Genomic DNA, 260379 nt, shown 5'->3' on the forward strand with positions numbered 1-260379 from the left:
GGTAAAGTTAGTGGTTTTCCTTTTAGTAAGGTTGGAAAGATGCAATTTCTCACTCAAAAATTTTAAAAATTAAATAATTCAATTGGAAGTTCATTCTTTCTTGGCAGATATCTAGTATGATTTCCACTCTCCTCTTTTTTTTATATCATTTGTGCTAAGTTACCCAGAGGGTCCCAAGAAAAAGATTAGAACATACTATGTTTTGCCTGTTTCAGTGCCTTCAGCTCTGATTGTGTCCAGCTTGACTTTTGTTTGTTTTGTTTATTTGTTTCTCTAGCATTTTTTCTTTTTTGAGTTCTGGCATTCACAGCTATAAGTGTTAAGACTGCAACACGCCAGCTTCAGTGCAATTCCCACAGCCATATTGTTAGGGTTGCAGAGTTCCAACAGTATACAGCTACAGACTGCTGAATTTGTGAACGTGAATGAAAATCCAAATACAAGAGAGGTGAGGAATACCAAAAGTTTTACTTATATGTTAAAAAGAAATGGAAGCAAGCAAAGTCAAAAAACCTCTAGAATGAAACTGCAATGGCACTTTCCTTTTTTGTGTCTTTCTCCTATTCTTAAATTTGGCATAATGTTTTCTTCTGATTCATGCTGTGAAACATTTAAATGTTGGAGACCTTCTGTGCAATAGGGATCACTGAGTATGCTGCAGACATACCCAAAAAAAGGAACCATTTGGATCATGTTAACCCCATGAATCTTTTTCATTGCCTCAAGAAGAGGGGAAAATACATGGATGACAGCTGCAGTGAGAGCAATCAGTGGCCAGACCCAGGGGCTGGGTGACACTGCGTCTGAGATATTCTAGGTCTTAAACAAAGTCCTGGGGTACTTGGTCTGAAGTCAGCATTGACATTGCTTTGAGTAGGTGACTGGACCAGAGACCTTATCCATCCTGAATGAGACTATGATTTAAGACATCCAATTCTATAAAGCATCATCATAATTAACCAATAGTTTTGTTTTATTCAAAAGTGGATGCAAATACATATTCACAAAGAAAAGTTCACAGGCATTTTCCTGATTTTGTGGGAGCCCTCGCTAAAACCCATATTAACAATCTGATTGTTAATTTCTCATGGGTATCTGCCTGACAAAAACAAAACAAAAACAACCAAACAGAAAAATAATAATAAAAAAAAAAACAACAACAAAAAAAAACCAAAGCAGGGCTTGCAAAGCTGGGTACAGAGGAAAGAGTAACAGAAATAAACCATGTAACTTCTGAGGACCACGGCAGTGTTTTGAAAGATGTAAGGACGGAATGCAAATGTAGTAGGGAAGTATTACAGCATCATAAAGCAAACTTCAGATGCCAACAAATGGGGAACACGAATTATGCACTTATATTAAGACCCTAAATGCATGAGAGTCAATTTATCAGTTTCACTATGGAGAACTTCGGAAAAACCTTAGTACCCCGTAACAGGTGAAGCAGAGAAAATCTGAACTTGTGATAAAACTTATGAAAGGTAAGATAATAGCAATAAACAAAGCCTGTGAGCAAGAGGGTGCTGTCAGTTCCTCAAGAGAATAAATAGGCTTCCAAGATTTGGGAAGATGGCAACCCCAAACAGGAAACATAGAGCATCAAAAGAGGGATCGTCGTGGAAGGGGAAAAAAAAAAATCTTTTCACTATTTTCCCACTATAATTATGATCAGGTAACATTATGCATAAAATGTAAAGTTATCAATATTTTTCATCATACAGAACGTTTACTGGAACAGCAACCTTACCGGACCCACAAAAAAAACACATAGCAAGGGATAATCAGCCGGGAACTTTGGTTTAAAACATAACAGTAACAACTGCGCAGGAGAAGGGATGTGAAAACTGCCACGACTTCGTGAGGTTTTAACAAGGTGAAACAGAGAGAAATTACACGGGGCGGGAAAACATTTCTCCCGGGGAAACGTATCCCTTGAGCCCGCCGTGGGGAGGCGGGGGTCCCACCGCTCTGGCTCAGCGGCCGGGGGGGGCAGAGGCAGCTCTCTCTGCCTGCGGAGCCGAGGAAGCGAAACTTCTGCCGGACCGATTACGCAGCAAAAAAATAAATCAGCACGGACCCCTCCCCGGAACCGCTCCGAGCCCGCTGGGAACATCGCGCCCGCGAAAACACCCGGAGTGACCACTTTTATCCATCACACCCGACTCCCACTTTCCCATGTTTCCTAGCTGTTTCTCCGTCTCGCGGTCCACCGCCCCGCAGGCGGGCGCCGCTGCCCGGGCCCCAGTGCGCGGGGCGCGGCGCGGGGAGGGCGCGGCGGCCGCGCCGCCCGGGCGGTGCCTGGCCCGCTCCGCCTCCCCGCGCCGCGGCAGGAAGCCGGAAGCGGCCGGGGCGCTGGGCAGGCCGGCGGGCGGCGGCTGGTGCGTGGGGCTGCCGGGCAGGGCGGGCTCGGGGTGGCCGCGGAGGGCCGAGCCGGGGTGGGCTGTGCCGGCCGCGTGTCCTCGCCGCCGCCGCGCCGGTGCCGAGGGGAGGCGGCTGCGGCCGGGCGCGATGGTTTCAGTTTCCCCGGGCGGCGGCGGGGCCTTGCCCGGGAGCTGTCGGGTCGGGGGCGGCGGCGGCGCGCCCCGAGGCAGCGGCGGGCCCGGCCGTGCGGTCTGGGACGGACGAGGCGCGGCCGGCCCGTGGCCTCTGCGGCGTGCCCGGGGCCCGGCCCTTGCCCCGGTCTCGTTGACTTCTGTCCCCGTGAATGTGCCTCAGGAAGCGGCGTCGCCTTCGTGGCTGTAGGAGTTGTTAAAGTTTTACTTCGGGAATCACGTCCTGCGGTGGGGATGAGCCCCGGTGCTGTGCCGTCCCCCCCCCGAGAGAGGGACGTGGACTCCGTTAGTTTCCGGGTGCTGCTGTCCCAGACAGGCCGAGTCCTCTAGCTGCATTACCGACTGCATGTGCCATTTGTTTTGTGTGCCTTTGGAAGGACCTTAGGGTTCAAGCAGCACCTTGTGCGGCCAAGGGCAGGGTATTTCTATGGTTCGGGTGCCAGGTGTTGGACTGGACACTCCCGTAAGGAGGTTATAGCTGAAAAAAGCAAGGGTAGCAAGCAGGAACTTTAGGGGGAGAAGCTTATTTTCTAAACCTTGAGAGAGGGTATACAGAGAAGTATAAAACGTTATTAGTTACCAGACTGTAAATAAGATTTATTTGGAAGCTCAGCACCTTGCCTGCTGGCTTTGGTAGTGTATAGGATCTTGTCTGTAAACAGAAAGAGCCATCACTTTAACTTCATCATCTGACCATGCTTGCCTGGTGAAGTTGTGTATTGCAGCTGTCAACAGGGGAGCCATACCTGCTTTGTGTGCTTATCCCGTGTGCCTGAGGTAGCAGAAAATTCCTTTCTATTAAATAGAAGCAGTCAGTACTCCTGCTTCAAAGCATTGGGAGTTTAAAAAAACTTGCATTAGCAATGCAGTCTTTTTTAATTACAATTCCCTCTGGTTAAATTAAAAGAGTAGTAGCATGACCAGAAGCAGAAAAATCTTCAATAAAAAACACCTAAAAAGCAGCCCCCAAGCGCCTGAAATGCTAATGAGTCATGGGGGCCAGTAAATCAAACTGCTAGCTGGAGAGATTTCTTTAGATGTATGTGAGAAGCTTTTGACTCATCTTATACCAGACTTAATGACCGTAAGTGAGCTGTGAAGAAATACAAAGTTCAGCATAAAGTCTAGTGACAGGATCAATCATACAGTTAGGGGGTTTTGTTTTATTTTTTTTTAATTTTTATTTTAATAGGAAACCCTTAGTAACTTGATTGAGGAATGTAGTGGAAGAAATGAAAAGAAAACTTGAGATCCTGAAAGCAAAGATCAGTTATGACTTTGTTAGAGAATGCAAAGTATTGAAGGAGGCCTAACATTATTTGATCGAATTATAATTTGAAGGTTAAAGCTGAATGAGACTTTATACCTGGAAAGTGAAGACTGCCAAAAAGATTGTACTCTTTTAACAAAAAAAGGGTAATAGTGCAATACTGACTTTGTTTTGCCACTTTATATGTACCCTGGGATTAATATTGTTATATTTTTATCTATATTTAGTTTTAAGATTGAAAAAAGACCCCAGACCTTGAGAATCCATTAAATGATTTTCTGGTCTGGGGTTTTTCTTAATATCCACTGAATGATACTGAGGATCATTTGTTGCAGTCATGTCCTTTTGTTTTTTCATCCATTGACTTTTGTGCATATTTAATTATAAAGTAAGAAGGTAAAGAAAAAGAGCTGATCTTGTTCATAAGCTACCTCATCTTTATTATTTTGGGAAATGTCATAATTCAGTCTCTTAATGGGCTGCTGATTTTTGTTTTTATTTGAATAGACTTCGATAAAGAATTTCTGTGCACTTTCTGTCTGATTAGAAAGGATTCGTTGTGTTTCTGTGTCTTGCTGTGAGTCCAATGAATATTGTTTTGAAGTCAATCACTAAATACATGCTTACTGGTAATGTGCCAACTGGCCTGTTGCAAGCAGGGGTTTAATTATGAGAGGAATGTTTTAACTTGAGGATTGTACAGATGGTTTACAAAGCAGGCTGTGCATTATTTCTTTGCATCCTCTCTTCCATACCTTCTGTGTCTCCATCATAGACAGCTCGTTGGCATCTACAGTAATTGCCCTATGGGAGAAGTCATCTTATTCTAGTATTGCAAATTGTCTTGTCAGAGTTAACCAAGAATTTTAGGGTTGGGGATGTGGTGTTAGGGGTTTTTTTGTTGTCTAGATTTGACATAAAATCTTTTGTCCCTTCCAGAGGCATTAAGAACTTTATCTAGATTTTGCAAATGGCATTGCTGCATTACTCTCAAGTAACTGTAGACTAATGTCAGGTCTTTGCATTGTGTCTTTGCATTCTGTACGCTTCGTGTCATTGCTTGGATGCTTTGGGACAGCTTGGCAAGAAGCTTCACATCTCTCATGAGCGAACAGCTAAAGGAAAGTGCAGTCTGCAGTCACTGTAGATAGAGAAGTGTGCTCAGAGTGGTGAGAATGTGTGTGTCTGTGTGTGTGTGTGCAGCAGAGCACGGTAGGATCAGGAGCAGTACCTGGCCGTGTGCTCCAGCTGCCTGCCGGGCCAGGGTGGAGACTCTGCCCTGCGGCTTTCTCCGCTCTCCTGCCGTGCACACTGTGAGCCTCCTGTGTCGCCTGTGCACCAGGGAGCTCTCACAAAGTGCCAGCCACCTTCTGGTAACAGATGCAGGAAATTCTGTCACGCCTCTTCTTCAAGAGTTACAGGAAAGGCTTCTTTCTCTATGTATCAGTCAGCAGTTTCCTGTCAAGTATCACGTGCAAGTAACATGCAGTGTTTCCTGCCAAGCTGAGCAAAGACCTTTGCTGTAGGAGTTTCCCTGGTCCAGCTGCCATTTTGCTCTTGAGATTCTTTAGGTTTGGGAAGCTCCATCTTTGATTTTAGAGCCTTTTGCTAGGTTTATATGGCAAAATCAGTGTGCTAATTCAACCAAAAAGTTAAGGGTATTCACTTGCAGCTCCTGCTGTTTTGGCAGTCAGGAAAATCTGGCAGTTCTAATGTCTTGTTTTATGTTAATAATTTTAATTTAATCAAACTTTTTCCCTCTTTCTTTCAAAACTGAAGACGTGGGTGTTTGACAGTTCATATTTCAGGAAGGGTGGGGAAGCCAGGCTGTCTCTGTAGATGTGACATACCCAGTAAAAGTGATGTAAAATACCTATCTCCCATCATCTCTTATGTTTCTTCTTTGGCATATGTACAGAATAATGGAATTCAGTTATAGGTCTTGCTTACCTTTAGAAGACCTTGTGCATGTGTTTTTGACTCTTTTATATATATTTTGTTACTTGATCATTTCAACACCATGTACAACATTAAAGAGAGTATAAGATTTTCTCCTTTCTAGTTGATTTTTCAAACAAAGTTCGGGGAATACAGGCCTTACATGCAGAGAGGTGGTGTGTCAATGGCATTAGTTTTGATTGTTTGGCTTATTTTTTTTCCATGTTTCACATCTTATTTCTCTGCCTGGTTGTTCTTAATTCTCCATGTCTTTGGAGTTACAGTTGGGGTTTGGACATTTATATTTCCTTCTAATTCAAATAAGTCCTTTTCATATATATTAATAAATTATAATTCAGTGTATTGAACCTTCTGTTTTTAAGGTGAAAAAGAAAACTGTCTGATCAAAGAGCAAAGATGCAGAGCACTTCAAATTACCTCTGGCTGTTGTCTGACATTCTTGGACAGGGAGCAACTGCAAATGTTTTCCGGGGGCGACAGAAGGTTTGTGAGGAATTTTTGTATGCAAATAGCTTCATGAAATCAACAAAAGAAGTTCAAGATTTAGGCCTAAAGCAAATGTGTCTGTGTAATTATTCATGCTTAGTTTTTAATTTTTAGTATTTGTCCATTGAGTTAGAGTTCTGTTGTAAGATTTCTAAGAATTTGTTCTTAATGTTGTATTATTTTTTCCTTGTAAAATTATTAACTGTTAGTAATTCATTCCTTTTTCTTCAGTTTTATGGAAAAAAAAATAAACCTTATTCAAGAATTTGAAGAGAAACAAATGACTTACAAGTTTTTATTACATGATCCTATTGTTTATATCTTTGTTAAACTGTCTTTTCATTGTTTTTTGTCTGTTCTTTTAAAACCTGTTTTGGTGATTTTTATGATTTTTGTGCGAAAATATTCCTATTGTAGTGGATGAAGCTGTTGTTAGTTGTTGTCTGTAAGATAATGCTTTTTAAATGTCTTATTGGTGGCATGCTTTTGAGTAATCAGTGCAAAATAGTGATTTTTTTTTTTGCCATGTAAATGATAGACTGATGTGTATATTGAAATCTGAGTGAGGGGCTAAGATGATCTTACTTGTGTAGGTCATTCTATTTCTGTGAATTTCACAGTGTGTCTCACAAATTGAAGATGAGTGTAGTTGTGAAAGTTCCCTTACAGTAATGATAGTCTGTGTGAAGTCAGTACCAAGTGATTTATAAGATACACTGTTTCTGTGTTCCACATCTAAATGTGAAACAGCATTAAGCAATAATTGAGCAGTTAATATGCTTTTCTGGGTAAGTGAATTTCAACACAGAATGATTCTCCTGTAAACCATGATGGCACCTGTCATCACCCTCACTAGTCTGAGCCTGTGACCTGCAGCTCATTGTCCACGGGAGAAAGCTTTTACCTGGGCACCAGTAGTTCACGTGCGTGTGCTGCAAAGCACACCTTGGCTAAGCACAGGAAGCCTCTGTCCTTAGAAATAATCTGTTGCACAAACTGCTAGTGCAAGCTTATTCCTAGAGTGGGCACAGGAAGATGCTCTGCCTTGAGAGGGACTGGAGTTGCACTTCCAGCTGGTGCTGTTGTTGCCTGAGCATGTTGGGGCTTACTCCCACTGGAGAACTTAAGTCTGATTGAGCTCCTGATTGTGCTCCTGACACTTATTATGTGGGTTTAACTGCTTCAGAATTTTACATGAACAGCATGTAGTGCTCGAAACTGCCTTTGAAAAAACAAAATACTGGTTTATCAGTATAAACAGAACAGCAAAGAAAGAGAGAGCGACATTCAGCTATTGGAAATTGTCTTTTAACTTAAGCAAGCCAAGTATGTGCAAGTCTCTCATTGATTAGTGCAAGTAACTCTTGCTGAAAAAATATTTTTCAGCTAAGTTTATGAGTCATTCTTAAATCTGTAGCATTTCTGATACTAACCGCTCTTGTTTTTTTAAACACTTGGGTTTTGTGACCTAATGAGTTTCCATTCTGTTAGTCTGTTTGCTTCTATATTAAACTAACGCAATTTAATTTTTTTTAGCAGAATCTTTATTTCCACCTTAGCACAAAGTAGTATTTTGAAATATTTCTAGTCTGGTTATACTCACATGTACAGTAGAAAATCTCAAAATGCTTGGATGATGTCTGTGTGTACATTTACAATCTTTTGTTTCTGCTTGATGAGTAGTTTGTTTGTTTTCAACAGAAAACTGGGGATTTATACGCTGTCAAAGTGTTTAACAGTATAAGTTTCCTTCGTCCTGTGGATGTTCAGATGCGAGAGTTTGAAGTATTGAAGAAACTAAATCATAAGAACATTGTCAAATTGTTTGCCATTGAGGAAGAGGTAATGAGTTGTTGTTGTTGTTGTGATCTGAGATGCATGAAAGTAACTGCAGTAACTGTTTTTTTGTTTTGTCCATAACTGTAGTGTATGGTTACATTTTTAAAGAATGGTAACATATATGATGATACAAATACTCCCACCCAACCACCGCTATATTTTTGTTTTCTTTGTTTCTTGTTGTTGTTTTTGTTGCTGTTGAAAGAGTATACTTGCTGTCAGAAGGTGAAACCTTCAGTATGTAGGCTCAGGTTATGATTCTTCATCTCAAGAAGCCACTGTCCTAAGTTTTATCTTGAATTAGGATTTTTAAGGTATCTACATGTATTAATATTTAATAGTTGAATAATGGAACTGTTTATAGTTGAAGATGTTTCAGTAATCCTGACAATTTTATGTTTTTCCTTTCTACCAACTAAAATGAGACTTAGGATACTATTATTCAGTAGTATAATAGTATAAATTGGAGCAGCTGAACTGAAACTGAGACTGATCAGTTGAAATGACTCAGATGATGAAATGAGTAAAGAGTAAAGGAGAACAGTTGGTATTCTTGGCCTTTACGGTGTGTAGTTTCTCACTTGTCCACTGTCAATACTGCTGTCAACCTGCTAGTGCCTAGAACTTGTGGCTTTATTAGTGATTTTCCCCTCTCCAAGCTGGAATACACGAAACAATCACCTGCACTTCTTTTGAAGATCACCAGAATGGAATTTATGATATAGCTATAGATTTTAATTTTCTTTTCTTTTTTGAAAGTAAGATCTTGTGGTTATAGGTAATTTCTGACAGTGGTGTCACAATAGTCAGATTCTTAATCTCTTTTTGATTTTTTTTCAGACAACTACTAGACACAAAGTACTAGTTATGGAATTTTGTCCATGTGGGAGTTTGTACACAGTTCTAGAGGAGCCGTCTAATGCCTTTGGTTTGCCAGAGTCTGAGTTCTTAATTGTTTTGAGAGATGTGGGTATGTAGACTTTGCTCTTTGGTCTAATTTGTTGACCGAAACAAACTCATACTTGTTTTGCTTATCTTGAAACAGCAACAGACAAATTTAAATGACTGTCAACTAATTGAATAAATAATTATCGTCATATGGAATCACATATTTATGTCTATATTGGCATAGGTAGCTGCATTAAGAAGCCATTCTGTGTAAAGTATTGATGTAATTTTTTTTCTTTATTTCAAGATGATTTTTCACATATTGAACAGACTGCCAGTGATTAATTTCAGAGGAGTTAATTAGAAAAATAATATGGTTTACCTGTGTTTACCTGCTACAAAATTTTCCTCCCAATTTACCTGCTATAAAAATTACTTTATGGGAAAAATGTCACTGAGAACAAGAAGTGCTGTAATTCAGCTATTTGGAAAGGAAAAAAAAAAAAAAATCTGTGATCATGTCTTTCTGTTAATTGCGTGTCCCTTCTCATTCCCATTTCCCAATGAGAACGTAAGCATGTCTTCCTGGCATCAGTTACAAATCATTGTTTGCACAGTCTGTGTCACAGTGTGTCCATGAACTCTGTATTTATTTTTTCAATTGAAGTGGCTGGAATGAATCATCTCCGTGAGAATGGGATAGTGCACCGTGACATCAAGCCAGGCAATATAATGCGTGTTATTGGGGAAGATGGGCAGTCTGTTTACAAACTTACAGATTTTGGTGCAGCAAGAGAACTTGAAGATGATGAACAATTTGTTTCTCTCTATGGCACAGAAGAATATTTAGTAAGCTCATATGATTTTATTTTCAGTTGGAGAAATGTTTGAAGCCTGAGGCCCTTCATGATTATAGTTGAATAGGTGAAGGTCGGGTTGTTGGGAATTAGTATTTAAACCTTTGTATTACAGTTGTTTCTATAACTTTCTACTGGACTTTTTCACCTTGAGTTGTGCCATCTTCTGCTGACGTAAATACGTCAGCCTGGAAGTAATTTCCAGGTCCAGCTTCACCTGTTGCCTTGTGTGAAAGGAGGAACGATAGTTATGAATATATTTGCCTTTATTTCTGTAGATGTGTTTTTAGTTTGTGTTTGAGCGACTTAGATGATATTTGATATAGTTAAGATTCACGTGAAACCTTTGCTAACCAAAGAGAGGCAGGTAGAGAAGTATCAAGACAAGCACCTTAGCATGATTTTCTTCCTGCCATGTTTTCCTACATGTGCGTCATAACTGACACTCTCCTCTGCTATGGATGTTTTTTCTCTTTGATTTCTGTTGTTTCAAAATCATCTGGAGGAATACTGAATTTCTTCTCTTTTTTAGTGGTCTTTTATACTAGTAGTCACTCTTCACCTGAATTTTAAAATATTTTTTGCAAACTTTTTAATAAAAGCAACAGTCATACCTAGGAATATAGTGATGCTTTTCAGAATAGCGTAAGCAACTTCTATGATACAAGCAAGGTTTTCTTTTTTAAAGAGCTGAAAGTTTAGACTGCCAGATTACCCTACTATGAAAATATGGATTGGGTTTTTTTCTTCATAAGGCTTCATAAAGCAATTCTAACTATTTTTTTTTTCTCTTTAGCATCCTGATATGTATGAGCGAGCAGTTTTGAGAAAAGAGCATCAGAAAAAGTATGGCGCAACAGTTGATCTTTGGAGCATAGGTGTCACCTTTTACCATGCTGCAACAGGGAGTTTGCCTTTCCGACCTTTTGAAGGACCTCGTAGAAACAAGGAAGTGATGTAGGTAATTTAGAAGGAAAATTTTATCTGTTGGTAAATTAAATCAGCCTTTGAAATGCTTTTTTACCAAAGAATCCTACACAGTAGGATTCTACACACAGACTATCTACATATAGTAGACTTTAAAACAGTGAAAATATTTAAGGAAAAATACTCTTTTGTTGTGGTATAGCCTTAGTAGGCAGCTGAACATCATACAGCTCTTCACTCATTCCTCTGTGGTAGGATGGGGAAGGGACTTGTAAGGGTGAAAGTGAAAAAACTGATAGGTTGAGTTAAAGACAGTTTAATAAGAAAAAAAAAACAAAACAAAAAACCCACAACAAACAGCAGCCCTTGCCTCTTAAGCCCAAAGGGAAACAAAAACAAGTAATGCAGAAAAATCCCCAGTTGCTCATGAGCAGCCAACTGATGTGCAGTCAGTCCCTGACCAAATGCCACTCTGGCAAATTCTTCCCCACCTCCTCCTTAGCTTCTGTTGCTGAGCAATATGGTATGGCATGGAATATCCCTTGGGTCAGCTGTCCTCTTCTGTCCTCTTCTGTCCCCTTCCAGCTTCTTGCCTGCCCCCAGCCTACTGGCTGGTGGGGCAGTAGAAAAGTGGAAGAGGCCATGATGCTGTGTAAGCGCTGCTCAGCAGTGGCTAAACATGGCTGTGTTATTAACACCGTTTTGGTCACAAATCCAAAATATGGTACCATACACTACTATGAAGGAACTTAACTCTATCCCAGCCAAAATCAGTAGAAACATTCTCCTTCAACAAGGAATTTACTGTGTGGCACCTTAGGATCTGAATTAAGCATTTAAACTGAGAAAGACCTGAATTGAGCTCCCCCAAAATACTGATGTTTTTCCACACATCTTTATTTCAGCATGGCAGTAGGCTGATCTGCTGCAGTGCCATTTCTATAACTTGGATACTCAGGCAAAAATATGGTATTCTGAATTAGGGTTTCAGTGCTGCAAATTTTTGTTATCCTTTAAATGATGGTCTTACCCAGCAGTCTTGAAATGGGTGCACTACCAATGAGACTGACATTTGAGTAGTACAGTTGTGGACTGCAGCTGAAGATAACGGGTGGCTCCCAAATGGAAAACAGAAGATATGTTTATGATGTAATGATTGTATTTGATTCCTGTTTCATCCCAGTCTGGTTCTATTTTGTTTTTCTGTGTGTTGCCTTATAAGAATAAAGCAAGGTGGTACTTGGGACCTCTAACACATCAACAACATCTCTGGTACTCGGTGTAGAGCTGACTCCAGTTTTCTTAGATGAAGAAATTGTCCATCTTGTGATTTTTTCCCCATAAGAATTCTCGTTGTAGCTGCTTGAGAGATGTTTTGTATGCATCTTGTCCTCCAGAAAGAAAAAGCATTACTGAAATATTCTGTTGCAAAAAGTCTGTTGATCCTCATTTGTGTCTTGAAAAATTTGAGAAATACTTGCCTGTGCAGTACAAAGTTAAACAATGCCAAATTGTGTCCAGATTTCTGGACGTTCCTTCTCTATGCCCAAGCCACTTTGTGGTGGCTAAATGTCTGTTGCTGTGGAACATGCTTGAAGTTAGCATATTAATGTCTATATTGAACTAAATTGACTTTGATTGATTAACTCTTGTGAAAACCTTTGGTTTCCTTCTGTATGCTGGAAATATCTCTTGAACTTTTCCCCAAGGCTGAGGTAGACAGAGTTTCTTCTCCAGCATTGCTTTTTGTTCTTTACTCTTTCAGTTAGCACTGCTCTGTCATCTCGTAAGTGAAGCTTCCTAATTATTGCATTATCTACAAGTTTAGACCAACCTGTCATTTAAATCTGCATTTTGGCTGCCCCTTTGAGGTTTAGTTACTAGACCTATGTATGTATGAGGAAGTAGTTGAAGTTTCCATTATTTTGTAATGTATTGCAGGTATAAAATAATCACAGGAAAGCCTTCTGGTGCCATTTCTGGAATACAGAAAGCGGAAAATGGACCTATTGAGTGGAGCTGGGAGATGCCTATTTCTTGTAGCCTTTCGAAGTAAGTTTGAACTTCCAAATGTTCACAAAATGTTTCAGTTCCACTTGATTGGGCTTTTCCAGTTATTTTCTGGGATTGTGTCTTTGGAGCAGAGATCTGACACTTGTTTTTTTCTTTAACTCTTCTCAGTCTGATACTTGGTTATCAAGTGTTTTTTTCTTCCCATCTATCCAAATAGTTCTATGATTACTAGTTTACAAATGAGCATATCTGATGTGGTTTGAGAAGAAATACTGTTACTGCATTTTTTCCACCCTCAGGAATGAAGAATCAATAGCTTTGATGGCCCTCATTTCTTGCAAGAACGTGACTTCAGATGTGACAAAGATTAGCAGTAGGAAGGAAATGATAAGCAAAGAGAATTCAGAGGCTTACTTTTTGCTAGGAAAAAGGTCACATCACATTTTAACATACTCATATAATTTCAATTTTATCATCGTATTTTTGCTTCATATGTCCATAATACTCAGTAGGAAGAGCCATGGAGGATCTAATTTTGGTATGACTTTGAAAACACCTCCCATAACCCATTTACCCATTTTTCTTCCTGAGACTCGTTCCATACTTTAAAGTTACTAATCTTTCATGGTAAAGGAGGAAATGAATTATTCCATGAAAAGACTGTAGAAGCAAACTTTCTGAAAGCCAAATATGTACATCCTTAAGGGATGTAGAGTCAAAGTCTGGTTTATATGAATTCATTAGTTTAGAATGTGCAGAACTTGAAATTTGTATGTGTTTTTCATGATACTGTTCATTTGTTCCTCTACTTATTCTGTACAATTGACTGTTTAAAATGATAAAGGATGTAGATTTTTTCTCATGAAGCATCTGTACACAGTAATACTTTTAAGTAGCATTTAAACAGTATTTAGTGTTACAAAGTTTAGTACTACAGTGAGTTTGAGCACAAACTGGTCCACCACTGACCTCTAATGGGATCAGCAGTGTGCTTGCAAGCCACTGCAGCTTGCTTCAGAATGTTACCAGTTCTGCTGCTGGATTCAGGCTTGATGTGTACATAATGTTAAAATTTTGGAGAAGTTGTTCATGGTAATGCACTAGTGGGATCCATAGAGTCCTTATCATTCAGATGCTCAAGGTAGAAATGCAAGAAATTTAAGCTGACCGTTATCCTAGAATAGTAACAACTGTAAGATAATGGGTAGCACAGGTTTTTTTGCAGCATTCAAGCTGCCTGTGCAGAGTACTTATTTAGCCCCATCTCAATCAGGATGAATTCTTAGTGTTGACAGTTTAAATAATGAGTCTTTGCTAACCCAGCTGCTTTTGATTGAAAGCAGCATAGTGTGCTCACACAAGCATCACCGCCAGCAAATCCTAAATAGCAGTAGCTTCCTTCAAAGTGATACATTGTGGTGTGTGGGGTGAACTGGGTAAAATGCTACTAGGGTGGTAGAAAGTGGCCTCAGCTCTTGGTAAATTTTATGTAATTTTTGCAGAGTGAGTGAAATTTCTCAAATACCAAAAAAAATCCTTGATAGTTAAGCCTAAAAATGAAAGATTTAAAGTACATGTATTAATGCAAAAATAATGGACATTGCCATTGAACATTTTGTTGCTCAGTGTTGGAAAAAAGGCACTGACATACTCTTTAAGGGATAATAGGTGTGTATATGCAAGACAAGTCAAATGAATTACTGCAATTGGTTGCAAGGTAAAACATTCCAAGTAGAACCAAGTTGTCTCATCTCTTCCTGGTGTCCTCTAGGGGTCTGCAAGTACTGCTCACACCTGTCCTTGCGAATATTCTTGAAGCAGACCAAGAAAAATGCTGGGGATTTGACCAGTTTTTTGCAGAGACGAGTGACATACTGCACCGAATAATAATCCACATCTTTTCATTACAGCAGATGACCTTGCACAAAGTTTATATTCACAACTGTAATACGTAAGTGTTCTCTCTCTCTATTTTCATTACTTTGCCCTTGTTCAGGCTAACAGCACTGTGACCTCAGGTCACGAGCGTTACAAATTCAGCAACTTTTTCTCGGCAGTTTATCTGAGGAAGTGAAAGGGCACAATTCTCCTACATAGTCATAGTGCATATAGAAACATGTTGACCAAAAATAAAAAAAAGTCATTGAAGGTCAAATCAAATGATCTTAAACTTAGTCTTTTTTAGTGACAGAACACTGACTTAATCCTTGATATGTTAAGGACATGTCTGTTTTCACAGCAGAGGCCAACTCATTGCACATTTGTAAACATTCCTTATTTACAAAGTAGTTCTCTAGAGACTGTACTCATCTCTTGCTCATCTTGTCCTCAAGCATACAAAGTGCACACATTGTCTCTGATGTAAAACTCTCACTGGGGTTCTGAAGTGGCAATTGCTACAGTTTAGGATCCTGATTTATATGGTGTTCACTTTATGACTATGAAGTGCTGGTGTTAAAAGCTGTAAGATGTACAAACATAAATGTGTTTTCTCTGCTGTATTACAGAAAATACAGAGCATGTGTTAATTTCTAATACACAGATACATACTGTTATTTCATCAAATGTGTAAATACAGTTCTGTCCACTTCAATTTTTCTTTTCTACTTCATCACTTCCATTTTGAGAGAGCCCAAATACTGTTTTTGAGGAGAAATCTTGCTAGTATTTTTTATTATTATTGACATGTATGATTATTTATAAACTAGCTGTAGTATTAAGGAGCAATAGTGCACTAGTGCCACACAGGAGGCAAACTGGTCCTTCCTGTTAGTGTACTGAAGGTTTTTCTTCTTTGTGGGAGGTTTTGCTGGTTTGGTTTGGGGTTTTGGTTGCTGTTGTGGTAGTAGGTTTTTGTGATGGGATTTTCTTTGAGGGAGAGGTATGGTGGTATTACAAGTTCTTATCCTTGTATCTGTTGATTACCATAAAGAAAATTCCAAACTGTCTTTGCTCTTCCTTATCACTGCTGTTTTAGGAAATAATCTGGCTATCTGTTAGCTTACAGGCTGAATTTAATTTTTTGACATGTAAAACACCAGACTTTTCTTTTGGAGAGACCATCCATCTCCTTTGAAGAAAAGGGTATGCCTTAGAAAACTTAAGTAAGCTTCCTTCCTCTCATCTGGTGTTGCCTGTTTTCAGACCAGAGCAATTTTATTTAGACAGACGTGCTTTGGCAGATAATCAGAGGTGGAAAGGAAGTTTGATATTTTACAGGAAATAGCATTTATTTTTGTAACACAGCAACGTTGAGTCTTAGGCAGCATGCTGCTTCTTTTTTGCTTAAAAGTCAAGTGCTTTATGTGTAAACCCAGTTCTTAATGAATCAGAAATAAAAGCAATTTTTATTTAGATAATACAAAACCTGAATTCTCAAATGATTGTAGTAAGTCTAACTGCTACTGAGTACACTGTTTGTATTATAGAGCTGCTATATTTCATGAATTGGTCTACAAACAGACAAAAATACCATCTCAGAATCAAGAACTGATATATGAAGGTCGGCGCTTAATACTAGAGCCTGGCAGATTGGCACAGCACTTCCCCAGAACAACTGAGGAGAATCCAATCTTTGTAGTAAGCAGGGAGGCTCTGAACATTGTTGGATTAATCTATGAAGAAGGTATACGAAAGTAATTTCCCTTTTTTCACAGCTATCATTTGTAAATATTTTGGGTTACTTAATGTAATTGTTTTGTGTCTGTTATGTCTTTAAAATAGTGTTGGAAATTTTCTTTTGGTGATATCTGAAGTTTTAAGTATGCAGTCCAATGTTTTTCAAAACTGCTGAGTATCTGGAGCATTTTTACAGAAACAGTAGGTGCTTGTAATGTTCCAGGTCCCTTGAACCTGAACATCTGTGTGCTTAGGGAGTGACGAAAACTTTTAAACAAGTTTTACTTTAAACAAGTAGAAAGAAACATGATAGAAAGTATCTCAAAGAAAAAATCGTTCTTTTGTTCCATTATTCACTAAGTGGAAAGTCAAGTTTTACTTATTTTTTTAATTTGTTGTGAGTGTGGTTAGACTTTCAGTTAACAGAGGAGGTCTTTACAATGTACATTTGCTCAGAAGATAAGGTAATACCATAACAGGGGAAAAGGAAAAAGAAATTAGGGTTTTGAATTTCCATTTATCATTGAGAGGCTTTTAGAGGGGCCTGTGCCAGAGCCCTTTCTTTATAAATGATGAGCTGGAGGACATGGCTGCAGTTGAGAGGTCAGTGTTGCTTTTGTCAGTGTGTTCTTAATACTGACTGCTCTGGCCTGCTGGCAGTCACACGGAGGTGCTGAAGAGTGTGGGTAGGTGATCTGTTTGTGGAAGGATCAGCAGGGCCTTTATATTGTGTCACAGAGCTTTCTGAAGGAGCCAGTGAGCATGAGAACAAAGGGGATTCAGGTGATAGGGGCTACCTGAGGTTTAGAAAATCTCTTTGGTGAAGTGCTACCTTTAAGAGCTTCAATGAAAATAAGCAGCCATGTGATAAAAAGGGAGTGGTCTCCTGTGCGGCCAAACATGGGGCTGAAGAACAGAGAGAAGCAGTTGGCTCTTTCAATGGAGAGAGATTGCAAGTGGAGACCTGCATGAATTCTGTGCTGTGCAGCATGTTCAGAAGTGAGTCTGGAAAAGAAAGGACAGTTTACTGAAGATACCAAGTTATTTAAAACAATTAAGACAAAGGCTGGTTTTAAAAGTGTGCATGAGAACCACATGATATTAAAAGGCATAAAAGCAGTGTACAGGGTGGGGAGGGAAAAGGGTCTGAAGTTTTCAAGTCTTTTCGAAAATAATAAAATACAGATACTTGTTTTACGTTTCAGTTTTACTTCCTAAAGTCCATCAACGTTACGATTTGGATGGGGATGCCAGTATGGCTAAAGTGAGTAATTACCATTTTAGTTTATATACCTGTCTTGGATAATGACACTGAAATGAAAGCTACTTAATTTTCAAATTAATAATGGTAATATAACTATTTTAATATGTTAATGAGGATTCTGATAGAAATATGTTTTTTAACAAAGGATCTAAAAGTATATTAAAGCCTACTATGTCTACAAAATATGTTTTTTTGGTTTTGTTTTTTTAAACCAAACCCGAAGTCCAGTCTTCTAAATTCAAAGGGCTCTGTTACTGTATAATTCAGTGCTGGGGGGGAAAGGACCCTGACACTGTGTAGTCCTGAAGTTAGTTAGAAGCTTCATAACTTCTAATGGTGCAAAATTTAACATTAGAAAAACAACTCTTGCTCAATAGAGAGGAGTCTCTAGGACTCTGCAGAAGGGTGGAATTTCTGTTGCCTCTTAAAAACTTTCAGAATCTGTGGGACACAAGTAAAGGATTCTTTTGGTTGTTTTTTTAAAATCCTGAATGTACACGTAGCCATGCTTGACATTGTGACAACCACTTATACATGTGAAACACTGACTACTGAGGAGCCTTTCATTCAGACACGGTAGTCCTGAAAACGTATGCCCCTTCAAATACCAATAATCTTGAAAAATAATAAACAGGAAAGCATCAGTTGAACTAATTATTTAAAGTATTGTAAATTATAATATCTGTAACTTTGTTCTCAATTCTAAATAATACAGCCATCTTGTAAGTGGAATTGGGTAAATGAAGAGAGTCTCTAGCCTTAAAATTAAAAAAAGGGTCGGTTTTCACAAGTTCCTTTTTAATGTATGTGCTTGATTCCTAAAATATTGAAGAAATGTACTTGTGGCTTTGACAGAAATAGTGAGTTGTGACTTTTTTGTTTGTGAGATTTGTTTCCATCCCTGACAGGTGCTTCAGCATAACTGGAAAACCCATGTTTAGCCCTGTCTTCATAATGGGTGTTTGGTTGTTGCCTGACAAAAGCTTAGGCCAAGTTACGCATTTTAAACAACTATCCTCATGCTGCTTTCTTTTATTAATCTGTGTTGCTTTGTTGTCATGTATTGTCTTGAAGCAATTTTTAAGAGAATGCCAGATCAGTACTTATGCTGGGTTTTTTTCCTTCAGGCAGTGACAGGAATTGTATGTTATGCCTGTAGAGTTGCCAGTTCTTTGCTACTTTACCAGGAGCTGATGCGAAAAGGAATTCGATGGCTAATGTAAGCAACTGATTGCATTTTATTATGTTTTTTTTTTTAATTGAGATATGCCTTGATTATCAATAAATAGTTCTGTAATCTCTTGATATCTTGGGAGGTTTTGTTTATCATTGAGTAAGGATAGGCTGAATTTCTTCCTTTTTCCTGTCATTAAGTAAACCATTTTTAAAAAAAAGTAATGAAAGTTAAAGTGTTTCCAAATTTACTTTCTTCTGTGTATAATTTAAGTCTAACCTCTGGTAACATGCAGATGCAATTGAACAGCTTGCACAATATATTTTTATATGAGGATTTTGTTAATGGATCTCTAACTGAAAACAATTCCTCCTGGCAATTATTGCTGCAGGTATATTACTGTATTACTGATTGCTGGTATGGTGGCAGTTGAATACTTTTGTTATAGACTAATGCTTCACTTTTTTAGTGAAATAATCAAGGATGATTACAATGAAATGGTTCATAAAAAGGCAGAGATTGTCATCAGGCTGGATTTCTGCAGCAGAAACATTGAGAAAGCTGAGAAAATGTGAGTAGAAGCACTACACCATACACATTGATTCTTCATTATCATTTTTAGTGACAACAGTATTTTAAGTTATGATTATTTGCAGCGTTTTTGCATATAAAAATTGAATTTGGGTCAGCATGGATTTTCTGATGGCAGTGACTTAAGCTGATTTAGTCATATATGTCAAGCAGCTCACTTGCTCTTGCAGACTCTAGAAGCTATAGTAAAGCTTGGACAAAGAATCAAGTAGCTTTGCTTTCATTAGTGCTTTTGCCACTGTGTTTGGTTGCATATGACTTGAAATACTGCCCCTTACACAGTTTTATAACTGTAGCATTTTCTGTGTGGAAGGAATTATAATGTTGAAATATAACATAGAGCAGCTGCAAAAAAAAAAAACCAAACCCAAACAACCAAGCCCAGCCTCCCTTGCTCCCTTACAAGAAAGGTGTTATTCTAATGCAGTGTGATGGGAGCCTTAAATAGCACCTCTTCTTGACATTCTCCTGTGGGTGGTAGTTTTCCTGTTCAACTACTGGGAGTCTTCCCCAAATTCTGTCTTAGTCATGGGATTCTCTTTAACTTCTCACCAAGCTGCTCTAAAAATGCAGATACCCACAAGATGATTAACACACACATGTAGAACCACTGGGTTTGCAGAGTAGGCTTAAGAATTAGACTTAAACCTGTTGGAGGTGCTATGCTTCTGCAAATGGAACAGCTTGTATGCAGTAAATGTGGATACCCAAGAGTTTGATAGATTTGCTATGTGTGTGCCAGACCTACCTTAAAACTCAGGTGTGTCTGTTTGTATTGGCTTCAAAAACACCACAAAACCACAACAGTGAAATAGTGAAGTTGGTAACTTGCAAGATAACACTGTACCTCTGCAGCCTAGATACAAATCATCAGGGCAGGAACCCAAACTCCTCTTCAAGCACATTCGCACTGGTTGGCAGGACTAGATCTTGTTTGGTCTGTGTTAGGTTCAGATAGTTTCTTCCTGCATTCTGCCAGAAGAAAGCCACTCAGGAGAAACCACTGTCAGTTCTGGTTTGTGACTCTGGTGTGTGCAAGAGTATCTCAGCCCCAGTTTGAAAAAAAATTGCATTCATTTGCTAACTGGAGTAGTTCTCGTGCAAACGGAAGTTTTCTGTGTGTTTGCACATGATCATTTGGCCTCTTATAAAGAGGCAGGATTTTCAGTTTGTTTGACTTTGTTAACTCCATAAAAGTCTTCAGAAGGACATGTCCTCTTGTTTATTCTTCCTTTTCAAGGCTGTGCTTCAAAGCATGACAATGCAGAGTCTTTATTTGAAAAGGTAGATAAAGCATTGAACTTGAGTGAAGCAAGGAGTTTTTTTTAAAGCAGTTGAGCTGTTTGTGATGGTCTTTTTAAAACTAAAATGTATATGAGACTCAACAGGAAAAATACTGTCCTGAATAATTTATTTGGCACTTGAGCTATGATCATATGGAAAGTATCAGTATGAACAGATGGTCCTACTGTCCCAGCCTTTAAACATTTAATCCAAAAAGCTTTTTCAGAAAAGCTCTTTGGTGCACTGAAGTACTAGTTTGTTAATGACTACTTTAAGTACCTTTAGTTAGATAAGATTTTAAAAAATACTTGATGAAAGGAAATAGTCTTCCACTGCCTGTCAAGTACAAGTAATAAGACTAGAATAGAGAATTCAGGAATGGAAGTTTCAAACTTTATTTTAACAGTTCCAAGGTAGGAAAAAATCAAGGAATGTTTTTTAAAATCTAAAATGTTTCCATGGTTAATGGCCACTTAAATTTGTCAGTTTCATGGTTGTTGCTTTATAGAGACTGTATTTCATATACAAGAAGTGGCAGTTACTGCTATGATCTGGTTTCAAGAAATAATTTGAGTGCAATCACTGCATGTTTATTTTTTTAACTGCTTTTTTTTTTTTTGCTGGTCAGATATGAGAATTTGATGCAGATCAACTTGGAAGCATCAGAAGTGGATGAAATTTCAGAGATACATACAAAACTCTTGCGTGTAAGTGCCTGGCAAAGTTACCCTGTCATTCTGAAAATGGTGTTTCTACAGAAAAAGCCAAATGCATGATAACACAGGCTTCTGTGAATAACAGCTCTGAATTTTCAATGTAGTTTCTAGATTGCCAGTTGTTAAAATGTCCATATTAATGTGAATATCTTTCTGGAAACAGAGCAGATCTTTTTATATTGGCTCAGTGCAGTGAAAATAAGTTCCTGAAAATACATTCCTATTCTATAAAATATCCAAGAATTATAACCTTGAAATACATTTTGCTTTGTTATTTTTTCTTTTCGATTTTTTCCTTTCCTTAAGGAGTTGTTGACTACCTTGTTGGCTTTCTAAAATGTTACATTTGCAAATACACTTCAGAGTGATCTGCTTTGAAATGTGCATCATGTTTCCAGGCATTTAAGGAAAATTTGAAAATAATTTAATACACCAGGAGCAGATATAAAGTTCTCCATTCTAAAAGCAAAAGATGACTAGTGCATTTTTATTTTGAAGGTTGTATGAACTATAGAGAAAGGAAGGTATGAATTATGGGGATAGTTATTATATGAATTCTTAATAAACCAAAAGAATAAGGGTAGAAGTAAATAAGGGATTTATGAAGGGTTGAAGGTTATTCTTGAAAGAAAATAAATTTTAACTAACAGAAATGCCAGTGTCAAATATGATTCTTTCTTTAATAATACCTGCTTTATCTGCTTCTAGCAAAGCCTAGGCAGATAATTGGACATATTTCTTTAATGGAGATCAGAGAAACAAATGGGTTTGTAGTATTAACGTGCTCAAGTAATAATCAAGCAATTTTTCACTTTACCTAGTGATAAGATTGTACCTTCTTGCTCTTACGTAGCTCTCCAGCTCTCAGGGCACCATAGAAACTAGTCTTCAAGATATCAAAACCAAACTTTCTCCTGGTGGTTTACTGGCTGACACCTGGGCAAATCAGGAAGGCATGCATCCAAAAGACAGAAAGTGAGTAACTGTACTTAATGTTCTAATATGTATTGAATTCTGCATTGAGTTGTAGTTCATAAAGCTCATTAATAGGTACTTGAGTTTATGTATAAAACATCTCATTTTCTTCCTTTTGTCACTCTAGTCCAGAAAGGCTGCAGGCACTGCTGTCTTCTATCACAGACATCTACTATCAGTTCAAAAAAGACAAAGCAGAACGAAGTAAGTAATTTATTTGATTCACTTTTAACATAAAATGTAATGCAAAGGACCGGTCAGTCTTAGTTTGACTAAGGTGTTAGTGGTAGGTATGGAGAGTTAGCCACAGTGCATATATCTGTAGGTCCTTAGTGTGATACCATGCTAAAGCCCATATGACTGAAACACCATTGTTAATAGCATGAATTTGAATGGCAAGACTGGAGAGAAGGAAAAAAGTATATAACCACTCTAACCTGTAAAAAGAAGGAAACTGTGTAGGAAATGGGTAAACTTAGTAGAGTTTTGCATGAATACAGCTAACAGAGTTAGATTGTTAATGTTTGTTATCTGCTCTGATCCTAGGGCTTCCTTATAATGAAGAGCAAATACACAAGTTTGACAAGTAAGTTTTGAAGTTACCTTTGAGAATTACCATGATTACTTTTGCCAATAACCCATTCTGTTAATTTTATTGTAAATTGTAACCTCTTTAGGATTTCTTTTTAAAACTTTCTTCTAAATATCTTAAATAACTAGGGGTACTAGTGTATGATAATGAGGTGCTTTCTGGCTGTAGAGTTTTTCACTGATAAGCCTTCTAAATGCAAAATACCTGTTTGTTATCTGGACATAACTGTTTTATAGGAAGTTCAGTTCTACCCTGGTTTTTTTTCAGGGAGGAAAAACCCCTGAGTAAGATCGAAATGAGTTTGTAGCTAAGGTGGAGATAATTTTTTACAGATGAGTAAAATATGGACTAGCTGAATGAAATTCTAGACTGATTTAATCTTACAGGAAATATAGCACACAAAATTAATTTTAATGCCATTCTCCATGCTTGTTTAAAATTGTCCTTGCAAGGTGTCCACATTAAGCATCTGTGTGTTACTTGGATCTCCAAATTCCCATAGTCTCCACTGATTCTATACTGCTATACTTGTCTCAGGATTCATTCAATTCCTCATATGCAGATGGCTAATGCCATTTAATTTGCCTTGAAGTATCTGAGATGTGCTCTGAGATTGGGAGGTAGGACACAAGTCAGATGGGAAACCTACACCTTTCTGGACAGGTGGTCAGAAGCAGGGCAGGATATCTTTGCTGGAGGAGAGAAGGTTGCATGGAGTCCTCCTAGCAGCCATCCAGTAGCTGAATGAGGGGCCTACAAGGAAGCCAGAGAGTGACTCTTCATCAGGAGCTGCAGTAATAGGACAAGGAGTAGTGGCTTCAAACTGAAAGAGGGGAAATTTAGGTTGGATGTGTTGAAGTTCTTCTATGTGAAGATGATGAGACACTGAAACAGGCTGCCCAGAGAAATTGCAGCGGCCCCATCCCTGGCAGTTGTCTACAACAAGGTGGTTGAAACTAGATGATTTTTATGGTGCCTTCCAACCCAAACCATTATAAGATTCTATCTCAAATGATCCTATATGCTTATGTTTAAGTTAATAAATTATTCTCCTAGTGGCTGCTCAGTTGCATGTTCCCTAGACCTTGCTAAATGCTGCATGAATTTAGGCACCATTACCATAAGTGTGGCTTCACTGACAATTACAGATAGAAAGCTGTCATGCAGAGGGCACAACCTTGCCACTTGATTTTCCTGTAGTGAAAGCTAAACTGGATAACTGCCAAGAAGAGGGAGAGGATTTTCTACTACTAAAACCATGTCCTTGCATTCGTATATGATAAACTTCAAATAAGTATGCTTCATTTTCATGGTTTGAATACTAGTATATTTTCTACCACAAATATCTCCCTGGGACTGTACAGGTTTGAGATCCTAAGTCCATCTTTTTTATGCTTAATTCACCCCACAGGGAAATGGCAGTGGCTTTTGTTAAGGACTGTGTGCTATTATCAGCAGAGGCTGGCCTTTGTAATATTTACCTCTAGGCAGATAAAGGAGCAGCACTCAATTTGAATTTTATTTTTCTGGTTGAATGATAGGTATGCATTCCTGATGACAGTCCAGCTACAGTTTAGCTACAATTTAATTAATCAATATGTATTATGCAAGACTTAATGAAATACCAGAAGTAGGTCTTGGTCTGTAGTGTTCCAGTATCCCTTACACTTACTGGTGCATGATGAGGCAATTACACTGGAACTACTGTCTGCCACACTAACAAGAATTGGGGTTTGTTTTCCTTTCTTTTCCTTTTCTGCTTGTTTCTTTTTCCTCTTGTCATAAAGGTAGGCGGACAGAAGACTCCTTTTTCTTGCATGTATGTTACTCAGTGCAAAGGATTATTCATCTATGCTGGAAGTTCCAAGTATCTGCAATAGGCAAATATGAAATAGTTATGACTTTTGTCCTATCCATTTAGAATCCTTAAGTATACTAGCTGACTCAAAGAAGACATTTGACCATTTATTCATATATAAATATGAATAATACAAATACAAACTAAGTGCTTCAAATTTTTTTCCTCCCTGCTAGGGAATATTTTTGAGACATAAATGTGTCTGTACAGATTTTAAGTGTACAAGCCTTTCTCCAAATTTCAGAAAGGTAGAGGAATGGAGTTTTGAAAGCAGTGTGACACTGTTCTGGTTGTTTCTGTGTTGCAGGCAGAAGCTGTATTTGCATGCTACAAAAGCCATAGCTCTTTTCAAAGATGAATGTGTCAGCAAGTATGATACGTTTTTGGACAAAGCTGAAGACTGGACAAGGCAAGCTATTGATTTCTTTAATATGTGGTAATGTTCATTGCACCACTTATATAAAAGTGGCTATTAAAAGAAAATTCTTTTTCTTTTAGGAAAATGCTTCACACAAGGAAGCAATTACTGGCTCTCACCAACCAGTGTTTTGATATTGAAGAAGAGGTGTCCAAATACCAGGATTATATAAATGAGGTAGAATGCTTCAAAATGATGTGAAGCATTTGCACAGTTAAAAGACTTCGGCATATTTTCATGTTAATAGTGTTGTTTGTAGTGAGTCTTACATTAATGACATTGTATTAAAATACAGGCCTTTGTGGGTGCAGTGTGTGGTCTACAGCAGTTTCATTGCTGTGTCAGTGTGGACTACAGAATGGTGTTATTTCTTGAATAATTGATTAATGTGATTTTGTGAACTGTGACGATTTTGGAATTTGGTGGGGTTCATTTGATTTGGGGTGGGTTTTTTTTTTTTATTTGGGTGGGATTTTCTGGCAGGGTTTGTGGGTTTGAATGTTTTGGGGGTTGTGGATTTGGGGATTTTGGTAATGTTAGCATTGCCCCCTCAAAAAAAAATCAGTTCAAATGGATGTGGGTTAATTGAGAAATATTCTATGCAACTGTTACCATAATATTTTCAGAGGACCTAGAGGATTATCCTAATTCTCTTATGAAGTATAAAAATGCTACTTCCATAGTCAAGATTATGGAATACATACTTCAGGATGTTAAACTAATGGTTTGGATGGTGACCCTGCAGGGTGTAAACTTATTAGAGTTACCTCAAGATTGAGAGAATAAGAGCATTTCCATGTAGTATTTTTTTAGAAAGGAAAGATAAATGAACAAAAAGCCCTTGCTAATTGTAAAATCAGTTTAGGAATGGTGGACAGCAGTATTTGACTTGTTATTTGTATTTTAGTAGCACCACCAATCCATTGATTAGGCTCCTGTTGCCCTAGGATATCTACAGACATAATAAATAGATAATTCTTCCTTTCCAGAGTTTATTATGAAAGTATTAGATAAGAAGATGGACCAACCAGGGAATTATAGGTCAATGTAATGAATTTATGAGGTGTCACAGCAATGGAGAATTTATAAAAGGATTTTAAGGTGGGCATCAAGATGTACATGACGATTTCTATTGTAACTTAAATTTCCTTTTTATCTGTTACAGTTACAAGATGCCCTGCCACAGAAAATGTTTGCAGCTTCCAGTGGGATGAAACATACAATGAATACAGTCTATCCAAGCTCAAACACATTAGTGGAAATGACTCTTGGGTGAGAATTTTGTAATGGGATTGATGTAATATTGTCTGCTTGCTCTGTACAGGGAAATTGAAAAAAAAAATTTGACTTAGTGATTGCTGTATTAAGGTGAGGAATTTTACATTGCTATAGTGGTGGCACAGATTTGGAAGTGAGTGGGGGACAGCACTAATGTATCATCTGTTTCTTTGTAAATAAACAACTTACCTGTCCCTTATTTTGTATGTAATGGCAAGTTGCTGAAAACTGTGGTGGTGAGTGACCAGAGCAGGTAACTATCCCAGTAAAAACCCTAATCTTTCTTTTCCTTTTGGTTACTACAGAATGAAGAAACTAAAGGAGGAAATGGAAGGTGTTGTTAAAGAGCTGGCTGAAAACAATCACATTTTGGAAAGGCAAGCATTTGTTTTCCCTTTTGCGGCTGAAACTAGGCGCAGGCTTAATTTGGTACATTTTATAGATCCAGAATTTAAACTCAGGGAGCAATTCTATAATCTCTTTAACTGTAAATATATTTTTAGCTGTTCAAATGAGGTATAACAAAAAAATAATTATTCAAAACCTTGGAACATTACTGTAAAGTCATTCTGACAAAACCATTTTTGGGGCATTTTTGTTTCATGTTACTTTGGTTTAGCTAAAAAAAATTCCAGTTGTACAGACAGATCAATTCTGAATTTAAACGCAGTACTGTTGCAGCAGTGCAGCGGTGACTTTTAATCCCTCCCTTTCAGATGTTATTTTTGACAACTGTGGAATTACACCAATCTGAATTAATGATTTTGCAGTTTTCAGATTGCTTAAATAAAGTGAAGAGGCAAACATGTTCCTTACAACCCTGAGAGGGTATTGTCATTATCACATACAGACTGATTTTGATTTTTTTTCCTATGAAGATGAGAAAATATATAAAAATAAATATCTCCTGAAAGTTCCAGAGTAAATTGCTGGTAGAGTGGAGTTTAGCTTCAAGCTGAATTACTTTTGTTTTGTTCCCCACTCCCAGTCCCATACTTGCAGCAAAGTTTCCACTCTTCCATCTTCTTTGCAGATACAAAAGTTAGGTATAAATGCCTCTGTTGGCATGTGACAAGGGAAAGGAAAGCCCCATAAATAAATTAAAGATTGATTCTATTATGTAGTTAACCACCTAAAAATATACTCCTTTTTTTGGTTTAGATTTGGTGCTTTGACTATGGATGGTGGCCTGCGGAACGTGGACTGTATCTAGCTTCCAAAGAACCTGAAGAGGACTTGTAAATTTTTTCAAAGGGAAAAAAATACTGTTGGGACAGTTAAAAGCAGGATTTTTTTTTTCCTTCAACAACTGTAATATTAAAGAAAATGTAAATATGTATAATATGTAAATACAAAAGAAATATATATCTTTTCTTGGTCACTTTTAGGATAGAATAACTTCTGGCAGGGAATTGAGCCCCTTGGAGGATCTCTGAGGAGTCCTAAAGGGAAAAGTATTGTTGATGAAATTGACATTTGTCTACTTTGAATATTGCCCTTTTTTTTCAGAATGCAATCAAGTCTTCATTGCAAGAGGACTTGCAGTACTCCAAAACATCCTTGTATAAAGGGTATTTTGGATTTCCTTCAACAACCACTATTGTGTAGGAGTCCAGCTGAATGACTTTGATCATCACGGAATGATGAATGTTTTAAAAGAGATGTTTTTAAATGAGTGAGAATAGGGACTAAGAGTGCAGATAGGACTGAACAGAAATGCATTTCTCTTTCCTTCACATCCAAACTGTTAGTTCACTTCTACTTGAGAAAGCAAATTCACAGTATTTTTTTAAGTTCTCTAAGTATTTGGTGCCATGTTGTCTGTAATCGTTTGACTGCTTAGTATATGGAAGTTTTGCACTCCAGCTTGTCAGAATGAATGTAAGAATTCATTTCTTGGAGTACAGCATTTTCAGACTTTCCCTGAAATATTGTTGCTCACCACAACAGTGGCTACTTAAACCAGCTTCTTCTTAATTGTATTTGCAGGTATAGTTTTTTTAAAAGACTAAAAATCTGGTGTGAGAAGAATTTGTGGGCAGTCAGTAGACTGGATAGTATCATGCCTCAGTAGTAACTGAATAGTGGAAAATAAAGTACCAGTCTAGATCTTGGAAAGGGACCACTCCCACTGCTGCCTTACAACTGAGGTACCAAACTTTGATGGAAAATTTAATATGACTGTATATTTATTTTCCAGCATCAATAGTTCCTACTTTCAGTACTGCATGATTGAGATGCAGAGTGAAACATTCTGCTCCAAAATACATAGGAGAAAGAGAAGAGGAAAACAAAAATTCTAGAAACATGCCTTTGTTTGGATACTACAGATGTACATACTTGTTTCAGAGCATGCAAATATTACAGAACTTGTTCCTTCCTTGTGGAAACCTGGCCATGGATGTTTAGTGGTGTCCAATAGCACTTCTCATTGCTGCATTGCACCTGTAAGAGCTGGACCAATTATATTTGGAATTTTCCATAATTGCTGGTGGAACATTTAGGTGTAAACAAAACAACATCGACCAGTGATAGCATCTGGTAGTTTTGTGATGCTTATTCCCTGCTTATCTGTCCAGGTCAGAACACAAGGCATTTTCATTTCTTTTTTAGAAAATACTTGGAGAGAAACTTAAGAAATTTATAAATGAGTGCTTCATTTTAAAAGGAAAGGAAATTCGCTTGCCTTGATGCCCAAGACCTGCATTCCAGTGTTCTTGGTGAGAATCAAAAAAGGGAATTCAAACATTTTTACACTCATGTGAGCAGCTTCTGTCTTTGTCACCCAAAAAATCTAGCTATGCAAAAGGAGTGCAATAGTTTGTCACACGTCTTTCCTTGGCATTCTTAAACAGTTTTAAAATACTGGAATTATGTCGAACTGGAATGTTTTAATGCCTGCTTGTACATTTGTTCATTCACATCCACAGTCTGAGTATCAGTAAAACACATGAATAAATGTTAAAAGAATTGGGCGCTCTAGCTCTGCATATATTGTATTTTGTTTCCAACATTATAACACTTCATTGTTTCAAATTCTTAATATTGAAAGAAATCAATGCTAGGTGGAATATATAATTTTCAACTTCCTTATACTGAAGCAGTCTGAAAAAGAAAGTTAACTGTAGTAAAAGTGTAGTCTGTATGTTGAAAAATGTGCAGCATTCTTTTACATGTTTGAAATTTTTTGTTAAATTTTATGTTCATTTTAAACATTGCTGACTTTAGTCTTGCTGAGTACATCAGTAATCTTATTCATGTTAAAATTTCTTTTTCTAAAGCAATTTTAACAAAGCAGTAGCTAAGGGACTTGAAGTAATCAGTTCATAATCTTCTGATTACATTATTACGAAGCAAATAATTTTTCAAGTCAAAGCGTAGTGTATGGTACCATCAACTTTTTGCTCAAACTAAGTGTCCTGATGCTATGAATCTTGCTATTGATTTGCCAAAATAAGTAATAGAAAGTAATATATGGTTCTTCTTCCTGAAGCTGGTTTACTGGTTTGAGGGGTTTAGCTGAATATATTAATTATCTGTTACTTAAACAAACCTGTCTTCATATGAATTGTGAAAATGCATGAGTGAACAGCTTAATGGCATAAATACATCATCAACCACTTATTGTACAGTGTGTACTTCTGCCTTTTCATAATTTAATTTTCTCTTAATTTCAGGATTTCCTTACGAGGTTTATTTCCTTGTAAGCACAATAGAGAGCCTGAAACATGAAGTTGCAAATTGCAGCTCAGTTTGCATTATCCAGCTGTTCAGAAAATGTACCCTGCACAACCGAATCACTAGCGTAGGCAATATGGTAGAGCCACTAATTCTCCTAATTTTTTTAAACTATTTGTTTGACATGGTTGACATTTGACATTTGTTTGACATTTAACTGAATTATGTTAATTACTTAATTCTTTTAAGGGTGGTAAGATTCCTAGTCTCTGCTCAGTATGAAATTGTCCACTGGTAGAACTCAATCAGTTCTAATGTAGTCACTGTAGAAGTGGTGATTGTAGAACAGTTCTGGATGGTCCCGAGCAGAACTGGGGAAAAAAGGGGAGTTGTTGGCTGGAAGAAGGGGGAAGTAAAAGTCCGTGGTAATCTCCAGTCTCTTCCAGAAGATCAGCATTCACTGTGTCTGTAGTTGAAAGGGTTATAGATTATTATTACAAACTGTAGTTGAAACAAACGCAGCCTACAAATTTGGAGAAACCTTTCTAATGGTAAAGAGAGGCAAATGCCAGAACCGATTGTCCTGGGAACAGCAATACTTGGAAGTGGGTTTATAGGAATAGGTTAACTGGTAGGAGCTCTTGTGACTGATTCTGCATTGGCAGGGCTTCACGACCTTCTATTTTTCTGTGCCCTGAACAGCTTTACTTTTTCATCTGTCACCAAAAAAATGTGGTAGGGTAGCATTCCTCAGTGGAATTTGCTGTTTTGTCACTGGTCAGGCACCAGTAGTTGTAGTGCACATCTTTTGGAGAACTTTGCTGCCTGTGAGCAAGTAAGGCCGGCAGCGGCAGGTTGAGCTGCTGGCGTGCTGCAAACAGGGGCACGGCGCAGTTCTTTAAAGTTCAGTCTTTAAAGTGCTCCTGGACACTCACACAAGTGTTGAATGAACGCTCTGACTACTCCGGCCGCCACAGCCTCCCCATCCAGGTGTGGGGTACGGCAGCTCTACCCAACCCTGGGAACTATTTCCCCCAGTAGCCGCTTTAAGGAACAGAGGCAGATCCTTTTAATGGGAGCCTACTGAAGCGCATCACCAGCTCTGGTCAGCTGCCCCTGTGCCAGGGGCTGCTGCAGCATCCCGGAGTACGTTTATGCCGAATGCTGCAGAGTTTGTGCCCGCCGGGCGCGGGGCCGGCAGGGCTCGGGAGGTCGTGGGGAGGACGCGGCCGCGGTGCGGCGCCTCCTTCGCCCCCGCCGCCTCCGCGCTCCCCTGGCCCGCGGTGCCGCGTGCGTGAGGCGGGCGGAGGCGGCCGGCGCGTCCCGCTCCGCATGGCGGCGGCCGCGCGGGACCGGCGGGAGAAGCCTCGGCGGGGCCGGGCGGGGCCCGGGCGCTCACCGCCGCTCCCGCGGCCGGACGCGCCCGCCGCCGTCCCGGGCCCCGCGCTCTGCGGCCGCCGCCGCCCGGCGCCGCCGCGGCCCCGCCACGTCCGCACCGTCTTCGAGGCGCCGCCGCCGGAGCCCCCGCACCGCTTCGGGCCGGCGGCGGCGGGAGCGTGGTGCGACCTGTGCTGCCGCTTCGTCCTCTCGCAGGGCCTGCGCTGCGCGGGTGAGCGGCTCCGGCGGGGAGCGCGGCCGGGAGCGGCGGGGCCGGGGGGACGGGACACCCTCACCAAACCGAGGGGCGCGGGGCAAGGTCAGGCGTCTCCCGATCCGCGCCAGGAAACGAAAGGCGCTCCTCGCCCCAGCCCCGGCGGGAGCAAGGGTTTCGCCATGTGGAGCGCTGGAGCACGAAGGCTGCGGAGCGGGAGCTGAATTGCCGGGACGGCGGCCTGGCATGGGGGTGGATGCGGTGTGATCCAGGGAAAAGTGCTCCGTCCCCACCCGACGGGAAGGTAACACGTGTCACAGGGTGTGGGGAGTGCAGCCCTGAGGGGTTCGTGTGTGCTCCCAGCCCCGCCGAAAGCCACGCGCTCCGCCCAAGCCAGGCTGTGTTAGTGTGTCGCATGTCCCGTGGTCACCGCATGTACAAACATGTCCTTTTGGTCTCTGGGCTCTGGTTCTTAGTACGCAAAGGTGTGTTTTCCTTTTCCTGCATAGAAAGCAACTTTCCTCCTTTGCACCCCTTTTGTTACCACTGCCACACTCTAAAATAGAGTGATTTCATTCACCTTCTCACTCCTGTCCTTTACAGCAGGACAACATACATAATCTAGTGCCGGTCTAGAGTCCTCTTTTGCCATCCCTTGATTGATTGAAAAGGCTTTGGCCACGTTGTTGAGCTTCATGGTAACTTCGAGGGTGATTTCAGCATAGACCTCCATGGGCATGCTCACTTGGCTGGCTGCTCCTCACCCACAGCTGCAGTGCTGCTGCACTTTGTAGGACAATCTAGTGCTATCCCTAGTGGTGTGACATGTTCAGGTGTGTGGTTTGCTTTTGATTTACATCACTGAGCCTTTGTTTAACAACTGATATTTGAAACACAAGGTGGGAAAGACAGGTCAATCTTTTCCTTCTCTTTTTTTTTCTGTCTTAAGGAGATGTGGTAACCTCGTACTGTCCTCTGCTGATAAATGTAATTTATGTTATGACACACTGTTCTCACAGTTACACTCACTTCCAGTAGCTCTATTTTTACAGTTATTCTTGGAATGGAAATACTTTGGCTGTGAAAATAAAATACTTTTTATTTATCATTTGCATTAGTGCACTGTCTGTTCTGACAGGATGTGTAGTGCACTGATGTGAAAATAGACCTTAGAAATAATATTTTTTTTTTATGATCAAATGCTCCATGACAAGAACTTCAAATGTCACATTGGATTATGTATCTTCCAGCAACATTTTCTCAGAACAATTACAGCTTACAATGTTTTTCCTTCTCCTCCATGACAAGCTCCATTTTTATGACGCATAGTACTTCAAGCTGCTCTCTTAAATTGCTGTTTAAGTAGCAGAGGAAACATTCAACTTTTATGATCTAGCACGAATATAATATTTAGAAGCTGTAAAGTGCTATGGAGATGAAAGCAAACCCTGGCTGAGGGGCACAAGGGTTGCTGTGGGAACCTCTGTTCTTGCCCATTTGGCAGGCACAACCGTGAGCCAGGCTGGTGAGCAGATCTGGCTGATAAAGTGGCTGAGGCAACAAAAGTAGGGACTGGGTCAGGACAGCTCAGAGACCTGAAGGAATGAGTGACCAGCTGCCCTACTGGCTCGGAGTCACTAAATCTGCTCTGGCCAGATGTCAGTCTACACCCAGAGTCACAGGCTCTTCTGTGAGCAAGTGGATAGAGGAGAGAAAAACGTCCCCTGCTTTGGGAAGGCAGCAGACACGGCTGTGCTCAACAGCTGAAGTGTGTCTAGAAAGCTGAATTGGATGCATCCAAGACTACAGCCAAATTTCTGGCCTCGGTGGTGGTCTTTGTGCCATGGTCTCCTTTGGGTATCCCTTGCAAAGCAGTGGTTACAACAGAAGTTAGAAGTACCTTTCAAAGATTTTAATCTACCTGGCAAGGTGTGACAGTGCTGAAAGTTTCCCAAATAAACCTATGTTTTCCAGAAGCCACTTAATGTCATCTGAAAAGCCAAATAAAACAGCACCTTCCAGATGGGCCTCTGCTAATAAAGAGGGATCTATGTACTATATTCTCATGATTCTGAGTCACAAAGACATAAATACTATTTTTATTTAAATTACCCTCTCTCAGTATTGGTTGAAGTCAGTTCTCACCAAGTCATTGCCATTAGATATGATCAAAGTCAGATGTGTTAAATGTAGTGACAAGGATAAAAAGGCATGAGAAATTTCTTCTGGGATAGGGAAGCAGTCAAAGGGCACATCAAAGGAATAATTTTCAAGTATTCAGATACAGACTTTTTTCTGAAAGAAAAGTCTTTGACCTCTCTATGGGAGTGGGGATTTCTTTGAGTATCTCTGTCCTGCCTTCCCCACAGTGTAAATGAAAAATTCCCCAGCTGAGCTTCAGTAGAGGTTAGGCTTTACTCTTACCATTTTTCAGTGGGTCTGTGGTTGTCGTAGGGTTTTTGTACACTCCTTGGTGTACCTCATAAAGTGAGGTGGAATCCCTGAACTACCAAGAAAAGGTCTTCCTGCCTTTCGTGAGATTTTTGTTTGGAATTCACAAGCTTTCACGCTTCTGATAAAAATTTTAAAAATACTTTCATTTTATTCAGGGAAGAGAGATCAGAACAGAAGAAAAAAGTCAAGATTAATGATTGTGTATTTCAATGCAGTGCACAAGGTGCACAATATTCAAGCAACTTATTTTTTGAAAAGAAGTAAGGCAGTGCTGATACTCCTGGACCCCAGCCCAGGAAGAAAGCCAGGTGTGATGAAATACCTCTGAAAAGGATACTTTGTAGTATCCGACTTCTTGCTGTTGTTTTGGATTTCTTTTCAAGAGAGGCTTAATTGGTTAAGCAGTCCAGGTTTGCTCTGCTATTCACCTTTTCACCTCTATTATTTGGGGTAAAAACCCGGTGCAGATGCGGAATTCCATTGCCTGGCCTGACTTCTCTGCGCGAAGTTGTTTGAAACAGAAGCAGTTGAGATTATTCCAGTTTATATAATGGAATGGTGTACAGTAAAGAGTGGGTTTTGTTTTCTAGCATTCGTTTTTTCTCTCAATCTGAAGGTAGTCTGGAGTGAAAATTCTTAGTTTCTTATATCTTATTGATAGTGTGAAGCATTATGAAGCGTAAGAGGTTATTGCATTTTATCAACGTGTCATTTGGCATTTGAAAAATGAAGCATTTATCATGGTTTTGGATGAAATAACCTGTATTTCTGCCAGGCTATGAAATACAATTTCTGAGCAGTTTTGCTTTCCTCACAGTCCGGAGAACAGACTGGGTGTACACTGGTGGTGGGAGTGCAAAAGGAATTACTTTGTGGACCACTTGCTCTGGACTTTGTAGTTAATTTCTGTAACTTTTCTTTTTCCTTGCATTTTACAATTTTCCATTGAACCAGATGAAACCAAATGAAACCTTTTCATAACTTTTATTCTTCACTTAAGAGAATATAGAGAAATTACAGGTCCTACATGACTTTCACTTCAAACTTGCAAAAGATATGTAAGCAGATGCTTTTGAGGTACCATGAAAACTAGATGGCTCCTTTCCTGGATTTAGTGATGGGACACGATCTCTTCTCTACATCTTTTTTTTACCAACTTTTTTCTCTACATCTTTTTTTTTTTTTTTTTTTTTTTTTTTACCAATTTGTTTTTTGAGCACGCATTCTCCGTGAAGTGTACACCACAGTGTTCTGTCAGGGCCTTCTCTTTGTTTTTTGCTGAAATGGGTATTTTGGTGGGAGCCTTGTTCAATTTCTAACATGTTTTTATATTGGCTCTGAATATTCAGTAGCTGACTCCTGCTTTAGTGCAGTTGAAGATCTGAGGTGTTATGTTTTAATATGTAGTGTAGCTCTTCTACTAAGAGAATTTTTAAATATCCATAAAAACAAACAACAAAACAAAAACTTTAGGAAAAAAATTAGGATATATTATCTAAATGCCTACTAATTGTCAGGAGTAGCAAAGAAATTAGATTCCTCTGTAGAGAGTGTAATATGGAGGAAAGGAGCAAACACAGAAATTAGTGTTTTTTTCCTTCAGAAAGATAGTTTTTTGACCACCAAATTTGTGTAATGTTTTATTGTTTTTAAGTGAGAGAATAGACATTGTCCATTATCTCTTCAGTAGGACCACATTCATATTTAATTGCATGTAATGAGGGGGTTAAGTTGCTGAAACTACAAGAGTTACTACTTGAATTACCAAAGCTGTTCAGAGTTGAAGGAGTCTCGGAAAGCTTCATCTACAGAGTGAGCACTGGACATCAGATTAGAAATAATGGTGGTGGGAGTCTGCTTCCCTTTCCCATTCTTTCTGGAAATGAGTTGCTTAATGATGAACAGTTCTCCCAGTGCTTTATATTTTCTTTTAAATCCAAAATTGCCACATTTTCTCAGAATCCTTAGAGGCTGGAGTAGGAGGAGGTGACAGGGTTTGGGCTTGCTGGTGGAGCTCAGCTCAGAGAGAGCCCTGTTTTCCTCCTTGTTGAATTTGAAGCAGTGTGGGTGCTTTGCTGCTGCCCCCAGTGGGGTGTTTGCTGGAGCTTGCAGGGCTGGTAGAGCTGGAGAAAAGATGAGTCCCTTGCAGTGCAGTAGAAACTGTGTCCTGCACTGCACCTGGTGCTGGGTGAAAGGCAGAGGAGTGGGGATGGAAAGAGGAAGCAGCTTTGGTAGAGCTTGCTCTTCAAGAGTAATGCTTGCTTGTCTACCCCAGTGCCTCTCTGCCTCCTGGGGCATTTCTGTGGTCTCTGTAGCCACAAGGTTCTCACTGCTCAAAGCTGAGTTCTTTCCTCTGCTGTTTGCAGAGAATGGGAACTCATCACTGAGTTCCTTGTTTATGGTGGATCTTGACATTTCTTTTCCTCTGTGAGTCCCATCTTCCACTCCTGAGCCATACACTGTCCCATGAAGAAACTTTCACCTGTTTCTGAACACCTTTCTTTGTTCTTGTTTTCACCATCTCATGAATAAATGGTTAATTATTAATTATGGTATTCTTCAGAGTCTGAGTGTCTTAGATGCAGACCTAAGAGACCACAGAGAATACAAGAAGTTGTTCTGAGGCTGCATAGCAGCGAAGAGAAAAAATTTCAAAATCACCCTGTTACATTCATATGCCATCACTGAAATGAAAAGCTCTGAAAATGCTTTGTGGTTTTCCCACTTGTCTTCCTCACACACTTTGGAGCTGCTCTGGAAGCTCCTGCAGAGGATGTTTTCAGGCCAGGGCATCTTGACATGAGATATCTTGTGTTCCGTTTCACATACAGGGGAAAGGAGCCCAGATGCCATAAGGCTTGGTTTCAAACACAGCAGTGTTTGAGAGATGATACCAGAGTAGAAAGGGGTCTGCTAATAAAAAACGTGATAAAACAGGTGTTTCTTTAGGCAGTGTTCCTAACCTTGGATGTATTCAAGATGTGTAATAAAACATCAAAACAATTATGCATTCAGAAAAGCAAAGATCTTTGTAGTAAAAATATTGGCATTTCTTGCCAGTGTCATAACTTCTGATTGTCTGCTTGGAGAAAGTCTGGGGGAACCAAGGAGAAACTTGGTTTTGTCATGGGAAAGCTTTGAAGAACGTCCTGTGACTTGATGCCAGTTTTATACATTTATACCATTCTCAAACTTCAGCAGATTAGCACTGCTTGGACAGGAGTTTGGGTCATTGTGGGATGTAATGATGCAGGTGCCTTTTAAATTATGTTGTGCCTGCATGCTGTATACATATAGCTAGCATCTGTGATTTTAACATGCTGGAGAGAAAGGTAAAACTGAAGGTTTTACTGGATAATATGTGGTTTTGTTAAATGACTAATAAAAAGCCATATTATGGTTTGGGGTTTTTTTGTATTTAGGGCTAGCAGTAGGAGCTCTTGGCCACTGTGAGTCCTTAATAGAGAGTACGCTTGGACAGGAAGAAGCAGTCCCCTCTTTGAATTGCTGTTAGCCAAGCAGACAGAGATGGAAGCACTGATACATTAAGTAACATTTTCAAGGTTACCTGTGAGGTCACTGGTTAAGCCAATGTTTAGAGCTCAGCTCTTGTCCAGGGGCTGTGGTCATCTCTTCCTTCTGTTGTTTAGTGGTGTTGACCAGAATTCTCCAGCCTTCTAGGAAGGATCTCTTTATCCAGACAGTGAAATGCAGGTCAGCCGTGTGCTGGCGGGGTGGCTTTAGGAGCTGCTAGATGTGCCTGTTTTCTCCACACTGTACTGAGTACTGAGGAATGCCTTTTTTATTTTGCTCACTAATGGAAGGGTGCATTGTGTGCAGAAGCTTTGGTGCCATAGCCTGACAGTGAGTGTAGGAGCTTGGAAGAAAGTGTGAAGAGCTACAGTGAAAGTTCTCTTGTATTGTATTTTTCTCTTATACTCCTGTCCTAAATATTTGCTTATTATCTAGTAGCTGCCAGGGCTAAAGTAAGAAACATTCTGCTCTTCTAAGAGAGGAGAAATGTACAAGGTGCACCCTTGTTAATCTCAAGTGCAAACAGCATGTAATCACTCCTACTGCAATGCAGATATCTAAAGAAGGGTGGTCACAGCTTGCTTGCACCCTTAAAAATGATCAGGTTTTAAGCAGATTAGGCTGAACAAACTTATTGTTTTAGCAAAGTTTAACACGTTTCTGTTTTTCTGCTTCGACCCGTTTTCTCTTAATGATAACTCCCTGCAAGCTCGCGCTGAGAAGTCTACTAATTTTGGCACAAAGTCACCCGAAGCCCGCAGGCAAGTTGGTCTGTCATGCACTGAGTCAAATCCTATGTGTCAAACTATGTTACAAGGCAACTCAGTATCTTCTCTCCAGTTTTAGCCTTGAGTTTTATTTTTCCTCTATTATACAATGTAGCTGTTTACATACAAAAGTGGTTTTCCTAAAGACTGTTCAATAATTTCCCTGAATTTGCTGCTACTAATATAATACCTACTGCAAAGTTAAAATTAACATGAATCTGTTATTTTCACACTACACTACTATTCTCTTCATCTGGCTTTTTCATCTTATATTCAGCTTTAGTTTTGAAGCGCAAGCCTACAGACATACAGTAAACCTGTAACCAAACCACATTAAAAGGGAGCATGTGCAGCACATTGTACCAGCAGCAGTCTCCAGGAAATAGTGTATTACTTTCCTCATGCTCAGCTGCACCAGTGCAGCAACTCCCTCCCTCACACGCTTCCATCACAGTGCTGTGCTGGTCCTGCCTGCCTCTGCACATTACCAGCATCTGCAAAAGAACATAAAGAGAATTACAACAAATTTCACTGATTGAAGTATTTGAAATAAATCAGGGAATGACTGTACAGTACAATGGATGATAGTGAAAAGAATCAAGAAGAAATATTGCTGAAATACACAGAGATTCTTTTCCGTTTAACAATGCAGGAAGACATTTGTTTACTGTGTAATATGTTGTAGAGTTAAATAAGAACTAACCAGATATGAACAAACATGCTTTGGAACAGTGATTTTCCTTCTCAAAATCCAGGATATGTTTCATTGGCGCCATTGCTAAGAAGAAACTTCCTATTTCTTTCATCTTAAGGGGAGAAATCAAATTATTCTCCAAAAAATGTCATGAATAGATCATTAAATCTTATAACAGATGTATTTCACATCAGTTTGAATACTGCAGTTCTTCAATTACTACCTTTCAAAAGGAGGCAAGGTTTTGGAAGCTGCAGATTGCCAATCACTGTTTAATTTTTAGTTCTTTCTTTTTGTGTACGTGCAGCTGCTGAGAATCAAAAGTTTTTTTAGAAAGCTCACAAATATAGCCACTTATTTGGATTAGGGAGGGATGAACAGCTGAGCTGGAAATTGGAAGTATTGTGCTAGTTGTGCTGATTTAAAGTCAAATACAGCAGGGGTTTTTTTCTTTTATTTCAGTAGTTGTGTTCTTTATAAACTTCCTAGCAACTGCATAGCCTTGTCACACATCATGATGTAATAGATTAGGTTTTGATATGAAATCAGTGATGCTGTGTCTTGACAGTGTCATGGTAATGCAGTAGTGCTGAAGCCCAGGGACTAGTTAGGCAGGGCCCTTTTTTTGATAGTTGGATAAAATTTACTCTAGCATACAGCTGAACAGAATTTAAGGAAGGTTGCAGCTTTTGTTTATAATTTCTAGGTAAGTATGTTTCACACATTCCATTGTTTCAGTGCATGGGTACAGTGTTTCTCTGCATAACCCAGTTCTGGACTGCAAAAATCTTGTAATCTGTTTCATATCTCTGTCAAGAAAAAAAAAGGGGGGGGGGTGGAAAGTGAAGGAAAACAGTTTATGGAGCGCCAAATGTCTCTTCCTTCTTCTCTGGAAATGCAAGGTCCATCAATATGGAAAATATCCTTGTGAAGGCTGGCTTTTGAATACTTCTCCATACTGAACCATGCCTGCGTGTGGCATATAGCATAGTGACATACATTCACAATGGGAGAGGTTAGAAAGACACCACCTTGTTTTACAAATATATTATTGCCTGCAAAGAAAGCAATACCTCATTTTGAGCTTAGTTAATAGGGACATTTGCCAATGCAGACAGGCAGATATTCCTTTATAGACTCAGCTTTTCCTACACACAGTTCTTACTGTGATCAGGTAGGTGGGGATCTTTGTTCCTGAAACCAGACTAAATGGAGAAGTTCCAGTTGAAGTGAAAGCGAATGAAATCCTTTCCTCATCCCAGCCATTTGCTACCTGAGAGCTGGGGGTAATGGAAATGGCAGTAAGTCCTCACTGAGGAAGAATGCTCTTCTGCTCCAGAGCAGAGAGTTCTGCATCTGCCCCACATCTGGCACCACTGTGTGTGCTCCTCCTGATTATTAGATTTCATTTTTATGGCATCTCAGCACTGCTGCATTTATCTAAAAAATGCTTGATAGCAAAGAATTTGCTTTTGAAATATATAAACTCAGCACACCCCAAGAGAGCATTTCCAGTCAAGCACTGCTGGTTGTTTACAGTTCATTTAAGGGCATTTTATTGTAGCAATGAAGACTTGTTTGGGGTATTTTAGTTCTTTCAGCTCTGTCAGTGGGCTGGGAGGGCTGCAGTAAGGCTGCCACCGGGTCACTGTGTATCTCCCTCTGTTCAGAGCTGGTCTGTTGGGCTCTGAAGGTCAGGGTAGACAGGGACGTGTCTAAACTGCTGGATGTTTCATGAGCACCCCTTTGCTTTCCAACTGGTTGCTATGCAGAAAGTGGGTTGGGAGGCAGATGTAGAGAGCAGCGTGGTGGACCCAGCTCTCCTGCCAAGGTGGTGACTTGCCATGCATCTCAGGCGCCACACACATGGAGGATCTGTGGGCATTTCTGCCCTGCTCAGGGGCCTGCTGAGCTCTGACCTCTGCATGTTGTGGGGAGGTAGGAGGTCAGAGGCTGCCTGCATAGCAGAGGGGACAGCTGCTCACCTCCCTTCCCAGGCAGGTGGGACAGCAGTGAAGGCAGCAGTCATTCCCTCCCCTCCGTCAGACACTGCTTAGATGGGCAGAGTATGACCTGGGGGTTGAAGTCTGTTGCAGGAAAAAGCCTTACATGGCTTTTTTCCCTAAAGGGAGGCAGGGATCAAGAGTCTGAGTCTGCTCACATTTCAGGTCCTTTTGTCCTCCTTGGAAAGTATCTCTGTGCAGTCTCTCTGTCAGAGTAGATTGAAAGGTACATATGTAGCCCTGTGTAGTACCTTTCCAGTACAGTGAATTCTTAACTTTAGTAATGCATCATTGTAATTAGAGGAATCAAGAGTTGTCTTAAGGGGAGCTCGGTGGACTTTCCCAAGTCCAGCTGAGAGCAGTGCATTCCTGTGCAGAGCACAGTGGCTCATATTTTAAAGCTAGCAGTTCAGGTTGGAAGTAACACCTATCATCATGACACCCCATGATCCCTAGGCTGTGGGAGACAGGCTGTTGTTCTTTGGCTTTATATTTTGGCCTAACTAAGGCCTAAAAATGTAAAGTAATGGAGAAATTGTGAAATTACTGGATTCTAACTAGCACTGCTATTCAGTTTAGGTTGAATTCAGATCTGTGTTCTCATCTGTATTACCTGGTTTGTTGTTTAGTATAACTGTCAGATTCATCCCAATGACTTTTTTGTATAGAGTAAGTTTTGTTTGCTTTAGAATAATACACTGTGTTTTATGCTCTTGCCTATTTATGTTTTGCTAAACATTGTAAGGTATAAACCTCTACAGGTTTGTTTTTCTCATTAGCAAAGTCAGTTTATTCCCTTATATTGTTCCAACTGGATATGTTTTACTGAGTATTTTTTAAGCCTCATAAAATACCAGTATTAAGATATTGTAATAGCATTTTCTGTAAAGCAAAAAAAAAAAAAAGAATCCTGTGCCCTTCATATCCTGCTAAAGGACATATATATCTATATGGATTTTTCGACAATTTGCAAAACTATTCAGTTTATCACATACTTAGGGTGTGAAATATTCCAGGGTTTTTTATGCCACTTTGATTTTCATTAAAATTTACATACATAAATTTCAGAAAAAAAGAAGTAATTGTTTGATCTTGTATTTGGCAGATGCCAATGCACATTTAGACCCCTGCTATTTCCTGAGGAAAGCAAGTTGTCTGTTGGGTCTTTAACTCTGCTCCTTGCCTGTTCTGAATTGGGTGACAGACCTCCCACTCGTGCTAAAACCGTCACTTTGCTACTAAATTCCTTCTGGTATGACAGGGTGGAGTCAAACGAGACAAAATCCAGTGGTCTGTGTCCTGCCTTCTGCTCTTTTCATTGTCACTGGCTAAAGAATTGTGAGAGATACAGCATAAATGGAAATGTTTATTTGTTTTTAGAGACATCCTGACAAACAGGAGATGCAATCAGAAACCAGTAGCTCAGTCCTGAGAAGCAGCAGTATGTTTAAAAAGTCAGATGTGTAAAATGGGGTTAAATACTTCACATATTTTTGTGTAGAAAAATACATTGTGAATTCTAGAAGATTTATTAACTGTATGCTGTGAACATAGCTGGTGCAACAAAACCCTTACTTTCTGTAGTTTAAAGGTTGATACAAAAGGACCTAGTTTTGTAATGACATTAGTCTTGATTTTCCAGGGATTTCTGCCATTCAGATCTAACAGAAGGAAAAAAAAATTCAAATCAAATGTGAGAAGCTGGACACGTAGCCAAGGAAATCATACCATCCTTGGGAAATTGTTACGCAGTCTTGCTGTTTAAAAGTGTATACTAGAAGTCGTGATAATTGTTGCAGGGGCATTAGTAAATAGCATCTCTGGATTTACAATGTAATATGTACCATCATTGGAGCATGTGTAGGCTTTGTACTGAGATGCTGTTAATTTCTTTGGATCATGATATGTTGATAGATGTTCAATTCTTAAGTAAATTGTGGCAGTGAATGATTTGACTCTTACGTTTGCCTTAAAATCCATTAAGAGAAAAGTCGCATTTTGAGCAATGTGTGTATCCACAGAAATCTCTGTTAAATTTGCTGCTCAGGACTTTCAGAAGAAAGTCTTTGAGAGACACTCTGTAGAGAAAATTCTGTTGATTTACATTAAGGGATTTTGAAAGAGGACTCGTCACTATCAGTTTTGATGTTTATTTGTTTTCAGCCTGGAAAAGGTAGCTAGAGATGAACAAAGGAGCCCTTCAAAGCCTTTCTACAAAAAAACATGTCTTAACATCATTGGAAACACAGTAACAGGTTAAGACTCCTAAGCATTGGTCTTTCTTTAGCTGAAGCATCTATTAATATAGCTGCTTCTTGTAATAAAGAGGGAGGTCTGGAGGGCTCTGAGTGGAGCGGCGGAGAGGGAGGGGATTTAGGACTAACAGGTGGTCCTGAGACGTGCTGGCTGACGCTGAGCTCAGAGCAAGCGCACTCGCTGTGGGTGTTCGTGGGCTCTCCTCTCTCCTCTGGGTACATGTGCCTCTTGTTCCTGGTGAAGCTGTGCAGCCCTTTCAGCCATGGCAGTGAGAAATGATCTGAGCAAAACCATCAGGAGGATAGCACGCTTTTTTTACTGGTTTCCTAAATCATTGAGCAGTTCGAGGAGAAGGACGGTAAAGCTTCTCTGGAAATCTGGTAAGTGTGCTGCTATGTTTGCCCAGGCTTTTTTTCCTGCTAAATAAATAAATTTTAAAAAGCTGTTTCCATTGAACTGGTTAACTTTTCCAGGCCAGGATTGTTCACATTTTTTCATTCTTGGAGGCTCATTAGGCAAAACTGTAAAAATATTCTGGAAATGCAATAGAAGGTTCCTCAGGCTTGTTCAGACAAAGAGTTCCCTTGCAGCTGCATAATTTATTCATGTCGCTGATGTTTGGGATCTTGGTTTTGCCATGTTTTTTCTCCCTTGGGTATGTATATAGGAGCTCTAATATGACTCAAATAATTGCCTGAAAATTATTTGGAATTGCCTTGAGCTGTTAATTGATCTAGAAGGCTGTACAAAGACTGAACTGACTAAACACTTTAACTCATTGTACCAGTGTTCACAAGAAGTGATGGGCAGCTTAGAGAGGCTTGTGTTCAGCAGTGATGCATTTGCCTTCTCTTCCATTTTATCAGCTCACCAGTTAGTAACAGGCCTTGCTTCTCACAACAACTCAGTGCTCTGATTCTTGTCCAGGCCTGGCAGAAAACTCTTTGCATCTCTCACATTAACATTCTCATGAACACTCTTAAAGCCCTAATATGGTTTTGTCCCTTTTGCATGGTCTTTGAAGACTGGGGCTGCGGTGTGTTCTCAGGGGTTTGGAAGGACGTGTACTGCCATAGCGTGGGAAGCCAAGTTCTTCCTGTTCTTCCTAAGGGACTAATGGTACGAGGTCTTTAAAGTTTTCTTTAGATTGGGACTCTTTGGAACAGAATGGTGAACTTGTCAATTCTGCAACATTAATAGCAAGTTTGTATTTGCATGGGGTAGAATTTGGGTCAGTTCCACAGCTGAGCAGTTTAGTGTTGAACTTCAGATAACAGGTCTGTGCCTCTTGAAAGGGGATGTGCCATCCTTAATCTGTCACAGAAACATTGTTAGGTCCCATGTCTAAATGACATATGACTTCTTCCTGAGGGAGTCCACAGATTTCAAATATTCAGAAGAAAATCCCAGCACAATGAAGTCTGTATGAAACTTATCCTTGATGAACCTAGAGTTTTGATTAACCTCTCTTTGAATAAGGGTAATCTCAAGTCCTCCAAATACATCAAATCATCCTGAGTCCTCATAATACATCAGCTCATTCCTGCATCTCTTTTATTACTGTAAAAACTATCAATACATGTCATTGAGAGCTTTAATTGCTGAGTTACACACATGTGAAAATGTTTGCATGCCAGTTATCTTTTTCCCCAGTATTGCAAAAAACTAATTGCATCTATGATTTGTAACAAGAAATGAGGTGAGCTCTGAGTGCTTTATAAAGAATGCTTTTGTGGGTTGCCTTCCTTTGCCCTCTACATCTAGTGGTTTGAATAAAATTTGCCTTTTTACTATCATTTTAGTGTATGTTGTAGCATCTCTTTTGGACTGAATTTGTAAATGGTGTCTGAAGTGCCCTGTAAGTCCTTTGCTACATGTGCAATGAGATATTAGTCACAAAATTGTGAGTCTGATGGAAATGTGTCATTTCAGTAGAAGGTTGAGTCCAAGCAGAAAAAAAATCTCAGTGTGGCAATTCAACTCATATTTCTTGTAGGTTTACAGAAGCCAATCTCAGAAACTGGATGCTGAAGTCCTGATGCTCCTCTCTCAGGGGAGGAGACACAGCTCCTGATTGCTCTTTAGTGTGTACAAAGACAGCAAGTTACGTGAAACCTTAGCTACCCTGAAGTCCACAAACATTTCTGCCTTCTTCTTCAGTGTCCAGAATTTCCCTTTAGTTTTTGATGGATTACAAAATTACCCACTTCCTCAACTTTCTAGGCTCTGAAACACCATGTTTTGGTAATTCTTTACCAAGATGCCCTCCTGTCCTTCTGAGAGAGTTGTTCAACACCAAAGCCTACCCTGAGCAGTATTGGCCATCTACCCTGAGAAATATTTACTACCATCCCTTGGTACATGGAGATTTACCATTGCTTCAAGCACACTAGAATCCAACTTTTTGCTGTCTTTCTGACGGGTTTTACTCTAGGACTGGAACTAACAGAATTTTTTATTCAGGATGAGCTAGGACCCAGGATGACCCAGCAGAACAATTCTGTGTTGTTTGGTTTGTTCCACAGATGAATAACCCAGCTGTCAATTAAAACTTTCAGTAATACTTACTGATGGTTTTTAGCCGCTCATGCTTTAATAGATAAATTAGCATTTTACCAACAGAAGAAAAAATTTCATGATTTGGACATATTAGGAAGATCAGAGATTATGTTCTCTATTATGCTTTGTCATAGATTTTGTGTGGTATCATTCGTTATGTGAACCATGAGATGGGCACTGTGCCTCTGCATAGTATCCCCAGACTTGTTGCTTTTGTTCTGTTTCTATCACTCTGTGTCTCAGGATGCCTCGTCCTCTCTGCTTGACCGAGACACAACTCTGCCAAAGCACAAAATTAGTTTTTAAGTATAACAATGAATTCTGTACCGTTGTAGGTCACTGTGTTCAGAAAGGTGCATTTCACTCAATTTTAGAAAGAGCTGTCAAAGCATAATTAGGTTGCTGTTCCTAAAAATTCTTAGCTTTTCAGTCTGTCCTTGGATGGATACTTTGGGATTGTTGACCTCAGACTTTTGCCTACAGCTAATGTGCTCCTTGCAAAGCTCTAAAAGAAGGAAGAAAATTTGCAGGTACTCTTCAGTAGCTGATTTTGATTAAATTACTTACTGAAGGATTAAAAAAAAATATCTCAGACATGGTTCTGAATATACTAAATCTAGCTAATAATCATTTAACTGCATTTAGTTTAATCAAGTGTACATAACATTTTATGAGAGTCTTAAACTGAGGCATATAGTGTTTAGGGTTCTGGAGCCTTCATTTCTTTGAAACTTGTTTGAATTTTTTCCCTACAACATCTTAAGAGAATTTATGTTGGCACATCATGTGACTAGAAGTTTTATCATGATAAAATACATATGTACAGGGAGAGATATTGAAAGACAAAGGAATTAGAAAAAAATTCATAGAGGGCCACGATGAGACTATAGAATGATGCAAAAATTCAAAATAGAGAAGTAACTCCTGTTTTCTCTGTCTCATAGCAGAGGAATAAGGTGAGGGGTGACAAATATAGAGCAGATAAAAGGATTTTTCAAAATTATTTTTAATTCAGCATGTAATTAAATTGTAGAACTCATTACCAGAGGATGCTGCTGAGGTCAGGAATGTAACAAGATTTAAAGAGGGTCTGGAAAAATAAGAATATTCAATATCATGATAATTGAAGCTACAATAGAAGCTTTGAAATACACATAAATCTTCTTGCTCCAGGGTTTAAGATAATTTAAGTATTAGTCTGAGATAATTTTGTGGCTCAGATCTCACAACTGTTACTGTTTCATGCAATTTCTCCGTAAGCAACTAATGCACCCCCCCGGAAGAGATAATTTTATGTTCTGCGTTGATTTAAGCCTTTTTGATATTTTTCAAGCTTATATAGAAAAAGCAGATTTTAGACCTGCTTGGAAAAGAATCCCATAACATCCTGTGGAAAACATAAAAAGCACAATGCCTGCTGAATTTTTAATTATTATTTCATTATTAATTTATTTTATTTTACTTTGCAAAATTGTCCCAGTGGCAAACTCTGTTTTTTTCTGCAGCCATTATAATACATAAATAGCTACAGAAATCAAGTTTGTCTGAGGTGAGTGATTTTGTGTCATGTTTCTTGCTTAGCTGAAGAAGTTCACCTGGTTATCCCCACAGTTCACTGAAGCCCTTGCAGTGTCTGGGTTCAGTGCAGCCCTTGCAGGCCAAGCATGCAGAGCTTGCAGAGGAGTGCTCAGAAGGAGAGTGGCCATCTCTGGGAATGATGGGGAGAGTTTTGTCCTAACACGGATGATAAATAGAGTGCAGAGACATTTGGGAACTGTAGCTCTGAAGCATTCAAGCTCAGATGTGCAGACAAGATGGTTGCCCCCAAGGGAATATAATTTGAATTAGCTGTGTTTGGGAGAGGGAGCAGAAGGACACTCAGTGGAAGCCAGCTTGAATATAAATCAGTTATATTTAAACTTAATGCAGTAGCAGGCAAAGTGAGCTTATGACTGGAGGTGGCTGTTCTGGAGCATGGATCCAGCAATGAAAAGTCTCATCTTGCTGAGACCTTCTGGGGTGGGTAACCAGGACTTCAGATCTAACTTCTTCAGACTGCTGTAGCTGTTTGTTCCCTGAACACCTAGTTCATGATTTACATAGTGCTGGAGATGGGTGGGATACTGCAGAAGGCTGGAAGCAGATAGGAGATGATGGCATTTTATCATCACACCATCAGGGCGCAGACCTTTCAATTCATGTTTGTTCATCTACTTCAGACATTTCTGCCCATTTAATTTCAGTGTTCTTAATCATCATTTAAGAACCTATGCCCAATGTTCATTTAAGAATATGTAGATTATTGATGAAAGTATGCCATATAAAGATCCTGTGTTGTGAGAGTATGATTTTAGTTTCTAGTCTCCTTTTCAAGAGCATCTCACATACATCTATGTGCTTTTCCTCTCTCTTTTCATTTTAATTACATATATATGTAATTTTCCTTGTATGATTTGCTTAAAAGACCACTTACATAGTTAGAAAATAAGCTGTGCTGGCATCGGTAATATAAAAACATCTTTTAACAAAATGAAAAAAATGCGTGTGGCATGTCAGTGTTGCCAGGCCATCAGGATCACTGAAAGTTAATTGTAAAATGCAGTAGAAGAAATCATACTGAGTGACTGGGCAGTAAAACATAGCATCAGTGTGGATGAATATGAACCAAACCATTTGGGGAAAATGCTTACTGCAGATGTGGAGCAGTGGCTTCTAGTTTAGTTCTTATCACACAGAAAACAGAGTTAATCAAGTGGACAGTTCTCAGAAGAGACTCATCTCATTGTTCAAAAACTAAAGTAAAACCCCAAAAAACTCTGCTGTTCTTTTACATCAAATGAAGCAGTTTGGTCATCCTGCCTTCTTAAAATGGGTATATTAGTATTTAAAAATAAAAGCAAGCATTTTGAATTATCAAAGAGGCTAGTAACCTCTTACAGGTCTTCTTCTCTTGGTAAGAGGCAGCTTTAATAGAATATGTTTTTGTACTAATAAAAGCAGTGTGGAGAATTGCAAACAGAAGAGTTATTTACCATTTCTCACAGTGTAAAAGTCAAGGCCACATCCTGAAATGGCCAAACGAGTGACTCTTTCATGTACACATGCAAGTACATAACCCAGTAGTGAAACTGACTGGCACAGGATGTTAAGGAAACAAGAATACTTATATTTGTTCAAGAGGGGATTAGTTAAATTCATGGAGGAAAGAGCCATCAAGAGGTATTAAATAAAAAGGTGCAAAACAGACCCTGGTTTATTTGTTTTAAATTGCAGATTGCCAGGGAATAGAAAGGGTTTAAGGGGGAAATATCACTCTTAAGTCACCCCTTTTTGCCTACCTGTTCTCTAATCATCTTCTGACAGGCTCTTCCCAAGACAGGCTACTGGCCTAACTCAGTCCATTTGTTCTTGTGTTCTTCAAGTGCAATACTGTTGAAACCTAGGGAATATGGATGCCTCTCTTGCTATTGTTAATTTCTGAGTAATTTTCCACCCATTAAATAACTGTTTAGTTTTTCTATTATTTGTGAGTCTGAATTTTTCCAGGGCAGGTGCATTCTGTTTGTGTCCAATAGTCCACAGTGTGTTTTTCTTTATAGTGGTTTTCATTCATAGCCACTCATGTGGCTTTTGCAAATTGCATCATGTGTTGTTTTATTCTATTTCTCAGATAATTAGATGAGATGAATATCACATCATCCCAGTAAATTTCATTTTTCTTGACTTTACCAGTTTTAAATTAGACAAGACAAATCTCTTTGTCTAATCTGCCTTCCATCCAAAGGACAATCCTGATTTGTACCTATAAAGTTTTTAAGAATTTTCACAAGTCTTTGATAAATATAAGAAAAAAAGTCTGTTCAGAGAGTGAATTGCACCTCATGGACTCAATTGATGCGTGGATGAAGATTACCAAAATAAACATAACACATGCAGAGTGTCAGTATCACCAGGAGTTGGTTGCTAGTACCCTCTATGTCTGTTGCAGGCGTCTTTTTCTGAAGTATTTCAGAAGATTTCATTTTACTTCTGCTACATTTCTTGTTTCTTTTGCTAATGTCAAGCAAAAGCAGTGTGAAGATGCTGTTTCTCTCCACTGCACCTCTTTGCTGCCCTCAGTGCTAGTAGGAAGATGAGCAGAAGAAAAGACAAAGACCAACTTTTGTGCATTAAACTAAGCACCTCTCCAGTACAGCTGCTTCAAGATTCACTATCAGGGCTGGCATGATGACCCATAACATCTGAAGTAAAAGCTGTGAATTGGTCATTTATGAAGAGTAACATTAATAAATTAGTAGTGTGGAATTACCTGTTTTAAAGAGATAATGTAACATTAGAGTGGGATATGTAAACATAGACCAAGCTTGGATGCAGCAAGCAAAAGCAGGTTTAGAACTGAGCTGTATCCAGTGTGAGAGGTGATCTGCACAAGTGCAACTATTTTTGTATTAAACTTCATTTAATTTGATGGATTGATGTCAACTTTTTTCCCATCTCGCATTTAGACAGAAGAGACTGCAGGTTTTGTTTGGCAGAAAGTCCAAGCTCTTAAATTTCATGTGATCTGTCAGTTAAAGGTCTGGCTTCTGTCCTGCTGGGATATAACTGCTGTTTAACTCCTCTAATGGAGTGATCATTGATCCCTCAGTAGCTATTCAGAATTAACTCCCACTTCCGGTGTTGTGGCCAGGTAAAGCAGGGAGCTCTCTCGGGACTGTTTTTCTATGATCCATCTCCTCTGTGAACATGGAACTCTTGTTTGTAACTAATTCTAGCAAGAAGAGGGAGTTTGTTAACTCAGGTCTGGTCGGGAACTCACAGTTCTGGGAGTGTACAGATAGAGAGACCTAAACTATACTTTTCTTTCCTGTTGTGTTTTCACTGTGTTTCTCCTAAAGGGCAAACAAAATGAAGTGCTGCTTTGTGAGTATCCGTAATGCTGGGTATTTTGGGGATTCAGCAATAGAGGGCACTAGAGTAAATGCTTTCAAAAAGCAGTATTTTTATTGGATTTGCATACAAAAGTGAAAGCTCACTTTTGGTTTTTTTTTATGTGGAAGGGATATTCTACCCATTTGTTTAGGTTTTTAATGTTGGAAAGAGGATAACAGTCAAAGCAAGTGGAAGTCCCCAGATACCAGCATGACACGTGGTGGAACTTCATAAATACTTTGGACCGATTTTTGACTTTTTAAACAGAAACTCTGCTATTTCTTTCCATCACGTTTGCAGTGCAGAAGTGTATGCAGCCATGTGTTCCTAAGCCAGGTGTTTATTGAATGTAATATCAGAAGCTTTGATTCTGTCAAAGATGAATTTCAAATGCATTTTACAAAGCCACCACGAAAAGAAAATCAGGTGTGAGAATGTGTTAGACCCATATCTCCGTTCTTGTTCAGGCTCTGTTCCCTCCTAAGTTAGGAGTTCAGTGTGTGTGCTGTGGGCTGCTGCATTTTCTGGTTTCCATATGAAAGCTTAATTTAATTTAAAGACAACCTGAGCTGCTTTTAGACTATTGGTAGAAGTTACTGAGTCTGGTGGAGTAGCTGGGATTCAGATGCCTGTGGACAGGTTTGTCAGAGGAAAGAGGCTGTAGCTGCCATTTTACCATTCTAGCCCCTGCTGCAAGTGTAGCTTAGTGCAATGCCAAGACACTCCTCTGGCTGCTTGGCCTTGTGGAGCAGGTGGGAAAAGGTGGAGTGGCCAGAACTCGTTGGGCTGCTGGTGTCGGTCCCTCCAGCCTGACTCTGGGGGCTACACAGCACAAGGCACAGTGTAGCACAGCACAAGGCTGCGAGCTGGATGCTGGCCAGAGGCTCAGCCCTCTGCTTCTCCCCCGTGCTGCTTAATAATGTGTAGACATACCTAACACCTACTGCAGTCTTGCACAAGTAAGCTTAAAATCAATAGTTCTGTAGGAAATCAAATGTAAATGAATTGTTGTAAGCTGATTTCTAGGACAGGTCAAATCTAGGATTTTACCTACAGGGCACTTTTTTGTGTGCGTGGCATAACTTCGTTGGAGTTCAGAAATGAAGAATAAGATTTGTTTTCTGTTCCAGAAGTGCAATCTCTTTGTTGTTGAGCTGAAGAAGAAATACAGTTCAAATGTGGTACCCTGGTTTTGTCACTGGTACATGTGGTCAGTAAAGCCTGACACTACCCAGGTCTGTCAGATTTTCTGGAGCCTATGAGCCTATGTGGGAGGGATGTGTGGTTCACTGGTTCAGGTGTTCAAAAAGCACTCTCTGAAGTTTGTCATGAAAGGGTAGACATGGTGATATGTCAAGGTATCTGCCAAGTTTCATCTCTAATTCATTGTTTGGAGTTACTGCACAGAGGAACTTGGCCTCCCCACCCCTATCTGGCATGGCAAAGTAGAAGTCTCAAAGCTCAGGGCAAAAGCAATGTAATCATCCCCAGGAAGTTGTTTCTTAGACTGCAGCCTGGAAGTTAAAAAAAAACTAAGGAATGCCATAGATGTGTGTATATGAAAAGGACTAAAGGAGAAACGAGGCCTCTCCTTTCCTTTACACTCTGGCATTATTGCATGGTGTTCCTGTGCCCAGATACCTCCAGGGGAGCCCTTACAGGGAAGAGGTATTTCAGGCTTCCTGGGGAGGGAGAGCTCAGCTGTGTACCTCTCAGTCTGCCTCCCAGAAACTGGCATACTAAGAGCTCCCAAAATCATGATAGCTATGGTACAGCCTGAAGGCGGGGATGTGGTCCAGCTCTCCAGCTAGGTGTGATGCTGAAACAGATAAAGAAGATTGTGAGAAGTAAACATAACCTAAACTTGATTTTTCTTGTCTTGGGCTTTTGCTTTTAAAGTATTTCCTCTATTGCCAATTTATGTTTTAACTCATACCTCGACTGAATTGAATATTTTCAGCCTTGTTTGCAAACAGATTTTATGATTATTTTAGGGTGGTCTGGCAAACACTGGGTGTTCTGTTTCTGTGGGAGTGGTGACTAAACAGGACTGTATGCAGAGCAGTATCTGGCCAAAAGAAGTGTAATAGTTTTCAGGAGCAGAAGCCTGTTTATAGGCTGGTTATGTAGGATCCCACGTTTGTGCAAGAGTCTCCTGTGACAAGTCTTCACTGGATCCTGTTGGCAAGTGCTGGAAGAAGGGAGAAGACTTGATTGTTGTCACATTGATAAAAATACAAACAAGCTTTGTCAGGCAATTATATTGATTTTAATTCTTTATTACTCTAGAGTAGTAGGATTTATGCTCCTATGTCACTTAGGGCCAAGTGCTCAAAGACATCTAATCTGAGAACCAGTGTAGATTTCAGTAGCTGGATCGTTGACCCTTCTCGTGGTTTTTACAGTCACTGGCTCCAAGAGTGGAGAATCCTCCCTCAGGCAGGGACCTTCTCTGTGGAAACTGCCAGCAACCTTACCTGGCTAACAGTGGTCTCAGAGATGCTGAATCCATGCTAACACCTACATCCCAATTTTCCAACGTGCAGCTAGATGGCAATGTCACCTTCCACTTCTTGGAAAGGCTGGTGAGCTGCCCTGGCCAGTCCTGCCTCATCACCTCCCCCCGGCCAAGGATGACCACGACAGAGAACACGTGTCCTGATGTTTACCGGTTATCTAACAAACCATCTGGCACAAACCAGGTTAACACTAGATCATACCAAAAAAAACCCAAAAAACCAAACAGGTTTATAGAGGTACCAGCAGCAGAAACTGGGAAAAAAAAATCCAGTTTAGGCTGTTTACTCTAAAATACCTGTCATTCTTTCCTGTTTTGCAGTTGGGAAGCTGAATGTATTGACCAATTCATGCTATCTGGCGCACAAAATCAGAAATATGGTCTCTGAGTTCCCAGGCAGCGAGGACATTAAAGTCCCAGGTTCATGCAGGCTGCTGATTTTTATACCTCCTTTTTTCCTTTGGGCCTCCCTTGGAGTTCTCACTTAGTGATTCACTGAGGGAAGTGTTTTTTCTTCTTAGTGAAAGGCTGATCAGTCCCTCTTGTTTTACAGATGTAATGTCCTTTGCATGTGGCAGAGTCAGGTTGTTGCCTGCCTAGATGATAGATAAACTGTTATCTAAAAACTCTGAATCTGGTGAGTAATATGGCATTTTTTTTTGCACAGTACCCAAACTCCAGCTCCATAAGACACTTGGCAAACAAAAACACCACAAGCATTTGTGTTGGAACCTGGACTGTTTGATTAAAGCGCTTGTCTTCTTCTGAGGTCCAAATATATGCAACTCATGATTTTGCAGGTCTGTGCCATAGGCACTCTGGTTAATTTTATTTCAATCACTATGAGTAGTTCTTAATAGAGACTGTTGCAGGAGCTTATCCTGTTTCCAGGGCAGGGTTCCTGACCCTGAATGGAGCTGTGGCACTTACAGATAGGGCTGCAGTTCAAGTGCTTCATGGAGAATTTCCCTAGACAGCAAGTTAAGCCAGTTCTATGGTCTTTCTGTTCTTGGGAAGATGACAGAGGATCCTCTCTGTGGGAAGTGTGTATCCCAAAAAGGGCCTCAGGACCTGTGGCTGTGAATGGCCATTGTACCTATTGAGAGCAGAGTCTACAGAGACACAGCAGAAGACCTGAAGTGGTACTTGTGGATAGCTTTACAGGAGTTTGGAAGATGTGGGCTTTGCTGGACTTCAATCTGATCTAAGCCTTGTGTAGCTCCACAATGGGGAAGGAGCACAAAAATACACACAAAGAGCCTCGGGAAAAAGGATGGCCATAAGGACCTACCTCAGAAATATTGTCTTACCTGTAATAATAGTGATCCCTTAAAAATCACTAATTGGAAAATATGGTTAGAACTTTTTTTTGGTGTGACTGACAGATAAACTAGCAGAAATAAAGAGCATTTCATAGAGATAAAACTGATGTTACAGCAGATCTCTACCTCCTAGTAGCTGTGCTTAGAGATTTCTGAAGGCTGTTTATTGCCAATATGTTTCTCATTCCATTACAGATTTGAATGAAACTGTTAAAAAAGATCTTTGTAGCGACTTTAGCATCAAAATAGAATGTATTCATTTGAGTATCAGCAAAAAAGAGACCAACACAACATATATTAAGCATAAACTGAAATGTGACATACTCATACGAATGTATTGTAGAAATAACACAATTCAATTCTGTCTTGCAGGAAAAATATAGCTGAACTTCATTCTCCTTCCTTTTGTTACCTGCTGCCTGAAAATGGATTAAAAATTAAAGCACTAAGCACTCACATAGTTTGAATAATTTTTCCAAGAAGCTTTAGAGGCAAATTTTCCATAGAGCAAGCACAGCAGTAAAACTCTCTTCTGGTTGCTGGGAACCAAGCCACAGGTTCTCACGTAAAGATGATTTTACTTGCTAACTTCCAAACAGTACCAGGACCAAATTGTACTCACACTTTCTAATAAAGGTGTTTTTCTGTGCTTGATAAATAATGCAAAGGTAATACAAATTTGACTCTGAACATTCCATGTGCTTCAGTTGTTTAGGGACAACATACATTTTGCATATCCATTTGGAAGTTAAATTTGTCTGGGCCATCACAGAAATGAAATCACACATTTCCTAGGCAGGGGAAACCAGAGCAGGATAGAGAGACTTTGCTATTGAGCCTCTGCCTACCTCTGCCTGATTTACTAATGCTTAGTTACTAGGGTCTGATGCTGGAGCCTCTGTTGGGTTCCTGCCTGTTCCTTTGCTTGCTTTCTGCTGCACTACCCTGGAGCAAGTTGGTTATGGGAACAGCTATTTACAAGCTATCAAGCAAAATCAAGTTTTGGGTGAAGAAAACCTGAACATCAGGTAGGGTCCATTCATGTAAAATGAACATGTTGAAGCCTTACCGTTCACCCCTACTAGGGCAGGATAGGAGTGGTGTTGATTTCTAGCAATAATATAAGTTATTTTTTTCTCTTACTCTAGTCAAGCCATCGTTGCAATAGAATAATAAATCACAAGGTGCTTCATTATTTCTCAGTAGTTGACAATGAAACTTCTAAAGCATAATACTTAAATGTTTAATAAATTGATACTTACTTTGTATTTCCTAATAATTCAGGACAATTTTCATAATTAATATGCATTGATGCATCATTTTCATATGTAAATTCGGTGTACATGACAGTCTGAGCATCAGTAAAATAAAACTATTAGCTTTTCTAGTTGTCAGTGAATGCTTTTGTCAAATGTGCTAAGTTAAGGTCCCCAGAGCTCTGATTTCAAAGAACAGGATTCATTTCAGACCGCATCAGGAAGGAGCACCTGATTCTGATTTCTTTCCAAGCAGAAATGATATGGCAATCCATGATCTGATGACCAAAACAGTCTTTCCAGAATTATAGCTACTTTTGAACTCATGGAAATTTTGGGAGTGCTCCTGTAATGGTTTACCAGAAAAAGGTATTTTTTAAATTTGATGCTGTCTGAACCTTTGTGGAACATTGTATGCTACAACTGGAATGAAATCATATATATTTGAAGCTGAAACACATATGAAAAAAAGATCATACATAGATCCACTGTTTTAGGAAAAAAAAACCCATCCTTTTTCTAATCTTGCTTATTAAATTTAAAAACAGTATGTTAAAATCTAGCTTAAGATTGAAACAATTCTAGAGATGAAGCTTTTTTAGAGATGAAGCTTTCACATTTTTTGTAATTATGCCTCTAGTATCCAGATGGAAATTATGAGCTTGTCTTGCAAATGACATTATGGACTCACAAATTAAAATGAATATAAATGACAAACAAAATAGCATTGAGAGTTAATGTTTCCTAGCTGAATAAGTAATCCTGTTTCAGAACACTGTTTAGTGAACAGATTTTTTCCTAATATTTCTGAATTGGTGCATGCTCAGTACATGCATTTGCTCAGCCATAGGAAGTTGGGGAATTAGTGAACCCTGGCGTCCTACAGATTTGTAGGTCATTCCCCATAACCTCCTCACCATGCAAGTGATGTGCACTAGACATTATCAGACAATGGTGTAATCCCTGAATTTTTCCAGCTTTGCCCTGAGTATGAGTGTTAGTTTGGGTCTCCCTCCTTTAGCCTTTAGGAGATAATTTTCATAAAACTTAATTAGCTTTTAGACCATTTGTAGTTGAAATAGTCAGCTCTGTCAGAACTACAGGGGGAGAATTGAAAGGTGGGCATACAGTGCAATCTCATAAGCATTTTTTCTAAAGAAGGTAACTGAGCTTGCAAAGTAAAAAACAGAAATTAAGGAAAAAAGGAGAAATTCAAATACTGATTTCATTTGATCTTCTTTTGCTTATGCTGTGTAATGTAATGTTTACTTAAGTGCTCCCATCCTGGTTTTCTCGTGGAGATGCCCCGTTCCCTTACCTGATGAACAATTGCTCCAAATTTTATTTATTCCTGTTGACTTTTCCACTGTGTCTTACAGGGTCCCTTCCCAAAGACAAAATCCTTCTCAAGGCATCCATGAAAATGAGTGTTCTGTCTCCTCCAGAATTTTATGAGGTGCATGAGTCATCAAAAATAATCCCAGCTCCATTAGCATAAAATAGAGCCCTGGGAAAACCTCATTTGGGTCAAAAGCACAGTTCTCTCTGTCTTCAGCTAAAGTTGGGAATACTCCATGTTTACTAAAATTTGGATAAAGGAACTCAAATGCAGAACTCAGGAGAAATAAGGCGGCAACTGGAGTAAGCCTGACATGGCTTGCCAGCATCACACAAGGATGTAGGGACAGCTGTCATTTCTCCTGAGCACCCTACAGCTGTTTTATGGTTCTTTTTTTTTTTGTTTGTTTTGTTTTTGTTTTGTTTTTTTTGTTGTTGTTGTTGTCTCCATAGTCTTCTGCCTGTTTTGCTTCACCTTTTTCAAATTCTGTTTTAAATACAGTGACTGTTTTAGAGAGTTTCAGTGCTTTGATTTATACTGCAACAGGGCCCTTTGTAACCCATAATTAGCTGGAAGCTGTTTGCTGATGTCTGAAGAGAAGTGTGACTTGAGATACAGTGATATTATTGTGATGCAGTTGTTGTGATGTAGTCAGTCTGTTTCATGATCAGAAACATCCCAGTTATCTGCCTTGGAATGCTGATCCAGGATGGACTCACTATGCTGGGTTGCTGGTGTTGAAAAAGTTTTGACAGGCTGACTTTGTGCCAAATAAATATAATTAATCTTGCCTTAATGCAAGTGTAACATGAATTCTGTATCGGGCACAGGAATGTGATTGCAGGTTTACACTTTATCCACACTGTAATTTTTACTTTTGAATGGTCTGATGGTACAGGAATCTTACATTAAAGATCCAGTCCCTAGCCAAGAGGAACATCGTTTCAGGGAAGGAACACTGCTGTCTTGCCCCGTAACACCATGATGAGTATGGATCAGAAATGGGAAGGTTCAAGAACTTATTTTTTGCAATGGGAATCTAATTAAACATAAGGGAAACTGAAAATTTTGAGAGGCTGATAAAGGAACAAAAGAGCCCATCCAGAATTCATCTTTTGCTATAAATCTTGAAAGTGTAAAACTTTTTAACAACAATGAAAAAAAAAAAATGAGTGCGGTTTAGTTGGAGAAAATGAAAGCTTTTCCTCCAAAAGTCAGTCTTGGGAATGGCTGAATTGTTTTAGCCAAAATGTTCTAAAACAAACAGCATGATGTTCCCCAGCATGGAAACTTGAAGTACAAGTGGTTGCTCTTTGGCAAAATTATAAGGAATTTAAAAACTAAAAATAGAAAGTGACATTCAGTACTAGACAAAGATGGCATCGTGAACTCTGCCCAGCTTACAGAGAAAACCAGCAAACACAACAGGGCTCCAAAGCAAATACTCTTAAAGTGGTTCTTCCTTTGAGATTAGAGGGAGTATGAATCATCTCTTTCTTACTAGAGATAGGGCCATCTGCCTGTTATAATGAATTTACATTCCTAATAGCCATCTTAGTTGACTTTGATAGCCAGCAATGGAAATTTCTGATTTGTTACTGAAGGCAACTATGTGATTTATCAGCATAATTAAGCTTCAGATAAGCCACTTATTCTGCTTTCAATATTCATGTGCATATTCTTATGAGAACCTAGAGCTTAAAACATGAAAAACCATGTAGCAGTAATTCCATGTGGGTAGAATTTTTTGTCTGTAAGCAAAAATGTTGTGTCTTTTCTGAGAACTGCCCCTTTCATGCTTACATTGCAACAGCTAATACCTCGTTTGTGGCACGGACCTTTTGCAAGACCATGTCACTGAGGCAGCCCTGATCTAAGTGAAGACCTGCTCGAGTGCAGGCCTGTCAGTGTGGCACTGGGAGGTGTGCTGCACTGTCACCTTCACTCCGGTGAATTTACATCTCCAGCACTGTGTAGCTATTATTATCTTTGATACGGGTGAGGAAATTCACTTGAGAGGTGGTTATTCCTCTGAGGTCATGTAGCAAATGAGGATGTGTCTCACTCCTATGTTCTGCCTGCAGAAACCTAATTTCTAAATGCCATTTTAATTTCTCTCTCTTTCTCTCTCTTTCTTTTCTTTTCTTTTCTTTTCTTTTCTTTTCTTTTCTTTTCTTTTCTTTTCTTTTCTTTTCTTTTCTTTTCTTTTCTTTTCTTCTTTTCTTTCCCCTTTTCTTTCCCCTTTTCTTTCCCCTTTTCTTTCCCCTTTTCTTTCCCTGGTGTCTGTGTGTGGGTTTTTAAGATTGCAGGTACACCTGCCATGCTCACTGCCGAGACCTGGTGCACCTGGGCTGCCGGCGGAATGGAAAATTAATGGACTGCCTCGCTCCGCATGACACCTTAGATTCACCTTACAACGCTGGCCAGGTAAGAGACCTCGTGCTCAGGTAATTAGTGCTTTCTCTTGTCAGCTCTGTCATGAAGTGTGGTTTGTCTGCCTCATCTGGCTGCTCGGGAAAGAATGTCTCACTCGGGTTATGGCCAGCAAAGCTGGATTTCCCACCCAGTGCTGTGATTTTATGGCACAGCCTGGTCGAGGTGCAACTGGCTGCTGCCAGCTGGGTCACTCCTGCCCCAGTTAGTTTTCAGCTACACTGACTGAAAAGTAATCCCACAAAACAGTGTTTTTCCTGTTGGTTTTGGCCACTGTGGGGTGGTCATTTACACGTAATCAGTAGAAACCTTTGAGATGTCAGCTGTGATAACATACAGACACTCTCCTGGTTTTATTTTTATGGGAGAGGGAGGATAAAGAATTGTGGCAAGTTGCTTGTGTGTAAGTTGCTTTTTTTCAAGCTTTTTATTTAAGCACCAGAAAACCCCTTCATTAATGCAGGTCTGGTCTAAACTTGGAGTGTTACTTGTTTAACTGAAAAGTGTTATTCAAAACATAATTAGTGAAAACAAAATGGTATATGCATATCCATGGTGGTCAGTTTAACCCTTTTACTATCTTTAGAAGTCACACTGAAGAAATGCCCTTATTGGGGGAGGGGGATAAAACCCCAAAATCCCAGACCCAGCTATCATTGGTCATGCTCATTTTATTCACTGTAAGAATTTATGTTGTTCTCTGTAAGAATCACAAGAGATTCACAGAACAGTCAGACCCACCCTGGCTTTCATTATCCACAGAACTGCCAAGCACAGGCTGTGCCATGCCACAAGCTACCAGCTGTAAAATTTGTGCCCACCCGAAATACTTCTGTCTCCAGGAAGTCTCCTCTTCCCTTCCTTCTGCCCCACCATAAGATGCATAAATGTATAAAACTAATGTTCAGACACACACCAGTTGTACACCCTGTGTTGCTTTTCCTACGCAAGGGATATCATGTTAGCAGATTTATAGGGCGGGTTGTTTGGGTCTGGCTTGGGGTTTTTTTTCAATAATGTTGTGCAGAATAAACATTTTTAATTGAAGTTGAGCATATTTTGGTATCTTACAAATAGTTTTGCTAAGGTCTTAAAAGACTATTTTATATGGCAAGAAACTAGAATTCTTGGGTATTTTTTCTTGCGGTATTGTCCATTATATGTAATGGAGGCTCTATAACTCAATAGCTGCCCAATTATGTACATGAAAAATTGCTCCACAAATATATTAACACACTACAGCAGATACCCCTTTTAGACAGCAACTACTGCTTTAAATTTTTCTTTCCTGAAATCGGACTGATCTAAGGAATCAAACAGATACCACTTGTCTTCAAAGTCATTACTATCTTACTACTTCAATTTACCAATAGTGGGATATGCAGTCACCGGTGATTGTAGCCATAGCCCTATTTAAAGGCAGATGCTAAACAATACTAAAGAGGGCAAGGGACTCCTCCTTAAGGATTGCAAAAATTTATTCTGAGTCAGCTCTGAAGTCCAGCAACACAATCATTAACTAAAGATGATGCACTGCCATTTCAGTGAAATAGCCTGAGGACACACAAAGCAAAGCAGGTTTAACTTGGTAGAAAAAGCAGCAAGAAATATTAATGTATAGTTGAGATAAAACCCAATGCTTACAATCCTCTGTGATCATCCCTTGCTCAACCAAAAGAAGTATTTTCTCAGAGGATTCCAAATTAGAAAATAGTGCATCACTTTTCCTTTCCAGACTCCTGTTAAGCGAAATTATTACAGAATATACAGGAAGCCTAAAATCTAGCTGGAAAACATTTGTGATGGACAAAGTTAGATTTTATCATCAGCCCTTGCCATAGACATGTCAGACAGATTCCAGGGAGCATTTTTATAGTTTTATTTTTTTAACAGGAAGAAAAATGAAACTTGCTACAGACTTATGTCAAAACCAATTTTTGTGAAATAATAATTCTACTCAAAAGAAAAACAATCCAGATAAGTAAAACCGATATTTGGTCACACAAAGATGTACAATGACTTCTAGTGACTAGAGTGATTTTTTTGCATAGTCCTGGAACAGGCTGCCCAGGGAAGGGGTGAAGTCACCATGCATGGAAGTGTTCAAAAAATAAGTAGATGTGACTCTTCACAATATGGTTTTGTGGCTTTAGTTGTATTTGGTTGAAGGTTGGACTTGATGATCTTGGAGGACTTTTCCAACCTTAATGATTCTATGATTCTAAAATTTCTCAGCATCCTTGCTGAGCTTGCTTTGTGTCCTCCAGGTCACCACTGAATTTTCTCTGCAAGCACAACATTTTATTTTGTAGAAGAGATGCTGCTCCAGCCACCCAAACTGTGACTGAGGACATGGTGTCTCTTGTGAGCTCTGTGTGTCTCACTTGGGAAGAGTGGAAGGGAATAACTCCGATGCTGAAAGGCAGAGTAGCAGGGCTGGAGGGAAGGAAGTGCATGGCAACACAGGTTTTGGAAGTGTGGGTGACTGTCAGCAAGAAAATATGATGGGAGCAGAGAGAGAAGGGCATTAAACATAATTTTTACTCAAAAAGACATGTAGAGTTTGCCTGCAAGAGATCTAAAAAAGAGCTAGTGCTGTCCTGGGTATGAATACTGAGCAAGGAAGCTGTTTCTTTCTCTTTGAGCCTTGCAGTATTTAGGGGAGCCAAATTTCATGCGCATTTGTTTGTGTGCAACAAGATCACATCAAAGAAGTACTGTTTTTTCCTACTGATTTCCTTCCTTTTGGAAGAAGTCACACTTTGGCTGCTTGCAGTGGGTGACAGTTGTTACTAATCACTTTCCTCACTGGCTCTTTGGGTCGGTGTGTGCCTGACAACTGATACACGAAAGATGAGGATTCAAATGCTATTTTCAGCATCCATCATCCACTGGTTTTGAGGCAGGAATCATTTACATGCAGAAAACCTGGAATGTTTCCTGTTGGGTCATTTTCTTTACGCACAGCTGTCCTGCATGCACAGTGCAGACGGAGCCACCACAGGAATCTGCAAGGTTTGAAATCACTCCTTCCTCTGCAACTGACCTGCTCAGACCACTTTGTCTTTCTAAGACTTGTCTATTTCTCTTGTAGATACAAAGGGAACTGGAATTTAAAAAGGTAATTTTAGTATCTCTGAATGGGTACATTGCTGCAAAAGCTGGCATTAGCTTACTATTTGATTAAACACAACTCTCAGCTCAGCTGCCTTCTCAAAATTACTATTTCCTTTCAAGCTAAAATTTTCTGTACTTTATCAGCCTTAAGGTGATTTTTAACTTTCTGTTTAAAGTTTGAACCTGCATCTCATGTATAAAACTAAACAGATGTTTAGTATCAGATCGTGAAGGAGTCAGAGGATGGGAAAAAGACTGGACCTATCTTTACAAAATTATTCTCGCATTCATATTCTGTGGATGGTGTCTAGTCTGCAGGGTTTTATTTAAATGTGAGACTGTGCTTTTGAAGCAAATCTTCCAATTGTCTTCACTTCCCTTGTTTTAGTTGATATCAGGGAGTAGTCATAGGACACATAAAATCAATTCCACTTCAGGTGAAAACTAAGCTGCTTCCTGAAGCCTGTGAGAAGAGGCACTCCAAGAGCCAACCAAACACACTCAGTCCAGGAGATCAAAGCAGAGATTTTCTTAAGTAGACATTATGAAGTGTTTATATTGAGGACTTTGGATTCTCAGAACCACTTTCTATCCTTTACAGAGCTTTGTGTTCCACTACATTATTTGCTAAAATAGGCATTAGATTCTTGGCGCAGAACTTTCCCCAGTGGTGCCTGCTATTGCTTTATCTCTATCATGGCTTTGAAAATCACATGGCATGCAAAACCAGTTAATTTTGCATGAGCTATGATAGTCAAATGCAGAGTTGCAAAGATCACGCATGTGTTTGGGAATGTCTCACCCATACAGTGAACATCAATTTAAATTGTGAAGGGATTTTTCAGGAATGCTCAAACTTTTTGGTATTTATGGAGAGGGATGACTTAGTAACAGACAGTAGTCCTGGGCTTTGTGACTTTTCTTCCTCCTGAGATAACTGGTTTTTTTTTTTTTATTTTTTGAAGTGCATTTTTTTTTAAACACTAAAGCACTAGTTTGAAGTCATTATATTGGCACTCTTGTGCTGGTACAGGTTAGATCTTTTCTTGTAAAGAGTCATGGCACCTCTGTATTTGCATAAGTTCCTTCACACAGGGAGATTATTACTTTGTGATGATGGTAGACAATGCTTTGAACTCTTAACTCTCTATGACCTAACACCATTTCAGATTGGTCAGGCAATGTGGATGTATCTCCTGCTCGATACAGGCGATACAAACTGCACTTCATTCTGCTGCAGTGACCTGGTGGTGCCCTGAGTGCAGCAGAGCTTGGTGCCCAGCTGCCGTTCCTGGTCCTGAATGCGTGTTCATGCCCACTTTTCCATGTTCCCCTTGCTCTTCCACTCCCAGTGGCACCAGTACTGCTGGTTTTGGACAATGCTCTTTTACAGTGGGTCAGGAAAATGTTGTGACTTCTAATGTTTGTCCTTGCAAAGCCCAATCAGCTCTTCAGTTCTCAATGCAGCTTGTGAACAGTGCTGTCAGTACCAGAGGGGCTGGGTGTTTTGATGTGGCTGGAACACCTTAAACTCCAAGTAACCCTGAACAAATATCTTGTTGAGCCACAGTTTGAGAATCTAGGCTTAAGATTTCCCTTATGGGAAAGAGAAATTCCTTACAAGCTCTTAACTGCTGATTTTGCAAAGAGAGTGAACAGATTTCCAGTGGATCTTGCTCCTGTGCAATTCTACCAGCAACTGGAGCACTTGGGTGCACATTTGAGTGGTCAAACAAGCTCAGACTCTGGAAGAATATGGTCACACAGCTTGACTTGGTTAACAAGTCATTGGAGCTCACAAGGCCTAATTTTTGAGCTTCTTTCTCTGAGTGTGTATAAATACACACATAAATATTTCATTATAGAAAGGTCTACGAAATTCCATGATGAAGCTGTTCTTACAGATCACTAAGGCTGCGGGGTTAAATACTTGAAAACAAAACTCATGATGTCAAACATACAGCAAGTACCCAATGGCAGAAATTTATGGCTCAGGTGAAAATTGTGTGGCCCTAGATGTTTCCCTCCTGAACAGACTTCCTACAGAGATTAAAGAGGAAATGATGTATATAGGTTCTCTGTGGTGTTGTATAACAGAGCACTCAGAAAAAGCTGGGGAAAGAGTTGCCAATTTCTTCCACAAACAAGCAGAATGGGACGAATAAAGCTCCTTTCCAGGAATCCTCTCCTGTGCTACCACATTGCCAATTAGCTGGCACAACACTCTGACTGACATGCCAAGGCCTTCTCAAAAGTCTAAGAAGTATCAAAGCCATTATGTGGATTTTAATATTTTCCTGTTTTTCTATCATCCTAGATGAATCAAAAATTTACAATTTTTAGTCACAGACAGGATTTCTTTTCATCTTCAAGTTGATAAGCCTTCCCAAAGAGGTCTCATTACACTCAACTTTTCTCAAAGACAGAGGGCACTCAGAGTTGAAGTTTGTACAAGACCTGAGGCACTTGGTAAAGTATAGGAAGAGATATAGGATGTTGCAAATGACATGGATAACAACACCTCCCAGATTGCTTTAAATTGCATGAAGGGAGAAGAATAAGAGGATCTCACAGTGCTAATACAGAAACTTCTGGACATGGAAGGGCACTGAGGTTGTCACCTAAATGTACCTGAAACTGAAAGTGATTTCAGTTCCTTCCCTTAAAAATATGGTAGTTGAACATTTCTTCAAAAATAACCCATGGAGAAAAAACTGACAACACAGAGCAGAATATCATAATCTAGGTGCGTGCAGTTCTTGATTAATAATGAAAGCTACCTTTGAGCTGTTGATTGCTTTCCGCTACTAACTCTTGGTAATGGTGTATACTGTGTACAATGGGCATGGGGTTTATGGCTCACATATTGCAAATCTATGTTAAACCTGGTTATGCTTGGTTGTAGTTGAAAGGAAAAGAGGAAAACTGAATTGGTTTTTTTTGGCAGACAAAGTGAGATTTAAATTTTGACAGCAACTGCAAAAACTTTTAAACCCAAACTGAAGCTGATTTCAGTTCTAATTGTGTATATTGCTTGAGTTACTGTTAGGGAAATATATTTGGCAAAAAAAAAAAAAAAAGGCTTGATCAATTATATAAACTAGAAATTAGTTCCAAGCTTTCAAAAATAATTTGAGAGTATCCGCAACAGTTCCTGGGGCACTACCCTTTGCAACCCTCCCCCACAAGAGTATTATTGAAACGGGCTTTGCACATACTGACTCAAGGTCTTTAAATCATAAATTAATTGTAACATTTTATAAAGTTGAATTTACTCTATCAGAAATTTAGACTTTTCAGTATTCTCTGGCACAGGCATCATGGAATAGTCCAGTGGATTTTCTTGAGCACACTGAACAAATGCTCAGGTTGATGGTGGCTGAGGCAGTAGTTGAATATTGCAAGTAGGATAAATCCAAAGGACACATTTAAACAGAGAGAGGGTTTTAGAACAGACCTCAGAGCAGACCTCAAAGCCCAGTAAATAGAGACTGGATGAGGCATGTAGTGGGGGAACTTGTAACCTCATACCACGAAATAGAGTTAATACTAGAATTGAGATTTTTAACAGAATGAACTTCAGCTTCCTGGTGGAAATTTTCAGCCCACAGAAGCAATCTGAATTGTGTTTGTATGCCATTATGTTTTTTAAACTTTTTTTTTTTTTAAAAAAAACACACATTTTGATCAGTAAATCTTTCTTTAAAATTTTTTTCTTAAGTTGGGCTTGTTTTTTTTTTTAATTTTAAGTACTTGGTTAATAGTCAGGCCTGACCTTTCAAACAGAAAGGTAACAAGCTCATTGCTTAAAGCACACATTACTGAAACCTAGAGAAGCTCAATTATCAGTTGTGTAACAACCAGATCAATATAGTCAAACAGCTCTGATTTTCTAGTTCCGTTGAAGAAGCAGACAAGGTTTCAAATTACAGGAAAGTTCTCCTATTAGTCAAGGGGAACATTTAAAATGCACTTTTGATTTTTTGCACAGTTAGGTGTTTTCATATTCAAGAGGTTTGTATTGTCTTCCTAGAAAATGTTTCCTTAAAAATGTAGCCAGCCTCAACCTACCGTTTTTGTCAGCTGCCATTGTAAGATCAGTGTTCTTTTTCCACTATTTATTTCTAATACACACATTTTTTCACAATCCTTTCCACTGTTGTTGGTGTTTTGCCAGGTGTAGGATTTAAAATGTGTACTGTATTCTTTTACTGGGCCAGTTTTCTTCCTAATTCAAAGTTATTAATATCTTCCCAGTATCTCAGCAGGCTCAGCAGAGCACAGATGATCACATTGCTAATTTAATAGAGGTAATAAGTGCTTGCAGGTCCTGTATGTTCCAGGTGGTTCTCCAGTATTCAAATAGCATTGTTTAATCATGTTGGAGAAGAAGTTCAAGGAGAACTGATCCTCTAAAACATTAAGTTCTGTCTGGAGCCCTAGGGTTGGTCTTGTGACAGTTAACAGCAGAGGGATCAGAGAACATTTCTGTCTTATGTTCAGAGCAGATTTTTCAACATATGCAGGTCAGGACAGCAACCACTAGGACAGTTGGTTTTGATGTGGCATGTGAAGGCAAATGGATGTTGCATCAAAAGTTGTGTGCTTGAAGATGTGTATTTTGCTGTTTTATGTTGTAGATTAGACTGTACATGGAAGCTGCATGGTTACTGGGTGATAGATCAGTGACCACAATAGTGTCATGAGTGCCTTACTGAGTGCTCAAAACAGGCAAAGAAAATGAGCACTGGTAGGGAAATTGTTAAATGGGGTGTAAATGCTGGGCCCTGCAAATCTCTGTCTCAGTGAAGTCCTAACACTGATTGTTCTCAAAAATCCATATGCTGTAGATGACAGATGGAGTACTGGACTTTGCCTTTCAATTAGAGACAGTCTGGCAAACAGAGTCACTGTGGCTTTCATTCTACCCTTCATGGCCTGATTGTATTTTTCATATCCATTATACACCTCAGTCTAAATAGAACTACCAGCAGCCATGTCAGGTTTGTCCTAATCTATTAATCCACAGGAGTAATGAGGTGACTTGTTTTCAAGTATAACAAGGGTCTGAAGAGATATTTAATATCAGACACTTTCTAGTGCACTTACTAAAGAGGCTGATGTTATTTTGCATTTAAATATTCAGGAAGGTAGCTGGGCTTGTGATATGATGCAGACTATATAATTCATCCCACATAGACCTGCCCTGAGCAAATAATGAGATGGCAGTGAGAACTGATTAGAAAAGAAAGTCAGAATTGTTGGGAAACTCACATTCCATGTTCTCAAATACTCCTCCAGCTTCACATTATCTGTTGGTGGTTTTTGGGGGGCCTTTTTTTTTTTTTTTTTTCTTTTAAATAGAGTTTCAGCCTTTTTGTTTGACTTATGGCATTAGCAGCTGTTGGAAATATACGCAGAAGAGATTGCTGCTGCCTTTTGACTCAGTGCAGGAAGGGCATGATGCAAAACCTTCCCTGGTGGGGAAGGAAGGTGGGGAGTGGTTTTTGATTATTTTTAATGATAACATTGCTGGGTGAAGATAGGAAAATATTTGTTCCCAGTCTTTGATCCAAGTAGCATGCCAACCAGCAGTAACAAAGACAGCTGTTAGGAAAACAGGTAGACAACAGAGCCCTATGTTGTTCTGTTTGTTTTTCTTACAGAAATGAAGTCTTGTTTCCCAGAAAGCAGGAATCGAATGACAGCAGGTAGCATTTTTTCATACTGATTCATGGCTTCCTCTAACTGGTGACACTGCCTAAAAGCTGCTCTCCAGACTCTTCCTCAGTGCAGAAGAGCCTGCTTGTTCACAGGAGCTCAGTTTCTCCCCAGCTATGTGCATGTGCTGCATTCTGTGTTCCTCTTCTCCAAGGGATCTCATTCTACAGTGAAGCTCCATTCTTGTGTGTGTTGTCTCATATCAGTATGCTCCACAAGAATTGGGGATAAGAACTTAAACCTTCCCTATTTGCTCTGCAAATAGTTTGTGTAAGTGGTGTAGTGTTAATGTTTAATTCAGTGGTGTAGTGTTAATGCTTCAATATCCTCACTGGGAAAGGGGAAACTGTCACGAGTTACATGCCATTTAAATGCAACAACAATGAAGTCCTACCAGTTAACCTTTTGGGGAGTAGTCTTGTTCCTACCCAAAGCATGAAGCAGTAGCTGGCTTCCCCAGGTCAAAACATGCTGGGTTCTCTTAGCACTTGCAGGAGATCTCAAGCAGTAGCCAGTTTTTCATGTTCCCTCCTCCCTTTTTATTTCAGCTATGCTAAGCCTCTTACCATTCTTGCAGCATAGATCCACTGGGGATTCAGCACCTCTGCTTCCCGAGACCTTATGATACTTTACTGCCAAGTGAAAAAAGCTGCCTGGATACCAAAGGCTGTTGTATAGTTTCTTGGGAACACAAAGGCACAGACACAAAATGTACACTCCTACAAACTATTCAGATCTGGTTTATTCTACAAATAATATGCTGATGATCAGTTGTCATTGGCTTTTTGTTGGGTTGGTTTGTTGGTTTGTTTTTTGTTGGTTTTTGGTTTGGTTTTTTTTTTTTCTGAATGCTTATTTCACAAATTAAGTAACAAAACTTTAAAAATTTTAGATAAAATCCTTTTATCACTTCTTTCAAGATACACACCTTACATTATGGTTGTGATGTCCCAATTGGGATTTTTGATACAACAGTAGTTTTGCATCTTGATTACCTTTCATCTGTGACCTTCATATTGCTTATGACTTGTGCCTTGGTTCTTAATCAAGAAGCCCCTCCTGTGTATGAGTTTTGGATCAGCTCCTGGCCCAGGTGATGCTGGAGACATGATGCATGGACACTGGACAGTTTTATGGGCAGATAAACCTGGCTGGTCACTGCATGCCTGCCCTATTTGGATAACCCCAGAGAAAAATGGAAAAATTACCTCCCTTCTATATTTGAGAAGAAAACTTTCATTATGAGATCCCAAGAGATCTTCAGACACATATATTACAATTAGTCTTGTGAACCTGTGGAAAGCTGCACATGCCTGTTTCAGGTATTTTGCCTGCTGATGTGTTACAGTAAGATGGATAACTGGATACGATGACTTGATTTGCCCAAATCATACCCCATACTTCTCCATCTCTTTTTCTGCTGATGCTTGCAAGTGTGTATTGTAGCCATGGTAAATCCCCTTTTAAGGCTTTGTCTTTTCTGACTGGGTGTTTGTTTACAGGAAGATAAATACCATCATTGATTATTTTGCTTTACAGTCCTAGGTGAGAACAAAGCAGTGATGATGGTTACCATGGGGCAGCAGGATGAGGTCAGTATCATGCATCCTTCCTGGGGCTGACCTCACTTAGTTGATTTCAGGATAAAAATTACGTTGTCTTAATTTCACTAGGCTTTTCTATCAAAATTTCTTACCAGAAAATTCTGCAACACTATTCTCTGGAGAAGGAAGACCAGTGTATCACAAGGCTGAACGCTACTATTATATTTCCCAGTGCTCCTGAACTTTGGTTTAGAGGAACACTGCTTGGTAGACCTCCACTCTATTTTCCATTTGCATTGTTCTCTTCCCTTGACCTTCCTTTTGCCATCCTGAGTAATATTTTCCTTTACAGTAACCTTGAAGAGAGATTTCCTTATCTGTATATATGACTAATCAGTAAGGTCTTATGATTATTGTAAAGCAGTTTGTTGGAGGTTGGGAATTAGAGCATGAAACGGACCGAGGAAGCCAGATATGCAGTCCTTGCTCTACTAATGACTGATTAGGTATGGCCTTCAGCAAGTCAATTTGGCCTCAGTTTTCAGATGTATTGATTTAATTCTTAGTCTTTCGCCTCCAGATTTCTTTTCTTCATTGTTTTGTGGGGAGGGAGTTGCCCATGACGTGCAAACCTGCTATTTTGTTTTATGTCAAAATATGTCTCAGTCTGGGCAGTCAGAAGTAGAACTTGGTTTTAGAAATGGCTGTGAATACTGTTCCTTACCTATCACCACAACGAGGATGAACTCTTTCTTGCAAAATATTATGAGGGAATGAATGCACTAGGTGGCACAGAGTTATGAGTTCCAAGAATTTGATTGTTTCTTCTTTATCCTTTACCTGTAACTTCTATGAATATTCCTGAATTTGTTAAAGAATCCATTATTTGGGGAATGGAAAGCAAAGTTGATTTCTTAAAGCTGAGGATTACAGATGAAGGTAAATTCAGAGTTAACTCAGTATGAGGGAGTGGAAGAAATAAAATCTCTGGTACTTGCATTTGTGAACTATGATTTACTGAGTTTATTATATTATTTTCCCCACAATCAGCAGATACAACTAAAGACAGGAACAATATATTGGAGTGAATGAATACAAGAAAAAAGTGTTTTGAAAATACCTAGGATCCCTATTTTCAGTTGTCATTTGTCAGCTGCTGTCTGTCTGAGAAATGTCCTTAACACTGTGCTTTGTGGATAGATCAGGAATCCTCTCCTTTGGCTGAACCATCTTTCTGAGATCCCATGCTCCATCTCCCCGCAGGAACCTTCCAAGGTGTGCAGCACAGCTCTCACAACTTCCCCTGCCTCAACCAGCACCCCAGGCTCCTGGGCTTCACGTCTATGCTGCCAGGTCCTTCCACGCAGTGCAGGAGCAGCCTGTCAGATGTGTACATTCCCAATGAGGAGCCAGAGAGAGGACCCACTGCCAGGGAGAGACAGAAAAGAGACAAGAGGGGCTGACATGAGCCAGCTGGATTTTTCATTCTTGATTCCCTCTGTGTCCCATCAAGCTGTCTGGACCTCCCAGAGCAGCCCCCTTCTTGGGGATTCTTGAGAATCATGGCATTAGGTTAGACAGTGAAAAAGGAGATGTAGGGTCTAGCAGAGTCAGTAAAAGCAGAGTTTTGCTGCAACAGATCCAGTTTCACTAACAGTTTGTAAACATCCATTTTCTTTTTTCCTTTAAAGTATCCCCAGCTTGCAGTTCTGAGCCTTCTTTGGGCTGAGATTGCCTGATGGGGAGTCATTACATGTCCCTGAGCCATGGGGCCTCTGATGTGAGCGAAGTATGTGTGCCTCCATCCCACCCACCCTCAAGCTATCTGAATTTTAAGATAAGTTGGCCATGGTCCAACAGCTGGCAGCATTTCATAGACAAGTCCTCTAGACTGTGCTAAAGCACTGTGCATAAGAGCACTCTTATTTTACACTCTTCTCCACACTTTCGTTTCTTATAGGTCACCTGTGTGTTTTGGCTGCAGTTAAGAAGGAAAAAAAATCTGGCAGTTCTGCTGTAGTCAGATTTGGCAGTCTCAGTGGTTACTTCCAGTAATTATCTCCATGTCACAGATATGCTCTTGGTGCCAGTTTTAGGAAAACCTTCCACCTTTTTCATGTCTGGTTAAGGAAATGGATTCTTTAGGAAATTGTTTTTGTCTGAGAACAACCCCTTCTTTACAAATGCTCTCACTGTGATCTTTCACAAAAGGCCGCATTCAAAATTTGAAATATGCTGATGTGCAAATAATTTCAATAGCTGACCTGCAGAATTCTGTTGGCAGGACTGCTGGAGACAGTTTGCTCTGATTCCAGCTGCCTGCTTAATTTTGGCAGCTGCATGCTTTCTGGTCCAGATGCCTGCAGTCTCTTGTCCAAGTTAGGAGCTAGACAGGCTCTATTCACTGTCCTTTAAGTGCACCTCAGCTTATCATCTACATGAAGGATTAGACCTGAAGCTTGGGCTGCCTTTTGCCTCCCAAAGTTATTTTAAATGGACCCAGTAAAGCTGGATCAAGGATGTACAGTGATGGATGTGGCTGCCGGAGCCTCGCCGAGGAGGGGGCCATTGTCCCCTTGTCTTGTAAGGGTTTCTGTGTGGCTGCAGAGCGGTGGAGAGCGCTGCCAGCCATCCTGAGCGATCGCAGGAGGAGCACACAGAGGCAGATCCTCTGAAAGACCAGATGCTCAAGCAGATGTTAAGGCCACACCAAGGACCACTGAGTGCAGTGTGGGTTGTGGCAGGAGATTGCTTCCAGGACAAAGATGTGAAATTCTTAGGTTACAGTGTTGGCTTACAGTGTTGGTGTGTGTCTCTGTTTGAAATCCCCACACCTCTGCCACAAAAATATTTTTTAAAGTTTTGTAGACTTTTTGTAAGTTAATTTAAAAGCAGGTCTTTGAAACAAAGACTTTTAAGAAAAACTTTCAGATCCAAAGAAAATGAAAGCAGATAACCCTAGTGCATACAGCAAAGAGCATGGGCTTTTTAGCATTGTTCTGCTGCTATCATAAGGGATGTTTCTGGCATGTTTTTAGATCTGCATGTGAGACTGCAAGTTCACTTACCACTTACTGACTTTGAAGTACAACCCATCTTTCAATTATCTGGCTACTCTGCTAATGTGGTCACATGTCAGAGGAGGGGAGGGGCACCCACAGTGTTAAGTTACCTGCACATATGGACATACATCTGTACATCTGTTGAGCCACAGGAATATAACCTCCCTTTGGCAATGCGTTGCTGCGGTTTGCTCTCCAGGTCTGGCACTCCAGACAATGCGTGCAGGCACGAAGATGTGGTGCTGCCCCGTGATTATGTGGGGGTCTGGCACTGCTCCTGTGGGACAAGAGGTAGAGGGTGAATAATGGAAACAGCCTATGGCTGGTGAGAATAAGCACTGACCAGCAGAAGTCAAGGTGTGTGGAACAAAGACTATCCTTTTGAAAAACAAAAGTCATGCACTGTTCATGCTAGATACAGTCTTTTCACAGTTGGCGTTGGTGGCATTGCTTTTGTAATGGCAGCTACCCAGACAGATCTGGGATCCAGTTGGTAAATGGCATAAAAGGAAGTGCTTGTTGACATCTTACCTTGGTATTGCTGTGGTACTCCCCCCCAGTACCCAGCTTGTTTTACTCTTGGAAAGCTCTGTTTTGCCTGGAGGGATGGCTCAGCTGATGAGGCAGCTGTTCTGCTGTGGCAGATTTCAGCCTGGTGCTATTAAGGAAAAAAAATAAAAATTGTTTCCAGTTTATCCTAACCATCTAAGCCCTAAATTGAGGTGGTTCAGCAGCTGCCTCAGGAACAGCTGAGCTGCCTGTGCAGAAGGAACAGAAACTTCTCAGAGAGAGGCAGCTCAGATTGATAGTTAAGGGCAGGAGCAACTACTTGTGTCATACTTGTGTCGTACTTCTGTCTCTAGGTGAACAGGTTGCATGGCACATCTCAATATAGCAAAGGAAGTAGGAGTTGTGGGAGATGTCTTTGTGAGCCTGTAACAGAGCATTTCGATGTCAGTGACAGTAAAGAGAACATGATGAAACATGTTGTTCAAATGTTGTAGGAAAAAAGCTATATTTAGCTGCTCTAAAAATTGCTAAGCATCAGACATGAGAGAAATGGCTGTGGCAACCTATGTTCCTCCAGTTTCACCTGTTGCAGTGTTTCCTAGATAGAAATATCTATAAAATAAGTAACGTAGCAGTTAAAGCTTTCCCAGAAGAGGCGTAAACAAACTGAACTCACTTGCCGAAACAGCTATTGCTGAACCATGAATTGACCTTGAGCAGTGTCGATTCACTGTAATGCAAACCATCTGCATGCTGAAACAATTAAAGCCTTCACATCTCCTAGGAGTTTCCTTCCTCCGATTATAACTTTTGTGCTGTGGTAGAAGCACAGAGGTAAACAGCTAGTTAGAGTGGCCCTCTGTGTCTGTGTAATTTTATGGTGCAGCACATACAAAACCATTTTCATTTGAAGTGCCAGCCAGCTTTCAAGTAGAAAATATAGCATATGCTTGGTACCAAATGCTGAAGTCATAGCTTGTAAGACAGCCTGAGTTAGACACATCAGCTTTGCTCCTCTGCCTCCCTTCCCCCAGTTTCTTCTTCAGATGTACCAAGTTTTCATGAAGCGCAGGTCATGATGGAGAGGCAGCGCTTAAATACAGACTGCTCCTGTATAAAGCCCCTCTGCAAATGCTCAACTGAAACCTCTGCCTTCTGTAAGAGCAGTACCTAAGTGCGCTGAGTCTGGGCTGTGGCTGAAGAGAAAGACTTGGATAACAATTACACATGATTTAATTAAAAAATTATTCATTTTACAACTACTTTAGTTTCCAGAAGTTCCGAGTTTACACTCTTTAAAGCCATGAAAAATCAATCTACCGCCATGGCATCAGAGTTTGGATGTTACTGTGGTGGGAAAATACCAGAGATGTTGCTTCTGTAGGATTGCTGTACAATTTGTTGTGTCCCACGACCGATAAAGTTTCATATTCAAATCTCTGCACTATAAAACCTTTTTTTAACACATTCTTTCACCATTTATGTCCATCCAGATGACAACAGCACTAAAACCTCAGATAGATTCTCCCTCTTCAGATGACAGGAAAGACTAACCATGCAAGCTCAGTAAAATAAGAAAATAAATTTATTTTGTAGGAATAGTTTGTGGTTTTTTTCCTGGAAAAAAGTTTTAGACATTCGTTTTTAGAAAATATTCATTTAGATTAACATTCTAGACAATGTAAACATAAGCCATTAAACATAAGTCTGTAAAATTAAAGTAATTAAATATTTTGCTTTTGAATTTAAGTCTGAAAAATAATGAGTAGATGCAGTATGGTTTCTGAGCCAGCCATGACTATTTGTCTCTGTGGCCAAAGGCTTCCATCCTAGGGAGTGACCTCTGGCATCTGGCCAGGTCCCATAAAGTACCTCAGCTCCACATTTCTCAGAGCAGGCTGTGTCCTCCACGCCTGTATGTGTGGACTCCGGATATGGCATGCATGTTTTATCAGTTCAAAGTGCCTGGAAAACGTGAAGGGGGGGCTGAGTGGGTGGCACTAGCTGGGAAAGTGCAAGAGGATGGTGAAAGGTAGAAAAAGACTGGGGAGCTCCACACTGCCATGATGATGTGATTTCTGGTGCTGACTACCCTTGAAAGAACCTTCGGGGTTTATTTTGAAGGGAATATATTGATTTGTTATAAAAGAGGGCCCACAAATGAACTAACATATGAAATAAGATTTTCAGAACACCAGTCCCTGGGGCTGAGCTGGGAAGGGGAATTATTTGGCAGTGTTGGTTCAAGTCCTCTGAATTCTAGGTCATGTACATGTTATGTATAAAAGCCTACCTCTAACAAATAGACAAAAATATATCAATTGCTAGATTTATAGTTTCCTTTGTGACCTGAGTGCTGACCCATGTCCGACCTCTGCTGCAGGCCAGAGAAGTAATGAGGGTCTTGGTCATGCCCTGCATGAAGGGTTTGCAGGAATATGTTAAGCTTGAGGCAGTCAGTCATGAAAGAGGCATTTTCCACCTTACAAGTACATGCCTTTGAGACCCAAATATATCTTTTGTGTTTATTTTTTATAATGTCATGGCGGTTTTTTTAATGAAACAGACGAAAATACGTAATGTCACCTTCCCTGCATCAGCCCAGGGCTCAGGCTCTGACCTTCTCATCTACTGCAGGACCAGATGTGGCAGCCTGTGGAGGCATAAATGGCTTCTTTCCCTCAGGGTGAGAATGGTAGTCCTGCATTTAAGTGCATATGTTGGGTTTTTTTCCCTCTGGTCACCTCTTTTTTTCCCCCAAAGTTCTGTCTGATTGATAAAATGTAGGCAGAGGAGAGCAAGAGCTGTACTGAGCTAGGACGCCTCTGGCAAGGCTACAGCCCTGTGTGATCTGCAGCTCTGCTGGACTTCTCATTGATGTAAAGCGTCCACTCCCTCCCTTTCTTTTCCCTCCATATGTTAAATCTCCTAAACTGAGGATTTGCAATGCTGTGTGCACATCATTCCATAATTTTGAAAGAAAAATAGAAGCACCATATTTTCCTTTTTCTGTTTTCTCTTTTCTTGTTCTCTAGTATCTTCTCAGCCTTGATACACATGCTTTCCTTAGCTGCCTTTTCACATAGATTACTTTTTTCATTATTTTCATTTCTAATTTTTCAGTATGTTTTTTGTCTAAATCTTCTTTCAAAATTAGAAGCGTACATCTCAGCTTTCCCGAACATGTGGGTTTTTTCCACCCAGAAATCTTTGTGGACATTTGGTTTGAAATTTTATGGAATTCTGGTGAGGAAAACTTATTCCTATTCTAAAATATTACCTTTTAAATTTGGGGTTTACTTTGCTGACTTGCCTATGTCTCACTTCCAGCTTTTTCCACTTCCTGCTCTCCTGTCTCTTCTTCAAACTGTCTTACCTTTTTCTCCCCCTGCAGCAGTGCTCTCTCAATGAGGGAGGAAGAGCATGATAGCAAAGATAGGAATCAGAAAAGTCTTGGGCCAGTAAACGGAACACAGACCAAATATGAAAGGAGTTAGTGAGATTTAGCTAAGAGAAAGCTTGATTCAGGGCAGAATTTTTAAAGGTGGTCGCATCCTGCTGAAAATGTGAAAAATGTTGATCTTGCGCAGCGCTGCGGAAGTAGAGAGACCAAAACCCGATTACCTCGCATTAGCAGCTGGCAGCTCCTCCCATTGCCCGCTGGGCTTTCGAGCTGGGGAGGGAGCGGGCAGGCAGAGCAGGCGAGCGGGGCTGCCCTGTGCAGCTCCCAGCATTTCAGAGGACTGGGCTGGCTCCACAAGGCACACATTGCACTTCAAGGCGATTTTTTTCAGATTTTTCCAGCTAAGGGTGGACTGGATGGATTAGGCAGGCATTTCAGCAAACAGGTTGCCAGATCTGTTGTCCTGTCAACAGCACTGTTTATCTGGGATGGTTGTCTTCACAGACTGCCGTTGAGATGATTTACTAGAAAGTCCTAAACTTATGTGGGTAGTTTTCTAGGGAGTTTCCATGATCTACTGCAGTCAGACTTATTAAATAGAGCTAAATGTCATCTCATACACAGTATGACAAGACAATTTCAAGTTCTTTTTCTAGGAAATGACAATTGAGATGTGATTCCCAGACCAGAAGGCCCCTTCCCCCACCAATCCACCAGTTTGAGGACAGATGCTGGGAATCAGATTGCAGCTACAGCGCATTAGGGCTCACATTTTCGTGGTATCCACAAAGCATGCTGAGCTTCCACAGTTGTGGTTTCTATACTTAAAACAGAAGGTCCTAGTTAATTTTACTGCCCCGAGTATTTTTATACACTGTTAGCAATTAGGAACTGAATTAAAAGTAGGAGAATGTCTGGTTTTTGTACACTTTGTTATAGAATATTTCCTTAAGATTATATTCTCTTGTGTAGTAGTTCTACTGCTTACCCTGGCAAGGTGTGGGTGCTTGCAGAGAATTGGATGACTGCACTCCCAGGCCTCTGAGCTTCCCTTATGCCAACCTTTGCTTATACTTATGTCTGACTATTCACATCAATGGGACAGTGTGAGTAAGGATGTTTATTTACCTGTTTATTGAGTTGGAGTTTCTGGGCCACATCTGGGTCCTGACAGACTTTATATGACATTGTTGGGGCTGGCTACAGCATAAGCTAAGAAGGCTATTGCTGCAGGGAATGGATTGCCAGATGGAACATGGCTCTCATCTTTGAATTCTTACTAGTACTGACATATTCCTGATCCAACCTTGGAAATGAGAGTGAAGGGCAGGGAAATTCTCACTTCAGTACATTTGCACAGCTCTCTGAAGCCCTCTGATTAAACATATGTCAGACATATGAAATATTTTTTCATTATTTGTATTATAAAATCTACCTTTTTGGATCTTTGACAAGAAAGTACCTGTTTAATAATGCAGTCTATTACCAACAGGAGAGGAAAAAAGGAAAATTGCTAACAAACCTGTCTGTTTTGGAGAGCACTTCTGCCTAACTGGGATGCAAAAAAAAATGGTAGGAAAATGCACACCAGTACAGTAAAGGACTGCTTTATCAGCTTTATCAAGATCCTTTCAAAGGCAATGGGAGTCTTTCAGTTGGTCCCAGCGGGTTTTTGGGCAGGGCCAGGACGTGGGAAGGTGAGTGCTGATGCCACATGATGAGGCCAGGCTCCATGTCAGTGTCTTTGAACTGCAGAAATACTCCCTTGGAGAAGGCTGTACTTGTAGTCTTATCCTGGCCAACCTTGAGTCATCTTGCTAAGCGGAACTGATGACATTATCTGTTTGAGATAGAAGAGGACAGAATATTCTGGAAAGCTGTCAGACTCTAACACAAGGATGTTGGTAATTCCAAAACTGTCAGAAAGGTACAATTTTATCTTTTTAGCTTTAGGTAGCAACAGGATAAAGAATCTTCGAAACAATGTGCTATTTGAAATTATGAGTAGCTGTATTGACTTCAGTCAAACTGTGCATTTAGGTGGGTGGCCACATGTTTGCAGCATCACAGGAAAGGAGACAAGCAGAATCTTCTTGTTCCATCCACTTTCTCTCTCCCTTCAAAATAATATAGGTCTGACTGCTCTGAGCACAACCCTTGGGAAGGGAAAGGTGAACTTACTCTGATTTCTGTTATCTTCTGACCAGTCCAAATATGGTAGATGAAGAACAGAGATCTGATGAGCAACAATGTGCAAATATGTAAGAAAGTGATCACACGGGTTATTTTTAATTTCCAGTTACCTTTTCTTCTTGAGGATTTTGGAAGAAAAGTTGCATCAAAGGGGCTTAAGGTTTGGGCAAAATCAAGAATTTTAAGAGCCAGAAAAGGATTCCTGATAATGCTGTCTAAGGTTGTGACTGCCATAACAAATACCTGTCCCCATAGCATTTCTTTGCCAGGAGATTGGGAGAGGCTGTTTACCTGGCTCCTGTTTGTTTTCAGTCTGCACTTATATGCCTGTGTGGCTGGAATGACCTTGTTTGAATTAACAAGTTGCCGGGGTATGAATCAAAGGATAATTGTCACTGCTGCCAGTGGTACTAAACAGACCTGAGCTATTAATTCAAGACAAATGGGAGAAATGAGTAAACAGAAAGTTTACTGGTATAATGAAACTACAGGCCTGAGTGGATGTTCTATGTTGGTTGTACTTCAACTTTATTGCTTTCCTTTGATCATTTGAAATTACTACTGTTTTCAGCTGGAATGTAGAAAAAACTAAGCCCACACAATTAATTATTTATTCAGATTTTAAAGGGACAGTCTTACAAACTTTCTTCCTCTGCAACTTGTTTTTAGGACATGTTTTTGTTATATGGGCATAATTTAAATAACTAGCACAACGGAATAATCATATTTCCCAGTTAAATGTCTTTTACAAAGAAGTCAAATCCAGTGTGCTATTTGGTAGGAACCCCTTTAGATTTCAATCCTAAGCATATCTTAAGATTTAATATGTCCCATAGGGACTAATCATCAATAAACTATTGGGGTTGGGAACAGGGTTTGCAAAGACATATGAAGGCAGAAAATGAGAAGGGGGGGAGAGAGAGAGACTCACAGCACTCCAGAAATGACCAAAAGGGTTCCTGAAACAGCCAGGGGCTAGGGACATCTGGCAAATTCATAGCAGCTAGAATGAAATACTGCTAGGGTCATTAATGAGACTCTTCCTGCAAAGCACTGGTGAAACTGGAAGGATACTAAAGCAGATTTAGAGGGCGTAAGAAAGTTTAACCCCTGTGATGATGTTCCTTCCCACAGCCCGTGTCCTGCTTCCCTTCACTGGTCCCACCCCACGGGAGGCTGCTGTAGGGCCACCACAGGTCCTGCTTGCCAGAGCATGCAAGCACCCTCGCAGGATGTCATCCAGGGGAGACTGAAAAGGGGAAGTAGAAAAGGAGGAATTCTTCTCTCCACATTACTTTTTAAATTATAATAGAAAAATGTAATCTTAAATGCTACAGGACCCTGCCCATGCCCTAGCTTGCTTTTTTTCCTCCTGCTCCTTTGACCCAATGCCTTTTGATGTAGTCTGGCAAAAGCCTGGAGAGAAGACCAAGGCTTGTGTGCTAAAGTGAGTGTCTCAGTCTGAGCCTCAAAGCAGAATTACTGGCCAAGTGAACGTTTTGAGGCTTTCCTATTTCAATGAGTCCTCCCAGTTTCTCCATCAGAGGGCTGAGGGGATGTTTTAGAAACATGTAAACATCATGCAGTTGGTAATGGAGTTAATGTAAACTCTATAGGATGTTTTATCAGTTGTCCCTTTGTTTAGTCTGGGAAGCAGAAGAATGGGAAGAACAAAAAAAGTCCTCAAATATCCAAGAAGTTTCTCTAAAAAAACAGTGATGAACTGTTCTACCTCTGTTTCTTCTGTTCAGAAATAAATGGGCAAGGTTAAGGATTCAAAATGAGATGTTAATAAAAACTTTCTAACTCAGTAAAAAACACTGGAAGGGATGGCCTACAGTGGAGATGCTACAGCATCATACTGCGTTTTAAGAATGGTTTAGCTACAGGACTTTTAGGGATGGGGTAAAGTACTTGGTTCTTCTTCACAGCAGGAGATGAATTGACTGAACTAACAATCTGTGTAATCCTGTTCAACCATACTTTCCTGTGGTATTGTGATCACTTCAATAAAGTGATATTTTGATGCAAATAAAGCAATGAAGCTGCAGGACCTTGTAAAGCAATCCACCTCTATGCAATTTGATGTCTGATTCTAAGGGTTATTTCAGTTATGCTAGTTCAAAGCCCTAATTCTTGCCTGATTCGTAAAACTATTCACACCTGTTTTGCCATTTAGGAAGTCAGCTTTCACTTCTCTGGAAGCTGTGCTTGATATTTCATTTCTCTCAGCTGACTCTCCAAAAGCACAAAGTGACTTAAAACTGATTTTTTTTTCCTAGAAAGGAGCAGTGATTTAAATTAATATTTTCCCCCTACACAACAAATTATTGTATGTCACACAGCTTATCTTTGTCTGTGATTGCTTTATATTCATATTTTATTAATGAGATTCTTGCTTTGAAATAGAGTACCTATTACCATTTTAGGTAGTGTTACTTGAGTCACCACTTTTAACTGGCTACAGTTTAAAAATGCTGTGAAATTCTATCTATGTCATCAAGCTTTAATATAAAAAAAAGTTCATTCTCCTTTCCTTCACAGGTGCATTTGTAGCACTACTTGCTACTTGAACTTAATGACTCATCTAAAAAAAAAATCTCCCTCTTCTCTTCTTGCTAACTGCCTGTGTGATCCTATGATAACTGATTGACAGCTTAATTTCTAACGGGATTGAATTATTTCTCAGAAGGACTGATTGAGAGCCTTGTAATGCTCTGTGCTTCAGATCTCACTCCTGTGCCATATCCCTTGGCTTTTCTTTTTTTTTTTTTAACCTAATCATTCTTCCATATTTCTCCTTAAGAACAAGAATGCTTTCAGAAAGCTTATTACTACTTTTATCTTGAGATGTGGCTATTTTTGTTTTCGCTATGAAGTGCTGTTTGGGTTTTCTTTGTTGACTATTTAAGAGGCCTGTCAGAATAAACCAAAAGTACTGCAAGTGTTGTAGTGTAGAGGTTTCAGTGCAGCACCCAACTAGAGCCTTGGATGAATCTTCCCTAAGGTGAGATTAAAAAGTTAATTTGAGAACGTGGAAGAGTACTTGGAAGGGGATAGGGACCTTAAAAATATGGGTAGGGAGTACCCAGGGAACAGTGAAATCCACAGAGGTACCAATTAATCTTTAAGTATCAGCCTTGAAAAACGGTTTTGGGTATGTTATTTGCAAGCACCAAACAAACCAACACTGAAAGGCATCACATCTGTTTGTACCTTTATGTGAATTGTTTGGTTCAGTGCAACGCCTGAAAAAAATTAAAGTGAAAAATCTCTGGTCAAAATTAGTAGGCTTAAAAACTGAGCTATAGTGGAGGAGTGAACTCATATTGGGAGATATATCACAGGAAACTTAGACATGTTTTCTTCATCATTCGTTGTTGCAGGAAGAGAAAATGATACTGGGAATCAGGTGTTATCAGTATAAATGATGCTTTGCAGATGAGGTGAATGCCATGCCTTGCTGCCAGGGAATATACAAACTTGAGCATGGGACTTGCAACCGATCTTGCGCTGATGAATTTGAGCTCTGTTGCAGTACCTTATTGTCTGGATGATCCTCTTTGCCAGCTTAATGTTCCACCCACACTCTATCAGGTTTGAGACTGCAGCCAAGCAAACAAGCTATACACAGTGCCTCTTGTTGCTGGGGAGTCCATCAAGTGTGCCAGCAGATGATATATAAAAATACCTTTGTAGTTTGAAAACATAAATGCCATTTTTAATGACACCTGAGCCACTTAAAATCCTTCACCTTAACTGAAATCATGGACAGGGCTGTTTTTTCCAAAAAAATTTGTAAACTGGAGTTTCTGGGTCTTGGACAGGTTCAGAGGCATGCACAGCAGATCTCTGGTGTGACTTCCTTTTGGCATGGGGCTGGGCTCAGCAAGCCAGGTAACACAAAGCTTGTTTGTCTACAGCAAGCATTTTAATACATTTTAGTCGCATTCAAGTAACCTGGCATTCAACTTAAAGTTATCTGGCATACCATAGGCTTTACAGAGCCAACAAGTAGACTCAAGAGCTGACACATCTGCATCTACGCTGTTAGACTCAATTATTTGTTTTTAAAAGCTATGCAACCTTCTAATCTGCCAGATGCCAAACTCCATACGAAAATCTGGAAGAATCAGAGCTGATGGGAAAGTAAGGATTTAACACTTCCCAAGCTGACTGACCGGTTTTAGTTTTCAGTGTGAGTTGTTTGGCCAGTTTTGAGGTGACTTTATCAATATGTAAGGCATACCCAGTCCAGGAAGAGCACCTACTGACAGAAACAGACCCAGTCGCTGCTTGGGATAGGAACAGCCACACACAGCAGATGAGGAGCGGGTGAGGGACCAGCGAAATGGGGATCAGGAAGAGGGAAAGGAGATGTTAGTTAATGGTGTGTGTTAGTTAATGGTGTCCCAGTTACATCTGTATCTGAGTACTGAGACCACGGGAACTGATGTGTAAACGTGTAACTTCATATATGTTTAATCTGAGGCTGTGCTGTTGCTGAAAGGTATCGCCTTTCTGATCCCCATGTCTCGGGGGTTTGCTCCAGCAGCAAGTGACTGATGTGACTCACTTCCCCCCATGGGACCGCCGCTGTGGCACAGGGGACAGCAGGAACACCGGGCTAAGGGCGTGCAGGAAAGGCAAATCTCCTGTTACGGGCAGCTGCACCGCTTTAGGAAGCCGTACCTTAAACCCAGTATCCTGTCGGTGACAGTGACCAGCCTTAGATAAATCAAGGGAAGACATGAGGCTCTGAGGCAGGTAATTACGGAGCGATCTGGCCTTCAGGCATTGCCCGTCATTTCCCCCAGCAGTGATGAGTCTGTTTCCCGTGTGTCTTATCAGAATTTTTGTGCTTTAAATATATTTTCCAGTTGCAGATCTGGATATTCTTGCTATCTGCACACATATCTAATCCCTGGTGAGTCTTCGCAAGCCTCCCTCCGCGCTACGTCCTGGGGCGATGGATTCCATTGACTTAATGGTCCGTGTGCTGGCGATGGTGCGCGGGGCGGCCCCGGCCGGGCACCGCCGCGGTTGCGGAACTGGAGGCTGTGACCGCTCAGCGCGGTTGCGAAGCCGGAATCCATGGATGGCTGGAAGAACTGTTAGGGAAAAGCCCTCCCCATTATTTTGCCGTCGGTCATTCTTTTTAATGACTGTTCTTACAGTGCACAGAAGAGTTGAAATTGGGCAATTATTAGGGAAAAGTTTGGGAACTACTTACTTCAGCGAGGCCTCCCTCAGCTGCCTCGTTGCTGGCAATGAGCATGGAGGTGCGGAGGTACCGGCAGAGACTGGCAGGAGCTAGGACGCGGCCGGGCCGGGCCGGGCGCGCGTTCGGGGCAAGGGGCCGGGAAGGAGCCGCCCCCAGCCCTCACCTGCTGCCCGGGCGGGCGGGGGCGGCGCTGCCCGGGAACTCGCGCGGCAGGAAGGGAGCGGAGCGAGGGCGGGAGCACGGCCGCCAGAGCCGCGGCTCCTCCTCCTCCTCCTGCGCCCCGGACCCCGCGGGCTGGGCGAGGAGCGGCAGCGGCGGGGCTCCATGCGGCGGCCGGGACGGTGCTCTCCGCCGCCCGGCCCCAGCACCACCAGCAGCCCCCGCCGCCGCCGATGACCTGGACCAGCAGCATGAGCAGCGGGTACAGCAGCCTGGAGGAGGAAGAGTCCGAGGAGTTCTTCTTCACCGCGCGTACCTCCTTCTTCAGGAGGCCGCCGGGCAAGAGCCGCGCCGCCCTACAAGTAAGTGCCGGGCCCGGGCAAGAGGGGCGGCTGCCGCCGGGTCGGGCCGGTTCCCTCCGGCTTGGCCTCCACGTGTCCGCCGCCCCCTCCCCCACGGGGAAGGACCCGCGGAGCCGCCCGGGCGCCGGGACGGAGCAGCGAGGAGGCGGCCCGGGAAGGGCTTCCCTCGGCTGGCTTCCAGCGGGGCTCCCGTGCGGCCGGGGGTGACTGCAGGGCTCCCGCCGGCGTGCCCCTCTCGGCAGCCGGGCCGAGGGACCCTCCGTGCCCGGCGGGCAGGGATGTGACCTGAAGTCGCTTGTTTGTGCGGTGAGCGACCGCGCTGTCGGCCCCGCTGCCGCCTCTACGGGGGACGGCGGGGTCTGTCTCCTCGCTCTTTCGGAGCTCATTCCGAGGTGAATGACAGCCTCTTCAGCTGGTTTGTTGGCAGGGAAAGGCCCTCTGAAGTGCTTAAGTGGCGTGGTTTAAGCATTCAGGCTCAGGCAAGTGGGGCTTTGAGGTGAAGAACTGATTAAATACAGAGCAAAAACTCCGAACCAACCCCTTGTGCGGGCAGCGTTGAAATTCAGTGGAGGACCTGTCCGACCCAGAGCAGTCATTAAACCATACAGGGTAAACGTCGCACTTTTTTAGCTAAGCAGTCTATCCCCCGCATTTCTCTCTCACCAAAGCACAGGATGTCATTGTAGAGATGGCTGGTGTCTTTGGAAACTATAAGCTAGCGAGCCTGTTTTGTTTATGCTACTTCATCTGCTCCCACCAGCATCGGTGCCTTGTTTCTGTTCAGTGCCTGTTTCTTTCTACACACTCTTCGTAGTTTTCCCCACTGGATTTCAGTGCTAGTATTACTGTTGCTGTGGGGGCCTGGTTATAAACTTGCTTTTGAAAGCCTGGATATGTCAGCTGACCTCTGGTCCACCTGTGGCAGTAGTCAAAAAACATAATTTGTTGCCCATAGCCTTTCCTGTAGGCTTTGTTGTGCTGCAGAAAGCCAATCTTAGTTTCTGTTTCTCTGAGGTTATGTTCCATTTGTGATTTGTTTAAAACTGAAACCCTCTAGCTGCCCCTCAGGAAACTCCTGCTCTCCTTTGAGGAAGTGCAAGAGCTCTCTTGAGCTTTAATTTCCTTTGCAAAGTCTGGCACGGAGCCTGGGCACACCTTTTTCCTACACCTGAGCTCGGGCCACTTGGAGCAAATAGGTTGGGACCGGCTGTGTACCAGGTTATGGCTGCTTCTCCAGGGTCCTCCTCTTGACACCTCTTCGCAGCGTTTGTTTTTGTCTCATCCGTTGTAAGTTTCAGCCTCTCACTAACCTCAGGTGTTCTGGAAGCTGCTGAGTGCTGTGGAGTGTCCTTGAACTTCATCTGGTAACCAATTTGGCCAGCACTGGCTGCCACCTGGGCCTTAGAGAGGAGCATCCTGGTGTGACAGTATTCTGTGAATAGATACCTAACTGTTGTCTGCCTCTGTGTAGCTACTGTATCATGACATGTCAGAGGGCTCGTGTCTTAGTTCAGATCCTCAAAACATACACATCTTTCTAATGCTGTTGTATGAGTTGTGTTGCTAAATATTAGCTGTGTAAGTAGTAAATCGTGCAGATGTGTAAATTGTTATGTGGGGTGTTAACATTTCCAAGCAAGAAGGACTGGGAAAAAAAAACACCAAACAACCCCAATGACTAAAATTTTATATTCTACTCTAGTAATGCTTCCCAAAAGAATACTGCAGTGAGGTGTTGCAGGGTATATATTTAAGTGTGAATTTACTTGGCTGGAACAGATTCATCTGTGTTGCTGACTCTGCAGCATCTGAAATAGTCAGCTAGTATTTCTACTCAGAAAGTTACTACCAGTTGCTCTCAATTGATGATTTACAGAGAAAAGAAAAAAAAAACCTTCAAACAATGCTGAATGTAGATTTCAACAGTCATGTGGCCAGTAAGAGTGAGTTTCCCCTTCCAGCAATAACAGTCATAATAAGCCTCTTTGTAGGGATGAGGATGTTACTTTTGGTTTGTATTTGAGGTTTAGTTAAAAATGCATACTATGTCCCCTTGAGCAAAGAGAAAAGAGGGGAGCTGATAGTTATTGTTTCTATGTCTTTCTCAACTACACAAATACAAAGTTTTGCAGTGTGGGTTTCTCTTGCAGAAGACTTTAGGTGCTGGCAGTTAACATTTCTCTTTCTTAGCTCCCTCTGCCCCCTTTCTTGCAGGAAAGAAATGGTTTAGAGCATTTGGTTTGCAGCTGTGCCTGCAGAAAAACGCAGTACTGGTGTTTAGCCTTGTTTTGTATAGATTTCCAAAGAAAAGAAAAAGAAAATTTGCTACCTTAAGTAGTGAATTTTTGTCTTCATTTAATTGGGCAAGGATGAGCTTAAATACATCACATTCTGCAACTGAGACAGGATTAATGAATTGACTGCAGTTCTGATGGAAAATTTTGTGATAGTAGCTTTGGTCTTTGCTTAGGATGCCTAATCTCTAGAGTAGTTGAAGATTTAAACAACTCTTCCTCTCTCTATACCACTTCTAAAAGAAAATTGTAGCATAAAGCCATAGCAGCATATAATAGGCCATATAGTGTTTTAGGGTTCAGTAGTTGCCCCAAAGTTATTTCTTAAGCAAGAAATACTTCAGTCTGAGGGCAGTGTGAATAAAAATACAGGTTGCTTTTTGCCGTCTTATTGCTCCTGAAAGTTTAGCTTTATTTAAGGATTTTTAACACCTGTGTCTCTTGTAAAATTTGAGTGTCAGAGACTAGATGCAGCTCAGTGTGGCCCTGTTTCATGTTTGCAATGAGTCATTTAATAAATAAAAAAAGCAGAACTGTAAATATTTTTGTCCTGCCAGTCTGACTACTCATGTGAGGTAAAGTTATCCATGTGCATAGGCATGTGCAAGATCAGACTGGGGCTTCTGTATGATCAAGCCTTTGGAAATTGTCCATTCCCTGTAGAGAAAATACCTAAATAAGATGTTTGGCAAACTTTTCAAAACTGACCCCTTTCGCTCCCTATTTCCTCCCACCCACCCCCATCCTTCAGGAAAATTGAAAACAGTCATGCCTGCTGCTGCAAGCCCCACCATATGCTGGAGGGATGAGCATCTTCCTGTGTATGTTTTCTGCACTTTCCTTCCACATGCCAGTTCCCTGAATTATCCCATTCTGAGCAGGGTCAGTGTAAATCCTTGCAATGCTTTTCCTTTCTCAGGGGTCTCAATGGACACTGGCCTTTCAAGCGTCGTAGGTGGTTAGTTCCAAGCCATGCTCAGCTCATGTGGTCTGTCAGGATGGCTGCAAAAGCCTGAGGACATGCCTGTACTTGGTTCTGCCTGCTCTGTGTTTGAGGGCCCCTTCCCCTGTAACTGTAAAGGTTTGAGACATGAGAAGAGGCTGTAGTCAAGCTTTCTCTCTGCCCTTATGTGTGAGGAATCTGTGAGACAGGACATCACTGTGCTTTGGGAAGCCTTGCTTTGGAAGCTGGCAGTGCCATGAAGCTCATGGATCCCAGCTAGAAGAGGGCCAGTCCTTCAGCTTCTGTTCAGCATCAGAAATGTGAATAGTTTGCACACAGGATGTGAGAGAATTCTGGTTGATGTCTCATTCAACATGGCTTGGATGTAGGAAGTTTGACACTCAGGAGCTGCTCTGTTCTTTGGGGAAAAAAAAGAAAACCAACCCCAAATGCTGCTGTGTGCTCTGTTTTTCTACGATTTCATACAGGGCTCTGTAAAAGTATTTGCAAGAAAAATGCAGTCTCTTCTGTTGGCAGTTTGCAAAAATGCACGTGTTCCTTCTGCACCCAAGTGTCCTCATTGCCTCACTGTCAACACTGGTCCTTCCCTGTCTGAGGTCTGCTTTCTCCCTCTCTCTTCCCCTTACTGGTCTTGGTCTTCATGACTTCCAGGCCTGCTAGGTTCCTTCCCCTGCACCCTCACCCAGTCCCCCTGCCATGACATTGGCTTTGTGTCTGTCTTTTCTGCGTGTCACTGGGATTTGCAGCTGTGGTAATGGTGATGGGAAAGGAAATTAATAAAAAAGCTGGAAATGGAAAGCAGATAGATAAGAGCAGAGGGGGTGTAAACGGGAAAGGCAAAAGGCAGAGGGTGACAGTTTCATCCCTAGCTAGTCCTGGCGAGGTAATCAGCAATCTCTCATTCACTGTTGGAGAAGGAGCTTTGAAGGGAAATGTATAGCAGTTTTTATGAGTGAGCTGATGAAAATAGGAAGAAGTAGGACAAACTTCTGGGTGCAGACATCTTTTTTTAGGTTTCTTCCACATGAATTTGCACAGTAGGTTGAGGCACGTAATTGAGAGGAAGAGAGACTATAAAAAAAGGCATTTGATTTGGGAAGAAAACAGTTTCTTGTAGTTAAATGCAATTTGTAGCTGCTCAAGCCTAGTTAGGACCTCTTTGTGTTACCAGTGTCCGTTATTAATGTTTCACGTTGTTTGGCCATTACGACTCTTCCTGGGTTTCCTTTTAGTAGCATTCCCTAGGGAAAATGGCTCTCCTGACTACCAGAAAAAATGAGGTTTCTAATTATAGGCTTGCTTTGGAGCCAAAAACTTTAGGTTTGTGTTTGACATGTAGTCGTGAAACTTTTTTTAAAAAAGGCAACTAAAAATATCCAGTAATGTTTTGTTCTTTTTTTTTTTAATCCATTTGGCAGTCAGTGAATATTATGGGATAAACATTGTCGCAACTGAAATACTTGAAAGTTAAGAGCTGAAGGAGTGAGTAGGGTAGAGATGGTGTCTATTTTAAGCCCACATCACTGTGACAGTAAACTCGTAGTCCTTATTTTGTGTTTTTGCCTCACTCTTCTCTTGGACCACTTGATGTGGCATGTGTGCATCACTAACTTGGAGGGACCATTTTGTGGTGAACTCTAAGTTCCCTGCTGGTGTCTGACAGCTTCTGGAGGTGAGATGAGATTTATGCTCTGTGCAGAGGATGCTGCTTGCCCTACGCTGGTTTATTGTCACAATTAGTTTAAATTTTGAGGACCTGACTATATAAAATGGTAACTACTAGTGCACACAAAAATTTACGAAGCAGGTTTGGGAGATATGGATTAACATACTGTCCTACTCAGAGTTCAAGTCACTAAAATATGTGAGGAGTGCTGTTAGATTCAGCAATTTAAATGTCACGAGTGCAGCACCAGGGGCAGGTAATATTGAGACTAGTTGAGTAACTCTTAACCTTTCCACTGTTTACTTTAGTCTATTGTATTAATACTGCATCTCAGGCAGTTACTTCCCTACAAACTTTGGGAGCACAAACAATGTGTTATTACCTTTGTTACTGACATTTATTTAAATATCACTAGAGAAACACTGATTATTTATTTTCCTTTTGTTGGAGGAAAAAAAGGCTTTGATTCACTTATCAGAGTCTTGGGGTACAGTAACTAGGCTCCACAGTTAGATCAGGAGCACTTAGTAAGTGTGGGTATTTTGTGAATTAAGTGATGTAGTTGAGTTGGGATAATTGTGAAGGTTTAAGTGCAAAGCAGAAGGGCAGTGCTGTGGTAGAGCTTTTGCTGAAGTCAGAAAGTATTGGGCACCTATAGCTTTATGGTCCAAAATGTTTAGATTTAGGCTTCATTAGACACACATGAATAGACATGCAGACACAAGAAGTTTTCTTTTAACTGAAGAGTCTGGTGAATCCAGGAAAGTGCTCTACAGAGCAACCGAGCTCAAGGTCGTCTGAATACACTAAAGAGATTAAAATAACCCAAAACAATAAAAAGTTACTTAATGAGAAAATTTGATACCTCCTTTTCATGATCTGTTATTTCAGCTGTATATCAGTGTGTAAGAATAATACCAGAATGACCATTTTGGAAGAGGATCTTGCTGATTAACATTTAGCTACTGCAAGAGCAAAATTATGAAGAACTAAAGTAGAAACTGATGCTACAGTTTGTCTCTTCTGTAAAAAGTCAGTGGCACCAGTGCTGAATTAACAGTTGCAAACACTGCTGGCTGATGGGTTGGGCAAAAAGGGTCAGAGTGAATGGGGTGACATCACAGGCTGGCAGCCGGTCTCATGGAGTTCTGCAGGGCTCCATCCTCAGCCCAGAGCTTGTCCACATCTTCATTATTGACTTGGACGCAGGACTGGAAGGAATATGAAATAAATTTGCTGATGACACACTGAATTGAAAGGAGCTGTTGAGTCCCTCAAAGGCAGACAAACACTGTTAAATTAGAGAGATGGGCAATCACCAACTGTATGAAGTTTAACAAGGGCAAGTGACAGATTTTGCATCTGGGATGAGGAAACCCTGGATGAGATGCTGGAGAGCAGCACTGCAGAAAGGGACCTGGGAGTCCTGCTCAAGGGAGAGTTGGACATGAGTCAGCAGTGCCCTGGCAGCCAGGAGGGCCGACCTTCTCCTGGGGTGCATCGGGCACAGCATTGCCAGCCGGGCAAGGGAGGGGATTGTCCCACTGTGCTCTGCTCTGCACTGGGACAGCCTCACTTCAACTGCTGGGGGCAGTTTTGGGCAGCGTAAGGAAGATATTGCCCGAAACTGTAAGGAATAGGCACAGTGTAGGAAGATGTTAAGCTACTGGAGAGTGTCCAAAGGCGGGCAATAAAGGTGTTGAAGGATCTTGAGGGGAAGCTGTATGAGGAGTGCCTGAGGTCATTTGGTCTGTTCAGCCTGGAGAACAGGAGACTGAGGGGAGACCTCATTGCAGTCTGCAACTTCCTTTTGAGGGGAAATGGAGGGCCAGGTACTGATCACTCCTGTAACCATGACAGAACTCAAGGGTATGGTCTAAAAGTGTGTCAGGGAAGACTCAGACTACATATCAGTAAAAAGTTTTTCACCCAGAGGGTGGTCAGGCCCAGGAACAGGCTCCCCAGGGAAGTGGTCACAGCACCAGCTTGACAGAGTTCAAGAAACATTTGGACAATGCTCTCGGTCACATGGTGATTCTTGGTGTGTCTTATGTAGGGTCAAGAGGTGGACTTCAGTGATCCTTGTGGGTCCCTTCCAGCTCAGGATATTCTGTGATTCTAAATAAACTGATTAACAGACAATTTTGGATTAAGTGCTCGGTATGTCATGCCGCATTTTCCTGTGGCACTATACTAGTGAGTCAAGACAAGCAATGTAAGCTTTGTGAAGAGAGACATGAGAATGTCAGGTCTCTTGTTCGGCTCTCCTCGTGGATAGGCAGATAAGGCCAACGTGCAGGCAGCACGTTGGGCTGGGCTATTCAGTATATCCGGCACATCGTTCTTAGGCAGAAATAGCAGGGCTGTTATAGATGTATGCTCACATTTTAAAAAATAATTGTGTTAGCTATATATATACACAATATATTTAGATTTATATCTATAAATATGACATGCACACATGTGGATCTGTGCCTTTTGACACCAACATTCAGGAAAGATCTTAAAACCAGCAGACCCACAGATGTTAGAGGTGTGCCCTGATGGACTGAAGCTAGCCCAGCATGCTGTCATCCCTGCAGTTTCAGTGCAGCTCTTACCTGGCTGCTGCATTGTCAGGTTTTTGTATGGGTTCAGGTGCCTGTGTCAAAGCCCATGTGTTTCTGTAGACAGGTATGAATTGACTTAGGGTGAGTAATTGCTGCTTTCCTTTTGGCATGCTTGCTGTTCTGTGAGGTTGATGAAAAACTGCAGACAGTTTTGAGGAGAGCGCTTCCTATACAGACATGTATTTGGCTATGCTAAGTAGCCACGCGTGATTTATGTAGCAATTAAGAATGCTTTCTAGTTACTCATCTGTGTATGTGTGTGCTAGAGAGGAATTTGTGTTCCTGTATGCAGAGGAATCTATGCTGTGCTGAAAATAATAGTAAAAGCAGCAGTGGTTCATTTGCCTCTGAGGATGCATCAAATGTTGATGCTGGGTATATAGGAGTACTTGGTGTACCAGTTGTCAGCTTCTCTGTCTCACTCTTTACCCACTAGGTAATTGTGGAAAATGCTGTTTGCACGTGTGTTTCTTTTATAAATTATATAAAATAATATACTGGAGGCAAATTACAAAGGCAGTTGTCTCTAATCTTTCATAGATATCCCTGTTGTCCATAATTAGGACTGCTCATATTGTGATCTGTCTCATCACTGATCCAAGGTGTGGTCAAGTGCATGGATGCACAGTCTAACCATGCTGTACTCTTCCTCATTGTGCACAGTCCTTGTATCTTGTGTTTGCAATACACAGTCAATACAGTCTCTCTAAAGCCTGGTTGGTAATAATAAAAACTGACTATCAAGTTCTTCTCTGACTGAACATGATAGTTTGCCAAATATTTAAGTGCTTAATTTTATTTCTGCTGAAGCAGGAGTCTCATGATTTGACCTTTCCCCTTTGAAGTAAAGTTTGTAATAGAACAAATTTGTTAATACTTTACAAGTAGCCTAACACCTTTATTGATGGTTAATAACCTCTGTTGTAGAGGACTTCCTCTCAGTGACTTCTTATGTACAGTTGTGCCTAGGTCACACTAGCCTGTAAAGTTGAAAGAGTTTAGTTCAGATGTTTAATTTAGAGCATTATTTTTCTCTTAGTGGGCTCCTCTCTTCTGAAGAATTGGGCTTCTCAAGATCAAAGTCTGCTCATCTTGCTGTTCAGTCCACCAGCAATTTGATTTAATGTGTTCCTTTAGATACATAAGCTGAGATTGTGGAAGTCCTTTTGTTCAGAGCTGCTCATTTAATTGTAAAATATTCTCATAGTTCACAGGAGAAGCATCTGGTAAAGCCATATAAACTCCAGCAACTGCACTAGGGATTTCAGCATGACCCATTGAGATTGTGTGTACAGAAACTGGCATATTCTTTGGCACTGCCTGAAAGATTAAGAATTTGGAGGTTGTATATTGCATAATGGGAGAATTGGTCTGCAGTGTTTCTCCTCATTCATGTTTTAAATGAGTAAGTTTAGGGGGGTAAAGGGTCAGTATTATTCAGATTAGCATAAGAGTCAGTGCAAATTTTCAAAACAGATGGAATTTGAGCTACTGTATTACAATTTTTTATATATTATCAATGTGTGGAAAAATTATGTAGTATAGGCATAGACAGGTGTCTTATGTTACCCTTTATGATAAAACATGTAAACAAAACCCCAGCCCCATTTTTTTTCTTTTGCATCTTCGATTATCTTGCAAGTAGTAGAAGAGTTGATGTGTGACAAGTGACCTAGGCTGTGCCTAAAGTGCACAGCAGGTAGGTGCTGTAGCCAGCTGCAGGAACTGATTCCCCAGCTTCCCAGACTGGTGACTTAAAGAATGGTCAGCCCCTTTTTTGTTACCATGTGTGTGTGTTTAACTTCGAAAAGCAGTGAAGAGAGAGGGCTTCTTAAGAGGCATTTCTGGATGTCAGGTTAGACTGTTGAACTAAAGTGTTGAAGACCAAGGAACAGAAATATGAGCAGGAGGAAAGTTCTTTTTAATCCTGTCACACATACAGGCTCCCCATTTCCATCACCAGGAGTACTTAGATCCAAAAATTAGACCCATGTGATGGCTGTGATATTTAGCCAGGGGTAAATGCTGCAATAAGGGGGTGCTCCTGAAAACTGCTAAAATAAATCCCTAACTCTCCATGTGGCATGGACTGGGCAGCTGAAAGCTAGAAATAGATGTAACTTTTATATTTGATAGTGAAGGAGGAGGAGGAGAAGGAAGGAATCTTTGTGTACAAGATTTGCTCCATCTCTTGAAGGATAATATAAGCACTTATCAACTGCTGAGAGCAAACTGAAGTAATTATCCTTCATATATGTGAGGCATGGTAAAAGTCATTTGAGATGGGGAGTTGATTTGTGACTCTCTTGTCTTTTAGGAGCTTTGATGGAAAGAAGGAAGAGAAAGTATTCTAGCTGTCCTGCTGTAAGTGCAGGCTGAAAATTTGCCTGTTCCTATTTCTGCACATAGGATTGATGTCTTATGTCCAGTGGAAAACTACACAGCTTAACCAAAAGTTCATGCTTGAGGTAGTTGCTCCATTTGGTACCCACATACAAGTGCTGGCAGTGTAAGAACAGCAAAGTCAGGGGAACATCAGTTGTGCAGGCAACGTGATGCAGGCAGTAACCAGACTCCCATGTAATCTGTGCAAGAGAAATCTGCTTTATTAAGGGGAACTTGATCTTTAATGCAAGAACTCTTCTGGTCATGATACTCACAGCTTTCATGGAGCCTAACTTAGCACAGTGTTACTTGTCTACTGCACTGTCTATGTAAATTTGTAACTCTAAAGTCTGATTTCTGTGTTTAGACGTTTATCCAGGTCTTTGGGTTAATTTTGATGTAAAATTATTATTAGGAATAGTTTGCAGTTTTTACATGAGTTAGCAGGTCAGCTTAAGATGGACTGGGAGTATTTAACTTGATGCTCAGGGGCACTTTATTTGTTGAATTAAGGGAATGCCTTTTCCCCCTTCCAGGAATATGGGATCGGGGGTAATTACTAATGTCAGGAGTCTTAATCAATTCTTTCTGTAATTAAAATAATTTAGCTGTTTTTAGACAGCCCAGTAAGTGGATCTCAGGATCTAAGTAAATGGATTCACAGTAGCTAGTTAAGATAGTCTTATGGAGTGGGGCTATTGTAGAGTTCAAAGACTGGAATATCTTTTGTTGTATTTGGTAATACAATTTAGTTATTTCCCTGGAGGAGTGACTCTTGAAATACTGAATTACGTTAGTTACCTCTTAATTCACTCTAGTGGTAAGAGACTGCTGCATATGCATTTCAGTGTCAGAGGAGACAGCAAAGCTTCTGGATGTCAGATGAACCTCTGAATCAGATAATCACATTATCTTAAATTTCATTTTTCTATTCTCATTGAATATAAAGTTGAATTAAGTTATGTGATTAGTTGCTGTTCTTAAGTTTTTTCTTTGGGCTCTATGACTATGTCAAAAATTGTTCCTAAACCTTTACCACCCCCCCCCCCCCCCTCATTTTTTTTTCTCAAGGTCCTAGCCAAGCAAGAGCCTGCTTTATTCTTTGGGTGCTAATTACTTTCCTTTCTTCTTTAAGTCTGAGACTGACTCACACTGCTGTTGCTTATAACAATTCTAACAAGAATTGCTGATAAATCTAAATACATTCTCTATGTCAACTGCACAGTATTGCTTTGGGGTCTGATTTGGGCTTCATGGGAACAAGTTTGTTTTCATAGAAGTTGAAAAATGGTATTAGTGTGCAGCTGACCATGTGATCTACTACTCTGAACTTTTGTTGGTCCCTTGCTTGCCTAGGAGATATTTTTACTGCTTAAAAATAGTATAATATTAGCAAAATAAAGTTCAGCTTAACTATACCACCCTATTTTAATTAAAGTATGTTAAAGAAAATGTCTTCTTTTAATTCTGTGCTGTAAATTGCAACTTTTTTCTTGAGTGAATATTCAGTAGATTGTGTTGTCAAAGAGTATAATCATTGGGAGAATGTTCTATTGCTAACTCAAACCTGTGAGCAGCAGGACTTCATGAAGTAGATTTAACTGTGGGTTTCTGGCTTTTTGTTGCTCTGGTCAGAATTTTTGTTCTGTAAAATGAAGCAGACAGTTCCTGTGCTTAGTATGGTGAGATTTTTCATATTCTGGATTAGGCTGGGTGCCAATTAGCCAGCCACTGTCAACCGTTCACAGTGTAGACTGTTCCTGCATCTTGGACCTGATCACAGCCTATATAAGATTATCCCAAATAAATGCCAAGTATTTAGGCAAAGTGGAGAACCAGTGATGCTTTGTAAATCAAAGCAGCTCTGTTGCTAACAGGGCATATTCCACCAGGGTTTCCCTTTTGGCTTGTTAAACCATAGGGCACTTGTGATTGCCTTGATACTGTGATAAAAGGTTAATATTATAAAGGTTGTTATAAAATACAGAAGTAATTCCTGTTATATATGTTTCTCAAGTTCTGAATAAGAATGGAACTGTCTGTAAAACAGTAACCCTAAAGAAGTGTCCAGCTATCAGAAGATTAAGTAAGTTGGTTTGAAACATGGCAGGCTGTGTAATGCAAATTTGTTTGACTTCTTTATGATCACCAAATCATAGTGAGGTTCCTGGGAGTTTAATTCTGTGTTTTGTCACCAAAAAAGCCACTTTGTGCTCACCTGTGCCTGACATCAGCTTGGGAAATGTGTTTTCAGGTGGTAAAGTTATATATTACAAACCAAGCACCTCCTTGGTTTGGCTCACTCCTGTTGGGTGGCCTTGGTTTTCCAGTTGCTGTTATGCTGTCTCCCACAAGCAGCAGTGGGCATGGGAGAAGTCTTACACCTGTTGAGCTGAAACCTATGGAAGAATGAATTTTCTTGTCTTACTGTGCTCCCTTGAAAGGGGTTGTCCCGCTTGCAAGGAGAGCTTCAGGTACTCTTACAGTGGAAATCTCTGCTTTGATGGCAGCAGCTGGCAATTCAAATATCCAAACTGTTGTTCTGTTGTTCTACATGTTCCTGTGACTGAGGGGTGATGTGTCTTAATAGAAATCTTGGAGGATTTAAAAAACTTCCAGAATTATTCCAATAGAACAGAAGTTACATATTTAGAAATATCTTTCTAAAGATCTTCTGTGTTTGCCCAGTCATGGGCAAGAGTGATTAACGGAGTTGTATCACAGGTTTTGTTTTATGGCTAGAGTTTCTCAGTTTGTCTGCACTGACAGCTGCTTTTGAATTCATGTGAATGTGTTCACATGGTGGGAAGCTTATCTCAGGATGGGGGAACATGACTGTTTATATTGTACTAAAAGGTTAATACGTGAAGTGAAACATCAAAGCAGTTTCTAATGTCTGAGCTTTAAAACTCACAGTTAATTTAATTAAAAAATAATTAAAGGCACATCTTTCCCCACTCCTGAATGCAGACCCCAAGTATTCTTCAAAGCATATTTGATTTTAATGATTTGGTGATTTCCTCCCTGAGGCTTTTTTTAACTTGCCACTGGCATGTAAAGATGAAGCTTTGAATTGCAATGATAATAGACTACTAGTGCAGTAGGTATTTGCCTCCTAAGACAGTAAAATGACATGTACTGTGGAAATAGCCTTGTATTAAAAAACATAAATTCATAAACCCAGTGGTTTTTCCTCCAGCAGTCTTAAGTTCGTGACACACTTCTTTTTTAGTGATTTATAGCTTAAACTAGCTTCTGAAGCGGCTTGGTGAAGTGCATGGTATGGAATGCTAGCATGCCACCCTTGTTTTTTCACTTTTTTTCTTCTTTTGTCTCCTCTCCCATGAATTCTAATGGAGGGTCCTGTTTTAAAATGAGTTTGATTTTAAATGAGCCTTTATGGCCAGTGTTGGAAAAAATAATTTATTATGTAATACAGATTTACTGCACTAAGTAGTTGTGAAGATGTTGTGTGGAGGATATAGGATGGGAGCTCCATGCTACTTGTCTGGATTTCACAAGTAGTAACATAGATTTTCATCTCCAGAGGTCTATCTGGAAGATAGAGAGGAAAAAAAAAGAACCTTTCAGAAGGCATTTCACATTTGGTAGTAATTGTGTCAAAACCAAAAGGCAGCAGAGAGGAGTATTTTTTATTTTAAGGATTATTAAAACTAGCATTGCTAATTCTGTATGTTGTAGGTATGGGCATTATGGTGCGCAGAGGGCAGTGCCTCGGTCTTGTCACCCCAAGACAGGCAGTCATTAGAAATGTGGTGCCATTCCCTGGTTATGGGAAGGAACTGTGTTTTTTAGGTACTTGCAGAGATCCATTCTCATTCCGGACACACTCCTGAGTAATGTGCTCTGGGAGACCCTGCTTGAATGGAGAGGTTGGACTAGATAATCTCCAGTGGTCCCTTCCAAGGTTGCCCATTTTGTGATTCTTCCCTGTCTCCTTGCTGAGTGCTTCCAAATGAACCTCAGTACTGCCCTTCTAGAGAAACCCAAACTTTATTCTGACTTTTCCCAACAGATAAGTGAAAAAGTCTGAAATATGGTGGGGATGCCGTTCTGAAACTGAGCTGGAATTGGATCCCATTCTTTGAGATGTGTAACACCGGAACATAACTTTCCTGGTCAACGCTTGCTCTGTTCCCTCCTTGTTGTTCTCATGGTTTCAGTGCAAGTGCACTGCATGCTCCCAAGGAGATGATCTAACCTGCAATAGTAATTGGATTGCTAATTTGTACAGGTTGTCTGTAAGTAGGTAGTGGGTTTTTTTGGGTTCATAACTTCACCATACTTTACTTTTGGAGAAACAGTACATCTTGGTGAGAACATGATAAACTAAATGTTAAAGGTAAGTTGTTTTAAGATGTAAACAGTCAAAACACAGGTCTGGTGAAACTCTCAGTGCTCAGGTTTTTTGGGTGCTTTGTAGAAGGGGGGTGCCAGGTACTGCCAGGTTTCCAGACTCCCTGATTTATCCTGTGAACCATGGGGAACAAGTGATGTCTCACAAGGCAGAACACAAAGGGATCTTCAGTGAGCAGTTAATCCCACCTCTGTTGTTCCCGTCCTGTCCTATCTCAGCCACACGCCTACAAGGTGGATGCTGCAAGTTGAAGGCTGTTTGTGTGGCTGCCACTGCTTGAGCAGAGGGTGTGGCTCCACTGAAGCTTTAGTTTAATTAAGGTAGGTTTTTGTTCAGATGCCTTCCTTGAATCAGATCTCTGTGGTTGCAAGAGGAGCAGCTCTGGTGCTAGAGCACATGGAGGAATGTGCAGCTGAGGAAATTTACTGAGAGGGTGGTACCACAAGAGGCTGGGCTTAGCTGGTGGAGTTGTACTTTGGGAAGGAAGGCCCCAGCTGATGGTCCAGTGAAGATGTGCTGTAGAGTGGACAGATTTCTTAATTGGATAGACATGAGACAGGTAGGCAGAAGGTGGAGAAGTCTGGGCGTTTTGGTTTTGTGTGGTTTTGATTTGGCTTTTTTTGGTGTTTGTTTTTGTTCTTTTAATGAATAATGGTTCTGAAAGAAAGAAAACAGTAGAACTTCTTGAATGGAAAATGCGGTTTATGCTTTGGTACCTGATGGAAAGGAGTGCAGCAAATAGGATTGCAATGTAAACCTTGGATTTACTTGCAGGTTCATGATTTTCAAAATACATGCGTTTGTGTTCTTCTAGCTCTTTGTCTTTTCTGTGGCTTTACAATCCTCCCTTAACTGTTCCCTGTAACAGGTTTAACAGGCCAGCTCATCCATTTAGAGAATAAAGTTAAGGGTACTGTTTTAAACACATAGAAATGTATTTTAAATGTTATGCCATACCAAAAGGTAACTACACTCTTTCCTGTGCCTTGACCAACCTCAGTCTCCAGCTGTTACAAGATTTTTTCACTGCAAGTGTGAGGCTGTTGATGGAAATCAGGTGTTAGTCTTTTGCTTGTTACCTTGCTTGCCAGTTTTGAGGGAATGTTGGAAGGGGTTTATTAGTGTTTCACAAACGTGTCGTCAGTATCTAGTTTCATGCCACTCCATAGAAAGTTTCACAGCTGAAACTGTCTGCCTGTGGTAATGATTGCTGTAATCAACCTTTTGCCATGATTTTGTTTTGTGTACACTGCTGTTTTCACAAGTGTAAATATGGGCAGCTTTTTGGATGTAACTGCTTGAGAGGAAGAAAGTTTCTTTTGCTGGATGGGAGACAGAAAAATGTAGGTGAAGAAGCTACAGCAAGGGAGGAGGCAGCTGCTCTTGGCAGGAGATCTTGCTCTGCTGGTGGACCCCTGGAAGAAGAGAAGGCAGGCCTGTGCCCTCCTGCCTTTCTTTAATCACAGAATGGGGGCATTTGAGCATCTTGACTTTTGACTGTTCAATAATTTAATTTGCTTGTTTTCAGAAGGGAGAACATTACCTGATTAGCTTCTGGACAAACTAGAAGGCCACATCATGGGGTTTTTTCTCTTTTTTTTTCTTCTTTTTTTCTTATCCCCCACAAGACTGATGATAACAAATAGGACAGATGAGTAAGGCTCTAGTGTTGTCAGGATTGTGGTAAATAGCAGAGCTGTGTATGCTATTAATGTAAGAAGTATATGAAGTTTAAAAAAATACATAAAATGATAACTCATTACGTGGCAGATCTGGTTTTTTTTACCTTTGTTGTTTTTATTGTATGACACACAAGATGTTCCCTCCCTTCCTTGTTCTCTTAGATCTTTCTCTCACAAATATGTGAATCTGCTTCAGGTACTTTATTAAACAAGGAACAAGTATGGATAACTACCAGCAGACTGGGGAGCACCAGAAGGGGCAGAAGGACCAAAACCTGACTGACATTGCCAAGGACCTGGAAGCATTTGATGGTTTTTTGGAGCCAATCTCATTTCGTAATAGTCTCTGAACTTGACCCTTAGATGAGTACCGTGCACTGGGACACTGAGAAATCTGTGTAAATACTTAGATTTGTGCATGATCATTTTTGGTTCTACCAGTTAAAATTTTTTTAGGAAGTAATTGCAAAGTGTGTTTTATTTTATTGGGAGCTGAAAAAGGGAGCCATTGGACTCAAAGAGCATGTGTGTTTAGCCCTCAGGAGAAATGGAGTGTCCTAGTCAGGGTGAGGAGACAAGGTGACAGTGCATGGCCTCTGTCTCTTCCTTCTTCCCTGGCTCAAAGGTTCTCTGTGTGTAGCACCTATGTGAAGAATTAGATCTCCTCTGGGCAAAGGGCAGGTGATAGGAGCAGGTGTAAGAATCCCTGTGGGTGCCCCAGCTCACTGGTGTGGCTGTGGCTGAGTCCCACTCCCAGCAGGCACTTTGCTCATGTCAGTGCAGTGTGCTGGCTTTGACAGGGGCTCCTGCTGTGGCCTTGGAGGAGAGGCTCTTCTGCTGTCCAGAGAGCTCTGCCATGACCTGGGTACAGGATAAGGCATCTGGGTGACCAAGCTGCCTGGAAGAAAAGGGAGAGCTCTGGGTTAGCTTTTGTGCCGTGAGGGATGCTGGAGTTGGGAGGGGACTGTTGAGCCCTGTAGTTTGGGTGTTCAGTTCATTCCAGTTAGCAGTGCAGGAGGCTGGAGAAGCCAGCATGCTGAGCCCCTTATCCCAGGAGAGAGGAGTCCAGAGATCTGAACAGCAAGGAGGATGTCTCAGGGAGCACCTGCTGGCAACTGAAGCAGAGGTTTTCACACTTGCTGAATGCTCTGGGTGACCTCAGCAGGACTGGTGGCCAGGTGGACGTGGTGGTCTTTGCAGCAGTAGTGCAGGTGTCGCCGGTAGGGACATGAAAGAATGAGGCAGGCAGCAAGAAGGTCAGCAGGAAAGTTCTGTATTTAATTTTCTGACTCCATCTTATATACAATTCTTTCAGAAGGCACAAGATTGGCTACGTAGGTTGCCTCCTCTTTGACCTCGTTGGTGAAGACCACCATCAGTCACTTTTCTCCTCCCAGAGGAGAAATATGTAAACAAAAAGATAATTCTAAAAATATACATTGTTTTCTTGAAGCTGCGTGAGAACAAAATGCAAACTCTGAAAAGCAGGCGAAGTTGGGGCAACAGTGCAGGTATTGGGTTGGTGGGAGCTCTGAAGATGCTGACCTGATCTGAAAGGAATGATGAGTCTAGTCTGTGCTATACAAACAGTGATGTTTATGAGAGCAGCTTATGTGTGAAGAAAGGTGTGCAGGGTGTTACTGTCGTCTTTTCTTCCAGCGACTGTTTTGTTGTGTGTCAGAACTGGCTGGACTAGCTTTATGCTGATACCATCAACTTAACTTTTGTGTGTTCTTTTAAACCTCTTCCTTGGTGGCTGTGATGCCTGAAGAGGTCATAAAACAATACCTGGCTGGATGCAAATGCTTTTCATATGATATTTATCACTACCACTTACCATACATCTCTTAAGCAAGCCTATTTATAAGCATGGGTATGTTGGGTAATTATTACCTGTAAATTCGTCCTGTTTGCTGCTTGGAGGCCTGAGGATATTTGCTGATGGTATGCAGGTGGTTAAATGTCCATGCAGAAGTCCAGAAACCACAGCCTAATATTAGTCCATTGAATTGTTTTGCAGTATTAGCTGGATATCCTTAAGGGTTTAGATGTAGTTTAAAAGTGAATGTCCTTTTTGTCAGAGTGTGACTGTGCTGGAAATCAAAGTGACTTTCTCCAACAGCCTTCAGGATGCTTTGGCTGTTCTTCAGAGAACTTGTTTGGAAGTAAATGTAGAGAGTATAATTTTTTTTCTGCTGAATTAACACAACGGATAAACGAAGTATATAGTAAGTGTAACAGTATTTAAAGTTTGGGTGTTGACAGATGGTGCAAGTGGGTGAGAGACTGAAATTAGTAAAGCTGCTGTCCAATAACTGCAGTTTTGTATCGCATGTTTGCCAGTAAAAAGAAAAAAACTGCATCATTTAATTTTTGGCCAGACAGGCAAATGCAGACCAGTTGCGTGGAAGTGTTTGCTCTGGCACCCTTCTTTGCTTATGAGAGTCTTTGCTTATGACCTGAATTCTGGGAAGGTATCCAAGCCCTATGCTGGCTGAAGTGCTTATCTCTTGAGCGTTTTCTTTTCTTTTGCACAACAGAATACAAAGACCTCCTTAGCAAATGCAGACCTACTTAGCAAATGCCCATGCAATTATAGCTCCATGTCCCATTTCAAATTCTCCTTCTGCCCTGCCAAGGCTCTGCTTTTAAAGGTCTCTTCAGTTCCACTTTGTTCTTTTCCCTTGAACCTTGATGATGTCTCTTTTATTCTCTTATTTTGAAAATGTTCTTAGTTAATCTTAGGGCTTATTTTCAAGGTGACCTGTCATCTTACATTCATCTCTGGAGGAAAAATTAATTTTCTGAGCAAAACTAGTTGTCTTCTGTTTTTATTTGAATAGTTGCACAATTAACGTAAGTGCATGAAGAATTTTTGCTTTTGCATCCGTGTTACTGATATAACAGTAGCCTCTTGCAAGAAGCTGCCATGAGAGTGGTGTTTCTGAAACCCTTGAACTCCCTTTTCATTGCAGTAAGAGTCATGTTGGCATAAAAGATGTGTGGTGTTCATGCAGAGCCCCTGTCTGGTGCCTGGTGAAGCTGGAAGCTCTTTGTGCATGGCCCAAGGAGAAACACAAGTGGCAGAAATATGAGTGGGTTTGTGCTGTCTCTTAACATAGTGTGTAGCTGTTTCAAAATCAGTTGTTGCTGTGGCGGAGGTATAGCTTAGCACAAAACTTTTCCTGACTTGCTGCTTGTGGTAGGATCTCAAAACTGTCCCGGCTGTCTATTTTTAGCACCATTTCCTGCAGGAGCGGCACTTCCATTCCCTCTCCTGGGCTTAGATGATGTGTTGACTAGAACTCACAAAGGTCTGGAAACACTCAGGTATTGAAGGTTCTACAGATCTTTAGCTAACCTGTAAGAAGGATTTGCAGAGGAACAAACCCTGCTGGTGCTCCAGCCAGAAGGTCAGCAAATGCCATTTGAGGCATCAGGGCAACAGCTCAAAAGACAAGCTGTACAATCCGTACAAGGGAGAATAACTTGAATCACAACTTGCCTCTTTGGAGACATCCATATGGAAGTGTCGTGTAGTTTGGTTCACAAGTAAGTTGTATGCAAGATCAAGGCAAGTGGGGCTTTATTTAGTTCCTTTCCATTCAAATCACTCGGGGGTTTCTTGTTGCCTTTTCAGAGGCTACTGGAAGAATTTTCAGTATTGAGTGGAGCTGATGCTGTCCCTGACCTTGGGTCATTTGAATTAGAAAATGTTTTTAGAACAGCCTTGCTTTTTCAGAACAAAGGAGGGACTAGGAAGTTTTGAAAAGTTGGATAAATAACAATGTGTTTGTATGGCCTGTAGCAGCCTGTACTCTTTATGTCAGGGAGTATAGCAGGAGCTTTGTTCCACGTTTCTGTCCTGGCTCTCCCTCTGGTGTTGGTGGCACTCTGTGAGTGCTCAGTGTAGGGAGGGGAAATGGGTTGTGTCCACTGCTGCTGACTGTGACTGTGTTGTCAGTTCTATGTGTTTACCTAGAGAAGAGTCAGCATCTCAGGTGTGTTTATTCTCTTACACGGTGTTTGGCATAGTTCAGTTCGTGCTCTAGACAGTCCAGGGGCTGCCTGGTTAGAGAAGGCAGTCTGCTTTGGTCTCAAAACAGTGGAGTGCTGTGAATGCTCCCAGTGAAGGAGGCTTGGTATTACCTTTTCCCTGGACTTTTGTGTATTTGTTGCAGTACAGATGTTACCCCATTATCCCCTTTCCCTTTGGAGCTGCGGATACTCGAGGATCCTTCCCATCCCCCAGTTCTGCCTCAATGTTTCCTCTTCTGGAATGAAGTGCTGCAAGGCTTCCTTCAAAGGCCTTTGTTAGCTGGGAAGCTCCTGAGGTAGCCGTGCTCAGCAGCAGGCCTGTTCTGGATTCTGGCAGGATTATGAATGCATGCTTTCCCCTAACCATTCTTATCACAAGACACAGATGAAAATGGGCAGATACATCTTTAATGTATTTAAAAATCTCAAAGGATTTGGCTTTCTTTTAAAGCAGGCATCTGGCTTTGCATTTCATACTTTGTTTTCCCTTGGTTAATTGAAAATCCCCTTGTGGTCCATCCCGACACTCACCTTTTGCAGATATTTATTGGAGATGATTTCTGATGATGAGTGGGATTTAGGAATGATTTTTAGAAGTGATGTGTCTTATTTCTGCAGAACTAATTTTCTCCAGCAGCTTAAATCTGTCTTTGGTAATCTGAACAACCCAAGATACCTTGTGTGAAAAACTTGCTTCTAGATCCATTCTGTGTTGTATCGCAGAGACTGAAGGGCTGTTCAGCAGTCTAGTTCCCTCCAGATGAGGTAAACACTGGAAAATCTTTTATTAGGAAAAACAGATCAAATATGTCTTCATACTAATCACATCTGTGGTTTTTAGAATTGAGCAAAGGGAACAGCATGTTTTTGTCTTTGCTATTCTCTGACCTGAATAAGTTTGTTTGTGGTGTTTTTGGTTTTGCTTTTTTTCCTTAACCAACAGTTGATAGAAGAGGGACAGACTTGAGAACTTCCTGGTTTCTAAATAAAATATCCTTCCATTGGATACGATCTTTTGTATTTTGACAGGGGAAAAAAATGTTTTCATTTTGCAGTTCATGGACAGGACATAGGATCTAGTCATATATGATAGGCACTATATGTCAGAAGAGAAGATGCTGTTCTCTTAATGTCTTTGCTGCTTTTACCACTTCCATCTTTGGAAAATGGGATTCCTTTGGAGTTCTTTGTTATTATAAGCAGCTGATTACATATATTAGCTGGAACACGCAAATGACTCTTTCCCTAGCAGCGAATTGTTTGGAAGCATGTTAAATTCTTACCTTACTCTTAATTGTACTCTGGGATGTCAGTAAACTGATAGGCTGTTGAGGAAAGCTGGAGTATTTGTAATGTCAGTAAAAATACCTTAAATCAGGAAAATAGTTTTGAATAAAATAACAGAATATTCACGTTTGTAATTGTGCTAAATTTCAGTATCTTTTGCATCTCTGCCTTTTATAGAGATGCTTCCTTTCTGGCTGAGGATATCTTGCTTCCTTGCCCCATCTCAGTAACTGCATAACATGACTTTGATGCTGTGAAGAAGACTGGTTCATTCTCCAGGGGTGGGTTATAAGCAAGTGATTTATAAGGAAATCATGAAGCACAGTAGGAAACTTTTTAAACATTAGGTCTGATTAGAACTATATTAATAAAGGAAACACTTCTTTTGAATGCGGAAGTGATGCCTAGAGCAGGACAGTGTGACATTTGCAGTTCTGTAATTTTAAAATAGTTTCTGGATAAACTTTTCCCAGTATTTGTTTCCAGTAGCTGTTGTTTTTATTGTTAATACTCAACTAAGAGATAAGAGATTCACATTTAAGTTAATTAAATGTATAGCCTTCTAAATGAGTGTGAAAATTTTGGCATGCATGAAACTTAATGACTCTGTAGTATCATAAAGGGCACATGGTGATTTGCGTCATTTCAAGTAGCATTTTCCCATACTAATTCTCTTCACTGCAGGCCCTAAGTCAAAATTTGAATGGTGCTTTATCTAATAAACCTCACAGCTGTCCTTTGCTTTAGAGCAAAGGACAGTTCATTCAGGGTGCAGAGGAAATGCATCATCTGACTGAAGCAGTATTACAGTCTAGAGTGGGCAAACCCGCACAGGCTTGACTCTGCTCTGGCACAGAGGTAACTTGTGAGGTTGTTCATTAGCTCCCAGTGAAAAAATTCAGCTGGGCGTGGGGGGCTTGCCAAGTTTAAAGGCACATGGTGAATTTCTAAGGCTGACAGTAAGTTATCTGCTTAGGTGTGCCTGATGGTTCTGGTATCAATATTACAAGTTTTTCTGCAGTTTTGCACTTACAATTCTGGATTGTCCGTGCACAGGGACTGTTGCAGTCGATGTACTCTTCCATTATTATTTGGACTGTTGGGCTGTTTCCCTGAGGCAAGCATCTGCAGTCTTGCAGACTGCAGATCATACTAGATCTGCTCTTAAAGGCCTTCAATCTCTCCAAAATGAAGAATACAATAAAAATAGGAAGGAAAAAAATTTGCGTGTGTAGTTATTTTGATGCACTTTTTCAGAAAGCTTCACTGGTGGTGAAAAAATCTTCTTTCAAAACCATGTTAATACTCCTGAAGTCTGGATATCTTCTAGATCTGGTGGGGCCAGAGCCTTAGATTTGAACTTGTACATATTGAGTTTTTGCTTGTACTGTTTACTCAGGGAGTGTTTTGAACACTTCTCCAGTGTGGGAGGGAAGTCATTTAAGGGTAAAGCAATGTAAAGGAATTCAGCAAAGACTGAATTTTTATGTTATGTTATCTGCAGATTTGCATAGAAATGCCTTTAATGTCTTGCATTTAAGAAGCAACCAACCCAAACCTTAGAAAACTTGTGAATGGAACATTTGGCATGCATGGTGTGAGTGGGTCAGGAATTTGTTGACTGAAGCGGCGTGAAGCTGCTGGAGAAGAACCTTAAGGTCCTCTGTGTATTGCCTCCTGTACTGTGTGCACCTTGTTTTGTTAGCTTAGTTTTTCTTGTATAGTTAGTTTCCCAACACATTAGTGAGCTGACTTTCACTCACCAAGGGTCTGATGAAATGCTGAGAGCCAGGGAAGGAGGTGAGACCCCACAGATGCAGGGAAGTGAAATACTCCATTTGTCCTTGAGAGCAAGCAGCAAGTTGCTGGGTTGGATCACATCTAGGAAAACCTAACTGTCATGTTTGACCAAGTCTGAGTGATAATGGTGTGGTGTTTGCTCCCTAGAGCAAATGAAAGCTATTAGGACTCTTGTGTGACGTGAATGGATGGCTGTGTTGCCCAGTGTAACATTGGTTCCATCTATCCCTTGCTTAAGCTGATAAAGCCTTTGGTGGGGCTGTAGTGTGTGAGATCAGGGAACTCCAGTACCATGACTCACCTGGGGAAGAAAGAGGGAGTGGGGCTGTTTGAGTACTCGTGCTAGCCGGAAAGAATCCATCTCTGTTTGGAGCTTTAACCTTGCCAGTCAAGATGCCTGGGATGTGAAGAGGCTCATTGAGGTGTGGGGAGTTTTGCAATGCGTGGACTGGGTCCTGCGCTGTAGCTCGTGGCAGTGACGTGCTGCAGGAGTGACTTGGTGTTTGAGGAGGAGCTGCTTGAGGTTCAGCAGAGTTTATGGGCAGTAGCTTGGCCCTAGCCATGACAGAACACAGAGCTTGTAGGGGGGTTTTCTGCATTGTACCGTTCACTGCTTGTGCTTGCCTCTCTTCTCATTGTTTTCCCAGCTCCCCGCAGTAGATGATTGACTGGACAATGTTGGGGTTTTTTTAAATAAATGCCTTTCTTTAATGGTGATTTAAAGTGTCACACAACACCATGCAATGCCACCTACTCATAAGTCTTGAGCATTAGGAAAACACGTGGTAGCTACAATTCTAAATTACTTGCTATTGGGAAAACTAAAATTGGATGCACAGGCTTCAAGTCTGAAGATGTTATCTGTCTTTTGGAGATATCTAATAAAGAGTGTCTTTTTTCCAGAAGTATCTTTCATTGTTAGTCTGAATCGATGTTATAGTGCATAATAGGTTCTTTGAAGTATTTTGTCATCTCATAAACAACTCTTGTAAGTGCTCTCCATCTTTCTCTTTGTTAGAGGACTCTTCCTTCAGCTTTGTTAAATTGGCAATAGATGACATGTCAAAAATGGCAGAAAAATTTATTGTAAAGGAAGAAAATTTGAGGTGAAACTACTGTGTAATCTTTTTCCATATATTCATATCTCACTTTCATTACTGCAAATGGAAGCTGATTTTTGTTGAAGTCTAACCATTTATTGCTTAGTACTTAGAACCTTAGGCAGGTAATCTGCTCTATTCAGAAGTAATTTGTAAACATACTGAATCTGTCTGCCAAAGTTAGCTTAAATGCCTTTTGAAAAAGACCAAATATGCAGTGATATCAAGCTTGCAGCAAGTGTTGAGGGATGTTTTGTTTTCTGTGTTATTGCAGGCATACCATGGTATTAAATGTAAAGGGAAGACTGAGCATTAGGTTTTAAATTCATAGTTTTTTTTGGACTTTACTGTACAAATAACTTTTGTTGCTACAAGTTTGATATGGAAAGAATTAAAGTATTTTTTTCTTTAATGCAGCTGACAGCTCTTTATCCTACACCTTCAGAATAGTTCATGACAACTACAAGCACTTGACACCTATGAAAATCAGACTTCAAACTCTTGAAGTTTGGAAAAGCCTTTCAATCTCCTGACCTGTTAAATGTGATATTGAATTGAAAGGTAATTTGGAAAAAGACTTGGGCTCTGTAAGCCTCAAATTTAACACTACATTTAGCTTACTCTTTTATAAACACTTCCTAAAATGGCTTAGCTCTTGTGACAGGTACTTTTACAGAAAAAAAAACCCCCAGGACTTGACAGCAGTGCTTTCTCAGAAGGTTGCTTTACATGTAGCAATAGCAGCAACCTTGCCTTTTGCTTAAGCTTTAATTTGAAGTTAGTCAGTGGCACCCAGCAGCTTCCTCTGAGACATGAAGTGGGTGCAGCGGTGGCTGCCCCCAGATACATGAGGACATTTGGTGAATTAAAGTACACCTCTGCAGGAAAAGAGGTGCATTTTAATGCATTGACATGCATTTTAAATCCCTTTAGCTTTTTTAACTGTTGAAAACTGAAGTGCTGCTTCCATTTTCCTTGGCTTTCACAGTGAGTAGAGACAGGCTGATCTCGGTTATTAGTTAGCAGCAACCAACACAGCTCCTCTTTTTGGTACCTCTAGATCACCAAACTGTACTGCCTCCATTGCCTTTTCTTATTTACTCTATTGTATGACAAGGAAGCTGTATTACTTAACTCACAAATCTGCTGACTAGTTGCAGTTGGCTCTTTATCTTCATTTCCTTTTTTTGCTTGCTACATAGTGCAAATAGGGAATCTTTAGGGAAAGAAGGAAATTGATGTTTGTGCAGGCCAGAGTGCTATAGCTTACCTTTGTCTGTGCCCTGTGAGAGTGGCCCAGGAAAGGCAGGAAGACAGCACCTGCTGCAGGGAGATCAAATCACATTTGTTGTACTAAACCAGATGCAGGGTAAACTGTAAACTAAGGCTGAGCCTTTGTGAGCATCCTGTTGACTTCTGGACAGCTGGAAGTCAGAAGTGTAGCAGTCTGTTTCCTGGCCTTCTAAAGCAAATCCTCAACCAGAACTGACAAGTATCTGTATGTCCTGGACCAACGAACATTCATACTGGAATACAATATAAATGGCTTCCCGACTCTTCTCCCAGGTTTTTTCTCCCTGGGCATGGAGGCTGTGGTGGTGTGACTTTACCAGAAGACAGTTTTGTTTGTCGTGGTGAACCATTGCCATGTCCAAAGAGCACCCTGGTTCCGAGACATGTGCTGTGCAGGGAAGTGCTCATGATGTGTCTGTGACTGTGTTTGCCTTCCACTAGTTTGCCTGCATCTATTTTTGATTCTTCTTCCCAACTCTACCTTAGCTGGTTTTTTTTGCTCCCTTAGATGACTTCTGTTTGCACATGTCCTGGGTGCAGCAGGATTCCCTTTTCCACCATGGTTTGAGTCCTCACTCCCATGTCTTTTCCAAGGTGTTACACTGACTCAGCCTGGGTTGGGTTGGGTGTCTGCAGCTCGAGCCTTTAATCTCCTCCCTGCTCTACTGCTTACTTTTCTTTGATCTCTGGTACCTGCTAGAGCCAGTTCTTTTCTTTGTCAGATACCACAGTTACTAACCTGCTCTCCATGAAGGTACTAGCAGCCCTCAATATTTACTCTCTGCAGCTGTTTCCTTCCCCAAATGCCAGTGTTTGTTTTAAACCCTGTGGGATAGGTTAGATGAGCATCTGCACTTTCTTCCTGACCCACTGTGGTTTGGTACAACTAACTAATTTACATCCACCAAGTCTGTGCCTTTCAGAAGCTCTGTGTAGGAGGCTGGTGTGTTTTTTCAAGCAGATGAATTTGCAGGAGCCTGCACCCCCTGTGTCAGTGCAGCCACATCACAGGTTGACACCCCCGCACTTGGGCTTCCCCAGGTGCGCTCAGAGCAGGTGGGCACTGAGCCAGTTGCTCTCTGGGTGGCTGTGAGCTGTCCTTCAGAGGTCTGCTGGTAAAAACAAGACAGGGCATGAGACGTCTTTCATGCAGGGAGGCTGTCAAAGAGACTTCCACTCCCATCCTGCCCTGGGAGTGGATGGGTGTTTGGAATTTCCTCATCCTTTTCTTTCTGTAGCTGCCCTCACTGGGGTGGTTTCTCAGTTTACCCTGACCCTAGGTAGTATATATTTCCCTTCTGATCTGCTGGCAGCTGCTTGCAGCAGCCCTGTCCTGATGCATAGCCTGGTTTTTACTTCACAAAAAGTTAATGTTCCATTATGTCTCCATGCATGCTTCAGCCCAAGGGAAAGTTGTAACATCAGGGCAGTAGCAGAATTTACAAAGTGTTAAGAGAAACTTCATTGATAAAATAGGTACTTTAGATAAAACAGAAGATACTTGTCTTTATCTTCTAGTTGTCCAGGCTGTAGCTGTGTGTTGGTGCTCCTCAGCACAGAATTCTCTGAATTGTGCAAGAGAAGCCAGTGTAAGGAGCAGCATTGCATCAGGGGATTGTATGGTTTAAAATACACCCCTGCTATCAATGGCAACAGATGGGATTCTTTGAGGTGGACTTCTAGTCAAACATGACTTTCAAATGCCTATCCCACCCCCCTCCCATACCTTATCAGTGTAAGTTTTTGGAAATGGTGTGAAAATGAGCAAATGAAGGTTGACTTTGGTTTTTGTTTTGCGGCTGCAAGGGAAACACTGTAGGACCTTTAGTTTCCTTTTTCTGTGGTGCCAGACATAGCTCTGTGGCCTCTATCGGTGCCACTCTGCCTATTACTCAGGTTAGGGAAACGTAAATAAGTGTGCAAGTGGGGTTTTACAGTGTCTCTGTATTTTTTAATGTATACCATATTTGTTAAAGGGTTGCCTGACACACTGGGTTCGGTCCCCCCAGTAGCCAGGAACACAGAAGCTGTTCTATTTGTTTCCAGCCGATAATTTTTCATTGGCTCAGGGAGGGCATCCTGTTACATTGGCTTCCACACTGTATCTGATTACCCCATGAAACGTGATGTGGTCTTGAACTCTTGACCAGATACACTATCTGCTCAAACTTTTCTTTATTATCCTTTTAAGTGGTGGTGGTGGTGTTCAAGGTTGTTTTTAAATTTTCGTTCCATTTAATATCCTTTGCAGCAGGATGGATGGTAGTTCAACTGATTTTTCTTTTAGTTACTCTATACTTGGTATTCCTACTTAGATTAGTCCATATGTATTATGGGGTTTACTTCCCATTTCTCCTTATTACTTTGTCTACTTATATTCAGGCAAAAATGGTGACTTCTTTTTAGGTGTGGTGGTTTGTGGGGGTTTTTTTTATTTTTTTTTTCCTTTATAGTAGGCTATTAATGCTTGCTGCAATTGAAAGGCAGATAGTACAAAATATGAGTGTCTGTCCTTAAAGGTTGGGAACAGAGGGGGCGAGTCTTGCTTTTTGTTTTGCCCTAGCCAGATAGACTTAAGTTGTCCTGTGCCTTAAGTGTGTAGGATTTGCAGGTCACTCTTAACCTGTCAAAATGAAAGCCATCTGTAACAATTTGATACCTGTCTTGTGAGTTGAAACAAGAGCTGTATTTCTAAAGCATGGCCTGCTGTTTGGAATGCCAGGCTTTCTTTGAGAGAGTGGAAGCTTCTTTAGCAGTTTGTTGGGTTTTTTTTCCCCCCTCAGTAGAGACCCTGGAACAGCTACTCTATGCAGTGTGTTCTGTATGTGTGGTGGGCTGACCATACTTTCTCCACGGTAGCAGAAAACTTGTACTACTGCTTTTTCTGTGGGCTTCAAATGGAGCTCTGAAATAAGCTGAGGATGTTTTTAATATTAAAACACCAACTTCAGATTCAAGACTTGTGCTTGAAAGCTGTGACTTGAGCAATTGAGAGAAGAGTGCTATGGTCTTGCTAAACTTGAGGTAGCTCTCATTGTCAGGTGGGTGGACAATGCACTAACATGGTTCTGAGGTAGAGCAGAGGAGAGCATTAGTAATGAGGAGGAAGCAATTACTGTGTTTCAATCAGAAGCAGCAATGTAAGTGATAAGTAAAACATCTAAAGCAAGAAAATGTTGCAAAGACAATTTGTACAAAAAGCTGAATAAATTCTTCCCCCAAGAGAGGAGCTCTTGGAAAGAATCTTTTTAAGAGTCACCTGTGCTGCCATCTATTTTAATAAGAAAGTAACCAAGAAAACATGATTCCTTTTTGCAATATTTCAGATGTTCATGAGCTTATTTTTCCATTCAGGTTCAACTTCCACATCTTTGAGTTTATCATAAGTCTTAAAAAAAGAAATAGTTGTTTAGCAGAATTCTTGTTGAGGTATGAGTGTGTGTGTGTATGTGTATATCTGTATGTGCATATATATATATATATATATATGTATGTATGTATATATGCATGCCAAGGCTTAATATTGTAAAGTTAAGTGTAACTGTTTCATCTGAAGACATGTCACTGTCCTTAAGTGTAAAGTCTTGTCACAGTCTTCATAGATACCTAATGAATCCTAGCTCTGTGGTACTCCAGTTCTGTACTGTGCTTTCTAGGTAGTAAAATAATTATGTTATAAATTACCACATTAAAGTGTTTTTGTGTTTATTTTTAAAAATACTTGATAGCTAAGTTTGGAAAAGCCAGTGTTATTATTCCCCCTTGTCTTTCTGGGTTAAGCTACAACTTTGAATTACATTGTCACTTGCCAGCATTCCTCCCACAAACTCTTTGCCTCATCCAGCACACAGAATATATGCTGCTAATCTTGATGAGTCTTTCCCCCTCCTTATTGTAGAGTGTGGCATAAGGCCATAAATTCCCTGCATGGTACTCAAAGCTTGCTTTAAAAGAGGAATTAATAATTCCAACAGGGATTTTTTTTTTTCTTATGATGTTTCACAAATGTTTGTGAAAATGCCTTCCAATAATAACATATTAACAGCTTCTTCCCTTCTGCAAGTACAGCACTGCTCATGTTTCTGGCTTTCAGTCAAAGTGTGTTTTGTGTTGTGGTTGAATTGGGTGATCCCTAGCTGCTTCACCTCCGGCTCTGTGCATGCCTCATCTGACTGTCATCTTGGCTGGCCCGCCTCACTTTGGGACCTGCTGTTTTTCTCTTGTGCATTGCTGATGATACTCCCATTTCATATGGAAGCTGAAACTTAAGAAACCTGTGGATATCCATATGAAGTCAAAAGCAAGATCTGTCTTAGAGCAGTGCCTGGCAATAACTAATGGTTCGTGCTGGGGAAGAGTAAGAGAAACGGGGCAATTGCACAGTAATGGCCTGACAGAGCACTCTTCTGGCTCTTCCATTTGCAGGCTGGGTTGCTTTTTCCTGGGAGTTATCTGGTTGCTTTTGCACCCACATAAACTTGTAGCATCCCCAGAGTGCTGTGACATGGAATTTCACAGATCCACTTGCAAAAATCACTCTGTCTTTCTATGTTTTTGAAGTCTGCCTCTTGTGATGTCACTGGAGTAGGATTCAGCTCTGGACTGAATGCCTGTATGCAGGTGTGTGAGTACAGATGTCTCACTGACTATGCTGGCAGCACAGCTGAGAGCCATTCAGCTTACCACCAAGTCAGCCTGTGGGTTGGGGCTCGGGACTGCTTAAACCAGAGGTATCTTATGTTGTCTTGGGTACTGCTGGTTGTGTATCCTGCCCAATCTTCTGTTGCTACTTGGTAGGTTGCAGGCGTCCAGCTAAACCTCTTGACCTATCTGCCAGCCCTGTGCAGGCATCTGGGATGTGTGAGGATTTCTCATATGGCACTTGTGTTTACCTGGTGGAATTGGCTCCTCTGTCTTACTGCATCACCTGGCATGGGAATTAAACTGTTCAGCAGTTTTGATCAGATCAGTGTCTTGTGTCCTGTCCTGTTCCCCACTTTGCTTCCTCCTCTGTGTAGTAAGAATTGTCCTCTGCTTCTGATCAGGTTAGATCTACAGCTGTGACTAAACTTCTGCATGTATCTCACATTGCAGAGAGCTTGTCCAGCTTGTGCTTGCTTTGCTTGCAGATGTGAATGTTCATGACTCAGCAAATCCTAGTAACTATCAGGTCTCAAGTCAGCTCCCCTAAAAGGAGAGAACCTGCCATTAGCGATCATCTGTGGATATTTTTGTACTTTAAACTCCTTTTCAGGGCAGGGATAGAACCTGTTCCTGCCAAGCCAAATTCACTTGAGAGGTTCCTCCCGTTGTTCCTTCCTTATTTGCTGGGCTCCTTCCAGTTTCTGCTGCAAGAGATCTTACAGACTCAGCCTCACAGTTACAGTTGCTTGATGAAAATATTGCCACAGAACACCTAAAAAAGGCTTGTGTTTGCAGGTGTATGAGGAAAATAGTGCTGTGTGTAGTGTGGAGAATAATATACTAATCCATAAATGAATTAGTTTGTTCTGTAGTTCTCTTGAGTTGTTGATGAGAACAAGTCTAACAATGCTGCTCAAAAAGATGGCTGCATTTATTTAAACAGTAGGTGGACCTTTGAATTGAGCAACAGTTCTGAAACAGTGCTAATTATATCTCTTTCAGCACATGGTCCTGACCTACTGTTTTCCCCACTGGTTCCCTGTCATCCTTGTGGACTCCACTGCTTTCCCTTTGCAGTTGCAGCTGCTCCAGGGACACTCGGAGGAATTTCTGTCATGGACAAACCCACAGTTTCCCTGCAAGTTCTCCCTCTGCTGCAATGGAGCTGTTTGGCTGGAGTTTTGAGGGGGGGGTAATGCCTTCTTGATACGTAATGTTGTGAACCTTGGCTCGACCTTTTTAACATTAGTTGCAGTTGTGATCAACTAAAATATGGCTGCTGCCACCTGTGCGATTTCAGTCAATACATGCTTGTGTGTCACAGAGGTAGTGGTTTATATTCTTTTAAAAGAATCTGTTTGCAAATTACTGTTGCAAATTTGACACTTGGATGTTTGCTGTATTTATCTTCTGAAAGCATTTTTAATACCTTTCCCTAGCTTTATTTTCAGTGTAATATACTTACACCCATTACTTAGTGGTTGTGTTCAAGTTCATAGTAAAGTTTATAGTGTACACTTGCTCAGTGCTTCACTTTCAAAGGTTACCCAATTAAAAACTCACAGATTAAACCTCATCTTAAAACTACATGTGTATTCAGGACAAAATCTGAACTGGCTCTTCGTTCCTGGTTTGAGTGCTGGAGTGAAAAATACGGACTTTCCCCATTACCCAGCTGCAGAGACAGTAAATTATAGGCCTCTTAAAGGGGCCAGGTGTCCCTTGGCAGCATTTTGAAATCTCTGGTTTCTAATAAGCAAGCTGGATACTGGGAGTTTCTAAGTCGGGCTGGGTATGGGGAGAGTTGCATACTGTTATTTATAAATCTAAATAAGCATTGCTGTACTCCTTTGGCTGCTCTTTCTTATGTTAATGCTCAGTTTTTAATCTTGTTCAGCTGCATTTGTTCAGTGCCTTTTTACCTCTAAACTATGCAGTCACTTAAACAGCTTGAGTCAAGACAGCAAACATCAGTGAGGGTTTGGACAGAAACTAAGATCATGTTCTGCAAACAGCTGTTGCGGAGAGTGGCGGTAGCCCTTTCTGTGGGAGTGCTCTGTGAGCTGGAGCAGTCAGATCCGGAAGATCTTGTAATGTTTGAAAAATTAATGTGAGAATCAGTATTCTAGTGCCAGCATTCCTGACAACTTTGTATTTCAAAACATCCCGTTAAATAGATGTATGGGACTCAGGGTAAACTGAAACACAAGAGTGCTGAGGTTGTGGGTGCAGGGATAATGTTTGCTTGCTCTGTGTAATGTTTAGAAAAGATTTGCTAAGCCTACTGTTTACAGCTGATTTGCAAAATATTCCCAGGAACGTACAGTTGTGCTGGCAAATTATTCTCTTAACCAGTAGTAGTTTGCAAAGAGATCCCAGAGGGAGTAGGAGTGTGGTTATGACCAGTCCTAGTACACAGGAGCAGGTCTGATGCTCCCAGTTAATGGGCAAGTCACTGCAAAGGGCTGGCATTCCTGTGCCTACCAGCAGGGAGCCTCTCTCCGCTCACCAGCTATAGCAGTCACTTGGTCCTCTACCTATTATCTATTATTAAATTATAAAAGAATCTGCTTCTCCAGTGAAACGTATTCTGTTACATCTTTCATTGACAACTCCTGAACTAGCTAAAACATGAGCGTGACCCCTGGTGATACTACGTCTGCCAGTTTACATGCACATAAATTCTCTTCAAAGCATTTTGAAATCAGGCTGGGCACAGGTGTTCTGGTAGGCAGGAAAAACAGATAGTGGTGCCTGGTGGTCTCCCGAGGTGTGCCAAGGAGGAGAGGAGGGACACTGGGGTTAGTTCTGTTGGAAGAAGTAGATTATTTCCTGCCTAGCTTCATCCTTTATGTCTTGGAGCATGAAGTTGGGACTCTGGTGGCAGGAGGAGAACACAGTACAGAGTCTGTCAGATGCAGAGGGTGCTTTGGAAAGCACCCAGAGCAGGCTTTTTGGCCATCCTGTGCATGGGCTGTGTTACTGCCGTATATCCGTGTGGGAGGGTGTCTGGAAGCAGGTGTGCTTAATTTCTAATATAATTATGTGGCCACGTAAAACTGCTTAGGAGTACAAAAGGGGGAGAACATTCTCTCTGTGTTACCAGTAACATCAAGATGTTGCTGGTTTTGATCATTCTTTCCTCAGGATACAACTAGACGACTTCTGACTCACTAGAAATGTGGTATTTCCTAGTCTGGTTAAGCCTATAAGATGTTTGAGAGTCTTGTTAATTTTTCCATGATGTAAATGACTTAGATACACGAGATTGAGAAATTGCAAACAAAATGCAGCTTTACTGAAGCAAAACTGGAAGGTGTGGTTGCACCTCAAGTTGTACACCCCACTGCTTTATCTTTTCTTAGGGTCACGTACCTCCTTTGTAGTTTGCTTGTTCCGATGGCCTGTGCGGTTTTTCTGAAATGCTGAAAAGCTGTAGCTGGCTTCTTCCCGCTTTGCATCATAAAAACTATTTGGTTAAAAGCACGTAGTAAGCTTCCTTTGTTCCCTGTTCTTCCTGTTTCTACACTTCAATGATGCCATGCCATTTTTTCTGAAAAGCTGTCATTCCTGCATGTGTGCATACGTTGGCATCAGTGGGTGTCACCTTAGTCAGCCTATGTAAGCAACTATTTTGATTTTTGTTAATTTTTACTAATGAATAAATGAAGAATCCTGCTGATTTCATTAGGATTTCTGGATGAATGGTCCTGATAATCAAGGACTCTTGATTATGCTCTGCCATTTTGAGAGAACTTTTTTATACCCGGGGTGCCCTGTAGTTCTTGTATAAAAGTGACAGTTATTACTATGCTAGTGTAACTTTCAACATTCATAATGTGGGACAGAAGTGATTGGATGCTAAATTAATGCCTCTTAAAAACCCTCTGCTTCGTTCTGTTGTCTGTAGTTCCCAGTTCTGCTATTTGTGTTACAATATGGTAGTGCTTGTAGGGTGCTGCCTAGGGGGAACATCCATGTGCTCCTCTCCCCATTCCCTACCCCTTGCAACCAGGCATTATAGAATAACTCATGTGAACCCACAGTGTTTGTGGATTTGAAAAGTTTTTGCCATCACATCATGCAAAGGACATAATGGTAGAAATTTGGCTGAATTTCAGTGTTCTGGCAAAATTGCCCGTACTACAGGTTTGGAACAGAAGAAATACCAATACTTGAATTAATTACGTGTTTTGATTGAGGTGTGAAAGCTGAGGCCCTTCACATGTGGCAGTTAGGGAGGTCTTGTTAGTGGACCTGTATTATGTATGCTCAGTGGAAGAGTGGATCTGAACTGACTGGTCTGATTACAGGCTAAAGCTTTTGTCTGTGTCAGAGTTCCAGATATATTTTTAATTTTCCCAGCTCTCAAAAAGACTCCCCTTTACTGTACAGTTTTAAGTGTGCATGTGTATATTTCTAAGCTAAGAATGGCTCCTGTGATCTATGAACTTCTGATAATGGTGTAACTTAACAACTGTAAGTTTAAAGACAAAGGCAAATACTGTGTTTCCTTTGGGTGATTTTTTAAAAAAGCTTTTATTTTGACCTTCTTTTAAAATGGTGTTAATATCTGGTTGCATGCTTCATTTTATTGGCTAAACCCATGAGTTCTTAGTATTTTCTGTTAAAGTACAGGAAATGTTAACAAAATATCTCAGATACTTTTTTTTAATTAAAAGGCAGTTGTGATTTGGCTTTGCAGAATTTATTGTTTATTTGAGGAAATTTTGATTGTCCTGGTTTCAGCCTATGTGATGCTTGCCCATAAGGTGACCTATCCTCAAATGTGTTGTCTTCTGAGTGTTTTCTCTGAGGGTGTGGTGGTACTGATTTATCCTTATTACCTCTAACAAGGATTTTCTTTTAATGAAAAGTTCTGCTAGACTCTTTTGCTTCCACCTGAAATGCCTATCAGCTCTAGCAGATCTCATACCTTCATAAGCTTCATAATTACATTTCCTGAAGGAGAAGTCAGGCTTAAGGAAAGGTGGAGTAGCAACAGCGCTTCCTTGTGCCTGTAACATCCTGCCCATAAAAGCGGGGAAATAGCTGTTTGGAATGGAAAAAAGAACAACTTTTTGAACTTTCTGTTGTAAAATCAACACATTCCCGCATTTGCTGTTTAAGAACAAAGCATGTAATCATTTTCCCCCTTCTCTGGTTTCCTGGTGGCCATTCTCCAGCATGGCAAAATAACTTGTGTTTGGAGTCGGGCCATAGCATCAGGTTGTAAGCAAGCAAGCCCTGTTCTCCAGTGCAGCCTAATTGCTGTTCTCCTGACCTTTTCTCAGATGGAGAGTTTGTTTATCCAGCTTTTCCTCTGGGATATTCATTAACCATGTTCTGAAGTCTTCTGTTCACACCTCCCTTGAACACCTACTGGTTGTGGCCTCCTACTCTGTTCCCTCTCCACCGTGTCTTGCCAGTATCGATCTAAATAGCTCTGGTATCACCCTACTTTTTTGTTGATGTTATTAAAAAAAGAAATGTCTGAGTGTCACAACTGTCCTGTAATTCTGAAGTGATTCACTGCTACAGAATGGTCTGCCCAGATACAGAAATTGTGAGTTGGTGAGAAGGGAGCAGCATGCTCACATAAGCTCTGGAGATGTTAGTGGTGTAAACTGTCTACTGATACATGGCACCAGGCTAGCACAGTGTTTGGGTAAGTTGGGACTTGTGCCATGAGGTGTTTATTGCACTGTAGTTCTCTCATGCCACAGACTTGGTTAATGTTTGTTTATATTATCTGTGGTCTTTTTTTTTAACCACAGAAATAAAACCGTGGCTTTCCTTTCCTAGTTCTTCCTTTTCAGCTTGTTTATTCTGTTCTTTTTCACCTGTAAAAATGAAAAAAACCACTTATTCATACTATTTAAGAAAGGAACCTCCTGGACTTGTGCAAGTCATCTGGAGTCTGGTAGTGATTCTGTTACTGGATGAGGACTGTGACAGCTGACACTGGTTTCTCAGACAGTGGTAGCATCTAGCAGAGAAGGAGGCATATGGATAAAAGCAGCCATCTTTTAAATTGTATCAGCATTGGAGGCACCTGAATTCATTTGTAAGAAATTAATGTGGTGTGTGTGTATTCTGGAAAACAAATTCATTCTGCAACTAGGCAACCAGTGTATTTTTGCAAAAAGGATTGAAACTCAAGTTGGTGGCAGTTTTCAGTTTTTGTAATGGTAATAGTATGTTTTGTCTTTCCTTTTAGAGAATGTAGGAGTTTTGAAGAAACTTGTCCTTTTGTCACTCTGCTTGCAACTGAATCCTTGGTAGCCTTTAAATATGTGTGTGAAAGATAAAATCCAGGTGGTAGAAAAACAAAAGCTTGAAACCCTTCAGAAGCAGGTTATCATTACTGTGCTGATGGGTTTATTCAAGGCATAATCTTGCTGGCCCAATTGGTTGGTGTCCTCACAGTGTCGTCTGAGGATTGAGTACCATCTTACCAGTGTGATCTTGAGGTCACTAGGTCATGGGCTTTAGTGGTGGTGGGGTGGGGCTGGATGGCTGAGGTCCAGCAGCCAGCTGCCTTTACCAGTTTGTTCTCAGCTAGGCCATGAATGCTCTGCTGCATCCGTCATCCATCTCACAGGATGAGAAGAATAGCTTACACTGAGGAGTTGCAGCGAAGAGTCCAAGGGTGGTTCAAGCCTTTTACTTTCCATCCTACTGGAACAGCAATCAAATCTGAGCTCTGAAATCTTGCTAAGTTTGAACTGGAATGCCAGTCAAATTGAATGAGGATGGAGAAAGAACTGAAAAGTTCCTGTTTGCTTCAGCCTAGAGATAATTGCCTAAGGGGTTCTGGTTTTTATTTTCCAACATTTGACCTCTTAGGGCTGGGGATACAAAATAGAGGTAAAATCCTATCATTAAGGTCAATGTAAATTTACTCTACAGTAGTATGTGGTTGCCTAGTTTGCCCCCATCCATTTTTCTTTCTTGAATTTTTGCCAGACCAGTTCAGGCAGTAGTAGGTAAAGCTGATGATTATAGTATGCTGCTTTAGAAATGTCTTTTGGATACTATCTGATTTTTAATAAAATGTGGTAATATAAGGGCTGTACAGAAGGCTACAGTCATTCAAGTTTTAATTGTTAATGAAATGTGCCAGGTGATGGAAATTTTCTGTAGTGTGAAAGAAGGAGGAAGTTTTTCGTGCAGGCCAGGCTGCAGGGCTGCATCCTTTTGTCTGCTCTGTGAAGTATCTAATTTCGACGTCTCTTTGAAGAGACTGGTTTTTAATGTTTCCGTGGAAGCTGTTTAGAGACTTAATTGCACAAATTGCAGTGACAGAGGTAGTGTTGGTGTAAAAATATTTCCTATGGACTTATTTAATGAAAACCTAACTTGTTTGAAGTAGAGCTACAGTCAGTGTAGACTTTATTAGATTTTGGATGGAGTTGGTTTTTAGCTCTGTTTGTTTTGTATGTGAAGCAGCAGTTATAGAAGTTGGCTGTAAATGCATGTGATGGTTTTATTGCGATCGTATTTAACATCATAAGAAGATACATCTGTTACTTTGGCTTAGAGGTTGTGTATACCACTGAAGATACCAGTGATTGCTCAAACTTGTAAGCATTCTCCCAGCCCACCAAGGTTATTGTTATGAGCTTTTGAGGCCTTGAAAAAGTAGACTTCGTTTGAAAAATAGATAGTTGTACTTCCTTAATTCTTGGGGGGGGTTGAGATGCATGTGTGGTAAAGGAGGGCATTTTCCCTTCAGAAAAGTTTCAAATGTAAGATTAGCGCCAATTAGTAACAGTAACTTTTTGAATTTTTGAGGAACTATATGTTCTTCAAAGTACTACATCCTCCCCATGACCCTGGCATTTCTTTAAGAAGACCTTTCATCTTTCTGAACATTCTTCACGGTACCATTTGTGATAACAGAAAACTGTCAGGGTTGCTCTATATCCAAAGAGCCAATGTGTGATGTTTCCTAGATGAGAATTGCTAGTGTGCATTTTTGAGGTTTGTGTTTTTTTCTTTTAAGTGGAACAAATCCAAACAAAAATTACTTGGTTGGTGGGGGTGTTGTGATCATGTGCAGGCTCACCATTTCTGTCTATCACCAGCCCTAAGCCTTGGCCTAGTTATGAAGTTGTTTTCTTTTCTCAGTGCAGGCAGGTTTTGTCAGAAGGTGTTAAAAGTAATTTGGTGACACAATCTTAGAACTACCCAACCAAACCCAGGAAGGGAATGTTGCTCTAAAGATAAAATGGTGTTTGACACACTTTGCAGAAGCTGGCACATTACCCAGCTTGTGCTGAGACATGGCTCACAACTGAGCTTGCTTCAGTTTGGAAAGTGCTGGCAGTAAGGACAGGGAGAGAAGACTGTGCCTTGGCCTGGCATGGGGCTCACTCGCCCAGGAATGGCTGCTTGGTTTCCAATGTCAGTTTTAAAGTAAAATGTAGATAGTTGCGTTTGAAGTCCTGGGAGGTTGTCGTTGTGACAACCTCTTCCTACCTTCTGTTGGATGGAACATGTTGGCTTCTTGCATTGTAGGGTTGCATGCAAATACTGTGGTATAATAACCCAGAGCCCTAATGTTACTTAGTTGTTTGATCTCTGCTTGTATTAGTACCCTGAACTTCAGACCATACTTAACCTTCAAGATACACTAAGTAGTTTTCAATACAATATCCTCTATAAGCTTGTTTCCTAATGGTCTTTTAAAAGCTTGATTTTGTTGTACAGGTCACAGAGGCTGGTAATCCATTTTAGTTCATTAAACACCTTATGTGCTTAAACAGCCAGCAGTTAAAACTCATACTTTCTGAGGAGGAGACTTGAAGGAAATTATTTGCTGTCTGTGGTATTTCTTACATCTAGTTTTACTGAGATTTGTAAAACTGAAACAGCTGTTAAATGTTATTTAAATCATGTAATATATTTCTTTAAAAATATGTCATAGTATGGAGAGGGAAAAATGTACAAATCTGTGTAAAATCTGTTGTGTCTTCAGGGACAAAATCTAATGCTAAGCCTGAGTTGCTATTATTTGTACAGTTGGTTTCCACTTTAAACAGATGACTGCTTTTTAGAAACTGGGTTGCATGCCAGTAGTTAAAGTACAACCATGTAGGGTACGACAGGGTTTGTAACTAGGGGTTTTCAGAGGTGAGGTCATGATGAACTTAAATGAAACTTAAGCAGCAGTGTTGTTGTCACCAACAAATATATTCAGTTTTCTAGCCTTCCTTTCACAATGCCTGAATATGAACTGTGTTTACATTGCCTCTGTTGGAAGGAAAATAATTTGTTAAAAGGAATAAAGGGAAGTTACTTTTGTTTTGTTTCTCTGGTTCTAAAAAATAAATATTCACCATATAAACATTTGAGTGTTTACATCAGAGGGGACAGACGGAGCCCTAATGTTTTACTTTGTCATTCGTTGCTTTCATTAACATGCCAAACCACATGGTGATACTTGGTAAAAACTGAAACTAGTGAGAAAGTAAGAAGTATTTATTAACTGTAATGCCTGTATCTTGTAAAATTATGATAAAATTATAAACAGTGGTGTTGCGTGGGGATTTCTTTAATCACAGTGGAAGGGAGACTACATTGCATTATGGATAAAAGTAAAGATTTTTCATAGACCTGTAGCATACAGATTTATAAACAAAGAGCATCTAAGCTTTGGTGCACTTATGTCATGAGTTCTGATGCAGGTCTGGTCCCCACATCCCATTTCTGTGGTTAGTAGTCCTGCTGTAAAATGATTGAGAGGATGGAGCAACTACCTTAGGAAGGACTAAGGAGTTCAAGGCTCCTCACTTTGGAGAAGAAAAAAAAAAAAAAGGTATGTGTGATTGTGGTTTACAAATCCCAAAGGTGATAAGCTGAACGTGAAACTTGGGTTTACCAGGTCCTGCCATATTAGGATTAAAGGGCAGTAAGTGTTTTTAACAGAAGTGATCTTCTGTCTTAATAGAAGATCAGCTTAAAGCAGATGGCAGTCCCCCTTCACACTGCAGTCATGAATTTGTGGAACTTGCTGCCACAGGAGGTGTAGAGACAGGCAGTGTTGGCAGGTTGAGAAAGGGTTTGTGTGCATGCATAGGCACCAGGCCCATAAATGGACACTGAACAGACTCGGAAGGGAGGTGCCCTCTGAATTCCTGCTTCCACACTTGTGGATGCCAGCAGAGAGGCTGCAGAAAAGGCTCACATGCTTGCTCAAAATAGCCTTTGTTTTTGCTGCTGTGGAAGGCAGAATATCAGGCTGCATGCCCTGTACACCTGACCTGGGAGGGTGCTACTTCTCCTGCTCTGTCAGGAGGACATGTTGTGGGCTGTTCTTGAACTCTGACTGTCAGGATAATTGTTCAAGACTCAGGTCAGCCAAACCTGCTTAGAAAAACAAAATCTTCCCCTAAAAATGAGACTGTTTCCTTGCCCTCTGTGCCACTGTGAGAATTGGATCTCCCTGACTGCAGGAAGCAAAAGGTGTTACAGGAAGATACAGAGATTATTCTGCCTACATCCATCCTGTCAGAAAAATTCCTCTTTCCCTGACAAGGTGAACAACCTCACCTTGTTCAGGAGGATGCAAACATTTGAAAATTCAGCTATGTGGTAAGGTCAATGCTTGGAGATACTTGGATGTTAATGTTTCTTTTTGGCCACCCTGCCCACAGCTGGTCTTCTTCATGCCTTTTTGGCTACTGGTGTCTCTGACAGGCTTTGACCAGTGTCTCTGCTTGGTGGGTATCTGGGTTTCAGATGAAGGAGGAGCATATATCTGGAATTCAGGCTTGCCCCAGGATAGATGGAGGAATTGCTGTCACTGGGAAAACTGCTCTGCTCACAGGGTAGTTAGGATGAGGGAGAAGTAAGATGCTTATTCCAAAATAGTTTAATTGCAAGGTTTCCGTTTCTTTCTTCCCTGTAGGAGTGCTGGCAGGCTGTAGGAAAGAGTGTTCTTGCTTGTAGAAGGAGTAACAACTGAGATTACAATTCCCTTTATTTTGTTTCCTGTATGCTCTGTTGGGCTTTTTGGGTTGTATGATAGCACTGTTAGTTAAATCCTTTCTTTAATGCAAATGTGATGTAAGTAGGATGCACTAGCTGTAATTTTTATGACTAAACAAGACTTACTTTTTTTTTTTTAATATAGATTAGGCTGGATTTCTCACTTTCAAACTTTCAGTGTTTTATTTCAAAAATTATTTCTGGCCACAATATACAGCAAGATCATGACATCTTCATCTGACTGAATCATGGTCACTGTATGTATGGGATAATGTGAAACATGAGAGCTGAGATAGGGACTGATGTGTCTTAGAAGATTGCTTGAGTTCCCACAGGTCTCGTTTTCATTTCTCATAAAAATGCTTTACATATGTTCCTGGCATAAGTTTAACCTTTTGTCCATTATATTTTCCTCTATCTTTCAAGCTGAAATATTAAGAGGAGCTTGGTTCCTCATTCCTCAAGAGATGCCAATTTCTTGAAATTTTGTGAAAATAGTAGATTGGATGGAAGAGAGACACCTTCTTGTATCTCTCCATGTAGAAGGCTGCAGTAGCAGTTTGGGTAAGCTAGGCATTTGACTCAAGGCAGGGATCCTGAGGATGCAGGCTTCATGGCTTTGGAGTTTTCTTTGTGAAACTTTTTCTCAGCCTCATCCCATAGCAGCCTGTAGCTGTTGAGTTTATTAGGGCTTTCTTACTGCATGCAGGACTAGGGTTTGGCAGCAACTGTGAGACTTAGACTTCCATAAAGCCCCTGATGTGATGTGATTCTTCTTTTTCGGGACCACAACTTGATTTGCAGTTCACTTTAATTGTAATTTGTGCAGTTTTAGTTGTGTTTCTTGAGGATTCATGCTGAGCTAGTCTCAGCCAGGGCTTTGCACTCAGCATAAATGTTACAAAGAGAGTGCTGCTTCTCTAAACATCTGTGCTGCAATGAATGAAATGAGCACGGTGGGAGGGGGATGCAGGCGATAAAGAAAAAATATTTTCTGCTCTTTTTCTTGTGAGGAAGCTCAACTGTGAAGAGGCATTGCATCATGAGCTCTAATGAAAGACCAGCTATTCCCCTTGGGAAAACGAAAGCATTTGCATCATTTCCCTCTTGCTGGCAGCTGTTGCTTAGGAATTTTGTTTGAGAATGAAATGCTGATTTGGTTGACCTGAGAAATGGCTTTAATACAAATGGCTGCCAGTGGTGTGCACTGTAAGTGTTCTGAAGGACAGAATGATTGTCTTAAAAATTAATAGTTCAGACTAGAAAATTAGTGGTTTACACCCAAATATATCATCTGCATGAGTTCTGATGTATTCAACTGTCTCCTTGAGATTAGTTTTTGTTTTTCCCTTCTGTGCTGGTCTGAGGAAGTAGCAGATCACAGTAGCATTAGGGAATGGAAGGAGTCCAGGAGCTCTGATGAGGAAAGCACTTAATTGGGCTGGGAGGAGAAAGTGGTGTTGATGTGGCAGACATTAGTGAGAATATCTATTGGCTAAGTGATGGAACATATCTCAGGTTCTATTCTATATATTTTATTTAATTCTTACAAAAAAGGCGTGGAAATGTTTGTGCATTGTTTTAAAGTGAAAGTTCATTTTTTGGACACCAGCACCCAGAAAGTGATATTGTTAAATCTGGCAACATCTAGGTCTTGGCTGATGGAAGAAGACAGTGAATTGCTCTGCTGGTTGTGCTCATATTTCACTCCGCTGCTGTGACATGGGCAAGGATCTGTGGTTAGGAAACTCATCACCAGGCCTGACTTTTGAAGAAAGGCAGTTGCCCAATTCCCCACTTACAGCTTTTGTGAGGTGTGTGCTAGGCGTCTTGTAGGGAGTCAGAGATGAATCAGCTGCATCTGAATCAGCCTGGAGATGAATCCCCTTGTGCTTCAGCTGTGCACTGGCTTTGAGAAGCTGTGCCCAGTCTTGCCTTCAAAATGCTCTTGCTCCTTTGTTTAAAACAGCTGACTTGGGAGCAATTGCTTTCTCTGGCTTCAACCACTTGGTGGCCATTTCAAGAGCAAGATGTCAGAAGCACATTGTAAAGCATGGTAGAGGTGAATGAAGTACTGCTGTTGTATTGGATGACTCAAGGTCTTCACAGGTAATAAATATACCTGCTGAGATAGCAGAGTGAAATTTGATCTGCTAGACAGAAGCAGAGTTAGCAGGGGGCAGCTTTTCTTTTGGGGTCCTGTTACAAAGGACCTGCTATTTCCTGTGGGAAATTAGTTTGTCAAGTCTTCCTCAACACACCTAAGTATGCTGGTCAAAGAAGACTTGCTGATTTTAACTTCTAACCTGGCTAGCAAAGCTTTATGGCAAAATATAGGTGCCAGTGTATACTAAGAGCAATTCAGCCTCAGGAAGGTTGAGGAAAAAAAAACAGGAAAAAAACCCCTATATGACATCTTGTTAGCTTCTCTTTGCATGTTGGCTAAGTATAATTAGGAAAATTAAAAGACACAGGTGCCTCAAATCTGTGTGTTCTGCTTAATGACATTCCGTGAGAGCAGCTGATCCTGTGAATCATGGTGGGCTGAGGCTTTCTTGTTCATAATAAACCCAGTGAGTCGTTCCTTTGTTGGCTTTCTGTTGGCAGCAGTCATGTGGGATATACTGTCTCTGGAGTTTGTGTGACAGCAGTGTGATTTTCTGTAAGTCCTAGTGTGTAACTAGTGAGGAGGTTTTGTTTGCTTGGTTGGAGTTGTACCCTGATGAATGAGTAGTTGGAGTGTTCTGAGCTTTTTTTTGGTGCAGGATGGTATCACCAGATTAATTCATGAAGATCCTGGTCTTAGGTTTCCAGTGGTATCAAGGTATTTCTTCTCTTGGGACACATCTTCAGTTTTCACTGCCTGTGGTCTTGATGGTGAAAGATGGAAGAGTAGGGTGAAAATGATGACTGAAGTAAACAGCATTTCTGCCTATTGTATACAGTATTTTTATTGAATGATTTTAGGTCCATTTGTTTCTTTTAATCCCAGTAGTCCTCTTTGTATTCAGTTCAGAAATTTACTATGAACTACATGCTGTTGAAATTCATTGAGGCACAGGCTGTGGTGGTTTAGAAAATGAGTTAGAGGTCCATGTATTGGCAGAAGGCTCACTACAGAAGGAGGTAATCCCCGCTTTTGCGTAAACACACAGATGTGTTTTTTGTGGGCTTAACTAAGCTTTCCCAAAATTGTCCAGCCTCTAGTGCTAGTGCAAGAAGGCAGAAATTCCTGTGGTATGTTCAAGTATGGAATCATGTCTAACTCATTTGTGGGAATGACAGCTGCTCCGGTGATGCCTTGTGGCCCAGAGCTCTGTAGCAGAGCTGCACCTGGGAAGGCTGACTGCAAGGACATCACCAGGGCATGTCTGTGGGAAATCAGCTGGCTTGGGTGCTGGGCTTGGATTGTGCTTGTCATGCCTGCTGCTTTCATGGCAGTCCCCAGGATTAGAGTGATCTTGTCTTTTCTAACCAGATTCAATTTCCGTCATTTATGGGGGAACAGAAGTGTGTATGAAAACTCTCCTGTGTGAAAACAGGAGAAAGTGTCTCGCTGTCTGTTCATACTTACTAATTCACCAAGGTTTTTTTTCCTTGTTCTTTTTTTTTCACTTAATAATGCCTATAGATCATTTCCTAGCTGTCAGCCTTGTGAACTTTACCCTGTGCCATTTCTATTAAAGGCCATAGGTTCTTCTTGTCATCTACAGTTCTTAAAAGTTGTTTTTGTGGAATTAAACCTTGAGGTGCACAGAAGGTAATGTGGAGTGGTTGTTTGCTTGTTCATTGTTTGTTTTTAAAGGTTGATGTTTCAACATAGGAAAGGTGAGGTTTTTTCCTCTTTCCTAGTTAGTGTTTTTGCTTAATAATAGTGGATGTTGTGGGTGACTTCAGTAATCATGGTGACAGACAGCTCCAACAGGGTAGGTACCTGCTTGAACAATCAGAAATGAATTAATAATAAGCATTAAAGCTGAGGTGTCCAGTGCTGGAATTTCAGTATCAATATTGTTAGTAGATTGGAGAGGTATGAATTGCACAATGTGCTTGTCTCTGAGGTGAGTCTTGGCTGGTATCCATGTGAAGGAGTTTGTCTGTGCTTACACTGACAGAGGGAACATTGCAAGTTAAAGCTTGGGTTCTTGAAATGTGTCATATATATGTCAGAGGCCTGCAGACTGTTTCCTGTCCCTTTAGTATCCACTTTTTTTCCTTTGTGCCTGTTTTGTTTGTCCCCAGATATAGAACACTATAAAGCTGAAAGAGCCTTTGGGGAGATGAAGTGGGCAGTTTAAATGAAGCTATGTCTTTATTCTTTGGGGCAGTTTGGGGGAGAGGAAAATGACAAGCAGAAGGGCAAGAAGGCTTCGTTTCTCTAGGGAGAATAGAGACTTGAATTCTGAAAACATCCAATAATTTGTTATTTGTAATATAGTAGGTGGGGTCTGGCAACTGTGCAAAATACTGCACAATCTCAGAATTGTGCCTAAGGAACTAATGGCAGAGCTGTCTTTCACTGGTGTTCCTTTTTTGCCTCAGTTTCCTGATCTTGAAATAAAGGTATGTTCTCAGTGTTATGCAGGAAATAGGTATCTGAGCCCAGATCAGAATTCAAGGTTTCTGGCTTCAAGTTCTCTATTCAGACCACACCTTTCTTTTTATAGCTGTGGGAAAAAAAGTCTGCCCCAGCATGTCATTTAGTGAAATGCCATATAGGAAAAGCAAAACTAAGCCTAAAAGAGCTAAAAATGTTTGATTTTAAATTAGGAGACAGAAAAAAGTTCAGCACATTCTTTCTGGCAAGTGGAACCTTAGAGTGCCACAGCAGATGTGCTCATCTTTGGGGTTGTGTCTGGCAAACTGAAGTATCTGCAAAGATGTGTGCCGAGTTGTGCTGAGTGGTGTCCAGTAGAGTAGGATACAGGACAGGCCACTGAAGTCAGGGAAGTCCTTTCTCAGGATTCACTACACTGGAATGTGCTTGTGAGGACGGATAGAACTGACTTGGTTTGTCTGTAGGGTGAATGTGTTCAGGTGTTCTCTGAAAGCACTGAGGTTCTTCAGAGCTCCTTCCTTTCCTAATTGAAGGCTTAAATCATCAAAGCTGAGAGCTGAAACTCTTTCATACTATATATGGCATTTGTGCCAGTGGTAGAAATTGGAGTGTATTTATAACACTGGTTTGCTGCGGGAATACAGATTGGGAACAAATGTATGTTTGGAAAAAATCCAGTTCCAGGGTCGTCTTTTACTGCCCCACATGAAATCCATAGCGACCTCGTAAAAGCAACAGTTGAAAAATCTTAATAGGGCCTTCCCCATGGAAAAAACATGCAGTTGGTGTAGCATTATGTATCCGGAGAGTTACTTCTGATGGTTTATGTAGTAGGCAGTGACCCTGTATGTAACATCCCGTCTGTCACATTGGAATGCAGGGATGCTGTAGTGTTGTTGGCACACGCTGGGATTGTTGGGGTTACTTGTTAGGACGTGCTGCTATTTTCAGATGTACTCCTCGGTTGTTCAGAAATACCTAATTGTGTCCCAAGTAATAATTAATGAAAGTTTTAAGTGTTCTTAATAGGATGGCATGGCATTGACATGAGGAAATCAAGCCATAAAATGAGCTGAGCTGTTTTGCATACTGATGCAAAATATTTGGAGGAAAACAGTTGGCAGCCAGAGGGCACAGGTGTCTTTGGGTGTGTTGATTAAACCATCTCCCTTTAGCCCAAGTGTTCTGTTTGATTTGCTTAATGTGTTAATCCTTTCTGTAGCTGCACAGCAAATTGCTGTTATGTTGAGCCTCTGTGGAACAATTGCCATTTGGACTAAGAATATTTGTATCCAGAATCATAAAAGAATTGATTTTATTTTGTGTTTTAAAACTGCTCTCTTGTTTTTGAAGGATGTTCAGAAGGAGAGAGAGCCTCATGTTTATCTCAGTAAAGAAGAAGTTAAAGAGAAGATACAAAGCTATAATTCATCTGTCACTGATAAATTAAAGATGACCTTGGTAAGTTTTGTCTAGAATTCCTATAATTTTTAATGTGAGCAGTTGGGCTGTAAGTTTGTAGTGCATTGTGAATTGCTTTATTTTCAGCATCTTATATGTGATACTATCTCTGTTTTAATGATTTTCTAAGATAATTTTCCTTAGATTGGCAAATTTAATCTCATGTCTGAAATGCTTTCTATCCCTGTAACTCTTTTACATGGATCAAAACAAAATGTTGTAAAGACAAACTGATGTAATTTGAAATGTGTTTAAGGTAAACTGTCAGCTGACACTAAAGTGTACATTTATCAAAATTTTCTGACAGATTCTGAAAACACTCAGATGGAAAAAATTGAAGGTATATTTTTCTTGTTCCTGCAGATAAAATTTTGTCAGATTTCTTTGATAAGGATGCTCAAGCAATGATAAAAGTTAAAACACGCAAATTTGTTATAGGAGACGTAACTTTCAGAGTAGTCTTACAGGTTTTCAGCATGAAGAGACTGTCTTCTCCCCAAAAACATAGACAATACAAACTGAAATACGTAAGACTTCTCATTTCCAAGGATTGTGAACCAGGTCTCGTACTCAGTTCAGTCTACGCAAGACCATACTAACAAAATTCACATCTGTCTGCTTAGCACGGTGTTATTCAGTTGCTATGCTGTCCAGATTTTCTAATACATGACATACTCCTGTGGGTGTATATGGAAATTTTGAAATTTCATTATATCCTAACCACGTAAGTATGATTATGTACTAAAAAGATCTCTATGTGTTTGCATGTGGAGCAGGACTTATTATGCCTAAAACCAGACTGTCAAAGGTTTTCTAGCTCAGTAAGGTTTGATTGGCTTGCTGTTTTGTCTTTCAGAAGCAACTGAAATAAACAATTTCAATTGTTAATTGGATTGGCTTTTGTTTTGAGGTTTTGCCTGGGGTGGTGGTTTTTGTTTTGTTGTTGTTGTTTTGGGTTTGGATTTTTTGGGGGGTTTTTTTGGTTGTTTGGTTGGGTTTTTTTCAACATGATTTGACTAAGTTGACAAAGACAGCTAAAATGCGTGAGATAATTTCTGTATTTCTGCATTAAATCTGTTGCTAAAGATGGGGGCTACTTGTCTTTTTCACTTCATAGCTCTCTCCTAAAGTGAAAACATATCTCTGGTATGTTACCTTTTGCTTGATGAGGTCCTAATATACTTAGAATTGAACAATTATTATAAAGAAAAAATTAATACACAGTAGTTATTAATAAGAAAAATTAATATTCAGAAGATATACCAGAAAGAATAACTGTCTCATTTACCAAAACTATACCTTTCCTGTGAGATGTCATGTATTGCAGTGGTATTTAAATAGTGTTCACTGTGAGCATTTTCATGTGCCTGCTCCACTGCTGTGTCACAGCTGGTCATTGCTGATGATTTTAACAGTTCGGGCCTTTCCTTCATTGCAGAATGCAAATGGGATTTACACTGGCTTCATCAAAGTGCAGATGGAACTATGCCGACCCATCACTGTGCAGTCCTCCCAGAGTCAGGGGAGGAGTGCTCCCAGCAATCAGGAAACGGCTTTTTACCTGCCCGACGGCTGCGTGAACACCCTGCACATCAGCAGCACCAACACCGTGCGGGAGGTCATCGAGGCCTTGCTCAAGAAGTTCTTTGTGGCTGACAACCCTGCCAAGTTTGCACTTTATAAACGCTGTCACAAGGAAGATCAAGGTATAAGATGAGCTTGTGGCATTTTGGTAGTGGAAGGGTTTGGGGAGGGAGTTGTGCTGTAGTAATACTTGAAATAAGCCAGGTGGAAGAACTCAGATAAAAGGGAGTGACAATCTTCCTACCTTCTCTTTTTTTCCTTATGTAAAGTAGCATGGTGAGACAATAAAAGACTGGGGGTATTTGAGGATAATTCATCCAAGACAAAGTCACCTGCTAAAACACTAAACAGATGTGCTTTGCAGTCCATTTTATTTAATTTTGTGCCCTTATCAGGCCCTAAATTTCAGCTGGCCTGATACACTGCAGAGTTGTGAGATTAAGTTACTGGACAGGTTTTTAAAAAGATAAGCCATGGTGTCTGTGATGCATGAGGTACTGGCACTGGCAGACCGCTCTTGAGGTGACGGCCATTGGCACATGTGTTGTGCTCTCGTGTGTTAGTGCACGTGGCTGTCCCTGGGCTCTGGCTGCTGTTAGGAGTTTGTTGTAAGTTGTGATGGAAATACCAGAAGATGGAAGAGGGTTTTTTTAGGGTAAGGTGCATTTTGCCAGTGTTGTCTTCTTGCACTTAAAATCTGCCTTCCTGCCATGGACAATGAGAGCAGTTTCAGTCATTCAGATGTTTCTGGCTGGCAGGCAGGCAGAGTTGTCTTTTAGACGTCGTGTGTGAGATTTTAAGTGGAGAAGGTATCAGAACAGTGATACACAGCTCTGACGTCATAAATGCTTAGATAGAGCAACAGTGTGTTATATATTTTCTTGTGGGTTATTTTTCCCCCCTGGCCCTGCATGTACTGTATGTTGGCTGGAGGCCATTTCATCCTGTGCAAATGCAGTGTTGCACTGTCACCATCAGTCACCTGCTCAGCACCTCCCTACGACTCACTGCTCAAAACCTGTATGTAGACTGATAGATAAAAAGTATGTAAATTTTGGCTACACATGAATCTTTCTGAATTTTTTTAGCATTAGCTGGTGTTAGTCATTCCAAGTGTTTGAAACATTGTTGGTAAAGATGATAATTACTGTGGTTTCTTTCTCCTGCAGTTTATACATGCAAGCTGTCAGACAGAGAACATCCCCTCTACCTGCGCTTGGTGGCAGGCCCCAAAACAGAAATGCTCAGTTTTGTTCTACGTGAGCATGAAACTGGAGAAGTCATGGTATGTTACACCCTCCTGAGTCAGTGTTTGTGTAACTTCATGGATCGGTGGGCTTCTGTTTGAGCTTTGCTGACCAGACAGTTCATTTTTTGGAAGCAGACTCTTTTCCCCTGCTAATTTCCTTTGTGCCTTTTGTAAACATTTCATTTGTGGTTAGATTGACCTGTTGTTACTTGCAGAAGAAAAAAACAATTTAAAAGAGTAAAATATCTTTGTATGCCCTAAGATTTGCAAGGAAGGTGTCTGATACTGTTTCAGTTGGAAATTGTCTACAGTGCCTGAGGTTTTGTTTGGAAATAATGTATATATAAAAGAGTTACAAATTTCCTGTTCATCTCATCCATTCTTTGCTCTCTTTGTTGTTCCAGTGGGAAGCTTTTAGTATTCCTGAACTGCAAAACTTCTTGCGCATACTGGACAAAGAGGAAAACGACCAACTGCAGACCTTGAAGAACCGCTACGCAGCTTACAGGGGCAAACTTGAAGAAGCCCTTCGTGGGGTGCTGAAACCTGGTTAAAAGAGGGCCAAAGGACACTCAGGAAAATGCGCGCTACCAAATGTCCATAGAGCATGCCAAACCCACGTACAGAGAGCAGCAGAGAGTAGTTTTCTTTATTCAGAAGACTGTTTTGTGATGCCAGGGTAGACTCTAGTTCCATAAGCCAGGTCACTTAGCATCTTGCACCCACAAGTAAGGGATTCTGCATGTTTGTACATCAGTTTGCAACCCTCTGTGTGCCTAGAGAGTTTCCCAAGTTATCTTGGAGCAAGCTGTGAAACTGTAAGCAATTTCCTAGGATGCTATGAAATAATACTTTTTTTTTCTTCTTTGCTCAATGGTGTCTTTACAAGTAAGGATGTGCAAATTGATGGGTTAAAAAATATTATTAAAGCCATTTGGATGAGAATTAGTTGGAGCACTATCTTAGAGATGAAATTGATTTGCACTACCTTTCTGTTTTTGAATAGTTACTGTATAATTTGTGAGAGAACTGAGAGAACTGTTATAGGTGGAAAGCTTATGAGATCTTGTGGTTTGTACTGTGAAATTTATGGAAAGCTTTTAAGTGGTCTTTGTGAAGAAGGTAAAGGGAAAGTTGAAAAGAAGGTAAGAGTTGGGAGAGAAGAACTCTGATAGATGGCAGAGGTTTTAAATGAAAATAGTATTTACACAGAGGAAATTTGAAATACTAATTTTACAAGGTTAATGTTTTAGTATGTTATAATATTGTGAATAAGTTTTATGGTTTTTAACTGTGTAAATCCACACTGGAAAAGAAATAAAGAGAACAGAAATAGTGGGAAGGAACAAGAAGCAAAAGCTAAGTAAGAATGGAAATGGAGCTGCACATACAGGTCCCTTTTGGAGAAGCTGATTGCATAAAGGCATAGTCAGGGTTTGAAAAGTGTGGCAAACCTGAAAAGCTGCTTACTTGAATTCTGAAAAGTGGTCCATGTCTCAGATAACTCTGTGAGAAATACCTGTCTAGCGAGGATGCAGACATAAGCTACAACTACAGATGCATTTGGTCTTTATTGGAAGTCAGGTCTTTCCTCTGGCTCAGTGATCCATTTTTAGGCTGGATAATCTTGAATTACCATATCTGAAAGACAGAAATAGCTTCCTCTGCTTCTTTCTTTGTTAAAGGCTCAGTCCAGTGAAGGAAGTAGAATTTCTTATTCACATTTCCAGCCCAGCAGAACATTAACATTTATTGTCTGTGTTGGTGACTGAGTTTAGTAATTCTTGCTTTTAATAATTCAAAAGGTTTTTTTCTTATGGTTTTTAAACTCTTAATTGAAAAACTGATTACCAAATTCTGCAGACTGCTGATTTACTTGATTTAAAAGTAGGAAAAATGTAGCAAGAAAACTTTTTACTTTAGTGTAAATATAGTTGTTGTTCTTTCAGAGTTATTTATCTTTTAAAAAAAAAAAGCATGTTAAAAAGAAACCAAAGAAGTGGGTGTGCAATAGAAGCATGGAAGCATGAGGCAGATTTGAGTGACTGATACTGTAGTCATTATCATGCCAGAGAGGAAATGAGTTATGTCCTGGGGGGTGGGGGAGTGGAGGAGTGCTAAGGATTGAAGAGCAGCAGAAGTTGTGGTGGGTTTTTTTCCCCCTCTGTTCTTAATGTGTTCATTTAAATTCCCAAGGAATTGTTAAAACTTTGGTGACATCTAATGGATACTGTGTGAAACTCCAAGATGCTTCTGTTCTTCCCCTTAATTTTACGTAATTGTGCCTTTGTTTCCTTTCCCTAATAAGATTCTTTTAAAAACTCTTCACAGGTTTTTTAGGTAAAAAGAATTTGCAAGCTTATGAGACAATCATAATGTTTTAAAGAGTTAAGAGAAATTAAGAGTAGGACTAACTATAAAATATATCTAAGGCATATCTTGTTTGTTTTTTTAATTTCACATGTAACATTGTAGTGCATGTGTGAGTTAGTAACATCTTCAAGTGAGACACTTTATAATGGTTCAGGGAATGCTTTTGTGTTTTGTTACAATTTGTTTTTCTAGGAATGCAGCAGCATGTTGGTGGGTATTCTGTTAACATCTTAATTTATGTTTCTGCCCATAGCTATGTAATCATTGCATAATCGCTGTCAATATTGAACCATTTGTTGCTCAGATTTAAACACTGTTTGAGTTTTAAAGTTGAGTATAAAAATATGTGAATTTTGGTTTTACTTGAACTAAACTATCAGTCTTTTTAAGTAGGCACATCTGCATTTACTTTAGCCAAAAACCTCAATCAGTGTTGTATGCACTATGAGTCTTGATTTGGGGTGAAGGGGAAGGGGGTGGGGGACCAAAATAAACTTTTATTTTAATTTTGTCTTAGTTCACAGTTAATTACTGTAAGATGTCATGTGTGGAGTTGATTTTCCTCTTTTTTGTTCTACACACTGGCAGTTACAGCAGCTTTAATTTAAAAGAAATGGTCTTGGTCAGTTTTATCTTTTTTTTAATTTTAGCATCAAATTGAACTGTCAAAGCTTTTGTTGCAAAACTGTTTTCTTGTCATTATATGATGGTACCAGAATGACTAAATGATGAGGGAGGGGGAATGCAGGGAAACATTAAAATGTATGTCTTTAAATACAAACATTTGAACTATTTATAATTTTAACAAGCTCAGTTTTATTTTTGTAGGGAAGTTTTTATTCCCCTTAAAGTTATTACTGAAATGGCAAAAAAAAGTGATGGTTCCATTATTAAAGTTGAAGTTGGCAATACTTGGTTACGTGACACGTGTTCGGTTTTTCTTTTACCTGACGATGGTGTTGTGATCACTTTGAGGCCAAATGGATTTCCCTGAAAAGCTGCAGTGAGTCCTGTGAGCAGACACAGCTGGCCTTTAGCATAAATTGAGGTTTGCCTGGGAGAGAGGGAGGGAGCTGGGGGTTGTGGGGCTCACAGGGGGAGCACAGTGGTGCTGGGTGGGACAGCCCATGGGCGAGTGGGTTCCTTTCTGTTAAAAAACACCTTGCAGAAAACGAGGTCAATATACCAAGGCTGGAGGTGGTACCCCGGCCCTCCCTACCCGGGAAATGCTTTTCACTCCTTTTTATCTTTAATGCCTTTTTAGTGGTTTTCTTCAGTAACATCCACGTTTAATTTTCTAGTTTCTTGTTCTGCGTTTCATAGAATTGATTTACCTGATGGAATCAGTAGAAGGGAGCTGCTGAGCTGTTTGCTTTGGTCTCTGTGGCCCCACAGCAGAGGAGATAGCAGAGGAGATGGCAGTGGCTCAGCCAGTGCCTTGAAGGCTGGTTTATGTGACACCCCAGAGTTTGGTGTGTGCAACAACCTCATTACGACTGTGTGTGTGCTGGGTAAGGCCTGCAAATGGCAACTACTTCAGCACTCAGCCAGGGTGGGATGGAGAAAAGCCTTAAAGATACTGGAGTCAGCAAAGCTGCCGACCACACAAGTCACTGGCTCTGCCTGTGGCAGTAATGTACTACCAGAAATACAACTCATCAGAAGAAATCTTAGTGTTTTGGCTGGATCAGGGGCAGAATTGTCCGTCTAGAGACTGATGAGTTCAGTGTGGAGGCAGAGCAGGACAGCACCGTCTGTGGAAGCAGTTGGGCCGCTCCTCTCGATGGCAGGAATCAACAGATTGTCAGACTGCTTCATCTTCCTGCAGGCCAAAGTTTTAGCGCTGCAATTTTTGAACATTTGCAAAAAAACCCCACCAGAGTCCTTTCCCTTCCTGCTCTCCTCCTGTATGTGTGTGAGTGGAGAGCAGTTTTCCATCCTTCCCAGGTTCCCAGCATGGGGATTTCCAGCTGCAGTCCTTGCAAGATTGTCAGCATTCACTTTTTACCATCTCTCGTTGATCTAGAACCATTCAGGTACGTTTTCCTCCTTCATTTCAATGTTCAATAGCATGCTTGTGTTTGCTGGGAAATAACTGTGCTTTCAAAACTTTTCCTACACTTCTCATCTTGCAGGAGCATATAAATTACACTACTTAAGTTCATATGCAGGAGAAATAGTTCCTCCTATAAAATTGGAAAATAGAAATTTTTTTTAAGGAAGTGAATTTTGAGCAAAACAATGCTGACTAGTGCAGTATTCATACACTGCCAGAGGGAGATCTGTTAGTATACCTCGGACTAATGATAAGGAATAAAACTGTCTAGAATTATGGCAATTTTGTGTTAGTATTCGTTTCAGAAACTAAGAACTCATAAAAGTCTATATACTTTTACCTTGGGCCTGAAAGCTCCAAAGAATCCTTAATTTAGTCTGAAGTACCAGTTTTAACAAACTGCTTAGGGGAAAAAAAAAGATAGTAAATTGTTACTAGTATCTCTAGAATAAAGTCCTATTACTTCAACTAACTTTCTAGTCCAATGTTGTCTTGTTTCTTACATCTACTTTATAATTAATTTGGTGCCATTTTGAGACTTCTCCTTCTGCCTTAGTTGGATCAAGTGCATAAAAAGCTGCAGTTGATCCTTACAGGACAACTAAAAGGTTCAGAGTCTGTTACTGTTGATGATGGAGGCAAGTGGATGACTTCCAGATGGGTAAAGTTACGCATCTGTTCAATCAAGGAGCAGGGACCATGGTGTAAATTCAAGCCAGATAAGAGGACACAAACTTTGATCTACTGTTTAGAACACAGGTTTAGTGCTGTGAACTGAGGACTTAACCTGTTCTGGAGGAATTATTTTCCTCTTGATGTGTGAGTGGGTAAAAGAGATTGCTGCAGTAGCCAGTATGGACAAGTAGGCAACACCCAGTTCAGAGCGGTTTGAGCCAAGCACTTCAGACACTGAGCCTGGCTGCTGGCACTTGTTTTGTGGTATTTTTCAAGGAAATACTGCAAAGGCCAGGACATGTTTGTCTGAAAAGCACCTTCTTGTGTTAATGTGCCAGCAAGGTGAGAGGTAATTCTGGAGTGTTCTTGTTTGCCCTTGTGCAAGCTCAGATTAGAAGTGTTTTCAGCTGTAGCAGCGTAGGCTTGAAAGGGACCCAGCACAACACCCTGTACCAAGGCACCCAGAACTACCAAATGGCTTCCCAAGCTGTTTCCTTCCTGCTTTCCTCAAAAGTGGTCTTTAAAAATTGTCTTTTTATTGTACTTTCTCTTCTCTACCTCTCCCACTACAACTTTTAGAAAGGGCAGTGGTCACAACTGGAATTTTGAAGAGGTTTGTTTTAAATCCAAGGACTAATCCTGCAACTGCCAAATCTAACGGATGATGCTGTATAATGTACTAACTTGGTTCTGTCTTTCTTGAGTGCATTTTCCATACGAATAGGATAGGATATTACAGATAAAGTAGTTCTGTTTTGCCTTCACTTTACCACGAATACCCATGAGAGAAGTAGAGTGCAAAACCCCCTTCACTGACTCTGTAAACCTAAATATAGCATTGTGGCCTTGCACACAGCATGAGAGAAAATAGCAATACAAGTCTAAGATTTCTCTCTTTGAATACAGAGTCTGGAATGTGAGCAGAAATTTCAGCTGTTTCCAGCGTGTCTTGGGAGGAATTAGAATGCCAGTATATTTTATGACAGTGAAGTTCAGCCTCTTGGTTTTTTTCCCAGGCAAAGTTGTATTAGAACTGTGGCTCTGAAGTCCTCCCTTCAAATAAACAGGTGCTTTCTATATGCCAGTAATCCTAGACAGTTCTTTTAATCTAGACTTGTCACCTGATACTTTCAGAATCTGCCCTCTTTGCTCCTAACATTTTTCCATAGATGTCAGTGAGCAGATGTTAAACACTTCTGTATTTTTATCTGCTCTGCTTTGTCTAAGGAGCACTCACAGCCAGAAATTTTGGGTTTCTAGTAATACTGGCACAGAAGGGCAGAAGAACTTGTACAGAATATCTTTTAACACCTGCTGCCAAGTGACAGCACTCATTTTTAAATTAAAACAAGGCTGACTAAAAATGCAGGTTGCATGGAAAGAACACAGTATCTACCCTAGCTCAATCTATGTAAATAAAAGATGTATCAGAGGAACAGTTCCAGGAAGTTCACAGACTTTACACTATAAGTGTGTTTTGTTGAACAGTAGGTCTAGGATTGGTGCATAGTGCTGCTTCAGAGGCTGGAGCAGCCCAAAGGCAGGAGGATGCTGTTTTCTAAAGGTGGGGCATGCTGCTGGTGTTTTTTCTTTAGTACTCTACAGAGAAGCTTTTGAAGTTACTATACAATTTCAAAAGACCTGAAATACTTTTGTGGAGTTTTTGCCTTGTTAATTTGAACACTTCAAAAGCAGATGAGAAACACCATTAAGCAGGCATCTGGTAAAAAACGTGGTCAGTCCTGTAGTGTAAGACTTACGTGGTTTTGGTATTATTTTAAAACAGCACAGCTCAGACACTTTTTTTTTCTTAGGATTTTCATGTTGTAGGAGAAGGGTTATATTCTTGGTTTCAATCAATCATTTCAATGTTTTTCTTTCATCTAGTGCCTGTTTTAGTTAGCTGATTACACAGCAGAAGCCTTCACTGATTTTTATCAACAGCATGAGAATATCCCCATGAATCTTTAGTCTCATCCTTGATGCCTTTGCTGCCAACCCATAGGAATCTACAAAGTCATTCTTGCCAAGCAAGAGTCATGGAGCTGGCTTTTCCCTAGAACTTGCACAGGAAAAATGAGGAAGTGGGTGATTCAGTGGAGTTCCATCAAGTCCCTTTTATTCCGGTTCTTAGAAAATGGGTGGATTTTTGGCAGTTAGAGTAAGTTCAAACAACTTCAATACCTTGAGAAAGTAGATTACTTTGAGATTTGTGGGTACTTACTGGTCCATAGTTTTAAACACAGTCCAGTGGATATTATCCAGCTGAATCTGACTAGAGCAGCAGCTGGAAAGCAATGTATTAGCACTGCCCTTTCTAATCACAGAATGCCCCTGCCCTAGCCCTTGAATGAAGTATTAAGGCTGAGTATTTCTTTTTCTGAAACAGGTGATTCCTTTAGCCTTGTAACAGCAATTTTCTTCACAAACCTGGCTTGTTCTTAGAAATTAATGACAAGGAGCTGGGGCAAGCTTCCAAGACTCTGGTGGTAGTGTCACTTGGGCTGTCAGTGATGGGACTGTTTACCTAAGTAATATAGAGCTGCCCCTTCTTGTGGTGCTACAGTAAACTTCATCGTTTTCATAGGCTGAAAAGAAAGCAATGTTGCAGGCAGCCATTAGATACTTTTGTCTACTTAATGGAACACTGCTACCTCCTTGCTGAAGGAGAAATGAAACTGATACCACATGGTTAAGCAGAAATGCAAATAAAATGCAGAAATACATGTTTTAATAGCTTGTGAAAGCCTCAGACCTAAATACGTTAAAGGTCTAACAAGTCACCTTCTTCTATAGTTCAGGAAATTTATGTAGTATTTTTAAACAGAATCATCCAAGAAATTCAGCTCTGTAACAGGGATTGAGGTGAATAAGTAGCATGTACCTTATTGTTGGTCACAGTTCCCATTTTGGCAAAAGCCTCACGTGGGATTTTATTCTTCCTCTTTCCTGGGGCAGAACATGTTGGTCTTAATTATGAACAGCAGTTTCTCCATTGTGCATTTTTTTTTCCATCTATTCAACTACACCAGTTTTCAAGGAAAGGCAAGCAAGTAGAGGTTGCATTTCAATTTGTTCTCTCACCTCAGGGTTCCTTCCTGGGGCAAAGTGGTCAGGTGGTGTCCTGCTAGACACCATATTAAGGTTCCCTGCAGCCATATGAAGTAGCCCTTGGTAGGTAGGAGGGCAGTAAAGGAGAGGCTTTTAAGGTTTATAAAATAGGAATTCAGCCATTAGACACGTGACACAGCTTATTCCTGTAGGCAGGTTTAACTCAAGCTCAGTAACAAAGATAGGAAGTTTGATAGGCAGTTTATTTTTTTCTTTCTTCAAAAGTGCAGCAGTGAACAGGGTCCTCTGGAAGGGCACTTTCTAAACAGATGTTCAAAACAGCAGAAATATACTCACAGCATGCTACAGCAAAGTATGCTCACATACAGAGAGAGTCATACAATGAAAATTCATTTTAATTGAATCACAATAAATGACAGTTGTTTCACGATGTTCAAATACTGTATTCAGCTTGATGAATCAGTCTCAATTTTAACATGATTGAAAAGGTATTATACCTGCTTTGAGTGTGTGTTTCCATGTACATGTCCCTGCTACAGCTTCACTCCCCAAAATGAAGAAGCCCAGTTTTCTGGGCCCATGCTGGGTAAGCAGGTACTGGCTGTATTCACTTTTACTGAAGTGGTGAGAATGAATGTTGGTTTGCTTTAGGGTAGCATAATGAAGTTATTAATCATATTTCTCCCTGTATAGTATCTACTTTACCAGATCAGATCATTAAAAAAATCACAGCTCTGCTTTTGATTATAATGATTTTAAAAAAGTAAAAAACATGATCACATTTTATCTAAACTCAACTCTGTACCAGTAAGGCCCATTATTTAAAACTGTGCATTTAACAAGAATGCCTTCCATAACAAGGTATAGATGCAGCCATGGTCAAATAACACATGAAATGGAATATCCAGAAAGACCATAGTTTTAAAATAACTTAATTGGGAATTAGATCTGGATAAGAGTCAAAGATCCTTCATAGTGGTTTTTTTTAACTATCAAGGGTAAGAATTAACACTGTTCATTTGAGGCTGTAAAAATACTCAGAATTAACTGCTTTATGGCAACAGACACAAGTGATAAACTGCTCTAAAAGCAATGGAAGGCAGGCAGCTCTCAGTTCCTGTTCCTCCTTCAACTACATGCTTAACAATTCTTAAGTCTATATCAAAAGTGGGAGCAAATCAAATATTTTCCTGAACCACTAAGTAAGGACTGATTAATTTAATTCTGAATTTCAATTTAATACAACATTTACTACCTATGCCAGACTTCAGGCATAGTGTGGTTCTCTGAGAGTGTTAAATTACTGAGCCTTGTTACAAAATGCTTTACAGGTGTGTGCAGACAGCAAGAGTATTAATTTGGGTAAAACATCTGGTCACTCATACTGAATAAGTGCATCAATTCTGTCAACTTTCATATTACTAATCAGGCAAAAAAAATCATTCAAAAGAAAGTGTCCTTGTTAGGGCTTAAAATCACTTTAAGGAATTAAGAAATGTATTAGAGTTACATTTCTGTACCCATAACAAAGTTTTTTTTTCTAATACGGACCAACAGAATACACATTACTTGCACTGAAACTTTAGCAGAAACTTGATGTACAACCCAGATTTGATAGGACTGATGAGGGTTTAATGTGCAGCAGTCAATGTATTTCACACTAACCTCTACACAGCTACCAAAATGAAGTTTAAACAAACAACAGGTCTAAATTGCTAGAATTCTTCAAGCAAAACACTACCTGCATGAGCTCAGTGTGCAAGAAAACCCTTGAGAGCATGAAGACAACTTTGGTTTGGTTTCTAGAGACAAAACAGTGTATAAAGGATACTGATGGCCAATACTAAAGCTTGAGAAACAAAGGAGGATAAAGCTACAGTTGTAGTTGAGGAAAAAAAAAGTCCTGAGTTTCTGAAAGCATGTAAGGAGTCTGAATATCCAAAACCCTCTGCATTTATACAGATGCTTCAGCTGAAAAGTTACCTTTCAAGCTATTTTTTTCTTCCAAATATTTGGTCACTCCTGAGAGATTTGAAACAAAAGTTCTATAAAAATCTAACCTGTAGAACACCACAGAAGTTTGCAGCTCTAAGCTACACGAAGGACAGCTTCTGTGCCTCAGAATTAAAAGCCAAGAAAGTTCAACTTATTTTGTTGTAGCATTGCTTGTATCCAGTTTGTGGATCTGCACACTGGGGTATGCACCTTCACAGTTTTGAGTCATACTTTGTTGCCTACTTAATGATGAGTTGAAATAATCATGCTCTCTCTACTGCAGTAAGAGATGTGAAATAACTGAACACTAAAGAATTTTGCTACAGTTTGTTTGACAAGGGAATGATTATCATGCCTGAAAACAGAGTTGATTTACCCACAAGCAACACAAAACTTGTCTTGCAGAAGATCCACAGTTCAGTGTTTCCAGGTGGTGTTTTGCCAGTGAATCTATACAGAAGTTACATGGTACTGCAAGTTTGTGTGTTTTTCAAGATTTAGAAAGATACTCAAGTTTGGGTGCACATGATGGCTGCATTTCAGATAAGCCTAATCAGAAGGTTGAAAAGACCTTTTGGAGGGAAACCAAGTGACTTCTGACATGCAGACCTTTGGTGTGAAGGTCACTTTTCACAGGTTCCAAGTAGTTAGGTCTCAACCAAAAAACAACTCTATGAAGCATTTAAACTGCCTGAATAGCTCTTAGCCTAATGTCTAGTGAGCAATGATTCTATGACTGATTTTTACCTAATTTGCTTTCAAAATAATTTACCTTTAAGAATCTAATCAACATAAGAAGTTAGACAATTCAAGACATTTGAAGGTTAGACAGATCACCTCTACTGTGGTGCCCTGGTTGATGGATTTTGTTTATTTTAGTATTACTTCTGTTTGTGTCTTAAAAACAGTCTTAAGAGTTAGCTCAAAGCACAGGCACACTTACTTGAATACTTGTTAGTCTCAACAGTCTCTTAACTCACTAGGAAGTCAGTCTAAAACCCTACGAGGTTTTTCAGTAGTACACAGTAAACCAGCCCAGCATTTCAAAACAGAAGGAGGCTGAAATTACATTCTTGTTTGCAAGCTACCGAAGCTGTCCTACAAAATTCATTGGTCTCATCGAATAAGATTATTTAGCAGGTGGGTTTTAATTCTGCACAAGACACTTGCTAGTCAGATCCTACACTTTTGACTAATGCCCTCCTACTCTCTTTTGGGCTAGTTTGTTATTGTCCTTAATAGCCTGGAGCTCAATACAGGAACCCTATAATTCAGCATAGCTTTTAACAAGGTCTGTGACACGGAATATGGGTGAGCATTACTGTGCAATAGCACCTGCCTATCTAACCTGACTTAAATACACATTTATTTATTTTTTAGAACAAAATAAACTGTTCAGATTCATAGGCATAGGTTCACCTCTGTGCCTGTGATATGAAAAGTTACTTGAAAGACAAAGGTGGTAATCAATGATCTGAGCAAGACAGATTAGCTGTGTCTAACAATTTACAGTTAGAGTTCAGCTGTAAAATATATATATTGCACAAGGCAACCAGCTAAAGACAAGGGGTTTCCTTCCAAACAGGGTTTGAAAAGCCCATTAAAAGTCTTCCAGCTGTAATCAGCGAAAGTTAACAGAGACAGACCTGCTGCAGTCACTGGAGAAATGGGTCAGTAGGAGCCCAATGCAAGAGGCTCTTAAAGGTCCTACAAGAACTTTGCAGAAAACCTCCGAGCCCGCAGGCCATGATTGCTGAACATGAGCCGGGGGTCAAACCTGTACCTGGAGAGAGGAACACAGTCAGTGTGAGCTGCTGGGCTTGCAGTGACCAGCACTTCTAGAGAGAGCTTTGTGCTAGAAGAGCTCTGGTACAAGGCTCTGTGAGAAGCTGCTTTCTCAGCAGTACACAGCAGTGACAATTTCTATTACAACAGATAAATTACAACAACACACAACCAAAAAGCTGAGTCTCCAAAGAAATAAATGCCAGCTAAAATGTACAGGCAGCATAGGGACTTGTATAACATTAAGCATTCAGGAGCTACATTCTAACAGAAAGCTTTGCTGTCCCAAATGACAGACTTACATAGCACTTCAAGGACACTGTAAGGACATTTTAAATACTGCTTAAAAAAGCTTTGGTAGTGATTAATAAATGATTAGTGACTGAGTTTTGAGGCACAAAGCGCTATTTATTTCCAACAGCTAATGCAGACAGCTCAGGTTCTGCAGGAAACGTTCTTGCAAGCAGCATCTCCAGGAACAATCAGAGATACTTGGACATACATACTTGGAAAGTGCTTGCCTATAGAAACTAACAGAGCTTTTCCTGGTTTGCAGACAAACCTGAGGTCAGTCTCTTGACTACTCAGAACAGCTGAAGTGTACGGCTGTGCTAAGTCAACAGTGTCTGACAACATTAAAGTACTAATATTCATACCATCAAAGTTATACGTGGCAAGTAAAATATAGATTAACCATTAAAAAATAGAAGCATCAAGAAAACATCTCTATAAAAGCCGAATTTAAAAAAGACAGAGTTATACTTAAAAGTGTTACAATGATGGAAGTGGATGAGTGTTTACCCGGGATCGAAGACACCTGGTGTACGGCACGTTGCTCCTGAGCAGGACTGCAGCATCATCAGTCGATAGTTCATCTTCTCTAAAATTTCTTGATCAATTGTTTTAGCAATGTTATTGATTTGGTGTGGATCTGCAGTCAAGTTATACACTTCCACAAACACCTGTAGAAGAAAGTTCCTGCATTGTATTAAGTCCTGAATGCTAATTAACAGTCATATTATTTGAGAAGAATGCTTTAGGGCAGCCCCACACATAAGCTGTGTTCAGCCATGCAGCTATGTGGTCAAAGACAGACAGTGTGCAAGCAAAGCAAAGTTTTGCAGTAGCACATTTTTGTTGGAGAAGGTTTTACTTTCACCCAAAGTACTCAGCTGCCACTGCAGATTGTTTTCCAACACTTGTTTTATGACTCTAAGACCACAGTAAGAGGCCTTGTCTAAGCTGGCAGTCTTCGCACTAATGGATCTCAAAATAACAATTTCATGACCATCGCATCAACATTCTACACTCCTCAGATACTTAGAGCTGTCAGACCCAGACAGGTGTCTTTGACTTCTTCATGTGCAAAATATCCTGAATGCAAGTATGCTACAGCCTCAAACAGAAAAAGCTTTTTCTGTGTGCATGTACTTTGAGGTTTGCCTGGAGGCCTTCAGGGCAGATTTGTTTTTTGGTACATTAAATCTCTAGACACTTCTGTGGGACAAATACTGGTCAATACTATCTCAAGAATTTAGCTGTGGTTTTGTCAGTGCTAGAGTAGGAGGCCTAACTGCAGATGATACTGATAAAAACTGGCTGAGTTGTGTCTAACTTTGATAAAGCCATATCTGGACAGACTTTGGCCTTTTTCTTACAAGGTTCACCACAAGGTTATAGAAGCCACATTGTTGCACCTTCCCCACACTGTTGGTTTTATTTTAGCTAGCTCAGGTAAGCACAATGACGCAAAACTGCCACAGCCATACCTTCTTAGTAGAAAAATCTCACAGTGACATGAGAGTATTATTGAGTCAACTTTGGACTCTACTTTTACAGAGAAATCCACACCACTTGTTTAACTTGATCATAATTTGTCAGAAAGGGGAAAACCAAAGTGCAGGTCTGCTAATTGATATTTTGGTTTCCTGTACAGTTTTTCACAATAACTGCAAAAACATCCCGTGGGATTTCCTCCTCTGGTTTGAGTTGCTCATTGTAGACTACCATACAACATGTTGTGTGGTGCATGTTACTGGGCATACCTGCAGTGCCTGCAGAGCTGCTGACAGCACAGTTTGTTAGATCTGTGACCCAACTGCCTCAAACCCTTGCTGGAGCAGCTGTGTGCAAACAAGCACAACTAAAGATCAGCCCTGTTACACAGCACCTTTTGTACAGCACGTGCTCCCCTACGGAGACCTGAGCAGCCTCTGAAAGGGGGACATTGTGTCCTTTATACCCAAACAACTCAAGGTAAGGTCAGAGACCTTTCTCACAGTTGTAACTTTACTCCTATTTTTGCCAGACAAACAAGCAAATAACAGATAAGAATTTATTAGCCTGGAATTTCAGGTCTTCCCAAGTAAAAGAGTTGAACACTGTACCTCCACTGTGTTTATGTTATCAGAAAATACTTGTTCAAAACGGACTGCCACATGGAATTAGGCTAAGAGAGAGAACTGAAACCAGTCCAGCACAGCTCCCTGTGAGGCTGTCAGAGGATACCAGAAGGTAATAATCATAGTTTAGGCCTCACTCTCCTCCCACACCCTTTTTTTCTTCCTTCTTCCCAGAACCCCACTACAGTTTTGGTCAAACATTCTCAATACGTGATAAGTACTTCACTGTTTATCCTGCAAGCAATGCCAGTCTGCTTTTCAGAGTACTTCATGGAAACCTTGAGAGCTGATAAGAGTGCAGACAGACACACAGCTGTGCACAGTTGACATCTGCTAGTCAGACAGACTTACCTCCCGGTCATCAAATTCACAGTACTGCAGGTCCCAGGAGGCTGACAGTGTCCTTACACAAGCATATGTGTTGTTATAGGAATCTTCACAGACACAGTCTGGGAAGCAGTGCTGTGAGGCAAGCAGCAAACAAAAACTTCAGGGCAGAAGATGGACTTTTCCTTGAGTCTGTAGCAGCTCATGTTAACTGCAGCTAACAGATGAACACCCAGCTCTTAATTTAACACATGCAAATTTCCACTGGGGATTTTAAGCAAAAACTCTATTATTAAACTCACCATGATTAAGTGCACTTTGTCTGGGAAGTGAATGTATGTACACAGAAGAGAACAGCACAAGACACTACTAAAGACACCACCAATGGGATGCTTTACTTTAGTAAAGCAAAGCAAACCTGCTTCAATTTAGAGAGTAGCTAGTGACTTAAATAATAATCACAGACAAGAATTGCACAATAAGGTTACTGAAAGTTTAGAAAGAACATTATGTTGCTGCCACACACTTGGCTTAAGCCCACACCTTCCTGCATCAGTCTCCAGCCCTGAGGCTCTATAGATACCCACTGAAAGGGTTTTTGTGATCTCCCTGGTCATATGGACATGTCAGTTCCACATGGCTGGACATCTTCCAATTGTCAAATGCTGCACAGGACCTACAGAGCTGGCTCCTACTTAACAACACACTGGGAGCTTACATACAGAACCAGGTTAGCCCACAGAGCAAACAGGTTTAATTCAGCAGCTATTTCCTAATGTTAAAAGATCTTGTTTTACTTACTGTGACTCCAGGTCCTAGGCCAGGACAGGTAGGATCACTGCCATTGTATCCTTCTCCTTGATACTCCACCAAGAAGTCTGATCTCCACGTGACATTTTTGTCTCCTCTCTACAAGAGGTTAACACGACTTTAATATCTACTGTACTGTGAAACAGAAAAAATTCTCCATGCTTGGAATAACACTAACACTGCCCACTGCTTACTAGGCAGTATCAGTCTTAAATAATTAGCTTTAGGTTAGAAGGTCTTGTGTAACTGGAAGACAAGGAATAAACTCCAAAAATATCAGTACATCTTCCTGTGAGGGTTTAAAATACTATCTTCAATTTATAAAGGATGATGCAAATAGGAGCCACATGGCCAGATCCTACTATCCTACAGACAAGATCCCTGTAACAAGGCTGTTTCCCTTTGATTTGTATCACATTACCACAACAGCTGGAAAAAGATACCCTTGGCAAGAAAACAACCAAGCTAAAAAAGAAACAGCTTTAAGAAACAATTAGGTTTTAAGCTGGTCTATTTGTAGCTGCATTTTAAAGGACAGAGGATGATGGAAGTTTACAGTTAATATACAGCACCACCACAGGCATATGCAGCAAAACAATGAGTTTCAAATTTGATTCCACCAGAGTTTAAAACAGGTGCCTTTTACCTGCTTCTGTCTAAAGAACAGCTTAAGGTTTGGATACAAGGTTTTAAGAGCAAAGCACCATTTTAAGTCTGGATGATCCTTCCAAGCTTACTTTCCAAGTAGGCTGCCTTCAATTTTTAGACTAAATTTAATTAAAACTAAACAGATCACCTGCAAGCAGCTTTATTTAAATAGGCTTCTGCTCACCTATTAGAAAGGTCAAGTTTACTTTACAAAACTACATGCACTCTCCTAGAGCTTGGCAGGAAACACTAGTTCTACCGAAAATGGAATCAAACCAAAGATTTAATAAGAACAGTCTGCTTTTCTCCTATTCCTATGCTGAAAAATGCTAAGGAAAAGGGGAAGGATAATGAAAGGTAGAAACAAAATACAGGCTTCAAAACAGGAATTATTACAAATGTGAGAATTATCCAAAGGGTGACACAACTTTCTATTATAACATGACCACAAAGTTGTAGTGAAAATATGAAAATACAACTGCATTTAAACATACCTACTCTTTTCACTCATCTATGAGCATCCCATGTGAAAATAACATCAAAGGAAGAATCTGGGTTATGAGTCAACCTACTCTACCAAAGGAAGTAACATTAACTTTGAAGAATTACCCCTGCAAGAATGATTGGTTACTATCCCTGTCCCTACTTACCAACAGTGGCAACAGTGACATCCCATCCATCTGGGTCTTATTCAAGTCATACCCCGCAATGTCCAGAATAGTGGGACCCAAATCAATATTCGCAACAAGCATCTGCAGGATGAGAAGAGCCTAACTTCAGAAGTTCAGAACCTATTTTAAATACTCATATTTGTAGGTGCATCTAAACACTACCTAATTTCATCTTTATGGGCTAATGGACCCTGTAACACCGAAAAGCAACGGTAGGGAATTTGGAAAGTGAATGCAAAATTCACCTGCTTTTGTGGCCTGCAATGACTTTACTTGATTCAAGCAGGAACTGACAGCTTTTTATAACGAGGTCTCTGCATTTTCTACCACTCTGTGTTTTTCATTTAATGGATACATATATATAGGGCAACAAAATAGTAGCTAAAGGGGTAACTGTGAAACAACACTAATAATAAATTTGTACTGGGATTTCACTTCTTTCTTACCTTGTTTGTCTGATTTGGTTTTATCCCTGGTCCTCGAACTAGCAACGGAACTTTGATATCAAACTCATAGAGCTGCCGTTTGTCTATTGGCAAAGAAAACTGGCCTAAACAAGAGAAGATGGAAAAAGTCAAATGGCTTCTTGTTTACATTATCTGCCTTGTGTTACCACAGGGTGTTTTGGGTTGGAAGGGACCTTACAAAGATCATCTAGTTCCACCCGCTCTGCTATGGGCAATTAATTGCCACCAGTCCATTTTTAAAGAAGAGAGGTTCTTAACCTGAACTATATTAACAAATTGGAGGACAGAAGAGATAACTTCAAAGTATAAGGTGTATCTTCCAAAATTTAACAGCTTAGATACTGCACTTTTAGTTGTACAACATGATACAGACAGGCCTTTGACAGATTTTTACTGGTTAACCCTCTTATACCAACTCTTCCTATAGAACAGAGATCCTTCCTTTATTTCTGTCCTAATTTTATACATACCAGGATACACTGGTAGAAATTAATGCTGAAAACCACAACTAAACAAAAACCAATAAAATCTCAAACACCCCACACTTCAACTCCAGATTGTTTTGCAATTCAAATCAGTACTTCTCACATCTATAGTTTTTCACAGCCACTGTTCCCATTTTCTGGAGTGGTCGTAAGGGTGAAAGGTTATGCAACTCCCAGATCCTCTACAAATAAGTAAGCAGTGAATTTTTTACCAGTGTGGAAGCCATTGTCTGATGTGTAGAAGATGTACGTGTTGTCTAACTCTCCGTTCACTTCCAATTTCTTCACTAGTTTCTCTATCAGGTCATCTACTGACAGCAGAGTTTGCCACCTATACAGAAAAAAGTACTTCACATTTGAGTGTCAAAAATTTGGAATAACCCTGACTGCAAGTAGGGCATTTATATCCTACTTCCAGTCAGCAGTATATGCACTGTAAATGAATTATTTTGCTTACAAATTCTGAAAACAGACTTTCATAGACTACTACACAGGTTTTTTTAAGGCTGCAATTAAAGATAGAAATAGACTGTTTGTACTCAGGTCTTGATGATTTCTGTAGTGTCTGTGAAAGACATCAAAATGCTGATTACTTCTTATCTGGACACAGTGAAGACCAACCTTGAACCGTCACAGTGACAAAGTTTATATCCTGCAAGGTCACCTGTTATTAGTTCTTTATATGTAGTTTAATATTAAAATGCAAAACAACCATGAATTTAGTTGTCTTAATGGGATCCTTTCTGCTTGAAAACTGTACCAGCTGTTTTGTATTACTCACATAATGTCAGGGTCCATTATTTCAGTGTATCTAAAGCCTTCGACAGCTACAAGTTCTTTTCTTTGTCATGGGGTTTGCTGCTGAGAAAAGTGACTGCTTCCACTACCCTCTACAGAGCAGAATCATGCTGAATTACCCACAGCTATTCAATTATTGGATTCTGCTGTCTCTTGTCTTAAAATCTTGTTGCATAATTTTACCTTCATGTTTTATAAAGTAGAAGTCTGAAAAATCTTGGGTTTCCATCTCCAAAGTGACAAGATAATGCCTGGTGACTGCCCAAAATGAAGATCAACACTTAAGGCAATGTTGGTTTCAAAACTTTTAAAGAAAACACATCTGTAGTGTAAACAAATACCCTTGCTCTCCATTAAAAAAGGGAACAAGTCACATCTGCACATTATTCCCCACATCCCCTTTATAAAAAAGAATCTAGCACCTCCCCTGTCCAGTCAGGTATTCCCATGCACAGACTGAGAGACAAGATTAATAAATCAATTAGCTGGCAAACAGATCAACTACATTTAATGTACATCACGTGAGAAACTGGATTTAAGTGAAGTAGAAGGTAAGGCCATTTTTAAAATAAAAACTTGTTGTGCACTGAAAGAAAAGCAATAGAGAAACCAACTGCGATTGGTCTTTTTTTGTGAAATCATGGCAGCATTTGTGAATATGGTATTTCTGAAGCCAAAGTTTATTTGCAAATTGTAAACAAAGTCAGGAGGTCTTCTGAGACAGGTGCCAGGGAACTATTAGATCTAATCTGACATAGATTGTCAGACTTACTACAACTCTTTTTAAAAATCCACACCTTACAAATTCTGATTACAAACCTTAAACAACAAAAAAATTCTTACCGCTTTCTATAAGCATCATCAAGAAACTGTATTGAAGAGTTGCTCATTGGAGTCTTTGCCTGTCGAATTAACCAGTGCTTGTTCTAAAGGAAAAAAATCAACAAAGACTAGAGTACGAGAGAAGTATCAGGTTTAAAGCATTTCTTACAGCAATTACCAAAATGATTTCTGTGAAAAAGCCAGGCACTGTTATCAAACTGACTTGACTTCGGTCTTCCCTGTTGGTTCATGTAAAATCTAAGTTTCAACAGTAGGATACATTACAGCTCCATTATGCTCAGCCCCTGATGAGAAGAAAACAGATGCGAATCTTTCCAAAGCAGTTCAGGGAAGAAAAGTGTGAAAGGATTTAGGGAAGGCTCTCTCAGAGGTCAAAGTGTGATAGTGTAAGACAGGTCTGAGGAAAACAATGTGAAGCATTGAGCATCATTGTAAGATTGGATTGCTTGTCAAAAGTGAGGTAATTATGGGACTAATATTGGTGAGCATCCCAACAAGTAGCAAGGTGGAGAAAAGCTCCTGCGGCCAAAGCAATTAGAATTACTTAAATTATAAACAGGTGAGTTCAAATATCTGTAACAGTGCCACTATCAGATTCTTGGCAGTCTAAGAAATCAGGGCTGGTGACTACTGAATGAAACAGAACATTACCATTTTATTTCGATTTTGACTACAAAACAAGAGCATTTCTTTAGCTGCAGCATCATGAATTCTAGATGTACCCCAGCTTTCAGAAACAGTCCCTTTCTTTCCTCACTTATGCCCCTAAAGTAAGGAAGATGATGTAATTCATATAAAAAGTGATAGTCCCACACTGAAGGACCAGTCTGAGCTGGGTCACCTGCTGTACAAATACCTGGGAAGGTCTATCGTGAACAACCTGAAGATTAGTATTAGTGGGGATCAGAACAAAGAATACAGCCATGTCAGTGCAGCTTCATGTTTTTTCATTTAGTAGGTCAGAGATGACCCACTCATCACCCTCAGCCTGAGCCTGTATTTAGCTGGTCACTCCTCTGTGTGGAACCTTTTGTTATGCAAATTACCTCCTATCACAAGCAAATGACTGAAGGGCTCAGGCTGTAGGGACTCACAACAAAATGACTCATGTCCTGCAATTACTCAGTTCCCCTGTTTTCTGCTCTTGAATACTGAAGGAAAGATTTTTGGCATGGAGACTTAATACTATGTCCAGTTTACTTCCATTCAGTTGTATTCAGCTATATCTTTTACAGTAGTTGTAAAACAATTCTCTGGAGAGACACAATCTATGTCAGCTGAGAGAGGAAGAAGTAAGGAAATACAGCACAAATTCTATCCTCAGCTCAGCAGTTCTTCAGAGAACAAAGGAGCCGGCAACATCACCGGTGCATCAGCCACCTTTCACCAGGGCTGTGCTTAGGAGAGGAGCTTCCTAAGGCACAACCACATCGAGCAACTCAGGCATGTAAGCAACCTAGTGCAGCAGAATCCTCCTCTGAGTGTTTTGTTCTTTTTACCTTTGTAAGTTTCAAAAACTTCACACAGCACTCAAACACCTTTGTGGATTTCAATAAACTTCACGCTGACTCAGTTCTCAAATCTGCTTGCCTGCCATGTCTCTTTCAGCACTTATATACATAGCAGTCCACCAATCCTGCTGCCTTCCTATGCTCCATTCTTTGGGAAATTTTAGGAGATCGAAACAATATACAATGTCCTGCTAGCAGAATCAGAACACAGCTGAGCTCTGAATTTGCAGGAAAAACAAGGCATGCAAGGGAGGTACCCAACACATATCTTAATCAACTTGTCTTTCAGAACAGCTTAGATAAAACTCATCTGGACTATTAATAATTCTGCTTGGGAATCCAGACAGCTGCTGATAATTTCACACAATTCATAGCTGAGGATCCAAAGCAGAAGGTAAACTCAGACTCTGACCAGTGATGTATACAAGAGCTTAATTCCTATTTTTCATACAGAGATTCTGCCGAAATGGTTCCTCTTGGTAGCCCTTGCGCACATCCAGTATAAGGAAGTGAGGCAACACTTGTCAAGACTGTATAATCAAAGACTGTCAAACAAGCATTACAACATCAGTGAGGGTCTTAGCCTATCCACATGTTTACTGCTACTACAGGAATCATGCTTGCCATAGAGAATAATGAAGCTCTAGAAAACACTGAAGCTCCAAGACTTAGGCTTCAAGCCCACAGCACTGCCAGCTGCAGAAATGCACATTAGCTGTGTCTCGGAAGTAAGGTAATGCTAGTCTATTCCTCTAGTAAAACTTCTGTATCCACAGATATTAACTGCCAAATATTAAGTCCAGTGTTTTGCTCTGTGTTATACAGACATATGCAGAGCTTTTACACCACAAAAGGGAACTCCACAGTGTATATTTTGCTAGCTGCTGACTTCACTAGTCAAGTTACTTCTAAATCACTACTTTAAAAGCACTCTATTACAGTAATGGAGTCTTAAGACAAAATCTGGAATCCCTTAATGGAAGAAAAAACCTCAGTTTGATTCCTACTCCCTAGTTTGAAACGTAAAAAGATTGGGGTAAAGTATTTGTTACTGCCTGCAGCCCTTTTCTGTTCTTTCATTCATGTTTTTTTATCATACTGATGAGCTCATGGTCATTTTGCAAATTACAGTCCTCAGCTAAAAACAAGTTTCATTCTGTACTCCAGGAGTCACAGTGACCTGATGTAAGACTAGGCTCCTGATAAGCATTTAGGCAATGCTATCTCAGTCTTAAGAGTTGAAGCAAATCTTGCAGTAAAATAATTGAACACTGAACAGCAATGGGTTCTATATTTTAAATTACTTGAATCAAAAATACAAAACTTCTGTAACATTTCACCAAATTAACTGCTTGTGATGCTCACTTACTAACATAGTAAATTGCAGCAGATCAGTCTGAGCTAGACCATATCTGGCCATATTTGCTGGCGGTGGAAGGTACTGCCCTGTCACAAGGATGACTGAATTTGTAACATTAGGTTATTTTAGCAAATGAAATGCCAGTTTTCAAAGCACTTAACCCTGGGCCCTATGGCTCATGGTTCCAGAGTCCTCTGATTAGTCTGACATTAGTCTTCACAAGCTCAAGGAACGGACTGCCCCCATCCATGAGCAGATGTGTGAAGGAAGACAGGGCTCTTGTCATTCTTCACCCAAGCCTTTGAGTAGCACATTACCTAAGTGCTCCCCTGAACATACTGAGAGCAATCATAAATTTTTAAGAGCTTCAGAAGAGTCTAGAAATGGGACACAATTCACTTTTCATCTTTATCAATTGTAATTCCATTGTACTACCATATCACTTTCACCACTATGTTGATTTTCTTTACATGACATTAGCGTGCAAATATCTCAAAGTCACAATAAACTTATCTGACCCTGACACAGGTTGATTTAACATGATTAAACAACCAATAGTCATAGTCCTCACCTATTCTAACCTAGCATGCAAGTCAGGGCCACTGCTTTCTGCTCTCACAAACTAGAATAACCTACACAGGTTCTTACTAGTTAGCTTACCTTGCCATGAATATTAAAATTGCTGTTTCTTGGTGCACTGACATTCTGAAAGCTCTTTGTATACTGTGGAGCAGGGGTCCAAGGGGAGTGCGGTGCTGGGGTTGCAATCATCATAAAGAAGGGTTCAAAATTAGATTTGTACTCCAAGAAGTCCAATGACATGTTGGCCTGTGAACAGTGTTGTTGGAGAAGAAAAGTCAAGCTTCAAAGGAAAACAGCAACTATTTGACAAATCCAAACTAGACATTCATAATTTATTTAGAGCTTGGTAATACTGCGAACATTTCAACTATTTCAAAAACTTACTTACTCATCCACAAATGTCTAGAGCAGCAGCCCATGGTAAAAAAAATTCCAAGAGCTCATGTTAAACAAATCACTTTTCCCACATCTTCAAACAACTTTCTACTTCAGACCCTTGCGTTAGTTAGACCTGGAAAGCTCATCAGAAGTTTGTGCCTGTTCCAAGTACGGCAAGATCAACCCATGCTCTGGTTTAACCAAGTAAAATCAGAGCTTTCTTCAACACAGTCCAAGCCCAAGACTTTAAGATGACATCTCCCATCTTTTAAGACCCCAGTTTACGAGTTTCAACTTGCCTCAGAAATAGCAGTAGTTCTGGAAAAAAAAAAAAAAATCAGCCCCACTGTTTATAGCCCATGCTTTTGCAAGCTGCAAGATTACAAGGGGTGAAGACAGAAGGTCTGGTGAAGAACAGTGTCAAAATGCACTCAACTCACACCACTGCACTTTCATTTTCATTGCAGCCACAGCATTTCAATGCAGTGCATTTCATATACGATTTCAAGTAGCAAGTTAGAAGAAATGGCAAGTTCCATTTTCACTTCCCCTAGGTCAGCCTTTAAAATTAAAGCTTCAAAGGTATCACTTGCAGATGAGATCTTTGGTATTCAAATCTTGCAACATCTTTTTCCTGCCTGATTAGTATGCCCCATTTTGGATATCCTTTTCTTTCTCCAGGAAAAAAACAATACACCAGGAATACCCCCTTCCTTCCTTCTAAATTTAGCATCTAAGCAAGGAGGGCTCAACTTCAGTTATTTAACAGCAGTCAAGGTAAGATAAGAACCATTGAGAAACTCATAGTGGTAGCCAACTTTGATTTCATTAGGAGCTTAAACTGCAACATGTGAGAAGTGCAGTAAAAAGATTCAGGTGTTTGGATGCTTAATACCAGACTCAAGTACCCAGGTGCCCTTAGACAAGAAAGCTTGAGGATCACACCAAGCAACACAGGAACTCTGCATAAGCAATTTATTCCTGTGCACTGCCCAGCAAGTGGATGAAACACCGCCTCTGAAATGCTGAATACACGTTTAGCAACTAGAGGAAGAAAATTGTGATACACTGCTATATCAACAGGTAACATACCACAAATAAGCAGTTTATGCAACAATGACCTGTTGGACAAAATGCTTACAAGCTGCTGACGGATCAAAAAATCCCAGTAACAATGCCAGTAATAGGATAGCCTCACTTCTGGTTTATCAATTCCAATCTAGCTTTAGACAATGTAAATCTAAATTTAATCAGACAGTTGTTCAGTACCCTAAGAAACATCAATCAGTGCTGTTGCTAGTGAGCAGCTGTCTCTGTTCGAGCACCCAGTGGAATTAAACTCCTCAGGGTCTCCATGAAACACTACAAGACTGCATGAGGAGACACTTCTAGAGAAGAATTTTTGTGAGTGCTAACCTATACACTGTAACACAGTGCCAATCTATACACTGTAACAGCATGTCAAATTATGATTCCAGCTTGGCAGATGGGGACATTCCCCCTCGCCCACAGCCCCTGCTACTCCCCAAACAGGGCCTAAAGTAACTCTTCCAACTTTCCTTAAGGTACCTGACATCTTTGTTACCTCTCTTTATTTTATGCAGATAAACAGGCTAAAACCTGCCCTAATCAGCTACACATTGTCCTCATATACTGTAAAGGACTGATTAGGCTTTCATATTTACAAGTCATCAGCCTTAATGGAGTTGGAGACTGCAAGATACTAACACATCACAATACCTACGAAACCAAACATGGTGTGAGGTTTATTTTTACATTCTTCCTACTGAAATCTTGGCCCAGTTACATTAGTTGCATATGATAATGAAACATATCCTTGTATGAAGTAATTTAAATCTGTCTACCTGTTCCTCCTACAGCATAGTAGTCAGTATTAACTCCTCAGTGAGGCTACTGCCTAGCAAATGGCTAGCTGGAATTCCTTTCCTCTCCACAGCTCAAACATAAACCTGCCATTTCTAAATATACTCAGTCTTGCTTTGCTGACAAATGCCTACTCACCCTCACAAGTGTCCATTTGTGAACTAATACAGCCCAACAAATTATCTCACCCCTTCCCAAGTCCCCAGCATGAGGCATTATCTGGTCATAAGCAGCTTCTGCACCAAACACTGCAAAATTTCTTACCAGTACATCTGTCAAATAATCTACGCTGTAGTTCTCGCCATGCCTTCGTGCTTTGCCATTTACTGAGAGAGTATAGTTGTAGTACTTTGAATTTTTCTCCTGTGAAAAAGTGACACAGATACTTACGCAAAGCAACATGTACATTGATTACTTGAAATAATCCAAATTAATTGCCCACAAGCATTTGTCAAATAGGTTCTAAGCATTTATAGCCATAAGGATACTGCAAAATTCCTCAGAAGTAGCCTCCAGCAACAAAACTGGTTTTATTGCTATCTCACACACCTTTGGCTTTACAATTTTTTTTTCTCTAGGCACTCAGTAGGAGTACCCCTTGTAAATGCCACAGATCTGATGTACAATTAAGGAAAAATTGGGAGAAAAATTGCGTTAAATCATTATATGTTCTTTTCCTGCTCTTTCATGACCAGTTAAGTTAGATCATGAGTTGGATTACAAAGCAAAAATAATTAAGTTGTTAAAAAAAAAGAAAAGTCACATACCAAAGCATACCAAAAACTCCATCCAGGAGGGACATGACCTACTCCCCCTGCATCCTCTGCTCCATACTGAAAAAAGAGAGATCATGACTCACAGTTTCAATTATGATGAATCAAAGCTAGACAGTGTGTTTCATATTCATGTGCTTTATTCAACACTACTCAGAAACCACGTTAAGCCAAATTCAATTTCAGAATGGGGAAAGCCACATATATATGCATATAAAAACATACGTAGGGCCTGTTAAAAAAACTAGGGTTCAACAACTAGACAGTAACTGAAAGCTTAGCAATCATTAGTAAAATTCAAATACTATTCCCTGCTCCATTCTGCTTGTGCAAATATGCAGAGATCCTAGAGAACATAGTGTACATCATCAAATAATGAGTGGTGATCAAAACATCCACGTGGCAAGACACTTGCAGGCCTCTGCTTCGTGATAACAGCTCACAAGATACTAAAGAGAATTCCACACAGACCAACAGCTTCCTTTATCCTCCCCCAACAGGGGTAGGAACTTCAAGTAATTGCCAAATAATCGACAACAACTAGCCTTTAAGACAAACAGGGAAAGTAGCTGCTGAGTCAGTGCCAAATTCAAAACAGAGGGTGCCTTAGAGCAACACAACGGGTCCTCTCAGGGCAGCCCTCTCCCATCTACATGGCTGGCCTAACTGCAGGCAGGAGAAACTGCTGAGTCAAGGGATGCCCAGAGGAAGCCAGCTAAGTTTCCCTTCCCCTTGCTGCCTCAGGAACACGAACAGACACAAGTTTGTGCCTATGCAAATTCACAATCCATTGTTTTATTATACCACCAATGTTTTCCACCATGAGATGTAAAGAAAAGGTCCTGTTACGAACCCTGTAGCTCATCTAACTCCTAATCCAATTCCATCACACAAGAGGAACACCAGGCCTTACAGCTTTCAGTGCTGAACTTACATCTTACTATGAACTACCAGAAACTATAACCTAGTTAAGAAGACAAAAAACCTAAAGCACACGTATACAAGTGGCTCAATAATAAAGTGTTGGGTAACTACTGTAAAAGACCTCTGAAAACACCTGCCCTCCTGATGAATTTACCTCAGTGGACACTTAACTCTTAAAACAATGCCCCCCCCACCCCCCGGCCAAAAAAAAAAAAAAGAACACCAAATACCTCATTTAAATACTTTCCAGCAAAGAACGTTTGATAACCACACATAGCTTTGAGCAGTGCTGGGAAGGTGTACGGTTCTTGAATCTTCTGCCATAACTTGCTGCTACAGTTCCCTTCCAGAGTGTTATTGACAACATGATGATTATGTGGATATTTTCCTGTTAAAATGCTAGCTCGACTGGGACAGCAAAGTGCACTGGGGACATACTGAAAAAACAGAATGAGGAGATTTAAGACTGGGATAGTAAAATAATTTTCTGTCAAAATTTACAGTTTTCAAATATCAGCTAACAGGTTGATTAATATGTTCACCAACAGGAAAACCTACTTCTTTCTGGACACTCAGAATTATATCCCAAGTATTTTCACTAGTGAAAAACTGCACATGAAGCCAGTTTCAGGTCTCTGCAGAACATGCCCTTCAACTTCTCACTACCAGATTGGACATGGTTTTTAGATGGGGCAAGAACCCACTAAAATACTATTTGATCCTTTACTCACTCCGTTATTTTAGCCATGGAGATACACTAGAACGTGAAAAGAGTGAAGTGACTTTTCACTGTGCATGAAGCTGATGAAGGTTCTGAGCAGCTTCTTTTAATGCCTCCCAGTTTGTAACGGGAATAGTCAGACTACGCAGTTTTACTTTACAGATTAAGGAAGTGAGCACAAGTGCTTTCAGAAAGTGAAACTTTACAGATTTTGAACATGACTTTAAGTTATATTCATTTTGAGACCTAAAAGTAGGTAGCAATTAAATTTTAAGAACCCCACATCCATAGCTACAGGTTTCATAAAACTGATACAATTTTTTGAAACCTCAGATGACCTAAGACACAAAATACATAAACGCAGACACCTCAGAAGTTCAGAGCATTAATGCAAACACTTACTGCATTTACGAAGGTTATTCCCATCTGGGCAATAAGAGCATTAGTCTTCTTTAGGGGGGTCTGAAAGGAAAGCACCAAAAGGGTATCAGCTAAAAATGCAAGGATGCCAGGTAAAGCCAGGGCTTGAAGCAGTCTGCCTGGAAAAAGGCACACCACCACAGTTTTTAGGCACCGTCCCGGCAAGACACAAAGAGTGCCCTTTCCTTTTCGCTAAGGCCTGGCGTGGCCACAGCGATTGCACAAGCCGGCCCAAGCGAGCACAAGTGCGGGGACTTTCCAGGGGTATCTGCAGCTGTAGAGGCTGCTCTAAAGAGGGCCCAGCGCCGGCCCACCCGAGCCCCGGCGGCTCCGCAGAGCGGCTCATCCCCCCCGCGGACGCCCCACCGCGACGCTCCTTCCGCGGGGCTGCTTGGCCTGAGGCCGCAGCGAGCCCCTGCCCACCTGCGGGCTGGGCCCAGCGCGCCGACCCCCGCCGCCGGAGCGACCCTCGCCCCACACCGCGCCCGCCGAGCTCGGTCTCGCCTCTCGACAGCCAGGTACACGACCCGGGCGGGCGGCGAGCCCCTCCCTCGCCGCGCTGCCGCCAGCCCCGCGCCCCCCGCCGCAGGGTTACCATGCCGCCCAGGCAGACGTCCTGGTCATCGGTGAGGATAAGCACCACGTTGGGCCTCCGTGCTTGCAGGACTGCCCGCGCCGGGCTGAGCAGCAGCAGCGTGGCCAGGGGCAGCGCCCGGAGCAGCGCGGCGGGGGACATGGCGGGGCCGGGCGGGTCGGGGCCGCCACAGGCGCGGAGCGGCCGCGGAGCCGGAGCAGCAGCGCGCGGGCCCGCCCCGCCCCCGGCATATGACCCGGGAGCGCGGGGGGCGGAGTCACGTGGCCGGGCGGTCGTCGCGGCCCCGCCCCAGGCCCCGCCCCCGCCCCGCCCCGGGCTGCGCGCGGAGGCGCTTCCCAGGCGTGACCTCCGCGCTCCGCTCCGCAGGGGTGGATACACATCCACGGGAGGCGTGCCGAAAGGATGGAGCCAGCTCTTCTCGGTAGAAGAACGGCCGTCTCAACCAAGCCATGGGGCAAGAGGCAACGGGCAGAGAGTGATGCACAGGAAGTTCCACCTGAACATGAGGAAGAACTTCTTTGCTGTGCTGGTGACTGTGCACTGGAGCAGACTGCCCAGAGTGGTTGTGGAGTCTCCCTCACAGCAGATACTCAAGAACTGTCTGGACGCAGTCCTGTGCAATGGGCTCTGGGATGACCCTGCCTGAGCAGGGAGGTTGGATCGCTCAACCTTACCCATTGTGTGATTCTGTTGATTCCTGACCTGAATTAGTCGCGGCTGTTACACGTGTGGCCGGGCCTTCCTGCACCGCCATCAGTACCGCAGCCAGAGCCCGGGGGCGCCCAGCTGTGGCGGCCGTGCGGACCCCGCCATCCGCTTCGAGTTGCAGGCGGTGTCACGGGGACCGGCCACAGCACAGGTACTGAATTGCTGGCAAAACCGGGCCGCCCCTCTAGCGGGGGAGCAGGAGCGGGACGGCCGGCAGGACGGCGGTGACCTCCGTGGCAGCCGCACAGCGCACCGGTACGGCGCCCGGTGTCACCGCGCCCGGTGTCACCGCCCCGAGGCGGAGCGAGGTGCCCTCCCTCCCCGCCCCTCGGCAGGTGCAGCGCCCCCGCCCCGGCCTCTACCACGGTGCGCCGGGAGGGAGCGGAGCCGGGCGCGGCGCTCCTGCCTGGATTCTCCCGCCCGCTTCCCTTTCCCCTGCCCGCCCCACCCCGGCGTGTGACCGTGGAACGGGCCGAGCCCGGAATCCGGCGGCCGCGACGCGGAAGATGGATGCGGCGGAGGCCGGCGCGGCAGGCAGGGCGGGCAGCAGCGCCGACAGCCTGGCCGAGGAGGAGGAGGACGAGGACGAGGCGGGTCCCGGCAGCGGCCGGTCCAGCCGCACCTCGTCGCTGGTGAGCGGGCTCCTCACCGAGCTGTACAGCGCCGCCGAGGCGGCCGCCCCCTCGGGCAGTGCCCGCTCCCGCGCCCTCCGGGAGCTGCAGCAGCGGCCGAGGCAGGTCAAGTACCTGCGGCTGAAAGGTACAGCCCGCCCCGCCTGCCTGCCCCTGCCGCCTCGCTTTTCCTCTGTGCGCCCAAGGGAATCCTGCCCGGAGGTGCCCTCCGTGCCTGCGCCCACGTGTCCGTGTGTGTATATGTGTCCGTACCCAGGCTTTCTGCATGCCCGTGCCTCCCAGGAGCTTCCCACGCGTTGTCGGCTGAGAGCTCCTTCAGACTAGGGCCTCCTGTGCTGCTCTCTCCTCTTTTGTTTCAGGTGCCCTAGGGGCCGAATGAGGGTCGTCTGCTACTAGTTTCTGTGGAAGACTGCCTAAGTTTTTGTCTTTCTGCCAGTTTTGTGCTTTTCCTTACTTACAGTAATGAATAAATGTCCAGTTTTCCTGCCTTTTCCTGCCTTTTCCTGCCTTTTCATTCCTTTTCCCTTTTTTCCTTTCTTTTTTTTTTTTTCACTCAGTCCTTATTTTCTGAATTTAGAAGAGATGCTACGCATACAGTATCATTAGAGAAAGTTTTTCTCAGGGCCTTTTGGTTCTACTGGACATAAACTAAACTGCACAGCTGTAAGGCTTATTTGCAGGTTGGCGTGTCTTCTGGAAAAAAAAAAAGAGGAGTGTAATGAAAAATGTAAATGCTAGAGTCAGTCAGAATCTAAATGAAATTTTCAAAGAATTCTTATGAAAGTTAGGTAACCTCAACAGTGCATGTTTGTGAAAGACTGAGACTTGTAACTCCAAGTTGATCCAATGACAAGGAAAAGAGAACAAAGGCCTCTTGTCTCCTGATGTTTAATCACTTTTGATGAGGAAAAAACGCTAGAGGTGACTAAATATGCCTGTTTTTCAGAGCTGTACAAACAGCTATCTGCTTCCGTGTTTGGCTTCTTAATGAGATGACACGCCATCTGATGTTACTAGGATGTAGCTCAAGTTCTTTTGTGTGTCCTTTGGCAACCTAGGACTCAACAGGAAATTTTCTTGTTCAGGACTATATTTTGTGGTATTTCAGCTCATTAGTTTTGCTGCCAACTTTTTGGTTTTTATAGGCACAGCTAACTGGCGCAAGGAGGAAAGAGTAAAACTCACCAAACAACTCTGGTGGTGACTGTATAAATTAGCACAAATGCAACTTTTTTTTTTTTTTTTCCTTTCAAATCCATAGATCTAGTTTTAAATTACCTTGCCTGGTACAAATGATTGGGAATTCCACTTGAGCAGCAGATGCTGAAACAGGGTAGTGCTATAAAGTACAGTATTGTTTTATCAGTGGCTCCCCCATCCTTGCAGTTATACTTTTCACTAGCCTATGGTTGATGGTCATTTCAGCCTAATTTGTCCTTTTCTTTAAGCTCTCCAGAATAATTAAAAAAGTTTTGCCACATGAGCTGAGCTGTTTACCATCCCACTGATAGCAGCTTTTCCTGGATGCATACATATTTTTCTCAATTAGTTCAGGTTACTGAAGAATGCATTTTTTGGGTTGATTTTCTTTCCAGCGTCAGGGGACAGGATTGAAAGTGCATTGAAAGTGATAGTTGGAAAACTTAGCTGCAGGGAGCAGGCAGCTGTGTGGATGCTGGTGGCAAGCTGTACCAGGCTATTACAGGGAGGAGCTGAAGTGGTCAACATGTGATAGGCAAGACCGAGGATTTCTTTGGTGGGGAGGGCCTCTGAGAACAGAGCAGAGGACTCAGAAAAATGAACGGACTTAAGACATCTCCCCAACAACTCCCTTTTCTGGTCCTGAAGCTCACCTCATGGGGGGATAACAGGAATATTAGAACTAAGCTGAGACATTTTGATGAACTGAAGGGGTCTAGCGGCACTGTACCTGACTGGTGGAGATAACTGAGCCGTGACTGAAGCCATTTAGTTGTATCTTAGTGGAAAGAATTTCCCACTTAGAGCTTATTCTGGAGTTGCATTTGTAGCTTTGCAGGTGGCTTCTTGAACATGTTCCATTGTCTGTTACAAATGTATATTTTGTTCATTCTGGAAGGTACTATATTTAAAATGTATCCCCTGGTTGCACTCTTATAGGTGTATTCTGTCTGTATCTGTCACGTTCCTAGTTTATAACAGCATAATTGTTAAGATTCTTACTCTGTGCAATAAATGTAAATACTTTTGTTTAAAAGAAAAATAAGACTTAGGCTCAGATTCTGAAAGTGTTTATAAATGGGAATTACCCCAGTCAATAGAACTTGTCATTTATAGAAAGCTTGTATTTGAAAATGTCTGTGGGGCAAGTGTCTTTGCGTGTCAACTACAATAAGCTGTTTGTGAATGTTTTGGCCTGTACTGAAGTTGTTTTCTCTGCTTGTTGGCAGATGTTGATGAATTAACAACTATAAAACGAGAACTGAATTACAGAATTTCCGTTCAATCAGCAAAGTTGCTCCGTCTTCTGAAGCAGAAAGACAGGCTTGTACAAAAAGTCCAGAAGAACTGCGACATTGTCACAGCTTGTTTACAGGCAGTTTCCCAGAAACGTTGTAAGTACTTTCTGTGTGCTAGTGTAAATAGTTTATTTCGTTAATGTGGGCAGTGTTTCATTTAAGCCCTCACACTTAATTTAAACTCAAGAGGCCAGGCTGTGCTATTCCTTAGATATGACTGACTCCTAATGATGTCAGTAGTACCTGGAAACAGGCAAAGTTCAACTAGCTCAGCTGGATAAATTGCTGTATCCTCAGCTGTTAATTCTGTGTAACTCCTTTCTACCAAGTTGCTCCAAGGTGAAGAGTGCTAGTAAAAACAAACCTACTTCCCTCAGAGCCCTTTATCAGCATCAGTGTTTTGGGGGTTTCCGAGAGATTGCGTGGGAAAGAGAAGAAATGTTCTTCTTAAATTGTTTAGCCTTTTTTTCCTGCACAGTAAAACCTTTTTATTTGACTTGGCAAAGTCGTCATCTTAAGATAGACTGAAGTGCTTCTTGGTAGTTCTTTTAAAGTAAAACTGCATGTAATGTCATATGTAAGAATAAATAGAAATTATGCCTTTGGGAAGCATGTGTGAAAATAACCTAATGTTCCATCTTATTTTTTCATTAACATGCAGCGTGACAGGTACAGAAATGTTCAGGTACAGTAAATAAAGCATGGTCTTTTCATAAATATGTCTGTAGAAGCTTTGAGGTGCATGTAAAAACTTTACTAAAAGAATTTCACTGTAGTGGCATGTGCTAATGTAGTCAAGGTAAGAGCTTGTCTATTAATGTCAAACTTAATTTTTAAGCATTTAAAAGCGTTCCTTTGTTTTACTTAAACATGGCATGAAAGTTCATGGCTGTCATCTACTGTGTAGGCATATTTCTTCTCAAGAATTCTTTTCTTAACATCAACTTGGTAACCAAGGCCTCCATACTACTACTATGGAAACATACACTATGGTCTCCTTTTAAATGAGACTACTTGAATTTTCTACATATTTAGATGATTTGACTGTAAATTCTGAGTGCTTTTTCCCCCACATAGTGGAATCTCTGTGTAGAGGTAGAACTGTAGTTTTCAAATAACCTTAAGTTCACATTCAGCTGTTTGAATGCTACCTTTGAGCAATCCATACAGACCAATTGCAAACAAATACTGTTTCATGAAAAGATGGAAATTCTGTCTGACCCTTTTTGATAACTGCTTGACAAATTAACTCCTAGTGGTAATTTCAGTTAGTTCAGAAATTACAGGGCTGATAAATTTGATCTCTTATTTTCTGACAGAATGTCTATCATAGTTTAATCTGTTTCTACAGAGAGTAAACGACAGGTACTGTTTAAAAAACTCTATACTCGAAACTGTGTTCAGTGTCTGGAAGTTCAGGATCTGTGAGCAGTTCACACAGGGAGCCATCCCCTCCTCAGTCTTAGACTCTGCTGGCTCTTGGTCCCTGCTGCGTGCACAGAAGAGGCCTGGCCCCTGGCAGCATTGGGAGCCCGCATCTCACTTGTTTGTGCTTCAGGGCCACTGACAACCAGCACAGCGCCTGCAGCACTTGAACCCCGGAGTGGGTAAACGTGGAGGAACAGTTGCCAGGGACAACTTCATAATATGCTGTCTTTCTCGTTATGCTGCTGACCCTTGTCCTTAGCAGGTGATGCATGTTTTGCATACAAACAGGTATTACCATAGAAAATAAAAATCACTGCAGAGTGAAATGTCTTTTGGTAGGACACATGAATGGTCATGGCTCTGTTAAAGGAGTGGTAAATTGTTCTGTAGAATGTATGATAAAATCAGCACACTGTGCTGTACTTCTAGCTTGTGAGATATGTGAATGAAGAGTTTCATTTTAATAATGCCTTTTTTTACCCAAATGTAAATAAAATTCTCTGATGATGAAAACTAGTAAGAGAAAAATCAAAGTGGTGGCCTCATGGCAAACATGGCACTTGTTTCTCTTACTCTTGTGATTTTGACTTATTTGGGGAAATAATATATTTGGAAAAGATATATGTTTCTCCAGGAGTACTATAAACTATTTCAAGTCCATATTAGAAACAAGCAGAGTGCTTTATGCACTTAATTATATCATTTCAGAAAAGCAGATTTCAGTAAAAACCCCCAAGTTTTTCCAGCTGTCATCTAAAGACTATGTGAAAGACATCTCCTTTATTTGATATAGTGACAGCTTGCTTTCATTACTAAATATATTTTGACTGATCAAATTGCAAACCAGAAGTTCCTTGAATCACAAATTTTGATTTTAATTAAAACAACGCCCAAAGACAACCAACAACCCAAACCAAAACCATATATTATCTATCATTTATTTAGAAGTAAAAGCATCCAGATTAATTCTAAGGCTGGCTGGCTGGAAGGAAGCAGGAGTGCTTAAATCTGATTCAATATCAAATAAGCTGAAGTTACAGAAACAGAAAGTTCACTAATATTCTCTTGTATTTTTAATGAAGAAATAATTTTAGTAGAAAATTTCCTGAAGATATAAATAATTTCTCTGTCATAGCTGTGTCACTATGGTGGTGCTATGTACTTGTAAAAACTTTAAATGGGCCTCATGCTGTGTTCAGAAAGATCCTTAGTATTCTTTCTTGTAACACTTGTTTAGAAGCTATTATTAAAGTATTAATCTTCTGTTATTTGAGGATTCCTTCTGTATAGAATTCTCTAAGATAACAATAAACATTTGCTTTCTAGTTTTTCTTTTCCTTTTTCTGGTTTGATTTAATGCAGAACCAGTAGAGGGAGACAGAATATTTTATTTTGTGCAGAACTAGAGGTGTATCGATACAAAAGCCATCAACCTTCCTTAACCATGAAAGGAAGTGCTTTACAAATGTGGTCAGACAAGAATTGGATAAAAAAGATTTAGCATCAGATTGTCAAATAAACGTTATTCACAAAGGAAATATTAGTTTCCATATGTGAAATAGATGATAAACAGTGACAAATGGCTTTTTAATTATGACTGCGATCATTAATTCCCACATGGTTGTCAAAGTTATTCAGAAGCTCCTGACTAAAGAAACTGAATGTTTTGGAATCCTGCTACAGAAATTCAGAGGGTTATGCCTGTATTTATGTTTTTGTGTTTGCAATCTCTTTGAGTGTATCTTAACTGGATAGAAAGGCAGCGTGAACTGGCATCATCTGGGCATAGATTTGTCCCCTGCATGTCCCCAGAGCATGGACAGTTTCCTGGTAGAAGGCTGGTCTTATGAAGTCTCCTCAATTTCTGAGAACAAGGTTCTGTCTCTATAGCATCAACTTTTCTCACAGGAAGGAGACTGGGAAAGCATTGGCTGATGTTATTTGCACAGATTGATGAGGAAAGAACTGAGCAAGATCACATTACCGTGTGTACCTGGAAAATGCAACTTAACATGCAAAAGTACTCGTACATCTAGATTAAATTTCTATTTTCTGTCTCCTTATTCCCTTCTTCCATCAGTCCTACCGCATCTCTGTGTCCTGTCTTTTTTTTTTTTTTTCTTGCCAAATGCTTTGTTAGCTTTTCTTACATGACCCAGTCTTTAAATATTGGGCTTCTCAGCTCTGTTCCATTTTGCCCATCCCTGCATCTTGTCTATCTTGCAATGTCTACCCAGATTACTTCCTATCCCTGAGTTTTCTTCACATTATTCCTTGGTCCCCTTCAGATGTTCTTGTCTTTTTCCTGCATGTACTAATTATCTACTTGCCCATTTTCTCCATCCCTCCTCTTTCCTCAACATGGTTACAAAACCAAGCCAGAATTTAACAATTTTTAGTTCACAGGGTACAAGGTTGGTTAAAGGTGTATGAAAAACTTTAACACATTATAATGTGGACACAGCTAATATTGATTTGATTAAACTTGATTAGATTCTTGGAGGAGAGGAAAATTTTTCACAATGAAAACAATCAGTCACTGAAATAATCTCCACAGGAAAGTGGTGGATTCCTCAATGTTGGATGCTTTTAAGATTAAGATAGGATGCTTTTTAAGATAGACAGGATGCTGGACCATCTTGTCTAGACCATGCTTTTGTTGAGAAAAGCTGGCAATCCTTGAGGTCCTTTCCAGCCTGGTATTCTGTGATTCGGTGATTGATTTCACTCTGGATCAGGTGTCTTGCAACATGGGGCAAGTACTTATGTACATATGTAGTAATTCATGCATATCAAATTTTGCTTGTGGCTTATCTGTCTCTTCCCATTCACTTCCCAGTAGTTTGATGTACTGTTGCAGTTATATAAATATGCTTTAACCTGGAACACCCCAACTGCTCTGGTTTAATTTTTTATTTCTTCGTGAAGACTTGAGTTACTCAGTGGATATTGCTGCTATGGCAGTGTAGTGGAGGTGGGCTGGGCACTGGTTAGCAAGGATTTTCTGATCCATTCTGTGTCCTGTGCTGGATTGCCAAGAGCAAGGTAATGGAGCAGTTAGAAAAGGAGACAACCTGTATTTAGTGATGCTGAAGCTTGGCGCAGTGGGGATGGTAGTTGTGTGCTTGGTCTGTCAGCTGCACTGGACCACTGGGCAGCAGTTCTTTTGGATGGTGAAGTCCACCTGCTGGTCCCTTGAGATGGGCATGCACAAGCAAAAACGCTTTAGATCTAAGTGTGATCTTAACTGACTTGTTTACTGTTATCCAGCATTATTAAAAAATTGTGTAATTTTTGAAGATATTACTGAAGAGCCTTTCAAAAGAGCCACCTCTAATGATGAATATAAAATTAAGTGCCATTTGACCAACATACTTCATTCAGCTTCAGCCTGCAAAGCTTCTGGAAAATCTGGAAGCTTATTCAATTGCAGTTGGAGCCTGGGCTGAGAAGGATTACTTTTCTTCTAACATTAGGCTTGGAGGAGGAGGACTGCAAACAGCAACCTTCATTACTGTGCATCAGGGCATGAAGAAATGTTTCAATAAGTAGGTGTGTGTCATGTTTAGTATTTGCTAATATAAATTAGGTTGTGTATTCTGAGTATCTGTTAGTTAGACTAGGAGAGAGTTTGAGTGTTGTCAAACATAATAACAGCTGTGTGGAAGGCAGGCTGACAACTAATCACTAACAGAACAATCCTGAGGAGTTTTTAGGCAGTGAATTCCATGGTTACTTTCTTTTGATGAGAATATCATCTTGGAACTGGTCTTTAAGCAGCACAGCCAGGATGGTGGGACTTGGGGAGTAATTTAACAGAGCAGCAAGACAGTGAAGTTCTGGTATAGCACTGTGTCCCATCCCTCTCATAGGATATCCTTCTAGAGAACTATCAATATAGTACCCAGATTTAAAGTGTGATTGTGCTGCTGATGTGATGTGAACACAGAGTATGATCTTGCAAATAATGAATTTTGACGTCTTTGATCACTTGATGAGCAGTAGCATTGGTAAGCCCTAGGGACAGAGATCACCCCACTGCACTGTCTCCAGCCACCTCTTCAGGATGATCTGTGCTAGCCCCACAATGCTGACTGGTGTGTGAGTCAATAGAGGCCCTTGTCAGGCTAATTAAAAAGACTTTGACTGCCGTCTTCTCTTGCTGTAAAAACAAAACTGTAATATAAATTCTAAATTGGCAAACTGTGCAGTCAGTTTCCTTACAAACCTGGCAAATTGTGTGATTGTGCAGATTTGGTACCTCTCAGAGGCCACTTTGAGGCTAATTTCAGTTTCTTAACTCGTAAGGTGAAGTAAAGTTCATTTACTTTTCTGGTATTGAAAAGATAATTTTTTCTTTCTTTTTTCTTGAAAGAAAGAGCCTGGGTTTGCTGTCTAATTTGGTCATATATCAACTGAGAAGTTCTTGTGGTCTGTGTCGCTACAGAATATTAGATTAAAAAGGTGGCAGGAACTAAGTGCTTAGAGGATAACAGAACCTGGAATCCTCACTTTTGAGGGAAATTCTGCTTTAAGGATACAGCAACCAAAATATCTTGTTCCAGCATGAAATAAAACACCCACTCACAAGAGTCAATTGCTTATGAAGCAAAATTCTGAAAGCTTGCATTTCAAACTAAAATGCTTTGTTCAGATGCCTTTTTCATTTCATCTTATGTAACGAGCTATTTTCAAGTAAGATGATAAAATGTTTAATGCTAAAAAGAGTCAAGATCATGCTTTTAGCATTTAGAAATCTGTTTTCCTCAAAGATGACATTTGGATGTGAAGGACTTTGCTTTCCACAGACTGATATTTTATGTCAGACCTTTCTATTACAGTGGTTTCAACCAACTGTATTACAGAGATTTCCTGGGAACATTCAGCAAGCCATCTCTGCAGCTCACTCCCTAGCTGCTCAGCACTGGGATTGCCAGGCTGGTTAGGGAGCTGAAGAACCCACATGCATTCCTAAGCCATATGTTTTCCTTCTGAGTCTGTAGGAGTTATGTGAATCCTTACTTTTCTGCATCACATACGTTCCTAACTACTTTTTCGCTAACTCTCACCACTGAAGTGTCTTATGTCTGCCAAAAGTACCTCCCAGCCTCCTCAGAACAAATACTATCTCATAGTTGGCTAAAATTCAAGCAATTCTTGAAAATGGCTTTCAGGATTAAACTAAACAAACTCTTGGTGACTGCTTCAACTAGCATCAGGAGCCAGAGGTAAGATTGCCTTTGTTAAAGGCCCTGTTTCAAGTGACTCTGGGCTGTGCTCAGTATCAGCACAGGGTATAAGACTACACCTGACTGGCACTTTTTTCTTTTAAGCGTCATTCTACTGCTACCGTTAATAGGGAATTGGCTACATTTGGAGCTGGGGTCACTGCTGCTGGTAAATTCCTGGGAACAGTGTGGAGCCTGCTGACTAAGAGATCATTATGTCCTTGAAGAAGGTGCTGCCTTCTGGCTCACTGCTGCCACTCATATTCCAGTTCAGTCAGCTGCTGTGTCTGGAGAGGTGAGATTTTCCTCACAGAGGGAGATGCCAGGGGTTCAGGGCTAGGTGGAAGCTGAGCGAAAGATGCAGCTGACCTCAGGGCACTTGCCTCTAAGAAGAGCGAGCCTTCAGTTTCCTGTTCACTTCTGCCTGTTGAGCTTCAAACTTGGCCCCAAATGTGCCTCACACAGAAACAGGTGGCTGCTGTGAGACGTATCAGCTCTTCCTTCACCCACAGCAGTGTGGTGAGACCTGGGAGACAGACCCTGGTCAACCAGCTGTGGTGTCTCCCTTCTGTATAAGCTGTGGGCCCTGTGAAATGGATAGCCATGTTCCTGCAGCCTTCCATCTCACCACACTTGGAATACTTGCCCTAGGAGATGGCAGACATCTGGGGTGAGGGTGTAGTGGGGCTAACTTGGCCTGTCTGAAGTGTGTTGTGTAGGTGTGTTCTGTAGTTGGCTTCAGCCTCTAAAATGAAAGGTGCACCCTGCAATGGCCACCTGAGTGGTGAGAGAATCAGCCATTGGTTTTCTAACTGCAAATTATTTCCTCCCTCCCTCCCTCCCTCCCTCTCTAATAAATACTTCAGCAGTGTTTTTTAATGATGTAGAAACTTGGTGGGATAGTAACAGCCCAATGTGGTTACAACATAAATGTTTTGCAGAATAAATATTTCATTGTTTATCATGGAACTGAACAGTAAATTCAGTAAATCATTCTGTAAGCAATAATCAATCTGGCTGTTCAATCTAGGCCTGGTTTGTGACAGAAAATACAGATTGTTTGGTATAGGGATGTACAGATCACAGAGTCATGATCAAATTCTTGTCCTGCAGCCTTTGGTGTAGGATGTAACTATCCTTTGTCAGTGTGCTAGCAGCTGTGATAACAGTGAAATTGGTTGAGTTAGTGCTACACTGGAGGTTGTGTTTATTTTGGGCATGCATACAACTTGGAGGCTGACTGCTTAGCTGCTTCTCCATATTTTTCTGTGTAACAGTAATCCTGTTGCTGTTGCAAAGTCATAGCTAACCTCACAGGATTAGCTTTGTAATGCATGTAGAGTTTTGACTCCACTGAATTACACTTTTCATAACAGCTGTGCCATGGGAAGCTGATATATTGGGGAGTGCTTGTTATATAAAATACTTCCTTAGTATTAGAAATAGGGATTAATGCAACAGATTATTGTGTGTGGATCTTTTTGGATTACTTATCAAGCAACACATATAGTATTTCTATACCAATTTGCCTGCAAAAAGTGGTTCTCAAACCACTGATCTTTTATTACTCTGGTACTGCAGTAACTTTGGGAGGTGGGATTTCATTAGCTCCAGTTGAGGAGGTATGCTGGAGGAAGGACGCTGCTATATGGAAGCAACAAAGTCAGAACAGCGTGTTCTCTGTTTACAGTCCTCGTCAGTCAGTCCTGACGGTAGAAATAACTGGCATGCACTGCTGTTCCCTTTGCTCATTTGCAGCTATTCAGATGGATACCTGATCAACGGTAAAGTTTTGTTAGTCTAATAGTTCCCTGAAAAACTGCAAGGGCTTTCATTCAGTCACCCAGGGATTATTGTGATTAAATGAGGTGAAGTGCCAGTTTCCAGGTAGGTTCAGGGAGAGTGTGAAACAGCTCATCCCACTGCAGCCCAGCAGCTGCAGGTCTCCCCTGGGGCAGGGTGAGTATTGGCCATGGGGGAAGGAGTGAGGTGCAGGGCCCAGCTGAGCAAACGGCTCAGCCTGCATGTCTGTGTGCAAAAGTGTTTGTGTGCTTTGCTGCAAGGCGTTATCAGCAGCCAGGCTAGAACCTAGGAGCTCATGGCACTAATGGCAATTTGCAAGGAGGCTGGCTCTACAACCAGTGGTGCCAAAGGCCACATGGGAAGCAGTGATGTGTGAGAAATGTACCTGAGTACATTCATATTTCTCAAATCTTTCCAGTTCTGAACTGATGGTATATCTGCTCCAATACCTGCAGGTAGTGAGAGCCATGGCATCTGTGGCAAATGTTGAACAATCAACATGTAAAGGTTTGTGTGTATAAGCTCACAGCAGGGGTGGCTGTGTGAGCTGCATAACTGTAATATAATGTCATTTCAGTCTTTAATCTTATTCTGACAAGCTTTTGGATGTGGAAACAGCCCGAGAGAAAAAGTTCTCTTAGATTGTATGCATAGTCTTTCACACTTGTCTAGCTGAGCACTGCCTCCTCTTTTATTCTGCTGGGGGTTACACTTCTGTACAAGAAATGATGCTGTTCTTTTTCCTACTGAAATGCTCTTTTCTAAAAAGAAAACCCAAAAAATAACCCCAAACACTGTGAACTTGTAGGAGGGTTAATGGCACTTCAGTGAAAATACTCAATAGAGTATATGGCTTTTAAGTAACACAGATTCATTTTATCTCCAAGTGGTACATGCTAAACATTCTTTGGTCACATTAGCCTTTGAAGAAAAGATTTCCTGGATACTGAAGATCAAATGGAGGATAACAGCTGCTTGGGATAATTAGTGCTAGGAATAGACTGATTTATGGAGTATCAGGCAGTGCCAGCAGCTATGTTTCTGCAGCTTTCAGATAGCTTGGTGTTTAAAAACAAGATGCTAGAAAAGTGGGCTGTGGAACTCTGTCTGTTTGGATCAATAGCCCTGCTTATAATTCTGCACTGGAGCAGCTCTAAAGGAAGAGTTAAATGTGAATCTCAGATTTTTAAAACGTTTTTCTCCTTGAAGCTGTTAATAACCTGAATTTGGTTTACTGAGCAGTAAATGAGTGCTCCTCAAATACCCTTGAAGTTTGCCAGAGAAGTCAAGTCTATGTTCCATCTCCCCATTAGATCATCTTACTTACAAGCCTATGATTTTTCTTTTTGTTAGTAAAAATTGGAACCTTTTTGCTATGTTTTTTTTCAGCAGTAAAACAGCTTCTAAATTTAGTTCTCTATCAATTATTGGTAACTTCTTAAAATCACAGAACCTGGTACTTATCAACGTGTTTTCCTTGCCATCTCTACAATACATATGCCCAAATACAGACGATGAACAGTTTTGGGTTCTTGGGCTGGATTAGGCATCATTAATAGCTAACATTTTATTTGTGTGTGTGTTTGCATGGTTTTTGTTGTTTGGTTGGGTTTTGGGGTTTTTTTCCCCCAACATGTTATTCCTAATTTCTTGTCTTGTTCAATGTTCATTGGCAGAAATAGCTATTGGACCTTAGCTCCTGAATGAAAAATAATTATACAGTGAAATTAAAGGAAGTCAGAGTGGGGAGGTAATCTATGTACAGAGCTGATTTTTTTTTTTAAATGTATACTAATCTGAAGAGCTAAATATTACTGATATTTATAGTAATATCTAGAGAGGTCTAGAAGTCAGGTGGCTATTGAGCTGGACAAACTAGAAATCACTAGACAAATAGATGGTACAAGACTCTTTAAAAAACAAACTTAATGAGACAAGATTACTTGAAGGCTGGCAGAAGAAGCACATGTTTAAAGAAGTGAAGTGAGTTGTCCCGAGCTATGCAGTAGTAAGTTAATAGTCAGAGCTTTGTTGTTAGCCACACTCGTGCTTGTGTGGTGTTGTATATGCTTAAAATCAATTTTAATGGTTCTAGGCTTCAGTACTAAATGAGTCTTTGATTAATCCTAAACACATCCAATTCAATAAATTTGCCCTCTAAGAGTAGGTTATGAACTGAAGTTTTGTCATTTAGCTGTTGAGTCTAAAATCTTTGAGTAGTAATGTTGGAACTGATAACTATTTACTCCTCTTAACCTCACAAACTTCATTAAAAAAAAAACAAACTCTGCATCAAATTTACTTAAATGATGAACGTGTGTATTTTTTTCAAGAAGTGGAGGTGGTGGTTTGAGGTTCCTTTGCTTTGCTAGCTGCTTCTGTTTCCAACACTTTGAGAGTATGCTCTGTGAAGCTGTGGCCCACTTGGGAGATGAAGAGAATTAGGTGGTCTGGAGGACTTGGGGTTGCAATAGCTTCACGTACATACACAACTTTCTTATGAACTAGTGGCATCTACAAATGGGAACCAATGCATACATGATCCAAAAACTGGGGTGGTGGTGCAGGCCTTGCTATTGACTGATGAAGGTTTGTGGTTCCACGAGCTATATGGTGCTTATATGAGCTTCTCCTGGAGTCAGCACCATTCCCCTCCCCAACTCCAGAGGGGATCATGTTTCTGTTCCTGTGGAGGCCATGTGTACTGGGAGAGAGGATCTGTGCTGGGAGCTGGACTCTTGTCCTTGGGCAGTGCAGGACAGACTGGCTCTTTGCTACATGTCTAAGGAAAGCCTTCCATGGGCTGAACCTAGTCTTGGCTGCATGTCCTCAGCATTAGTGCAAATAAGTATGAATCAATGTATAAAAACTTCTATGTATAAATGTGGTCCATTTCCATAATTCCTGGCCCAAAGCAAAGAGATTTCATCATTAATAATTTTTTAAACTTTGGCAATTAATTTTTAATCTAAAATCTTTCCAAGAGTTCTATTTGTGGATAAATCTTGTCTTGGGGATATAGGATCATTTTGCTTTTTTTTATTATGTTGGGCAGATAAAAATCCTGCTGTTTCTGAAATAGCAGTTCAGATCAATGAAGCTGGTGATTCACACTATAAAATTCAATTTGTATGCTAGATGCTAAGCAAATCAGATTCTAATAAAGGAAGAGAAGTTCAGGTTTTAGATCTGGGACCTGCTATGACCTCCATTTTTCTGCAATATTATCTTAAGCATAACCACAAATCATATCTGTCAGAATTCTTTTTTTTCATGTATTGCATTAGTTTTTCTGCTGAGTTGGTGATTTTTTTTTTTTTTTTAAATATCATGTAGCATTTAAGCAGGATTCCAGAGTGTGAGTACTGGCCAAGATATGCATTTACTTCATATTGTTTAGCAAGGTTAGGAAACATTTCTTAACTTTTATAATTATATTTTTCAGATTTTTTTTTTTTATTTTGTAGGCTTCTTCAACAATTTCTCTTCTTAATATATGCTTTACCAAAATAATGTTTTGAATTTCTTTTGTAGACACAAATAATTTCTCTGACGAAAAGGACATTTGCTCTCACTTCAATCCATTACTTTGTATTTAATTTAAGAGGTGTTCTCTCTATATTTTATCGACCATGTAAGCATTGCTATGACTTTTATTCCAGTTGTTAACTCTAGACTTTGAGCTTCTGGTTTCTACAGCAGTTAAAATATATAGCAGTTAACGTGCTTTAACAGTGCTTGCATGAAACATCTTTTAGCTTGCTCATGAGATGCAGCTATCTAGCTTTACTGCTATAGTTGGCACATGAAAGCAATAAGTAAAATAAATTGATTCTCCCCCTCCTTTTATTTTCTTCATCACTGTTCCTCAAGTGCCAATTATAACTTCAGAGTTTATTTATGCATTTGAACCAAATTTTAAAAAATGCAATAAGAAACCTAGATGCTGTTGTTGAATTACAGACACACAGCCAATTTTTCAACATGGAGATATCTATCAACTTATCTATCATTTTTCTCTGATTAAGAGTTTATTAGAAGCATGTGAAACATAGCATTTGGAAGCTTCTGCAAGCTCCTTTTTTTGTTGGATGTACTTTCCTCCTTTTGGAATACAACATATATATGAACAAAGAATTAAACATAAAGTGGACTTCAGTGTTGGATTAATTACTTGTTTTAGTGTTTGTACGTATATTTTCATGACTGCTAGTGTGTGTGCTTTCCTTATGGTCATTCTAGGTCTAGTCTGTCTTCCTCTTGTTGCTTTCATATCCAAAACTCTTCACAACCTACTTTTTTCTCTGTTGTCCCATCCTTATAATTCCTTACTTAGTATTCAAGCTTGGCTCGTGCCTTCTACCTCCATCCCACGTGTGTTTTAAAACAAGTATGTTTTCAATCCCCCCCCTATGCTGGCATTTTCTTATAGATGTTTCACCATGTTGAACATGTTGATGATTAAAACCTGATCTCTTAGCACTCTGACCTTATGTGTTCATAGTGTGTCCCTTGGAGTTCATCTCTGCCATGAAGGCCATAGAAACAATAGCAGCTCTTATATTAAGAATACTGTCCACTATGCTATTCAAAATCATCTGGCTGTTGACCTGTACTTCTCTGTCTGATAATGTGTTTTGTCTTCTTTCTTTCTTTCTTTCTTTCTTTCTTTCTTTCTTTCTTTCTTTCTTTCTTTCTTTCTTTCTTTCTTTCTTTCTTTCTTTCTTTCTTTCTTTCTTTCTTTCTTTCTTTCTTTCTTTCTTTCTTTCTTTCTTTCTTTCTTTCTTTCTTTCTTTCTTTCTTTCTTTCTTTCTTTCTTTCTTTCTTTTCTTTTCTTTTCTTTTCTTTTCTTTTCTTTTCTTTTCTTTTCTTTTCTTTTCTTTTCTTTTCTTTTCTTTTCTTTTCTTTTCTTTTCTTTTCTTTTCTTTTCTTTTCTTTTCTTTTCTTTTCTTTTCTTTTCTTTTCTTTTCTTTTCTTTTCTTTTCTTTTCTTTTCTCTTTTCTTTTCTTTTCTTTTCTTTTCTTTTCTTTTCTTTTCTTTTCTTTTCTTTTCTTTTCTTTTCTTTTCTTTTCTTTTCTTTTCTTTTCTTTTCTTTTCTTTTCTTTTCTTTTCTTTTCTTTTCTTTTCTTTTCTTTTCTTTTCTTTTCTTTTCTTTTCTTTTCTTTTCTTTTCTTTTCTTTTCTTTTCTTTTCTTTCTTTCTTTCTTTCTTTTTAAGCAGGAGGTCTGAGGTTTTACTGTACTTGTGCAGTACCTGTAGCAATAGTGCTGGAGCCCAGAATTAGGATTTACAGGCACTGCAGTGAATACAGATAGCTTTAATAGTATATCAGGCGTACTCAGTTGTTTAAGTTTGTTGTCCTCTATTATTGGCCTAATAAGGTGAACTAATTGCTGTCTTGTGACCAAGCAAAATTAGTCTAAGCTCCTTTTTGTTTCCCACATAGATAGTTCTGAGTTAAATCTCTGCCTTGTTCTTTCAGTGTAACTGTTGAACCATACATTAAAAGTTTCCCCATCACATCTGTTTTGTAATGTCGGTAAGGTTTTCGGGTTTTTTTCTGAAATATTTGAGGTGTCTGTGATCTGTGCTGCATGATGTTTAAAAAACATTACTCCGTTTCTATTTTTTGGGAATTCTTTCAATTCTCTCCTTTTAAGCTCTGGGAGCAGTCCATTCCCAGTGATGGGCCTGGAATGAAATAAGCCACCCTTTGTGCCCAGCCCATTGGCACTAGTTGCTGTCACTTGTGTGCTTAGGGTTGCTGAATTATCAGCAAATTTAAATTATCCTATTCTCAAAAGTAGTTTGGCCTAGGAATGCCAGATACTACAAGCTTATTAATGGTGTGGTGGTGAGATATGATGACATAGGAGAGTTAATAATTTGTGAAGTAATGCATTTGAGTATTAGTATATTCAGTGTTAGCTTGATGTGGTTATGTTGTAGACAGGTTTAAGAAAAGCTTCTGGCTTACTGCTGAGGAGTTTTTTTTAAGAACTCAGAGAAAACAGGACTTTTTTGCACTACTAGATCGAGTACAGATCTGGGAGATGGGTTTATGCAGTTCTGCTGTTGCAGCCTGTAGCCCTGGTACTATACAGATGTTAAGTCCTTCTGCACGTACTTCATTCATTTGAACAGTTATGTATCTACAAATGGAAAGAGGTTATGAGTAGGTTCTGGGAGATTACAGGCACATCTTGTATGTCTGTTTTAGCAGCCTGCAAGGCTTTTGAAGGCTTTCACATGCTCACCTACATGATCCAATTGCATAAGCATCTTGTGCTACTCCAGGAAAAACCAATGGATTGAGGGACTGCAGTCAGCCTTACCTGCACTGATTCACTGCCTAGGAATGTGGTGCCTCCCTAGATGGAAAACTGGTGATCACAGCTCCATCCCGTTGTGCTGTAAACTGCTTTCACAACTGATTTGCAGGTGTATTATATTTTCAAGTGCTTTCACTAATGCTGGAAAACTTTGGCGTACTTCTCAGGGTGTATGTGTCAAAAGTTTCAAGAAGCAATATGACTATGAACATTATTCAACTTGGAAGTACACTCACTAGATGTAACTGTCTATCACTCCCAAAGAATAAATTACAACATACACTTCTGGGCAGGGGATGCTTGCTCTATTGAGGGGACCTTCTTGTCTCCCCTCATCAATCCTGTCCTAGTGTATGCAAGTATGTAGTACTAAAGGCAGGAATGGATAATGTGTGTGGGAAGACAAGGGGAGAATTTGGTAAACAAAATCAAAACCCCTCAACTGAAGTTCCTAACAAAGAATTTTGAGTCTGAAGTCCTCATGGCTGAGTCCTGATTGTGATAGCTGAAGGATCATGTAGTGCATATGCAGTTGTGAGCATCTCACATGAGTTACAGACTTGTAGATTAATTTCCTGTTGAAAGATATATACCATACTAAGCAGTACTATTTTAATGATTGTCTCTAGATTAGTCCTCAATAGGTATGGCTAAACAACAAGCAAGCAGTGTTGTTTTTCAGATATCTTACCTATAAACAAGAGAATTCCCCAGCTCCTCTGTCATAAGCTCACCAAGAACGAGTGTGCTGTTTCAGGGCTTCCTTAAAAAGAAGGCTGTATTAAAGTGTAATTTCCATGCTCGCAGTTTTTGAAGGGGGAAATAAGTAATAAGGTTTTGTGCCTGAAGTCTAAAGGAAGAGGAAACGCTTGACTAGTTGCATGCTTCCTAAGACTAAATCATATAAATTTTGTTCTCTATTCCTGGAAATCATAGATGTTGTTTCCTGTCCCTTGTCTAGTTTATATTCGTGATGAATACCTTTGTAGACAAGGATTGGCTCTGCAGTTTTTGTCTGTGATATCTAAGATAGGACACAGCAAAGTCTTGACCTCTTTTGTGACATTTGTGTACAAAGTGATACAAATGATGACTAATGCAATGAAAAGGTTTAAAATATTACAGCTGTGTTGATGAGACTGTGGTGTGTGAACGCACTGCACCATTTGCCTGAGCCCTGCTTTCAACAAGTGTGTAGAATTAACCTTCTCTAGGCACAAAAACACTACCAAAAATTTGTTTTTGTATTTTTTCTGGAACCATCCTTTGTGCAGTACAGACAGCTCTGGATTACTTGTCCAGCAACAGAAACCAGCTTGATGGCAGAACTGAACCTGTTACTCCATAATCATGTTTCTCCTTCTGCGTAACACAAACCTCTCCATAGGCTCCCTTGTTAGGTGCTTCTGCAACAGTGATGCAAACAGGTACACAAAGCAGTGCTGCAGGCTCTGTGCTTGGTGGTCCACACAATAGTTGCAGGTAGCTGGTGGATCACGGCAGGCATGCAATCCCTGCACTGTCTGAGGGAGCACGTCAGTACCGGGGGTTGTGGGCAGAGCACTATGGGCGGAGCAGGAGGGGATGTTCCCCTTGCAGGCTGAGGTGGGAGGAGTGCAGGGCTGTGCCACCTCACAGGCCTTTGTGTTCAAGGGAACTTTTATATTCATGCTGTAGCACCCGTGCCCAACAAGCCAGAGACCTCTTTTCAAGCTGTCAGAGGTGGCTCCATCTTGTGTGTTGGAGGAGTGTGAAACTCCAGGTGGGATGTGCTTGTTTTTAGGCTTTTAGGAACAAGCAGAAGGAAGCAGGACTGTTTTTTCAGAGGGGATGTTTAATAATAGAACACACATAGAACTGGGTAGGATAGGAATTCTGTGCTCCAATGGTGGAGGTGGTTTAATGGGCTAAATGTATTTAAAATAGTTTTGCCTTCTCGGGGAATCTCAAACTGGCTTACATTTTCTTGTCTCTAACGTGGACATACTTCATTCCATTTGTTTTCTCTCGTATTCATTTGAAAATGATTTTTTTTTCTTTTGAGCCCCATGGAGAACTACAATACACATCGAAACATATGTTGGTTCATTTGCTAACTTCTGTAGAGCTATTTGAAACCCTGTGGTAAGAGGGTTACATTTTCTGGATACATTTTTTGGGACCTTCAAAGTAGTATATGGAGCTCTGGGGCTTAGCAGACAATGATCCTATGATTTGGTCAATACAACTGGTTTTCCCCTGTGGTTGCAATACGTTTCCCCCCCTCATCCTATTGGTATATATTTCTTTCTGATACTTGCCGTTCATCAGCTGTTGTAGTGCTGCTGTTTAAGTGTAATTTCCAAAATCCTCTTGGATGAACCATATTACAGTATTATCATACAATGTATCTACTTCATTTTTTCATGGGTATGTGTCACTTTAAGTATTTTTGCTGACATTGGTGTTGAGAATTGTGGCAAATAAGCTTTCTTCCCGGACTTTGACTGTTTTACTGGGATGTTGTGATGCAAATCAGAATTAAGAGAGGTCTCTACAATTTTCTGTGAAATAAAGGGGAGGATGTGGAGTTCATGAAATACAGTAACCCAGCTGAAGATATCTTACCGTTTTTAGTATTTTAATAACATTCAGTCTCCTCAGCACACATCAGAAGAGACATGGTGAATTGTGCCTTCTAGTAATCCTGGGCTTGGGCAGTTAAAGCTCCATGTAAACAAATAGATTCTTTAAAAGGAAGATTGCTCTGTGGCCCCATTTCTGCTGCTGTTCCTGTTGCTGCCTCATCTGTTGGTACTCATTGTCCCTTTCTGGCAGCCGGTGTTTTACCTCACTGTCCCAGTGCAGACAGAAGTAGACTAAAGAATGGAGAGGTTTAAGGTAAATGGAGTTGGTCAAAACCTGGTGTTAATCTTGGTACTGACCATCCTGAGGTTGATTGTAATAAAGGAACAAGAATACACATAGTATTCTTAAGGAGTTCTCTGGCCTTAAAATAGCATGTGTAGCAAATGGTGGTAATATTGTAAAGTGGTATCAAATAACAAGGTAAGGTTTTCTAGAAAGTGACTCTGTTGTGTGGGAGGGAATACATGCACTACACAGAGATGTGGAAAAAGCAAAGACTTAGGTTGATTATTGCAAAATACTGGAGCTGAAATATCTTGCCTGGCCAAATATTTTGATTTTTTTTTCCCCCCTCAAATGGGGGAATGTCATCTGTCTTGTCAGTAAATGCAGATTTACGTGCTTGTGGACATGACCAGACTTCTGTGCACTGGTGAATCAAACTAGATTCATGATGGTCTACACGTCTTGTCACAGGCAGTTTAGGGGCTTTGCCTGGTCGGTGATTAAAACCCAATGCCATCCACTTTTCTAGAAGCTAGGTTCTAGCTCTTAAGATATGTGTATGTATGCTTAATGGGAGGCTTATCCCTGCATCCAAAATCCATTTGTACTAATGATCCAGTGAGTCATCAAACTGGTATGTATGGCTTGGCTTCTTCATTTTGTCTCCTGAAGTTCAATTTGGCATTATTTCCTTCAGAATAACATTGTATTAATTGGCTGGCATGCAGGAAAGCTCCTTAATGGTATGCTTGGAAGTATCTGTGTGCCCAGTCTCAGTATGATTGTCCTGATTGTTTCCAGTTTTCTTGTAGAGACAAGATGACAAGGAGGAGAAAGAGCAATAATGGGGATATTGAATTCTCTTTTTGAGAGCTGGTAATCTTCATCAGTTAAATATTGATGTCTTTCTTAGACGTGATTTTTAATTGTTTAAAAATTGTAGGTAACGCAGTTTAGAGCAATGACTGATTCTCACTGTCTGGATAATGAGTGGTTTCTGAACCACTTTTATTTGGTTATGGCTTCTGAGACTTTGGGCAACAGAATGTGGTGTTGGATTAGTCAGTCTTGAAATGATCCAAGAACGATGTGGTGCTATTTGCAAAAGGTGCTCAGACAAGAGGAGAATAATATTACAGAGATAATACATCTATTTCTGTATTTAAATGTTGCTGTTATAGTCCTGTTGGTACAATCTGTACACCTAGGGAGACTAATTGATTTCAAATTTGATGCTTTAACCACTAAATCATCATCTCCAGCTGGCACTGAAATAGAGTGATTTACATCATCTACATCAGCAGGGAAGTGTCACCTTTGTTAAAAAAAGAACCACCGACACACAGACTTAATTATCTATTCAGAGTGCAAGCTAACAGCTCAAATGTAGTGACTTTTCTCCAAAACCCAAGCAGATATTTAAAGAGGCATGATCAAAATCACACTTCTCTGAAAGCTCAACAGTGACTTCTAAAGATAGTTATAACTCACGTAAAAAAGGGCTTGATTCTCTGTTTCATATTGTGTATCTTTTATATAATTAGCTTTACTGCTTATCTGTTGGCAGTTTTCTCTCTTCATAATGTGACTGAGAAACACATCTTTTTTAATAAAGGAGCAAAATGTTTCAAAGCTACAGTTGCTAGCAGGTAGACTGAGACTTCTGGTAGTTTGGCCTTTAAGCCTGACTAATGTGGTGTGATAAATCTGCTCTCCTTCCACAGAAATGCTGAGTGGTTTAGGTTATAAAAGCTATCATTATTTCAAATGCTTTTCTTCTTGTCAATCAAACCACTAGTTTGAGAATCTCTATGAAACCCTTTTAACATGCTCTTAGGCCAAATAGCCCTGGAAAATGCATCTAATAAAGTGCTTTTGAATAGCTTCTTTTAACTATTTAGTGCGTGGTGTATTACTTGTAAGTGCAGTTGCAATGTAGAAAAGGCTGTTACTTTAGCTGAGGATGTTCAGGGTCTCTTGGCTAGAGAGTGAGAAACAAACTGGGCAGCACACTTGCTTGTGCTGCTGCGGGGGCTGTCGCTGAGCAGGACCCCAGCCTGCCCTGGCACTGACATGCTGTCAAACTCTTTGCTCTCCCTCTGCTCCATGGTCTGATAGTGCTAGTCGGACTCCTTCCCAGGACAGCTTTTGGAAAAGGGCAGCAGGACTATAGATACATGTCCAGCTGTAGGCCCGAGTACCACCTGAGAAGACTCCTTGGTCGATATTTAGCTCGTTTCATTCTCGGGAGAAGCGTCAGCACTGCCGCCTGTCCGCATTGCCCGTGTCGGGTGGTGCCGTGCAGCCCGGGGGCTGTGCAGCTGTCCTGAAGCCCTTTGGCACAGCTGAACCCCACCACGGCCGCCGGGGCTCCCTTCATTTCTAACCAGAGCTGCTGCTCCCCTCGCCCGCTGCATTCCAGGTGGTGCTGGAGGAGGAGGAGGAGAGGCTGCTGGTTTATTCAGGCAGTGATGCTAGAATTGTGGGCGGGAACAGCTTGCTTTTTTTTTTTTTCTTTCCCTTTTTGTCTTTCTCCTCTCCTTGTCCTCCCTCTTCTCTCCGGCACTCGGACTTCGCTGTCTGCAGTGCGGGTCCCCGCACGCCATGCCCCCCACCCCGCCGCCCTAGGGCGAGCCCCGGGCACCATGCGGCAGGACAGGCTCACGGGCTCGCTGCGGCGCGGGGGGCGATGCCTGAAGCGGCAGAGCTCGGGCGGCGGCGTGGGCACCATCCTCAGCAATGTGCTCAAGAAGCGCAGCTGCATCTCCCGGACCGCGCCGCGCCTGCTGTGCACCTTGGAGCCAGGTACCCGCGCCGGCCGGGCGAGGCGGCGGCTGCCGCCCCGTAAGCGGCTTAGCGGAGCGGGGGGAGCGGCCGGGGCCTCGGGATCGGCTCGGAGAGGAGGAGGCGGCCGGCGGGCGATGAGGGCCGCGGGTAGGCGCGGCGGGGCGGAGGGCAGCGCCCGGGGGCGGCCCCGGCCCGAGGCAGATGCGGCGCTCCGGCCGCCGCTGCGGCAGCCCCGGCGGGGCCCGGCCGGCGCGGGGCGCCGCGGTCGCGGCCTGGGGCCGGCGGCGTGTCCGGGGCGCGGGGCTCCCGCCCGGGCTGGGCCGGCCTGGAGCGGGGCCTGCGAGGTGGCCCCGGGCCGGGGAGCGGCGGAGGCACCGCGGCGGGTGCGAGGCGGCCCCGGCGGGGCGCGGGGCCGGGCCCAGGCGGGAGCCGGGGGCGGCGGGGGCCCTGCGGGGCGGCAGCGCGCTGCACCTGCCCCGGGGGACTCCTGCTCTGTCCCGCCCGGCCCGCGGATCCCCGCTCTGCTCTCCAGGTCTCCCGGTCCTTGCCTTGCTCCTCCCGCCCGGCGTCGCCGCCTCGCAGCGCTTTTGTGTCGTCTGTCCCTACTGCCTTTCTCCCTCCGTCTCCTCTTCCCCGGGCTCGGCGACTACAGCTTTCTGCCAGTCTTTCCCCGAAGTCTCCTCGCAGCCTCCCCACACCTTTCCTGATAAACCTGCTAACTCTTGACCTGCCGGAGACCCCTCCTCCCGCCCAGCCTTTGTCTGCGGCAGGGTGTTGTCTAAATTTGCGACCGTCCCTATTCCAAGGGGAAGGCATCAGCTCTGCAGCTATGTTTTCTAGATGCTACTTCAGTATCAAAATCTTTTAAGAACTGGATGGTCAGCAGACAACTCCAGGGAGATGGGCTCTCAACAGAAGCATGGATGGGTGATCATGGCTGAATGCTAGATTCTAGTTGCCTGCCATCAAAATTTTGGATTTTTTAAAAAATAAAATATCAAGAAATTTAATTTCAATTTACCGTGTTAAAACTGTCACTTGGAGCTAAAACGTTGTTGATCTGTTGCCTAATTTTAAGCATTTACAAAGCATGTAATGCGGACATCCACTGAAACAGAGCAATACATGGAAATAAATAAGGATCAGTTTCCCATTGTACTGGCTGTGTGTGTATCAAGCACACAATGCTCACTGCCTCTGTGTTTGAGATGAGTTTCAGAAGCTGTTATTAATAAGGTCTTGGGTCTATTTTGGTACAGATTTATGGGGTTGCTGTTTTCAAGAAGTCCTGACTTGTAATTCTCAAAGACCCCTGCTCCAACAGTAGTCTGCTATTATCCTGGGTAATGACATTATCTGAATAATGATGTTCTTGTATTTACACTCACACAAAGACCCAGGGTTGTGATTGGAGGCGTAACAATGAATGCCATAGTCCTAAAAATCCCACTGGTTTGGGGGTTCCATATTGTTCGGATGTAGGTAAAGACAATAGCGCTGTTCAAGATACATGTTTTCATAGAGTGGTGGGCATGGGACACTTAATCAGCCCTTTAAAAATATGCTGGATGAAATATTCTTCAGATTTACTTAGTGTCTGTATTAGCTGTCCGTATTGAGAAGTTTTTCTAGACTGGAGATTTTAGATGTGCTTTAATACATCCCAGTGAGCTCTGGCTCCTGATAGAAGCGATTTCATACAGAGTTACTCAGAATGTCACTTTTAGAGATAAATTGCAAGGCCAAGAATCTTCTTGAAACAACAAGCAGCATAAGGTGATAGTTTACATTGAACCTTCTCTTTCCTCAAGTATGGACTCCCACTGCACACAAAGCTGCTTTAGGCCTTTTTCCCTGTTTATTTTTGATAAAATATTTATTTGCGTTCTGTGGGAGGGGTTTCAACAGCTGTGAAGTACGGCCAAGAACCTATAGTGCTTATTTGCAAGTTTAAAGCTGTGTCTTTATAGCTCACAAAAGTGTATCAAAACACATCTTCCTACACTTTCTTCTGGTTTGATATTTCTGAAAAAAATCCCAATTTTGCCCTATTCTTTTGTTTGATGTTGCTGAGGGTGGACTGGGAATTTGATTCCATCTTCCAGGTACTTGTCTGACAGTATTTTTCTCCCCTCTTGTGGCTCTTTGTGTGGTTCTGTGCTATATTTTGCTTATCCAGTGGAGGACTGCTAGGGTTTGGGAATCCTAGGGATAAAATCTTCCCTCTTACAGCCTTTTCTTGTCAGAAGTTATTGTGTATTTTACACAGGAAAGCTTACAGGACTGTGGATTGGGGTGTGAGCGTGTATTTTCCTCTTTTAAATTTTTAAAATTTTTACACAACTATTCTGCAGTGGTTGCTGGTGATGGGCTTGGAAGGACATTGAACAGAACTTATTTTGGCTTTCTCCTACCCTTCAGAAATTTGTTGTCAAGCGTGTACCTTTTTGTGTCCTTGCATTCGTGGAGCTAATAATTCCAGTGTGTTCCCAGCATATTCTTGCTGATAGGAGTTAATATACTTCTCAGCTATGAAGAAGCAGTTGAAAGTGTATGAACTGGAGTGATACTTAATATGTCAAATAACACTGTAGTCTGGCTGATTTGATGTGAAAGGGCTGAGTTGTACTGACAACACTTAGGAACTATTGCTCTGTGTGTGGTGCCTCCATGCCAGGCTGTCCCTGCAGAGAGATTGGGAAGAAAAGTTCTCTTAAGACCTGAAGGGGTCTTCTTTGCAAAAAGCACATGTTTATGTAATGGAGAGGAATGTGGCCCAAAGATGGAGGATTGTGAGAAATGGGAAAATCAGTGAAAATGGGTGCAGACATGCGGTAGGATTGTATGGGTCTGGGGTACTGAGAGGGGAAGGAACTATTGGGAAATCTAAGTTAGTTTATGGAGAGAAGACAACTGAATGAAAAAAGGGAAATTATGGAGAAAGGAAGGTTTAGGAAACCAAGAGAGGCTGAATTAAGGATAAGCATTAATTTTCTTTAAGCTCTAAAGCTCAGGGACAGATTCCTTGAGCAGAGTGCAGAAACTGCATGTAGCAAAATGATTCTTGTGCCAGAAATAAGTAACGGGCAATGAGATGCTGCTTTCAATTTGCTGGTTGCCCTCCTAGCTCTCTCTGTATTGTTGCAGCTTTTTTTTTTACATGCTCACTTGCTGTATTTTTTATAAAGCAGCCTGGTAATTTTTTTGATTTTAGGAAATATAAATTCTTTAAAATGGATGGGAATGAGGAACAATTCATATATGCTTTTGGGTTCATTCTCCATTGTTCTTCCCCTCCCCTCCCACAAAGCTGTTACATCATTTGATTTGGAAAATACTTGTAATGGAGAACAAAGGGACACAGATTCCATGGCTTTTACAAGAGGTGAAACTGCTTGGCCTGACCAAGCAGTTTCTCACCATACTGAAGAGAGTGTGCTTTGTAGTCTGGTGTTACTGTGTGATGTAATTCTCATTTACAGTGATTTTCACATCTCTCTTAATTGTTTGCTGTGATTTAATTAACTTTTGTAGATGGATGATCTCATTTCAGTCTCATTTAATCAAGGGTCTCATTTCAAGGGTCTCATTTCAGTCTCAGGAGGGACATGTACCTTGACTAGTGTAAGCTCCCTGATCATGATGTTAATGTAACTGTAGATAGATTTTGCCTTGCTCTGAGATTTTATCTTGCTGTACCTGATCTTTTGAAGACCTGGAAGTATCTGCTTGTGTCTTTCTTAGAAAGCTTCTGAGACAGAGCTTTTAAGTGTTAGAAAACTGAAGTAATTAATATTTGGCTGCTAGGTTAGAGAGGAATACATGGTTATTTTGGAAGGCTATTGGTTCTTTGCTACAAGGTAGTGTTAGGTAATATGTCAGCATCTGTTACTTTAACAAAAGGAGTTCTTGGTCATGATATGTTTTAGTATGTATTAGGGTTTTACAGTACTTTTTTTTTGCTCGAGATTGAAGTTCACATTTTCCAAGTTCAGCAAATATGATACAATTTAATCTTAGTAGGCTACTGGCATTGTTACATTGCTTTGAATTATTATGAAAAGATTTATCTAATAGGAGTCCCTGCTGAGTGCCATTGCACTATGGGAAGGAGCACTAATAAACAGTTACTTCCAGGAATAGCTGTTAATCCTTCAATGTTTTTTTGAGACATATCTATGATGGTTTAAAGCCTTTATTTTTCTAAATCTGACAAGCATGTCTTTTAGATCTGAGGCAGGAAAACAAAAGCACTAATCCCCAGGTCTCTAAAACACTAGAATTTTTAAAAGTACTGGAATTTGTGTGATATTTTTTTTTCTCTTTGTTTCTATTCACTCACCCTCCAAAAACAACAACAAAAAAAAAAGCCGTGGAGAAGAAGGTTTTGTCTTCAAGTACATATTTATTAGGTAGTAAGGCTTAAAAATTACTTACCACCACTTCAGTATGCAAATGCTCAAAGGCATTTTACATTCTGTAAATAGCAAATGCCACTACAGTTGAGTTTTCTGTCAGACTTGTAAGTTTAGACCTCCGAAGAACTAGGTATTACTGGTGAGTTGATTAGCATGGATATTACATCCTTTAAACCTTGCAGGATTATAATATGTTTGGGTTTTCTCTGTGTGTGTGTGTGTGTGCATATATATATATTTCTATATTTAAAGTGTTTGGCTTCATATTCTGGAAAGGTGAGAAGCTATGCATAACAGCAAATATGGAACAATACCATTGTATTAAATTATGGAGGGAAAATAAAAGAGGGTTTCCTTCTTTGTGCCAGCAGATGGGAGGGAGGGGATGTGATCCGATGCCGTGTTCAGCACCTGGGTTATGGACAGCGGCATGTGAAGGACCGAAGCATTGCACGTTCAAACTGTGGGATGGACAGCAAATTAAACATTTTACTGTTCATCATGTTCTGGCATACTCCAGTGCCACATTGGGATCTACTTGAGATTCTGGTATTTGATGTAACATTGTATGAACAATTAGTAAGCCTGCTTCATAACAAGTAAAATAGTTTGTTTATGTGGCCAAAATAAAATCTAAGCTTAAGTAACAATACTGAGCAAATGTGCGTTATGGTCTGAGGAGTTATTAAAAATGTATGTGTTCTGAAGAGCAAAATAATCTTAGCATACCAAACTTATAAATTAGTTTTGACTGACTTAATGTCAAGGAGCTGGCGCAGATGAAAAGAAATTGTCTCTGCACTTGTATTTTTCTGTGCATGCACATGACAGTTTGCAGTGTAATAGTATAGTTTGTAGAACAGTGAACTATATGAATATTAGTGGAATGAGTTGTGCCAAACTACATCATTAAAGAGCATGTTACTGCATTTTAAAAACATCTTGTCTGTGTACTTCTTAACATGTTCCTTTTGAAGGAATCCACTGTGAAGACAAAATTCACCAGAACAGGTTTTGAAATGTAGTTGTTAAAACAGGAAGATAAAATTTTGTGTTCTTGTTTCAACTATGGGATTTTTGTGTTTGGGGTTTTGTGGTTTCTTTTTGTCTTCTGAGCTAAATGAAATAATGACCTTTTTTTTCATTTTTCTTTCTAGGGGTCGATACAAAATTGAAATTCACTCTTGAGCCATCTTTAGGTCAAAATGGTTTTCAGCAGGTAATTTGATTTATTTTTCTCATGAGGTGGTGAAGGAGTGGGTTCTCTACAGTCAAGGTGCTTGCCCTAGTTCAGAAGTGCATTTGTCATCATAGTATCAGCATATTATTTGCAATTGCATCAAGAGCTGTTTCATTCGTATTCAGAAAATGGAATAGGCTTTCATTGTTTACTCAGATATTTCCTGAATCCTTGTGTCCTAGAATATTATACTTTTGTCACATCATCAAGTAATTAATCTGTATCTTCCTTGTAAGTGGATTAAGCAGTTAAACTCTGAAATGTGTGCAGTAAAATGAAATGAATGTGCTTAGGTAGCAAATGAGGTAGTAAATGGTGCTATACTGTAGCATTAAACTAAGGATGGATATTTTACATTTTTGGATGCTTTTGCTTTTAGTGGCATGATGCACTCAAAGCAGTGGCCAGACTGCCAACGGGCATCCCAAAGGAATGGCGGAGAAAGGTAGGCAGACCTCTATGCCTTGTGGGCCAGATTGCCTGTAGCTTTCTCAGGAGAGGCGAATTACATCAATAGTATCTGTGGGTGGGTTTTATAACAAATATTTGGACCTTTAAAGTTGTACTGGGGATTTTTCCTTGTTTACATTATTTGGTGACAACCTCACAGGGCAGCTGGAAAGTCTGAGGAGACAGGTAAAGATGGTGTTTTCAATAGTTGGGTTCTTTCTGCTTGAGGCTTAGGTAACTTATTCTGGTGCAGATGTTATTGCTTCATTCTGTCAGTCTCAAGAAATTGCACTGGTGAAATTGCCCCCGCAGCTGAAGATAACTAAAAGGAGAACATATCTGCAGTGTAGGCTGTCACACTTACAAAGGTGAGGTTGATAGATGCTTAATGCTGACAAGAATGCTCATAAAAACAGTTCTTGGATTGCCAAAATTAGGGAAGTTCAGAGTCAGGAGTGATGTAGAATGGCAGAGTGCACCATTAACAGGAAATTGCACTGAGTTAGTGTTGTAGGAAAGGGCTTCTTGGGATTTTGCTAGACTTACTTCATTGCATTCTTCAGTGTTTGAAGTCCCCTAGTATAAAAGCAGGCATGTCTAATATTTTTTGCTTTAAAACTGAGTCACACAAACTCAGCTTTAAAAACATAGTTTTAATAAAAATTTTTTTGAAAATTTATAAAATATATGTAGTTCCACATATTTCTGATGCATCAGCTTAATTTCCTTTTCCTGTTTTTGCTATCTTTCCAAACTGAACTGTACCTCTTTACAAATTAGGGGAGAAGGAAGAGAAGATTAAGAGGCATTGTTTTCCTCACACCACAATGAATTTATTTTTAATCCACAACTTCAATGAATCATTATACCCATCTAACAGCCTTTTTTTCTTTCCTGAAATATTCTTTTTCCACACTCCAGAAAGTGTCTCAGACACTTTCCTGTGTTACATTAGCGCCAGAGGTCACAGAATCACATAAGGGCTGAGTTTGGATGGGATCTCTGGAGATCATCTGGTCCAATCCCTCTGCCCAAGCAGGGGTACCCACAGCTGGTTTCCAAGGACTGTGTCCTGGTGACTTTTGAATATCTCCAAGGATGAAGATTCCACAACCTCTCTGGGGTATCTGTGTCAGTGCTCAGTTGCCCTCACAGTGTAAATGTGTTCCTTGATGTTTGAGGAAAACCTCCTGTGTTTCAGTTTGTGCCCGTTATCTCCAGTCACTTTCATCCTCCTTGCACCCTCCTTTCAGGTGTTTATACACACTAGTAGGATTCCCCCATAGCTGCCTTTTCTCCATTCTGAGTGGTCCCAGCTCTCTCAGCCTTCCTGCACAGGAGAGATGCTTTGCAACTGGGTGTCCCCAGCATATACTGGCGCTTGGGATTGTTTCTCCCCAGAGGCTGGATTTTGTACTTCTCCTTGTTGAACTTTATGAGGTTCTTGTCAGACCATTTTTCTATCCTGTCAAGATGTCCTTGGGCTTATCAGCCACTCCTCCCAGTTCTGTAATCAGCAGACTGATTATGCTCTGCCACGTCATCCAACTCAGGTCTGTCTTTCCTTTTCACTCTGCCCATCTCTGTGCTCACATGATGCTAACCAAAGAAGTAGTAGTAAGAAAAGAGATGTTATCTTTTAACTGCCATTCCCTGGTTTCATAAAGATTTTAAGATAGATACCAAAATAGAGGAAGTATTTTGTTGTGGCAGCATGCTGATTGCCTTCTTTACTGTCAACAAAAGGAGCAGGTTGACATCTACATTATTGTTGTGGCATGTGACATTTGGTTTTTGGGGCTGGCAGAGAGAAAGAATCCAGTAAAACAACATCAGTAGGATGTCAGCAGTGCCGAGGCTGTTGGGAGGCAGAACAGTGGCATTCCTCCACATGGGTGGCTTTGCAAAAGTGTGGGAGGGGACATTTAAATGCAGAAAACATGAGATTCTGGGAGCTGTCTATAAATTCCTTCATCATGCAGCTATCTAAGTGTTTAAATCTGTGGGAAGTGTCTAAATTGCTTTTCTCACTCGAGTGAATTAATGGCTGATATAAAACTTGACCAGTTTGCTTTCATGATTTCTTTCAGTTTCCTGAAAAAAAAGGTCCTTTATTGTTACTTGTTGTCATTGTATGATCTGTCATGTGCCTTTCATGGTTCAGGAAGTTTTCAAATCTTTAATAAAGGTCCAGCCTTTGTCTTGGATACACATACATAAATCTGCTCTGGCAATTATTAGGCTTTAAAAGTAGTGAAATAGTGTGTTTCAGAACTCCCCATAGCACTAACAGTTTAGAAAGCCCATTTGTCACAGTACGTTGTTCTGATCCAAGTCATGCTTTCAGATCAATCCCAAATGGTGAATACTAGATGCTGTTTGTTCTGCAGTCATCAGAAGAGACTTCTGATAAAGAGAAGCACTAGCACTGCTAGATTTCTTTTGTGAATTTCCAGGCGATATATCCATGGTTGAGTTTGAGGAAAGCTGGCAGCAGTGTTATCCCTTTATAAAACAATTTGTTGGTTATGAAGATAGAAGGTCTGAACTGACCGAGGGTCCTTGCCTTGTGTCCCCATCGTGGAGGGTCCCTGTGGATTCACTGACAGCTGACTTGCATCTTTGTAAGCTGTCCACAGATCTGGATGCTTAATGCTGTCTAGTTCCTTCCTTTCTGTTTTAGGGAGCAAGGTATTATTTTAATTGTGCAAAAATTGTTGTAGCTAAAATCCTCCTCTGTATATTTCGAGTCTAAAAGCAGATCACATATGGGTGAAGCTGATAAGGTTCATCTAACAATATATGTCAAAACTTTTTCTTTTATCAGAGAAATAATTAAATTTGCCGTACATATTTCTAGGTTTGGTTGACCCTGGCTGATCAGTACTTACACAGTATAGCCATTGACTGGGACAAAACCATGCGTTTCACATTCAATGAAAGAAGTAATCCTGATGATGACTCCATGGGCATCCAGATAGTAAAGGTAGCCAGCTAATTTGTTATTTCTTTTTTAATTTTTAAATGAAAAGTTGACATTTTAATTTGGATTTATTTTCATCTCTGCAACTGCTTTGTCAAAAATGTATCTTAATTCCATTTGGAATTAAGTTGGGGGTTTTTTTTCTGGCTGCTTCGGTCCTTTTGCACTAGTCTGGTTAGTGTTAGCTGGGAAAAAAATGCTATTTTTGTTTTTTTTTTCCCTTCAGTTTTACTTTTTTTTATTTTGAAAAAGTACTTGAGTTTAATGAAGAAAAAGGAACATGAGTGGGTTTTTTTCCCTCTGTAAATAAACACAAATATTTTCTGGGAGTAAAAACATGTTTTAAAATACAGCGAGTGAGCATTTTTCAGTTGTTTTACAGGAGGGAAACACATTTGCCTGTTTGTATTTCTCAGCTGATTAATTTTTAATATTTAAAGCAGTCAGCCATTTTGTACATTTTGCCTTTCACTTATAAATCACTTAAATTTCAAAGGCAGTTTTTGGGTTGTATGTTTTAAAAAGTCAGTTATCTACTAGGTTTTTTTTCTACTTTGATAAAAACAGTTGCTCTTTTTTGTTCGGTTAAGCAGCTGTTGTGTCTTGCCTGTTTGAAACCCAGAGATCTGTTAGTATCTTCTGTGGCAATGCCTTATGAACATCTTTTAGGGGTCTTGTTTACTTAAGAGCTTGCTGAAACTATTTCTTTTGGGTGTAAGCTAAAGGTTTAACAGATTAAAAAAGGAACATTGTCATCAACTTTGGGAGTATGTACTGGGAGGGTGGAGGTGGGAGGAGAACTGGGACAGGCAAGAGAACTAACCAGGGACAGAAAATACACATCTTTTCTCTGCTTGTCTTGTCATTTCTATTTTTATTTCCTTTTCCTTTGAAGGACCTTCACCGAACTGGCTGCAGTTCTTACTGTGGCCAGGAGGCAGAGCAAGATCGAGTGGTATTGAAACGTGTTTTGCTGGCTTATGCCAGGTGGAATAAATCTGTTGGCTACTGTCAAGGATTTAACATACTAGCTGCACTTATTCTGGAAGTAATGGAGGGCAATGAAGGGGATGCCCTGAAAGTGAGTAAAATATTTTTTTCTCAGTGTCAAAGATTGCTTTTAGTTAGTGAACTTTAGAATAAACCCATGTGTGAAATTTGAAGACAGCCTAAAAGAGCAGGACTCAAAAGAGTTAGCTGATTTATATTGGTGAATTTTTTATTTTGTTATTCTGTCTGAGCTAAAATGAATAGTTTAAATTTTTGTTAAATTAAAAAAAAAAAAAAAATTAATCCACTGCTGTTTACTGTAGGATATCTCATCCCATAATCCCAAATCTGCTTGCAAACACCAAAGGTAGCTGAAATTGAAAATTTCATTATCTGCATTTTATGTGGCAGCTCCATGTGAGGCAGTTAATGAATTGGCTACATTTCAAAGCAAATCCTAGGAAAACATTAAATATTCAAAATGAAAGTAAGTAAGTTTGAAGCTAATTTCTGGGCTGCATTAGTCTTACAGCGTTTTGTTTTCTTACATGGTTTTTATTGTAAATAAAAGAAAGCTTCATGAAATTTATATGTCAGAAAATGGAAATACAGTTTACTGCAGGACATGGTTTAAGAGTTGGCAAGTTCATGTTCAATTTCCTTAAATGAACTTGCTCATATGTGTGAATTGGGGTCAAATTAGTAAAAGATGACTGTGACTCTTCAGATACTGAGCTGTTTGTTTTGCCTTAGACAATGATTTAAATATGGTAAATATTTAAATTCACTCAGAGCTCCTAGAATATAAAGCTTGTGGCAGTAGAGTCCAGCTAGCTGGTATTTAATCCTTCATTCTAGACAGCTGCCTGTAATAGGAAGAAAATACCATAATATGGCAACTTTATATCAGAAAGTAAAATTTCCTTTCAATAATTCTTGCTTAATATTTCCTCAATATATTTAACTCTATCACATTTTATTGTGATCTTATACTGTGCAGAAGCTCCCCAAACACATTGTGGTAGCATAGGAAATATGATTGCCCAAGGTTTATGAAGTCCAAGTTGACAATAAGAGCTGTGTGCATGTGTTGTCTGTTATTGTGAGTTGTGTCAGGCTCCTTGTGTGGAGGAGACAATGAAATGGAGCCAGACCGCCCCAGGGAGGTAAAGCACTGAAGGCTGTTTGCACCAAAAACTGGCCTTACCTGGCAAAAATAAGAATGGAAAAGAAAGTAATTTCTTTTCCAAGCTTAGAGTGTGGGCTTTGCTGGGCTGGAATTTTCCCAGAAGAGAGAGGGAAGAGGGGAAGGGCAAGGAAAGGAACAGGGTGGGTGGGAGAAAATAAGAATTTTGTATTAGCATGTGATGGTTTTGTTGCAGTCACTGCCACCTATAAGCAAGCAGTGAGTGAGCAGCTACAGAGGCCTGTAAAGGTGCCCTCAGGATTGTAGCTACGGGGTAGATGTGTTTGAGTTATTGTAGAGTCTGGGAGTTAAGGGAGCAAGGGCATTCTCAGGTCTTGCCAGTCAGGTCCGTTTCTGGGGAGGACATTTTAAACCAAAGCTCTGTGTCTGGGAAGCATCTCCCAGGGGCTAGGAAACAGCAGGTACTACTGATGCCAAGGGGCTTTAACAGCACAGGATCCAACATGGTAGCTTCAGAGAATGCCCAGCCAGTGATACTTGAGTGTTCACTAATTAAAGTAAGCATTAAGTTAAATCCCTGGAGTTGCCTCAAAGTTAGCCTACAGAAATCACAGTAAGCAAGAAAATCCCAGGTTGCATGCATAGAAACTATAGAAGTCTCATAGATACTGAAACTCAAAAAGTACTTTTTTTACATGTTTATGTGGAAATTCTAGAGAAGCAAATAATAAAAATCAATATGTAGAGATGTGTTACAAAGAAAGTATCTATTGCAAACTGGTAAATACATTAAGTGCTTTTTAAAAAAAAGTCTTCTCAAAGCAATTCACATGTTGGTGAAGCAGAATGAACTTCAGTGTTGAAAAAGATTTCTGTTCTTTGTGTTCTCATATGTCAGTGAAATAATACTACTCAGTGGGAAGGGAGTAAAGGCCTTTCTAGAAGGATGTTTTTAACATGAGGGTTTATAGTTTATGTCATAAGGAAATAATGAAAACGCAAATAGCATAGTTGTAAGTTAATGTTGCTGTATCAAATTACTCTTCCATTGGTTGAAATATATCTGAACAAAATAAAACAGATTTTTACAAGATGGTGAGGTAACCCACTATTCAGCAAAGGTTAGGTAAGGCATCTGACAAAATCACGAGGCTGTCATGTAGAAGCTGTTGATTTGCCTGTGTTGTCTACTGATACACATGCTTTAAAACACAGAACATAAGACTGCTATTGCCAAAGAAATCTTGCAAGGACAAGTGGCGGTATGTGGTCACAAGCAGCTGGGGAAGAAAGGAAAGGAGTAAGGCCATGTTGGGTGGTGCTCTTGGTAGTCCTGTGTCTGAGAAGTTGTTTCTGTGGGGATTTTATGAAAAGAGAAGGATTGGAAGGAGGATTGTCTCCTGTATCTGAAGGTGCAATGCTTCTCTTGAGAATTAAGGTCTTTATGAAACATGGTAAGGATGCTCATATGAGAGAAATGGAGATGAGGTGCAGATGGGATGACTGCGTGCAGACTCTCTGGATGTGGTTAGTAGAGTGGCCATAGAGATTGTAAAAGATCCTGAGGTGAAGGTCAGTGTCTTCTGTTAGGCTGATGATAAACATCATCTTTTGCATATCTTTTGTTGCATTTGTTCATTCTCAAAAGTTTGTCAGTATCCATTTAATCCATTACCATCCATGTATTTGAGCTATCTCACTTGAAACAGATGTCTGCTTAAAATGTCTCACGCTGCTTAATTTAGCACCTTTTAAAGTGACAAGATGGAGTGCAGCCCATGGTAACACATCACAGTGAAATGTATGGAAAATCTCTTTTTAAAGAACAGCACCTTACATTTTGGAGAGGGAAAATAGGGGATTTGCAAGATCCGTCTTCTAGTTGTGGCGTTAACCAGAGAAGGGCCAGTGAGACTCTCCAGCAGTGGAGGATCTCATAAACAGTTCCAATATCAGAAGTGTCAAAAATTGCTTTTGGTGTGGGTAATGCTGCCAGCTTGGGCATAGCTTACTGTGACATTGATTTCAGTCATCGATTTCAGTAATTTCATTGTTCATAAATTCTCAACAGTTTCAAGAGGCCTTTGCATCTTGAATAGTTGTGGATACCTAGGGCATCTGAGGATGCTCAAGGTGCATTTTCTCCCCATATAAGTGGAGGTACCATAAGCATGTGTTGCCACTGGCTCCAATTCATTCTTTAGTGAAGAGAGAAATTTTATTTCTCTGTTATTCCCAGAAAATAACTGCTCTGTAAGTCCTACATGATAGTCTTTCATTTTGCCCGCAGATCATGATTTACCTAATTGATAAGGTGCTTCCTGATAGCTACTTCGTCAATAATCTCCGTGCTCTCTCTGTGGATATGGCTGTTTTCCGAGATCTTTTACGAATGAAGCTTCCTGAGCTGTCCCAGCACTTAGACACCCTGCAAAGAGCTGCTAACAGAGAAAGTGGAGGTATGTTCAACAGAAAATGTTATTAAACTCTGTCTTGCTGTTGTTTCATCTGAGCACTGATTTAAAATGCTGTGTTCTAAGTGTTTACGTGAGTTTATTGCTTAGAATATGTACTTTAAATTGTTAAGATGAAATATGATGGTTTCCATTACTGATAGCCTTAACATAAATAGGTGGTACTTCCAGGAAAAAATGAAGGGAAATAATTTGGTCCCGCCACTAGCTGCAAACAGAATTGTGTTGACAAGAATATATAAAGCATGGAGTGAAAACACTAACACATAGCTTAGTACAAGGGCTACCTTGGAAAGGTAATTTCTTGCCTTAGCTCAAGACAGGTGTCCTCCTACTGCTCCATGTGGTTGCTGGCTCATGTGGCCATTCTGAGAAGAGTTACAGTGTGAGAGCCCGTGGGGGCTGGTTAGTGTTTCTTCACCTGGATCCTTACCAATATGCAGGTGCAAAACTCAGAAGTATGTCTTGGGTTGTTACCTGAAAACTGGCTTTGCACTGTGAATTTTTTTTTTTCCTGTGATAGCATTCCATCCAGACTTACAGCTCTTTTATTTGGGAATGTTCTGGGGAGGCCAGGAGGTTTTTTGTTAGTTGATTTGGTTTCTTTTTCAGTTGGAAAGCTAAGTGCATGCTGAGTTCTGCCTTGGAAAAGATCTGCTACTATGTTCCACGTGTTTATGCCCGAACTGTATAAAAAGCAAAGAAATAGTATCAAGGAAATACTTGCTGTTTGAAAGTGTTTTCACAGGCTGGCCTCTCTGGTCCTGGCCTTCAGTGCATCAGTTGATACTGGGATGCACAAAGCGTTCTCTGAGCACAACAAAAAAGTAAAACTTTATAGTTCCAGGCTGAAATACATTTTGTCTGAACCTTAATAAGTACACCAGGATATTAAGATAACTTTACAGAGACAGTCACCTTCACCTTGTAGATAAAGACTTATGCCATCAGTTGGTGAAAAAATGCAGCGTTTTGTGGGGAACATGGTCGTGGGTTTGTTTTGTTTCTCTTTTTTTGATAGAAGTTTTTATTTCTTATGGTTTTGGGGAAGGAGAAACAGTCTTTCTGATATAAGGGAAAAAATGTGTGGTGTATGCCAGGGTTTATAGTCCAAAGCCAGTGATGCTGCTTATTTGTTTGCAGTGCAGCAGAACGGAAGATGAATATGCAGTTTTTCCATTGTTCATCTCAGCTTATCTTTGGACAGCTGCAGGCTAAGTAGGTTTTGAGCAATGAAAGAGGTGCTAGAATGTCTGGTGGATTTTAAGCAGTTTATACTCCCTGTAAAATGGTAGGAAGTTGCAGTTACTTCAAGTAACTTGTTTTTTGCTTGTTTTTTTAACTTCAGGAGGCTATGAACCCCCACTTACAAATGTCTTCACAATGCAGTGGTTTCTGACACTCTTTGCCACCTGTCTGCCTAACCATACAGTTCTGAAGATCTGGGATTCAGTATTCTTTGAAGGTTCTGAAATTATACTGAGAGTAGCTTTGGCTATCTGGGCAAAGCTAGGAGAGTAAGTGGTCGTTTTTATCTGATTTTTCTTTTCAGTATGAACCATGTTTAACTTTTCCTTAAGAAGATGTTCTCAATTCTAAACAAGATGCCATCTTTCAGGAGAATGATTGTTTTGAAAAAGCTGCAAAAAGGACCTTTATAGTTTCTTAAAAACATGTAATTCTGACATCATGTCAGATTGGGCATGATAATTAATTGACCCTTTTTGCAGAAAATGTCTCCAGTTGTTGGAGTTGTCTGTCTATATTGTCTTTGTGCTGTGCTAAAAGGTTGGACTTTCCTGAACATAAACCTCTGAAGGAACTGGTGAATACTCTGTGTAAAGACACACACAGAAACTTGAGGGTCACCACGTAGTTTAGTTGGGTACGTGAAAGTGGGGATGTTAATTCCCTTAGGTTCACTTAAGGAAACTTAAGGATTTGGGCCCATTGGCTTTGCCCAGTACAAGAGTTCAGTGTTACTAAGGGAATGACCCTGTGGTACTCGAGTCTTTTCTGTTAAGGCCTGAAAATTAATTTTCCTGAAATTCTCTGCTTTTAAGCACATTTGAGCTAAATTTCCAATACAGTCCTTTATGGCCTTGGAAACTCACCACATGACCACAACACAAGAGGTGGTTGTGTTTGTTGTCAAAGCAAATATTTGCCTTCCAAAGAGTTTACAGTGCTCCCAGAGAAATGAGTTCTGTCACTGGCTTCAGTGGGAGGTGTGAGCTCTGACAGGTCAAGCAGATGTTAGTTCAGCTGGAAATATTTCTCAGCTGGCATCAGCAGCTGCATCAGTTTTTTTCTTGTGATGCTTATTAAAACTCATCTTCCTTTTTTTCTCTGAAATTGAACCACTGGGACTTATGTTCAGTTCTGGCCTTAGAGGTTTCATTTCCTTTTTTCTTTCTGAATAAATTAGCACTGCAGGCCAGTAGCATTGTAAGAGGATTTGTTTAGTACATTTAATCTGAAGGATAATAATTATAATAATAATTTCCTGAGAGCTTTTTTTTATATTCAGTTCATGAATGAAACTTGCATGAATCATTTGCATTAGGATTAAGCTACATGCAGTCACATAATGTTTTAGATAAAAAGTTCTTCCAGTGGATCTCTGTGCACTTAAAAGCTGTAATTGTGAATTTTACAACTCATAACATGATAAAAAGAAAGTTACTACTTTGAAGATTTTACCATAAAGCTTAAGGAAAAATTAAACATATTTTTAAAAATTAAAAGGAACAGAATCAAGAAGTATATAGGAATGTGTCTAAGAATAAGCTGATCATACTGCACATCTTGTAACTGTTGTTTGTGGAGAATGGGAGAAGGTCTGGTAAAAGATTGGGCACTATTTATGCTGGGAGAAGATTGTGATATTTTTGTTTCTCTTTGTCCACCATTAGAACTAGAACAGGGGGGATTTAAAGAGGTGGGGCTTGAAATAGTGTCCATAGTCTCATGATCTTCAAACTTCTCAAGATTCATTCTCGAAATGAAAATAGGGTGAGAAGTGCATTTTTAAAATGTGGGTGGCTCAGTCATACTTGTGTTTTGAGGGAGGCTGAAGGAAGAGGGAAGTTAAATATAGGTGCAGTGGAGAAAGCAGTGTGTGGAGGTCATGAGAGAATGAAGGTTTCAGGGCAGGTAATCATAAGTCTGTGATAATTGGCTACATATTCATTGTTTCTACTGATTTAAATTAATTTTTTTTAGCCATATAATCATTATTTTACCCACACTCTGTTAAGATTTCAGTAGGAGTTTCATAGCTTATTGTTAGGTTGTTTCATAGGTTGTTATGTACAGGTGCTGAAGATTGAGGTAAGCTGCTTTTTCTATTGCTGAAGAAAAAAGTCAGTGTATTTGTTTTCATCATTCCAGCATCTGTGTTTTAGAGGGGAGGCTACAATATGTAGCCATCAATACAGTTCCTTGAGATATAAGTAAAACAAATTTTTAACTCGACAGGAGAGATGTTTAGCAGCTGACCCTAATGTATATAGAATACCAACTCACAAAAGCATATTGTTCATATTTCTCTTCCTCTAGATGACACTCTGTGTTTAGAGTGATTCTGTTTTTAGAAAAGTGCAAAAAAAATCCAATTGAACCCCCCTCCCCAAAACAAGACAAACAAAAGCATACTACCGAAGCAAACAAACCATCAAAACCAACAGAGTTCCCATCCCTAATTTAGAAATAGCATTCAGAAATCCAATGAGTGAATTTTCCTTCATTCTGCATGACATTAGCTTAGTTCCTTTTTAACACAATGACATGTATGAATGCACCTATAGTTAATTTATTCCACAGGAATGGTTTCTGGCCAGTGAGTATCTTCCTGTCTGACAAAAAGAAAGCTTAGACAATGAATTTGGCCATTTGGTGAAGAATGGGTGATGAGGTAGTCAAGAAGCCTTTATGCTTCTGTTTTGAGCTGATGAGAGAACTCCCTTGTGCTAGTAGGAGGCAAAATATGTTGATTCTCGTGTTGTAGAAGTGAAAGGGGCAGAGGGAATAGCTTGTCTGGAGATACATGAATCTGTTATCATGAGGAGTCAGGACAATAAGTTGTAGTCACTACATCTTTTTACTGCTGCAGCTTTTCCAATGTTGTATGCACAGTTTTATTATTTGGAAGTCTAGGCAGAATTGCAAATAAATGTAAAAGTTAAGTGTCTAACAGAAATGCATATTTTATGATGACAAGAAAATCAGTTTTGTTTTGAACATGTAGAATTATATGTAAAAGTAAAATAAAAACATGTATTTTGATGTAGGCAGATTGAGTGTTGTGAAACAGCAGATGAGTTTTACAGTACTATGGGCAAGCTGACTCAGGAAATGCTTGAAGACAGTCTGATTGACAGCAATGAACTTATGCAGGTGAGTTAATTTAACACAATTTTCTTGTGTTTTCTGTTTGATTTCTTCAGGTATTGATTTCTAACAAATTACATTTTTGTTCAGATACTGCAGAAACTTAAATTCTCCCGAGAATAAAAGTTTCAGATAACTGGGTTGAGCTAGCATGTCAGTGTAACAAGTAGATGACATGCTGTTAGAGCTAGAATCTTATGTATTAAATGTAGAGAACCACTAGGCTTCATTTAAATAAAAATTGATTCTATGTTGACAGCTGAAAGTCTTTTGTGATACAATGCTCAATTGCATTTACACAAGTAAAATGTAGAGTCTTTTAGCAGTCACCACTTTTAGGGTGCTCTTTTTCCTTATTTTATGTTTTGGTCAGTTGTTTATTACACTGTGTCCTTCCATTCTGCAGACGCTGGGAAATTGTGGAGGCCAGTGCACCTCCTAAACCAGAACACCTGAGGCTCTCTTAGAGGGATGTCCCTTAATTGAGACAAGCCCCTTCATGTTAGGAGGAGAAGCAGCTGCCTCCTCCCAGAGTTCTTTGGTTGTTACACAAATATATCCCAGTTCTGCTGTTCCAGTTGGCCCATTGGCCTCCCTGCCCCTTTCTTCCTTATATGTCCTTCCCCTAGAATGTTCTCCCTTGAAGCCCCATTGGCCCTGGTTTGGTGAAATCCTCCACCCATGTTCCGCCCCTGTTCCCCCATTGATTCTCCTTGTGCATTGCCCCGCCTCTGCACCACTTTCTCCCTCACCCATTGGCTCCTGTTCCCGACTCCGCCTCATATATAAACCCTGGTCCTTCACTCTTGCCTGTCTTCGTCCCTGGACCACTTTGTGTGAAGATGGATTAAAATCTCTCCATGGAGCTCTATACGATGACCCTTCCCTTTCTTACTGCCGAGGGACTCATTATAGCTATCCAGTGTGAGTGGTGAGTGATTGTGTCAGTGTGCCTGTGACTCCTGACGGCTCTCCACTTGGAGACACTTCCAGAAGGTTGCGGCACCTTTCTACCTCCACCTATTGCAACAGGAAACCAGAGTTTATAAAGTGAGAAGTGTATAAAAAGTCCTTCATGATTAAAAAATTTAAAAAACAACCCACCATGAACAGTCAGTAGTGTACTGTAAACAAAGACATTTGAAGATCATTGCAGTCTCTGAATTCTTGGAGCATATGTCATTGTATGAGAACAAAGACCCACATTGTTCTGGGAAAGGGCCTTTAGTATAGCAGATACAATTTATTTATTTACAGTTACAGTTATTCTTGTGATTTTTTAAGGTGTTTTCTACTGAGATGATTTATAAGGACTTCATGCTACAGTTCTGGAGCTTTCCTTTTGATGAGTTAGAGCAGAATGATTAAATTGTTGCAAGTACACAGAACATAATTCACCTGAAACTTTGTACCTGACTTAGGGGAAGGAAAAAAGTCAGTCTGTGAAGCTACACAAGTTTAATAACAGTTGTTAGCAGGTGGCTTCTATTATCTATTGTTGGCAGACTGTTAAAATACTATTTTCAGTTTTAATATTTTGGTCATTGTTAGTTTGTCTGATGAGGAAACTCTAGGAATGGGAGAAGTGAGCGTTGTGGCTTTGTTTTGCTTCAAAAATGGAAATGCAACTGGTCAGAGGTACTCACTCACATGCTTTTTAAAACTGTATTAAGGTTCCTGACAAGACAGTTCAGATAGTGAGAGTGTGTAAGGAGGGCAGCACAAGCTGACATCTTCTCATTGTGTTTTAGTTCCTGGTCTCCAGTGTGGTACAAAATCAAGTTGTGACATTTGTGAATAAGAATAAATTTGGGAAAGCTGGAGTGGTCTTGTGTGACTCTGTGGAGTTCTTTCTTGTGACTTCTTTCTTTGCTGCTATGTGTAATAGAAGATAAGGCATGGGTAATTTACCCATGGTTGGAGGGATGGAAGGATTTTTTTTTTTGTTTTTAGCTCTTGCAATTACAAATACTAGCAGATTAGCAATCCTTTTGTGCTTTAGCAAAAAATGGGCGTTTGGCACAATACATATGTGTGTTCATAGTGTGTATGTGTATTTTGTGGCACTGATGAGTGTTAAGGGAGGATGGCATTGCCACCGATATGGAGAATCTGACAGGTTTAAGTTCTGTGTATGGAGGAGCAGTGTATCTGGTTTATGTGTGTCCTCTCAGTTGAAGAAACCACAGTACAGTTTGCATAGCTTTCTTGAAGTCAAAGGCAGGCACTGGCAGTGTAGCTATCTCGGAGGTCTCCAGTCTTTACCCTAAGTAGAAGGAATAAGGAACCACAAGAGTTTACCATCAGGGCATATAAGTGCTACCATGCATCTGGTTGGAGAAAAAAAATCAAGAATTATGAACCATTGCATTAATGAAAAGATCCAGGCTGCTTGAACATGCTGGTTTTTAAATTGCTTAAAGCTTTTTCAGAGGAGTCATCCAGATATGTTTTGTTTTCAATTTTTTTCTTTTCCCCTAAAAAAATCAGAATGAAGAAGTTACATCTAATACTTTTTACAAGGTAGCTCAAGGATTAGTATCCTACTTTGGGGAAAGGATTAATATCCCACTCTGCCTTCCCTATACATTTCAGTAGAGCTCGCTGGTGGCAATCATCTCACTTCTCTTTGGACTTGCATAACACTTATATTTGCATCTAAACTACTTGTCCAGGCTCACTTAAACCAGACTAACAGCCACTTCTCAACCACTGGAAAACAAATTGTACTCTAAGAGCCTTGTTTCTTTTGGGAGTTAGAGGAGGGAGGTGATCCTTCAAGGGAAGTGTTGACAGAGCAGATGTCTAAAGTAGAACAGGGAACTTATGCCCTCATTCTCTCCGCCAGCATGTATAGTTGCTGCAGTCTCCCATGCAGACTGTACCTATAGTTAGGATGGGAGCCTTAAAGCTTTTGCAGATTTGGTTCTTATGGTGGCAAAAGTTCTTAACATTTTAATGAGGTGAGCATGGAGGCATTGGAGTGGCAAGCCAGCCTACAGTTTCTTCCTTTTTCAGATTGAACAGTTTGGGTGAATAAAGGGTAAGTGCTGTTCACATCGGATTCTAGACTGGGTATGTATTGGTTCCAATATGGAGACAGAAGGCTGTACACCAAGTGTCTGCAGATATTCTAAACATAGTGTGCTAGACTGAATCTGCTTTCGTGCCTTGTCGGAAAGTGAGCACTTTTACATGCTGCTAAACTAATTCAGTTTGTATACCCAGAAACATTGCAGCACAGAGGAGATGAGAAGCCAGCTGAAGGAGCGGTATCCTTTTGTATTTACTAGAATGGAGGGGAACAGGGATTAATCCTTCTGTGCTGCTCTACCATTTTGAACTATCTCCCTAGGCAGTTACCCTGATTTGATGGCATTCACTGTTAATTGAATGTGCTACTTGAGTAACACTTTTTCTGTTTTCTTTTGTGTTTGTTTTTGCTTTTGCTTTTTCTTTTGCTTTCTTAGTCAAAGTGAAAAGAAAGAAGAGCATTAAACCAGTGAGGGGCAGCTGTGGAGATAAGTGTGTTTGCTAAGTTGACTGCAAAATGGCTTACCCTGTTTGGAAGCCACAGCCCATCACCTCCCATATGGTGTTCTGCTGAGGGTGTAGACAGCTTTTCATTTTTAGAGTAAGGCAAAGGATTGTCAAATGATTTAAGGTGAGAATAGAGGGGTTTTATCCTTTTCTCTTTTCTTGTTCTCAGGATCTGTCCCTTATGTAAATAAGATGCTAAGTTTGGCTGCATCATGCTTTTCTGTGTAGGCTATTTCCCTCTGGGACAGTTCCTCAGAATTAGCCAAATGGCATCCAAGGCTGTGTAAAAACTAAAAAAAGAATGCTTTGACTCTGAATTGTCACTGGAAGGACATCAGAAGTGTTGGATGACAATATTTTTTTTTAATTTCCAGTGGAACTTGCACTGGCATTAAATTTGTTTTGTGGACCTCTTAGCCAGGCGTGAAGCAAGGCCTGCAGTTATAACCTGATAATGATAGTTAAGCTACAAATATGTATGCTAAATGAAAGAAATTGTAGAAGATTTGGAAGAGACACAGATTGGAGACAGGGAAAAGCTGAAAGCATAATCTGAAACAGTAGGTGCAAGGAGTGAATGGAAGAATTGGAGTGGACTGTTTCACTTAAAGGGTAACTAGCATATGGAACAAGTTACCTGAGAAGGACATTGACATAAAGAGTAGAAATAAATTCCAGACAAACCTCCAGAGACAGTTGAAACATATGGGGAAAAAAAACCTAACAGGAAAGCATGGTGGAGATCAAACAAGCAGGCAGACGTGTTGGGCTGGAGGTAAGTCATTCTCCAGATCATAAAATTCCTTTGTCTGGTAGACTGATGGGAAATCACTGTTCAAGCCCTAGAGAATATTTTTCTTTCACAGTAGCATTATCATTCAATGGAGTGGCAAAGCTTCTGTTCATGCTCTGGATTTTTGAAGGCATCTTCCTTTCCTTAGAGTCTGTGCATGGCTCAAACTGTAAAAGCATTCTCACACAGAAGCCTGTTGAGGTGCACTATTGCCCTGTCTGTGACTCAGACAGGAGTGTCCTTCCTGCTCCTCAGTGTTACATCATTGCCATTAAAGAAACTTTTTTCCCTTCTTATGTCAGGAAATGTCTAGTACTGGATTCATGTTTGCAGTTTTCCTTAGTGTATTTAGCATAGCAAGGCATAGTTCAAGAATGGATTATGTAGAAAATGTTCAGAATTTCCTTTCATCTTAATTGAGGTCATTTGCCTTCAGGTGAAAATGTCAGTGACTTAATAGCACAGGAAAAAAAAATAAAAGTGAAGATTTACTGTCCTAGCTAATGAGAAAATTTTATGTTGCTGTCTTTCGAAAGATATTTAATTTTCAGGATGTGGAAAAGCTTTAATATTTCAGAGAAACTATGGGAAGTTATATTTTTGGTTTTGTTTTTTTCTTTGACATTGAGACTCAGAATGAACTATTTGGCAGTTATTTGAAAGTTCTGAACAGTGAACCAAAAGCAGGGGGAGAAAAAGGAAAGTAAAGGGAAAAAAAATTAAAGTATGTAGGAAAAAATCAGCAGTGATATTTCAGTGAATATGATGCATCTTTATACCAGGTTGGCTGGTGACTTACAACAAAAATTATGCTGAAAGGAAATGCATTTGCAGCTATGTATCTTTTTTAACTCTGAGTATTGATGTAAAGAGAATCTGTTAGCATTTTGATGACCTTGTTTTAGAAAAACAACTACCTTTACCCTGCCAAACCCCAACTTTAGCCTCAAAACCAATCAGCAATCAAAACTAGAAACTGAAGGAAGAAAAGGTGGATAATATTGGATCCTTCCTCTTGAGCTATTATTTTTGTGCTGGCATGATTTCCTTCACACAAGCTCTTGAGCTTCTCAGGTAAAATAATGACTCAGCTAACAGTCCACATCAACGAGGATCTGCCTCTTCCTATCTGTGCTAGTGCTAATAGTTGAATTTTTGAGCAAAAACTTAGGTCTTCTGGAAAGATTCCCAAATCCTAAATGATGCATTTATGTAAGTGAAATCATAATTGGAGGAGGATTTCCAGTGTGCTGGCAAGAAAGGGTTGACAATAATTATTAAATGATTATAGGAGTTGTAAAGGATCCTACAGCTCATATTATCAGGTTTTTTTTGGTTGTTTTTTTTTTTTTTTAATCGGAACTGTGTATTTTTCTAGTGAGTCAGTCTTTATTTTTCTTACAGGAAATACTGACTGAATCATAAAACTAGACCATTTTCTTACAGCATGTGCAAAAATGTGCAGCCTTTATACCTGCAAGACTGTGGAAGTCTGTTCATGGATAAATCTTTTGTGAGACTGTTAATTAAAGCAAAAGTTTTTAAAGTTGCCTTTTTTTCCTCCCTAGACTGTTTACACCATGGCTCAGTTTCCTTTCCCACAACTGGCGGAATTAAGGGAGAAATACACATACAATATTACTCCTTTCCCTGCAGCAGTAAAATCAACTTCATTTTCAGGGTAAGTTTGAAATGCACTACTTATGGTGTATAGCATTATTGTTTAGCCTCTGCAGATGGTGAAAAGGCAGGTGGATCCTCCCTTTTATGCTTCTAAAAAAGATTAAAGTGCTTGGTAATGTTCACATTTAAGAACGTATCTTCCTTCTCTAATGTTCTCTTTTGACAGAAGATTAGGCAGAACCAGAGACAGTGATGAAGAGAATGACTTAGATGATGAAGATTCAATTGCTAATGCAATTGGTTGTCTTGGACCATTAAGTGGGTTTTTAGCACCAGAGCTCCAAAAATACCAAAAACAGATGAAAGGTAAAGTGACTTTTTTAATTTTGGAAAACGCAGTTAAATCTATATGGCATGGCAGAAATTGTCTGCAGGTTTGTCTGTGAAAGCTGCTATGGAAAATGTAATTTCTATTTGTATAGATGTTATAGCAGGTACCAAATGACTTGCTCTGTGCTCCATGAAGATGTTGTCGAAGCCAGGTTGGAAGGCTGTAGGTGTGCAGTAAATGATGGTGTGAGTTAAGGGTTTGGCTACAGTAGTGGTTAACAAAACAACCCCATAGTGTTGCCCACACACAAAAAAAGAAGCGTATGTGAAAAAAAGTCCACCCTAAATCCATGCATATTTCTGAGACAGCTGTTAGGTAAGTCAGCATTTTCTGAAGGGTGTACCTTTAATAGATGATCTTGATCTTTATTAGCATATGCATGGCTAATACTGGAACCTATCAGCAGTGAGTAAATTTTGCAAGTGATTTCACTGCCCTTTTGGCCTAACCTTCAGATTGTTGTATGTTTTGGATACATGTTCACATAAACGTGAATATATTCACATTTTTAAAAAATGGTTATGGTTTAGGGCGTTTTGACAAAATGTCACTATTTTTCAAATCCTTCTGCACTGAAATAAAATTTCTTGACAGAATTGTGTGTACACCAGTCCAAATTCTCTATAAGCAGTACAAAATGTTGTCCATACAAGAAAAGCAAAGAACATTTGTTAATTTGCAACAGCCTTGATGAAATGGTACTGGATCAACAGTGATTTCACAGTATCTTGGCAGAGGCCATTTTAATTTATCCCCAATTCACCACCACCTTGCCCTCAAAAAAACTCCAGACTGATGTAACAGTTGCTGTTCACGCTTCATCATTCTTGTGTCTTGGTTTTGCTGAGACCTGTAAGCTGCAATTCTCCTCTCGATTGCTGTGGTGTTTTGTTTTTCCTTTCCTGAGGGACTCTATACCTCCTGCTTCAAACTAGCACTTAGTCAGAACATCAAACTGCTGTTGCAAACTATGCCAAAGACAAATAAACATTCCTTGGAAAAGAATTATCCCCCGACCCTGGAGTGCCAGGTTGGTGCATCAGAAACAGCTGTGAAAATAAATTGCCCTGCTGCTGTTTCTCTGCAGCTGTTGATCAGAGACATTCTCAAGTTGTCTGATCCTCAGCTGCTCTGTGCATATCCCTTTTGTTGCTACTAGCAGCTTTCTCCCTGTGGTGTTGTTTCTTGATGCTTCTTGCTGATAGCACTAGGTTGGTTGTTTAATCTCATGCCTGCTTAACTGTAATGCATTTTATAACTTGCATTGTTGGCCTCTACGACAACCGAGTATCTTTAATAATGTGTTATTGAATTACTTCAGTGTAATTGGTGTACTTTTGGATATTTGAAGAGCTGTGCTTATAACTTTGCGTTGCCATGTTAATTGTCTTTTGTATTTTTTAACCTCCCCTCAAGCCCTTGCTATACTTAAGCAGTAGTGCTATTTAATAACACTTACTGTAAATAGCACAACTTAGTTAAATATACATATTATAATAAACTTTTAATTAAAAACTACAGTTAAATAAGGTGGTAGGAATCAGACACAGATTTCCTTTGGAAATAATCTATAGAAGTACAAGTATATCTCTTGAGTATGCCAATTTACTCCTCACCTCCACTTTATTCCCTCCTTCTGCAGATCAGAATGAAGAACAAAGTCTAGGTTCCAGTAACATTGCAGAATTAAGTCCAGGAGCAATAGACTCTTGCAGAAGTGACTATCACACTGCTTTTAACAGCATGATGATGGAGCGTATGACCACTGATATTAACGCACTGAAAAAGCAATATTCCAGGATAAAGAAGAAGCAGCAACAACAGGTTCACCATGTGTATATCAGAGCAGGTAACTTATCAAAACATGCTTAATTTCCTGATCTGTTACAAACTGACTTCATCAGGCAAATGACATTCTTTTACATTTAACCAAATAGACAAAATAAGAAAGATCAATGGAATAAATAAAATTAGTAGTAAAGTGGGTACCACTTCATGCAGACAGAAAACAAGAAGGTGATATTTTTTCTTCTTTTGTCAGGATCTGAAGATGATGACCCTGGGGTTTTCTTAGGTCTCAGGGACCAACTAAACAATGGTATTTAAAAGTGGCTTTGCTATCTGGGTTCATTGTGTTGATCTCTCTGATTTAAAACTTTAAGTCTTTGGCATTCTTGGAATTGACATATTGATGCACTGGAAAAAGTGAATGCAGAAATGAGGATGCTTCAGATCATGCATCAGATAGATTCCTAGCTGGTCTGTATTATCCAGACTCCTCGGAATTCATCTGGGCATGGCAAATTATGCAACTGAAGGAACTGGCTTAGATGTTCCATTGTGGCTGACAGTTTCCCTAGCCATAATGATACTGTTGTGAGGACTGAGCTGGAGGACATCAGTTCCTCATTTAACAACCCATGTTATGGAGTCTGTCTCCCTAATTGTCAGACTCAGCAGTGCAGGGGTTGGCATGAAATGCAAAGCTGAAGCTTTCACTGGGTGTACAAGTGAGCATAGCCCACCCCACTCATTGCTCCCTGCTTAGGTGTCATCTTTCTAAGTTCACCATTGAACTATGCAAATGGGTCACTGTGGAGAATTTTTATTTCTCTTCCAGATTGTCTAAATCTTTGCTAGCAGGAGCATTGGAATACATGGAGCTGCAATTTTTCATTTAAATTATTTAGAAGGATTTTTTAAAATATATATATATATTAGTGAAGTGTTTGCTTTGAACAAAGGCTGTAGCTAGCAGAGACAGTGCAAACAGTAAAATGTTGATTCCCAAGGATGCCAACCCCTAACTTCCAAACACCAGTCTTTCTAATCTTACTAATCATGATACAGGGCTGGGTTTGTCATTTAATCAAACTGTCATCTAATCACTAATTCTGAGTCTACTCCTCTAGCTTAATAAGAAGTGGTTTTATGCATTAAAAGTACTTTAATTAATTTTCCATTTTCCAGTCACACAAGACTCATGGAGAGCCTTATGTGGCTGACCTCATATGGAGACTTTTGCTGTTGGAAGAGAAATGAAGAAGAGGGGAAATACTAGATGCCAATATTAGTATTAAACTATCAGTTTTAGTGCAATTCCAAAAATCAAGAAGCTATTTCTTTGAATGATTTATTTTCATGGTATTCCTGGCTCAGGACTTACCCATAGGTGCAAAACAGTGAGGGAGGGCAGAAGATCCTTATACAGGAGGTGCTGCTTTGTGTTCAACTCTAAGACATAAGTGAAGTTCAGTGATGATTTTTAAGTTTGGGTTGTTTTTTTTTAAATACATTCTATCCTAGAAATCTTTGTCATACCTTAAGAAAGGTATCAAATTTGGTGGTAAATCCTTAGAACATTAATTTGTTTTGTTCTTTAACAATACTGTGTTTCTTTTAAATGCTTTCTTTCAGACAAGGGGCCAGTTACCAGCCTCCTCCCTTCTCAGGTAAACCATTCCCCAGTGATAAACCACCTCCTTTTAGGAAAGAAGATGAAACTGAATAACAAGTCTCTCAAAAATGCTGTTATTCACATCCCAAGCCATGCTACGGGGAAGATGTCTCCCATTCCCCAAGAAGATCTTAAAACAAAACTGAACTCTCCATGGCGCACTCACATCCGAGTTCATCGGAAGAACATCGCTAGGGCCAAAGGCCAGCTGGGCTACGGAGATACTGTAGGACTAATAGATGAGCAGAGTGAGAGCTGTAAAACAAATAGTCCTGGTGCAAAGGAGGAGACTCCCAAACATTCTGACTTTGGAGAAAGAGAAGAAGGTGGTTTGGATGACAGGACTACTCGGAAAGCTGACCAGCAATTGTCTGAGCCAACCTCTATGGACAGCGGTACAAACATGACCGTGGTTCAGCTAAAACTGGAAGCATTGGAACTCACCTCAGATACCCAAACTGATGTGGAACCAACATCCCATCAGTCCAGCCAGCTGCGTTTATCAGAGTCTTCCACTTCATCTAGAGACAGTGGAAACTTGGCTAAATCGCCCCAGCCTGGGAACCCAAAGCCACAAGTCTTCAATCCTTTTCCCAGCGTCAAGCCTCTTCGAAAGTCAGCTACAGCCAGGAATTTAGGGCTGTATGGCCCCACTGAAAGAACGCCAACTGTACACTTCCCACAAATGAGCAGAAGTTTCAATAAATCTGCCAGTGGCAACAGCGGGACCAGGAAACGATGATGTACTGCCTGGTACTTACTGTTTCTGACAGCAACAAAAGGATTTGTATTGCCTTTTTTTTTAATGTGTGCATGTGTGTGTGTGTCCCAAAGCATTTCTAATTGCTAATTAAGTAACAGGGACAGAAGTGGTTACCAGATATATAAACGTGTATTTGAAAATTGTACTTCTGTGTTGTTATGGGATAGATTAGTGAAGATGCACTCTGGCACCCTATTGTTAATTCTGATGGTCCTGTGGAAAATAAACATCAATTTGGAATGTGAAGCATACTGTTTCCTAAAGTCTAACTCAGACATTAAATCACCAGCTGCCTTTAACCCCTCAGCCCCCCATGGCTGCCTCCTGTCTTTCTGAGCTCGAAGGACAAACTGTCCAGTGCAGCAGACAGGTGTAACAGTTTTTGTGACTGTTAAGCAGCTTCCTCATCCAACCTCATCATCACACTCTGGGAGTAGCTGGAGAAGCCATGACTTACAGAAGCACAAGCAGCCCTAGCAATCAAAAGTGTCACTTTGTGACATGTGGCTTCAGATATGCTTGAGCAAGATTTTCTGCTTCTCTTCCCACAGCAGTTCTCTGCTGATACTATTTTTAATATAAACCTAAACATTAAGCATGAGAACAGCAGATATAATTCCATCCACAACACAGGTTTGCTCCTTTTCTGTTACATGTGTACATACATACATACATTTCTGTTACTTACTGCTGGAGAGTTGCAGCACTGTAAAATTAGGAATTAGGTACAACTATTGGTATAGTTGTATGATTATTCTTCTGACGCATCTTGGCTTCAATGGATTTAAAAGCTATTATCTAGATTAGACTTGTAGTTAAATAATATTTGCCAGCTTAGCAGTAGGTAAAATATATGAATGTTCCAAAGTAGTTTAGGGGTTTAAATTCTATAAATAGAGTGATTAGATACTTAGAGTGCCACTTCCCATTAAAAGCCAACACATCAACACTATGTTAGTGGGATGTGCCCTTGGGCTTCCATGTCTTGGTTCCTCTTTGGTGTGAAAGAGTGATAAACTGAGTATTTATTTCCAAATCAAAAAGCAGAGCTGATAAATACTGTAAGACAAGTATTTATATGTATATAACAGGCAGACAGAGAAACTAAACACAGATCATTCAGCTTCAGGGTTGCAAAATCAAGTACTCAAACTCCAAGAAATTCAGGTTGGTCTTTAATCATTGCAGCTCTGTCAAATGGTATGTAATGACTATGGTTCATTACCTTGATTCCAAGTTTCCTGTGGCATGAAAGGGCCAATATTTTAAACTGGACTAATGATGAATCAGCACCATTGTATGTAATATCTTACTTGCTTTTAAAAATTCTTTGTTAAATTTCCAAATTAACATATCATTGTCTATTAATGTATTCCATATCCTATTGTATGTGATGTCAGTTTCACTGTATACCATAACTTATAAGCTGTAAAATATACTCTGTTCATTGTTGTGGGAACAGTTTTATTTTGCTGTTGTTTCATGTGAGTGTATGCGTATAAAATAGTATACAAGTATGAACACTATAAATATAAAAGAGATGTAGGTCAGATCTTGCCCTGCCTTATTTCCAGGCAATAGTAGTATTGTCACTTATGATTATTCACAGCACTAAGTAAATTTAAAATAATGTAGATTTTAGTCACTGATTATGGACTGTATGTGAATTGTTTTTGCACTGAATTAGAAGAAATGGACTTCTCAAAAATTTTCCTCTGAATCATCTTCCCCAGTTTTTCCTTAGCTTCAGTGTATCACGCGGCTGTATGCTGAACCCATACCAATAAAAGGACTGTCAGTCTGCCAAACCTGCTAAAATGGTTCAAGTATGTGCATGAGTTCGCAACATTTTGTGAAGTAAGCAGTGGGAAATCAGTAAATTATGCATGGATATAGGTCTGGGGAGAGAACAACACATTCTAATGATTCAGAATGAATAGTAATTTACAAGTGTGCACTCAGGTCTTGGACTGTTAGGATTGAGGTGAAGGAACCACAGATACTCAGTACATTAGTTTGATGATGCTTGCTGCAGGAAATTTCCTTAAAGTACTACTTGATGAGAAAATAGAATGTCATGATAGCTACCTCAAAGGTACATTTCTGAACCTCAAAGGATATTCAATCTCTATCTGAAATACTGTTGGAACATACAGCAAAAACAACTTCATTGCTTAGTACTGTGACAGAACATTAAGATGAGGTCCAGAGAACCAGGGAACTCCAGAGAAGTTCTCCCATTATTTTTCTTTAAAGAATCCCTTGAGCAAATGAGGTCTAGTGATGAAGCAAGTTGTGCTTGGGAGAGTGGCATCACAGCACTGGCAGTGCTGGAATATGTGATGGTGGCAGTTGGCTCTGTAAACATTTTGTTCTCCTTGATCCTTCTGGTTCTAATGCTCTTTTCCATGTGACCAAATGACCTTTCTGTTTGTTGGGGTTTTTTAAAATTCCTTGAGTCTCCTTGGCTTTTTTTTTTTTTTTTTTTTTTGAGAAAGGATTTTAATAGGATCATGCTGACTTCTGAGCATGTGGTTCACCATCATCAAATGAAAGCTCTCAAAGGACAGGCATTTGATTCCGTTTTGCGGACACTTGCAGTTTTGCAAGTGGAAACAGGTCCACAGATATTCAGACATTATTTGAAATTGTCTATGTTTTGGGTGTAAAAACAGCAGATAGTAGAGATAAGTTTTTCAGAATTGTTGTCAGCAAAAATTGATTTCCTCCAACTATAGCTATAGTGCAACTGCAGCTATAGTGCAAATTTGATTTTGTGTACCTCACAAAAATCCTACCTCCATTCAAAACAACCTAAGTGGTTACTAGAAAGGCAACAAAACATTATTTCATGCAAAAGTAAAATGCAGCCCTTTACACTGGTATTTCCAATTCAGGTAAAAGCTCATTTTCAAAATTCAGGACTTATAATCTGTTTCAAACCTTCACGTCTATTTTTAGCCATGTGAAATTTTTCATAGAGAAATAAGATGAGTAGTTTCACTGTACTGTAGTTTTCCTTGACCTTCTTTGCAAGGAGTTCTCTTGTGCCCATCTATGGGCAGTAGTAGCATCTGGCTGAGTGGCAGGGAGCCAGTATCATCTGACACCAGCTCCACTGAAGTATGAAGAGATAGAAAACTCATCCAAATGCATCCCTATCCTAGTCAACGCTTTGTTTGCTCCAGTTTTCCTTGCTTTTTATTGGTGAAAGATTCATTCGGGGAGGGGGTTGTCATAGAGGCCTTCCAGTGATTGATCTGAGATGCCAGACAAGCACCCTCAGGCTGTGCCATTCCCCAGCAGGGACTGGTGAGGTGACTGGTTTCTCAGGAAGGCAGAAGCTGCTCAGAAAGCTTTGAACACCTTTGTGTTAACAGCATCCTTGGGAAGGTGAGCTCCTTTGTGGGAAGGGTGAATCCAGCACGCCGCAGAAAAATGCATGTGTGAAGGGTCTCTTCTGCACTACCTTTCCCACTGAAGAGCCCTCAGGGCTTGCACCAACTGACTGGCTGATATAAGATATTTAACACAGTTGAGGACCTAGAAGTGGTTTGCAGAGCATGCTCAGTCCCAGCCTCCCCCAGCCTGCAGGATGCCATTTCAGCTGTGCTTGGTCCTACAAGCAGCACACAGCACTTACTGGCTCACCACAGGTTTAAAAAGAGCCACAGATGTTTCCAAGCCTTTTTCTGATAATACTGTATCAAACCACACTGGTTTACCACAAATTAGCAGGCAGGCATGGTGGTAGCACCGGAGGCAATACATGTGGATGGAGAGGTTGGGAGGACAGAAGGAACAACTCATCCAGGCAGAAGGTACAAGAAGTTTTGAGGGAAAGCAAACTTCTTGGTGCCTGTGTGGCTTTTTAGGTTTTCTAGTTGTAAGCAACAAATCCCTGACATGCTGCTTCCTGCCCATCCTTCCTGTGTTCGAAGTGATCATGAACTTGCCTGATGCCAGCAGGGTGCGCATCCTGCGATGGTGTTGTCCACCCATTTGGTAGTCCAGTGGTTGCTCCTGTCTTGGCAGGAGCCAGCCCTGGCAGAAGGGAGATGCCAGTGGAGAGCGCTCTGATAAAGTTCACCGTGGCTCACTTCACACTGAGACATCTTAAAGGGTCTCCTCTCATGGATGTGTACAGTTTTTTGTTCGCACTTGTTGGTTTTCTGATGTTTTGTATTTGTTGGTGTCATGGGACAATTTTTTGATCCTTTCCTCATTTTTTGAATACTGCATTAGGAAAGCCAGGTGCTTCCTGCATCTCAGGACTCAACAGTTCTGCAGCTATTCCTCTCTGTTTGGCTTGTATTTTGCCTCTGTGAACTCCCAGCCCTTGCTTGTATTCATTGTCTGGCTGTTTGATGAGAGTTTTCAGGAAGATAAGGATAACCACGCTGGTTGGCTTTGCCCAGTGTCTTTTCTCTGACAACAGCTGATGGAAACTGCCAAGAATTGTAGAAATGTGGTGCAGAAACACAGCACATCCAGAGACAGCTTTCCCTTGGGGCAATCATCTGATTTTGTCTGGGTTGAGCACATGACACAGAGGTAATCTGGATGGCCAGTGGCTCATCCACAGTGGTGTGCTGATCTGGGCAGCTGTGTGCACAGCAGGGACCACAAATGGGTTCATAAGCAAAATTTCCTCCTTCACATGAAAAGAATAATAATAAAGGAGAGATGGCCAAGAATGAAAAGAATAACAAACACCACAAAATGTGAGCCTGAAGCTGCTGCTGTTGTGGTGGTTCCTGCTGGGTGCCAGATTGCCTCTGTGGGCTCCACTTGAGCTTCCAGCCTTATGGTGATTCCTCCCTTCTAGGCTGACTGGCCTCCCTTTGCAGGGAGATGCCAGCTGGAGTGATTTTCCAAAGGGGCAGAAAGTGGGAATGGACTGAAAAGCCTCACAGGTCCTCAGAGCATCAGACACAGCCGAAAACCCCAGATCCAGCACATCACACAGCCTGTGCAGTGATGGACTCATGGGCAGTAGTTCCCAGCCAGTTTTTCAGCCCCTTTTGAGCACAAACAGTGGTGTTGCTCTGCTCCTGCTCACTGTCCCTGATGGCTCCTCCACCTTGCTCTCCTTTCCTAACAGCTCCAGTGGCTTCTGTAGATGACACATGGGTACAAACCCAGAGTGAAGGGCAGGTGCCAGTCTGTGCAGAAACACAAAGGCAGTTGTGGAAAGGAGGTGTTTGGCCAGCAAGAAGGAAGTGACTTTATTCTTAGGAAAATAGGAAAGGTCTCTAATAACCACCCAGCACTGGCGTAAGAGTCCAATGTTAGGACTTTAAAAGGCCAGAGATTTACAGCTCATCAGCAACCAGTCACAGGTGCTCAGGGAGAGGAGAGCTGAGTGGAACCTTACTAGGTATGAACATGTAGTTCCAGGCACCAAAAAGAGCGTCAGAAATTCTACAATTTCCCCAACTGTGACTTAAAATTGCAGATTCTCTTACTCTTCTAATGACATCTTCTAATGAAACTGGAGCTTCTTTTTTTACTTTTTTTTTTTTTTAAATAAATTTAGGTCTATTGCTCTGTTCAATCTGCACCAAAGTACAGACCTGATCTGCTTGTTCCCACACTCACATTAGGCACACATAGTGCCCTTTTTAACTCCAAATTACTGTGTATGATATTTTTTATACTGTTTCCCCTGCACTAGTAAACTTTTCACCTAATTACAACAATACTGTTCAGTGTCCGGCCTCCAGTGCTCTTGGAGAAGAGGCCTTTCTCCAGAGGGAACAAAAAGACTATTGTCTGCTTGGCAGAGGGCCAGGTGACTTGGTGTTGCTGGACACGTTCTCTATCCCCACTAGCCAGCGCTGAGTCACGGATTTCCGTCCAGACTGGGAAGTGTTTGTTCCACCAAGTGTTTGTTGCTGAACAGGCGCTGCTTCTGCCATCGTGTGAGGGGCAAGTTGTGCCACATTGCTGCTGAACCTCCAGGCTGGTGTGACAGACAGAGCTGGGGAGAATTTCACTATTACAGTTGGCAAGACACGATAGCATCCTCTGTAAAGGTGCTACAGTATCTGGCCACAGAGATGTAATACTGCTGCGACCGAGGTTAGACCAGGTTTGCAGCCGTCACCACCAGCAGGTCAGTGATGTGCGCTCTGGCTCAGTCTGCACCGTGGCTTTCTGTGTTCATTCCCATTCGAGGTGATCGTCTAGGTAGGGTCGCTAGATGTCACTGGTGCTCCATGCAAACACAGCTGCCGCAATTCTTGTGAAAGGCAATACAGCCATGGTTCAGTGTTTCCAATTTTAATTCGTTTTCGATGAGATGTGAAGCAGTTTCCAGTCTGTTCACCTTTGATTTCACACTGCAACCTCTCTGCTCTATTTGACTCCTCTTAGTAAGCTTGCTAACCTTGCACAGTGGTCCCAAAGCACAGAGACATCCTAACAGTGTGTCTTTGGAAACAATGTCCATAGCAAGACTCTAAAATGCTCTAAAGGCTCTTTTGCAGTTGAAGGTATAATAAATTTCCTCTTCGGTGAATCAGCCATCAAACAGAATTCCAGTTGCAGGCAGATGAAGGAAGCTTACTGGATTCATTGAGTGCCTTGTTGAAACTTGTTTTATGAGTGCACCAGCAATGAAAACCAGCTCCTGCCAGTCATGAATCATCTGAGGTATTTTATCATAAATACTGGAGCTGAGCTCTTCCAAAGGCTGAAAGAAAAAACCCCATCTTTTGGTCAAACTTTTGTAAAAAATATCCCCAACAAAATACAGCTGAACTGATAAACTCCTCTCAGATACTTATCAGCTTCCTGCCCTGCCCTGGAGAGCTTATTGCTCAACCCATGAATGTTTTAAACTTCTGGAGCTTGAAAAAAACCAAACACATTCAGGTCTCCAGATGTGGATCTTGTGCCTTGAAGAATTGCTTGCCTTCACTGAGAACGGGAATTTGAAGTTCACCAGCATCAGCAGTCACTACTGACTCCAAGTGGGCCTGAGGGAATCTCATGAGGTTTAACAAGGCCAAGTGCAAGGTGCTGCACCTGGATCGGGACCCTGGTACCAACACAGGCTGGGGATAAGCAGATGGAGAGCAGCCCTGCTGAGAAGGACTCGGGGGTGCTGGTGGAGGAGAGGCTGGACATGACCCAGCCATGGGCACTCACAGCACAGAGAGCCAAACGTGTCCTGGCTGCATCCAGAGCAGCGTGGGCAGCAAGGCCAGGGAGGGGATTCTGCCCCTCTGCTCTGCTCTGATGACACCCCACCTGCAGAGCTGCATCTAGCTCTGGGGTCCCCAGCACAGGAAGGACCTGTTGGACTTAGTCCAAAGCAGGGCCCCAAAGATGGACTGGAGCACCTTCCTATGAAGACAGTCTGAGAGAATTGGGGTTGTTCAGCCCGGAGAAGGATGTGGAGAGACCTTATAGAAGCCTCCTAGTATCTAAAGGGGCATTATAAGAAAAATAAGGACAACATTTTTAGCAGAGCCTGTTGTGATTGGACAAGGGGGATGGTTTTAAACTAGAAGAGGATAGTAAACACTGGCAGAGGTTGCCCAGAGAGGTGTGGATGGCCAACCCTGGAAACATTCAAGATTAGGCTGGATGGGGCCCTGAGCAACCTGGTCTATTTGAAGCTGTCCCTGCCCATTGCAGGGGGTTGGACTACATGGCCTTTAACTGCCCCTTCCAAATCAAACCACTGTATGATTACGTGGTGGCTTTTCAGGTACATGCATGATCTAGAAACAGTCACTGTCAACATCCCATGTCATGCAAAATGAGATGAGCCTTAGATTTGCAATTCAATTTTTCAGCAGCTTGCTCTGCAAATTATTGTCACCAGACATATGCAGCAACACACAGGCTTGATACAGCCTCACTGAATGTGCACCAAACAGGTCACTGCTAGGAAAAAGCACCACCTGAATGCAGGTCACTTGAAAAACAAGCATCCTATATCCATTAAAGGACTTAGGCTCTTAAAGCAGGACCAAGAGGTTATTAAAATGCTTAAAAAGAAACACAGCCCTTGCCTAGCTACTGCACAGCAACAGTGGCCTTTGGTGCTCTGTAAAATTTTCTTTTGTTTGGCTTCAGCACTTCCAGAGCACCTAGATTTCTGGTTTTGCTTATGTCACCTCTGTGTCCCTTGGCTAATTCACATGTGAGCAATCCAATGAAGCTGAAAAACAGACTCTGATTAACTCTGAGATTGGCCTGGTACACCTAGAGCTCCTCCTTGCCTTTTGATAATGAAATTCGGCACGGGGCAGATCTTGATGTGTCTGGGCAGAGCCAGAAACAGACTGATTTGGGGGATTAAATCAGGATATGTCTAAAAAGATTGTGGTCATTTCTAGATCAAACAAGTCTGATTAGTTCAGCAATATCTGGAGAAGTTCAACAATTAGTTGCTTGAATCTCCATTTCAATATGTACTTCAAAGAAAGGTATTACTTTTTTCTCAGAATTTGTTTTTCTCTTATACAGCCAGTGATGTCCATGACCTTGACAGTGATGTGCTTGAGCCTGGACAGTTCTAACCAGTGGTTCTCCTCCTGATGAACAAGTGTCTTTAGTGTTGAGTATACCATGTTTTAGAGTACATGGGGGCCTGTTCTGTGGCTCCTGTTGAGGTGGCAGTACCATGCATGCAAAACTGAGCTCCAGATGCAAGAACATGGCTGCGTGCCATGTTCACAGGATGGATGGACTTAGTCCTGTGGGCTGTGGCTTGGCAAGGATGAAAGGGAGGAAAGCATTGACCTTTCTAAAGTTGCAGACGATAGCCTTGTTTAAAAAATAGCTGTAGATGGGTCTGTGCATCCACTGGAAAGGCTGCAAATCATGAAGGGTATGAAAGCTCTGTCCTAGAGTTCTCTCCTCTCATATGGATGAGGGAGACCTGGACCGCACCACCTGTGTGTGGTTAGATTTTTCATTGTATGGTAATTATGTAGAAAGAGGATGGAGCCCTGTGCAGGGAATTGTCTCAACCTGAGGCTTATTTCTTTAGATTAATGAAAAAAGGATGAAATATACCAATGAGGTAATTTAAACATAAAATTTATATTAGAGTTAACCCATAATAAATCTCCTTTGTCAATTCTCAGCTTGCTTTCATGCTTCTATTTGCCAGTGAGTACAGAAATAAGACCTGAGCGCCTTTGGCTCAGATACCATCTGTACTTTGTGCTGAAGTGGCTCCGAATACACAGATTTTTGCTTTTTCCTTCAAGGACACACAGTGCATTAGGCATTTAGCTATTATATTCGTTAAGTTACAGGTGTTACCAGTCTGCATGGTGAGCACTGACTGCTATTTAAATTAAAGTAATGGTAAGCCTGCTCTAACTCTTCCCCTCTGTCAGAAAGTGACAACACCTCGGGCAGCAGCTTGCAAAGAAGCTGATGGTCTCCGGTCTCTGATGCGACACCCAGCACTTGATGATGTGTTAGAGGGGCCAGAGCACTACAAACACGTGCAAGGTTGGCATTTGCTGGAGCTCGGTATCGGGAAACAGTGTGCTGGAAGCATCCTCATCGTAATAAAGCTGCAACTGCACAGTTTGTGCAGGCAGGAGATTGGTTTTTACCATGTTCATCTCCAGCAGGTTACCCTGCAGTGCCACTGGTGCAGAGGCTGACTGTGGGTCCCAGAAGTTGTTGCTGGTTGCCAGGAAAGGACTTATGTCATATACAAATGTTCCAGGTTTGGCTTATGCCTTCCTTCAGTGTCTCCATGGCACAGGTTGGTGTCACCACTGTCAAAGATGGCAGACTGAAGAATTTCTATCCCTTCCTTCCTGCCTTCCTGCCTTCCCTCTTTTGTTTCCCCATGTCTGCCTGCCTGGCTCATCTAGTCTCCCTTCCTGCCTGCCTTTTTCCATCCTTCTTTCATCCCTGAAAAGATCAAAAGGATTTTCTAGAGCTGATTTTAAAAAAGGCAGAAAAAACCCACAATGGTACCTGACCTGCATGTAACATTTCATTTATCCAGCTTCCATTTCACATTTATTTCTTCTTACACAAGACCTGTGATGTGTCTCTAGACTTCCAGGACAAAAGAACTGAATAGTTTATCTCCGTTCCAGTACACTGCAAGGACCTAAGTGCAGTATCTGGTGATCAACAAGGCCATTTTTGACACATACGCTCCTATTATGAACCAGCCACAAGTTTCATTTTTTTTCTTCATGTCTACTTTTCTCTTCATGAAGTTTTGTAGGGTGGGGTTTTTCTTTTGTTGTTGTTGTGGTTTGGTTGTTGTTTTTTTTGTTGTTGCTGTTGTTGTGGTTTTTTTTTTTTTTTTTTTTTTTTTTTTTTGTCTTTCCCCTCTGTTACAAGCCCTGCCCATTAGATATCAACACTGTGGAATTTTTCTCTGTTGGAATTTTCTTTGAGCCTGAGCTGCTAACATCAGACTATACCAACAAAAACAACCCCCACCCCAAACTCCAAACCAGTAGAGGACATTTCAAATCCCAAATCAGAAGAAGAGGTTGTTTCTAGCTCTCTTATGCTGGAGAAGGTTTTTGCCAAACGGTTGAACATTAGAAGGAAAAAAGTTCTTCCAAAGCTGTTACTTTTATTTTCATTCTGGATGATTTTGGAGGTGTAATGTGTGAATTCTTAGCATTCTGACATAAAAAATGTTGCTGTCCTTCAAAATTGAGAAAGTAGTTGTTATTCAGGTTAACAGCAGCAAATAAATGACCTGCCTCTTGAAGTCAACCATTCTCAGAGTAAGAGATGAATGAGAAACAGCAAAAGCTTGAAGAAAAGTGAGACCAGTGGTCCAGCCTGGAGAGGACTGGGGTGGGCATGGCTTTACTCTTTCCTTCCTTTCCAGTACAGTGACCTGTGCTCTGGTTTCCTTTCTTAGATAACAGCTGAGACCGTATTTTGGCCTTGCTGGAATTGTGCCAGTAAAATACAAGTCTTATGAGGGAATTACTCCACAGCTGACTGCTACGGAACTAGCTGCAGGTTAAGATTTCTCACTGTCTGCCTATTTCACAGATTCTCAGAGAGGATGGAAGCACTGGGAGTTTGCTGCAGTCAAAACTGACTGTGCAGGTGAGTGAAATACAGTTACTTTTTCTCTCAGAGGTGTATTCTACTCTGAGGTTCTGCTGGAGAGTAAGGAAAGCTTTGATGAAGGTTCTTTGATGATGATGAAAAGAGCCATTACATATGTGTAGTAAACAAAAAGGAACTTGTTTTATCTTCTCCTTTTCTCACACAATGGACTGACTAATTGGGAAAAGGATTGATAAATTGCATTTTGATTATTCACCAGCTTTTGAACTCTATCCAGAAGAGAGAATAATTCCTGCTTGCTTTTCTGTCAGGCAGAATGTGCCCACATGATTTTCAAGCTCTGCCATTCACACATGCAGACCATTACAGATGAGATGTATTTTTCATGATGTTTTGCTCACTGCTCCCATGCAGAGAAGGGCTGGGGTGGAGAATGCCTCATGTGCACTAATCCTGAATTACTGCTCTCAGAATAAGTGTTGTAATATAACTCTGTTGTCTGGGTGGTATTGCCAGGCTCTCTTTTTGGTTCTTGTAATAGTTGTAAGGTTGCTGTGATGCAGATTTTTAGTTTGCTTGTATCATGGGATCTTGCTTGAAGTTAAGGCAGCTCAGGATGGGAGGAGGGTGTCAGCTTAAGGTCCTTAGCTGCCTTCAAATGGTGTCTCAGCTGAGCAAGGATGAACTCCATCTTCCCTTAGTGTTTGTAAGGTCCTTGGGCTTACTGAAAGAAGTGGAGATATGTCAGTAAGGGGCCCTTGCCCATCCTCCCTGGGCATGGTGTCCCTCTAAATCCAGCTAAGTTTCCAGCCTGAGCTGCTGGTTCTGTGCCGGTCTTCACCTACATTAGCTGGTCTGTGGGATGTTTCCATCTACACTGCTGCTGTTCTCTATGGAGGGAATGGGGAACTGCTCTTGAGGCTGGTAATGCTGCCCTTGCAGGCAAGCACCTCCTTTTTCTGCATTTTCTGTATATTCCCATGAGGGAGTATGATTTTAAGGCCAATACAGGAAATCTGCCTCCCTGGCTTTAGCCTCACAACATCCTGCTGTGGTTTTAGACCTGTCACCCTGACAGCACAGCAGTGGCTGCAGAAGGCTGTACAGGACTACAGGGAAAGCAAGAGGTTTTGTGGGGAGGGAGCATCCCACTGGCATCTGTCCAGCCAGGAACTGCCACCATCAATAATAAAGCCTGTGGAGGGTGCGTGTCCCAAACCAGCCCCCAGCCCCTGTGGCAGCTACCCTGAGGCCACTTGGATTTACCTTGGCAGGCTTTAGTCTGAGACCGGAGTGCTGAACAGCAGAAAGTCTAGAAGAGAGTGGTCTACGGTTTGCTGCTGTTCAGAGGTAAGTGGAATGCTAGAACCAAGCTCATGAGCAAAATCCCTTTATATGGAAGTCACAGAACTCTCTGTAGGGAACCTGTGCATGGGGGAAGGTCTCTGTAGGGCTGCACAGAGCTTTAATACTTGGAGAAAAGAAAGGCAGCTGCCAGTATGATTTTGTGTGCTGCCTACTGCTACATTAATCAGTAACAGATTATATGTGTATAAAAGTGTAACACTGAGGGAAACAATACTGATTTGATCCCACGGGCTAGAGTATAGAGCTGAGAGGAAAAGTGGAAAAGTAGACAAATTTTGTAAGAAAAGGGGTTGATTTTCCTAGATTTAATGAAAGTAAAATAAAGCAAATAGAAAAAAGTCTCATAGTGTTGACAATACTTCATACTCACATTTTTAATGAAACATTGTAATTTCCAGTTTCTACTTTTGCAATGTTTACAATATGAGATCTAACTCAAATTGTATGTTCTATATCATTGAAAAAACCCTCCTCAACTGGCTTGGAACACCCCAATCCTCTGGCATTTTACTTTTGAGAGAAATGTGGGAGTGTTTTTTTTCACCCTAAACTTTACTCTTAGAGAAGGAGAATTTGTTCTTCCCTCCTTTTGGCACACAATATGTGTTTGTCTGCGCACTAAGCTGCCCACAAAACAGGAAGGCTCCTGGCATTTGCTAACTGGAGGAAAAGGGCTCAATACAACAAAAACTGAGTTGTTTGAGAATAGCTACTCAGATTCACCTGAAACCTAAGGCAGATATTGGTCTTTTTAGAAAATACTAGTGCTTTTCTAGTGTTTGCTGGTTTTCTAACAAAGAATTGAAATGATCTCCCAGGTTAGGATGCTCTGAGAAGTGTAAAATGAGACCACAATGCACAGATTAAGTAAACAAGAAAGTCATTAAGGGATAGAGAAGGTCTGAAGAGATGGAGGAGTGGCTTTTTGTTTGAAAAGAATAGGGAAATACCTCTCATTTTGCATTAGATTTTACCCTTCCTTTCTGCAATAATCCCTAGGTCAATTAACAGTTTGCTGCGACTTGAGCAAGAGATGATGTCTCCTTTTTTTTTTTTTTTCGGTCACTCACAGGCATCTTGGGTTCAACAGAAAGCCTTCTGACTTTGATCCGACTATTTGCTCAGTTCATCAGAAGTTTCTGATGCTATTCAGTATTTCACAATGCCACCAACAGGGAATTCATTAGCACAGGGTTTCCACTTAATTAACAGGCTGTCAGTCACACCCCTGGGACAGGAGGGGAGAAAAGCCACTGCAAGGCTTGGCTGTGATGGGAGTAGAGGAGGTGAGGAAAGATTGATGCAACATGGCAGTAGAAGAAATGGAAAGGAAAGAAAATAAACCTGAATACTAATATAAAACAAAAACAAGACCAAAATCAAATTGTTCCATTTTTAAAAAAAACCCACACTTCTGTTTTGTTTGCCTATTGAGCCCTGTCAGGCACCTTGCCTCAGAGATGGCTAAACCAGCGCATTACCTCAGCTACTCTGAAGGTAAACAACAAAAACACCACTACCAACAAAATTACCTGGTCATTTTTTCATTTGTTTTGTGAAAGAATGAATTGGATAGATAGTCTACAGACTTCTGTATACCATGATTGCTATCCTTACTGTTATTTCTTTAGGTACAAGTAGTATGGCATCAAGAAAGATAAAAAAGGGGACATTTCATTATGGCCAGCCTGATACTGATGTTAAATGACAACCAAATGATTTGCAGTACAGTCTGAAGTTTGCACAGACAGAAATTACTGATGATCATCATTTAAAAGACACTGGCAGAGGAAAGTCAAATAATTTGCTCAGTACAACACAGTGAGCCAAAGCCAACAAAAAGTTGAGTCCCTTCACTGTCATCTTCAGGCTCAAATACAACCATAAAAATTGCTTCTTTTCTTCAAAAACAACCAATTCAAAACAAAAAGAAGATTCCTCTTGGGTTACAAGCTAGTAACCTCTAGTGTCCATAATTGGCACTGTCTTTCAGACACTTCTACAATTTTGTAATGACTGTGGGCTTTTGTTCCTTCCAGTATCTGATTAACTACACATTTTGTTGCTTGGGTACTAAAGCCGAAGCTATCAATTTTATATATATTTATTTACTTTTGAGAAACCCATAGTTATTTTATTGTAATATGTGCCATATCTCCGAGAGCTCTGCATTCAGTCATGCTTCTGGCATCTCAGTTATAATCTTCCCATTTCACAGGATCTGGATGGTCCCATATCTTATGTGAATAAACTTCTCCTGAGCATGCCCCAGCACAAATCTGCTGTTCAAACCCCTGCCATTTGACACCTACATTTTGTGGAATGGCCTGAAAATTGAAGGTTTCAGGATTATTTATTTTCTACTTTAACTAATTACCGTCACCTTAGTCAGTTTCTCATCCCCATGGTGTTTTTCTTTGTAATCTTTCCTCTTTTTCTTTAGAACTCAGTTGAAAGTTTTTCATTGGAAGAAATGAAGGTCCTTCCTTGTCATAAAACTCTTGTAGACATAGTAAGCCAGGATATTTGAGGACTTAATGGCAAAATTATCTCTGATGAATTATCCACCAGAGGATATAGATTTTGGCTTGAGATTTTTACTATGCCTTTTATGAGGTAGGTATTCCTTGTTGATTTCAAGGGGAGTTGCAGGCACAGTAGAAAAGGAGGGTACTTGAGTAGGCACCATCATATGAAATTAATAAGAGAATTTTGCTTCATGCTTTCAGTGTCCTTGAGAGTATGAAATTATGCCAATGGCATAAAGTATCCTTTACTCTTTGTTTAATGTTAATGAACATTGGGGCTGTTATGTAGTCATGACATTTCCACATGAGTAAGTCCATCTGTCACCAAAAAGGGAGAAGTTAGGCTTAGTTATGTGGTTTATTGACCAACTTCTGTTACATACCATCTCTGAGGTTTTAAAAAACAGACAGATTTTTCATTTCAGAGGAGAGCAAAGTTCTGCTGCAGTGAACAATGGCTGTGAAGGTGCCAAAAGTGTAGGATGCCATTAAAAATCATTCTCCCCCACCAAAAAAATCCCCTAGTGACTGTCAGTCCAAGAAGACCCTTTTTAAAGAATGGGCTTTGACCCTGCTACATGTCAGCAGGGTTTATGTAGTCCATGCATTTCTGGGATGGTTCCTATCATTGTCTGAGATTTTTGCCACTCCGTTCACAGCACAGCTGATTTGGACTTCACCTGTGGGTTGTGTTTTTTTGAGTTTAAAGCAATATTCTTTTTGAGTGTTTAATTCAGATTAACTGCTTTGAACACTTTAGCTGATGTGAAAGTGTAAAAAATTGGCTAGTTTTCATAGTTTTCTTCTGCTCTCCAAAATTTCAGAAATGCTTTCTTTAGCATGTGGTGATTCATAAGTCCAACTTAGACAATTGAAAAGGAGACAGCCAGCTATGTTATTTACCTTCTTTGGCACCCTGAGCCTCCAGCCAGGTAATCTGTTTAAATTGTCCAATACTCCTGGCAAGGCTCTACTCAGTTTCCTCATTGGTTTAGTCCAAACCCAAGGATATTTTTCTTTTATCTGCTTGTTCCAAATTTCAAAGCCTTAATAAAGAAATGTCCTTGGAACAACAAGTGAAGAAGCTAGAGAGAGGAGGGAAGGGAGCTTGCCTGGAGAAGTTGGAAATAGCTGGGAATATTTCTCAGTGTAAACTAGGTAGGATCCTGCAAATCTAAAAATCTACAAAACGTTAAAAAAAACAACTGTGGGGGGTTACTTGAGTGAAAGGCAACACTAGGTGAATTGCTTGTTATCCTGCACCATATGTGCTAAGACTAGAATAGACCACTGTGATATTCCTGTCTGGTTCTCTGTTTAAGATCCTTACAAGGCCTCCTACCACAGCAGAACACAGGGGGAGATAAACCCAAATCTGTTCTTCTCTAAAGCCTGGTTTCCAGGCAGGGTCAGTCCCTTCAGATGATGTCTGTCATGTTTAATAGGACTATGGGCCTTATTTTCTGAGTTTATTTAAATGGAAATTCCTAACAGTATCTCGGAGGAGAAACACCTTCCAATAGCAAATGTGCCTAGGTAGGTATGCACATACAATTTCAGCTTTCTCTGCCTTAATCTAACTGCAAATATCCTTTAGTTATTCTCACAGCTCATCTCTGAATCTCCATATTTTCAGTCCTGTCCAGAAAAGTACTTAAATAATTTAAGCAAATAGAAACTGTTTCAGCAGGAGAGCCTGAGAGTCTTATGAGATGCAAGGATCTGTACTTAAACCTGTGCTTTCTGCTGAGGAAGCATGAAAAATCCTGTGGCTGGCCTCTGTGTGAGGTCCAGCCCTGTAAATGTGTCCTGGGGAGGTCCTGCCTCATCAGCCAAATAGGCTTTTTCCCTCTCTCTGCTCTGTGAATTGTGTTGTGCCACAGAAATTAGAAGCTTGGGGTTTAGGAGATTTGGAAGATTCCTACAGGGTTCTGTGGGAAGGAACAGTACTCACAACACCAACTCGCAGAGGGGAGAACACCCAGCTCTGCTTGTAAGTCTCAGGTGGTGCCCCTAGGTCAGTGCGGTTTCTGAGGCTCTTCATCTCCCGTTTTACTTCTTTTGGTCATCACTGAAAAAACTTTAACTATAGCAGGGTTGTGTACAGGACCTTGCAGTACTGGACAGTCATTTGAGAGTGGTTTCCATCTTCATTTCTACCGAATTTATCCAGTTTCCAGTCCATTTATGCACCTCCATGTTCTCTTGTCACTGGTATAACACCTTAACCAATTGTAAGTAATACAAGAGCGACCTAGTGGTCTTGCAGCCTTGGGATCCAAAAATTGGTCTCAGGATCTGTTTTTTATAGCCTGTCTGGGTTGGGATTAGTTCCAGTACCATCTTCAAGGCAAAGTATACATGTCAGGGTATACACCCTCAGGGAAATCACAAATGTGGAACTCTAGTGGCTCTCCTGGCATAAGCTGAAGCTGAGCAAGAAATGGTGTTAGCACACACTTGCCAAGGTCAGTTTTCTATCGAAAGAGTGCTGGCTGAACTCAGCTGAGCCTTCCAAGGGCAGAAAAGTTATATGGAGGCTGCATGAATAGGGCAAGGAGTTAGCCTTGTGTTCAGCCTTCCTGTCAGCAACCTATGACATGAGACTGAGGTAGAAAGTGGAAAAGTGCCAAGCATGACTGGTTAAGTGTAGAAAGGGGGAAAAGAGACAAGAAAAGATACGGGAAGAATTAAGTCTAGATATGGGAGGATTTAAGTCGAAAAGCTCAAGTGCTTGTGGAAATAATTTCTCTCCATGGGCTCTCTTCCCAAATACTCTCTTCCCAAAGAAATCACTGTACCCTGTGACAGCAGCACCACAAATTCCCTTCAGTCATAAACCAGCACTATCCTTCGGCTTCTTTGCTTTTTGAAAGAAAAAAAGTCCTTTTTTTTTTGTTCTTACACATGCCACCCATAAAATTCTAGTTCTGTGTCTTTGTTTCTTTTATTAGCTTTTTATTCCTAAGCTGTACTAATTGTTATCAATTCATCTTTTCATTCATGTCTTCTTTCTTTTTCTTTCTTCCTAATGTTTTTAGCTTATTTTGCACTCCTACTAAGTCATGTTATTTTGTAACCATCACAGCCTTCTTTTCCAATTGTGGTATTGTGGCTTTCTTAGCATCTAGTGAAATATTCTTAAATATCTCCTAATTAACATTTTTCTTTTTAGAGTCATTTCCCAGCTGACTTTGGTCAATTGTTTTCAGTTTGGCCGAAAGTTGGCCCTTTTCAAGCCCCAAGGATGTGTATGGCTTGGACTCAGTTCTAGTTACACAGAACAAAGGTAATGAAATCATGACTGCTGGCTCCTAAGCTGTCACTACCTTCTACTTCTGCTAATGGTCTTTGTGTAAAGAGGAGGGTTAAATTTAAAACCACCCCATGATGGATGTAATGCTTGTACTCAGATACTGCCTATGATTCTCAGAAACAAAGGAAAATCTTGCATATGAAGTTTGAGATCCTTGCAATTCTGATTTTCTTCTTCCTGAACACAGCAGATTAGTCTGGTGGGACTCAATCATCATTCAAACCTCTGTAGGTTACTGCACTGCTGGCACGTGCAGCCTGTGCTTCACTTACTACACTGTCTTTTTCTCCATCCATGAGTCTTCCTGTCTTCCTCTGATTTTTCTCCCCATCCCTTGGGAGAGGGGAGTGAGCAAGTGGCTGTGTGAGTATTTGGCTACCGGCTAGAGTCAACCCAGCCTAAAGAAGACAAGGCTAAGAGGGGCTCACAGCCACGTACCTAAATAGAGGAAGGGAGGACCCTTCACCTGGAGGTGAAATCTGAACTGCAACCAGTGGACCTCCTCCTCTCGTAGCAAACTGTAGAGAACAAAAAATGTATAACCTTCTTAACATTGAACACTGAAGTTAAAAACATTAAAATCCCCCAAAATAAAGGACTGTTACATTTCAGTGAGCAAGAGAGAGCTAAAGAATTGATGTGCCACTGATGCCAGTGTTTGGGTTTCATCTACAGCATTTTGCCTCAGCCATGCTCAAGTGCATTTTACCTGTTACAGTTTTCATGCAGGTATGGCTGATTACAGGCACTCCATGGGAGTGGAGTGGACTCCACAGGATCCCTTCATGGGATCCTGGCTCATTAACCCAAACACTGTTTGTTCTCCCCTTAATTCTGAATTTTTACTATTTTGTCTGTTACAGAACATCAAGGGATGTGGTCCCTTCTTTTTCTATCCACGTTTCTAGTTGTGGGAACTAGAGAACATGCTGAGGGACTTGCTTTTCTGGATATTTCTTTGTTTTAGCAAGACAGTTTCTGTAATGAATGCCGCTGGTGCATATAGATTTTCTATTTTAAACCAGAAAGAATCCTGCAGTATTGGAGGCATTTAAAAGCCATGCGAGGGGTTTTTTTAAATTCAGTCTGCTGCTGGAGCATGTTTGGGATCTCTGTGAAAGTCTGTGTGGATTTATACTATGATTTTTGAAGAAGAAGGCATCCATTTTCTAGGATTGTGTGAGGTTGATACTGTTTTCCTGGCTTTCTAAAATGTTTTCTTCCTAGGCTATGAAACACTGCTCAGCACACACAGGTTACTGTGGGCTCCAGTTTTGATAGAAATATATGTATTTTAGCTTCTCCTGGAGACATGAAAGGATTTTTTATGTTGCTTTGCTTTGTGCACTCTTTCAAAATGTGGTTTCCACTTCAAGTCACTGTTACAATAAAATATTTTCTAATATCCCATGCAAATATCAGCCTATATATCCTGAGGCCAAAGCAAATACAGACTAAGGACTACATTTACACTCTCCACAGGAACAGGCTGGACGCCTATATTTTGGGACTTGTTCTGCTGCCCACACTGCCACGATACTTCTGTGTTCTGTGGTGCATTTTGGAGCACAGTTTTGGATTCAGCTTCAGCCATGTACCACCATCAGACCCTGCTATGTAATTTTGGGCCATAATCTTGGGATATGTCAGTCTGAGTTATTTCTAAAAGATGCAAATTGTGAGTTGAGGGGTTGTGTCTCACAACATGAAAGAGGGGCAGCATGAAAGAGGGGCAAATTTTAGGGCAACTGTAAAATTAGGTATAGAAGTACCTAAGATCTCTCTTAGATTTGGGGTGTCTCCATTTACCTCCTTGAATGTATCAGGTACAGACGAGTTCAGCACCACAAGCTGCATCTAAGGCTGTTATTTTTAATGTAACTTGAATTTCGATACAGGTTGTGTCTATATAGTTGTAAAGTCAAAATCACTTCAGGGAAGCTATTTCTTCTTAAGAAGAAACTGTAACTTTCATTTGGTGTGCAGGTGCAGGTAGCTAGATGACAAAGACACTTGAAAATCTTTTTCCATCCTTTGGCGGTCCATCAGGAGCAGCCAACTCCCCCTTTCTACCCAAGACTTCTGTGAACTGTCCTGCTTCTTACCCAAAACAAAAAAATGCCCACCTGGGATACATTCTGTTTCCAAGGGGAATAGCCCTGTTCCCAAGGGGTGCATCTTTCTAAATGCAGTGCTCAAGATACAGTTTGAGATATTCAGTTCACCTGAAGTTTAAAGCTGAAGCCACTTCAGAATTGTGTTAAATCTGTTGCATTAATCATCCCTTTGCTAACGCTGTTTTGAAAGCTAGCAAGAGGAGGAGCACAGCGTTCCTTCATGATATGTAAATGTTGTTGGATGTTTGTTTGAAGTACATGGCTTCCTGTAATTGTAGTTTTGACTTTAGGACTAAAGATGCATATTTGTTTACTTTAGATTTCTAATCCTGTTCATTCTGTCATGGATTTGCACATATTATTCCAATCATGGCAAGGCAATCCATAGCTTGCTTACTTACTATGCAGCCAGACTCTCTGAATTTCTCTGAAATCAAAGTCCTGGGAATTTTTTTTTTGTTTATTTTGCGTATTTTAAATAAAGAGACTTTCCAAACAAAGAGCCAAACAAATTTTCCTGTGGGCTTCCTAGATTTGTTCTGCTTCAGTTAAAGAAAGATGTAGGACAAGTCAAAGCATATTATGGAACAATGGAAAAACAGAGATTAGTACACTGCTTTTCTTTTTCTTTTTCTTTTTCTTTTTCTTTTTCTTTTTCTTTTTCTTTTTCTTTTTCTTTTTCTTTTTCTTTTTTCTTTCTGTGTAGAAGAGCTCCCTAAACAGAAGCAGCAACAGGGTTTCAGGGTCACAATCTGGGTGTCCTTGAAACATGCGTCTGATCTCACCTCTCTGAACAATGAGTCTCCTTACAAAGAAAGTGCCAACTGTTCTCCCAGAGTTCATTTGAACTTCCTCCAGCTTCAGAAGAAAGAGAAGCAAGAAATTCCACTTAGGATGCCAGCAGGTCTCGATTGTGTAGCTGGCAGCTCTGAGGGATTCCAGATGGCTTCAGCCCTTCTTTTGAACATATCTTTTGATCTCATTTAAGTTTCCTCCTGATTTCACCTGCTCTGTGTTTACCGACTGCAGGATACGCAGGTGGACATATTAACTTCACCATAGGACACAAATGGATTGCATTTTGCCTTTGTGTGCAGGAAGAGGTTGTGTAGTACAGCTAATGCAGCTCCAGCTCCACTCCGTGATTTATGATTCAGAAACCACAGTATAATTTTAACAGACAGAACAAACAAACAGAAAACCTTTTCTGTCCCCAATGTGTGTTTTCTAAATGTTACAACATGTACTCTTCAATCTAGTGGTCATCTAGGAAGTCAAGCAAGAAATGTTTTTAGAATTAACTTTTTTGCTCACATTTTTTCCCAGTCTTTGTTTACATATTTGTAGATCTCTTTATTCACAAACAAGTTGTTGGCCAACCTTCAAGCTATGTTTAGCTATTGGACATTTCCATAACAAGTAGCAAAAAATAATTTTTTTAACAAAGACATCAATCTAATTACATTTAACATTGTACCTGAACATGCATGCTGTGGAAAGAGGGAGAGCAGTCAGGATCACACACTGGTAGACTGCTGACAGAAGAAGACATTAGAATGCAGCAGAAAAATAAGATTGATGACCTGGATTTTCATGGAGGAGGACATGCAATGGATTGGGCTGCAGAGACACAGGACTTTACTGGTTGGATTAGCATGCGCCTTCATCTGAGAAGGGATCTTCTTAGTCCATTTAAACTGCTGAGTGTAGACCACTTAACTTCAGTTTAGGTAGATACCCCCTCTGCATGTTGGCTGTGTCAAGATGAGATTCAGGTATAAAATTTTCTCCATAGTGTGGTTTCTGTGGGGTGCATGAGTTAGAAGAAATCTGTTTCACATTTTACCAGGTGTGCTGCCATGGACTTCAGATGTCAATTTTTTTGACTACGTGTTTGCACATACTTAACACAGTCTCAGTCTCAGCCAGGGCACTACAGGTTTTTAAATTGTCAACCTACAATGACCCCCCTTCGGTGGGCTCAGATACTGGTCTGTCAAGACTGAGCAGGATTTAGGCACAAGTACAGTAATGTGAATGGCAGGGTCAGAGTGACATTTCAGACTGAGGGACACTGACTTACACTGATACTAGTGGGCATTGTCATTAGAATAAGGATAACCCTTCAGTACTCAAATTCGTATACATTTCATTATCACTTAGTCTTAAAAAACTACTTGTGAGTGGATAAGAGTTGGAGTTGCAAGACCACAGCTGGCATTATTCAGAGAAAATATCTCTACAAAAACTATACAGATGGGGTTTGCTTCTCCTGTGACCCTGCTATGGTAGATTTCTCTCTGATGCAATGATAGAGATAGGAGAAATTTAATTCCCTGAGAAACAACCCTGGAAATGTCCTGGGTTTTCATCCTGTGCAGCTTTAGTGAACACTGTCAATTAATATTTATATTGCTTTGGGTGAGGTTCTCTCTAGAAAGCAGAAATGGCTGGGACCAAGTAGAAGTCTCCTGCTCCAGGGTACTCTGCCTTCTCAGCCAGCACACACACCAGCAGCTCCCAGGCCTGGCCTCCAATCAGTCCCTTTGCCTGAATTTTGCACTTCTTCCACTACTTGTGCCATTCCATAGTTCCATGTATTGGGTCTGCACGGCAAGATTTTGGAAGACAGGGGACTACAGGTGGCTGTTGTGAGAAGTTGCCAGAAGCACAGAGTTAAAGTCAGCCGTCTCTGAGACAGACCTGCCACTGGCCAAGGTTGAGCCCATCAGTGATGGTGAAAGAATCTCTGCGACAACAGATTTAGGAAGAGGGAAAAGTCAGAGCAGACAGAGAAGAGAGAGAATACGCGGGAGGCACAGCTCTGCAGACAGCAAGGTCAGTGAGGAGGTGGTGGAGGAGGTGCTCCAGGTGCTGAAGCTGAACTTCCCCTGCAGCCCATTGTGAGACAGGCTGTCCCACTGCAGCCCATGGAAGGCCAAGGTGGAGCAGAGATCCACTGGCAGCCCATAGAACACCCCAGCCTGGAGTAGGTGGATGCCTATAGGAGGCTGTGACCCCAAGCGAAGCTCATGCTGGAGCAGGGCTCTTACAGTACCTGTGGAGCCGCGGAGACAAGAGTCCACACTGGAACAGGTTCCTGGCAGGAATTGTGACCCTGCAGGGGATCTATGCTGGAATAGTCTGTTCCTGAAGGACTGGAGTCTGTGGAAGGGATACATGCTGTAGCAATTTGTGAAGAACCTCAGCTGGTAGGAAGGACTCACACTGGAGGAGCTCAAGGGGGACTGTGTCATGTGGGATGGAACCCCACATTGGAGCAGGGGAAGAATGTGAGGAGTCTTGGCCCTGAGGTGGAAGGGGTGGCAGGGACAACGTGTGAGGAACAGACCCCAGTCCCCTGTTCCCCATCTCCCTGTGCTGCCTGGGGGAAGGTAGAAAACTGGGGAGTGAAGTTAAGGCCAGTAAGAAGAGAAGGATGTGAGGAAGGTGATTTTAAGTTTTGGTTTTATTTCTTATTATCCTACTCTGATCTGGTTGATAACAAAATAAACTGACTTCCCCAAGATGAGTCTGTGTTGCCTGTGATGGTAACAGGTGAGTGATCTCTCCTTTTGTCTTAATCCACCACTTTTCCTAACATTTTCTCTTCCTTGCCCAGCTGAGGAAGGGAAGTTACAGAGTGGCTTTGCAGGGCACCTGGCATCCAGCCAGAATCAGTCCACTGGACTACATTAGAAATGGCAGTGCCAGGGTGAATGACATAATACACGCTACTGATGATGCAGACCAGAGAATAAACATTGCTTAGTGACTCTTCTGTTAAGGAAAATCTAAACCATGTTGTTTCCCAGAAACATTTAAGCCCTCCCCAGCCCCATGATTCATACCTACTGGAAAGAACTGATTAGGTTCCTAGCCAAGTCCCCCAAAGCTCTGAGCTTGCCCTTCCTGACCATTTGCTTCAAAAGGATCTCGTCTGACCAGTGCAGATGCTTGTAGCTGACAGAATGTCAGCTAGATGTTATGTCTAACTAAAGGAGAGAAACAGGCACTTCCACAGTGTGATTGTCCCCATCCTAAACAAACAGAAAAACAACAACCAAACAGAGCAGTCGCTCCAATTGCAGGCTCTGCTGATGTGAGAGGGAACATGTTGCAGCCAGCATAAATTTAACTCTTTGCCTAACAAGTGAGATGAGACCTTCTATCTCTTGATGACAGCCATACTTGTTCCTTTCCTTTCCCCAGAAAAAAGTCAGTAGGGATGCAGCTACGTTCTTGTTACAGTGAGGTGCCCAAACCGACCTGGAATAGGACACCGAGCTGCAGAGAGCCCTGCCGGCAGCCATTCCTGTGGCTGGAGGCTGGAAGGGCCTTCCCTTACTGTGGCATCTACTCATCCATCCACATGGCTTTTGAGTAACCTGAGGTACCTCCTTGTCCCTCGATGACTACACATTGCTTTTCCTGTGTTCCCGGCTCTCGCAGCTGCTGATGACCTGCTGCAGGTTTCTCTTCTGCACAGCAAAGTGTCTTAATTATTATATCCCAATTATTGTATTAATCCTAATGCAGTCTGAATACATCCCACTGAAATCACGAATGGTCATTGAAGGGGTTGAGCAAAATTTGCAAAGGGCAATTTCCCTGCAGTTTGTTTGTATCTTGTTTGCTTGATTGATTTTAATTTAAAGCTACCACAATTATACCCACCAGCTAGATAGCTCCAGGCTCTTGACCTAATTATGGGAAGGAAGAGCCCTACTTGGGCTTTGCTCTATTTTCCAGGTTTCAGTGGAGCTTGTCAGATTAGTTACAGTTTTGAACCTACCATCATCATCATAGAAGGTGATGTGAGCATTTGCTAATCTGGGCATTTAAACCTTTGGTCTTCAGATGTGCAACTCAGTGACAATCTTTCCTGTACAAGTCCTAGCTGGTCACTTGCTGGCAATCAATGTTGATTTTCAGCCTAGAGAGATAGATCTAGAAGCAAATGTTTCTTATAATTTTTCTAGACAATATTCCAAAGGTTATAGACAACTTGGAAATTGTCTTGGAGTTTGAAGAAAAGCTTTTTGAAACACAGACATGAAAATGAAGCTCTGTTTACCTATGCTGTGTGGCAGACATCTCTCTCATGTCTGGGGTAGATTGCTGGTAGTAAAACCACAGGAATTTTCATGCAATGTCCCTGGAAAATGCTCACATATTGGCTTTATGTGCATGTAGATTGAACGCGACATGGAGACACTTTTGTTCCCCACTATTCAAAGCATTTTGTTAGAAGAAAAGTGGGAAAAAAAATGTCTGGGACGAATAGCAGATGTTTGCTGTTAAAGATCAGCGTGTTATACAATCAAGTTTACAAAAACTGCTTTTATATATAAACTAACTTCTGACCAGTGTTTTTCAATGTACTGTGAAATCTGCATGTCATTCCTTTTGTCGTTTGCAAGTAAACACCCACTGGAGTGTTTTATAGTTTGTAGAATATGAAAAGGGCTTTATTCATAAGAAGATCCTTTGATTTACTGGAAGATGAAAACCTATGTGCCAGAAGTTTTTGGTTCTCTTAATCAGAACTGAGCAAACTTTTCTTTGTCTTGACCGCTCTGATCTCATTGCCTAAACATACTAGCAAATAGCTAACAATTGTGGTGGCTTTTTTTTTCTTCTTTTAACATAGCTTTCTTTCCCTCTGGATAGGGCAGATGTTGGAGACTGGCTTCAGCAGTCAGGAAAGGCATCTTTATCTCCTGACAGGCCTACAGGGCTTGAACCCACAAAAACAATGATAATGAGGAAGCTTTCAAAAATAAACAGACCAAATGGGTGCATCTTCCTTTTCCCAGTGCCTCTGTGCCAGAAACTAATGCTTAGCTACTGTGCTGAATCAGCAGTTGCAGCCATAAAAGGCTACGTTAGGTTTGCTAAGACGGACACCCCCCCCCCCCCCCCCCCCCAATTGTTGTCAAAAAGGTCAAACAAGTGTGAAGGACAGGTGTCCCTTCAAGGAAGAATTCACATATTCCTGAAGCAAATGGACCAACATTGAGGGAGGTATCCAGTATCTGAGGGAATTAATCATGTTGAAGGTGATCTATAATAATCTGCATGACAACCAGCATCCAAAGATCCCGATGAAATCTGGGGCATGTGGCCCATGTGGTGAAAGCTGTACAAAATGCATCAATGTCATCACCCACAATCTGGTGATAACCTCTGGACAGACATGATGGCACCGACTACAGATGAACTGGCCAGACAACTTTGAGAGTATGAAGATTATCTCGCTTCCCACATGGGGCTGTGTCTCAGCCGTGGACAGATTGACCAAAAAAATGTCTGAGCAAGCTGAGGAGCAGCTGGGCCATCCTCTCACACTCCTACCAAGGCCTCAGCTATGAAGAGTCAGCCTTGGTCTATTCAAGAGAAAGGGTACCAGTGTTGTACACCAAGTGTGATCCTGTGGTTCTTCCTGTGTGACCATGAGAAAGTGGGATGGTAAACCTACCTGGAGGCTACAAACAGATATAGGAACTGAAAGGAAAGTAACAGTCCAAAAGCATCCATCCAGGAAAATTACTGCTCCAGTGTCTGTTGAGTGGAGTAAAAGAGCTGATTGTACCTTTGACGCTGACAAAGAGGCTTCTTTGTCTGTTTTGCAGTTACAAATATTGAGTAATGAAGACTCCAACCAGGAATAGAGGGGCCCTGCCTTTGGCCAGGTGGAGGAAAGGGACAACTGGGTTTACTGGACTGTGGGGTTCACACGGCCTGGCTCATGAGCCCCACAGGAGTATAAAGCTCTAGTGGACATCTGCACACAGCGTACCCTAGTGCCATCAGACTAGAAAGGAGCAGAATCCATCTGCAGTTCTTAAGTGACAGGAAGATCCCAGAAACTGCCTGGCTTGTAGGCTGAGGTAAGTTTAACTGGGAAAGAGTGGTAAAAACATCCTACTCTGACTGGTCTGGAGTCCCTGTGCATCACTGGCATAGACTGCTTCAGGAGAAAGTATTTCAAAGACACAAGAGGGTGGTGCACAGTATAATGCCTTGAGTACAGACAAGATTAAACAGCTATCTAGCTTGCCTGGTCTCCAGATGACCTATCTGTGGTTTGGTTGCTGTGTTTAAAGAAGAGCAGATTCCTATTGCTACCATGAGAACGCACTAGCGACAATATTGCACCAATTGAGACTCCCTGGTTTCCCTCCACATGTTGATCTGGGGACTGGACAGCCCAGGAGTGATCAGCAGGACCTGCTCTCCCATTGGCCTTCTCACCATACAGCCAGTGCAAAAGTCTAAGACAGTGGAGACTAACAGTGGACAATTGTGGCCTGTATGAAGTCACACTGTGGTGAGTGCTGCTGTACCAGACATGCTGGAAATCCAAAATGAGCTGCACTCAAAGGCTGCCAAATGACACACAACCATTTATACTGCCTGTGAGTTCTTCTTGATCTCTCTGGCAGCAGAGTGCAGTTTGCTTTCAGCTGTAGGGGTATCCAGGAGTACATCTGGATTCGACCGCCCCAGGGTGCAAACACAGCCCAACCATTTGTAACTGGGTCTGTTGTAGGATAAAGCAGTCATAAACAATTTGCATCAAGCTGCAGCAGCTCTTTTGGTTGGTTGTTAGTTGTGCATTAGCCTCAGTTGGGCCAGGTTACCCTTTGCAAGGCAATTGTCAGGAAACAGGGCCATATCAAGCAGGAGTCAGGGACAACCAAGTAAAAGTTTTAGTATTTTCTGTGGCTGAATAATTAGTATTGATTGGAAGGGGTAGTGGAGATATGGAATAAAAACACCATGTGTAAAGCTTTCTTCTTCACAGAGACACTCTTTTCACCCAGTTTTTTAGCAAAGCTGCATTTTGCATGATGTTCTACTGGATTTTAGTTTAAGAGGGGGAGATGAAAATAATTTTCTTTATGTTCTGTGGCAAGATCACTGAAAAAGTGATTTAAGAGGATATGATAAACATATGTTTATCATATGTACTTATGAGCAGAGGAGAATTCTCACCCTAGAGGAAGAACTAAATTACAGGAAAAATTCCCAGGGACCTGGAGGAAATTTGGAGCTTCTGCTCTTTTTTAAGCATTATTCTCAGGAGTCCCCAGACAGACACAAAAAGGGGTGGTAAAAGATGAATTATGTGCTGGAAAAATAGCTGGGTTTTAAAAGGAGTTTATGTGTGGCTCAGCAGGACTTTGTGTTAGATCATTCCCTGAGAACCTGCTGGGTGTTACAGTCTGGCACCAGGCAGTTCTGGGTGTGTGACTGCAGCCACGAACAAAACTAAGCTTTGATCTAAACATCTAAGAAGACGTCCAGGACTCTCAGAAGAAGAGCTACAGTAGTTAGGATGCTGGCTAGCAAACATTAGACTCCTCATTACTTAGGGTTTGGAGATGTAATTTCGTTCTTATAGAGTAAAAAGCCATTTCTTTATTTCAGATGAGATGTCAGATCTGCTTAACCCCATGGTTTCCCAATAAATGTTTGCTGCTGTCTTTCCTCATTATTATCAAATGTGATGGTTAGAAATCTGCAAAGAAAGGTAATTTCAGTAATACCAGTAATTTCATGAAACGATGTAGCAAAAATGTGTGTGGGGTGATGACCCAGGCCTTCATTGGGAGGAGACAGTCCCAGGGCCTGCTTACCTTTCCTAATCCAAGTTCCGTATTTTAAGTGAAGCATTCATTGGATAGAAGTCTTCAGAAAAGACGCAGGAAAAGGCATCCACAGGTTTCTGTGTTAAGCATTGACCTGGACACCAGCTGCCCCCCAGAAAGCATGAACACCTAGTGCTGCCTGCTGAACTCTGCAGCTGGGGTGGCTGCATATCTCAGAACTCACTGCATGCATTAAAGTCCATTAAAACAACCCAATGATTTACCTGGGGTTCAGTAAAGCATCTCCCTTCATCTTTCTGATGTCATGAGGTAATCAGTTTCAGGCTCAGGAAGGAATACATAAGGTTTCATGGGTCCCCTCAGGATTAGGCCGAGCTCCTTGTCACTCTTGAAGCGCCAAGCACCATATTCACCTCACATATGATGCTCTAATTCTGTGTTGCATCTAGCTTTTAATGCCAAATTTAGGTGCTTGCTCCCTCCTAAGTAACTGAAATGGAGAGCCTCGTCCTGTAATCTCTGGTCCCAGGGCTGTTTGTGTGGCACTGGGCAGCCTCCAGCGCCGCTCCATGTGCTGCGGCACCCCTGCACTGCCTGGGCACCCGCCACCCTCCTCGGCCCCTTTTAGACCTCCTGTGCTTTGGCTGGATCTGAGTGCTCTGTGCAGCTGCAAAGCTGCAGCTGATCACAAGAGCTTGACTGCTTTGCCAGTGCTGATGAGAAGGAATCTGAATGCCAGGGGATTTTCAGGCGTAGAAATCAAGTGGCACGCCAATCTGAAGCTGACAATGACTGTGTTTGTGCAGTCACTTAAAAAGCCTACTCAAATAATTTGAGAGCTAAAAATGAATGTTTCTGGGCACTTTTCATAGCCACAGAACAATTTTAGCGTCTTGTTAATTGCATATTTTGGAGAAACATTTGCTTTTGGCTCAGGGAAATGCAACCACAGAATGCAGTGCTCATTATTGACATTACAGTCCTGCAGTCTTGGGTGCTTTATTTCAGGAGAGTGATGCTTCTCAAAACAGTTTTCAGTCAACCTTCCAGCTATCTAGTGTCTTTGTGACTGTCTGCACACAGGATCTGGAGATTTGCTCTTTCAAGAACTGAAAGGACAAATCTAAGTCAATAGTTACCTTCATTTTACAGATGGAGATTTATCAATTTCCTTGCCCAAGCTCACTGTCCCAGTTTTGATGACTGCAGAGAGCTCAACCCAGTGCTCTTCAGTTCAGTGCTGTCACCCCCAGCCATCCTGCTCTAATTAAAATTTCAGTGTGTGGCAGAGTCAACATGAAAACATGATAACATTGCTCGATCTTGGTCTAAAGGACTCAGTTCAGTGCATTACCTCCTATGGTGAATCTTTCCTTCTTTAGGGGGAAAAGTAAGCTTAAAGTCTCTGCTCCTTCTTTTTAGCGAGGTTTTTTAGAACAGGAAGGGAAGTGGAGGGAGTTTAAGTTGTACAGGTTAGACTCATCTGGCAAATTTTGATGTACACACCTTCTGTCTGTGAAGGATGCCTTAAAACTAGTCAATAAAAGCACAAACTGTGCTTGTAAGGTGTCCTATGAGATTGTAGCTTAAAGGTAGAAATTTCTTTGATCTTGGAAATTCGACATATGCTTATGTAAGAACAGCTTTGGCTTCAGGAATTCTGTTATTAAGGTATTCATATTATTTCCTGTTTGTTGTTTTGGTTTGTTTGGGGGGTGGTTTTTTAACAGTTATAAGAAAAGGATGTTTTGATTGAGGATTGAAATAACTAGAAATCTTTACTCCTCCAAAGCACTCAGAGGGGACAGATTCTTGTGTAGTCAAACCTGCTCTGTGAGTTTGACTTGATTTAACTTGAAAACACTAATGCACACAAACAAGAATCTGAACTCCTTCCCTTAGGGTTTCCTGCCCTGGTCTCTTGCTTGAAGAGACAATTCACATTTTTCATCTCTCTTAAAACAAATTAGTCCCACATGCCAGCATGACTTAGTGATTATGTAGTAATTATCACAGATATTTATGCAGGTTTTCAATAGGTAGGCTTGGGATGAGTCATCATGAGGATCTTGTGCTCCTGTGAAGTTTTGTCCTGCCTCCTGCTTAAAAACGTCATTTAGTTGCCACTGAAATGGTTTCTTTTGGGGTTGAATTTAATCAAGATTTTTATTCTATCTGCAGTATTTTTCTTACTGCAAATGAGAATTTAAGGTGCCTTTTAATTAATGTTTGACTAACATCTATTTGCATGCGTTAAAGCTGCATTTTGTTTGAAAGTTGCAGACTTTATGTCTAAATGTGGGTGTTAAGTCATAAAAATGAGATTTGAATTAAAAGAGAGAGTAAATTGGAGGTAAACAGTAAGGTGCTGCCACTGCAGCATTCTCCGTGCTAAGAAAAAAAGAATTTATCTGCCTATTTTGTTCACTTCAGTCTTCCTGACAGAATCACTGTTTATTTTGCCAGTTTTGTTTGGGTTTTTTTCTTTTTTAGAAAGCAAGACCACTTTTTCATCTTCTAAATCCAGTTCTGGTGTCTCTTCAAATGACCAAACTTTTTAAATGGCTTCAGATCACTTTGCTTTTTTGCAATTGAACATCAGTTTTTCTAATCCAACTCAGCTCTATTTTGATATATCAACCAAAGTTCTGCTATGACTTATTTTCCTCACTGACAATAAAAAGGAATCTTTTGTTTTGGCTTGTGATTCCCTTGTAACTCTGTAGTGTGTAGAAAAGCTTCTCTCTGGTTTTGTGCAGTGGAGAAGCTCCTTTGGTATTTTTTTACCTTCAACAGGCTTTGCTACATACCTGCTAATCACATGTGTATGTCTTTCTTGCTCTCTAGTGTTGTCCCAAGGTATTGCTAAATTACTGGCCGCCTATTTCTTTTTTTCTTCAAACAAAGCCTATTTCCAGTAAGGTTTTCATGGCAGAGCTTACGCACAAAGCATCTAGGACTAGGTGCCACGTGGCGAGCACTCAGCACAGCTAGAGGAAAGCTCTGCACTTGAATTCCTGCCTGTAGCAATTTAATGTGAGAAATAAAGATTTCACGTGCTTGATTGCAGCACAAGAAGCCTAAACCGACTCCTTCCAAAAGCTGAAAGCATGTGATCTAGCTCTTGCCCTAGTGAACTAGTCTGTGGCAAGTTTTCAAGAGAACTATCTTTGGCTGGTCCTCCTATTTTATTTTTTTTTTACTTGTCTACCCTGCTTTCTTTCTCAATTTCCTTAATTTTCCCACATCTGTTTTTTTACTTTTAGATGCTTGCTGTGTGTGTCCTCATATTCCTTTAGCCTCTCTTATTTTCTCCTTTTCTCTCGTCCCATTCAATTATATTCTCTCTCCTCTCTCTCATTCTTTCCTTCCTTGTTCCTTGCCACCCCTCCATATTATTCTGGATTTTGTACCCCCACACCTACTCCCTTCAGCCTGCTATGCTGCTGTAGTTGGCAGCTGATCTCTGTCAGGCAGCCCAGCCAAAATTGAAGTTAAGATGGATTTTTTTGGTGGTGGTTTTTTTTTTTTTTCTTTTTTCTTTCTTTTTTTTCTTTTAGACCAACTGGACTAGTAATAATTGCAGTTTGTCGCACACTCTCAGTGGGAAATGTTTTGTGAGTAAATCTCAGTCGGTCATAATCTGGCACTGTAATAAGGACCTTGTTTAGTCTAGGGGAACTAAATAAATTGGCCTTACATCTTTGCTTTCAAGCTGTGTTTGAGCCGTGTTTTGTAATTGCCATTTGCATGCCAGAGGGATTGCGTAGGGGTGCTACTCAGATCAAAGTTGCATTCATCTGGACTTGGGGTGTATTAGCTGCAATTAGTAATGTAATTTTAGGAGACAATGCCACATTTGTGGGATGAACTGAAACTACAGCAGCACTTTAGCAAAAAAAAGCAATGTTGATGCAGTCTGTTTCTCTGCCAGTAGCAGAGACTAATTGCAGTGGGAAGTGTTTGTATTATACATGGAAAATCTCCTGACAAAATCTCCAAACTAGCATGAAATACTAACTGAAACTTTAGGTACTTCAGAGCTGTGCCTCTCACCAAGTGGAAAGAAAGCACTGCGAGGAGAGAACATTTGCTTTGTGTGTTATGTGGGGACATAAGAGATAAGTGGCCACAAGTCAGAGAGAGAGGCAGGAGGGTTTGGGTTGTATTTCAGGTTCCTGTCTGTTTTCTCATTAATTAGTTGCTGCTTTTCTCCTTCCAAGGACAGTCCTGCTTGGACGTTGTTTTTGATTCTGAGGAGAAAAAACGTCAAGACAGCAACCTTTCATTTCACCTGTCCTTTAAAAAAAATTAAATGTTATGCATTTTGGTAGGTGATTGTTTTGGCTCTACTCTGACATCTTGGTCTTGTCTCTATCCACTTTAATTCTTTCATGCTCTGACCAAGTGTACAGCAGGGAAGATGGTAACAGACCCTGAGGAAACTACAAATCCAATGGTTACATCCTTTACAAAGTATGGCTGTGTGTGAGGAAGGTCATTAATGAGGTTGCTAAAGGTGAGGTTATGAGTACTACAGAATGTGGTAATTGCAGTCAAGTTGTGCCTTAAACTTGCAATACTCTATCAGTGCAAAGGTATCCAATAAAACATCTCTTTTGGATGTGCGCATTCAAGGGCCTACATTGTTTCAAATTCTGGACATCCTCATACTTGGCTACAGAAAAAGCATACTGGGTTGAGCACTATAGGTCATACCTGTGCATCCCAAGAACTGAGCTCAAGTGAGATGTACCTTTAAAGAACCAAAACAGATCCAAGGGAATTGCTCTTGTTGGACTTGTCTGACTTGGATGGTTTTTTTTAGTTGTCTCAAACTCATCTCCACGTGATATGAGGAACCAGCACATAGACAGTGGGTAGTCATCTTATTACAGATGCCAGACATAGGTATCTGTGTGGTCTTCAATAAGGGTCATTACAAAATCATAATTCAGGTTGGGAGTCACCTCAGATTACCTGGTCCAAACCCCTGCTCAGACTAGGGACAGCTGGGAATTGCATCAGGCTACAGATGTCGTGTCTGGGCAAGTGTGAGCATCTGCAAGGATCAAGACTCCATACCTTCCTTCAACATTTGATCCAGTGTTCCACCATACCCATGATAAATCCCTTTTCCCCCTTCTTACTGTATTGGAATATCTCCTATTGTGGTTTATGTCTGCTGCTTCTTTTTGTATTGCTGTGCACCTGCTGGGAGAGTATGGTCCCATCTCTATAACTTCCATTTAGGTGCACCCATTGTAAGGGCAGAAAAGAAGGAAGAATAAAAGCAAGGAAGGGAAAAATCTGGGTGTTACTTAAACATGGTAATGTGAACCACTGCTAAAGCAGGGACAGTACCAATGCCTGTGGAAAGCCCTACAGAGGGGCTCAGATCACCTGGATGGCTCCTCTCCTTCTAAAAAACTAACATAAGAAGGCAATGGAAACACCCAGTTTAAAGAGATATAACTGGGGTTAGATAGGAAGAGGGAAGGGAAAGCTTAGCTGCAAACTAATTCTTAAAATGGGTGGACTTGGTTAGTGCAAATATGCTTGTGGACTGGATTTCTGCTCTCCTTTGAATGCACCAAACATAATATAAAGATGAAAATATATTGAACTGGTGTTCTTTCCCACTTCTGGAATAAAATATGAAAAGAAGAGGAACTAAGGAAAATGACTGTTACCAAAAATCAGCTTCCCTGAGCAGAAAAAGTCAGAATTTATTATCTTTTCTACCCAGATGCATTACTCTTATGGTGTTAATTACAGTACTGTTTTGATCTACTTATTGTTTTGGGATTTATATTTCTAGTTACAGAATTCTAATTCAAAAATCTGACATTTCGCTTTAGAAAAAATGTATCTCATGATGGTCAATTACTACTACTCAATTATAAACATTTTCCTTCTGCAAAGGTCCATTTGTAATAGAGGTATTTATGTCAGCCAAGCGATTTGGAACTAGCTCAGGGTCTGCAGTAAAAATGCTCAGCCAAATGGTATTGATAGTAAATGGAATCTATCTTTCCTTTTCTTTTTTAATATATGTTTAATGGGTAGATCACAATGGTGGCTGAAAAATCTTTGTTGCTCCTTTTTCTCCCATCAGCAGCACTCATATCCAGACTGAGTAAATCCTTTAACGGCATTCTTTGCTTGGGATTGTTTGATGTGGTTCCAACAGCTTCAAACAGAGGAGGCATCCAAACTGCTGGAAGTTGAAAAGGCTGAAACTCCACCATCGTGGGAGTCCAGAGTGGCAGTGGGGCAGCTTGGCAGTGCCATGTAGTACCAAAGATGCACAGACAGAGAATCCTTCTACTCTCCTGTTCTCCAACACTCCTGGAGCATCTTTCCTAGGGGTGGGGGCTGCTGCAGAGGCCAGCAGGGTGGTGTCAGGTGCAGTGAGCATTGGGGGCACAATGGCACAGGCTATCTGCTGGTTGGAGGGTAGCTGCTGGGAGGAATGACAGCGACACGTGTGCCCTGGCTCTGCTGAAATGAGTATTGACATGGCACTGTGGTCCCTGCTCACCGTGCTGTTCTAGTGAGTCCATCTTCGAGAAGGTGGAGAAGGAGAAGCGACAGCCAAGACTCAGAGAGCAAAGTCATCTTGTCACTGTTGCGTCCATGAGACTCTTTCCTCAGGTGGTGTCTTGGGGATGCGTGGTTCCTGTGGGGTTTGCTGTTGGGAGCTGGTTCCAAATGTCACTAAGCCCAGTGGTTTGCTAGCCTGGTGACTGTGGATGGGCTCTGCCTAATCAGAAGCTGCAGCCAAGAAATGGGTGGATGACTGAAGTGGGAAAGGTCGGAGGAAAGGCAGCCTGGTGATCATGAGAAAGTGATACCTCTATGTAGCACTGGTCATTTGTGAGTGCAACAGGAGGTCCTGGGGTGTCCAACTTGAGGGGCAAACAGGTGGCTGGATGCTCCAGCCTCAATCCATCACCTTTTTCCAAGACCTAGGCTGGCTGCAGCGCACCAATATTCCCTCAAACCAAGGCTTTCTCTTTGATGGTTGTGCAAATGAAAAAGTTCATTTTAACAACAAAATTCCCAAGTAAGAAACCTCAAATAATTAGAGGAAACCACCCCAGGGGTATACAATATCTGGTTAAAGACCTTGCTGAAAACTGAACAGATTATGCTTGCTATATGTGGTTAAACTGGGCCACTAATATTAAGACTGTTCAAAACACAAATTTTCTTCTGTCAGAGCTTGTGGTTCGGTGTTCACACATTCTAGGCTCCAGTTAAATGATTTACTGTACTGTTTAATGTCTTTCAGCTGTCACTTGCACAAAATGATCCCTTGAGTGATCTGCCAGCAAATAAAGGCAACACCTGTCCAAGGTGGAGTTGGGCCAGGACTACAAAACCCAGTGTGCCAAGAAATGCAGGAACAATCACGTAACCCCCTGTGACCCACACTAGGTACTCAGAAAAGTGAAGGCATCACAGCTGTGACTGTATCTGTGAAAATACATCATTTGAAATACACTGAGACCTGTATCTGTGAAAATACAGCATTTGAAATACACTGAAACATTCATTCTGCTGTTGGGCTTTCGTGAGTAGTTGCCTTTACAAAGGCTTGTATCACAAGCATGCTGTAGTTCTGTGCCCTTATGAACTCTTCTCTGTTGCTGCTCTTTAAATGGTGTGAATTTTTCAAGTGTTTTTCAAAACTCTTTCACAATAGCTTTTAAAATTTCTAATTCTCACACAGCAACAGGCTGAGGAGAAACAGTTGCCATGGGACAGTAAAAAGTACAATTCAGGAGCAAGGAAGTAAATAAAAAAGCCACTATGCTTTTCTAATAATATATTTTAGGGTTTGACATGGCCTTGAGTTCCTTGTCTTGTCCTTGACAAGCTGAAGTCATGGCATATGACCAAATATCAGTGTATGAACAGCACCTTGCTGTGACTTCAGTTATTACTCAGTTTCCTCCACCTCTGTAGTGAAACTGTAGATGCACTCAGAAATGAAACACCTGCATTAGGATTTGGCTTCAGTTTTGGGGTTATTCACCACTTTATATGTTTGAGACCAGATCAAGCTATTAGACCAAATCTAAGGTGACCACAGCGTGGAAGGAACCAAAACCTTGACCTGCCTTTTCTATATGAAGCCTGTAACTTGTTTTTTAGCTAAATGTATCTTTTAGAAGGTCCTGCTTTTAAGACCAGATGATAAAGAATCTGCTGCAGTCTCAGGTAAAACCTAACATTTACTTAATCCACTGTTAATAACATGTACCCTGGTTCTGTTTCAGTCTAGAAAATTCTCTAGATTGATTTTTTTCTGCCCCAGGAGGCATATTTGTGAAAGGGAGTTGGTTTTGCAAGCAGCTGAAATGGCTGGGATACCTTTTGAAGGAAGATCCCTTCTGCTGGTCTACTAGAGAGCTGGTCAAGTTTGCTTATTCAGAAGAAAAGTGCTTGTTTTCTCTGGTGAGGATAGTGTATGGGATGAAGAAAAGACCTCTCTTCTAGCAGCAGTGAGTATTTTGGGCAGCCCAACCAGTCCTCCTGAAATGTGTTTCAAGTCTCTCACTGTGTCACACTTTTCTACGATTCTGAATGGCTCTTGCAACTTTCTTCTGAATTCTCATATATTTTCTGTGATCTCTTGAAATATGGATACTGGAAGCAGACTGGTTTTTTTCTTGGAACTAATGCTACACACCTTTAATACAAAGATCTTTAATTCTGTCACAGAAAATGACATCAGCTTCACTGCGAGGTCCTCTCTTGCCCTTTCCTGTGAGCTATGATTCAGTAATGTTTGAAAAGGAAGAGAGCCACTGTCAGCTTCTGATTGTCGCTTCCCTCTGTACTTTGATGGGTAACTCAGCTGGGAGAGCTCTGCTAAACTGGGAAAAGCAGGCAGGATCAAACTGCTTGAGATGGCTCTGAGTCTGGGATAGTCTCCAGGCTTGGCTAACACCGCTGGCCCAGAACAGCCTGAAAGTCAAATAAACCCCCACACATCCAGCAGAAGTTATTTCTAGGCTCCAAATACATCCTGTAAAAGAGCCAAGCTACGTTTATGCCATGGAGCCGTGTTTTCAGATCCGAAGCAGTGGGGCAGCAACTTCATAGCTGCACTCCAGTTTCACAGCAAGATCATTTATCTCTAGTAACTTCACAGATATGAAACAGCAGTGTTGTATCACTGTCTGTTAATAAGATGAGGAAACCTGAGTGGAGTGTTACACAACAAATAGGAAGGTGGCAGTAATAATGAAGCTATAATTACTGTTAATTGCTTGCTAGGTTTTTAAAAGAGTCTCCCTCCGACGCCCCTGCCAATTTGAAAGGGACATTCACTGTCTTGTCTTTTCAAGATCTTAATTGTTGTGCTGGGTATGACAGCAAAAGCATACCTCCCAATTAACCACTTTTTCCATGTAATTATTCCCTCTCTATTTTCTGAAATGTAGAAGGGGTCACATACAAAAGGAACGTGTTTTGCTAGGAGAGGAAGCAGAGTTAGAAAGAAACACTGGATTCTGCATTCCTCTTTTGATCAAGATGTGTTCAGCAGATCTTTTCTTTTATCTTAAACTCTTCCAGAACAACCTTTGCTATGGACAATTGGGCATTGCAGCAGTCAGAGCTGTTGCATGATTATATGCTGAATAATAAACTTAAAAAATGAACAGGAACCTGAATACCTAACTACCCTCATGGTACTCTTTGGGTACTTTCTGTAGTTAACAGCTCTTTTTTTTTTTTTTATCTATGTGTTCATGCCACTCATTTGCTTCAGAGAAGACTGCTGTGTCTCAAGTAGAATAGACTCATCCAAGTGATCAAAACTTATTTCAGTCAAAATACTAACCAGCAAACTGTTTTCCTATTGTCCTCTAAAAACCCAAGGAAATATCACATCCAAGACATTCTGCTGGCCATATTGTTGCAACTCCTCCGCCTTGTGGATGGTCCCCAAGGTGCTCAAAAACCTCATACTACTATTGTACTTCCAGGGTCAAGCGCAGAACTAAAAGTGGTGTTACTGCAATATCAAATTATTCCTATCAAAAGACTAGAAGTGGTATGTCCTAAACAAAGAAATTCTTGGGAATTTCAGATACTTGGGGTCTATTTGATTATTTGTTTGTTTATTTGACGTTATTGTGTTTTAAGACAAATCAAAAAAGGGAAGTGTAGTAGAGGGGAAAAACTGAAATCAAATATTTGATGAAAGGCTGGGAAAGCTGGGATTATTCAGCTTGGAGAAGACTCCAAGTAGACCTTATTGCAGCCTTTCCATATATAAAGGGGGCTTATAAGAAAGACAGAAATACTTTTTACCAAGTCCTGTAGTGACAGGGGCAATGGTTTTAAAATTAAAGAGGGTAGGTTTAGAGTGGACATAAGGAAGAAATTCTTGACTGTGAGGGTGGTGAAACACTGGAACAGGTCACTCAGAGAAGCTGTAGATGCCCCATCCCTGGAGGTGTTTCAGGTCAGGTTGTACAGGGGCTCTGAACAACCTGGTCTAGTGAAAGGAGGGAGTTGGAACTAGATGATACTTAAGGTCCTTTCCATTCCAAACCATTCCGTGGTTCTACATTATTAAATCACATATTGTAAAGATGTTCAGGAACAATTACCAAAACCTTCAGTGATCCCTGTTCTAGCTCCTTGGTGACAACAAAGACGCACTTCCAGGGGGCACTATGCACATTCCACTTGGTGTTGTTGCCCATTTTCAAACACCAGCTAGTGGTGTCCTCTGGTGTTGGGAAAGTTCCTGCTCTCACTAATCACAAAGGCACATGGAAAGGAATAGAAACTCCAAACTCACCTCTCCCTAGAATCTCTTATGTCTCCTTTTTAAGTAGGTTGCTGTAAGCTGTGACATCTAAATCACTCAGGACCCCTCAACTGTCAAACTAGGTTAACATTTCAGTTACGTTTGAAACACAGTTGATTCCTTTTAGGAATAAGCCTTGGAGGTGGAACTATCACTACTGAGTAGGTCTTACACAGGATAAATACAATGAAACTGTACAGTCAATTCCTTTATTGTTGCTGTAAAAGGGGAGAAATCTTTATATCTTTACACAAAAAGAGTCGTTAAAAAAACAGAGTGGATTGTGCTGAGCATTCATTTTACTTTTTTAACAGTGACACCATCTGGGAGATGTATACATTTGGCAATCACTCTCCAGATAGACCAAGGGAGAGGTGAATCCCACAGTGGCCACTGAAGGGTGAAATTCCATGCTCAGAGCAGCCATGACCTTAATTAAATGCTCAGACTTTCAGCTGGATTACCCTAATTTGAAGAAAGCCAGAGTCCAACACACAAGCAGCTCCCATAGTAGCCAAATTTGTCCAACGAAGTCTGGCAATCTGTAGTAGGAGGACTGGGGGAAATTCCAGCCCAGGGTCATGGCAGGCTCCATTTGGGCAAGGCTCCTGCAAGTTAGAGATGATGGATGGCACAGAAACTTGACACACAAGGTAGAAGCACTGTGGGGCATCCTTTCCAAATATTGCCTGCTGGAGAGTTTGTGGACTCCCACTGGTCCTTGCCTAGGAGTGAGGCTCACTGAGATGTCTGGGCAGGAAGGATACAATACAAGTGCAGCACGGTGATTAAGGGATATGTAAAATTAAGGGTTGTAAAGTCAAACACTCAGAGCAGTCAGAGCCAGCTAGCTCTGCAAGCCCTGTGCTGTGCCCCAGTGCCAGCTCCTCAGCCGTAAAATCCCCCGAGCACACACCAGGAAACAAAGTGCTAGAAAGTACTTGTGGGGATGTCTCTCATAAGCCTCTGAACTACTTTTGAGCTGTGGTTTGGCCAGACGGGGTATGTGTGTTAAATCCTCTGAAAAAAATTCACATTTCTGTGGAAAGATTTCTGCAACCAGGCTGCTCTGTCTTCTGATGGGCTATGTGGAAAGGGATTAAAATGCAATCTCTGTAAGCAATATGAATGATAGAATATGGTGTTCTAAGTAAAAAAACATAGTGGGGCTTTTTTAAACTTAGAACTGTGAGGATTCATTTAAATTGAATTTCAGAAAGACACAGAGAAAAGAAATAAATCTACTCAGATCTCCATGCATGCCTTTTCCAAACTTTGCTGTTCTCTTAACCCAGTTCAGCTTTGCACTGTTGCTGAGTGTGGGTGAACTTGCATGGCTGGATTGGGCTGCTGCCCCCAGCCAGCACCAAGGAGTGTGCAGTCAGCTGTGCTCCAGCAGAAGCTAAGTGCTGGGAGCCACTGAGGGACTGGTCTGTAGCTCAGCAGCCATCCTGTCAGAGAGAGGCAAGAAAAAATAAACAGCAACTGGGATGTATTTCACCTGAGATTTTTTTTTTTAACTAGATGCTTTTCTGTTTGAAGCGTCATGTGAGCAAATCTTGCTGGGACATTTTAGAGCTGGAGAGGGTGTCACTGGTTTAATCAGGGTCTTAAGGTTTGGCTATGTCCTGGGTAATCATAGCACCTCAGCACCTCACTGAACACAAAGTCGTATTCACACTGAAAGATTTGTGGGATTTAATAGGATTTAATCCTGTAATGGATGAGGGCACTTTTGACTGATGCAGTTCCTCGAGGCTAGGGCTGAAATGATTGCAAGACCTGGAGCTGCCATGAAGCCATGCTGCTGGCTGATGCCTCGACACCCACTCACACATTCCCTCTGCCCCAACGCCATGCTGTGGGCACTGCAGGCACCAGGGGGATCCTGGCATAACTTCAGGCCATTTCAGGCAGCTCCCTCTCTGCTGCAAGTAGGATTTTTTTTCCACAGTAGGTAATCCCAGTAGAACAGGTGATGTCAAGGAGTTAGAGGAAAGGAAAGGTAACAAATCTGTCCAGCAGAAACAAAGCTGACATTTTTGAATTAATAGCAGTAAGTCTGGCCAAAACTTTGAGTCTGGCTTTTGGAGTTTGAATCTTACAGGCAGCGAGTCATCTGGAACAATTTTGAATTTTTTTCTTTCTAAATTTTTTTTTCCTTAATATTCCTTGAAATGCAGCTGAAGCTGGAAGAAGAACAACTGGACCATTCAGTCACACCACATGGAGAAAGTGTGCTGAGTCCCAGCAGCCAGTGGTGCCTCCTGGTAAGAAAGGCCCTGTGAGCAGCACCTGGTGGTGCTGGGCCCTGCTGCCCCCAACACCTCTGCCTTGCAGGTGGTCCCAGCACAGGCTGCCAATTCATGCATAGCGTGAACAAGAAAAAGCCACAATTCTCTCCAGCACCCCAACAATCAGGTGAAGATGTTAAGAGGCACTGAAAGAGATATGTTTGAAATCCAGTGGCATAGACAGAGCCAACCTAAAATACAAATTCAAAACAAACAAACAAACAAACAAACAAACAAACAAAACCCAAAACAACAAAAAAACCAAACCAAAAAACCCCCAAAAAACCCCAAAAGAAAACAAAACAAAAAAAAAACCCAAAACAAAATAAACCCCCCCAAACCTCCCCAAAAACCTTCAAACCCCAGTCCTCAAAAGCATGTGCATCAGTTCACCAATGGCAGCAGTACAGAAAAGGTAGTTTGCCCTTAGGATGTCTGTTTCTGCTTTTTTGTGTGCTTTGCGTATTTGTCCTTTGAACTGCTGTGCACACCTGGACATAGCAGGATGCCAATATTAGATACCCAAATTATGAAGTACCATTAGAAGCCCTTTGTAAAGCTATAATTTTGCCAGTTGCTCAAATTGAGATTTCTTCAGTAGAGCTTTAGTGATTTAACATTTTATGTTCTTCTACTCACAGCTGCTGCTCACAAGTGCAATGTTTGCCATCTTGCTCTGGCTAACTACAAATACCATTGAAAAGGCAGTTTCTGGCTGACCTATTGAAGTTGATTGGTATTTTGACTTTTTTTTTTTTTTTTTCTAATGTAAATAATTTTCATGTCTGGCACAGTTTTATTTCCCTCATATGTATGTTCTGTCCAGTGACAGAGTGAGATAAATTCTGTAGTTTATTTTTGAATAGCAAAATTGCTTCCAACTTCCAACTGGACTTTTTTTTCTGGAAAATTCATGTTTTTTAGCATTCTCAGTTATCACAGACTTTTAACTTAAAACTCTGATGTCAAGGACTGTCTCTTACACAGGAAACTTTGTGCTCAGGCTGGCAAAGCCGTGGAAATTTTATGTAGACAATTGATATTATTTAAGAAAGAGTTGTGGAACAGTGTGGACTTTGAGGACTATTTTTTCCTTTTGTAACCTTTCTGACTACATTCTTCTCGTGATTAATGATATTTCCAAAAATCAGTGGTGAAACTCTGAAAACAAAACAGCATTAAGCGTCTTTGAGGCAAGTAGCAAAAAATTTACCTATATAAAAGAATACACTTGTTATTTTTAAGGAAGTACTTTCTAAGAAATTGACAGGAGCAGATAAAGTTCAGCAAAAATATCTGAGGAATTTTAAGTAAGAATTTTCTGTGCTTTTGACTGTATTATGTGACAAACCACCTAATCTTTGCTACAGAAAGAACAAAAAGCAGGCAAATGTGACATTCATGTTTGTACACAGCTCCTGAGGCATCCCTGGACCTACAGAGCAGCTACACATTTGATATCAACCTAATATAAAATTCTTCCTTTCATCACTTTTAAGAAAAATATCAAAAAATGTTTCCTTCATGAACAGCTCTACCCAGGTTTTCATCACCTAAATGTTTTCTCCTCTGCCTCAGGCTGCCTCTTTTCCATCTCTTTTTA

The 260379-nt window shown here is 40.9% G+C and overlaps 4 protein-coding genes and 1 long non-coding RNA gene across 9 annotated transcripts; 3 read left to right on the top strand and 2 right to left on the bottom strand.

Moving 5' to 3' along the window:
- Positions 1 to 2322: 2322 nt before the first annotated feature.
- TBK1 (TANK binding kinase 1) lies at positions 2323 to 30188 on the top strand. Its single transcript, XM_066183183.1, has 21 exons — positions 2323 to 2378; positions 6144 to 6264; positions 7969 to 8109; positions 8947 to 9076; positions 9662 to 9843; positions 10648 to 10808; positions 12720 to 12830; positions 14563 to 14742; positions 16220 to 16416; positions 17615 to 17673; positions 18801 to 18892; positions 19317 to 19418; positions 21351 to 21429; positions 22292 to 22413; positions 22541 to 22617; positions 22960 to 22999; positions 25171 to 25272; positions 25362 to 25458; positions 26447 to 26553; positions 26865 to 26936; positions 27721 to 30188. Exons 2-21 carry the CDS (start codon positions 6178 to 6180, stop codon positions 27770 to 27772), a joined length of 2190 nt encoding a protein of 729 aa, XP_066039280.1. The 5' UTR covers positions 2323 to 2378; positions 6144 to 6177; the 3' UTR covers positions 27773 to 30188.
- A 13610-nt stretch (positions 30189 to 43798) lies between these two features.
- RASSF3 (Ras association domain family member 3) lies at positions 43799 to 138469 on the top strand. 2 transcript variants are annotated; one of them, XM_066183185.1, is made up of 6 exons: positions 43799 to 43916; positions 59765 to 59889; positions 132237 to 132344; positions 133783 to 134050; positions 135098 to 135213; positions 135582 to 138469. In XM_066183185.1, exons 1-6 carry the CDS (start codon positions 43799 to 43801, stop codon positions 135729 to 135731), a joined length of 885 nt encoding a protein of 294 aa, XP_066039282.1. In that variant the 3' UTR covers positions 135732 to 138469. The 2 variants fall into 2 exon arrangements, with proteins under 2 accessions (XP_066039282.1, XP_066039283.1); XM_066183186.1 differs by lacking the exons at positions 43799 to 43916; positions 59765 to 59889 and adding an exon at positions 84926 to 85190.
- LOC136289412 (uncharacterized) lies at positions 78844 to 79700 on the bottom strand. Its single transcript, XR_010720796.1, has 2 exons — positions 79434 to 79700; positions 78844 to 79092 (listed from the first exon to the last, which is right to left on the bottom strand). It is a non-coding gene; the product is annotated as an uncharacterized lncRNA (long non-coding RNA).
- A 5107-nt stretch (positions 138470 to 143576) lies between the features above and the next one.
- On the bottom strand, positions 143577 to 163892 carry GNS (glucosamine (N-acetyl)-6-sulfatase). Its single transcript, XM_066183187.1, has 14 exons — positions 163733 to 163892; positions 163120 to 163179; positions 162227 to 162433; positions 161067 to 161132; positions 160564 to 160662; positions 158116 to 158283; positions 154585 to 154667; positions 153156 to 153274; positions 152438 to 152541; positions 151971 to 152072; positions 150664 to 150771; positions 149887 to 149997; positions 147935 to 148095; positions 143577 to 147131 (listed from the first exon to the last, which is right to left on the bottom strand). The coding sequence occupies exons 1-14, from the start codon at positions 163871 to 163873 to the stop codon at positions 147056 to 147058; spliced, it is 1605 nt and encodes a 534-aa protein (XP_066039284.1). The 5' UTR covers positions 163874 to 163892; the 3' UTR covers positions 143577 to 147055.
- A 1039-nt stretch (positions 163893 to 164931) lies between these two features.
- Positions 164932 to 218479, top strand: TBC1D30 (TBC1 domain family member 30). Of its 4 annotated transcripts, XM_066183188.1 has the most exons (14): positions 164932 to 165199; positions 167502 to 167666; positions 193576 to 193637; positions 194038 to 194103; positions 196969 to 197094; positions 197987 to 198172; positions 201519 to 201687; positions 203051 to 203219; positions 205995 to 206100; positions 211996 to 212108; positions 212277 to 212416; positions 214084 to 214290; positions 214483 to 214539; positions 215859 to 218479. In XM_066183188.1, the coding sequence occupies exons 1-14, from the start codon at positions 164947 to 164949 to the stop codon at positions 216638 to 216640; spliced, it is 2601 nt and encodes an 866-aa protein (XP_066039285.1). In that variant the 5' UTR covers positions 164932 to 164946; the 3' UTR covers positions 216641 to 218479. The 4 variants fall into 4 exon arrangements, with proteins under 4 accessions (XP_066039285.1, XP_066039286.1, XP_066039287.1 ...); XM_066183189.1 differs by lacking the exon at positions 214483 to 214539; XM_066183190.1 differs by lacking the exons at positions 164932 to 165199; positions 167502 to 167666 and adding an exon at positions 187739 to 188018.
- The last annotated feature ends 41900 nt before the right edge of the window (positions 218480 to 260379 follow it).

Source organism: Chamaea fasciata, unplaced genomic scaffold, assembly GCF_029207755.1.
Source record: "Chamaea fasciata isolate MVZ Bird 193981 ecotype frontalis unplaced genomic scaffold, bChaFas1.0.hap1 SCAF_5, whole genome shotgun sequence".
Classification (NCBI taxonomy): domain Eukaryota; kingdom Metazoa; phylum Chordata; class Aves; order Passeriformes; family Sylviidae; genus Chamaea; species Chamaea fasciata.

Bases quoted from the DNA above. Each gene is read 5' to 3' on its own strand.
- TBK1 (XM_066183183.1), top strand. From the start codon at position 6,178: ATGCAGAGCACTTCAAATTACCTCTGGCTGTTGTCTGACATTCTTGGA. The intron at 17,674-18,800 runs GTGAGTAATTAC...TTTTTCCTTCAG, and splicing joins GGGATGCCAGTATGGCTAAA to GCAGTGACAGGAATTGTATG. The intron at 21,430-22,291 runs GTAAGTGCCTGG...GCTCTTACGTAG, and splicing joins TACATACAAAACTCTTGCGT to CTCTCCAGCTCTCAGGGCAC.
- RASSF3 (XM_066183185.1), top strand. From the start codon at position 43,799: ATGGCAGTGAGAAATGATCTGAGCAAAACCATCAGGAGGATAGCACGC. The intron at 43,917-59,764 runs GTAAGTGTGCTG...TGGGTTTTTAAG, and splicing joins AAAGCTTCTCTGGAAATCTG to ATTGCAGGTACACCTGCCAT. The intron at 59,890-132,236 runs GTAAGAGACCTC...TTGTTTTTGAAG, and splicing joins CACCTTACAACGCTGGCCAG to GATGTTCAGAAGGAGAGAGA.
- GNS (XM_066183187.1), bottom strand. From the start codon at position 163,873: ATGTCCCCCGCCGCGCTGCTCCGGGCGCTGCCCCTGGCCACGCTGCTG. The intron at 150,772-151,970 runs GTAAGTAGGGAC...AACCTCTTGTAG, and splicing joins TGTCACTGTTGCCACTGTTG to AGAGGAGACAAAAATGTCAC. The intron at 148,096-149,886 runs GTAAGTCTGTCT...TTTCTTCTACAG, and splicing joins GTGAATTTGATGACCGGGAG to GTGTTTGTGGAAGTGTATAA.
- TBC1D30 (XM_066183188.1), top strand. From the start codon at position 164,947: ATGGATGCGGCGGAGGCCGGCGCGGCAGGCAGGGCGGGCAGCAGCGCC. The intron at 194,104-196,968 runs GTAGGCAGACCT...ACATATTTCTAG, and splicing joins CAAAGGAATGGCGGAGAAAG to GTTTGGTTGACCCTGGCTGA. The intron at 197,095-197,986 runs GTAGCCAGCTAA...TTTCCTTTGAAG, and splicing joins TGGGCATCCAGATAGTAAAG to GACCTTCACCGAACTGGCTG.